The sequence below is a fragment of the Bubalus bubalis genome, chromosome 3, assembly GCF_019923935.1.
Source record: "Bubalus bubalis isolate 160015118507 breed Murrah chromosome 3, NDDB_SH_1, whole genome shotgun sequence".
Lineage (NCBI taxonomy): Eukaryota > Metazoa > Chordata > Mammalia > Artiodactyla > Bovidae > Bubalus > Bubalus bubalis.
The window spans coordinates 132,524,862-132,813,219 of NC_059159.1; the positions used below are offsets into that span (position 1 = coordinate 132,524,862).

Here is a 288,358-nt window from a genome sequence, read left to right on the forward strand (position 1 = left end):
CTCAAGAGTCTTCTCCAACACCACAGTTCAAAAGCATCAATTCTTCAGTGCTCAGCTTTCTTTATAGTCCAACTCTCACATCCATACATGACTACTGGAAAAAGAAAAACCATAGCCTTGACTAGACAGACCTTTGTTGACAAAGTAATGCCTCTACTTTTTAATATGCTGTCTAGGTTGGTCATAACTTTCCTCCCAAGGAGTAAGCATCTTTTACTTTCATGGCTGCAATCACCATCTGTAGTGATTTTGGAGCCCAGAAAAATAAAGTCTGCCACTGTTTCCACTGTTTCCCCATCTATTTGCCATGAAGTGATGGGACCGGATGCCATGATCTTCATTTTCTGAATGTTGAGCTTTAAACCAACTTTTTTACTCTCCTCTTTCACGTTCATCAAGAGGCTCTTTAGTTCCTCTTCACTTTCTGCCATAAGGGTGGTGTCATCTGCATATCTGAGGTTATTGATAGTTCTCCTGGCAATCTTGATTCCGGCTTGTGCTTCTTCCAGCGTTTCTCATGATGTACTCTGCATATAAGTTAAATAAGCAGGGTGACAATATACAGCCTTAACGCAATCCTTTTCCTATTTGGAACCAGTCTGTTGTTCCATGTCCAGTTCTAACTGTTGCTTCCTGACCTGCATACAGGTTTCTCAAGAGGCAGGTCAGGCGGTCTGGTATTCCAATCTCTTTTAGAATTTTCCACAGTTTATTGTGATCCACACAGTCAAAGGCTTTGGCATAGTCAATAAAGCAGAAATAGATGTTTTTCTGGAACTCTCTTGCTTTTTCGATGATCCAGCGGATGTTGGCAATTTGATCTCTGGTTCCTCTGCCTTTTCTAAAACCAGCTTGAACATCAGGAAGTTCACGGTTCACCTATTGCTGAAGCCTGGCTTGGAGAATTTTGAGCATCACTTTGCTAGCATGTGAAATGAGCACAATTGTGTGGTAGTTTGAGCATTCTTTGGCATTGCCTTTCTTTGGGATTGGAATGAAAACTGACCTTTTCCAGTCCTGTGGCCACTGCTGAGTTTTCCAACTTTGCTGGCATATTGAGTGCAGCACTTTCACAGCATCATCTTTCAGGATTTGAAATAGCTCAACTGAAATTCCATCACCTCCACTAGTTTTGTTCATAGTGATGCTTCCTAAGGCCCATTTGACTTCACATTCCAGGATGTCTGGCTCTAGGTGAGTGATCACACCATCATGATTATCTGGGTTGTGAAGATCTTTTTTGTACAGTTCTTCTGTGTATTCTTGCCACCTCTTCTTAATATCTTCTGCTTCTGTTAGGTCCCTACCATTTCTGTCCTTCATTAAGCCCATCTTTGCATGAAATGTTTCCTTGGTATCTCTAATTGTCTTGAAGAGATCTCAAGTCTTTCCCATTCTACTGTTTTCCTCTATTTCTTCGCATTGATCACTGAGAAAGGCTTTCTTATCTCTCCTTGCTATTCTTTGGAACTCTGCATTCAAATGGGTATATCTTTCCTTTTCTCCTTTGCTTTTCGCTTCCCTTCTTTTCACAGCTATTTGTAAGGCCTCCTCAGACAGCCAGTTTGCTTTTTTGCATTTCTTTTTCTTGGGGATGGTCTTGATTCCTGTCTCCTGTACAATGTCACGAACCTCCATCCATGGTTCATCAGGCACTCTGTCTATCAGAGTCCTCACTATACCTACACAGTTATTTCTCTTCTAGTGCTTGCCCTTGGGACCTGGGGGATAAGACTGGACAAGCAGAGCTGCTCTGTAGAGTCAGAGCATCCTTTTCTTTTGGCTGTGCTGTGTTTTCACTGCTGCTTGGACTTCAGTTGCAGCGAGTAGGGTCTACTCTCTGGTTGTGGTGCACAGGCTTCTCATTGCGCTGGGTTCTCTTGTTGCAGAGCACCAGCTCTAGGCTTGCAGGCTCAATAGTTGTGGCTCCTGGGCTCTAGAGCACAGGCTCAATAGTTGTGGCACATGAACTTAGATGCTCTGCGGCATGTGGGATCTTCTCAGGTCAGAGATTTGAATAGAGAAATCTCCTGCACTGGCAGGTGGATTTTTTAACACTAAGCCACCAGTGGAGTCCAAGTTAGGGCATTCTTGGGACAGAGTTCTTCACTGTCACCTCAGAGGTAAGGTAGGATGGACCCTGGCAGACACCGCGAGGTGGGGTTGCTCTCTAGCTTGGTCTCATGGGGCAGAACTGGCACATCCACTGTGCTCAGGACTCTAGTTGTCATGCTCTGGGCAAGGAGGACTGAGAAGGGTCCTCAGTTTCCCCCTGGTGCTGTTGTCTCAATAGACCTAGCTTCAATGCCTAGTGCTCTCCCCTTCAAACCCACCAGATGCCCTTGTGAAGCTCTGAATGTTCTGCTGCACATAACTGGGTCTCTCCATTTTTGCTCTGCGCCAGGCTGCTGGCTGCTCTGTGTAGTCCTCCCACCCCTCCCAGGGATGGAGTCTGGCACGGAGACTGGGGAGGAGTTGGGAGGTTCAGATCATGGTTCCTTCCACTGACTGTTAAGAGAATTCCCATCTCCAGCATGCTAGCTTGTGTAGGATGGAGGGTCCCTACCTGTCAATCTAGCTCTGTCCTTACTCAGAAGGGATCAACATGAGCTGTGTTAGTTTTCTTCCCAGACAAAGCGTGAGGGTGAAACAGAGGAAGCTGTGATAGGTGTGTCCTAAGAAGTAGGGGCTGGGCGTGTGAGGATGTGAGCAGAGAAATGCAGGAGGCTCACTCTTGAATCCTTTTGATTGTCTGCCCCCTCATTCCCTTCTGCACTCCGGTACCCCCACACTCACAAAAACAGGAAGTGATGTCATCACACATGTTCATTCCTCCCCCTTTGTGTGATGCCTCCCTCTGGGTCACCACTTCCTGTCTCTGAGTCATCAGAAAGGTGATTCCCCTCTGATGCTGTATATCCTCAGGGACAATGTTCACCAGCATCTACCCAGCTTCCTCTTCTATCTTTTCTTAAAAAAAAAAAAAAAAAAAAAAAAGCTCACCCCACCCCCTCTAAAAAAAAAATCCCCAAAAACTAAACACAGTACAGCTGTTGGTCTGAGCTGCTGCAAGCTCACAAAATGCACGGTGGATTACAGCCCTCAGCCCCTGTTTGGAAGGATGGCTGAGTGCCTGAATTTAATTGGATAATTACAAGCAAAGATGATTGTGAAGCGCTACTCTTTCTGCAAGATGATCTGTCCTAGATCTTGCCGACTAAGGGAGGGGAGGGAGGTATTTGACTGCTTCCCCACCCCCAGATATAAATCACTCTGCCAGAATAAGCTACCCCAGGAGGCGCAAGATGGCACTGGAAGGATTTGCTAGAGTCGACTGAAGCAGCTCTCTTCAGGGAGCCAGTTCTGTAGACAGCTCTACTGCCTTCCCCTCCCTTCTCCTTTTCTCTTCTCCTCCTCCTCCCTTTTCAGTCCTTTGTCCCCTCTCCTTCCCTTCCTTCTTTTTTTTTTTTTAAGGACCATTTAAAAATTCTTTATTGAATTTGTTACACTATTATTTCTGTTTTTTTTTTTTTTTTCTGGCTATGAGGCATGTAGGATTTTAGCTCCCTGGCCACGAATCAGACCCACACCCCCTGCGTTGGATGATGAAGTCTTAACCACTGGACCACCAGGGAAGGTCCTCTTCCCTTCATTCTTTCTTCCTTTCCTCTTTCCTTTCTTTGTTTCCTTCTTTTTTCCCCTCCTTCCTTCCTTCCTCTTTCCCTTTTTTCCTTTCTTCCTTTTCTTCTCTCTCTCCTCCTCTCCTTCATTCATTTATCTCTTCCTTCATTCCCTCTTTCTTCCTTAAATCTTGCACCCTACTTCCACTTGCTTCCTGTCTATTTTTTGCTTTCTCTCTGATTTTCACAAGAGGAAAGTGACTAGTAGGATCAGGGATATAAACCCAGTGCTTAGGGATCAGAAACTCATTTCCTAACCACTTACTGAGTACCCTAGGTGCTAAGTGCTTTGTTGGGTGCCCACCTCAGAGAGGTGTACAGTAAGTGCCCACCTGGCCTTCAACAATCTGTGGAAATGTTTTGCCTATCCATTCATCTGTGGTTGGATGCTGGGGTTGATAAATGATGTTTTAAATGAAACACATGCAAGATTAGAGTCTGGGAGGGTCAGGCAGATTTCAAAACTAGATAAGTGAGGGACTTCCCTGATGGTCCAGTGGCTAAGATTCCAAGTGTCCTATGCAGAGCACCCAGGTTTGATCCCTGCTCAGGAAACAAGGTCCTACATGCCATAACCAAGACCCAGTATAGCCAAATAAATAAATATTAAAAAAAAAAAAAAAACCACCCAAAAAACTAGAGAAGTGAAAGGAAGCAGGAATTACAAGTGCATTTTTGGTGGATTTGCCTGGGTTAGGGAAAGGGCAATCATTTTGAACAGGAATGGTGGCAAGAAAGTCAGCAGTGGGGTTGGGAAGATGTAAGTAAATGCAGGCTTAGTAAGGGTGCAGGCTCCCCAAGACAGTTCCTACCAATTACCCCCGAATCTCTTGGCAGAAGTTGGGAAGGAGACACCGGCCTGGTGCAGGTGGAGGAGCTGGGGTGAGAAGTGGCGAGAATGAAACCACCCCTCCAAGCTTTGCAAGGGGAACAAGGGACCCTCAGATTGGAGACCTATCTGCAACCCACTTTGACTTCCTTCCCCCGCTCCCCAGGGGGCTCTCACTCTGTTCATAGCCTCTTCTTTGCTTTCCTTGCTCTCCCAGCTGTTAAATTATGATTGGACTAGAATTGAGGGACTTTAAAATCAGTGCCATGGACATTTTGCAACAGAAGGATCTAACAAACTTCTCCAGCTGAGCCAGTCTCTCAGATTGAAGCCCGGCCTCCCCTAAGACAGTGGCTCTGGCCTCTGATTTCGGGAAGGGCCAGTGGGGGCCGGTGGACCGAAGCCTGGGCTTGGAGAAAGAGGACAGTCCAGGTTCCTGTGCTATGTGGCCACGTACGAGCTGGAGAACAACTCTGAGCCCTGATGCCTTCATCCGCTGGACGAGATGAACTGCGACTCATGTGAACCCACATCACTGCGCCTGCATCACAAAGACAGTGATGCGGGCGCGGTGATGGGTCACAAGAGTGGCTGTCCCGAGTGTGTGGACTGTCAGCTGCTCTACAGGGCTCCTCTCCTTCCTGCCCAGTCACAACCTTGCCTCGTGCACTGGAGTTGCCCCTTGTCCACTTAATCCTAATCCTTTTCTAATCCTGTCTTGGTGAGAAGATATCAAATGTCGGCCGCCTAGGCTGCCGGCGCCCCTCCCATCCGGGTGGGTCTTCTGGGCTCCGCGGGCCGATACCATTTCATGTATTATTTGGGCTCACTCACTGGGGTTATTTTGGAAGCATGGCTTTGTGAGGCTTCTGGGAGCCGGTTTGAGAATTACGCAACGGCTTTAGTCTGGTGCACTGAAGCCGCTGCTTCCTGGAGCCAAGGGCCCGCAGCCGGAGACGATGTGCTGGGAAAGGAGGTGAAATTGACCTTCTGAGGTTCCCAAGGGACAGAGGGCGTGTTGTCTGTCTTCTCCCCTGAGGCTCCTACGTGATGGACCTTGGTTGTGAGCTAACTGATGAGGAGAGGGGTGTGCAGGAGACGCAGAGGTGGGTCCTCTTAGCCCTGATTCCCCGCAGCTGGGCGACAGGCTGGTCCCTGGGACTAGGAGAGAAAAGGATGACGAGCAGAAGCAGGAGAGAGTCCGGGAGCAAACAGAATGGAAAGGAAGCAGAATGAGGGGGCGGAGAGGGAGGATGGAGAGAGAACGCTGCCAAATGTACCGGAAATGGTTTATTTGCTGCAGACGTCCCTGCCTCCCAAAGCCACAAGCTTTTCCTCCTAGAAGTCACTTTGTCTCTCTCTCCTCAAATGCTCTTTCGGGGGGCAGAATCTTCTTTACTATAGGATATGGAAGTGGAAGTTCTTAGGGTGACATTTCCTAAGCTAAGGAGCTGGGAGAGGGGTGGGGTGATAAGAAAAGGTGCTCCTGAGCTAATGGGGTGGCTCAGCCTAGGCTCCTGTTTCATCCACCAAAGCAGATGTTGGCTGCCTCCAATCCCTTCCCTGACTGGCTGCTGGCCTGTCTATAGGAGTACGCTTGCATACTCAGTCTCTCAGTCACATCTGACTCTTTGGGACTCTGTTGTCTGTAGCCCACCAGGTTCCTCTGCCCATGGGATTTCCCAGGCACGAATACTGGAGTGATTTGCCATTTCCTTCTCCAGGAGATCTTCCAATCCAGGAATTGAACCCATATCTCCTGCATCGTCAGGTGGATGCTTTATCACCGAGCCACCTGGGAAACCCTATATAGGAGTACATCCTCCATCGATTGATTGTCCAACATGTGCCAGAAACTTCCAACACATCACCTTTCTTAAGATTATTCTCATCTATTGAGGTAGGTATTATCACTTCTATTTTACAGATGAGTGATCTGAGGCTCTGAGAGGTTAAGCAGTGTGCCTTGGGTCACACAGTGTTAAGAGGCAAAGCCAGTTTTTCAGCTCCACTTCTGCCTGGCTCCAAAGCCATTCTTTATGGTGCTTGATGCAATTCAAGTGTTCTTTGATTTTGTCTCCAAAATGTGTCCTGATTCTGTCTAACTCCCTTCATATACCTGAATACATCCAGGCTGGGCCAGCATCATCTTTTAACTGGCAATCTGCAATAGCTTCTTAACTGATTACCCTGTTTCTGCTTTTGTCTCTCTCCAATGTGCTCTCCAGAGGGCTCTAGAGAAATGATCTTAAAAGGTAAATTGGTTTAGGACACAACCTCCCCATAAAACTCAAGTGCTTCCTGGTGCACTTGAGCTCAAATCTGGAACCCAAGATTTGAGCTGGCTCAGTGGTCTCTGAGGGTCTGAAACTCATGACACAGTTTATTAGTAACATGGTCTTCTTGACTTAGCATGATCCAGCCACACTGAACATTCAGTTCTTTTCTATCGCAGAACCTTAGCACATGCTGTGGTTTCCGGATTGAGGATGTTCCCTCCAATCTGCATCTGGCTAATTCTTATTCATTAGTTTGGGTTGTAGCTGAAAGGTCTTTTCCTTCTAGAGAGGAGACCTTTCCTGACGCCCTCAACTGAAAGAAATCAAATTTGTGCTTGGAGCTTCTCCATCAGCAAAGAGGGAAATAGGATGAGTTACAAAGGTCTCATTGTCAGAAGGGAGAGAACATGCTAGCTCTTTATGGGTGAGAATTTCCTTTGGCACTAAATCCCTTCCTTTGGATTCATAAACTAATGTAAATGGCAGATTGTCCTCAACATAAATCATATGATGGAGAGAGGCCTGGATGGACCGCTCTGTGTGGGAGGACTTGCCCAGGGAGGCTTCACAGAGGAGACAGGTAAGACCTCTCCCTTGTGGATGGAAAGATCTGGATTAGCTAGAAGGGAAGAGAGCCTGGCTACGGCTTGATGAAGCAAGGGAATGAAAACACTGAAAGACTAGTGTGTAGCAGACACCTGGTATGAATACATCTTAGCTTGGGTTTTTCTAGTCCTCAAAGATTACTTAGTAATGCAGGCCTCTGCTGTGGTATCCAGTGTGGTTTTTAGGTTAATCCACAAAGGAGCTAATCCCTGCCCACCTCCTGTGTCCACTTCCTTTTTATCCACCCAAATGTTTCACCAACTCTGTCTAGCAGGGCCAGGACTAGGGTGTGGCAAGGGAGGTGCTGAGGGCACTTAGTGGGTGAGCCAAGCTTAAGGATCTGCTCAAATGGTTCACCCTGGGACGCTAACTCCCGTGGGCCTGACCTCAGCCAATCAGGCCACTGAAAAAAAAAAAAGCAACAGAAACCTCGATTCAAGTGTGTGGGGAGGAAGTAGAGAGGGCCACTAGAAGAAGGCCAGGAGTTGGACACATTCATTCAAAAGTGCTTTCCAAAAACATCTGACTTAGTTTCTTTACATTGTCAGGAAGGCTTTTAAAGCCCAGCTGCCTCTTATTAATCCTGTTTGGGCTGATCCCCTTCCCGCCAACCTTGCTTTCGGGCTGTGCCAGCATAAACGGCCCGGTGGAAGTGGAGAGCACACCGAGTGACGTCAGTGGCTGGGTCTGGGCTTCAGATCTCAGCTCAAGCAGCTGAGAACACAGCACCTTGGTCCCCTTCCAGGGAGGCTAGAAAAGGCTCTACCCATTGCCCTCAAAGGCCTGTAAGGCTTGGGGGGATCAGAGGATGGATCGAGAGCCTACAGGGTGCCTACACTGGGTGACTTAAGAGGTGGCCTGTTGACTCCAGGGTCATAAGTTGTTCTTAGCATGAGGTAGGGAAAGGAGCATGGGTCTGGGGGCTCACAGAGCCCTGAGTCTGAATGTAGACAATTTTCTAATTGTATGACCTTTGGCAAGTTAACCAATATCTCTGAACAGTGTTTCCTCAATGGCATGATGTGAATAATGACACCAGTAACCACATAAGGGCTTCCCAGGTGGCTCAGTAGATAAAAGAATCTGCCTGCAATGCAGGAGACACAAGAGATGTGTGTTTGATCCCTGGGTCTGGAAGATCCCCCAGAGAAGGGATGGCAACCCACTCCAGTATTCTTGTTTGGAGAAATCCATGGACAAAGGAGCCTGGTGGGTTACAGTCCATGGGGTTGCAAAGAGTTGAACACCACTGAAGTGACTGAACACAGCACACTCACCTAAGAGGGTTGTTGTTGGGATTAAAATGTTTCTTTATGTAAAGGGCTCAGCACAGAGAAGGTCTGGTGCATAATAGAGGCTCAATAAATGCTACCTCCCTCTTTCCCTCTCCTCTCCCTGCTCCTGTTCATCTTTCGTCCCTCCCTCCTTCCTTTCCTTCTTCTCTTCCTTCCTTTCTTCCTCCACCCCTCCCTTCTCCCCTCCTGCCCATTTTCCCTCTTTCCCTTTCCCCCTTCCCCTTTTTCTTCTCTGTCAGAGAAAGCTGACACCTAACAGTCTGTGGGAATGAGGTGGGCCAAAATGAACAAGGAACACACACCCTGGAAGCCTTAGGAATCAGAAGCATTGGCATTTCAGTACCGAAGGGGAAAAAAAGTAGAAGGGTCAGTGGAAAGTCTGCCCAAAGAACACTTAGGGGGACTCCCCTGGTGGTCCAGTGGTTAAGAATCCAACTTGCAATGCAGAGGATGTGGGTTTGATCCCTGGTCAAAGAACTAAGATCCCACATGTGCGTGCATGTGTGCTAAGTTGCTTCAGTCATGTTCGACTCTTTGCAACCCTATGGACAGTAGCCCTCCAGGCTCTTCTGTCCATGGGATTCTCCAGGCAAGAATACTGCCGTGCTCTCCCCCAGGGGATCTTCCTGACCCAGGAATATTCCTGACCCAGGGGTCTGAACCAGCATCTCTTACATTTCCTGCATTGGCAGGTGGATTCTTTACCACTTGCACCACCTGGGAAGCCGTAAGATCTCAGATGCCTCAGGGCAACTAAGCCCATGCACTGAGCCCACTGAAATTGCATGCCAGAGAGTCTGTGTGCAGCAAAAAAGACCTGATGCAGCCAAAAATAAATAAATAAGTATTTTTATTTTAAAAAAGAATACTTGGATACTCATATTCTCTCTTCAGGTATCCAGGCAAGTGCCTCTCTCCCTGCTTCTCACCAGCAATGCTCCCATCAAGCTTGTAGACTTAGTCTGGCATTCATGTAATGTGCTAAAAACACAAGGGAAGATTTGCAGCCTGAACATTGAGATTCCCTTATCCCCTTCTGCTGCTGTATCCACTCAATGCAGGTGGCCAGGTGAGGAGAGTGGAGGCTGTATTTTGGGAAAACTGTCCTGTTTCAGACAGACTGAACAGAACAGATGGATCCTCGCTGAAGCTCTGGTGAAGCTCACCAGGCAATTAGTCCTGCCCACGCATGAGAAACCTCTAATAAATGCTTCATTTCTCGCCATTAGGTATGAAAAGAAGCCAAGAATCACCAAAATTTGAGGCAAGTCCAGGTCAAACATTTGATGATTAGGAGCTCAAGAGGGAGAGAAAAAAAAAAAAAAATCGAGGGGTTAATTATTAAAGAAATGAGAACAAAATTTTCAAAGCATCTAAAGTCTTGGATTTCCAGTCCAAAAAGACTCAGTGAGTGTTTAGCATAATAGGATGAAAGAAAGGTCTCATGCAGAGCACATAATTTCGAAATATAAGGACCCTGCCAGAGAGGAACAAAGCAGATTATATACAAAGGACCAGAAATCAGAATGGTGAAAAAATTCTCAAACATTTGATAATGATACAGCAGTGCCTTCATTGTTCTGAGGGAATCATGATTTCCCGCCTATAATCCTAGTTCTAACAAAACGACCAGGCAAGACTCAAAGGCAGATCTCAAAAAAATGTGCCTTCCTGAACCCTGTTTTGAGAAAGCAGCTGTGGGAAGTGCTCTACCAAATGAGGATGTAAACCAAAAATATAGGAAGACTTGGAATCTAGGAATCACAGACAATAAAACCGATGAAAGTAAAGGAAATTTAAAAGCTGACTGTAAAGGGAAGCTCAAGACAATAGTGGAGAACAGCCTAGAGCAATCCTTCCGTATGAAACTGATGATGGGAGGTTGCATGAGGGAAATGTAATAAGTAGTAGATTTCTTTGTGTGTTTCACTGTATTGAGAGTTTTACTATTCTTTTGGAAAATGTGGGCTGAATTAGAGATAGATACTAGAAAGGTAGATTGGAAAAAGAAGCATTTATGCAAAATAAAATATGTACAAGGGAAAACATTATCATAGTACATGGACTGTAGCCTGCCAGGCTCCTCTGTCCATGGGATTTTCCAGGCAAAAATAGTGGAGTGGGTTGCCATTTCCTACTCCAGGGGATCTTCCCAACCCAGGAATTGAACCCTCATCTCTTACTTCTCCTGCATTGGCAGGTAGATTCTTTACCACTGCACCCCTGGGAAGCCCAAATATATAGATGTGTTAATATAACTGTTGAATAATAATTTCACCACTAAGCATGATATAACTATATGAGGAGGATAGAGGGAGGGAAAAGGGATGTTATATGTCTGGTGGGAGATGGTGAGGGGTTGGAGAGAGAAATGAATGCTTGTCGACTGTCATAGGAAGAGAAAAGATAATGTCAAAATATATAAAAAGTTAAAATAGAATGTAAATGGACTATTTAGAAAAGTGAGGATTATTGAAAAATTGTGAAGACATAGCACTGTTTGACTTCAAAAGCTATGCTTGTATATAACTTTAAGATTTCAAAATGGGAAGTGAGGAGTGTTTATTGCACAGTTGGGCTGTGAAGACCATCAATTAGAAGAGGGCTCTTGAGTCATAGTGACTTTTTTTTTTAAGGAAGGAAAAGCTCAGGTGCATTTATAACCTAAAATCTGAGGGGAATGAGAGACAGAAGATCCTGAAAAAAGCAGAGAATTAATGTTGCAGGATAGGATCTAAAGCAGAGAAAGGTGGAGGAATTCACCTCAGAAGAAAGGTCTAGAGAAGGAAGGGTCGGTATAGACACGGACTCATTTGGGATGCTGCGAGAGCTCTCACACCTATTTTCTTTGTGAAATAAGAGGCAAAACACATAGATAGAGTGAAGATACTATTAGGGAGAGAGTTTAAGGACAGTGTTGGACACATTACTATAGTGACTAGGGACAGAGATCTGATCTGGGCAGGTAACAGGGGATCTGAGCAGACTTGAGAGTTCATCTGAGAATTGAAACTATGCCTTTGGAATGGCAAACCTTCCCAGCTGTGAATTTTTTCTAGTCACCTCTGCAGTCCTGGGGAACATGCATTTTGGAATACTGGAGATTTTCTAGATGAGGAGAGCAGCAGGACAGGACCAAGGAGCTGCAGGCGATGGAGAGAAGTGATTGATAACCTGTTGTGTAGGGTCTGGTCTGGAGAGTCTGGTCTAGAGGAAGGAGGAGATGAAGCAGAGAACAGACTGGGGTAAAAGAGTGCAAGGGCTTGGCGCACTCTGTGAAGATGGAGAGTAAAGTTGGAGGAAAGAGAGCAAGGGAGCTCAAGGACAGGTGTTGTCATTGGATGTGGACCCCTAGAGTCTAAGAGGCTAAGATTTTGGCAGGGAGGCAGTTCCAGCATGCACTGTTGACTTAAAGATGATGAAGCCGGGGTGCTGGATGGGTCGTCTGAGGGCAGTGTTAAGGTGAGGAGAAACTAGTGAGCCAGTTGTCACTGGGATGAGTGGAGGTAGATTTATGAGAAAGTCAGACACGATTGCTACAAGGCCAGGCAGAGAGTGGTAGAGCCAGATAGCAAGATGGTCAAGGAGAAGAACTTTCAAAAATGAAAATGACAAGTTGAGAGTGTATCCTGCCTCTAGAATATGGGACTTGGGAATGTGTACACTCCTCATCCTAGAGGGTTGTAAGGGAAGTGATATCCTTGGGGAAGGGTCAACGTCAGCTATGGCAGGTTGGTGGTGGGAGCACCTTTCAAAAGTGTGCCTGGGGTTTCTAGACTTTGAAAATATCGGGAGGGAGGTTATCAGAGAGCAGATGAGTCAGCTGAGAGGCAGAGGGGGATGTGTCGTAAATGAGGTCAAGGAGATGAGAGGCATGGAACTAACTGATTTTAAGGGTTTGATTTAAAAACTCTGATGCAGAAACATTTTGCTTTATTGGAAGAGAAATAGACCTACAGATGAGGTGGGGAGAAGGGCAAAGTCTAATGCCCTTAGTGGCACCCAACATGGAAAACAAGCAAACAAATGGAATAAATGCTACTCATGTCAGAGAAGAAGGGGGTTCCTGCACTGTTGAGTTGGCTGGAATCCTACTTGTTATTTCAGTTTAATTTTTTAAAAAAGGATAACACAAAGCTAGCAGCTTCTGATTAGCATGATTAAGGTCAGATTATTCAATGACAAGGGTAGGTCTAAGAATCTTGTTTTTCTCCAGGACTAAAATCAGGTTAGGAATCTTAGGATGGTATTTTCCTTGAGGTGGGGTTCTAGTAAAATGAATTTTGTTATCTCCTGGAACTGCCCATATGGGGCTTCCTAAACTTACTCTTTGATTCCCACCATTTAGTATTTTCTGGGCCTCCCAGGTGGTGCTAGTGGGAAAGAACCTGCCTGCCAATACAGGAGACATAAGAGATGGGTGTTCAAGCCTTGGGTTGGTAAGATCCCCTGGAGGAGCCCATGGCAACCCAGTAGTATTCTTGCTTGAAGAATCCCATGGACAGAGGATCTGGCAGCCTATAGCCCATAGGGTTGAGAAGAGTCAGATGGGACTGAAGTGACTTAGCATGCACAAGTGCATTTAGTATTTTCTAGGGTTTCTCCCCGGAGAAGGCAATGGCACCCCACTCCAGTACTCTTGCCTGGAAGATCCCATGGATGGAGGAGCCTGGTAGGCTGCAGTCCATGGGGTCGCTAAGAGCCGGACACGACAGAGTGACTTCACTTTCACTTTTATGCGTTGGAGAAGGAAATGTCAACCCACTCCAGTGTTCTTGCCTGGAGAATCCCGGGGACCGGGGAGCCTGGTGGGCTGCCGTCTATGGGGTCTCACAGAGTCGGACACGACTGAAGCGACTTAGCATAGCATAGCATAGCATAGGGTTTCTCCCAGCTTTCCTTGACAGAATTCTACCCTCCTCCATGCCATTCCCTGCCTCCTGGGACTGCTTTAAGTTAATCACACACCTGGGGGGATTAATATCACCACAAATTCATGAAAACTTGCTTCTTACTTCAACAAGAAAAACAGAGGCCAAAAGGATGATCTTTATAAATATTGTTTTAAAATTAATTTTTATTGGAGTATAGTTGATTTACAATGTCATATTAGTTTCTGCTGTACAGCAAAGTGAATCAGATACACATTTCCATAGATCCACTATTTTTTATATTCTTTTCCCATATAGGTCATTACAGAGTATTGTGTCAAGTTCTCTCTGCTACACAGTAGGTCCTTATTAGCCATCTACTTTATATATAATAGTGTTGTTGTTATTGTTCAGTTGCTCAGTCATGTCTGAGTCTTTGCAATTGAGTGGACTGCAGCATGCCAGGCTTCCTGTCCTTCACTGTCTCCCGAAGTTTGCTCAAACTCATGTCCATTAAGTCTGTGATGCTGTCCAACCATCTTCTGTTGCCACCTTCTCCTCCTGTCCTCAGTCTTTCCCAGTGTAGTGTGTATATGTTAGTCCCAATCTCCCAATTTATTCCTCTCCCCTCCTTTCCCCTTTGGTAACCATAAGGTTGTTTTCTACATCTGTAACTCTATTTCTGCTTTGTAAATAAGTTCATTTGTATCTTTTTTTTTTAGATTCCACAAATAAGTGATATCATATGATACTTGTCTTTGTCTGACTTATTTCACTCAGTATGACAATCTCTAGGTCCATCTATGTTGCTGCAAATGGCATTATTTCAGAAGAGCTACCATATGATCAATATCCTTTAAACTTTCTTAAAACCTTTTATAATTTATCTGAAGCTTTACTTTTCTTGCTGTTTTCTTTTCCTTTTTTTTCTTGCTGTTTTCTGCTGGTTCAAAGCTTACTTGTGCTTCACATCCAGATCAAGGGCTTTATGAATGTTTTAGGTCCAACCTCCTTTCTAATCAGGCGCGCGTGGTTATAGCTCGCCAGGCTCCTCTGTGAATTGTATTCTCCAAACAAGAATACTGGAGTGGGTTGCCATTTCCTCCTCCAGGGGATCTTCCTGACTCAGGGATTGAACCTGGGTCTCCTGCATTGCAGGCAGATTTTTTATCATCTGAACCACCAGGGGAAGTCTATTGCATCAGGTACTACTGTGTTAATCAACCCCTCTACCTCCTCCCTGTCTTGGCTAATATCCTCAGTCTTTCTTAACAATTCCTTCCTCTAAGTCTATAAACATAGTCAATTCTTCCCCATTCTAACAACACTAAGGTTTCCCAAACCCCCCTTTGGCCTCTGACCCACTTAGTCACTTTTCTCTTTCAGTCTGCTATTGAGTGGCACTTCTGGAAACCAATGTCTCCTGAGTGGCTCTATACAGGGGGTATTTATTATTATTATTATTTGTTCTGGTTTTTCTCTAGCTTCCTTCTGAATCTGGCACTATGGATGACTCTCATTTTCTTAAAGTGTTATCTTTCAGCTTCCAGAACTTACAGTCTCCTGATTTTTCTGTTACTTTTTCAATTATTATTATTTTTTGAAATTAATTTTTATTGGAGTATAGTTGCTTTACAAGATTGTGTTAGTTTCTGCTGTACCACAACATGAATCAGCTATATTATACATATATCCCCCTTTTCTAGAGCCTCCCTCCCACAGCCTCCCCCCACCCCCGCCCCCAGCCATCCTAGCCCTTTAGGTCATCACAGAGCACTGAGCTGAGCTCGCTGTGCTATACAGCAGCTTCCCACTAGCTATCTATTTTACACATGGTAAAATATGTGCAAAATAGTGTATATGCTTTTGAACTGTGGTGTTGGTGAAGAGTCTTGAGAGTCCCATAGACTGCAAGGAGATCCAACCAGTCCATTCTAAAGGAGATCAGTCCTGGGTGTTCTTTGGAAGGAATGATGCTAAAGCTGAAACTCCAGTACTTTTGCAACCCATGCGAAGAGTTGACTCATTGGAAAAGACTCTGATGCTGGGAGGGATTGGGGGCAGGAGGAAAAGGGGACGACAGAGAATGAGATGGCTGGATGGCATCACCGACTCGATGGACGTGAGTTTGAGTGAACTCTGGGAGTTGGTGATGGACAGGGAGGCCTGGCATGCTGCAATTCATGGGGTTGCAAAGAGTCGGACATGACTGATCGACTGAACTGAACTGAGCTGAGTGTATATAATCAGTGCTACTCTCTTAATTCATCCCACCCTCTCCTTCCTTTCCCACCACTTTCTAATTATCAATGTCTCCCTTAGGAGCTCCTCTTGGGTGCCACTTTCAAGGGTCTGGGTTCACCCTTGGGGCCCATCCTTGGCTCACTGCCCTTCTTCCTGGAAGAAATCATCCATACTTAGGACTTCAGTTACCACCTGGATGTAGGTAACATCCATGTCTCCCCAGGGAATACTGGATATGTATATTCCATTGCATCTCTACTTGAGGTCTCATGAAGTGAAGTGAAAGTGAAAGTTGTTCAGTTGTGTCTGACTCTGCAACTCCATGGACTATACAGTCCATGGAATTCTCTAGGGCAGAATACTGGAGTCGGTAGCCTTTGCCTTCTCCAGGGGAATCTTCCCGATCCAGGAATCGAACCGGGATCTCCTGCATTGCAGATGTGTTCTTTACCAACTGAGCTATCAGGATCATGGACACCTCAATTCAGCATCTTCAATACTTGACTCATCATTTCAAACCAGCTCTATTCCTAGGGACTTTCTCCTTCTCACATGAATCTAATCGATCACCAAGTCCTAGCACTTGTTCTTTCCAATTAATTTTTGGATTTGGTCTCTCACCTCCATTCGTATTATGAACGCCCTAATCTGTACTTTTGTTAATGATCAACTTAATATTGTAAGTTTCCTGTCTTATCTCTTCTTGCCTGGAGAATCTCATGGATGGATGAGCCTGGTGGGCTACAGTCCATGGGGTCGCAAAGAGTTGGACACAACTGAGCGACTTCACTTCACTTCACTTCAGGGCTTCCTTGGTAGCTCAGATGATAAAGTGTCTGCCTACAATGCAGGAGACCCGGGTTCGATCCCTGGTCGGGAAGATCCCCTGGAGAAGGAAATGGCAACCCACTCCAGTATTCTTGCCTGGAGAATCTCATGGATGGAGGAGCCTGGTGGGCTACAGTACATGGGGTCGGAAAGAGTCGGACACTACTGAGCGACTTCACTTCACATCACTTGTCTTATCTCTGCCTCTAATCTTGTCTCTGTTAAATCCATACTAAGCTCATCTGCCACTGTGATCTGTTTAAAATGCTGCTCTGGCCATGTCACTCCAGGTTTAAAACCTCTCAATGACTCCACATTGTCAATGGGATAAAGTTCACACTTCTTAACATGGCATGTGGGACCCTGCACCAACTAGCCTCTCTAAATCTTTTTGCCTCCTCTGGCCTTCCTTTCTGCCTGCCTGCCTCACGTTTGTTTCCTAACAATACTGGCTAGCTCAGCAGTCTCAGCCCATGCCCCGCTCCTGCTTGCCTCATGGTTTTGCCTAGATGGTCCCCTTGGTGAAGATGATCTCTTTCCTCCTCCTGCCCCTTCTTGTATTTGTCGTGTAAGATCCAGTTCATATGAAACTTGCTACAGGAAGGCTTCCTTGAGCCTTCAAACTGCTACTGCTCAGAGTCCTCCAATGTCTGTATGTATCTCAGCATGTGGATAATAAAAAGAACAAGGGCTTTAGAGGAATACTGACTTGGATATAAATAACTCCACTGAGATAAAAGAATGGACTCTGTATGATTTCAGTACCTTTAGACCAAGGCATTTTTGCACCTTGTTTAATGTCCTTGGATATAGTCCAGGGTCTCCTAGTTTATAGTCTGTGGGAACTAGAATAGAATTTTTATTCTACTGTCGTGTGAAAATTGTATAAATCTTAATTATGTTGAATTGGTTCATGGTGCTTTTCCAGTCTACTATATCCTTTACTTTTCTATATATTCATTCTGTTAATTTTTGGGAGTTTGATATTGAAAGTCCAACTAAAAATCTTAATTTATCTACTTAAAAAATAATTATAATATATAGTGGAGCTCCATGTAACTTTTTTCTGTATTTTTCAAGTCTCCTATAAATGTGTCATCATACTTTAATTATTTTTTTAAAAATAATTCTTGTTTAATTTATTATTTATTTGTCTGCACTGAGTCTTAGTTGCAGCACACAGGGTCTTTTAGTTGTGGCATGTGAGATCTAGTTTCCTGACCAGGGATTGAACCTGGATCCCCTGCATTGGGAGCCCTGAGTCTTAGCCACTGGACCACCATGGAAGTCCCATACTTTCATAATTTAAAAACTAAAATGCAAAAAGAAGAAAAAGAAAAAAAAAATAGCACCATTGATACCTTGGGAAAGGTACTTCTGATTTGGGGCCTCAGTCAGTTTTGTCTTCGGTTGATTAAGGATATGGGAAGGATTATCTTTTTTAGTTTTGTAATTAATTATTTATTTTTTAATTAAAAATTTTTATTTATTTAAAAAATATTTGTTTATTTGGCCACATCAAGTCTTAGTTGCAGCACGTGAGATCTTCATTGCATCGTGCAGGATCTTTTTGTGGTGCACAGGCTCTCTGGTCTTATTGCAAAAGCTCAGCTGCTCTGAAGCATGTGGGATCCTAGTTCCCCCACTGGAGATGGAACCCAAATCCCCTGCAGATTCTTAATCACTGGACCACCACGGAAGTCCCTGGGAAGGATTATCTTAAATAATGTATATGTGTGTAGTGCCAGACATTAGTAGGCATTAGTAGGCACTCAAATGGTAATTAGAAGGCCATGGCAACCCACTCCAGTATTTTTGCCTGGAGAATTCCATGGACTGAGGAGCGTGGTGGGCTGCCCATAGGGTTGCACAGAGTTGGACACAACTGAAGCGATTGAGCACACACACATTATTTTATTTGCATCTTCATCATTGTATCTGTTATATTTTATATAACTCAAATGTAGGAAGGATCCTTTTTTCATCACTTTTTTTTTTTAACTTGGATTAATTGATGAAAGATTTCCTGGGAAGTTAGTCTTACCGCCTCTTGGACACAGGGCTCTTGTTGGCACCTGTTTCGAATCAGTGGTGACTCCGCTGTCTGGAAAGGTGGCGCTTGTGGGGTGGGTGGGAAATAGATGCTCCCCTACCCTGAGCTGTGGCTGTGCAGCTTTTTTTTTTGGAGGGGGAGCAATTCCTATGACTTACTAGAGGTTTTCTAATTTTCTTCAGGCCATACACTGTACCACAGTGGAAGAGTAAGAAGTTTTTATTGAGGGGTTGTGTAGCTACCAGAAGAACACGACAGGGCACATTGAATGGAAAAAATCACTTAATAATTTGCTTGTTCCTTTGTATATCCCAGGGAAGTTTCTTAAAAGTGGAGGCCTTTGAAAGGAGAATGTCCAATATGTCCACCCCCATCCTTTGCGTCTTAACGTCTCCTAAACTGGGGCTTCCATTCCCTTTCACAGTTTCACCCCTCCCCACAAGGAGTGTAGCTCCCCTATTCTTGAGCTTTACAAATCTGAGTGTTTCTTGCTTCACCTGAATGCTAATGATGTTTTCTCAGTTTTTCATTGCTGCCTCTGGTTGGAGTGGAAATGGACTCAGATTTTTAAAATGAGGATGGAAGTGGGTGATCAAGTTTTAGTATGGTTTCCCCATCAGTTTAAACTAAAACCAAGGTCACCTTGCTGAGGCAGGCAATACAATTGAGTCTTACTTGAGCAAAGTCTATTCCTTCTCTTGTCTCATGTGAAATAGTAACACCTACCATTAATGTAAGTAGTATTCTACCATGCCATCTACAAACGCCCTTAAGTCCTGGCTAGTTGGCAACAGATTTTATTAGATTTTTCTTAGTTTCAAAATACTCTCAATGGAATGGGGATGGAGGTGTTCCACTTTCTTTTGACATGTCATTTGATAATGATCTATTAAGGCATTTATATGGCAGAGTAGATTGTGGCTTCTTGAGAGTAGAGGCCACATTTTATTCAACCTGGGCTTCCCTGGTGGCTCAGAGGGTAAAGCATCTGCCTGCAATGCAGGAGACCTGGGTTTGATCCCTGAGTCAGGAAGATTTGCTGGAGAAGGAAATGGCAACCCATTCCAGTACTCTTGTCTGGGAAATCCCATGGATGGAGAAGCCTGATAGGCTACAGTCCATGGTATCGCAGAGAGTCGGACATGACTGAGCAACTTCACTTTCACTTTATTCAACCTAGGACTCTCAGTCTTGCTCACAATCCTGGCTTTATAGAAGTCTTTTGATTCATGCATATGTGATGAATCCCAAAGTTTAATGAGAATATTCCAGCCTTTTCTGTCTTTTGTCAGTGGTGGAATTCAAGTGTGGAGCATAGTGGGTCTTCTTCTAGCTCAGATCGCTTCTTCTTGGGAGGTTCAGTATCAAGAAGCAAGAGAGCTTTGGAATTCTACCTCAGGCCTGTGGAACATTCCAAAGGATGGTTGGCTAATTGAAGTTCACTAATTTGTTCAACAGGTATTTACTGAGGTCTCACTATGTGCTTGGCAATGAGTTAGGTGCTGGGACTACAGGAGGTGAATTAGAGATAGTTCTCCTAGAATTTGCAACTTTGCTCTAAATTCTTGATCTTTATGCAGTTTGTCAGAATAAGTTTCAATGAAAGGAAAAACATGGTGTTATTTAGAAGAATTCTTTCTTGCTCCAGCCTGATACTACTCAAAATGGACTTTAGAGTTGTACTATTGATCACTTTAACCACTTTTACATACAACTAAGTAAGCATATAACATTCAGAAAACCAAGATCATGGCATCTGGTCCCATCCCTTCATGGGAAATAGATGGGGAAACAGTGGAAACAGTGTCAGACTTTATTTTTGGGGGCTCCAAAATTACGGCAGATGGTGATTGCAGCCATGAAATTAAAAGACACTTACTCCTTGGAAGGAAAGTTATGACCAACCTAGATAGCATATTCAAAAGCAGAGACATTACATTGCCAACAGAGGTCCGTCTAGTCAAGGCTATGGTTTTTCCAGTAGTCATGTATGGATGTGAGAGTTGGACTGTGAAGAAAGCTGAGTGCCAAAGAATTGATGCTTTTGAACCATGGTGTTGGAGAAGACTCTTGAGAGTCCCTTGGACTGCAAGGAGATCCAACCAGTCCATCCTAAAGGAGATCAGTCCTGGGTGTTCTTTGGAAGGAATGATGCTCAAGCTGAAACTCCAGTACGTTGGTCACCTCATGGGAAGAGCTGACTCATTGGAAAGGACTCTGATGCTGGGAGGAATTGGGGGCAAGAGGAGAAGGGGACAACAGAGGATGAGATGGCTGGATGGCATCGCTGACTTGATGGACGTGAGTTTGAGTGAACTCTGGGAGTTGGTGATGGACAGGGAGGCCTGGTGTGCTGCGATTCATGGGGTCGCAGAGTCGGACACAACTGAGCGACTGAACTGAACTGAACTGAAGCATATAATATTTAAGTGTTTAACACTTTTTAAGTTTTTCTTTTTTTTTTTTTATGTGGACCATCTTTTTTGAAGTCTTTATTAGCTTTGTCACAATATTCTTCTGTTTTATGTTTTGGTTTTTTGACCATGAGGCATGTGGGATCTTAGCTCCGTGATCCAGTTTTGAACCTGAGTTCCCTGCATTGGAAGGCAAAGTCTTAATAACTGGACTTTGCCTTAATAACAAAGACTTAATAACTGGGAGTCCCAAGTGTTTAACCCTCTTGAAGAGGAATTGAGAGCAGGCTTTGATTTGGGAGGAGGGGAGGCAATGAAGATTCCTTGGCTACTCTGTTTGGAGAAAGGGAGTGCTACTAATGGCGAGAGGGAGAGAATGAAGGATCTTGGGACTGGGGCTCCAGTGACTGACCTTGAGGGGCAGGACAGTGGAGTGTAGAGTTGACCATCATTGGGACTTCACTCAGCCACTCATGCCTGGGTTGATCTCTGGCAATGTCTCCAGCATTCTGATAGTCCAACTTTTAAAATCTGTAATATGAAGATGATAATGCTCAACTTTTTTAGAGCTATTTTTCATTTCTTTTTTCACCTCCACAGTTTGCCTTGATCTGTGTGATTTGTGAGTAAAGGTATATTCTTTGTTAAAATGCAAATAGTCATGGATTAAGGTATAAAAAACTATTATTGACCATAGGTATACTGGTAGGAACTGGGGTTTATTATCATGATTATTTTTATTGGTGTTTAGTTGCTTTACAATGTTGTGTTAGTTTCTGCTGTACAGCAAAGTGAATCAGCTGTACCTGTACATATATCCCCGCTTTGTCACCCTGTCCATCACCAACTCCCTGTACTATGGAGTAGGTTCTCATTAGTGATCTATTTCATACATAGCAGTGTACGTACATCAATTAGAACTGGAGTTTATTAACTAAAAGCTGTCACCTTGAAAAATAGAACCAAACTCCAGGAAAGACATTCCTTGCTAGACATGCTTATTGAGAAGAGTGGGTAAGGTTTTCACATACATGAACCTGAGCTTGTTCTGTGAAAAGGACACAAGGAGGGCAGGAGACTTTGCACACAAGAGTAAGGTCCTAGAATTTGGGACGGAAAAATGAAGCTTGCTCTCATGCATTTTTCACAGTAGACTCAGAACCTTTTCTATATGTCTTATTTCTTTGTGTATATCTTTAATCGATCCCTGATCTGGGAAGATGCCTCATGCCATGGAGCATCTAAGCCTGTGCACTGCAACTACTGAGCCTGTGCTCTAGAGCCTGGGAGCTCCAACTACTGAAGCCTGTGCACCCTAGGAGCCATACTCTGCAACAAGAGAAGCCACCGCCATGAGAAGCCCATGCGCTGCAACTAGAGAGTAGCCATGCTGCAACTAGAGGCTTGCAGCAACAGAGAAAAAGCCTGCAGAGCAATGAAGACCCAGCACAGCCAAAAATAAGTAAAAAGATGTATGTCATACATATGTTTTTTATAGCTTATCTCTATTATCGATTATCTATCTTGTTTTTATCCTTTACATTATTTGAGATTTTCATAGGACAGAAGTTGCTTTTATGAGAATGTGTACTTCCCCAGTGGCTTAGTGGTAAAGAATCCTCCTGCAATGCAGCACACCTGGGTTCAGTCTCTGGGTTGGGAATATCCCCTGAAGGAGGGCATGGTAACCCACTCCAGTATTCTTGCCTGGGAAATCCCATAGACAGAGGAGCCTGGCAGGCTATATAGTCCTTGGGGTCACAAAGAGTTGGACATGACTGAAATGACTGAGCATGCACTCATGCACTTCATTCAAAGACAGTATTTTGCTCTGGACATCGAGATAGAGAAGGAGGACAGAGGAGGACAGAGGAGGAGAAGGGGAGGGAAGGGATAGGGGAAGGAGAAGCAAAGCAAAAGATATATTTGATGGTCAATGTAAGATTGAGAGCAATATACTTTATCCTGATTTGATGACAACTTGAATATTCCAGTCAACTTGAATGTTCCATTCATGGGTGTCACATTTTAGAAAGGACATTAGTAAATGTGACAGTCACTAAAGATGTGAGAAGACATTTAAGAAATTGCTAAAGGAAACAAGGATGTTTAAGTTGGAGAAAAAATCTCAGAATCCAAATGAAAGCTGTTTTCAAACATCTGAGGCATAGTCTTGGGGAGAAGAAGCAAGGGCTTGTCTTCTGTGTTTCAGGGAACTCAGGGTAAGGAAGAGCCCTGGGTCCTGAAGGTCTGGCCTTAGGGATGCGCCTGTCTGTGGGGACAACATGAGTGTCTGCGTGCTCAGTTGTGTCCGACTCTTTGCAACCCATGGACTGTAGCCTGCCAGGCTTCTCTGTCCATGGGATTTCTCAGGCAAGAATACTGAAGTGAGTTGCCATGTCCTTCTCCAGGGATTTTTCTGATCCAGGGATCAAACCTGCATCCGTGGGGAGTTAGGTGAAATGACTCTCAGGCTCTCTTATGAGTCTAAATAGTTAACAGCCAATTGCTTTGAGTGCAATGAAACTTAGACCAGTTTATTAGTAATACTACTTAAAAATCTTGTTTAAAAGTACTATTTGTGTATTATAAATATTTCAAAAATGAAGAAAAATATAAGGGTGATGATAACAATCACTAATATTTTGACATACTGATTTTTCAATTTCCTCCACATTTTGAGCCAAACTGAGAACAGAGGAAATCTCTGATTGGTTCCCCTATCTTCTCTTTTGATTCCTGTCTGTCATTCCTTCCTTTTCTTTCATTTGCTTCATTCTTTCTCCACCCAGCCCCATCTTAAAACCTGCTCTGGAGAAGGGATCACATTTGTTTTAAAATAGATCTTGTGAGATTTTGTCAGCTGTCATTTCTACAAAAAAATCTGCATTCTAATTCTTATCCTTCACTGTAGAAATGGAGGCTTTATTCTCATTTGAGGGCATTGCTCAAGCACCAGTAGCAGGTAGATGAGGGTTGTTATTGTGAGGCACACAAGAATCCTTCCCTGTACCCCTGAATTTGTAATAATCATCATTCATGGATGCCATGTTCATACCTCCTAGCTCTAGCCTTTACAAGTAAGCTGTCATTTCTGTCATTCAAGGATCTTGCTTACAAATAACATGGTATATTCTAGAAACTCTAAGCAGAAAGGAATGTTTTAAAGGGTGTTACATACCTCACAAAAATCCCTGGGAGGGCCAGATAACCGGATTGGATGCTACACAGCTAAGAACAGCACATCCAGAGACCATGAGCTAGGGGCTGCGCCTGGAGCTATTCTAACAAAAACACCACTGCTAAAAAACAAAAGAAAACAAAGCCCCACTGCTGCCACCACTCTGCCCCTGGACATATTTGGTCCTGGATCAGTTCAGAAGCTCCGCCATAGCTGTCTCTAAGCCAGACTCCTCCACCACCACCCTTGCCCCCAAATTCACCTGCCTGCACTCAGCCTCTGCACACGCGACTCCTCCTACATTCAAGTTTGTGTGGATTTGAGTGGTCAGGGGCCTGTAACTGTGCTGCAAGGCAGTCTGGAGAAATGTACTATTTCTGCTTCTGCTTTGGGAATGTGTATCAGTTAGGGTTTTCCAGAGAAGCAGAGTCAACAGGGTATATTAGGTTGGCCAAAAAGTTTGTTCACGTTTTTTGGTACCATCTTATGGAAACATCCAAATGAACTTTTTGGCCAGTCCATTGTATCTATATATTTTTCTAGCTAAATCTCTCCTGCTACACACACACACACACACACACACACATATATATATATACAGGGAGTGACAGAGTTTGAGAGGTTCTTTTTGTCCTGTGCTGGGTCCTTTGTTGCAGCACACGGGCTTTTCTCTAGTTGTGGTGTGCAGGGGCTTCTCTAGTTATGGACAGGCTCTAGATCGCACAGGCTCAGTAGTTATGGCACAAAGTCTCTCTAGTTGTAGCACACAGGCTTAGTTACCCCTCGGCATGTGGGATCTTAGTTCCCCAACAAAGGATTTAACCTGAATCCCCTGCAATGGAGGGGGCTTCCCGGGTGGCACTAGTGGTAAAGAACCTGCCTGTCAGTGCAGGAGATGCAAGAGGTGCGGTTCTATCCTTGGGTCAGAAAGATCCCTGGAGAAGAAAATGACAACCCCCCTCCAGTATTCTCACCTGGAGAATTCCATGTACAGAGAAGCCTGGTGGGTTACAGTCCAAGAGTTGGACACAACTGAACACAGACACACACATCCCCACATTGGAAGGTGAATTCTCAACTACTGGACTTCCAGGGAAGTCCCAAGAGTTTTTTATTATGAGGAATTAACTCACACAATTCCAGAGGCTTTGGACTTTTTCAATCCATTGTCTGCAATCTGGAGACCCAGGAGAACCAGTGGTTTAGTTCAGTTCAAGGCCAAAGGCCTGAGAACTAGAGGAATTGAGGGTGTGAGCTCTAGACCAAGTCCAGAGGCGTGAGAACTGGTTTGGTGGGGGTTGCTGATGGTATAAGTCCCAGTCTCGGGGGAGAAGGCTGATGTCCCAGCTCAGGCAGGAAGGTAGAACCAGCAAATTCTCCCTTCTGACTATTTGTTTATGTAGGTCCTCAATGGATTGGATAAAGCCCAGTCATGTTGGAGGGGCCATCTGCTTCACTCAGTCCACTGATTCAAGGGCTAGTCTCTTCTGGAAACACCCTCACAGTCATCCCAGTTCAGTTCAGTTCAGTTCAGTCACTCAGTCATGTCCGACTCTTTGCAACCCCATGGACTGCAGTATACCAGGCCTCCCTGTTCATCACCAACTCCTGGAGCCTACTCAGACTCATGTCCATTGAGTCAGTGATTCCATCCAACCATCTCATCCTCTGTCGTCCCCTTCTCCTCCTGCCCTCAATCCTTCCCAGCATCAGGGTCTTTTCCAATGAGTCAGTTCTTTGAATCAGGTGGCTCAAGTGTTGGAGTTTTAGCTTCAGCATTAGTCCTTCCAGTGCATATTCAGGACTGATTTCCTTTAGGATAGACTGGTTGGATCTCCTTGCAGTCTCTCAAGAGTCTTTTTCCAACACCACAGTTCAAAAGCATCAATTCTTCGGCACTCAGCTTTCCTTATAGTGCAACTCTCACATCCATACATGACCATTGGAAAAACCATAGCCTTGATTAGACGGACCTTTGTTTGGCAAAGTAATGTCTCTGGTTTTTAATATGTTGTCTAGGTTGGTCATAACTTTTCTTCCAAAGAGCAAATGTCTTTTGATTTCATGGCTGCAGTCACCATCTGCAGTGATTTTGGAGCCCAAAGAATAAAGTCTGTCACTGTTTCCATTGTTTCCCCATCTATTTGCTATGAAGTGATGGGACCAGATACCATGATCTTAGTTTTCTGAATGTTGAGTTTTAAGCCAACTTTTTCACTCTCCTCTTTCACTTTCATCAAGAGGCTCTTTAGTTCTTCTTCACTTTCTGCCATAAGGGTGGTGTCATCTGCATATCTGAGGTTATTGATATTTCTCCCGGCAATCTTGATTCCAGCCTGTGCGTCATTCATCCAAGCGTTTCTCATGATGTGCTCTGCATATAAGTTAAATAAGCAGGGTGACAATATACACCCTTGGTGTACTCTTTTCCCTATTTGGAACCAGTCTATTGTTCCATGTCCAGTTCTAACTGTTGCTTCCTGGTCTGCATACAGGAAGAGGCAGATCAGGTGGTCTGGTATTCCCATCTCTTTCAGAATTTTCCACAGTTTATTGTGATCCACACAGTCAAAGGCTTTGGCATAGTAGATAAAGCAGAAGTAGATGTGTTTCTGTAGCTCTTTTGCTTTTTTGATGATCCAACAGATCTTTGCAGTTTGATCTCTGGTTCCTCTGCCTTTTCTAAATCCAGCTTGAACATCTGGAAGTTCACGGGTCACATACTATTGAAGCCTGGCTTGGAGAATTTTGAGCATTACTTTACTAGCATGTACCACTTTACTACAGTCATCCCAGTAAATAATATTAACTGGGTATATAGGCATCCATGGCTTAGTCAAGTTGATGCATAAAATTAAGCATCAGAAAAGGTGAGACCCATAATGCTGGTAGCAGTAAAATGTAGGGAGGTTATTCTCTGGTTTATAGAGGTCATGCTTGTGAATTTTAGGGATCAAGTACCAGGGTATGAAACCAGAAGTTAACCCTGATGTCAGAGCTTTGCTCATGCCTTTGCACCTCCTGTGTATCCCTGGACTTGTGGTAGGATGGCTTCTCCTGTTGTAGTGCTAACTGCACCTTGGTGCTAGTGGTAAAGAACCTGTCTGCCGATGCAGAAGACATAAAAGAGGTGGGTTCAATCGCCTGGAGAAGGAAATGGCAACCCATTCCAGTATTCTTGCCTGGACAACCCCATGGACAGAGGAGCCCGGTGGGCCACAGTCCATGGGATCACAAAGAATCAGACATGTCTGAAGTAAATGAGCATGCACACACTCACATTACCCCATAACATGGAGCTCCGAGTAGCTGGTTTAGGCTGGATAATGCCATATTTTTCAGTTGAACTTTGTGCCTATCTTATATTTGTTGTGATACCTTCAGAAGAAACTTAGATAATCTTTTATTTAAAATGATTTTTATTGGACACTGTAAAGGCAAATGAATTGGGTATTAGATTTGACACAATGTGTATATTACCATGTGTAAAATAGATAGCTAGTGGGAAGCTGCTGTATAGCTTAGGGAGCTCAGTTCAGTGCTCTGTGATGACCTAGAAGAGTGGGATGGTGGGGCAGGAGGAAGGTCCAAGAGGAAGGGTATATATGTATATATACAGATGATTCACTTCGTTATACAGTAGAAACTAGCACAACACTGAAAAGCAATTATATTTAAAAAAAGAAAATAAACAAAAGGCAAATGGGTAATTTTATAGCTCTCTAATTATATGATTTTTTCTTTCATGATAAAACCATCTTTTCCCCCAGAGCCCTCAAATATGTTTTTTAATGCCCCTCTTCATTCAAGAAGTGATTTCTTTAAAAAATAAATGATTTTTGGCTCATTATTAAAATATAAGTTTCAACTCAGCATTTATTTGAGATGGAATTCGAATGCTACCTGCAGAATTTTACAGTGAAGAATTCCAGTGTTTCTCTGGTGGATATTTAGCCAAGAAAGGAACAAATATCTCATTTTTCTTTCACAGTTAATTTAAATAGCAGAAGTATCTTGTTTTCCCATTGCTCTCTGAACATATCTCCTTAAACTTATTTAAGGTTTGGTGGCAAAATTAAAAAAAAATTATTTATTGAAAAATTTCAGATTTAAGAGATATAATTGACAAATGTAATTGTATTATATTTTCTTTATTCTTGGTGGGAACATTTCATTCTACTCTCTTAGCAAATTTGAATTATACATGCTATGTATAACTATGTATAACGATTTATAACCATATTTTACGTTGTGTTAGTCTCTCAGTCGTGTCTGACTCTTTGTGATCCTATGGACTTGTAGCCCACCAGTCTCCTCTGTCCATGGAATTCTCCAGGCAAGAGTACCGGAGTGGGTTGCCATTTCCTCCTCCAGGGCATCTTCCTAACCCAGGGATCCAACCTGGGTCTCCTGCACTGCAGGCAGATTCTTTACCATCTGAGCCACCAGGATTTTATAATTAGATGGGCTTATTCATCTTCTTATGGATTTCCCTGATGGCTCAGTGGTAAAAAATCTGCCTGCCAATGCAGGAGATGCAGGAGACGTGGGTTCAATCCCTGGAAGATCTCCAGGGTTGGAAGATCCCCTGGAGAAGGAAATGGCAACCCATTCCAGTATTCATACCTGCAGAATCCCATGGATACAGGAGCTTGGCAGGCTATACTCTATGGGTCACAAAGAGTCAGACACAAGTCCGAGACTAAACGACTACAACAACAATAACAATTCATTGCTGAAAGTTTGTACCCTTTATTAACCTTTTCCTGTTTTCCCTATTCCCCATGCACTTTTATATTCTGTTTCTGTGAACTTGACTTTTCTTTCTTTTAACATTCCACCAAGTGGTATTTGTCTTTTTTTTTTTTTTACTTTGCATAATGTCCTCAAGGTACATCTATGCCGTTGCAAATGGCAGGATTTCCTTCTTTCTTGTGGCCGAATAATATTCCATTGTATGTATATTCTGTGTCTTCTTTACCTGTTCAGCCACTGATGGATGCTCAGGTTATTTCCATACCTTGGTCATTTTGAATAATGCTGTAGTCAACATGGGCATGCAGACATCTCCTCCATATCCGGTGTCCATTTTCTTTGGATACATATCCAGAAGTGGGATTGCAGGATCATATGGCAGTCCTATTTTTAATTTTTTGAGAGATCTTTATAGTGTTTTCCATATCATCTGAACCAACTTGTACCTCCACCAACAGTGCTCAGGAGTTCCATTTTCTCTACGTCTTCACCAATACTTATTATTTCTTGTCTTTTTGATAACAGCTATTCTGATAGGTATGGGGTGATATCCCATTGTGGTTTTGATTTGCATTTCCCTGATGATTAATGATGTTGAGCACCTTTTCATATACCTGTTGACCATCTGTGTGTCTTCTTTGGAAAAATGTTCAGATCTTCTGTTAATTTTCTAACCGTATTTTTTTTGTTTTTGCTATCAAATTGTATGAAGAATCAGTTTTCAATATGCAGAGTGAGGCCAAAATTGACACCTCATTTAATCATAATCACGGACACAGATTGACCCCTGCCTGGGTCCAAGTTAGTTTACAAGTTAGTTCCTGCTTATCTTAAGGCACAAACTGTCCATGTTTATGTTTCTGGGCTCCATCAAGGCTTTCCCCTATTTCCTCTCTTCGCCCTTCTCTCTCTTCCCATCTGTCAAAAAACCTCAAAGCAAGAAAAAAAAAAAAGGAAAATCCTATAGATACAGAAAGCATGCCCCTCCCCCCATAATAGAAGAAACCCCTACTTACAAATATTCATGTTCTTTCTATGTGATTTTTACACTGAAGAGTCTGGTGCTAGGGACTTTGAAAGTTTGTATAAAAGATGAAAAGAATGAGGTGGAAACAGGGAGTATTCCCTTCCCTACCCCCATATATCATTTTGGGTGAGTCCACACTCCCCTGGAATGATATGGGAGGGTTGATGAGCCGCTAGAAAATTATACTGGCCTGGACTGACTGCTTCCTGCAGCACCGGCTGGGAGTTGGAACATCAGTCCTTTGAGGAGGGTTGCAATGGGGGCAAGAGCAGGGAGAATGTCGGGTGGCTAGGAGTTGTCAGGACATTTGCAGGCGCCCTGGCCAGCATGCTATGTTAGATTTAATAACAGCAATGCAGAGTTCCGGAGTCCACTGTCCCTGAGAGAGGTCAGGCCAGTGGAAGGTGAAGTGTAAGAAGATTGTTTCCTCAGAATTTTCTGGTGTAACTCTGGGCAAGCTTTCACTCGAGGTCAGTTTCTCTAGGATTATTTTGCTCTCCAAAGAATGCCCAAAGGTTGATTGATGAATGGCCAGAAGACCTAGGTGAGTCCTTTTGAAATCGGCTCCTTCTTCAGGTTGGTATTTTGTCTAAGTGTCCATTCTCTCCTGTGTGGCTGCCGTGGAGCAGAAAGAACAGCAGATGAGGGCTGTGAAACCTGCCGTTCTTGCTAGTTATGTGACCCTAAGCAAATTTGCCCATCCATAAAAGGACAGACTTAGATCAGAAACTGGCATTTAGCATGAGCTCTGAGGTGCTTAGGGATTCAAGAGATCTTTCCAATATTTAAAAAATGACTCCTGGGAATCATACTTTACCTGTGATATGGCCACACAAGCTAAAAAAAGGATCGAGAGTTTTTGCTTTTGGCTGCATTAGCTTACATCCGTGCAGCAGTGGTGTTGAATGCTGCCCAGAGGCTGTGATGGATTGTCAAAGACTGCATTTCTTTTTTTTTTTGAACTTTTTATTTTGTATTGGAGTATAGCCGATTAGCAGTATGTCAGGTGAACAGCAAAGGGACTCAGCCAACCATTTGCGTGTATCCATTCTCCCCCAAACTCCCCTCCTATCCAGGCTGCCACATAACATCCAGCAGAGTCCCATATGCTATACAATAGGTCCTTGTTGGGTATCCATTTTAAATATAGCAGTGTGTACATAAGGACATCATTTCTGAAACACACCTGGAGGGTCCAACCAAAGTCTGGCTAGATTATCCCACTATCTGAATTAAACTACTATGACTAGAACTGTGACTTTACTGATAATGGTGCCTTTGGTGCTGAATCTCTGAGATGCAGCTCTGATGTTCTGTTAAGTTCTCTGTAGGAGAGAAGACAATGAGGCTTCAAGGAGAATGTTCTTCGGTAATACTGACCATGCAGGGTGTCTAATTATGAGGTAGGTAATCTTGCTTTCTGCAGCACAGTCTTTCCATCCTGTTTGCTGCCTTCACCAAGAAAGCCTCCTTGCTGAAACAGTGAAAGTGTTAGTCACTCAGTCATCTCTGACTCTTTGTGACCCCATGGACTATGGCCCACCAGGCTCCTCTGTCCATGGGATTCTCCAGGCAAGAATACTGGAGCAGGTTGCCATTTCCTTCTCCAGGGGATCTTCCCGACCCACGGACCAAACCTGGGTCTCCTGCATTGCAGGCAGAATCTTTACTGTCTGAGCCACTGGGGAAGCCCTTGCTCAAGCAGGGTTGTCATAAATTGACATGTTCCATGTTCCAAGAGTACCTACTTCTTTCTCCCCTCACTCCATCCTATGGATAGTTACCCTTTTATCTGCCAAGTAATAATGGACTCCTTAAATTATTTGTCTGAATGTACTCTGTGTAAACTAGCTAAAGGGACCTATATATCTGGAGGACCAACGATTCATAAATCTTCCCTGGGGTCAGCTTGTCTGCATCCATAACTCAAGTGCTCAATAAAAACGTGTTGACATAAATGATGTGAGTACCTTTCGTGCTGTCAATCAAAGCTAATTAATTCTGCTTGAATCATTGGGAACATTTGATATCTAAAGGGGGCCAGTCTGTCACACTTGTTTCTTAGATCTATTGTGCATGGAGAATCTGGATCAATAGTAGGAAAGAGACTAAAAAAGAAATGCTTAGGATATCTGAGCAAAAGAAATTGCTTGCCAGCCCACTCAGGCACCTTGGAAACTTGCTTTTACTTTGGTACTCCTGGCTGTCATTTTCAATCTTGAAAGAAGTATGGTGTTTTTCACCATGTGAACAAAAAACACAAGGAAAGAAAGAAGGGGCTTGTATTTAAACTGATTTTGTGTTTAAACATCGTGTTGTTGTTCAGTTGCTAAGACGTGTCCGACTCTGTGACGCTATGGACTGCAGCATGCCAGGCTTTCTGTCCTTCAATATCTCCTGGAGCTTGCTCAAACTCCTGTCCATTGAATTGATGATACCATCCAACCATCTCATCCTCTGTTGTCCCTTTCTCCTCTTGCCTTCAATCTTTCTGAACATCAGTCTTTTCCAATGAGTTGGCTCTTTGCATTAGGTGGCCAAAGTATTGGAGATTCAGCTTCAGCATCAGTCCTTTCAATGAATATTCAGGGTTGATTTCCTTTAGGTTTGACTGGTTTGATATCCTTGCTGTCCAAGAGACTCTCAAGAGTCTTCTCCAGCACCACAATTCAAAATCATCAATTTTTTGGTGCTCAGCCTTCTTTATGGTCCAACTCTCACAACTGTACATGACTACTGGAAAAACCATAGCTTTGACTATACAGGCGTTTTGTATTTAAACACTATGTTAGGGAGCAACTTTTTAAAAAGACATGGAACAGCAACTAGTTTATGTTAAACACTGTGTTCCAGGCACTGTGCTAAGCATTTTATGTCCATTATTGCATGTAACCCTCCCAGTCTGTCAGTATGGCAGGTAATGTTACTTTTACAGATCAGAGGCTCAGGATGGTTTACCATCTTGCCTAAAGTTAGGTCTCTAGGTAGAAGTAGAGTCAGAACCTGAATCTAGGTCTCTGGCTCAAAGGCTTGTGTTTCTAACCAACAATTGCTATTGTTCATTGTGCATGATTTGGCATTTTCTCACCAAAGCTCTTCTCTGATAGATTTTTGAATAATCTCTGTGCACACTCTGCAGCTGCATCTGATTATCTTATCTTGGAAGCAAAAGCATTCACCTTTTAGAAAGGAATGGTAGAATTCAAGATTCGAGAGGGTGAAATGAGTTTGAGAGACTGAAGAGAATCTGAGGGAGAGAGCAGATTGATAATTATAAAAGGAATTGCCCATTGGTTAGAAGAAGCATGAGTGCTGGGGATGTGATGGACAGCATGGTGACTATAGTTAACAGTACTATAGTGTGTTTTAAAGTTGTCACGATGGTAGATCTTAAGAGTTCTCATCACACACACACACACACACACACACACACACACACAAATTTGCTTTGTGTGTTGATGGCTATTAACTGAACTTATTGTGGGGATTATTTCATAATGTACACTTCTAGCAAGTAATTTTGTTATACACCTAAAACTAGTACAGTGGTATATGTCAGTTATATGTATGTATGTGTGTGCTCAATCATGTCCGACTCTTTGCAACCCTTTGGACTGTAGCCTGCCAGGCTCCTCTGTCCATGGGACTTTTCAGGCAGTGAAACTGAAGTGGGTTGCCTTTTCCTCCTCCAGGGGATCTTCCCTACTCAGGGATCAAACCTTTGTCTCTTGCATTGCAGGTCGGTTTTTTATCTGCTGAGCCATCTGGGAAAACCATGTCAATTATATTTCAATTAAAAAAATTAAAAAAAATTGCCATGGAGCTTTGAAGTTCCAATACTCTTCCTGAGTTAGAAAGGTAAGGGTACACTGTTCAGTAGTAGAATGCTTTCAACAAGTTACCTGTTTCTAACTAGCCACATGACCTTGTACCTTTGTGATATCTCTTCATCATCGGTTTTTGAACAGTTTGCTCCTAGAATAAATAGCCAATCATTGTAGTTTTTCCCTTTTCAAATGACCTCTGTCTTTCTCTTTCTCCCTCTTCTTGTACATAGCACAGAAGAGGAGGAAGAAGATAATGGTTAGAACAATGACAATGTCATTTTATTCTTTTGACATGTAGATTTCTTGGTGACTTTGAAAAAGAACAATAAAACATTTCTGAATTCCTTTTCAGGTTAGGAATTGATGAGAATATTTTGGCCCTTATTTTTAACCAGTTAAATAGCTTTCACATTCCTTAGCAACCAAAAAGTTTTATAGTCATCTCAGTTAGGAAGCTTTTTGGAAGATATTTCCTTTTATGTGTGACACAGAGCAAAATTTTGAGCTGAATTTAAGTAAGAATGTTTTAAAATTGAGATTCAAACTAGCATCATGACATGTGGTTCGCATATAAACAAGTGATAAAATACTTTTAAAGCATTCCACTCTATTTTGTTAAAGCAGGTGGTCTGAAAGCATCTGTTTTCGTTTGAATTTTTTAAATCATAAATTAAAAAAAAAACTCAATAAACCAAACTTGGAAGTACAAAAGCACATAAAGAGGAAGAAATTAAAGAACTTAAAATCCTTCCTCAGAGAGGCAATCACTATTAACATTTCCTTCCAATCTTTTTTCTATTCACATTTATGTTGTATCAGTCACAGTAAGATTGGTTGCTCATGAGTGCCAAGTCACTCAGTTACGTCTGACTCTTTGTGACATCCTGGACTGTAGCCCGCCAGGCTCCTCTGTCTATGGGATTTCCCAGGCAAGAATACTGCAGTGGCTTGCCATTTTCTCCTCCAGGGGATCTTCCCAATCCAGGGCTCGAACCCAGGTCTCCTGTGCCTCCTACATCACAGGAAGATTCTTTGTCAAGGAGCCCCAGGGAAGCTCCTAGGATTTGTTATGATGTGGTGATAAGCACCTCCAAATTTTGATGGACTATTGATACAGATACATTTGTTTCTAGCTCATGGCATGTGTCCATTGCAGCTTGTCCTCCCTCAGAGCAATTAGGATCTGGAACATCTCTGATAACCATGGCAGTGGAGACAAGAGTGCTGTGAGTGTCCACACGTTGCATGCTTGGGCAGAAACTAGCGTACATGACTCCTGCCCACAAATTATGACAGGACCCGATCACGTGGCCTTACCAACCACAGGACACCACCGTATCATGTAAGCTTTGCTCAACAATATGATGATGATGATGAGTTTTAAAATATTTGCTTGTTTATTTTTGGCTGTTCTGGGTCTTTGTTGCTACACACAGACTTTCTCTAGTCTCGGCGAGTGGGGGCTGCTCTCTAGTTGCAGTTCATGGGCTTCTCATTGTGGTGGTTTCTCTTGTTGTGTGGTATGAGGGCTCTAGGGACACAGGCTTAGTTGTTCCACAGCATGTAGGATCTTCCTGGACCAGGGATCAAAGGTAGGTGTCCCCAAGGTGGATTTTTAACCACTGGACCACCAGGGAAGTCCCAATATGATTATTATTAAAGAATAGTTTTAAAGCTTAGTTCAAGTTGGGTGAAATTCACAAAATTATATTTCTTTTCAAATTAGTCTATAGTTCAGACTTTCAACCCAATCTCGTTGGATTGCTGAAAGTTCATTTTTTGGTCAAATCTATTACATTTTGTTGGAAAGTAATGTTTTCTTTCCCTCACTCCAGATGTTTCTTTCCATGTGCTGAGAGACCCGCCAGTTTAACACTTTGGCCCTCCAGTGACTTAATTTGATTGGTGCGTTTAGAAGAAGAAATTGTGCAGCAGAGCCCAGGCCTTCTGTTCTCCTTCCTTGAACCGGGAGCTGGCCACATGAGGTGTGGTATGCCCTGCTCTCAGGCTGTTGGGGGCAGTCTGTCCTGGCCCAGCTGGGATGACCAGTGATCAGTCTGTCCAGCTGAGGATTTCCTGGAATCTGAGACTTTTGGTGCTAAAACCAGGAGTCTGTCTATGACTGGTTGGTCAAATCCAGACAATTTTGGGATCCAGGACTAGGAAGCCGATTTGTTTTATATGTAAGTCACATACTTTTTTTTTTTTATCATATTTATCAGTAATCAGGGTGATAATTTAGTGTCTCATCAAAGACACTTTATAATTAAATTTTTTTTTGTCTTTAGTTTTTAAAAGAATATTTATTTATATTTATTTTTTGGTTGAGTTGGATCTTAGTTGCAGCACAAGGGATATTCATTGAGGTTCTCAAGCTTCTTTCTAGTTGTGGTACACAGGCTTAGTTGCCCTGAGGTATATGGGATCTTAGTTCCCTGACCAGGGATAAAACCTGGGTCCCCTGCATTAACAATGTGGATTCTTAACCACTGGACCAGCAATGTGGATTCTTAACCACTGGACCACCAGGGAAGTCTCCAAAGATAGGTTTTGACTCATTTCTCAACTGGACCAGAACTCAGGCGAGTAAGGGAGATGCTGTTCACCAGACCTGTTCAACCTGAGCCCTGGTTGCATAGTCCCCACTTACTCTTACCATGGACTGATTTGGCAGCCTTCTCAAATAATGAACCCAGATCTGAAGTTGCACTTCTCCAAGATAAACATCCCCATGGGACTCATAAGTTTGATCTAGCTGAGGTCTAAGATCAGAGTTTATTTATCTGTTTGGCTTCTGTAGTGTAATTTCTCCAAAGCACAGTGATGTTTAGATAACCAGGCCTGTAGTGATTAAAGGAGGGTCAGATCAAAGTGGGGGGAGGACAGCTGGGTGAGAGGGGGTGTAAGTAAATGAGGGAGAGAGGGGGATGGGCACCCAGACAGCTCCATCACCCTAGGAGGGCCCAGGTTGTCAGGCGATTATTGTTAGACATTCGGAGACTATCGGTTTCAGCTTAGTCTGGTCAGTCATCCTTTTCATTGTCTTGGATGTGGTCAGACTTGCTGAGAATCAGCACAAACCTTTTCCAAAAGGAAGTCACGTGAACAACCTTTGGTCTCAGTTGTCTTCAGAAGAGGCTTCTTTTTTTGAGGCTCTATGGAAAGAAAGAAAGAGAGAGAAAAAGAAAGAGTGAGAGAAATAAAGAGCGAGAGAAAGAGAGAGAGAGAGAAAGAGAGAGAGAAAGAAAGAAATTCAGCACCTGTCCCTCTGCTTTCGGTGGGCAGGTGGGAATGAGGTACTAAGTATTTTGTCAGGAAGAGAAAAGGCAGGTCTGTGTTTTTCTCCTCTAGGCTGATTTCAGAGTCAACAAACTTATTCTACTCTAAGCCAGGACCATCCACAGAGCTGGTGGTTTCTGTAATCACTGGCTTTTTAAAAGTAAGCTTTTAGGATCTTCTAGCAGTTTGTGATGTTGGAATGGCTTTAGTAACATGGTTGAATACACTCTCAGATGTAGAATGCATTTTCCAAAATGGGTCTTACAGAGGCCTATAGAAGCATTTCAGCCAGGTCCTCTGCAGAGTGATGAAATTAGAAGTTTGTTTCAGTGAACAAGCTGTGACTGTACCATTTGGAGGTTATTAGCTTTATACCAACTTTCTGGGGGTTCTAAGAGAAAGCTAAAGATCCATTCTTGTCCTTTTGATGTAACTGAGAAGAAATCAACATGCATGAAATAACAGAAAAATACAAAGCTGTGTAATATTTTGTTGGCTGAAAAATTCCTTTAGATTTTTCCTTAAGATGTTCTGGAAAAACCCAAACGAACTTTTCAGCCAACCCAATATTATTCAAACTGTAGATGCTGTGGGAACGCAAAGAAGAGAGCATCCAGGGAGCACGGGAGTGGCAGGACAAAACTTTTTGGAGAAGATGGACAGGAACTTCACCTTGAAGGATTTGGGAGGACACGGCAGACCCCAGAAGAATATGCGTGTGCATGCTAAGTTGCTTCAGTCATGTTTGACTGCTTGTGACCCCATGGACTGTAGCCCCCAGGCTCCTCTGTCCATGGGGATTGTCCAGGCAAGAATACTGGAGTGGGTTGCCTCATGCTTCTCCAGGGGATCTTCCCAACTTAGGGATCGAACCCATGTCTTTTATGTCTCCTGCACTGGCAGGTGGTTTTTTTTTTTTTTGTTTTTTTTAACCACTCTAGCCACCTGGGAAGCCTGGAAGAACATGAGGAAGGTTCAGAGATGGGAACATGGGGCCCTGTGTGGGAACTAGACTGCTAGTCTGGGACCTGTGGGGTACAGGCTGAGGAATGCCCTGAGCAGCAAACAGAGAAGCTAAAAACAAAACAAAACAAACAGGAAATCAGGGCTAGTTGAATGTTTCTGAATAGGGGAAGTGACATGTTTGAAGAAAAGCTTTTGTGGTTTTGTGGAAATGACTTCATGACCCAGGGTTTCATGACAGTACAAGAATTTAGCCACCACCTCACTAGGCTCTGAGAAAGGAGCTGGGATTTGGCTCTGAGCTGCTGCTGCTGCTTCTTAGGTTTCATCTTTCTAATTTATAAAATGATGATGATGATGGTGGTGGTGGTAGTGTGGTGATGATTTTTTGTTGCCCTTTCCATGTCCAGGCATTACCAATCAGAGAGAAAATGGCCTTGTGTTCGAGCAGGTTCCTGAGTCCACCCTTAGGTCCAGGTGCTAACCCTTTACTTGCTGGACCATGGGAAGTGTGGGTGACTCTAGGGGAAGGTCAGAGAAGTGTTTTGATTTTTTTTCCCGTTGACTTTCTGTTTTTCAATGGCTAGTACAGCTATGCTAGAGAGGACTGAATGGATATTGGCTTCCCAAGAGATTTAGTTCTTGGTGATAAGTGTGACCTCATTTCATAGCTAAAAGTAGACAATCTAAAGGCTAACTGTATGTTATTATTATTTTTTAAATTGTTTGGCTGTGCCAGGTCCTAGTTGTGCCTCTTGAGGCACGCAGAACCTTTAGTTGCGGCAGGCAAACTCTTATTTGCAGCATGTGGGATCTAGTTCCTTGACCAGGGATTGAACCCAGGTCCCTTGTTTTGGGAGCTTGGAGTCTTAGCCACTGGACTAGCAGGGAAGTCCCTAAAAGTATGTTCTATATCATACAGCAACAGGAAATAAAAGAAACAGTTCTGTATTAGATTTATCCCTTGGCCCATAGCTCCATTTTTTTTTATTCAAGTGTTGTTGATTTACTGTCTTGTGTTAGTTTCAGATGCACAGCATAGTGATTCAGTATTTTTGGAGACTATATTCCATTGGAGGTTATGACAAGATGTTGAACATAGTTCCCTGTGTTGTACAGTAAATCCTTGTTGCTTATTTGCTGCATGTATAATAGTTTATATCTGTGTATCCCATACTCCTAATTTGTCCCACCCCCCTTAGTTAACCATAAGTTTGTTTTCTGTGTCTGTGAATCTGTTTCTGTTTTGTATATACGTTCATTTGTATTATTTTTTACACTTCACATATAAGTGATATCACATAGTATTTGTCTTTCTCTGCCTGACTTATTTTACAAGTATAATATTCTCTAAGTCTATTCATGTTGCTGCAAATGGCAACATTTCATTCTCTTTTATGACTGAGGAATATTCTACTGTATGTAAAAATATATATTAATATCACATCTTCTTAATCCAATTGCCTGTTGATGAGTACTTGGTTTGCTTCTTGACTGTTGTAAATAATGCTGCTATTTTTTTTTCCCGTTTCCTTTTTTTTTTTAAATTTTATTTTATTTTTAAACTTTACATAATTGTATTAGTTTTGCCAAATATCATGAACACTGGGTACATGTATCTTTTTGAGTTAGTGTTTTCATTTTTTCTGGATATATATATATATCCAGGAGTGGGATTGTTGAATTATATGATAACTAATTTTAGTTTTTTGAGGAACCTCCACACCATTCTCCATAGTGACTGCACCAATTTACAGTCCCACCAACAGTGTAAGAGGGTTTCCTTTCTTCCACACCCTTCTCCAACATTTATTATTTGTAGACTTCTGGTAATAGCCATTCTGACAGGTGTGAGGTGATACCTCATTGTGGTTTTGATGTGCATTTTTTTAATAATTAGCAATACTGAGCACATTTTCATGTGCCTGTTGGCCATCTGTATGTCTACTTTGGAAAAATATCTACTCAGGTCTTCTGCCCATTTTTGGATTTGGTTGTCTGTTTTTTTGATATTGAGTTATATGAGCTGTTTATATATTTTGGATATTAACTCCTAGTTGGTCAGATCATTTGCAAATATTTTTTCCTAGTCCATAGTTGTCTTTTTGTTTTGTTGCTGGTTTCCTTTGCTGTACAAATGCTTTTCATCTTAGTTAGGTCTCATGTAAAAATGTTTGCTTTTATTTCTTTTGCCTCATAGCTTCTGCTTTTATCATGGTAAAAGATTTTCTGAATTTGAAATCTTTTTCAGAAAAAAAGGTTGAATGGAACAGGGGAGGGGAACAGAGCTGGATAAAAGAAAAGACTACTGTAGAGCAGTGGAGTAACTGAGTATTCTCAATCCACAACTAATTGCAAAGTGGAAAACTTCAGTCTGCCTGAAAGCCAGCCCCTTGGGAGATATTTGTGCTGGTGAAGAACTCTTTGACGGGTCTTGAATCTAATCCTTGAGTGGATAGATGAATGATGAGTGAGTGAGAAAAGCACCAGGAGCCTGGAGGGAGAGTGATGAGACTCAAAAGTTATAGCTGTAGTTCTACCGTGTGGACCCCAGGGAAAATGTGCCTTTTTGAAACTCATTTCCTTGCTTCTAAAATGAGGATAAGGAGAACCTCCCTGGTGGTCCAGTGGCTGGGACTCCATGCTTCCAGTGCAGGAGGCGTGGGTTTGATCCCTGGTCGGAGAACCAAGATCCCACATGCTGCATGGTGTGGCCAAAGAAAGTAAAACCCCCCAAACAAAACTGCTTAAAATAAAATGGATGTAAGTATTCCTTTGCAGGAGGTTGTGAGATCTAATGAGAGGGTGCCTGTGTATGCGTCTTTATGAGTATTAAAACTTTGTGCAAAAGAAGCTTCTTGAGTCTTTCCACTCTGGCTTACTTTGTAACTTTCTGTGTGTTTTCCAGGTAACCAATTAGCTTTCAGTCAGTGGAGTTGCCTGCTTTTCCTCCAGTGGGTCTTTCCCCTGTGGCAGAGCAGTTGAAGTAGGTGTCTGTGCTCCTCTGCCAGCGCTGGGACTGTTTCCTAGTGGGCCTACGTTGGGGAGGGGAGCTCAATGCCTGTGGGGGCTTTTTGGACAGTTGTCAACAGTCAAATCCTGGTATCTGATGTTCCCTGGGGCCTCAGTGGCATGGACACCTGAGAAAACAGACTTGATGATGATAATCCTGTCACATCTGACCACTGACAAAGAGTCTGAGTTTCTCCTGGTTAAATGGTCCCCCAAACCTGGATGATCCAGGAGGTGAGCTGGAAATTAGCTGGACCTCCCTCCCACCAGCACTGAGTCATGAGCAGCCAGAACATCCTCCTGTCTCAGGGCTAGATGTGACCTGGGGTCAGGGTTGTTCTTATTTCAGTTTCCTTTCCTCTCTTAATCATTTCCAGGCAGCCCTCTCCCTGACATGAGGAATATGGCCTCTGTTTATGGAACTTGTGGACAGGCTTAGATTTTGGGATCCTAGGCCACTCGTCATTAGGTTGATGACACCCAATCAAGGATCTACGTAAATGCCAAGCAAATTGCAGAGGAACTTGCATTTGCAACTAGAATGTTGCAGTTCACGTTGTTGCTGTCACAGTACCTGTGAGCTCTTGTGGACATGGGGCAAGCCTGGCTGGCTACTCAGAACTTTGTGAACTGCATGTTCTGGTCGTAGAATGAGGACAACAATCTTTGTCCGCCTCCGCCCAGGATTTGTCGTAAAGATCAAATGAGATACTGGATGATGTGACGAAGCACTTTTAAAATGTCAAGAGTGATACAGAGCATGAGCTGAGTGCTCTGTGCTGTACAGCAAGTTCCCACTAGCTATATATTTTACATATGGTAGTATATTTATGGGGCTTCCCAGGTGGCTTGAGTGGTAAAGAACATGCCTGCCAATGCAGGAGATATAAGAGATGTGGGTTCAGTCCCTGGGTTGGGAAGATCCCCTGGAGAAGGAAATGGCTACCCACTCCAAGTATTCTTGTTTGGAGAATCCCATAGACAGAGGAGCCTAGAGCGCTATAGTCCACAGGGTTGCAAACAGTCAGACATGACTGAAGCAACTTAGCAGTGTACAAATGTCAGTCTCAATCTTCCAATTCATTTCACCCGTCCCTTCCCGTCTGCGTCCACATGTCTGTTATCTACATCTGCATCTCTGTTCCTGCCCTGCAAATAGGTTCATCTGGACCATTTTTCGAGATTTCACGTACATTCAATAATATATGATATTTGTTTTTCTCTTTCTGACATACATATAGCTGACTCACTTCGTTGTACAGCAGAAATGAACACAATATTGTAAAGTAATTATATTCCAATAGAAACATACTCAAACGCTTAGAAAAACATCTTATGGTTAACAAGGGAAAAAGCTGGGGGCCTGGGAAGAAGGCATAAATTAGGACATTGGGATGAACATCTATACACTAATAAATATAAAACAGATTATCAACAGGGGAGTACTATATGGCATAGGGAACACTACTCAGTACACTGTAAGAATTTACATGGGAAAATAATCCAATAAAGAATAAATACATGTATCTGTACAATTAAATAATGTTGCTATACACCTAAAACAAGCACACCATTGTAAATCAACTATGTCAACCACAGCTTTGTGCTCAGTCATGTCTGACTCTTTGTGACCCTTTGGACTATAGCCAGCTAGGCTCCTCTGTCCATGAAGTTTTCCAGGCAAGAATACTAGAGTGGGTAACCATCCCCTTCTCTAGGGATTCTTCCCCATCCAGGGGTTGAATCCATGTCTTCTGCTTCTCCTGCATTGACCATCTTTACCATTGAGCCACCTGGGAAGCCCCATAACTATACTCCAATATAAAATAAAAGTTTAATTAAAAAAAAAAAAAGAGTGGTACAATGTAAAGTCTTTTTGTTCCTGTACCATAAGAGGGATACTTGGGGAAAGAGAAGCACTGACCCCCCTCAGACTCTACTATTGTGAAATTTGGTGGATATTGTCAGGTTCCTAGGGTATAGCTGGGTCACCATGGCTGTCCCCCAAACCTCTGGGAGCTATACTCAACTTGATGGCAAGCAGTTAGTTGGGGAGACACAGAAGGAAGTGGCTTAAGCAACTTGGCTTTTAAACACACCTGGAAGTTATTCCTGTTGCTGGGCCAGGGGTGGGATTCCTGCTGCTTTTTTCTTTTCCTTTCCGGGCTGGTCTTTGGGTATACAAATGTTTCTTTAGGGACCTGGAGGATGGGGGTGGTAAGAACCCAGCATGGAGGCAGCCCAGTGTCTGAGTTATTTGTGTCCTAGTCTAGAGAGAACTGATAGCTTTTAAGTAAGGGGAGCTGGTTTGTGTGTTACTGGCCACTCCACATACCTGCCCTTAATCCTGTTTCCAGAAAAGCGACAATTTCTCTGCTCCCAGAAAGTGCCAGAGGGGCACCATCCCCTGGGTTGGCTCAGGGGTGTGTCTCAAAATAATGTCTTGGCATTATTTTATGTGCTAGGTTGGGCCAAAATCTACCAAGTTGCCTTTCCTTCGTGTATTCAAAAGGATATGAAATCCATGTTTGAGGTTTATTAACACTCATTCATCGTGGACCATTTGGCAAGAATTTTTATCCAAGAATGATTTCCTGCCTGGGGATGAGGCCCATCCAAGGCAGTGGCTTTTACCCTTTGTTCTGCTCATCTTGCTGGGTGACCTGAGCTAAACTATTTATTCTTTCTGTTACCCATAACTTCAGCCTTGAAAGAGGATGTCCTTTTAATTTTAAAAACAAAAATGAAACAAAACCCCAAACTCTCTAATCTTCCAAAACAGAAAAAAAAATGTGCCTTTTGAAAAGAGGAAATTACTTTTTATTAGGTGTAAAAACCAACAAAAAAGCTCCCAACATCCCCAAAGTTCTGGGAGTTGCCATGAACCGCTGACCCCATTCCGTTAGGTTGGCAAACAGTCTCCCCCCAGCCCGCCATCCAAGCAAAACCTTGAGCTTGTGCCATGAAACAGCCTCGCCTTCCATCACATCCAGAGATGTTTCTATATCCTCCACAGGGTGCTGGTGTGGTCTTGTGTAAGGGACATTGTAGTCTTGTGTAAGGGACATTCATTGGCACGTTGATAAAATATGCTGGAGTGGACTTGAGGGACAATCGTGTAATCACATCATTTGAGAAACGAGGAAACTGCAGTTCAAAAAGGGAGTCATTTGCCAGTTCTGTGTGGGTTTGTTGGAAGATCTGAGGCTGGAACCTCATCCTTCAGAGCAGTATGGACTCTTCCCATGAAGTCCTAGAGACTTAAGGATATTCCCAGTGGCAGCCATAGCCATTGCTTACCTAATATTAGGTGTGTTTCCCTATATCCCCCAGTAGTCTGCTTGGGGATTCGTGAATAGATCTGGCCAATGGGCTCTTGGCAGACCTCCACAAAATTTGACAAGAAGCAAACTTTTGTTGTGTTAAGCCACTGAGATTTCTGAGTCATCTTTGTTATTGTGGCATAACCTAACTTTTCCTGACCTACACACTTATCAACTTGGGAAAGTTGTCCCAGGAAAACTGACTCTTTGAAGGTGGTATAAGGTCTCATCCAAAGGGTGATGTCTTTTGTCACCTGGGAGGTGGTAGAGGAGACCAGTTTTGAGACAAACATTGCTTTTACAGGCTTGGGAATCTGGCTGCTAGAGTGTGTCCCTCAGATCCATCACTTGTTAGCTGTTTGATTTTTGAATCATTTACCTAATCATTGTTCCTCGGTTCCTCCTCTGTAAAGTGGAAATATTAACAATGACTCTATCATTGACTTGTTGGGAAGGTTAGATGAGGTAGCGTATGGGAAGCCCTTATCATAGTGCCTCCTGCAGAGTGAGCTTTCAGTGTGTTAGGTCGTGTTATTTACTGAACATCTGTACTCTGTAAAAATTGCTGTACTGGACTTTTCATGCTATACGAGTGAATTGACTGTCTTCAAGGTACTTGTCATGTATTACAAGACAGTCAGTAAACAGCAGCTAGATGTGTATCTACATAAGATAAATCTTAGTTGAAAAGCATGGAAAATATGAGTTCTCTGGGTCCCATTATTCTTTTAAAAAGATAAATTTAAATGGACTAATTGCTGTTTTAAAAATAATTTAATTAATTAATTTATTTTTGGCTGTGCTGGGTCTTCATTGCTGCCCGGGCTTTTCTCTAGTTGCAGCGAGGCGGGGGCTACTTTCTAGTTGCTGTTTGGGGCTTCTCTTTGTGGTGGCTTCTCTTCTTGTGGAGCATGAGCTCTAGGGTGCACCGTTTTCAGTAGTTTGGGCTCCCCGGCTCAGTGGTTGCAGTTCCCGGGCTCTAGAGCAAGCACAGGCTCAATAGTCGTGGTGCCTGGGCTTAGTTGCTCCGTGGCATGTGGGATCTTCCAATATCAGGGATCCAACCTGTGTCTCCTGCATTGGCAGACAGTTTCTTCACCATTGAGTCACCAGGGAAGCCCCGGGTCCCATTTTTGGAAGATCTGCACTAGGGGGTCCAAATAACAACCTCTTTCGGTGACACTGTTACTCAGTATCTGAGGTCTCCAGGATGGTGCTGGAGGATTCGTCACAGAGAAACCAATTCCATGTCAGTATTCACCAACCTTTGCTTTTACCAAAAGGGTGGTATTTGAACTTGGGTTATGTGACAGCCAATATGAGAAGAAGATTTCAAAATACTTAAGGGCTATGGTTGAAATTAATGAGTACTCTTCTCTGGGGGAAAAAATTCTTACAAGGGAAAAATAATAAAACACTACATAAAACTTTGGTTCCAAATAAATGGATCACATACCCTGGCTCTACTAAATGCCTCCAGAAATATTTATTTATTAAAAAACATCAACTACTCTACCGCTGTGAGGCAGGGGTTGGTCTGGGAGCCAGGGCAGGAATGCAGGGGTTAGGACCGCCAGTTCAGTGTGCCTTGCGTGTTTTTTGGGACAGCCTGTGCTCTATTTTCTAGCACTTCCTCTGGCCAACACGCCCATCATAATGACTCTTAGGAATCCTTACTCTTGGTTTTAGTTATTTTCTAAGAATGAAAAGGAAGGAAAAACAAAACAACATCAGAAATACCCTGGGTCTTAATTTCTGGAGTGGAGATTGTGATCTGCAGAAGATTTTCCTTTGTTTCTGTCATGTTCTATCACAAACTTGAAATCACTCCAAAAGGAGGAATGGGTTTTCAGTTCCTCTTGTATGTAGGGTAGTTTTTTTGTTTTTTGTTTTTTTAAATAGGAAAAGCCCAGTTGTGACTAATGACCCAAGTTGGGTTATTCCTCCCTACACTCCTCCTTACACTCCCCAGCATTTCTGACAAGTTGGCTCTGTCTTGTGAGCCAACTTGTCAGAAATAGTCACAACCTGGGCATTTTCATCAGATTAAAAACAATCTGTTTATGAGACGGGCTTTGCATGTGTCTTCCTGCCTCAGTTTCTTTCTGAGAGGTTATTTTCTAACTACATATGAAAAATGGCTACCCTTTGGGGGAGGTTGTTAGAAGATATATCTGAAATGGGAAAAGTGTCATAAAAAGGAGAAAATAGTGCTTTCCACATTCTAGAACATTTTCAATTTCACGGTGTTATTTGATTTTGATAGCATCTCTGTGAGTTGGAGAAGGAAATGGCAACCCACTCCAGTGTTCTTGCCTGGAGAATCCCGGGGACGGGGGAGCCTGGTGGGCTGCCGTCTATGGGGTCACACAGAGTCAGACACGACTGAAGTGACTTAGCAGTAGCAGCTGTGAGTTGAGGGGAATAGACATTTTATTTATTAATTTTTTTGAAATAGACATTTTAATTCCGATCTTCTGGACAAAAAAAGTGAAGCAGGGAGTACCTCAGGAACTTAGGAAATCATTGCAAGTCAGGATCAAAACCTAATGCAGTGTTCCCAAGTGATAATAGGGAAGACATAGCTCTTTCTAGACTCTCAGGAGACTTGTGCTTAGTTCCTGATCTGCCACTAAATGGGAGTGTGACTTTTAACAGATCGCTTAAAATTCTTGACCTGCCATTCTTTTCGTTTATGCAATGATAGGGTAGATGAATGCCTTGTAAAGTCCCAACACTCCGTGTTTCTTTCCACCCTATAAAGTGGTTTCGAGTGGGTGTACATATGGGGATTGAAGGCATTACTGGGGAGTAACACACGGCAACTCCCAGAAGAATTGGAAAATCCAGTTATCGTGCCTGGAAGAGGCTGGGATCTGCATTTTCTGTCTTTCCAAGATGCTTGGCCTCTGAGAGATGCCCATCATGCTAGGTGTGGACAAGATGGTGTTGACCAAAAGCAGAAAAAGGAGTAATGCTTTTGTATCTTACCCATTTCCAACGGATATACCAGAGCTGGAGATTGAAAGGTGCCATTAGAAGTAAGGATTGTTTATTTATTTGTTTTCATGTGTGTGGCATGGGCATTTATTACAATAGGAATTGACAAATCAAGGGTTCTAATAACAACTGTGTAAATAGACCAAATTGTTTGTTTGAGCCTAATTCCCCCAAAGTTATACTTGTAGGAGAAAGGGATTAACAGGTACAAACTATAATGTATAAAGTAAGTTGCAAGGATATATTGTACAACATGAGGAATTAGCCAGTATTTTATAATGACTGTAAATGGAGTATAACCTTTAAAAATTTTGAAACACTATATTGTACACGTATAGCATATAATATTGTACATCAACTATACTTTAATAAAAAGGTTATACTTTTCAGAGGTAAGGTAAGGGGTTTGTTAAGCAATATGTACATGACTGTTTCTTCCATTTTAATGCAAATTAGTGACTATTTCAAAAGAGTGTATTGGCTTGGCTGGGAGACCAAAAAGGAACCTGTGTTTGGCAGGAGGAAATTCAGACTGCAAACAAGGCTTACTTCCATTGTGGGAACAGAATGGACGCACTAAGGGACTTCATTTTCTTTCCCCCCTTAATAAATGCTAATATGTGTCTTATTGGCAGACGTTTATCTTCCCCTGGATCTCCTTGAGCCTTTGGGAAATATTGAGATGATATAACAAAGGACATGTCCTCCAAAGATAAGTGCCTGCTGTTTAATAAAGAACTGCTCTCAAGTAAAATGGTGGAATGAAAATAGCATGAAAGGGTCCAAAGAAAAATTTCTCTTTTGTTTTGATTGGCACTATGAAGTTGGTGCCAAAGGATGAGGCTCTTCTGTGTCCAGGGTGGGGCAGACGAGGGGCCACAGAGCAGAGTCAAGGCTAGCTGGGTGCTTGTCTTCATCTACTGTTTATGCCCTGATGTGGCTGTGTGAGCTTAGATAAGTCATTCTTCTCACTAAGCCTCAGCATACTCAACCATACAATGAAGGATCAGAGAAACGGTGTTCAATTTCCTACAAAGAAATCTTGAATCTCCATGCAGCTCATTGAAATTGCTTTTTTTTTTTTAAACCAGATACTCCTTTCTATCATCCCTCAATGATTCCCTTCCTGGGATAAGCTCATAACCTCTCAGAAAGGCTTCCCCAGGGGGGCTGGGTAATGCTGCCTGGACAGCTTTGAAAATGGGGTACATTCTCCTTTACCTCTGGCCTTTGAGTAGGTTCTTTTTTTAAAAAGTTATATTTCAAAATAATGTTTTTCTTTTCTTTTTTTTCGCTGTGCCCCAGGGCATGCGAGATTTTAGTTCCCCAACCAGGGGTGAAATTGTGCCGCCTGCAGTGGAAGCTTGGAGCCCTAACCAGTGAATCAGTGAGCCTTAGGGAATTCCCCATTGAGTAGGTTCTTGCTTGGAGCAGGGAGTGGCTGAAATCTCTGGTTGCAGATATCCAAGAGGGCTCAGAAGCATTTGAATGATCTCAGTCATTGGTTAACAAATTAAAACCAAAGAAAACTGACCCCCTGGTCCTCACCCTAGTTCCAGGGAATCCCTAGGGGTGGTGCTTGAAATCTATATATTTAAATAAGTTCTGCAGGTGGGGGCCAACTGCCATCTTAAATCATCTCTTGGGTTCTCTTCTGAGATACAAAATGTTTTTAACATAGCTCCTAATGTTGAGATGAGGAGGGACTAGCCAAAAAGTTGACCACCACCCCATCTTGCCACCTTATCTCACACTTTAAGCTGATTTCTCAGAGCCCCTCACCACACCAGTACTGACTCACCTGGTCTCTGTGATCATGCCCCACATCAAATGTTATTTGCCCTCCTTTTGGACTTTTCAAGTTCACCCACTTTTTGTTGTTGTTTATATCAGCTCAAGTCCTCTTCCTGCAAAATACCATCTTTGTTCACCCAGCCCAAATTTAGTATCCTATTTTATACCCACTCTGAAATCCATTCTCTCTTCCAGTAACCCATATGGTAGCCCCAAGCCATATGTGGCTGAGCACATAAGATGTGCTTTGGTACATTCACACACTGTCTTTCATTGTATATGCTTTGGTGAGCTCAGTCAGGCTTGTAAGCCTGCCTTCTGGAGCGAGAGGTCATAGAGGACAAGTGTCCAGGGCAGATCTTTTTTCTGGCATCTTCCTTGGTGTTAAGCACAATACTATCACAAAGAGGAGCATCCGGTGGTCCTTTCTCCCAGGACCAGCTGACCCATCTACAGGACCAGAATTCAAACTTGTAAGAAGGCTGGTGGTGGCTGAATGGAGACAGGGAGGACAGGTGGAGATAGCTAGGGAGGTAAGACACTTGCCTTTATCGTGTCCAAAGACACATATGTTTAGCGCCTGAATGACAGCACAGCGCATGCCTCATTCTCTTCCTGGCAACTGCAACCCTTGCCCTTCCCCCATACAGGCACATGATGACCCTCTTCCCCTGCAAGGATGATGTTGATGTTTGTTGTAATTTGGCTTCCCATGACTTAAAAGAAGGTGAAGGTCGATCCTTAATATTGTGATTTAGCACATGGTTAATTAAGTACGTTGGTTCTGATCTGCATTGTCTGGTATGGTAGCCACTAGCAAAAAATGGCTATTGAAATTTAGGTGAATTAAAATGAAACAAAAATTTAAAATGTAGTCATCCAGGTGCACCAAGTACATCTCACATATGGTTTGTGGCTACTATTGGATGATGGAACACATAACACGTCAAACATTGCAGAAATTTCTGTTGGACAGTGCTGGTACAGACTGTCTGGGTTCAAACCTCTGCTCATATGCTATGTGATTTTGAATAAACTACTTAGTTGTTCAGTGTCTCAGTTCACTCATTTATAGGGTGGAGAAAATAATAGTACCAACTTCACACAATTGTTAAGGTTCAAATAAGATAATCCATATAAATGGTGTGGCAGAAACATAACATTCAAGATTAGCTGTTAAACAACATGGCTTCTCGTGCTGGCTCTGTTGTTTCTGAGACCTCTCTCCCCACCACAAAGGATGACTTTGGTGCCAAACATTGGGAGCTTCTTAACACATACTTATTATATGTACGAAGTGTTAACTTCTGTGGGAACAAAGGGTTCCGTGGACAGAGAGTTAGGAGGTTACTTGGCACAGCTAGTCCTGTTGAGTCAAGACTGAGTTTTCTCTGCCTACGTGCAGTAACTTGGATCTGCCTTTGAACCAGAGGACATTTGATGCTTTCACCTTTTCTGAAAGGACAGAAATTTCCCTGATTGTGGGCGTTCAGCCAAGGGTGAGCACGTCTTGACCCTCTCTGGGTTCTTTCTCTCTCTTTTTCCCCCACACTGAAAGCATATTCCCTCTGAAGAGGAAGTTTGTTTTCTGTGTCCTGGAAATGTCAGGCTCCCCAGAGGGCTAAAGGGTGGACCTGTCTCAGTGAAATGTCTCTTCCTCTGATGCAGTGGGTGACCCCCTGCTTTCTTGAATGACATCAGCCGAGCGGTAATCAAAGTACTCACGCCTGACTCACCACGGACTGTGGAGAATTGACTTCCAGCATAGCGGGGTGGGGGTGCGGTGGAGGAAATGGCCCTTGGCATGTGAATGACTTCTTGACTTTTGACTCAGACCTCAATTGTGCTCAGGCCTCGGCAGTCCCCTGCTTTCCCTGAGCATCTGTTTACTGCCTTGAAGCTTCTTGACTTAATTCTTTGCCTGGTTTACAGTAAGCCTACCCTGGGTTTCACAGGTCACTGCAGAAGAGCTGAGCAGTTTGCATCAGCGGGGAGCCAGAATGCTAGGACACTTGCAGAGTGTGCCTTGAGGCTGGTCTTTGCATTGTAAGTTCCCATCAATACACAGGAGCTAGAGTCCATCAGCTGATGCATTTTGGCATTTGGTCGTGACTTACGTGAGGGAGAAAAGGCAGTGTTTGAGACTTCAGGGGCTGATCTAGCATGAGGGAGCTAACCTTGACTTACTTTCAGAAGCCCAGAGATATCAGCTATTTCCCAGCCTCTGAGTCGTCTAGTCTCCCTAGTAATTATAACTCATTGTTCCTCTGACTTCCTTTTCCATAGGACAGTGTCTGGGGTGGACTTGTCCTAGGGCAGGGCTTCCAGAAGCAGTCCTAGAGAGGGCTCAGACATGTGCTCTAAGATTTTCTCAGAGCTCCTTAAAGTCTGACTGATGAATTGTCTGAGAGCCAAACCTAGATGAGCAAAAGTGAAAATTCATTTACCGTTGGGCCTCTTTCTCTGCTGAAACCACGGAGTGCTCACCACCTCATCCATCATCATAATGCAGCGCTCAAGATAATTTTCCTCTTGCTTTCTAGAGCATAGCGAGATAGGCCTTTTCACTCTCGGGTACACTTCCTTCTAGATATTGTTTTTTTAGGGACACTTTTAATATAATGTCAAAGTTCTAGCAAAGTTGCAAGAATATACACCTTTCCTTACTGATTCATTCACTGTTGACAATTTCCCCATTTTCTATATTGCTCTATCATGTCTGCCTCATTCCCCCTCTCTTTCCATCTTTATTTTTCTGTTTTTTTCCCCTGAACTTTTGAAAGTAAATTAGAAACATTGTGCCTTTTTCTTCTTAAATACCTATGTGTATTTTCTTTAAAAAAAAAGGATATTCTCTTACGTAAGTATAGTGTAGTTACTAGAAAATGCATAAAGTTTTTAAAGACAACAAATGTTCTCCATACCTTTCTTAAAGAGTGTATGCTTAGTTGCTCAGTCATGTCCTACTCTTTGCGACCCCATGGACTGTAGCCCGACAGGCTCCTCCTTCCATGGGATTCTCCAGGCAAGAATACTGGAGTAGGTGGCCATGCCCTTCGAACCCACGGATCGAACCCAGGTAACCCGCATTGTAGGCAGATTCTTTACTGTCTGAGCCCATACTTAAAGAGTGTATTACTGTAAACAAAACAAAACAAAACAAAGCTACCCACCTTCCCTGAATCTCCAGAAACACAGGTATTTAGGCCATTTTGTGTATATGCTGTGATGTTGGAAGTTGTAAATGGTATAAGGAAAGATTAGAAATAGTCCCTGTCCTAACTGAGGAAATAAGATGGATGAAAAGTTAAAAAATCAGTGGAAGATTTAAAAGAGCCTATTAATTGGTTAAATCCAATTATTTTTTCTTTGAGAAAAATAATTTAAAATACCCTTGAAATCACCATGAAAAAATGGTAAGTGCAACATTAAAATAATTATTTAAACTTTATTTTTAGGCCATATAAATTCCTTAGCTAATAGCAAAATTGGAGAAGGATTTCAAGATAATTGACAGTAAAGTTTTACTTGGATTGAATTTTTTCATACTTCAATAAAATTAGGGTATTGAGCAAAAAATTATTGTTTTAGTAGACAAAGTCTTCAATTGCAAAAGCAGAGGAAATCTGCATTAAAACTCATTTGTAATATTTAAGTATTAAAGAGTTATAGAAAGGTTGACTGTGTCCTCTTTATTTTTGCAACACTTCCTAGCTCTGTACCAGGCACATGCAAGATAACTGTAAGACTTTGTTTGATGAAAAGCAATGGAGCAGGAGACATAGAACATGAATGCATATCCCAGGGGCAAGAGTCTTGGATTATTCATTTTTATCTCCAGAAGAAAAGATGCTGCCACAGGATTAGAATCCAGTGGAAATGTATATATCTTTTAGTTAAAATTTTCAACACATCTCCCTTGTTTAGTGAGAATGTGAAGAAAAGATGTCTGGGACAGGTTTTGTACTCACTGTTGCCAAGACTCATATGCTGACTGTCCTGACCCACCTGTAGGCCTGGGATAGGCAGTAGGAATGAATTATTATTATTATTTTTTGACTGCACCATGTGGGATCTTAGTTCCCTGACCAGGAATCGAACCCATGTCTCCTGCATTGGGAGTGTGGCATTTTAACCACTGGACTCCCATGGAAGTCCAGGAATGTGTTATATGAAGCTGAGATAGTTTCAACCTCATACACTGTAGCCCACCAGGCTCTTCTGTCTGTGGGATTTTCAGGTAAAAATACTGGAGTGGGTTGCCATTTCCTCCTCCAGGGGATCTTCCTGACATGCCACAACAAAGATCAAAGATCCCACATGCCACAGGCACAGTGAAAATAAGTAAATATCTGAAGAAATGTAGATGGAGGAAAACATATAATTACACTGGGTAGTCTCACTTTAAAACCGTGACCTTGAATCTAAAGTGGACTTAATGCTGAGGAGCAATCTTATTCTTCACCCCTGGTTATCTCATTCTCTCACTTTTCCAGAATTTCTTCACAATCTGTCACAGTCTCATCCCACACACTCCCTCCCATGCAACTTAATTTTTAATTGAATTTTATCAAAGTAAATCATGTACATAGTTTAAAAGCCAATAAATAACATTAGACATATAATGAAAACAACAGTTCTTTGCCAAATTTGTGTTCTTATCCTCATATTCTTGCAGTGATACTTCCTTTTTTGTTGGGGGGCGGGTTGCACTTTGAGGCATATGGAACTTCCCGGACCAGAGATAGCACCCATGCCCCCTGCAGTGGAAGTGCCAAGTCTCAACCACTGGACCACCACTTCTTGTTTGTTTTGTTTCCTTCTCCCAGTGAAAGTCCATGATTATATTAGTACTTCTTGTTTTATCAATGACATATTGACTTTACACACACACACACACACACACACACACACACACATTTGTACATGCACACACATGTTTCTTCTCCCATCACTCCCTCTTTAATAGTGTTTTCTTAAAAGTTTTGGTTAAATCATTCCCCAGTGGTTACATTATTATTGCTGTGTAACTAGTATTCACAGCTGAGCTTCAACTATGCCGGGACACCATTTCTTCTTTTTGATAAAAATGAATTTTTCTCTGAATTATTGTCACTTTTTTATTCACCAAGTTTTATTTGTTCTAATCATGAATCTCTCCAACTTTCTTCTGAAACATGTCAGAGAAGCTTCTCTGAATATTCCAGGTTTTCTATTATTTTAATTTTTTCTTGACAGCCTCCTTCAGGGAACCTCCCTCCCCTGTTCCAGTCCAGCTGGTTTCTTTCTGGGCTCCTGCAGAATTGCCATCCGGGGCCACTCTTCATTACTATTTTGTGGGGTCCTTCATCTTTCTTATGTTAAAGCCCTGCTACTAAGATCCCACATTTTCCTTTCTAGCCTAAGTCTTTTCTGTGAGGTAGTGAATCATCCAGTAGTTTCCCAAGAAAGGTACCTGGGAAGACAATTTTGGGGGCATACTGAAAACAAGAAATATCTTTATTTTACCCACATACTTGATTGATAGTTTGGTTGAATTGCTGTTGTTGAGTTTGTTAAGTTGTGTCCAACTCTTTGCAACACTTTGGACTGTAGCCTGCCACCCTTCTCTATCAGTGGGATTTCCCAGGCAGGAATACTGGAGTGGGTTGCCATTTCCTTCTCCATGGGATCTTCCTGACCCAGGTATTGAACCCAAGTCTCCTGCCTTAGCAAATGGATTCTTTACCACTGAGTCACCAGGGAAGCCCATTGGCTGGATACTTAATTCTAAATTAGAATCAATTTTCTCTCCCATTTTGATGGTACTGCTACACTGTTTTCTAGCTACTAGTGTTGCTAATAAGAATTTTAATGATGTTGATACATGTCTTGTAAATGAACCCATTATTACTCTTCACATAATTTTAGGTTCTCATTTCTGGTATTCATAAAAGTGACATGATGAACATTTTCAGTCCTGGAAATTATTATTATTACAGTTGTTGTTGTTGTTCAGTCACTCAGTCATGTCTGACTCTTTTTGATTCTTTGTTATTATTGTATAATTGCTGCTCTTTTCCTACTTTCTCTTTCTAGAACCCCTACTAGTTGGCCATTGTATGTCTGGATTGATCCTCTGTTTTCCTTATCTCATCAGTTTTCTCTCTCTTTTTCTGTTTGTTTGACTTCTTGGGATTATTTCCCTACATTTTTGCTGAATTAAATTTTCTTTTCTTTTTTTTTTGCTATTGTGCTTTTACTTCTCAAAAGTTCTTTCTTATATTTTGAATATTCTCCTTTTTACAGTATAATGTTCTTGTATCATGGACCTAGGATTTCTTATTTTGTGGATGGTACCAATCATAAAATACTCTCTCTTAGTCTTGAGTATGACATGCAGAGAAATAAAAACAAACTTGCTGAAGAATACATGAATGCCCTTGTCCCTGGGGCTTTGGTGTTCAGCACTGGGCATGAGGTGTAACTTAAACATTTGTTTTCATGACTAACTCCAGGGAAATATTTATTCATGTCTCCTGCCCAAAGTCTCAGGATTGAAGGGAATTGTCTTCAAATGCTGGGTGGTGTCACACAGGATTTAGAGAAGGAGATGGTTTAGGTGAATGAGGAGGATGTGAGTGATGGGAGCACTTACGTAAATGTAAAAACAATTTGTCAAATCCTTTTCTCAGTTAGCATGAGTTCAATAGATTTTTGCCTGATAAAATATCATTTTCCAATAGCACCTAGTATTCATTTCTTGCTCGTCTTCAGGTTTAAATTGTGGTTTCAGAGTTATTCAAGGATTAGCATAATATTTGCCAACAGTTGTTCATAGCAGCTGAAGAACATTTTGCAATTTTAAACAAAAATACTCTGAAATTTGTGTATATGTGGGTCTAGACGTAACATTGTGAAATGCGATACCAATCATTCATTGGCAACTGGATGGATGTTGAATTGGAAATAGGTTTCTTTTATGAGATATGTCAGAGTTAGAGATAATCATACTTTCAAAAAATGAATAAAACCTAGTTTACATAAACCAGTTTGATTTAAACTTTGTTATTTTTAAACTATAATAATTCATTTTTTTGTCTTTAAATTGTATTTATTTTTTCTTTTGTCCTTTTATTTCTTTTTGTCTTTAAATTTTAATAGGCCATTTTGAATGCTTTAGAAGAAATAACTTTTGAAATGCATTATGAACGCAAAAGGGCTTCCCTGGTGGCTCAGACAATAAAGAATCCACCTGCATTGTGGGAGACCGGGGTTCGATCCCTGAGTCGAACATCCCTGGGTTGAAAGTGCTTCCCAGGTGGTGCTAGTGGTAAAGATGCCAGTGCAGGAGATGGAAGAGACATAGGTTCAATCCCTGAGTCAGGAAGATCCCATGAAGGAGGACATGGCAACCCACTCCAGTATTCTTGCCTGGAGAATCCCATGGACAGAGGAGCCTGGCAGGCTACAGTCGTTGGGGTTGCAAAGAGTCAGATGTGACTGAAGCGACTTACTATGCATGCACACATGAGCACAATAACTTTTGACATTTACTTTATACTTTTATTGAAAATATATTAGAATTTTAGTTTTTTGTATCATCACTGTCAAGAGAGTCTAAAACATGTAAAAATCTCAGTTGGAAGAACAGTGGTTTTACTGATATGAAGGCAAGGAAAATAAACTTGTGGAATAAATAAGTAATAATTATGAATCATGTATAATTTTTTTTTACTGTTAATGGCTAGCCCAACAATAGAATACCACACAAGGACAGTAATTCAATCATTATTGCTATTTTTCTGATTTTCAGTCATTTAATGTCCTAGCTTTATACAGAGGGTTTTTTTTGTTGTTGTTGTTGTTGTTGTTGTTATGAGGATATATTCATCAAGATAAGATGAAAGAACATTTTATTTAATAATTTGTTAGCTTGCTTAAAATTTTAAAATATTTAAAGACATGATGCATGGGACTTTATCTGTACTTCAGCCCCAGCCTTTTCATTTGAAGAGACTTAGAAAGCAGGTATCACTTTGACAACAGAGGTCTGTATAGTCAAAGCTATAGTTTTTCCAGTAGTCATGCACAGATGTGAGTTGGACCATCGAGAAGGCTGAGCACTGAAGAATTTATGCTTTTGAATTGTGGTGCTGGAGAAGACTCTTGAGAGTCCCTTGGACAGCAAGGAGATGAAATCTCCTTTAAGTCAATCTTAAGGGAAATAAACCCTGAATATTCACTGGAAGGACCGATGCTGAAGCTGAAGCTCCAATACTTTTGTCACCTGATTTGAAGAACTGACACATTGGAAAAGACTCTGATGCTGGGGAAGATTGAAGGCAAAAGGAGAAGAAAGCAGCAGAGAATGAGATGGTTAGATAGTATCACTGACTTAATGTACATGAGTTTGGGCAAACTCCGGGAGATAGTGAAGGACGGGGAAGCCTGGCGTGCTTCAGTTCATGGGGTCAGAGAGTCGGACATGACGTGGTGACTGAACAGCAACAGAGTTCTCATCTATTCTTGCCTGGAGAATCCCATGAACAGAGGAGCCTGTCGGGGTCCCAAGGAATTTGACCCAAAAGATGAGACTTGACACGCACTCAGAGTTCTCATTATTGTTGGATTTAGGCCTAGAATTGAAGGCTATTGAGATTGTTACCTGGGCTCTTAGGTTCCCATCTTCCTTCCCCTGTTATCTACTCCTCTCTTTTAAACTAGGATAGGAAGACAAAGACTATGAAAGTGTAAGATATTTTATGTTTTTTTTTTTTTTAAAGAAGAAGAGTCCTTCTTAGGACTATTTTTTAAAAACTGTTTTATTTATTTACTTATTTTGTTTGGCCACAGTGTACAGCATTTGGAATCTTAGTTGCCTGACCAGGGATTGAACCCTCCATAACCACTGTCAGCCACTGGACCACCGGGGAAGTCCCTATAATTTATAACAATCTCTTGTTAAGGTATAGAATATACACAAGAGATTGCATATATATTCAGTTGCTTTTGGTGAGATGAAATGCTCTAGTATTTTGAGATGAGATCAATGAAAATGATTAGCTCTTTGGCAATAGAGGTTACATAGAACTAATCTTTCTCTTTGAGTACTGTGCACATTATGGAGTGTTTTTGGGAAAGACGAAATACTTGCAAGGCCTGGAGGATGGATAGGATTTCATCCACAGAATATTGGAGGTGAACAGACTGGTTCCAAATAGGAAAAGGAGTACATCAAGGCTGTATATTGTCACCCTGCTTATTTAACTTATATGCAGAGTACATCATGAGAAACGCTGGGCTGGAAGAAGCACAAGCTGAAATCAAGATCGCCGGGAGAAATATCAATAACCTCAGATATGCAGATGACACCACCCTTATGACAGAAAGTGAAGAGGAACTAAAAAGCCTCTTGATGAAGGTGAAAGAGGAGAGTGAAAAAGTTGGCTTAAAACTCAACATTCAGAAAACGAAGATCATGGCATCTGGTCCCATCACTTCATGGGAAATAGATGGGGAAACAGTGGAAACAGTGTCAGACTTTATTTTTTGGGGCTCCAAAATCACTGCAGATGGTGACTGCAGCCATGAAATTAAAAGACGCTTACTCCTTGGAAGGAAAGTGATGACCAACCTAGACAGCATATTCAAAAGCAGAGACATTACTTTGCCAACAGAGGTCTGTCTAGTCAAGGCTATGGTTTTTCCAGTGGTCATGTATGGATGTGAGAGTTGGACTGTGAAGAAAGCTGAGTGCCGAAGAATTGATGCTTTTGAACTGTGGTGTTGGAGAAGACTCTTGCGAGTCCCTTGGACTGCAAGAAGATCGAACCAGTCCATTCTGAAGGAGATCAGCCCTGGGTTTTCTTTGGAAGGAATGATGCTAAAGCTGAAACTCCAGTACTTTGGCCACCTCATGCGAAGAGTTGAGTCATTGGAAAAGACTCTGATGCTGGCAGGGATTGGGGGCAGGAGAAGGGGACGACAGAGGATGAGATGGCTGGATGGCATCACTGACTCGATGGATGTGAGTCTGAGTGAACTCCGGGAGTTGGTGATGGACAGAGAGGCCTGGCGTGCTGCAACTCATGGGGTTGCAAAGAGTCGGACACGACTGAGCGACTGAACTGAACTGAACTGAACTGAGGCTGGGAATGCCATTGTGAACACGATACAAGGGTGTTGTGTACGTGTACTTGTGTGTTATGTGTGTGTGTATGAGTGTGATGGAGTGGGGGTGGGAGAAAGACTGAGAAAGATTTTAGCTTGGATGAACTGGATAGTGTGCTAGAGAAGAGTGGAGAATAAATAAGATGGAATAAAAGAGGGCCCCAGCTGATGCAAGAGTTTGGGGAAAAAACATCATTATCAGGTTACGTTATGAGCATGTGAGTGGTGTCATTGGAAAATGGTGATTTATGGATCACTGTGAATTATTGTAACTACTTTCAATCAAGCAAAACAAAAGAGAATGATTAAGACAGTGTCTATTTGCATAAAATTTGGTTTTAACATCTGGAAATCTCCAGAGAAAGCAGGAAGGAAAGTTACCCACTTCACAACCAGGCTCATTTTCTAAAGACAATTTTAAGAGCCAATTTTTTTGAGTGTCTTAGCTTAACTATAAAGAAAGCAAAGAGAAGCAGGAAGGGTGAGGGCCAGGAAAATTTGAGATGATTTTTCCCGTGTTATATAATGACATACAAAAAAAGTAGATAAGGGCATAAGTCAATCAATTTCTCTGATTTGGGGCCAACTTGAAACCTCCTCTGTTCTATTTGTTCATTTTAAAGAGCTTAATGTTAACAAACTCAAATCCATTCAGTTCTTCTTTTATGCTCATAAGAAAGTGCAATAGCTATCAAAGAAAACCTCGTGATCAATTTTTGTTAAAATAAATACAGGAAGGAACTGAGGCAAATTAATCTCCAGCACTGCTTCCTAGCCCTTAGAAGGGTGTTGGGGAATGTTTAGGGGGAAGAGTTAGTTCACAGCTCTCTTGTTTTTACAAAGCAATAAATATTACCCTCATAGTTTGGGAATTATCCTGTATGTGAATATCGGTGGAGTAACACAAGGTGTTCCAGGACTGACCTTAATATTAATTGGCTGTATGACTTTATAAAATTCATCTTTTGGGGACCCCATTTTCTTATCCAAAACAAGAAGGTGTGCCTTTGGAGAAAGAAATAGAAAGTCAGAGGGAAGTAGGAAAGTGTCATCAAAAGAAAGAGTCTGGGTGCTAGGTGTGCTCATTGCTACTGAGGTGTTGCTGCTTCTAAGTTGAACATATGTGGAATCTGGAAAAACAGCACAGGTGAACCTACTTCCTGGGCAGGAATTAGCGGCACGGACAGAGAGCAGACATGTGGACGCAGTGGGGTCAGGGTTAGGGTGAGATGAACTGGAAGATTGGGACTGACATTCATGCACTACCATGCGCAAAGTAGATACTAGTGGAGCTTGCTGTTGAGCACAGGGAGCTCCACTTGGTGCTCTGTGATGGCCTAGAGGGGTGAGATGGGCGGGTGGGAAGGAGATTCAGCTATCAACATATACATGTAGCTGAACACTACATATACATATACATATACATGCTGCCAATTCAATTCTTTTTACAGTGGAAACTAACAGCACTGTAAAGCAACTATACTCCAATAAAAAGATGTCAGCTGACAAAGCAAGAAAATATATGTGTGTATACTAACTTGTTACTCACATATCCATGAATATAAACATTTGTATCTATATTAAGCTAGGTAAATTCACACTGATTTTTCCAACTCTAATCTATTTCCAGGTGGATCATTCTAGTTTCTTCCCCTTGATCATCTGTAACTTCCCACTCCAACAGTGAGAACCTGGTTCCCATCGTCTGTCTCCATTAATTTAATTGTTCAGTTCTAGTCAATGGCACCCCACTCCAGTACTCTTGCCTGGAAAATCCCATGGATGGAGGAACCTGGAAGGCTGCAGTCCATGGGGTCGCTGAGGGTCGGACACGATGGAGAGACTTCACTTTCACTTTTCACTTTCATGGATTGGAGAAGGAAATGGCAACCTACTCCAGTGTTCTTGCCTGGAGAATCCCAGGGACAGGGGAGCCTGGAGGGCTGCCGTCTATGGGGTCACACAGAGTCGGACACGACTGAAGCGACTCAGCAGCAGCAGCAGCAGTATACATTTATAGTTGTATCAAAATGGTTAATCTGCACCCCATGAAACTACTTTATCAACTCGGGTACAGCGTTTATATACAGTTTCTTTTGCCTTTGATCTTAGAGGCTGAATCTTCAACATCTATAGTGTCAGCATCTTTTACCCCATCCCCTTCAATGAAATTGTTTCATAAGTTTATAATTCACTTATGTTGTTTTCATCATCTTATGTCTTCTATTCTGGTATCCCCAAAACTCCTAAATGATTTTTCAAGTTTACATCAATGTCCACCAGTATTTAAAGTTCTATGAGTTTTCACAAATGCATGGTATCGTGTATTCACCATTAAAATATAGTACAGAATAATTTCACCACCCTAAAAAAATTCCCTGTGCTTCACCATTCAACTCTGTCTTCTTCCCTCTGTACCCTGGAAAACACCGATATATTTACCATCTCCATAGTTTTACCTTTTCCAGATTATCAAATAATTGGGTCTTAACACACTGGCTTATTATACTTGGCAGTATCTATTTGAGATTTCTCTATGTCTTTTTACAACTTGATTGTTTCTTAAGTATTCCATTGTGTGGATATAGCAGGGTTTGTTTACCCTCTCATTTTTGAAGGAAACCTTGGTTGTTTGTTTACATTTTTTTGGCAATTATGAATAAAGTTGCTATCAACATTCACTTGCAGGTTTGTGTAAACATTAAGTTTTCAAATCAGCTTGGCGAAGACCTAGGAGCCCGATGGCTGTAACTTATAGTAAAAAATTGCCAAACTGTCTTTCAAAGTGGCTCTATCATTTTGCATTCCCATAACAATAAATTCAATAAATATATTACTTTTTCAACGATTGAAGAGAATTAAAAATGAAAAACTTTGACTTTACTTGGAAGTTAGTTCTCATGGGGGAAAAAAGCCCACTTCCACGGAGTGTGTTCAATGTTTTGTCACTATGATAATGCTAAAAACACAAAGATGGTGCAGGCTTCAAACAACAGAGTGTCAATGCCAAACAGGAAGATGAAGAATGAATAAAACAGGATACCCAGCTGACTTTTAACAATATGGTTTGACCTGTGTGGGCCAACAGGTTCAATTATACTCAGACTTTTTTTGCTACATGTATAGTTGGTTTGTGAAATCTGCAGCTGTTTAGGGCCAAGTATAGGAAATGAGCATCAGCAGATTTTGATATCTGTTGTGAGTCCTGGAACCAGTCTCCCTCAGATACCAAGGGAGGGACAGTATCAGTTTGTATTTTCTAGAGTTTTATATAAATGGAATTGTAGATTATATATTCCCTTTTTGTCTATCTCTTTTCACTCAGAATAGTTATTTTGAGATTTTCCATGTTGTGAGATCAATAGTTGACTCATTTTGATAGCTGCATAGTATTTCATTGCATGAGTATACCATACTTTTTATTAGGATTTCTCACTGCTTACCCTATCACCTGTCTGTTCTTGTGTAATGTCTACTTTATGCATTGAAACCCTTTGTTGTTGTTCAGTCATTCAGTTGTGTCTGATTCTTTGCAACTCCATGACTGCAGCATGCCAGGCTTCCCTGTCCTTCACCATCTGCTAGACTTGCTCATACTGATGTCCTGTGAGTCAGTAATGCCATCCAACCATCTCATCCTCTGTCATTCCCTTCTCTCGCCTTCAATCTTTCCCAGCATCAGGGTCTTTTCTAATGATTTGGCTCTTTGCATCAGGTGGCCAAAGTATTGGAACTTCAGCTTCAGCATCAGTCCTTCCAATGAATATTCAGGATTGATTTCCTTTAAGATTGACAGGTTTGATCTCCTTGCAATCCAAGGGACTCTCAAGAGTCTTCTCCAACACCACAGTTCAAAAGCATAAATTCTTCAGCACTCAGCCAAAGTAATGTTTACTTTATCCTTTGAAACCCTTCAGTTCAGTTCAGTTTAGTTCAGTTGCTTAGTCATCTCCGACTCTTTGCGACCCCATGAATTGCAGCACGCCAGGCCTGCCTGTCCATCACCAACTCCCGGAGTTCACCCAAACTCATGTGCATGAGTCAGTGATGCCATCCAGCCATCTCATCCTCTGTCGTCCCCTTCTCCTCCTGCCCCCAATCCATCCCAGCATCAGGGTCTTTTCCAATCAGTCAACTCTTTGCATGAGGTGGCCAAAGTATTAGAGTTTCAGCTTTAGCGTCAGTCCTTCCAAAGAACACTCAGAACTGATTTCCTTTAGGATGGACTGGTTGGACCTCCTTGCAGTCCAGGGGACTCTCAAGAGTCTTCTCCAACACCACAGTTCAAAAGCATCAATTCTTTGGCGCTCAGCCTTCTTCACAGTCCAACTCTTACATCCATTCATGACCACTGGAAGAACCATAGCCTTGACTAGATGGACCTTTGTTGGCAAAGTAATGTCTCTGCTTTTCAATATGCTATCTAGGTTGGTCATAACTTTCCTTCTAAGGAGTAAGCGTCTATTAATTTCATGGCTGAAATCACCATCTGCAGTGATTTTGGAGCCCAAAAATATAAAGTCTGATACTGTTTCCACTGTTTCCCCATCTGTTTCCCATGAAGTGATGGGACCAGATGCCATGATCTTAGTTTTCTGAATGTTGAGCTGAAACCCTTAGCATATATGAATTATATTTGGTTTACTTTCCAAGTCTGATATTCTAATATCCCTATCATTCTGGTCCTAATTCTTTCTCTGTGTTTTCAAGTTGTGTTTTTTTTTTTTGTCTTGATATGGCTTTTTAATTTTTCTTGATAGTTGGACATGATGCTTCAAGACAATGGGACAAGTGTAAATAGTCTTTGGTAATGTGGTGATGTGTTGGGGGAGGGGAAGTGTCCTATAGTCCTATGATCAGGTCTCAGTCTTTTAATGAGCCTGTGCTTATGACTGTGAACTTCACGAGTGTTTCTCAGTATTTTTCTTACCCTTAGGCAGGAAGAGATGGCTTTAGTAGGTTGCAACTGGGTATTTCCCTTCTCCTACCTGGAAAGCTATAGCTGACTGTGTTGGGTATTTCATTTCTCCCAACTCAGTTAGGCTCTAATAATAAGCTAAAGAATCTACCTCCCAATGCAGGAGACATGGGATCTATCCTTGGGTCGGGAAGGAAATGGCAACTCATTCCAATATTCTTCCTTGGAAAATCCCATGGGACAGAGGAACCTGGTGGGCTACAGTCCATGGCATCGCAAAGAGTTGGACACAACTGAGTGAGTGAGCACACATGCACAATAACCCAGCAGGTTAGGTTCTGATAACTAATTTCTTCTGAGAACAGGCTTTATTAAGAAGAATGCTCTGGCATAGTTAAAAATATTTCTTTCTCCCTTCCCCTGCTGGAAGCTTGAGGAAATTTTTTCTGACACTCTGAGAAACCAGTAGAGCTTGGTATGGCCAGTCTTTTAGTGATTCTAGTGAGTGTTTAGTGGTATCTTACTGTGGTTTTAATTTGCATTTCCTTAATCACTAATTGCATTGGGCATGTTTTCATGTGATCATTTGTCTTCCGTATATCTTCTGTGGTGAAGTGTCTATTTACATCCTTTGCCCATTACTTTATTGGATGATTCTTTTATTATTGAGTTAGGAGAGTTTTAAGAATATGTATTTATATTCTAGGTGCAAGTCCTTTGAGGGATGTTGCTGTTCAGTTGCTAAGTCATTTCCAAATCTTTTGCAACCCCATGGACTGTAGCTGACAAGGCTCCTTTGTCCATGGAATTCTACAAGCAAGAATACTGGAGTGGGTTGCTATTTTCTTTTACAGGGGATCTTCCCAACCTAGGGATCGAACCTGTGCCTCATGTCTCCTGTATTGGCAGGCAGGTTCTTGACCACTAGCGCCAGGAGGGAAGCCTTTCCTAGAAATATTCCATGTTAAATTGTATGGGAAGCATTGTCAAATAAGTGATAAAACTTCCTAGGTATATTGTATGGGTAAATGTTACTAATATAAGTGTTCTAGAAATTTTCTGAAATTCATGAAAATTTGGTCTGTCCTGGTAAAATCAATCGTAATTGTAGTTATTATTTTAAAATGTTGTGTGTCACAGCGGTAATCAAGTTTCTTTGTCAGTTGCATTGTGATCAGGCCTTTTACCACTTTAAGTCTTGTCATTCATAGATAGTTACCATGTCACTCTGATGCCTTTACAAAAATGCTTCATTTTCAAGAAGTTTTATGGAAGCATCTTTTTTTTTTTTTTTACAAGTACAGGTTTTTTTTTTTTTTTTTTTATAAACTTTAGATCATACTGTTGACCTGGATAAGAAACTGGGGAATATGAATGGAAAACCTGATGGTTTCATAAAATTGTTAACAAAAAAGATTAGTTACATAGGAATGAGTGAGCTGGTAAATATAGTTATAATTTTAAGTTGTTTTTTGGTCTGAAATATTATTGTCTTTTAATCTATATTCTCCAGATAGAAGAAAATCTTTCCCCTTAATCTAATGGTGTCTATAGCAAATTGGTAAATTATATCTTTGCAAGCAGCATTGAAACATTTAAACATTTATCTTTTTTACTTGATCCCACCAGAAATCAAAAACTTAGGTTACCAGAAGTCTTATTAGATGAATAAGGAAGGCTACCACCTGACAGGTGTAGAAATCTCAAGATACACTGGGGAGCTCGAGAAGAGAGAAATTCACTCAAATTTCTGATATCGTGGGCAGAATCTGTGGTAAACCCTTGGCATGGCTTTCTGGGCCTGCCTTTAAGAAACATTTTAAAAGTTTACTCTGAGATTCCTTACAAAAATTTCCAGCAAAATCAATTTAAAAAAAGCCTGTATGATCAATTACACTTATGTAAGTAATCAGACCAGGTTTATTGAAACCAGACTGATTCTTCAAACAAATTAGTTATAATTTAACTATATTTGATAGAAATGAGGGCAATTTTAGAGAGAAAAATTATATTTTGATGGATATTAAGTTCTATTATAATTAATTATCTTTGAGGTTTGATGTTTACTGCCTGAAACTCACTTTCCAGATAGCTCCTTGTTGCTATGTTACATTTTTGTAAATTTTAATTGAATTATTAAAAGAATGCTCTAAGCTTATTTCTGAAGCTTATCACAGCAATCTATCTTTGGATGAAGATCAGATACTTCACCACCTGCAACCAGGAGATTATGTATATACTGAAAAGAACATAATTTAAAGAACTGCCTCCAGCCTAGGTGAAAAGACCTTTTATCAGATACTCTTAACTAGCTCATGAAAAGTAAAACTGAAAGGATTTGACTCTTAGATTCATATTTCCCACCTAGAAAAGGCCCCTACACTGGACTGGTTTACAGACAGGACTGCTGATTTCAAAGTCACCTTAAAATGACACTCAAACTGAGGAGAGAACCACATCCACACCCGATCAAGAAGATGTCCTCAGAAGTAGACAGCTACACCAAGATGCTGTGTGATTATTTATAGTGTTTTCTTAATTTCTTGGACTTTTGCATATGCATCAATTATTTTTTATATCATAAGTGCAATCTAATGCAGAGTTTTAAAAGTCATTCAATTTGGATTTGTGGTTAACTACCTATATGCAGTCCACTTCTCAGTTACTTCACTGGCTTTCTTCTCTCTCAGATTCTAACTGGATAGCCCTTAGGAAATTAATTCTAGAAGAAAGAAGTTATAGTTGCCTTTGGGCCACTATTAATAATACTACATGGGACACTCTCACTTGGCCAATCAGGCATTCCTGCTCTAACCATGGGCATAAATTTGAATTTTCTCTTCAAGTTACTCAAGCTCAATCAGAATAACGAACTAACTTTTAGTGAAAGACTTCCTCAGTTATGGATTTATATGGATAATGCCGGGTCATGATGATTTAAATTTAGGGCCTCCCCATTATGTTGGGAACAATTAAAATATATTAAGGATAATCAGCCTAATAACACTAGGAAATTGAGCTGAGCGCCTTATGAACAATGCCAATATATCATTTCCTTTAAAGATAGAAATTGGTATGGAACAGACTAGGTCAGATGACCTAGAGATATATGGTGCTGCACCTAATGGAAGCTCTTACTTTACAGTCTTACTTATGACCTTACTAATCCTACTTGGTATATTACTTGTATTCTGCCCATTTTGCAAGGTTGTTCTTCCTTGCATTACCAAAATGTGTGACTGAGCCTATGACAAAATGAAGATTAGGTGACTTGGAATAATTGACCAAATATATAGTTCTACATGACTTCCTTGATGGTTAAGTTGGTAAAGAATCCACCCACAATGCAGGAGACCCCGGTTTGATTCCTGGGTTGGGAAGATCCCCTGGAGAAGGGATAGGCTACCCACACCATTATTCTTGGGTTTCCCTTATGGCTTAGCTGGTAAAGAATCCGCCTGCAATGTGGGAGACCTGGGTTCAATCCCTGGGTTGGGAAGATCCTACATGATATCAATGCTAATAGTGTACCTCTAGATATGTGAAGAAGCCACAAGAGAGAATCTTTTCCTGGACCATCACAGACTAGTCAGACAGGTGGTCCAGAGACTTGGCTGTTAACAAGGCCTAGTCCAGTAATGGACACATTGAATGGTTTATCAGTGAAATCCTGGTCTGACCTAGGAATGAGCATTTGTAGGACTATGGGACCAAATAGTAACGAAATGCCTCTCAAACCATGGTCAGTTTTATTATCATGATCACAGTCGTGTCTGACTTTTTGTGACCCCATGGACTGTAGCCTGCCAGGCTCCTCTGTCCATGGGATTCTCCAGGCAAGAATACTGGAGTGGGAGAAGTGGTTGCCATGGAGTGGACAGAAGTGGAGAAGGGTTGCCATGCCCTTCTCAAGGAGATCTTCTCCAACCAGGGATTGAACTTGCATCTCCTGTCTTGGCAGGTGGGTTCTTTACTACTAGTGCCACCTGGGAATCATAGTGCCCTATGATCATGAGTGGACACTGAAAACTAAAAAATGCCTCTCTAGTTCTTCAAGAATTAAATCACTAGCCACTATTGTTGTTGACCTTTAACACATCCTGAAAGGATTTCAGGGCAGAAATCAGGAATGAAGCATAGTGTTCTCTGGGAAAACTTATAGAACAAACCTTCAGATAGTTAGATATTTTCAGAAGAAAAATTTATAGATCAGATTTCTTGCATTGTCTCATACTTGCAAAAGCACTGAAAACATTAATTAAGGCATCTGTTCCTTGCACCTAGTGGCAACTTTCTACTGAGATGTGTGCTTGGTTGATGTCCCCTTTCACCAAAATCACATATGTGCTGGCCTCCCCCTTATCTATTCAGAGAAGTTTCTTAGAGTTGTCTGAGGAACCTTTCCTGGGATATAGTCCTCAGTAAGTTCCCAAATACAACTGAAATTCATAGCTCTCACGTGTTTTTATTTCAGCCAACACTATCGAAGAACCAGCTTTTAGTGTTGCCAGTTTGGTGTAATGTTCTATTTCATGGTCTTTGGCTTTGATCTTTATTAATTCTTTTGATTTCCCTGTTTTGCATTTAATTTGCTCTTCTGTTTCTAGTTCTTCATGTAGAAGCAGAGGCCATTGATTTGAGACTTTAAAAAACACATATATGTGTCTGTGTGCTTAGTAATAGGAATTTCCCTTTAAGAGTAATGTCATAGAAGATGATGAAGCAGGAAGCACTGGGAACCTTTGTCTCCACCAGGACAACAATAATACTGGCAGAAACTGTCTGAAATAAATATTTTGAAATACAGAAGACACAAATAACCAAAATAAGAACTGAAACTGATAACATTACTACTGACCTGACAGAGATAAAAAGATTGTAAGAGTATGCTATGAATAACTATATGCCAGCAAATTAGATAGTCTAGAAGAAATGGACAATTCCTTAAGACACACAAATTAACTAAGCTGACTCAAGAAGAAATAACAAATCTTATCATATATATAATGCTTAAAAGATTGAATCAGTATCCATAAACCTTCCAAGAAAGAAAAATCCTGTACTGGATGGCTTCACTACTGCATTCTAACAAACATTTAAAGGATTAATACCAATCTTTCTCTGACTCTTCCAAAAAAAAATTGAGGAGGAGAGAACATTTCCCAACTCATTCTGTGAGACGAGCATAACTCTGATTGCAAAGCCAGAAGACATCACAAGAAAGGAAAGTTACAGTTCGATATTCTTTATGAATATTGAGGTAAAAATCCTGAGAAAAATAGTAGCAAATTGAATCCAAGAGCACATCAAAATGATTATACACCATGACCAAATGGAATTTATCCCAGGAATGCAAGTGTTGCTCAATATAATTAAGAAAACACAGTTAATAGAATAAAGCAAAAAGTCCACATGATTATCTCAACTGATGTAGAAAAAACATTTGGCAAAATGCAACATACCTTTAATGATAAAAGCTCTCAAGAAAGTAAGAATAGAAGAAAAATTTCTCAACACAATAAACGGTATTAAAAAAGTTTATTGAAGTATTTGCGTTTAAAAAAAACAAATTTTGTGTTAGTTTCAGGTGTACAGCAAAGTGATTCAGTTATACATATATTCGTTTCTTTTCAGGTTTTTCTCATATAGGTTATTACAGTATATTGAGTAGAGTTCCCTGTGCTATACAGTATGTCTATAAACAGTATTTATGAGTAACCCAAATCTAACACAGATGAATGTGCTTGCTTTCCCTGTTGTTATTCAACATTGTACTGGAAATTCTTGCCAGAGTTTCTTATTGTTCATGTTAACTTGGATTATCTGATTGAGGTAGTATCTGTCAGGTTCTCCACTGGAAAGTGAAGGAACTCCTTTTAATAATGTGTGCTTTGAAAGAAAGTCATTATGTACAGTATACATTTTTGGAGTGGGCAGTTACGTTCCATCCCGTTGGGAGCAGAGTGTTTCCATTAATTATTTAGAATTCTTCTGTGATTTGTCTATTGTGTGTGTGTGTTGCTCAGTCCTGTCCGGCTGTTTGTGACCCCATGGACTGTAGCTTGCCAGGCTCCTCTGTCCATGGAATTCTCCAGGCAAGAATATGGGAATGGGTTGCCATTTCCTTCTCCAGTGGGATCTTCCCAAACCCGGGTCTCCTGCATTGCAGGCAGATTTTTTACCATCTGAGCCACGATTATCTCCCATTTATTGATTAATCAATTGATTGATTGCCATCCATGTGGCCCCATGGATATATTATACTTTGGATTATAACTCAGTGTTACTTTATTTTGTTGTTCAAAATAGCAGAAAAATAGTTTTGGTATTTTTTCAAAAATTTTGGTATTTTTTCCCAAAAACCAACCATTATTTTTTTCAAATATTTTTTCTCCCTTTTCTTCCATTGAAGGAACAATATGCTTATTGAAAGTGAAAGTGAAGTCACTCAGTCATGTCTGACTCTTTTCGACCCCATGGACTGTAGCCTACCAGGCTCCTCCGTCCATGGGATTTTCCAGGCAAGAGTACTGGAGTGAGTTGTCATTTTCTTCTCCAAGGAATCTTCCTGACCCAAGGATTGAACCTGGGTCTCCTGCATTGCAGGCAGATCCTTTACTGTCTGAGCCACCAGGGAAGCCTAACATGCTTATTAGTCCAGTTAAATTGTCCAGCTGTTACTCTTTCCCCCTTTTTTTCTACTCTCTGTGTTCCTTTTAGTGTAGTTTTCATTGCTATGTCTTTAAGTTCTATACTCTTTTATTCTGCCATATCTAATCTTCCATTAATTACATACAACATATTTTATAATCTCTGACATTGTACCCTTAATCTCTAAGCATTACACTTATGTACGTCTTGTAGCCTCCATATCTCCACTTAACTTTTTGAATGTATGGAATACTATTACTACCTTCATGGATCCTTTACTCATTCTAACATCTGTGTTAGTTTTTGTTAATTGGTTTTTCTCCTCATAAGGCATCACATTTTGGGTTCTTTGCATGCCTGGTGATTTTTTTATTGGATTTCAGACATTATGAATTTTACCTTGTTGGATATTGGGTATCTTACAAATATTATTTTATATATATATATATATATATATATATATATATAAAAGAATATATATATATATATATTCTTAATCTTTGTTCCAGGACACAGTTGAGATACTTGAACGTATTTTGATTCACTTGTGTCCTGCTTTTAAGATTTGCTAAGTGGTATAAAAACAAAGTTTGGTTTAAGACTAATTATTTCACACTACTGAGGTAAGATCCTTTTGAGTATTCTACCCAGAACCTTGTGAATTATGAGGTTTCCCAGTTGGCTGTTGGAAATTGGCAGTATTCCTGGCCTTCAGTGAGTCCTGGGCATATTTTCCCTCAATTTTTTAAGTTCTTTCCTTAGCCTCAGGTAGTCTTGTCACAAGGATCAGTATTCTGTTGAATGCTTAGTGGGGACCCTCTGCAGATATCTGAGGTTCTTTCCTTGTGCAACTCTCTGTTTTTTGATATTCCGTCCTGTGAAGTATAATCAACTTAGATCAGTTTCCTAAATTCTAGGAGTCTTTTGGGCTCTGCTTAGGCTTTTCTCCCTCCATGTCATGACCTGGAAACTCTCTCAGGATAATATACTGGGGCAATGGTACGGTTCACTTCATTTCCCTCCATCTTTCAGGATCATTGTCCTTTATACATGATGTTCAGTTTCTTGAAAGGGTTTTTTTTTTTTTTTTCCATGCGCTTTGTCTTTTTGTTTTGTTTGGTTTGATTGTTTCAGGCAGGATGTTAAATCGTTGTTACTTTATCTTGGATAGAACTTGAATATAATTTTCTTATTTGTTAAGTATTTGCACATAACAGAGAACTTATCTGCAGGCAAAAGAGAACATCTAAGCTTTTAGTTAGCCCTTAGGTCATCAGTTCATGATCTCTGAGGGAGAAGATCACACGGACAGGCCAAAATCTCATTATGAGAAAAATGAGAAACTTCTTTCACATGAAGCAAGTCAGTATAAGCTGGTTTAGCTGAGAATAAAAAGATATTCTATGTTTTCAAGAAGAATGGAATTGGTGGTTGATGTCTCCCTCTATGTTGTAGGGTTGGCCAAGATTATTACCGCATTAAAAATTGTTCTGTTTAGACGGAGACCGAAGGCAATGGCAACCCACTCTAGTACTCTTGGAAAATCCCATGGACGGAGGAGCCTGGTAGGCTGCAGTCCATGGGGTCGCGAAGAATCGGACATGACTGAGTGACTTCACTTTCACTTTTTACTTTCATGCATTGGAGAAGGCAATGGCAACGCACTCCAGTGTTCTTGCCTGGAGAATCCCAGGGACGGGGGAGCCTGGTGGACTGCCGTCTATGGGGTCGTACAGAGTCAGACATGACTGAAGCGACTTAGCAGCAGCAGCAGCGGAGGTTGTATGTGTATAAAATAGTGTTGCCCGGTTCAGCAAATAGAAATACAGTGCATGTCTATCTATGGAGAACAGTATGGAGATTCCTTAAAAAAACTAAAAACAGAGCTACCATATAACTTCGCAACCCCACTCCAGATTGCATGTATCTGGAGAAAAACATGTTCCAAAAGAATACATGCACCCCAGTGTTCACTCAGCATTGTTTAAAATACCCAAGACATGGAAGCAATCTAAATGTCCATCAGTAGAGGGATGGATAAAGAAGATGTGGTATATATACAATGGAATATTACTCAGCCATTTAAAAGAATGAAATAATGCCATTTGCAGCAACATGGTGGACCTATAGACTGTCATACTGAATGAAGTCAGACAGGAAGATAAATATCATATGGTGTCTCTTATATATAAAATCTAAAAAGAAATGGTACAAAGGAACTTATTTACAAAACAAAACAGACTTGCAGACTTAGAAAAACAAAGTTATTGTTACCAGGAGGGAAGGGATAGTTAAGGACTTTAAGATGGACCTGACACACTGCTGTATTTAAAGTTGATAAGCAACGAGGACCTATTGTATAGCAGGCAACTCTGTTCAATATTGTGTTGCAGCCTGGATGAGAGGGAAGTTTGGAGGAGAAGGGATACGTGTGAATGTATGGCTGAGTCACTTAGCTATGCACCTGAAACTGTCACAATATTGTTAATTGGCTGTACTCCAATATAAAATACAAAGTTTAAAAAATAAAAAATGAGAGTTCAGAAAATACAGAACATGTTTAAATTTGAATTTAAAGTAACAAGAGATAAATCTTTACTAAGTATGTCCTATGTGTAATTTGGAACATAAACTAAAAAATTATTAGGTGTTTATCTTAAATTTAAATTTGACTGTATGCTCTGCATTTTTCCTGCCAACTCTAGATAAAACTACTCAGTGAAACTGGGAGAAGAACCCAAAGTAAGTCAGGGTGAGCTGGGTTAGGAATCAAAAATCCTGCTGTGACTATAATCATAAATGGGTTGTCATTGGCTTAGGTCTTGGGATTAGTCTGGTTTTGAAAGAAAGAACTGAAAACTAAGTAGCCCACAAAGCTCTCTTAATAATACGATCCCTTACATTTATATAACACATATACTTTTCCAAAGTACTCTCACAGTGCATTCTCTCACTTTATCCTCCAAACCACCAGAAGTTCAACTCATACTATCCATAGTTTGCAACCAGAAAACCCAAGGGCTAGAGAAAAGACACAATGGACATGAGTTTGAGCAAACTCCAGGAGACAGTGAAGGACAGGGAAGCCTGGTGTGGTGCAGTCCATGGGATCGCAGAGATTCATGACTGAACAACTGAGCAACAACAAGAGAACAGAGACTTTTCTGAAGTCCCCAAATGAGTTAATATTAAATCAAGACCTACGATCTTTTTTTTTTATGCTTGTAAAGGAGTTGACAGTCTTAAAGTAGAGGTGCAAAGGTTCAGACTCTGTGTGTGTGTGTGTGTATACATGGACAAATAGTTGTGACTGTCTGCCATTCCTAGCAAGGGAGGAAGAGGTTAATCTGCTTAATAGGTTCCTAATTCTGTGAGTTTAAGCCAAGCAACTCTTCCCATTCCCCATTTCATAGCTGAAATTTAATCAAAATCAGTGCTGGCCATCAGAGCTCAGGTGAAGGCAGCTCTTTGGGTCATACTCATTTGTCTTTTGTTCTTGCTTCTCCTTCTGTTACTGCCTCTCTTTGCCTCTTAGCGTTTGGAGTTATCTCCCATATCTGGATCCACAGAGACAAATTTCAGGTTCTTGGGTTTCATTGCTTTCATCCTTAAGATACAATTTGACTTGCTCTCACCCACTACAGCCATGGAATTAAAAGACACTCTTTGGAAGAAAAGCTATGACAAACCTAGACAGCATTTTCACAAAAGCAGAGACATCACTTTGCTGACAAAGTCCATATAGTCAAAGCTATGATTTTTCCAGTAGTCTTGTGTGGATGTGAGAGTTGGACCATAAAGAAGGCTGAGAGCCAAAGAATTGATGCTTTCAAATTGTGGTGCTGAAGAAAATTCTTGAGTCCCTTGGACTGCATGGAAATCAAACCAGTCAGTCCTAAAGGAAATCAACTCAATATTCATTGGAAAGACTGATGCTGAAGTTGAAGCTCCAATACTTTGGCCACCTGATGTGAAGAGCTGACTAAAATACCCTGATGATGGGAAAGATTGAGGGCATAAGGAGGAGGAGGTGATAAAGGATAAGATGGTTGGATGGCATCACTGATTCAATGGACATGAGTTGGACCAGACTCCAAGAGTCTGGTAGGACTGAAGGACAGGGAAGTCTGGTGTGCTGCAATTCATGAGGTTGCCAAGAGTCGGACATGCCTTAGTGATTAAACAACAACACCCTCTATTACTTCCTGGTCCTGCCATCTTGACTGAACTCCAGGTTTCTGAGATCCCAGCCTGCTGTTGACTTGATAAGTTGACATTTTAGCCAGGGTGGGGCTTTTGGAGGGAGAAGGTGGGTAGGAATCTTGAGTTGTGAGGTGGTGTTTTGGCAATAGTCGATTAGCTAGAGATCTTTAGAAAACCCGTCTGTTGGTTGTTTCTGAGAAGTGTGCTGTGCTGTTCTATATTTACTTTTCATCCTAGAGTGCTGTGATACAGTCCGTAGCTCTGGCAGGAACCCTTATGGTGACTGACTGTAAGTGTTGACTTAACCCACGAACATAGGGCCTCGAAAAATCATTTACCTCTTAAGCTGCCAGCAAATGTTTATTTAACACTTTAACTAATCTGTTTTCCATCTCTTTCTCTCTTGTTCTGCTTTTTGCTCTCTCCCGCACCCCTTTCTCCCTTTGCCTTCCACCCCCACCTTTCTCTTTCCAATCTAGAACTATTGGAATTGAAGTAAGGAACACATTGCAATACAGAAGACACAGATCCATCCAGTAATATGTTTTACTCTTTTCCAGTTCATATCACTTGTGCCAAAAACCTGTGACTAAGCCATACCTGAAACTATCCCTACTAACAATGCATTCTCATCAACTGCTTTGAGCTAAGGATGGAATAAACTGGCTTCTTGCATTGAAAATTTTCTACTGACCCTGATACTAAGAAAAAATACAGCAATTAGGGGTCATGAAGTGATCATTTGTATATTAGTCAAAGAAGCCCCCTTTGTTGACCTCCAAACCTAAAGATTTTAGGAGAAAATGATACAAGAGAGCCCCAACTTTGTGTCTTAATATCATGCACTTTGTTTTTTTAAAAAATAATTTTATTTATTTCTGGCTATGCTGGATCTTCATTGCTGTGTGGGCTTTTCTCTATGAGGTTGATGTTAGTGACTTCATCTTACAGATGGGGAAACTGAAGATTAAAGAGTTTAAAATACCGTGTTCAAGTTCAAATAGCTAATGAATGGCAGAGCTGGGACTCGATGTGATTCTCAGGTGGCCTCAACCTGCAACAGGTTGGAGCGGGGCTTGGGTTCCCAGCCAGAGACTGAGGCTAGGTTGTGGCTGTGAAAGCACTCGATCCGAGGCACTAGGCCCGTGGTCAGTGAAAGGGCCCTGGCCTTCAGTTTTGCAGAGAAGAATTTCCACCAAGATGGAAAGTAGTAAGGTAAGTAAAGTATTTATTAGGAGGAAAAAAGTGCAGTGCTTGTGGATAAATACACAGGGAGACTCACAGGGAGAGTCCCTGAGTTGCACCCACGTGGCAGTGTGAATTACTTATGTGGGGCATTTCTCCTGGTTTTCCTTCGGCCAATCATTCTGATTTGCCTGGTTCACAGTCTGTATTTAGTATACCTCAGGATCCTCTCATGTGTGCGCATGCATCTCTCAGTCAAGACGGATGCTACTGAAAAGCTGTCTGGTAGAACATCCCTTGTCATAACTCTCCTTTGGCCTCCAAGGAACCTTTCTGTACATGTGTGGTCAGGGAGGTCTCCTGACTTTGATAATGAGAAATACGGGGTCTGGGTGGGGCCCAGCCTCATCGCCTTAATTGTCCTGCTGTTCTCATCTCGGAGTTTCGGTCAATAGAGAATGAACTTCCAATTGCTTTAGTATGGTTGTGCCCATCTGCCTCCTGCCTCAAACTGTTTTGATTGCAAAGCCTATCTGTGGTATTTCCCCTGCCCTAATGCCATGGAGGCAGAATCCTGTCTGTTGTCTGGTTTGGGGTGATAGGAAGGGACTGGAAATGAAAGAGAAAAGTAAAAGCTTTAGATGTTGAGCAGGCAGTGGAATGAAGCAGCTACGAAGGAACTCAGCAAGGGCAAGGATAGAACTGGAAAGTAAGACAATCACAATGAGTGAAGCTGGAAAGCCTGATGCTTCTTATATTTTGACTTTGGGTCCCATGGTTGATGGAGAGTGGTCTGATGAGGGAGGCTACAGATTGGGGTGGGTCTTCCCAGTCATGCTTTGACTCCCACTTCTGGATCTGTCCTGCTAATAATGACCACTTCACACCTGACTTGGCTCCAGACCCCAGGACAACTCGCCAGCCTTGGTCAGCCCTGTGCTTACCCCAGCCTGTATAGCAGGACCAGGCAAAGTGGAATCAAAGACCGTAAGCCTATGAACAGAGGTGACAGCCTGGGATTTTAATTAGGCATTAGCAGGTTTGCAGAAAAGGCATCTTTTTCATTCAAGGAGTCCTTTTTACTATTGTGAGCAACCTACCCTGGTTGGCAGCTGTCTAGTTTGCATAAGCTTGAGGCTGGCCTCAGATAAAATTATGCAGGTGATGTTAGCCCCATGGATGCTCATATTTAGGTTTTCTGACTTCCTCTGCAGTTCCTTTCTCAGGAGAAGGATATGCCTCTTCCTTCTCCCTCTCCCCCCATCATGTACTTCCTGGCTGAGATGTGAAATGGAGTCCACAGATGGCTTGGAGGAGCCCCAGTGGTCTTGAACTTGGCTCTCGAAGCTGGAACGGGAGGATTCCGGCTCTGCCCTGAATGGCTAACAAATCTCAGCTCTGCTTGTAGGGCTCAGGGTTGCGTTGTTCTCTGCTTCTGGGCTTTAGGCAGTGTCTTGAGAACCATGTGGCTGCAAGAGAGGAAACAGGTGGACACCATGTGGGCTGGAGGAAGCGCAGGGTCACCAACTCCCTCTGAGGCCCTGGAGGCAATTGCTCCCTTTGGAGAACGGTGTGTTAAATCATAAGATCACTGAAATGTCAGGCTGCAGAGAGGAAAGTTAGACCGGGGATAGCTAGGTTTGTGACGAGGAACCAATTTAGCACCAGTCAGGGTCACTTTTCAGTTCTCAGTGATAAGTTAGATGTTGGAAGAAAAGCATTGTAATTGAACACTGTAATTGACACCAGGCAGATTACACTGCCCTCTCTGTCTTGGTAGTGCTTTTCTAGAGCCATGTTACTGGATAGCTGGAAAAGACCACCTGGTCTCTTGTCTGGTGCTGAAGGGGCTCTCTGTCAATGTTTATTGAATCTCACTGCATTTTATGGGCAGAGTCCTGAATGGCTCGGTGGTAAAGTATCCGCCTACAATGCAGGAGACACAGGAGATGTGAGTTCAATCCCTGGGTCAGGAAGATCCCCTGGAGAAGGATTGTATAGCGGAGGGCAGTCACCTGCCCGAGCTTGTGCTGTATATTAGTACTGGAGGAGTGGGTCCTAAGCAAGGATGCCTTCCCTATGGAGGAATATTGAATTCTGCATCTGCCTGTAAATCTGAATCTGTCATAAATATGATTGCCAGAATGAGTCAAGTGGATCAGTCAGTTCAGTTCAGTCTCTCCGCAGTGGACTGCAGTATGCCAGGCTTCCTTGTCCATCATCATCTCCTGGACTTTGCTCAAACTCATGTCTGCTGAGTTGGTGATGCCATCCAACCATCTCATCCTCTGTTGTCCCCTTCTCCTCCTGCCTTCAGTCTTGCCCACCATCAGGGTCTTTCCCAATGAGTCAATTCTTCACATCAGGTGGCCAAAGTATTGGAGCTTCAGCTCTAGCATCAGTCCTTCCAATGAATATTCAGGACTGATTTCCTTTAGGATTGAGGGGTTTGATCTCCTTGCTGTCCAAGGGACTTTCAAGAGTCTTCTCCAGCACCACAGTTCACAAGCATCAATTCTTTGGTGCTCATCTTTCTTTATGGTCTAACTCTCACATCCATACATGACCATTGGAAAAACCATAGCTTTGACTAGACGAACGTTTGTCGGCAAAGTAACATCTCTGCTTTTTAGTATGCTGTCTAGGTTGGTCATAGCTTTTCTTCCAAGGAGCAAGCATCTGTAAATAAGAATTTCACACTTCACAAGTTATTTTCCTATGGATTTGTTATTTAGAGATAATCTATCTTATTTAAAACATCCTTCACAGTAATAAGCATGTGGATCTCTAAGCCCCTCTCCCTTAGCTTCTCTGCCAGGTTTTGGTTTTTGGTGTTTATTACTCTACAAACATTGCATAGTCTATGGGATCTATGTATTTGTTGGGGAGGCAGGTAGTTTAATAGAAAGAGAAAAGGATGAGGAACTGAGTAGTCCTGGGCTTCAAATCTTGTCTCCACTACTGATTAAACAGATAACCTCTGGCTGGTTACTTAATTTCTCAGAATTTCTGTTTTCCTATCTGTGAAATGAGAGATAGGAAGGACAGTTTTCATGGGTTACTATGAGGATTAAACTGGATAATACATATAATACATGCTTAGCCTGGCATCTAGTGCCTAGCAAGTTCTCAATAAAGGTTTTGTGTGAGTGTGTGTTTATGCTTAGTCTGTCTGACTCTTTGCAACCCTATGGACTGTAACCTGCCAAATGGACAAGCTCCTCTGTCCATGGGATTTGTCAGGCAAGAATACTGGAGTGGGTTGCCATTTCCTTCTCCAGGAGATCTTCCCAACCCAGGGATCAAACCTGCGTCTCCTGCTTTGGAAGGCGGGTTCTTTACTACTGAGCCACCTAGAAATCCAATAAATGTTATTGATATTTAAATCTTAATTTGAACAATACTCAGCATTAGTTTTCTTTCACTTGTAGGATATTCTGTTTTCAAAGTGGAACCTCCCTATCCATTCCCCTCCACCGCTTTTAAAATAAATAACCAAATAGCCATTGCTTTGTAAAGTTGAATGTTCATATTGGCTGACATATATGGAAATACACATCTGTATTTTAAATTAGATCACCTGGTGTTTATAGCCTCTCTGGGGTATACAGAGGACTTTTACATCAGTTTAGTATTTTTTTTTATAAGCTCATTAGTTTTCACAGCATTCTTATGAGACAGGGATTAGACATATTGTTCATGCATTAATGAAAGTACAGAGAGGTTTCGGCACTGGTCCAACATCACAGAAAAAACCCTGACAGCCAGGAATAGTGTGGCCATGTCCATGCTGGAAACTCAGCACCATCTTGCTCTCAGCTGACAGCATGCTCTGTGTTCACGGCTTTTCTCCTCTGCTTGTGTTGTGTGTATTGTAGGTCCTCTGTGGTACACATGGAGTATGAAGGAAGCATAGGGAGGCCCTACCAGACATGGACCACTGACCATTCCCACCACCCCTCCCCCATGCCACTTCCAACTAGGTGAGAAGGAAGGGACCTCCTGGAGGAGCACTGCTGAAGGTAAATGATATCTGTGAAATACCCAGCTTTTTTTGCTTCCACTTTCCATGCCCTTTTGCCTTTCATGATGTCTTTTTTTTTCTTTTTTTTAACCCTTCTGGAGCCAAGTTCTTTTCTTCCTTTTACACTTGGTTTCTAGGAAAGGTGTTCTCTATTCCTTCCTCTTTGTTATAGCACCTTAAATCTCATTCGGAACAAAAGACATCAAGTTCTATTGCATAACCAAAGGCATTTCAGCATTGATATGATGTGGTACATATTCTGGGGCCAGTGTGCCATTCCCTGTGTTTCTAAAATCAAGTTATAAAGGTGGGGACCTTTCCACCTCTGGGTGAGGAGTGCTGATTGAAATCAGGCTGTCAGATTTAGGCTCCAGTTGCCTTGCTCAGCTGGACATAAGCTCCCACTGTGGCAGAAGAGGTCTGGTCTTCTTAGGCAGCCTTGACACTCTTGAATGACCACGTGACCACCTGCTCCCATGTTTGGTCTCCCTGATCATGCTGGCCATCTCAGACCCTGGGGTTGGCTCATGAACTCTTTCCTCCTCAATGTTTTCTGCAAAGATTTCCTGTCTTTTGTTGCCATGCCTGCTAACTGAGGACCTGGGAACAATCCTAAATCTCTTTTGGCAGCTTTCACTATGTTTTGGTTTCCTTCTTCTAGATTCTTGGCAGCCTAGCCTTGCACCAGCTCTGATTTGGGGCTTAAACATTTCCCTTGGTGTTGACTGTTTAGATTTTTTTAATTAAAAAAATTTTTATTTATTTATTGAATAATTTTTGGCTGTACTGGGTCTTCGTTCCTGTACAGGGGCTTTCTCTGGTTGCAGCCAGTGAGGGCTACTTTTCATTGTGGTTCACTGGCTTCTCATGGCAGTGGCTTCTCTTATTGTGGATCACAGGCTGTAGGGCACATGGGCTCAGTTTGGGTGACATCCTGAGAAGTAGAGAGAGCTAGGGAGGGGGCCTCAAGCAGGAGGAGCAAGAGTGAAGCAGTGTAGCATGTGTTGTACAAGAAAGCATGGCTTGGTGTTGGACAGAACTGGGTTCAAAGTGTTAGTGGGTTCTGGTACTTATGGAATGTCTATGTGGGCTTTATGTATGTTTTCATTACAGTGATTCTATTGCAGAGTTTTAGGGCTTTCCAGGCAGTACAGTAGTAAAGACTCTGTCTGTCACTGCAGGAGACAAAGGAAACACGAGTTCAATCCCTGGGTTGGGAAGATCCCCTGGAGCAGGAAATGGAAACTCACTCCAGTATTCTTGCCTGGAAAATTCCATGGACAGAGGAGTCTGGAGGGTTACAGTCCATGGGGTTGTGAAGAGTTGGACATGACTGAGAACTCACACACATACACATGTTGCAGAGTTTGGGTCAAACAAGAGAGGTGCACATATACACACACACAAAGAATCCACAGGATGGGACTTCCCTAGTGGTCCAGTCGTTAGTACTCTGTCCTTCCAGTGCAAGGGGTGCAAGTTTGATCCCTGGTGTGGGATCTAAGATCTCACATGCTGCACAGCCAAAAATAAATTAAAATTAACAAAAAAAAATTAACAGGAAACTCTTTTCTCTTCCCTCAAACTACATACAAAATTGACGGTGTGGTTGTATATGCATGTATACGTGTGCACATATTTAGTTTCGAAAGCCCTCTTTTTAATCATAAACATAGCAAAGTCTCCATAGAAGTTGTTTTTTAATATAAAAGAGGCAGCTTCTGAAAAATGTATGACTATTGCTCTGAGAGTGAGAAATTGTCAGAAAGTTTCTTGGGCAGATCCCTTAAATTCTCTGAACCTCGCTTTCTTATCTGTAACATGGGGATAACGTGACTTACTTATCAGTGTTGTTGGTACTATTAATAAATGAAAGTGAAAGTGAGAGTTGCTCAGTCATGTCCGACTCTTTGTGACCCTGTGGACTGTAGCTTGCCTGGCTCCTCTGTCCATGGAATTCTCTAGGCAAGAATACTGGAGTAGGTTGCCATTTGCTTCTCCATGGGGTCTTCCTGACCCAGGGTTCAAACCTGGATCTCCTATATTGCAGGCAGACTTTTCACCATCTGAGCCACTAGGAAACAGTATGTATGAGAGCAACCAGTACAGCTCCTGCTGTAGGTTCTCAAAAGTGTGCATTTTTCTGTCATTCCATGCCTTTTATGTCATCATGCTGCCTGAAATGTGGGTTTACTTAGGTAGGTTGGAAAAACCCAGAGAGAAAAGTTTCCATTTCTGCTCCAACCTCTTCCCTGGTCAATTGCACAAAGCTGAGCTCTGAGGATGCTTCCTCTACTTATATGTGCCTGTCCTCCCTGGGCTCAGGCTTGAGTGTCTCAAGTGCTAGAACTTGCACACCAGGCTAATGATGAGTTTTCTTGCCCCTGATAAAACAGCCTGGGGATGTAAAGTGATGTCAGCCCCTTCCCCTCCAAGCACCCTGTGTCCCTCCTCTTTTTGCCTTGTGATGATGAATTCCAGTCATTGGTAGTCTTGTGCATTTAACATGAAGCATTGTTATGGGAACTCTTGATTTATACTGAGTATAAGGAGACCTTGTATATTGTCACCCTGCTTATTTAATTTACATGCAGAGTACATCATGAGAAACACTGGACTGGAAGAAGCACAAGCTGGATTCAAGATTGCTGGGAGAAATATCAATAACCTCAGATACGCAGATAACACCACCCTTAGGGCAGAAAGTGAAGAGGAACTAAAAAGCCTCTTGATGAGAGTGAAAGAGGAGAGTGAAAAAATTGGCTTCAAGCTCAACATTCAGAAAACGAAGATCATGGCATCTGGTCCCATCACTTCATGGGAAATAGATGGGGAAACAGTGGAAACAGTATCAGACTTTATTTTTAGGGGCTCCAAAATCACTGCAGATGGTGACTGCAGCCATGAAATTAAAAGACGCTTACTCCTTGGAAGAAAAGTTATGACCAACCTAGATAGCATATTGAAAAGCAGAGACATTACTTTGCCAACAAAGGTCCGTCTAGTCAAGGCTATGGGTTTTCCAGTAGTCATGTATGGATGTGAGAGTTGGACTGTGAAGAAAGCTGAGTGCCAAAGAATTGATGCTTTAGAACTGTGGTGTTGGAGAAGACTCTTGAGAGTCCCTTGGACTGCAAGGAGATCCAACCAGTCCATTCTGAAGGAGATCAGCCCTGGGATTTCTTTGAAAGGAATGATGCTAAAGCTGAAACTCCAGTACTTTGGCCACCTCATGCAAAGAGTTGACTCATTGGAAAAGACTGTGATGCTGGGAGGGATTGGGGGCAAGAGGAGAAGGGGACAACAGAGGATGAGATGGCTGGATGGCATGACCGACTCGATGGACGTGAGTTTGAGTGAACTCCGGAAGATGGTGGTGGACAGGGAGGCCTGGCGTGCTGCGATTCATGGGGTCGCGAAGAGTCGGACACGACTAAGCGACTGATCTGATCTGATCTGATAAGGAGACCTGATGTTGGGTGTAGTTTAAGCTCTTAAGTAGTACTCATTCACTCTTGTTAATCAGATATGCTTGTGTGCTTATGAGGCTATATCTTGTTCCAGCTCAAGAACCATGGTTCCTGTCCAAAGATCTTTGTTTTAGGATTTCCATCTTAGGACTTGAACCTCTGCTAACAAGATGCAATCATTGTCCCTGGTCTTGATTCCTATTTTCCCCCTTATGTTTGATGTAGATGCTTCATGAGGTGCCATCATTTTTCTTTAGTAACTCAAAGTGCTGTTGATCATTGTCCAGGTACCAATCCTGTGATCCTTTATATTGGATGGCCAGGATTCTTCAATTCTGTCTTTAGCTGAGTCCATGGATCTAGGCCTTTTATGGGTCAAAATCTACCTAATCACTTGCCACAAATGCCTGGGGCTGGAAGTATCTCTAGACTCCAAACTCTAATTCTGACTCAGCAGAGACTTTGATATAGAAGGTTGGCTAGAGAACTGTGATGCTGGAGAAGACTCAAGAGTCTCTTGCACAGCAAGGAGATCAAACCAGTCAATCCTAAAGGAAATCAACCCTGAATATTCATTGGAAGGACTGATGCTGAAGGGGAAGCTCTGATACTTTGGCCATGTGATATGAAGAGTCTATTCATTAGAAAAGAGCCTGATACTGGGAAGGATTGAGGGCAAGAGGAGGAGGGAGCAACAGAGCATGGAGATAGTTGGATGGCATCACTGACTCCATGGACATGAGTTTGAGCAAACTCTGGGAGATAGTGAAGGACAGGAAAACCTGACATGCTGCAGTCCATGGGATCGCAAACAGACATGACTGAGTGAGCAAGAAGGGGCTGGGCTGATGGAGAGCTAAGGAGAAGTGAAGCCTGTTGCTGCTGCTGCTGCTAAGTCGCTTTAGTCGTGTCCGACTCTGTCTGACCCCATAGATGGCAGCTCACCAGGCTCCCATGTCCCTGGGATTCTCCAGGCAGGAACACTGGAGTGGCTTGCCATTTCCTTCTCCAATGCATGAAAGTGAAAAGTGAAAGTGAAGTCGCTCAGTCGTGTCCAACTCTTAACGACCCCCTGGACTGCAGCCTACCAGGCTCCTCTGTCCATGGGATTTTCCAGGCAAGAGTACTGGAGTGGGGTGCCATTGCCTTCTCCGAAGTGAAGCCTAGACCTGCTGAAAATTCCAGGTGCTTCTGATACAGATGGTTAGTTCATGGATCATTTACTCTGAGAAACACTGACTAACATTGAAGACATCTGATTTTCATATAAAGGGGAATGTTGTCGTGTTGGCTAACAGAGCTTTAAACCACAGGTAAGAAGGACTTGTTTTAAATCAGAGATTCTTTGGGGGACTGAAAACAGTTTAATTTCCTAAGTAAGCTAAACTTTCTTCCCGTAAGTTTGTCTATCGTAAGCATATTTCTTCAGTGGAGACTCAGAGGTGAATTTCAGGCCATGCTTTGTAAAATAACTTTAAAATCTGAATTTGTTCAGGGCTGTGTTTATGAACTATGCCTGAGCTTACAAAGTATAAAATGTATTCTCATTAGGTACCATTGTCCACTTTACCCACCCCCTCCAATCCTTGCCCTTAATCTGCCCCAATCTCCTGCCAGCTCCCAATAAATGTGAGTAATATCTTTCCAATAAGTGCTTCATGGGTGATCTTTCTCTAAGCCATATTTTTAGCAGAAGAGATGAAAGGAGCCTGAAAAATTAAAATCAAGATAAGCAGTCTCTCTCTTGGAATGTTATTAAGAGGATATGGCCATTTAAAAGTACTTTCCCTTCTTCTTCTCCAAGTTTGACATCTGAAGTCATGGAAGATACTATCACACCTTGCTTATTAACATTAACAGAGTCACCTGTTTCGAAAGGTCCAGAACATTAACCTTAAATGAAAAGAAATGGAACAAAAGGGAAGATAAAGGGAGACTGGGTTTTGGCAGCGATTGATGCAGGCTCTCAGCCAGGCCCCTTCAGCTACTCTGTTAAATGGCCCCATGAATTTATTTTACAGGGAGATCATTTCCACTATCTGAGTGTACCGAGTCTGCTGTTGTTCAGACAAGATTCAGAAGTTCAGTTAAGTTATATAATGTGTTGATCTTCCAGGAGAACAAGGGAGGGGCATAGCAAGTTAGCGAAGGGAATAGATAGTAAAGATGATCAGGAGTGGCTGTTGGAGCCCAACAGGACTTGTGGAGAAGGGTTAGAGGATTCAAGAGAAGTTGGACTGAGGATTAGACACACTGAAGGCCACTGAGCCTGAGGCCAAGGGTGTGCGCTGGCAGAGCCCAGTTCTTGCAGGAAAGGCAAGGTGAAGCAGATCGGGGAAAGGTGGGTCTTACAGCAGTTGGCAGAAGGCTTAGGGCAAACACTGTCGCTAATTTCATTTCTTTGCACTGAGTCCTGGGTTTATCAAATACTACTTCCCTAGTGGCTCAGATGGTAAAGAATCTGCCTGCAATGTGGGAGACCAAGGCTTGATCCCTGGGTTGGGAAGATCCCATGGAGAAGGAAATGGTGACCCATTCCAGTAGTTTTGCCTGGGAAATCCCATAGACAGAGGAGCCTGGTGGGTTGTAGTCCATGGGGTTTCAAAGAGTTGGACACTACTGAACGACTAACACTCACTCACTACTGGGCTTATCATCTTATTTCTTGTTGTTACAGGTTGAATGTTCCTGAAGGATGGTTGGTGTGGGGGAGAAGAGAGGATGGTGATAAACTTACAGCCCAGATTTTATAAGATATGCAGATTCCTAGTGTCCTTCCCTGACTTCATAACCCGCTTGTCAAACCATGTGTCCTGATGTGAGGGGTAGAAGACCCTCATGCTTTACTTCTCTGATAGAAACCCAGAGGGGCTTTGGGTTTCTGTAAAACTTCACTTCCAGGTCTGCTTTGTGGTCTCTAGAGTCTAATGAGACAAGTGGTTTTAGTTCACTAGAAGGTTAGAATAGCTTGTTCTTCTGTTGAATAACGAGGACTTAAAGAATGGGTTTGATGGAAAGTGCAATAGGTGTTTTTGCTCTGATTTCTGAGCACAGACGAGTTTTGTTTGCTGATAGCTCAGTTGGTAAACAATCTACCTTTCATGCAGGAGACCCTGATTCTGTTCCTGGGTTGGGAAGATACCCTGGAGAAGGGAAAGGCTACCCATTCCAGTATTCTGGCCTCCAGTATTCTTGGGCTTCCCTTGTGGCTCAGCTGGTAAAGAATCTGCCTGCAATGCGGGAGACCTGGGTTCGATCCCTGGGTTGGGAAGATCCCCTGGAGAAGAGAAGGGCTACCCACTCCAGTATTCTGGCCTGGAGAAGTCCATGGGGTCCCAAAAGGTCAGACATGACTGAGTGACTTTCACTTTCATTTTCTGAGCATAGAACTCCCCTCCAGCAAGCTGCAAATGGTTCACCTCTGGTCACTGAACCATAGGGTTAGGAGGGGACAAAGATCAAGTGTGAATCCACTTTCCCATTTGGGAAAACAGTTTAAAGTATGTGCCATCCTGATGGCTTCATCATTGGATGAAAGGGACAGCAAATTTGTACCCCAGCAGGAAGTGTTTTTCATTCATACCTGTGGTGGATTCGTTTTGATGTTTGGCAAAACTAATACAGTGTTTCAGGTTTAAAAAAAAAAAAAAAAAAAGGAAAACAACAACAACAACAAAAACCCACTAACTGTTATCATTTTGTAGAGGTGAAAGGTGTTGTAAGTCCTGGACTGTGATGAATACAGAGCCTGGCACTTAGTAGGAGCTGGATGATGATGTTGTGTGATGTATGAATTGCCTTGACTTTGAATTGCATGATTCAGCAGTTTTCTTGGGAAAGACCTATCTCTTAAATTAAAATTATTAGATGTATTTATGGGGAGCTAGTAATCACATGTGACAAGGGAGTTTTCTATTTAAAAGAGGACTTCTGTATAAATATCTGTGGTGAGATATTGTATAAATATGGTAAAATATTTATGGTGAGAACGTGGTATCAACATATTCAGTTCAGTTCAGTCGCTCAGTTGTGTCCAACTCTTTGCAACCCCATGAATCACAGCACGCCAGGCCTCCCTGTCCATCACCAACTCCCAGAGTTCACCCAGACTCATGTCCATCGAGTCAGTGATGCCATCCAGCCATCTCATCCTCTGTCCCTTTCTCCTCCTGCCCCCAATCCCTCCCAGCATCACAGTCTTTTCCAATGAGTCAACTCTTCGCATGAGTTGGCCAAAGTACTGGAGTTTCCGCTTTAGCATCATTCCTTCCAAAGAAATCCCAGGGTGATCTCCTTCAGAATGGACTGGTTGGATCTCCTTGCAGTCCAAGGGACTCTCAAGAGTCTTCTCCAACACCACAGTTCAAAAGCATCAATTCTTCGGCACTCAGCCTTCTTCACAGTCCAACTTTCACATCCATACATGACCACAGGAAAAAGAGACGAACCTTTGCTGGCAAAGTAATGTCTCTTCTTCAACATATTAGGCCTTTTAAATTTCACAGTAATGAGTGATTGTATAAGCCTAATTTTTTATTCTGGCTCCTGAAAAGTTATTCTTATCCTACATTAAAGATGTGTGTGCTCAGTCACTCAGTCATGTCTGACTCTTTATGAGCTCCCTGGACTGTAATCAGCCAGGCTTCTCTGTACATGGAATTTTCCAGGCAAGGATACTGGAGTGGGTTGCCATTTACTTCTCCAGGGGATCTTCCCAGACCCAGGGATCAAGCATGTGTCTCTTGTGTCTCCTTCATTGGCAGACACATTCTTTGCCATTGTGCCCATTGAAAAAATATTGAAAATATAGAAAAACCTCCAAAAAACAGAGTCAAAATGGCAGTACTCTAAGAAACAAAAATAATCACAGTTAATATCTTATTATGTAAACTTCTAGTCTGATATATGCATATTTATGGGTACACACATATCTGTACATATTTTTATAAAAATAAGATCATATTGTACATGAATTTTTCTAAGTTTTTTTCTCATATATTTTGAGTCTTTTCCTATGTCTATAAATATGCTTTGTATCCTTTTTAATGACGCTATTGTTTCATCACAATTTCTTTAATCAGCTTATTATTGTATACATAAGTTATCTTTGTTTATTTGGTAACAGAAAAGATTTGTGATAAATATCTACATAGTAAAATGTTGTATGTGGATATTTTCTTATAGTACATTTCCATATGTGGAATTTCTAGTTTAAAGCTTTTGTAAAACTTTAAGATCCTGGACAGTGATAGAATAGTCACCAAAAAGTCATTCTATCTTGCATTATTATCAGTGGTATTTGAGAGTTTCACTTTCTTTGAACACTGATAAACATTGGGAATTATTATTTACAAAATCTTTATAGTTTAGATAGGTGCAGACATACATATCTTGAACCTGTTTCACCTGAAATGGCCAATTATATTTGTTCTTTTGGAATCTGCATTCATTTCCTTTACCACTTTTTCTCCCATAGTGTTTATGCTTACAGATGCTAAGAGCAATTTGTGTCTCACATTTGTCTGGCTGTTGCCCCAGAGCAAAACCTCCTAGAAAAAGAATGACCACCTTTTAATTAATTTAACTCTGCCACGTTCTTATTCAGTTAAAGTCAAGAAACCTTTATTGAGTAGCTATAATGTGCCAAGCACTCTGCTTGACAATAAGCACACAATTTTGAAAAATGACATTGACCTGGTTCTCAAACAACGTATAATCTAGAAAGGAAAGAAAAACAAGTCTATAGGCAATTTAAATTCTTCAGTAGAGAAACAGGGCTTCCCTGGTGGCACAGCAGTAAATAATCTGCCTTCCAGTGCTGGAGATGCAGGTTCAGTCCCTCGGTTGGGAAGATCCCATAGAGAAGAAAATGGCAACCCATTCCAGTATTCTGGCCTGGAGAATCCCATGGACAGAGGAGCCTGGCAGGCTACAGTTAATGGGGTCATAAAGAGTCGGATACAACCGAGTAAATCAACAACAACAACAATAGAGAAATAAGCGCTAGAAGCTTTGGAAGCAGTAGAAAATCATAGAAGGCTTTTTGGAGGAAGGGATAGTTTCACTGAGTCATAAAGGATGAATAGCAATTAGCCAGACACAGAAATGTATGTGTTTGTGTGTGTGTGTGAGAGAGAGAATAATGCTAACGAAGTATCGTTATATTGTTTATTACTTGCTTGCTCAGTTGCTTCAGTTTGTGTCTAACTCTTTGAGACCCTATGGAGTGTAGCCCACCAGGATCTTCTGTCCATGGGATTCTCCAGGCAAGAATACTGGAGTAGGGTGCCATGCCTCCCTTCAAGGGATCTTTCTAACCCAGGGATCAAACCCATTTATCCTGCATTGTGTGCAGGTGTGTGTGTGTGTGTGTGTGTGTGTGTGTATGTGTGTGTGTGAGAGAGAGAGAGAGAGAGAGAGAGGGAGGGAGAGAGAGAGAGAGAGAGAGAGAGAGAGAGACAGAGAATAATACTAACAAAGTATTATTATATTGTTCATACCATACTGGATGGACATAAGTTTGAGCAAGCTCCGGGAGTTGGTGATGGACAGGGAGCCTGGCATGCTGCAGTCCGTGGGGTCGCAAAGAGTCGGACATGGCTGAGCAACTGAACTGACCTGACTGATCATAGTATTAACAAAGGTCAAGGAGATCAAGGTAAATGTATGGAATTTCATATACAGTATACTTGGTTGGAGCTCACAGTGAGAGAAGAAGTAGAGGGGTTGAATTAGTTAGCAAGAGATGAGGTTGAAAACCAAGACATGTCCAGGTTATACAGCATCTTAACTCTGTGCGAAACAGCATGCAACTTTTTCTGATATTTTAGAGTTACCATTGACAATTTTCAAGCCATGGAGTCATGGAGTCAGGTTTACTCTCTGGAGAGAGTCTTTTGGCTCTAAAATAAGAAGTGGATTTGGGGGTAAAGGCAGGGCATTACTGGGGTCTCCGAGAGAATTTAGGAGGCTTAAATTAAGATGGTAGCAATGTGAACATGGTTAAGTGGACCAATTAGAGAGATAATTGGGGAGAAAATCAGTGGTTAATATTTGCTGAGAAGGATGAGGATAGAGGAGTCAAAGATGGTGTCTATATTTTGGGTGACTGGAGATGCCGTTCAATGAGTCTGGGGACACTGAAGCGGCACAATTCTCTTTGAGGATGAAGGCGTTTGGAGAGTGCAGTTTTGGATCCGCTATCTTGTTGGTGGCTATCATACATCCAAGTAGAAGTATCTTTGGATATATGGATTTTAAGCTCAATAAAGTTTTCAAGGGAAATATAGAGTTTTAGAGTTATCAACACATAAACAGGAACTGAATATGGGAGTAGACAGAAGTTTCCAAAAAAAAAAAAAAGCATGTAGAAAGAGAAGACAAGTGGGGTCAGGACAGAAAGCTGAGGAATTCCAATATTTAAGGAATGAAAAGAAGAGATGGAGCACTCAGAGAAAGAAAAAGTGTCATGGAAGACATTTAAGGAGGATGGAACGTTTATCAGTGCCAAATGATGTTGATTAATCACATTAAACTTTTGGACTTAGCAGTAAGAGGTATTTTGACCTAGTTTAGAATCATTTCAATGAGAGTAGTAGATACCAGATTCCAAAGAGTTTAAGAGTAATTGGGAGAGTTCCCTTTCCTCCACACTCTCTCCAGCATTTATTGTTGGTAGATTTTTTGATGATGGCCATTCTGACCTTGTGAGGTGATACTTCATTGTAGTCTTCATCTGTATTTCTCTAATAATTAGTGATGTTGAGCTTTTTTTCATGTGTCTTGGCCATCTGTATGTCTTTTTTGGAGTAATGTCTATTTAGGTCTTCTGGCCATTTTTTGGTTGGATTGTTTGTGTTTTGGTTTGGATGTGTGGACAGAGCTGGAGAGAGGGGGTAGGTGGGTGGGATGAATTGGGAAATTGGTACTGACATATATACACTACTGTGTATAAAATAGAAGGCCAGTGGGAAGCTGCTGTATAGCGAAGGGAGCTCAGCTCGTTGCTCTGTGGTGACCTAAAGGAATGGGATTGGCTTGGGATGGAAGGGAGTTCCAAGAGGGAGGGGATACATGTATACATATGGCTGATTCATTTAGTCATACAGCAGAAGCTAACACAACATTATAAAGCAGCTATACCCCAATTTGGAGAAGGAAATGGCAACCCACTCCAGTGTTCTTGCCTGGAGAATCCCAGGGACGGGGAGCCTGGTGGGCTGCCATCTCTGGGGTCACACAGAGTCGGACACAACTGAAGCAACTTAGCAGCAGCATACCCCAATTTTACAAAAGGGTAAATGGGAGATGAGAAAATGAGGAAAATAAATGAAGATATCTCTTTTTAAAAGATTGATTGTAAAGGAATGAGAGAGCTGACAGATGAGATGGCTCTGAGAGGAAGCAGAGAGGGGGAAGCTGCTGTTGTAGAAGAGAGGGACATTTGGAATGAAGGGATGATGGTTGGGATCTAGAACTCAAGAGAAGTCCTTTTTCTGAGACAGGAAGAGAGATTCTGCACCTTTTGTGATAGGAAAAGTAAATAAAGATAGGTATAGAAGGGTCAGGAGGAGAAGGGGGAGAGGTTGGATGGCAGCCAACCTCCTGACAGAGGACAAGATGGTTGGATGGCATCACCAACTCAACGGATGTGAGTTTGCACAAACCCTGGGAGATGGTGAGGGACAGGGAAGCCTGGCGTGCTGCCATTCATGGGATCGAAAAGAGTCGGACATGACTGAGTGACTGAACGATAACAACAACAATGGAAGAGTCTGGTGGTGGGAAATTGAGGGGTTTTCCACGTGATGGTTTCTCTTTTGTCTGTGCAGTAGGAGGTACTAGGTGTTAGAAGAGTTGTGGCTGGGTGGGAGGTTTGAATAGATTGGATGTTTTAATCATTGTTATGAAAGGGATGCTGAACAGGAATGGATAAGAAGACGCCCAGGCAGTGCTGAGGGTCCTGTTGAGCTTGAAACTGTCAATTTTAAGTGACATCGTATCAGTGTACGGCTTTATTTTTTTTTTCTTTTGCTGAGAAGGCAGATTTCAAGGTTAGGATTTTTTCCAGTTGAGTGTGACAGAAGATTGATGAGGCAAGCTATTTGAGGGCAATGCAATTGCATGGTTGAAGTGAAATTAACCATGGGTTTAAGGCTGGGCAGAAAGAGGACCTTGATAGGAGGAGGGTTGAAAGAACAGGAGAATGTAGATGGATCAAGGTCCTGGAGTTTGGGGTAAAGTTAAAGAACTGGTATAGTACAAATAAATGAGTGGAGAGCTGTAAGGGAACTGTTGCAGTCAGAAGGGGAGATTTTGGAGTTAAGTTTTCAAAATTGTACCATATTCAAAACAGGGTAGTATTCAACATATTTTTAATTGAAGAATAAATGCTTTACAATATTGTGTTAATTTCTGCCATACAACAAAGTGAATTAGCTATATGTGTACATACATCCTGTCTCTCTTGAGCCTCCCTCCCACCCCACCCTATATCCCTCTCCTCTAGGTCATTGTAACACAGAGCTGAGCTCCCTGTTATATACAGCAGCTTCCCACTAGCTATCTATTTTACACATGGTAGTATATATATGTCAATGGTATTCTCTCAATTTGTTCCACACTCTCCTTCCTGCACTGTGTCCACAAATCTGTTCTCTTTGTATGCATCTAGATTCACTGTATATATATATATATATATATATATGCACATATATATACACACACAAGTTAATATATATTTGTTTTTCTCTTTCTGACTTACTTTACTCTGTATGACAGACTCTAGGTTCATCCACATCACTACAAATGAACTAATTTTGTTCCTTCTTATGGCTGAGTAATATTCCATTGTGCATATGTACCACATCTTCTTTGCCATTCATCTGCTGATGGACATTTAGGTTAGGTTACTGTTCTTACATGGACAATGACCAATCAGAGTAAACCATACAGTCATAGTGGTGTGTACTTTTGGGTTCCAGAGTGTGGGTATGGGATGGAGTTGAGGAAGGATGTTGAAGAGTGTGGGCTCTGGATGAAGAATTCCCATGAATATTGAATTTTTCCAGACTGACGAAGTGACTTGAGGATGGAAAGGAAAATCATGACTTTGTTACCAATATTATAAAAAAAAAAAAAGCAGGCAATTCTTGTCAGTATTATGCCAAGGTAATTTTGGACTGGCTAACCATGATAAAGAGAGGAGGAAAGTGATAGAGTCAGGTGGGGCTGTTGTAACAGAATACCATACACTTAGAAACAACAGAGAAGAAAACAAGAGAAGGCTCTTGAGAGTCCCTTGGACAGCGAGGAGATCAAACATGCCAATCTTAAAGGAAATTAACCCTGAATATTCACTGGAGGGACTGATGCTGAAGCTGAAACTCCAATTAACTTTGGCCACCTGATGCAAAGAGCCAACTCTTTGAAAAATACCCTGATGGTGGGAAAAATTGAAGGCGAGAAGGGAATGACAGACGATGGTTGGATGGCATCAATGACTCAATGGACATGAGTTTGAGCAAACTCCAGGGGATGGTGAAGGACAGGGAGGCCTGGTGAGCTGCAGTCCATAGGGTCACAGAGTCGGACACAGCTTAGCAATTGAACAATGAACACAAACAACAGAAATTTACATCTCACAGTTTTGGAAGCTGGAAATCCAAGATCAAGGCATTGGAAGATCTGATATCTGGTGAGAGTTGCTTCATAGTTCATAGATAAGCATCTTCTCAGTATGTTCTCACTTGTTGGAGGGGGAAAGAAGCTCTTTGAGGTCTCTTTAAGGGTACTACACTAATTCCATTCATGAAGGCTCCACCCTCACGACCTAAGTGTCTCTCAAAGCACCTCCTAATACCTTTACCTTAGGGGTTAGCATTTCAGTGCATGAATTTTTTTTTTTTTTTTTGCAAGGGTGAGTGGGTGACATAAACGTTTAGACCATGGCCGCCCAATCATCTGTTGGTCAGAAGTTTTAGAGGACAGTGACAGAGTTATTTCTTGAAGCAGTATTGGAATAAAGGGATATGGACCTCACTCTCTCACCTTGGGGATTTGGAAGAATAAGCAACCATTTGGGAAGGACGCAGGGAACAGTGTTCTTTGAGGAACCAGCTTTCAGTACAACGAGAAACAGGAAAGTGTGAAAGTGTTAGTTACTCAGTCATGTCTGACTCTTTGCGACCCCATGGACCTTAGCCCACCAGGTTCCCCTGTCCATGGCATTCTCCAGGCAAGAATACTGTTATGGGTAGCCATTCCCTTCTCCAGGGGATCTTTCCAACCCAGGGATCAAACCCAAGTCTTTCATATTGCAGGCAGATTCTTTACTGTCTGAGTCACCGGGAACCCCCAAGAAATTGGAGGGGATAAAAGAGAGGGTGAATATAAGTAGACTTTGTTTACCCTGGAACAGGCAGAGTTTGGAAGGAGGCGAGCCACGGAAGTGGACTGAGGAAAGAAAGACATAAAACAATATGATGCTATGAAGATAGAAGGATGCTAGATGTCAGAGAGGCTTAGATCTTGAGTACGGTCTTTGGATGACCAGGATATGAGGCATGAGGTGATTAGCAAGCTGCAAGATTTCCACATAATTAGTCGTAGTGGTCTCCTGATAGATGGAGACTGGGAGGATAGGAGCTCAGGTCACTGTGGAAAGAGTGAGTCCTGGCCTTGAATGACTGTGCTTCCAAGAAGTCCCAAGACAGGTGAACAGGCTGTCACTGGAACTGGTTCCAAGATTTTGACCAAATGTTGGAAACACTGACAGTCTCTTGTGGGACTTATACTGTATCTAGTTTTCCTACAGCAGAGTACACCTGCAGTGTGACTTAATTGTGCTAGACTTGAGAATAGCATTCTATCCTCAACTGGAAGCCACAAATCCCTGAGTGCAGAAGGGGGAGCAGAGATGCATTTAATTGGCAAGGAAGGATCTGAATTAGTGAGGACTCAGCTTAGCCTGCTGCATGCTGCCTCCAGGTACAGTATCAAATAGCATATAGGTCCTCAGATGGTACTTATTCAAGAATTTGGCTTCAATTAACTATTTGCAAAATGGAGTGGTGTGCATTGCTCTGCAGATTTTATAGTAGAGTGGTGGGGTGGGCTTGGTCAACATTGCACTCTAGTCCTCAAGTTGGGGTAAAAAATCGAAGGACCAGGGGGGATACAGTTTATGGCAGAGCTTGAGGATAGAGAAGAATTAGTGAACCAAGTTCAGTTCAGTTCAGTCGCTCAGTTGTGTCCGATTCTTTGTGGCCCCATGGACTGCAGCATGCCTGGCTTCCTTGTCCATCACCAACTCCCAGAGTTTACTCAAACTCATGTCCGTTGAATCAGTGATGCCATCTAACCATCTCATCCTCTGTCGTCCCCTTCTTCTCCTGCCTTCAATCTTTCCCGGCATCAGGGTCTTTTCCAAGGAGTCAGTTCTTCGCATCAGGTGGCCAAAGCATTGGAGTTTCAGTTTTAGCATCAGTCCTTCCAATGACTATTTAGGACTGATTTCCTTTAGGATTGACTGGTTGGATCTCCTTGCAGTCCAAGGGATTCTCAAGTCTTCTCCAACACCACAGTCCAAAAGTATCAATTCTTCAGTGCTCAGCTTTCTTTATAGTCCAACTCTCACATCCATACATGACCACTGGAAAAACCATAGCTTTGACTAGTCAGATCTTTGCTGGCAAAGTAATGTCTCTGCTTTTTAATGTGCTGTCTAGGTTGGTCATAGCTTTTCTTCCAAGGAGCAAGTGTCTTTTAATTTCATGGCTGCAGTCACCAACTGCAGTGATTTTGGAGCCCCCCAAAATAAAGTCTGTCACTGTTCCCCTATCTATTTGCTATGAAGTGATGGGACCAAATGCCATAATCTTAGTTTTCTGAATGTTGAGTTTTAAGCCAACTGTTTCACTCTCCTCTTTCACTTTCATCAAGAGGCTCTTTAGTTCTTCTTTGCTTTCTGCCATAAGGGTGGTGTCATCTGCATATCTGAGGTTAGTGATATTCCTCCTGGCAATCTTGATTCCAGCTTGTGCTTCATCCACCCTGGCATTTCACATGAGGTACTCTGCATAGAAATTAAATAAGCAGGGTGACAATATACATACAGCCTTGAATTACTCCTTTCCCGATTTGGAACCAGTCTGTTGTTCCATGTCCAGTTCTAACTGTTGCTTCTTGACCTGCATACAGATTTCTCAGGAGGCAGGTCAGGTGGTCTGGTATTCCCATCTCTTTCAGAATTTTCCACAGTTTGTTGTGATCCACACAGTCAAACGCTTTGGCGTAGTCAGTAAAGCAGAAGTAGATGTTTTTCTGGAACTCTCTTGCTTTTTCAAGAGATGCTCTTTCAACATCCAATAGATGTTGGCAATTTGATCTCTGGTTCCTCTGCCTTTTCTAAAGCCAGCAAAGCGTATTATAAAAATAAGTACATGACAAAATAAGGATACAAGAAAACATAATGTAGCTTCACTAGCAGATGGTCTTATTCCTTCTGTGTTACAGCTCTCCAGTATGATGACTTCCATAGACTTAGTGAATATCTAAACATGCTTGCTGATGAATCTTTTGTTGCTCATGTTACTAGGAGAAAGTAACAGCAAATGTATACTTATATCAAGATCAGTGTTGTAAAGAAATACAGCTATGTGCTGTTGTTTCAAGCTGGCAGACTTAATATCCAACTGGCACCTGGAATTAGTTTTTCACCATGGCAACACACTCTCCACTCCCAGCATACTCTGCTATTGCTGCTAAGGTCCCCCACATCCTAGTGGAGAAAGAGTCATGGATTAGTTGATGGTGGTCAAAAGACTTCCTTCCTTCCTTCCTTTCTCCACTCACAAATGCTTCATGCATGCCAGCTTTGTGTTAAGCACCGGGAATACAAAGATGACGAAATCTTCTCTCCTTGTAAGCAGGCTTGAGTGTGATTTGTTTCAAGTTTGGGTATGCTGGGAATGTTTCCCAGGTGATAAGGGCTTTGGAGAATGAAAAAGAGTTGGAGAGAAGAATATTCATTAGCAGGAATAATAAGTGTGAAGGTATTCTGTGAAAGTAATGAGGCAGAAAAGGTCGTGGTGTCTTTGGGGCAAGAATGAGAAATTAGCATGAACAAAATCTAAGATGCATACTGGCAAGAAGGGCCCAGAGTATGAGGAACTTAAATTTGAAGTCAAGATGCTTGATTTGTGTCCTTTAAGCAGTGGGGAGCTACTAGAGCAAGGAAGTGAAATGATTGTCCTTGCTCTTTAGCAAGGCCCTTGTAGTGGCTCTTTCTGTGGAGGTCTCTAGGATTGAGGAACTGGTTCAGTTAGGTCAGAGCAGCTGGGATCTTGCCACTCGAATTATGCTCTGTGGAGTATCAGCTTCTCTGTCAGCATCACCTGGGAGCATGCTAGAGATGCAGGTTCTTGGGCCTCACCCAGAAGTACTGAGTCATTTTAACAAGATTCCAAGGTAATATGTGTGTACAGTAAATTGGATGCTATTTTGATAGATAGCTCTTATGGCATTCATGTATGACCCCTGGAAGAGATGACCCGAACTTTTTCCTTCCCTTATACCACAGATTCACAAACCATCCATGATTTTTTATCTCCATTTTTAAAAGACTGATAGAAATTTTAAGAGTATATTTCAAAGAACAAAATAATGCCATTTTCAGCAACATGGGTGCAAGTAGAGATTATCATACTAAATGAAGTAGGTCAGAAAGAGAAAGAAAAATGCCATATGATATCACTTATAGGTAATAAGGAAATCTAAAATGTGACACAAATGAACCAATCTACAAAATAGACTCACAGACATAGACATCAGACTTGTGGTTGTCAAGGGAAAGCTGGGGAGGGAGAGGGATGGACTGGGAGTTTGGAGTTGGTAGATGCAAACTATTACCATTTAGAATGGATAAACATCAAGGTCCTACTGTATAGCATGGGAACTATCTTTGCTATCCTGTGATAAACCATAATTGAATATAACAAAGGATGTATATATGTATATAACTGAGTCACTTTTTTCTGTATAGCAGAGATTGGTAAAATATTGTAAATGAAGTATATTTCAACTTTTAAAAAGTATATTTCAATAATCTGAGAAATTCAATTTTTTAAGATTTGGGTTTTTGAAACATTTTTGTTACAGGCTGTTAATGTATGAGTGGGTTCAGGGAGTCATGCAAAAAAACTATTATATCTGTGCTATTTTAATTTCTTAAGCTTGGTGATGGAATGCAGGTATTCATATATTACAATTTGCCATTTTGGCTAAGTTGCAATATTTTATCATTCAGATTCATAAAATCTTGATTAAACAATAATGTTTAGTGATCTACAAAGGGAAAAAGAGCAAGAAACTTCATCCAAAATGGTACCCCAAGACTCATGTTTGAGGTGGTAGAACAAAAATGATATTAATAATATTCATGTAAATGGTAATAGTTACATTTGTCCAGTTCTTAATAGGTACTATTTTGGGGATACTTGTTATGTGCTAGACATTAAGTATTTTATGTATAACTCATTGAGTGTCATACCACTCTAAATGGTAGGACCTATTATTTCTTTTGATTTCATAGGGAGTTAAAAAAGTTTAGTGATACCTAGTTGACCGACTCCAGTACTCTTGCCTGGAAAATTCCATGGGCAGAGGAGCCTGGTAGGCTGCAGTCCACGGGGTCGCTAAGAGTTGGACACGACTGAGCGACTTCACTTTCATGTTTCACTTTCGTGCATTGGAGAAGGAAATGGCAACCCACTCCAATGTTCTTGCCTGGAGAATCCCAGGGACGAGGGAGCCTGGTGGGCTGCCATCTCTGGGGTCGCACAGAGTCAGACACGACTGAAGTGACTTAGCAGCAGCAGCAGCAGCAGCGGCAGTTGACTTACAATGTTGTGTTAATTTCGTCTGCACAGCAAAGTGATTCAGTTGTACCTATGTATATATTCTTTTTCAAGTTCTTTTTCACTGTGGTTTATCATAGGATATTGAATATAGTTCCCCGTGCTATACAGTAGAACCTTGTTATTTATCCATTCTGTATATGATAGTTTGCACTGTTTAATCCAAAACTCCCAGTCCATCCCTCCCTGAGCCCCCATTCCCCCTGGCAACTCATGTTTATTCTCTATGTCTTTATGTTTGTTTTGTAGATAAGTTCATTTATGTTATATTTTAGATTCCACATATAAGTGGTAATACTTTGGCCACCTGAAGTGAAGAACTGACTCATTGGAAAAGACCCTGATGCTGGGAAAGATTGGAGGCAGGAGGAGAAGGGGCGACAGAGGATAAGATGGTTGGATGGCATCACTGACTTGATGGACATGAGTTTGAGCAAGCTCCTGGAGTTGGTGATGGACAGGAAGCCTGGTGTGCTGCAGTCCATGTGGCTGCAAAGAGTTGGACACTACTGAGTGACTGAACTGAACTGATAAGTGGTACTATATGATATTTGCCTTTCTCTGACTTACTTCACTTAGTATGATAATCTCTAGGTCCATCCATGTTGTTGCAAATGGTATTATTTCATTCCTTTTTATGGCCTAGTAGCATTCCACTGTATATGTGTACCACATCTTCTTTATCCATTCATCTGTCAATGGACATTTAGATTGTTTCCATGTCTTGGCTATTGTAAAAAGTGCTTCTATGAACATAGGGGTGCATGTATCTTTTTGAATTATAGCTTTGTCTGGATATATGCCCAGGAGTGGGGTTGCTGGATCATATAGCAACTCTATTTTTAGTTTTTTGAGGAAAAACTCCAGGAAAATATCCTCCAGACTGCTTTCCACAATAGCTGCACCAATTTACATTCCCACTAACAGTGTAGAAGGGCTCTCACAGGGATATTTTCATAGATGAAATAAAAGAAGGTGTTAAGATGTTAGACATTTGGCCACAAACGAGAATTTGAACTCAGTTCCTGGAAATCCCAGGTCCAAGTTCTTAAATCACTACACCACAGGACAGTATGTAAAGGGTCATAATGAAATATACGTACTGTTTTTCTTTCGTCAGGCCAGAGAAAAGCAAATGCAAAACATATTTTGGCTTTGGAGAGACAATTCTTAGGGTATTTGTTAGCTGTCTTTTGTATATCCAATCTTGGGAAAATGCAGTTTGGAGGTAGAAATGAATGATATTGAGAAACATCCCATTTGAATTTAAGATATGGAGAAAATCCACTAATTAAAAAAGTTAACTATATAAGACCACTCCTTGAAACAACTATACTACACAAGTTCCGAGTTTCTGTGACTGAATTCTATGACTGAGGTTGTAACTGCCCTTCAAGACTCAGGTAAATGTCATTCTGCTGGGAATCATTTCTCTGTTTTTTTGAGATGGGGTGCCTCCTCCTTTCGGAGAAGGCAATGGCACCCCACTCCAGTACTCTTGCCTGGAAAATCCCATGGAGGGAGGAGCCTGGTAGGCTGCAGTCCATGGGGTCTGGACAGAGTCGAACACGACTGAAGCGACTTAGCAGCATGACATCACAAGAGCTGGACACGACTGAGCGACTTCACTTTCACTTTTCACTTTCCTGCATTGGAGAAGGAAATGGCAACCCAGTCCAGTGTTCTTGCCTGGAGAATCCCAGAGACGGGGGAGCCTGGTGGGCTGCCGTCTATGGGGTCGCACAGAGTCGGACACGACTGAAGCGACTTAGCAGCAGCAGCAGCAGCAGCCTCCTCCTTTTGTTCACATCTCCTCTACTTGTAATGATAATAGCTGACCCTTATGACATCACAGCGGAGAAGGCAATGGCACCCCACTCCAGTACTCATGCCTGGCAAATCCCATGGACAGAAGAGCTTGGAAGGCTGCAGTCCATGGGGTCGCTGAGGGTCCGACACGACTGACAGACTTCACTTTCACTTTTCACTTTCATGCATTGGAGAAGGAAATGGCAGCCCACTCCAGTGTTCTTGCCTGGAGAATCCCAGGGACGGGGGAGCCTGGTGGGCTGCCGTCTATGGGGTCACACAGAGTCGAACACAACTGAAGCAACTTAGCAGCATGACATCACAGTGCACTGAACATGTAAACACTTTACTTATCTTGTAGCAGCTCTTTGGAAAATTATCACTATCCTTATATTATGGAGGAAGAAACTGATACGTTTTGAGATTAAATAGTTTACCTGACATTGTACTCAGCCACTAAGTCATGTCTGACTCTTTCTCAACCCCATGGATAGCCCACCAGGATCCTTGGTCCACAGGATTTCCCAGGCAAGAGTACTGGAGTGGGTTGCCATTTTCATCTCCAAGGAATCTTCCTGACCCAGGGATTGAACTCGTGTCTCTAGTGTTAGCAGGCAGATTCTTTACCACTGAGCTACCAAGGAAGCCCTATCTGATGCCATGCAGTTAACAAATGGCACAGCCAGAATTCAGATTTCAGAAGTCTGGTCTTGGAGCTGGATTCTTATCACCCTCGAGCTATCTGCCTCCCTTGCCCCACTGATTCAAGTGTCTTTTCCCCTCTTCTGATTTGTTCTAAATCATTCACTGAAAGTGTTGAGGGTATCCTATGAACTGGATGCTTTTCCAGTGCTGGGAACACAGTGGGGAAGCAAAGGTGCTGCCTGTCTAGGCAAAGGATGGAGGGAAACATCTAGAAAGTGAGAACAGCATAAATAAAGGCATGGAAAGGAGAGAGAGCACAGCCTGTTCCCAAACTGGGTCATGGAGGGAGAATAGACTCCATTGAACAGAAGGTATATCTTGAGGCTGGAGAGTGAAGCAGCACCAGACTATAAAGCTTCCTCTAGGGTGGTGAGGAGTTTGGGTTGCAATTTTACTGTGCAGGTAATGGGAGCCACTAAATGGTTTTAAGGAGATTTGGAAAATGTTGACTTTAAACTATGTTCATCTACATATTGGCACTTAATCAGCAACTGTAAAGAAACTAATCAGCCATTCACCTCATGTTCAGAAAGTCTCATTCAATAAATTTTTAAAGAATAACAATGAAAGACATAGGGGAAAAAAACAATAAAACGTAACACTTTATTATTATTATTTTTTATCTTAGAAGGAATTCACCAAAGGCTTCATATTATGCTATGGTATCTTTAATTATAAAAATAAGCAAATAAAATAACTTGCATCTGTCATTACCATGATAGGTTTCATAACCTTTATATGCACATGGAGCTTAAAAATGTAATTTAACAATAAATAATGACATATACCAGATATGCTCACTGTTTATTCCAGTACTCAGCCAAAAACCTAAATATCATTTAAATTATAAATACATAATGCAAATATAATGGCACAAAAATGTCTAAAGTGCAACCAAATCACAAGAGAAGAATCATGCAAACTGGTCTAGGTCAGCCCCCCAAATCACTCTGTGCAGCAAACACAAGACAAAGCTTTGGAAGTTGAAAGGGGAATTGGAGGGAGTAGGATGGAGGGAAAAGAGATGCAAAAAACTAGCAATATTGTGAGAACTGCTTCTTTCCGTATGTGTAGATATATGTATTATAGATACATATATAAATATTATTGTGGGGAGAAAAGGAGGGGGTACCACGGTTTGAAGAGGTCACAGCAAATCAAAGAGAATCCACTGGACTGAAGTTAAGAGAGAATTTCGCTAGGAATACTCATAAACTATTTGTTGCATTGGGATCCTGGCTTAGTGCGAAATGGACATAACACACAAAACTTGAATAGCTTTTCTGGTTTGGAGAAGCCAGCCTTGCCTGGGGGCAGGTTTGGGGTGGGAAGGGATGGTGGAGGGAGTGTGAGGGAGAATCAACTTAGAATATGATCTACCTGATTTCCAAGAGGCTAAGGCAGTGTCCATATGTTTGGGGACCTGGGGATGGGGCAGTTCTGGGTATAAAAATGCTCTTAACAATCTGATGTCAACACGCTGAGAGGCTGTGTGGGGACAAAAGCAGCCACGCTTGTGCAGCTGCTAGGTCTGCTGCATCCACTCTCGGTCCTTGAGCAGCACGTTACTGGTTTTAAAGGCTTTGTGGTAAAGTTGTATTGCTTTTCGTTTTTCTGGAGATGTGCCCTCCCTCCTCCCACCAGGATCCCTACCACTCTGATTCGGACAGATAGGAAGTTCATCTGAGTGAGAGTCAAGCACCAGTGGTTTCTACCTAAGCGAGTTTGGAGTGGCCCTTACAGTCCTACCCCTCCTCCCTCTTCCTCTCTCGACATTGACCTTTGGTGGGCAGTGACGCTCCTAAGGGACTGTTGGGTTCAAGGACAGTGACCCTGAGAAACTACTGTTGTTCATAGCTAGGTTAATCATTTGGCTTTGGTGGTCGCCATCTTGTAAACATCATGGCAGAAAGGATCAAACCGCCAGCTCTGTTTTTCCCTCTTTTTTTTTTTTCTTTTGTTTTTTTTTTTTTTTTTTTTCTTTTTTTTTGCAATCCTATACAGAGATGGCCCGGCTGCCAGGACTACTTCAGCAAGGCAGCGTGCTACAGGACAAAAATGTAATAAGAGGAGTTTATTAAGGCTGGACAACCCAGGGTTACTTATACCCCCTCAGCCCCAAGTCCCCCGAACTAAAGACCCAAAGGCTGATTGACTCATTCCTGATTGAGTTCATGGAAAGCCTCCTACCCCATCATCATGTTGCCAGAGAACCAGGCACTGATGAAAGGTGACAAGTCAAGAACTGCCACTTCCCAAGGCATAGCAGGCTGGATCACACTCTTAAGTGGCCCAAGCTCAAAGGGTTGCTCTTTCTGGCTCCTGTAATTCTCAGTTGGATGTGACAGAGCTGTTTCAGGATAGGTCTAAGTCAAGAGAAGCCTCTGGGTTGAGGTGGGCTGGGAGATTAACATCTTGCCTGGGGTCCTTCAGATAAACCTGTTTTTTTTTTTTTTTCTATCTCATACAGGCCCATCTTAAGTTTTGATGTTGAGTAAAACTACTTCTACCCCCTTAGTTATAAAAAAGGCCACAAGGAGCATTTATGTGGATATCTGGAAGTGAGATAGTTATTCCATTCCCAGGAAAAGAAAAATAAAGCTAAGTTACAAAACTAAATCTATATGCAATAAAGTTATTATATACTGCTTTGTTTAAGCAGAGTCCTCTGGAATTTATGTACAGTACATTAGTTTTCACCTATTTATATTCCACAGTTAGACCTTAAGATTCTCTGGTTTTAAGACAATTGTTAAAGATACTTTTAAAGCTCTGAGCAGTTACAGTACTTAGAGATGTTAGCTTTTTGTTTTTCATTCGATGCAAGAAGATGCAGGCTCCAAGTCTGGTTGGAGAGCCAGGCTCGAGCAATTTGGTAAATGTGTTGGGAAGGAAATTAGACACTGAGGATCAAGACCATAAGACACTAGCTCATGAGAGATCAAGAACTCAAATATGACATTCATATTCGTCCATGGCCAGCACAGATTCATAACACGAATTCCACTGAGCATCTTTATGAGCGTTGGTTTAAGACATGCATTTAAATTAAGTTGCTTCTTATCAGCTAACTCTACTGGGGCAACCATTCTAAAGGGCTCCGCATCTTCAAATGACAATGTCTGGGGAGTTATGTGAATGTTTTGTGTTTGAGAGTTGTTGGAGGGGAGCTGGGAAAAGACCGAGTGGAGGGAAGTGTTAAAAGAGGCCACTTTCTCCCAAGGAGAGGCATAGAGATCACATATGTTCTATTGGTGGGAATGCCGCCATTGCAAAATGTTGAGAAATTGATTACAGAAGCCTAGTTTCATGCAATTTTTCTTTAAGGGGAGGGGGATAGAAAATAGGAACTACTTAAAAAAAAAAATCAAACCAGGCACAGTACACTCAAAGTTGGTGCGTAAACACCCTTAAAACGATCGTAGTTTGCTGAGGCTGTGATTGCCTCTCCCCGGCTAGGCACTCTCCTGGGAGGTGCGTTTGATGTGGGAGGGAGAGGCCACCTCACCTCGGAGGTTCCTGAGGAGGACTTTCAGCTTCTGTGGCTCATTGGCACGCCTCCTGTTGAAGTCAGCTCGCTGCTGTGTATGGGCACAGTGATCCGTCTGCAGGATGTGAAAGAGGCTGGCCATGTTGGGGCCAATTTTCTCCATCAGGCTGTCTCTAATGGTGCTGACTGTGTCTTCGTCACAGTCCAGTAGGCTTCGGACAAGTCTGTTATAGTATCTGCATTGGGAAAGAGGGGTCATTCGGTAAGAGCAAGGCAAGACCCTGGCTTTCATCTGGGCTGCAGCCAACACCCAGCCCAAATGGCCAGACCAAACACCCATGGGTAGCATCAGTTGAAGGTGGCTTTTGCCTCTAACTTTCAAGCAGCATCTTCTTAGTGTGAGTGTATGTGCTGCCTTGAGTTACCACCCAGAGTAAAGATGGTTCTGTGTTCATGTTTAGTGCTTAGGAGACTGAGATTGTACTTTGAATAGTGGGCTCATGGCGAGTTCTAAAATCTTTAGAAACAGAATCATGGAGCTAGATGGGGATTGTGAAGGTAATTTAACGATTATTTCATCATCTCTTTTTATGGAGAAGAAATTAAGGTAGGAGAGCTGAAGTGACTGTCTGGGGTCATCCAATGGGCTAGTTGCTCAGTCATGTCCGACTCTTTGTGACCCCACAGACTGTAGCCCGACAGGCTTCTCTGTCCATGGAATTTTCTAGGCAAGAATACTGGAGTTGGTTGCCATTTCCTCCTCCAGAGGATCTTCCTGACCCTGGGATCAAACCTGCATCTCTTGTATTGGCAGGCGGATTCTTTACCATTGAACTACCAGAGAAGCCCTCCAGTGGGCTAGACGTAGAAGCAAAGACTTGATCAAATGGATGATGTAACCCAGCACTTACACTTATATTTTAATAGTCACTGCACACATGTGAAATCATTTATGGTTATTTTGGTGACTCTGCAATTTTTCTTTTTCTTGATGGTATGTGTGCATATTCTGACTAAATTTCTATTTTTTCTTTTTCTGGTCACGTTGAGTGGCTTGTGGGATTTTAGTTCCCCAATCAGGAATGGAATCCATGTTCCTCAGTGGAAACATGGGGCCCTAACCACTGGATTGCCAAGGAAATCCCTAAATCTCAATTTTTAAAGGAGATCCCTGTCTTCAGTTATCTCATGCATTTTTCTACTCAGTCTGAGTTCCCTGTCATCCCTTGGTGAGCCTCTCTGAAGGTTATTGTTGCAATCATTTTCAGTCTTCCTGCAAAGGGATAATGCAATGAGAGGACCAAATGCCAGGCAATGAGGATATTTATATAGAAAGGCTGGACGCCCTTAATGCTTCTTGCTTCCATCATTTCAAGAAGTTTCTCACACCACTCAAGCTTTTGCTGAGTGGTGGGGGGATGTTTTTATAGATATTTGGTGACCATCACTTGTTTGCTGATGGTTTTGTTTTCCGGACTAGACTGTAAGCTTTGCTGAAGGCAGGATATGTGTCCTTATTCTCTGTGCTCCTCATGTGCCCAAGTCCTAGGGCCATATTGCCTGCTCACTGTCTATTTGTTGATTTATTTTGTGGCTATTGAGGAAATGTTCTTTCCAAAGTCATGCTTCCCTAAAGAAACAATTATCTGTATGTCTTCTGGTAAGTTTCACACAAAAAATTGGTGTTTGTTATAAATTTCCTTCATCTTTGATCTGAATTCTTGAAGCATCTGAAATACTGTGGCTAATTATTGTGGCTCAGAAAGGATTAAACTCTCATATATATATATATATATATATATTTTTTTTTTTTTTTCCCCATGAAGAGTATGGTTTGATCATTTTAGTCATAGGACATTTTTCCATGAATAAGATGGCAGTGCAGAAGATGTGAAAGCAATTGTGTAAATGTTACACAGCAAATATTCTTAGGTAATATTCCCTTTGATGCAGGTTTTTGAAAAATCAGTACCTGTGAGTTAGACAGCATGGAAATTATCAAAAAAGGAGTCTTTTGTGACATCAAGAACACACTTGAACCTTGTCATTGACCTTTTGTCAGTAAACTGTCTAATATTTAACGCATATAAATTACTGGTCCTATTTGTTGGGAAGACGGTTTTGGTATTTTCCAATTTGAATTGGGATGCATCTGCTCCATTTTGAGGAGGCAGTTGTCAAACCCATCAGTTCTGTGCTCACTAAAAGGACTCTCCTGATGATGGCGCATGCTAAGTTGTTTCAGTTGTGTCCAGCTCTTTGCCACTCTATGGACTGTAGTCCACCAGGTTCCTCTGTCCTTGGGATTTCCCAGTCAAGAATACTGGAGTGGGTTGCTGTTTCTTCCTCCAGGGGATCTTCCCAACCCAGATATCGAACCCATATCTCTTGCCTCTCCTGCATTTGCATGCGGGTTCTTTACCACTAGCACCACCTGGGAAGCCCCCTGATGATGGTGGTCTGCAGTATTTACATAGAGAGACCCTTTCCTCAGAGGAGCCCTAAGACTGCTGGGCCACGATCTTCCGTGAAAAGAAACCTGTTTATTTTTAACTCACCTCACAGAACACAGGATCAAACATCTTTCCAGAATAACTTAACCCTCCCCCCAACTCCAGAGGTCCTTTCAAGAATGTACAGTAAATAGAGTGGAATGTGGGCACTGAAGCAAAGCCATCACCCTTCTGCGAGGGAGCAGAACGAAGCTGGGGACACAGGGAGTAAAGTGTCTGGGTCTTGGATACAGTCCTGGCTCCACCTCTTCCGTGAAGGAGGATTATATCCAGCTGTTGTTAAAGCTGGGACTCCCTGGCACAGAGACACATTTTCCAACCCTTCGGAATTATAAAGCACATGAGTCAAAGCAGATCTCGCTTGGATGGGGAAATGGGGAGAGAAGTGGTTTTGGAAAAAGTGAGAATAGACTACTTTGTATGAACAAAGTAGACATCTACACACCCACATAGATCCCCAGGCATCTCTTGTGCTCTGCTGGGATGTGGTTCCCTGGATCTCTTTGTCTATTTCACAGGATGTTTTAGATCCTAGAGAAGAAGGTTTGTGACCCCTCACCTTCCTGCCCACCACTCCCTCCCTCACCCCCGCTCCCTGCAACATGGACTTTATAACTTAGAAGTTAATCTTTCCATTTCTAGAAAGAACTGTTCACACTTAATGGTCTTCCAAATGGGCTGGAAAAGAGGATCTTCCCTTAGGGCAACACTGAAGACTCTAGTCTGGATGAAAAGTCCCACACCAGTAAAGGAACTAAGCTTCTGTAACTAGCCTTACCTCTTTAAGGCCATTTATGTGTTCCTCTGGTCCCGTTTTGTCCAAAAACCTGCTCTCCAACTCTGAAAACACTTACTTTTACTGTTGCTTTGTCTGCTAACCCCAATAGGCCACCTGTTCTTGGTGCTCCTTGAGGATGATCCTGGCCAGCCTGACTGCTCTTAGCAACTCCCCCCAAATCTACCCTTAGCCTCTCCCATGGACCTTGTTAACTAAACTAGGGTAGGCTAAGAGAGCTCCTTCGAATAGAAAATGTCCATGGCTCCAGCAGCAGCTCCTGCAAGTGTGGGAAACCTACGAGACTGCCTTGATGTCTACACCATTTGCCTGAGCAAGCAAAAGGTTAACCCTACACCTCTTCATTAAGGGCTGGAATATGGCATTGACCTCTGGTGATTGAGACAGATCTTTCCTATCTCTAAGCCACCTCAGTGAGGTTACTAAAGAAATCGTGTCTCCAGAAAAAGTTGATTTAGCACTTGTCAGGTATTTCTGGATCACCATCTTGTATCAAATCTTGATGTTACTATAGCTATTGGTGAGATGTGCCTTCTCTTTGAGGAGAGAATGTACACAACTTCAATTGTTGATCACCAGGGGCTACATTTATTGTATTCTGTTTGGTATTCCATTTTTAGACTGTGGCTATCTCCTAGAGGTTTTACCTGCTGCCATTTTTGAAGTGGAAATCAAAGAGCTTGGCTCAGGGCCGTGTGAATTTTAGGCTCAACACTGTCATTCACTAGCTGTGTGACCTTCAGCAAGTCACCCCCTCTCTTGGTCTGTTCTTTAATTACTAAAATGAGACAGTTAGCCTAGATAACCATTATGGTCATTTCTAGCTATGACATTTTATGTTTCTGGGGTTTGATATATACGTTCCTTCTCAATTTAACAATAGCAACAAAAAATAAGTGCAGATTTGCTTAAGGACCATCCTTTGCAGGAAGAGTTAAAACAATTTAAGACGATTCCTTTTGTCATCTTTATCGGGTGAGGCAGTGGGAGGTACTCCCAAGATTTGGTGGGTAAAATTCTGATCACCCAGCCTGATGGGTGTGTGCTCAGTCGCTCAGTTGTATCCAATGTTTTGCGATGCCATGGACTGTAGCTTGCCAGGCTTCTCTGTCCATGGGATTCTCCAGGCAAGAATACTGGAGTGAGCTTCCATTTCCTCCTCCAGGGGATCTCCCTCATTCAGGGATTGAACCTGCGTCTCCTGTGGCTCCTGCATTGTCTGGGGGATTCTTTACCACTAAGCTACCTGGGAAGACCTCCTCCTCTCCCCTCAGCCTGGAAGTACCCTTTAAAGCATGTTTCTTGCTTCCCCTTTGAAAATTCCATCAGTGACTTTATTTTCTTGGTAAAGAATAAGATCAGATATTCTCCATAGCTACTGTTTCAGCCATGCTTACCCAAATACACACATACTGCCTAGGAACATTCTGTGTGAAGGTTTATAAATAGTCCTTTGTTTCCCTTGATCAATATTATTCTTCTGTTTCCTGTTCCCTATCCATGCCCTAGAGAGTTGGAAGCTTTGTCAGTTTTCCCACTCTGGATCTGGAATGGTCCAATTTCTTCTGAAGTCTCACAGCTGCTCAACCTGCCTGATCAATTTTGCCATCTTCCCTCCTTGTTGAAAATATAGTTTGCAAATCCAGGCAGGGGGACACTCCAGCTATTCTTCCTCTTCTAAGTGCATTTCTCTCATGGAAAAGTTCCCTGTTCTGGCTCCTAGTCCAGTCACAGGCTTTTGGATTCTCCCAGGCCCAAATCTCATGCTAGATAAGTCACAGGAAGGTGGAATGAACCTGTAACTACTTCCTTTCACAATTCTGTGCCAGTTGGCACAACTTACTGTGTATCTATGGTGGGACAGAGGCTGGGAAAGCAGGATGTGGCAGGAGAGTGAGAAGCTTAAATAGAGCAAACCAGAGCCCAGCATGGAACCGGAAATCTCTAGTTCTGAGCAGGAATAATACTAGCCAGTTGAAGTCAAATAATTGGGGAAAGGTATAGTTGCATGGAAGATTCTAGTCTTCAAGAGACTGACTGTTTTCCCTAATAAAGGTGATTCTTCTAAGATGAGAGAGGATGATAACCAGATTCTGTGTGACCACTTTCTAAAGGTGAGAACAAGACATCTGTTGAAAAGAATAATGGCCTGCTTAAACATTCCTATTACTGGACTTCCCTGGCGGTCCTGTGGTTAAGACTCAGCTTCCACTGCAGGGGTCGTGGGTTCCATCCCTGGTCAGGGAACTAAAATCCCACATACTGCACATTGCGGCCAAAAAAAAAAAAAAAAAAAAGAAAGAAAGAAAAGAAACTAAATCAAAAAACTCCTATTTCTAGTTTCTTTTTAGGTTCTTAGTATCACCAGTCCACAATCTGTATTCTCCTTTCTCTAAGAGCTCTGGCTTCATAATGAAAGACGCTACCTCAGTTGAATCAGAGACATGAGTAGTGTCTCAAAATTGGCTACATGCCATATTACAGATTATGAACTGTCTTTGGACCCTTAAAGATTAAAACTGATAATGGCTGTACTAACATATTCCTGCCCAGTTACCACACAAACACATACTTGGTCCTTGATATTGTTATTGAGTCACTAAGTTGTGCTTGACTCTTTATTGACCCCATGGACTGCAGCATGCCAGACTTCCGTGTCCTCCACTATCTCCTGGAATTTGCTCAAGTTCATGTCCATTAGCCCCCTGGTCCCTAGCCCCTGTCAAACCTAGCAATCTTTACTTCTTTTCCTTAGGGTGAAGAATCTCCAAGTATCAGACTGTTTTTCCCCCTGCCCCCTCTCCAGATGTAGTAAGAATCTTCCTAGGAGAATATTAAGACTAAGGTCAATATAAAGAGACAGGCCACTTGAGATAAATGATGAATTTGACTTTCCTGTTCTCAGAATATCAGTTAGGACCATGACAGGGTCACTTCCAAAGACTGAACACATGACTTTTATAAATTGACATGAGGTTCTGAAGTGCAGTGATCTGTAGTCAGGGTGAATCAGAAATTTACAAAGTTTAATGTCAGAGGCCTCAGCCTTTCCCTAAGGAGGAGCTACTTTTCCATTTTCCAGCATGTGTGCATGCTAAATCACTTCAGTCATGTCTGATCTGTGCGACCCTATGGACAGTAGCCCACCAGGCTCTTCTGTCCATGGGATTCTCTGGGCAAAAATACTGCAGTGGATTGTCGTGACTTCCTCCAGGGGATCTTCCTGACCCAGGGATCGAACCTGTGTCTCTTACATCTCCTGCACTGGCAGGCAGGTTCTTTACCACTAGGGCTACCATGTATAAATGACTAACTTAATGGTTAGCCCCAGAAGGACTAGGTTATTAAGGACTCTCTGAAAAGGGAGGCAGCCTCTGGCTAGGAAATTAATCTGGTAAGGCTGTGTTAGCTGTCTTGTGGTCAGAGTAACCCATAGGGTCTGATCTTTGTGAATATGTGCAAATTTGACTGGAGAATCAGAGAATAATAGTCCTTCAGGACTAGGAGTCAAGTTTTAGGCTGTGCAGCATCACAGGAGGCCGAACTTGACTGGTCTGCGTTGTCCCTGCCATACTTCCATGCTGGCCCCATTAGAACCTCTCTGAACTTGATGATGAAGCCAAGGTCTTGCCAGAAAGCTTTCTAGGCCATGAAATGAGCATGCCTGCCATCTCATGTCTTAGGTGCTCACTCCTGTCTGGTAAAGACAGTGAGTCAAGGATGCAGAAAGGCGTGATGCTCAGATATTACTAGCTCAGTGGCTTGGGCTCAGGGATCCAGGGAATCAGTAGAAAACCATTCCGGGAAACCCTGGACTAGAGGAATGGGATGACAGACCTGGAAGGGAACATTGGACTCATCTAGTCCAGCCATTTCACTTTTCCCAAAGGAAATTTGAGTCCCGCCGAAGGGAGATGGCTTGCTCTGGGATACCCAGTGAAATATATGGGGGGACTTCGGACTGACTCAAAATACATGCAGTTTTAGAAGTCTGTTGATGACATTTGACCAAGGTTTTCATGATGACCCATTGTACTTTGCCTAGTCATGATTTCAGCCCAACTGGATGTCTCAAAAGTTTGTTTCCATAAACTTCATAATTCCCTTCAAGGCAATGCACCCAGGGATGCTGTGGATGAAGTTTTCTACTAGATGCATGGAAAGACTTTCCTACAACAGTGGAAAAAAATCCAGGCTGCCTAAGCTGTCAGACAATCACAAACATATTTTTTCCTGCAAAAGCTGGGAAGACTGCAAGCTAAAATAAGAGCACGACTGTGGCAATTTAACCCCTTCTGTATCTGGCTCTGCCAGTCAACCACTCCCTCCTCCCCCACAACTGCCAAAAAGTGGATTCATCTGTACCTGTTGGAGAAATGATTAGGGAGCTGGACGACTTCCGTGATGGCTTCTGGGTTCCGCTTGGCGACACTGCACACGTTCAGCTTGGTGTAGCACTCCTCCTGGACCTCGGCAATCATCCTCTGGAAAGTAGAGCACCTCCGAATGGCCAGGAAGACCTTGGAGGTGACCCCATTGGCGATGCACTTTAAGCTCTCTTTGACAAATGCTTTTCCCTGCCGAGGAAGGAGGGGGGCAAGAGGACAAACTTTAGCTTGAGCTGAACAGAGAGGACAGTGCCTACAGTATGTGGAACTTAAGGGGGCATGCCTTGGCACTGTCTCTAACCCTAACCCTTAACCCATAACTCTAACCCCAGACTGGATGGTAGATGGCCCTCTATGTGCATGCATGCTCAGTCACTTCAGTCGTGTCCAACTCTTATGACTCCATGGACTGTAGCCTGCCTGGTTCCTCTGTCCATGACATTCTCCAGGCAAGAATACTGGAGTGGGTTCCATGCCCTCCTCCTGGGGATCTTCCTGACCCAGGGATTGAACCCGCATCTCCTGCATCGCAGGCAGATTCTTTACCACTGAGCCACCAGGGAAGCCAGCCCTCTAAATGTCCTTGTAATAAGAGAATTGTAGGCTGCAGTCAAGATTTTTTTTTTAAATCCCTATTCCCTTAGACTACCTTGAGAATTGAGCTCCATAGAAATGAAATGAGATGACAAAAAGAGATGAACCATAACCAACCACTCTGCAGCCTAAAAATAGACAGTATTCTTAGAGAATAGATTTCTCAGGATTGAGATTTGATAACTCAAACCACAAGCTAGTAAACAAACAAACAAGCAAGCTAGTATGCTGGCTTATATAGTGAGAAGAGCTTCTTTGTTAGAAGAACATTTTTATTTCCTCTTGAAGAAGCAAAGATTTTCCGCTCATCACCCCTCCCTTATAAGACAGCCTCTGTCAGCATGTTACAATTGTGCATTAGAGTGGGTGGAGAGTGGTTTATATAGAACCTATTTCTTAGCCCACAGTGTGTGTGTGTGTACACACATTAGAGATGAGAATTTAGAGTAGGGAGGCTGGGAAGCAGAGCTGGTTCCCTACAAGACTGGGTCCGAAGAACAATAGTTTCATACACCGTTAATGACACATAGCCAGTGGGAGCAGGGGTCAAGGTCTTATTACCTGAGTGTCAAATTTAGCAGCGCTGTACAAGAAGGATTTACAGATGTCATACATCCCATCTGTGTCACAGGTGGAGTTTTCCAGGCATGCAAAAGCTCCACAGCCAACCTGCAGCGCGCTGTTGAGGCAGCGAATCACTTCAGCTGAAAGATACAAATCCATCCAATCTGGGTCAAACGGTGAGGATGCTCTGGACAGATCACGGTGATGTGGTGGCAAAATTCAAAGACAAAGGGGTGAGAAGAACTTCTCCTGGGAGTCTGTGATGGGGCTCCCAAAAAGACCCATTCAGAGTGGTGTGGGGGGGTGAAGAAGAGAGGGGACAAGCAGACTCCTTTTGCTTATAAGAACCAGAGCACATGGAGGAGTGGGAATGAGTTTTCCCTTGGAGGCATACTCTTGGTCTCACCATCCCATACAGTTTTGGTGGTTGGAGAAGTAAGATTGGAAGATCAGGCATGCACAGTTCTTGAAGGAACTCTGCAGAATCCAAGGTCATGTCCTAAAGGCTGAAAGCCTGGGAAGGCAGTGATGGGTGGGCAAGTTTAGGAGGAGGAAGGGCCAAGGAGTCCATCTGGCTTCCAAAAAATACACTCCAGGGTAATAAGGATGGACATGCGTGTGTGCATGTGCATGCTCAATCGGGTCTGACTCTTTGTGACACTCTGACTGTAGCCTGTCAGGCTGCTCTGTCCATGGGATTTTCCAGGCAAGAATACTGGAGTGGATTGTCATTTCCTTCTCCAGGGGATCTTCCCAAATCAGGGACTGAACCTGTGTTTCCTGCATTGGCAGGCAGATTCTTTACCATCTGTGCCACCAGGGAAACCCCAATAAGCATAGACATTTGGCCTAAATGGCAGAGAAGAACTTGCTAGGAGTCCACTTGGAGACCCTTCTGATTTAGGGCGTTTAACTTACCTTCCTATTGGCAGAAAGAAATCTGATCCTTTCATGTTTCATCCCACCCCCCACCCCCCATAGGACAGTGCTTAGAGGTATGTATAATCTCTCATATTAAAAGCCATTTTTTTTTTAAAAAAGAGAGAAACACAGGTGTAGAATAACAAGGCCAAGGCACCCCCTTGTGCAAGACGGAAAGAAAACCGCAAAGAACTTGCATGAGGCTTTCTACATTGTGGATAAGATCTCCCATAAAAGTAATTTCTCTCCTACAGAAGAGGGGGGGTGTTCTGGCAGGCAGCTCAGCGAGAAATGATCTGCAGCCTTCATACCATAGGAGTCTCCTCTGAGATCAAAAGCACGATTCGGTTAGGCGGCCCCTCCCCCCCGTCCCCCCCCCTCCCCGCCCCCCGGCCCCCCACCCCCCGCAGCCTCTGGGATGTTACAAGTCATTTCCCTAATTATATATTTCCACGGGTTCAAATTATAACTTTGCTTAAAGCAGTTTTAATATGCATTAGGGTTGCTATTGTTTTAGGCAAGCTGGAATTGTGAATCACGGCATCTCTATAGCAACTAAGTACAAAAGGAAGTGAACCAAAGCCCTCCTCTCGGCAGGGACCTGTGCTCTTTCGAGGGGAGCAGCGTCCAACACCTGCGAGCCCATCTTTACTGACAGTCGGGGCGGGGCGGGGTGGGGGCAGAGAGAGAGAGAGCGAGCCGGCATGGAAGGCAAGCAAGATGGACAAGCCAAGTCCAAAGGCAGAGGTGTCAATGCCGGCTTCCTGAGGACTCTTTTCCTTTAGAGGCTAAGATAATACACAATTGACTGCTCCGGGAGTCAGGACTAGAGCGAGACCCCCGCCCCCTTGGAGAAATAGCTGCTACCTTTCACAGATACTTTTTTACGAGGGGGCTCCCTGGCCAAGGGGCTGCGTGGGGATTGAATGGAGCCCTGAGACAGCAGAGACAGACGGAAGGAGCAGTGTCGGGGGGTGGGGGGTGGGTGGGGGTGGGATGTATAGGGTTTTCTATAAATCTGCCCTGAATTTGTCAGACTGGAGGGCTATGGCTCGGTAAATCGCTCTGCAGAGGGAGCTTTCTGTGCGTCCCCTGAAGGGCCGAGGAAGTCAAGTTATGGGGTCTTTAGGGTGAAAGAAGAGGAGCAGCATCAGACAAGTCACGTCTCACCTCAAGATCAGCTTCGGCTTCTGGAAAGTATAGAGAGCGCTTTGAAGCATGCCAACATTCAAGCCTCTCCCCCGCCCCCTCCCCCCGCTCCCCCCCCCCCCGCCCCCCCTCACCACCAAGAGGGTACGTGCCAGATTTCAGGCAATCAGGCTAGGCTTATGCAATGAAATACCCTCAGCAGAGCGCCCAGCTTCTTCGTTAGTTGCATGCAATTTATTAAACAAAGGAGCTCCACTTCCTAAGGCTATTGGATTACACTGGCAGTTTATTGCCTTCAGGCATGCAGCACATTTATTATCAAGATCAGCCGTCACAGACACAGTTGCAAAAGCGAGAGGCAAATGAGGACAGCTCCTTGCGGGAGAAACCGGTCCTGGGTTTGCCGCTTACCTGAGTTCTGAGCTGCCACCCGGGATTTCCTGAGGCTCACAGAATCATTCTGCTCCGCCTCATGGGTTGCAGAAGCACTGATCACCAGCACCAGAAGCACTGCTGAGTTTTGGAGCATTCTCTGAGAAGTTTCCGCTAAGTTGCTGGGGTTTTGTTTTTTTTTTTTTTCCTCCCCCCCTTTCCTCTTTCCCTCTCCCGGCTTGAGTGAAGATGTGGATCTGGATACACTGAGAACCTAGGTGAGGATTTGATGAGGATTTTTCTGTTGCTGCTGCTGCTGCTGATGTTGCTTCCGCTGGCGCTTTTTGCTGCTGCTGCTGTTGCTGCTGCAGTCGCTGCTTCTTGCACCTCTGGCTTTTGCAAACTGGGGGCCCAAGAGCTGCACCCAGGGATTTTATAGCCGTTCTTATCGGTCCTCAGGATCAGGGACCAATCAGGTCCCTCAGCTGGTCTGGCCAGCCAATCGGAGGGCGTGCTCATTGGGCTAGAGCTGTTTGACTTCTTAGAAATATTTTCCAGCAAATTAAAAGTACCTGCTGCCAATGTTTTATACGTGTGTGTGACTGTGTGTGCAGAGATGTATGAAAAAGCTATTTTCATAGAATTCAGGGATGATTTTGTGTTGGTCGAATTAAAGGGAAATCGTATGATGAACTCAACCAGGTGCTTTGGGAAATCTAACCATCTTTTAAAACTGTGTGCTATGGGAAGGAATGCAATCCAGGCAGGATGAGTAGTGGGGTCTCTTTGGATTCCAATTTAAACTCATTACAGCAGTTTTACTATAATTTTCATAGCACGGTCTCAGTGTTGTAAGTTACGTAGATAGTACCTCCCCATCTTCTCAGTGTTAAGTGTGTTCACAGGTCTATGAGGCATTTTGGCTGTATGTGGACATCCATCCTGAGTTTTCACATATATGAGCTCTTGTAAAGGGACATGTAGGAGGATAAGGACCCTGGTGGCCTGAAAAATGAGAGCTCTGAGCTGTCACCCCAGTTCCTCTGTTGATCAGCTCTATGACCCTGGTCAAATCCTTTTACCCTGTTCTACCTATTTTCCAACCTGTCAAATGCCAAAGTTGGAGTCTAGCATTCCTGATATCTGTAAAACAATGTCTAGTAACACAAATTAACCTTGACTCCCATCTTTTTTGTTACCAGCAAGACTGCAAACTCCAAGAGGGTTAGTTACCACAGCTAGACACATGAATACCTACATATATTCTGCTCAACAGGGAGACATCGTGAATGCCTGGAAATTAATAAACTGTGTATTCAAGCCCAGCAACTTCATAATCACATTGAAACAATAAGCTGGCCAAAGCAAGAATAAACCTGTTGGGTAAACCAGTTCATTTCTTGTTGAGTCGGGGGAGAGGGATTAGGGGGTGGGCAAGACAGGGAAGAAGGGGTAAGAGACCAGCATGTGTTGGAGAAAGGGCTAATAAGCTTGATATGTAATAAGAAAATTACTGTGGCATCACAACCATGCTTAGGATAGAAGTTCATATTTTCTTATAAGTGGGCTGTAGGCAATACTGAGGCTTGTCCCTAACTTGTGAAGGAGGCTAATGATCTTGGAGAGGATTTAGGATTGATGGTTAGGATTGAAGGTGGTCATTAAGGGCTGGGTTGGAGTGAAAGGATTAAGCAAGACAACCTTTAAACATTTGAAGGAGGTAAACGAGAAAGGGCCATCAGGGATTCGTCCAGACGGGCAAGATGATCTTGTAAGAAAACAGAGCCAAAGACTTCCATGTAAATCATCAAATCTTCAAACAAAGATTGGAGAAAGAGCTCCGACTCTTAACCACAAACCAAGAATCAACTCTACATGAGTGTGGGGAGTGATTATAGGTTGCCTGGCAAGGAAAAAAAAAAAAAGGTTGTTTGGAAAACATGACGTTTGCTAGAAGAAGGAACAGAGAAAATTAAGGGTAGAGGGAATATCTAGAGAAAAGAAAGGGAGTTTTCAAATTTCTTTTAACATTTTCAATTTAAATTCACTGACAGTATTGGTATTTCTCAAGTACCTTCTAGGCTGGGAGCTTAGGGGATGCGTGGGGGAAGGTAAAGGAGAAGAGAGAAGGAGGAAAAGTAATGATTCTCGTCACTGAGAAGCTTATAGTCAAGTTGGGAAGAAGGTCAACCCCAGTCATATTTCCTAAGTGTTCAGGGTGTCAGAAACTTGTATGGTAAGAGAAGACCATGGTCAGCATTGGCTACAGATGTGGGCAAAGCTTCATGGAACGGTCAGTGCAGGAAAGATGTGAACTGCTGTTGTTGCTTTTGCAGAATTTATGAAAAAGCCATGATGTTTCATTTTTTAAAAATGTTTTTGTTCTGGAAATCTCAGAGGTTGTTTTTATTGCTTCAGGCAGGAGTGATAGGTGTCTGGCGTGACGGCACTGCAACACAGTATTAATAGTTGTGTGTTTTCTTCTAGAAGGAGAACCAGAAGACAGATGCATATTCTTCCTGAGGATTTGGATTTCTCATCCTCTGCATTCTCTACCTCCTTAGCCATTTTTTTCTTGTTAAAGGCAGTACTGTTTCTCTTGTTAGACTTTCCTTGTTTTAACCTACTGGCTTTGAAGGGTGATGACTTAGTTTTCACCATCGCCATTCTTTTCCCCATACCCTGGTGTTCCCACCAGAACAGATTGTTCCACAATTGTCAGGGTGTGTTTTGCATCTTCTGATGTTGGTTCATTGTTTCTCTGGATTTCATTAACTTATTGTCATCTGTCTGGAGGTTCCTAGCTGGCTGTGTGAAATATCTCACAGTGACTGATAACATGAAGCAATCCAATGGTGGGCAGCCATATTGGTTTGCATATAACTAGTGCACCTGTGCATTTGAGAACATCAAAGGCGGAAGCTGAAGCCTAGCTAGAAATCCCTAATGTAAATAGCATCTCTTCCCCAGAGTTCAAGGACATCTGAATGTACTCAGTCCTTGTGCTTGCATTAGACTTTGATATAAGAATGATAGAAGAGTCTGGGGAGCACGGGAGGTGATGTCCAGTTTCTTTGTAACTTCTCCTGGGATGGGGGAGTAAGGAAGAATACAAAAGAGCTTGAATATCAGATTTCAGACTTTGAATTTTATCATGCAAGCAACGAGGAGTCAAGGGTTCTTGAGTAGGAATTGCTAAATGTGTTGAAATTAGCATTGGGGGAAGGTCATTTGATTGTACTTAGGATGGCTTGGAGGAAGAAAAGAATGGAGATTGTAAAGCTAGTTAGTAAGATCAATTTGTGTTGTTGAGGTCCTGGACAACCAGGATAGCAGTAGGAAAGAAAGGGGGAAAATTATGAGAGATGTTTGAAATAAGATGGAAATTATCAATTAGTATAAGAACTTTATTGGAAAAAAATATTTCTCCTAGTTTAATGACAGTACATCAGGGGTTTTCCCTTCCCCATTCATTGGTTATGGATTTTAGTTGACAAGACTATCTAGCATCTTTGTTAGACTGGCACTTTCTGGGATTCTGTTAAGGTAGTAACTTAACTCACAAAAAGATGTGATGTGCTTAAGGGAGATGAGGAATCTTCCCAAGCCCTACTGCGGCTGTGCAAGTTGGAGGCACCCCCAGGTGCAGTAGGTGGGAGGGGAGGGGAGCCTTTGCCATGCCCTCAAGCTGGGAAAGTGCAAAGAAGTGGGTGGGAGAATCTGCCAACACCTAAGGCTGGGTGATGGTGCCCTGACTATGCCCGTGCGAGGCTGGCATGAGTTCAGTGAGAAGATTACATCAAAGATCTCTGGGGCTTTGTTGGATTTGGCTAGCTTAAAACTGAGCGGTGAATGGCTCTGGGCTTTTTGGTGAGAGCAGCCCAGGAGCATGGTCTCTTGGTAAATGTTTCTTTTGTGGTTAACAGCCTGCAAGACTCATCAAGGTCGGTGTGACATGGTAAATAAGGTTGGAGTGTCACTGTCATTCTTCTCTGGGAATCTTGAGGCCTGACTGCACTGTAGGACCATTCAGTCATGCCTTCCTAATCTCAAGAAAAAGAAGGAGAGGAAAGGAAGGAAGATAGGGAGGCGGGTGTGTGGAAATCAACTCTTCCTTCTATAAAGATACGTTTACTGTGTAGACAGTCTCAAATTCTTGGCCTTGTTAATTGCCTCTGACTGCTTTAAACTCTGCCAAAGAAAGAAAGGGGGAACTACATTAAGAGGGTAAACTCCCCCTACCCCCACTGGTTTAGGGAGGATTACTGAGTTCTTGGTATTAAGTCAAGTGTTGTGGGAAATGTGGAGAAATGTTTGACCTTTTCTTGTGCGCCATGAACTCCCAAGCTACTTCTTAATGCACGTAGGTTGTATTTGATGAGGAAGAATATCTGTTTTCTGGAAATCTAATATGGCAAGTGGGTTGGAATGGAGTTTATAGGTTTAGATTCAATTAACACTTGCAGGGTGCCTATCTGCTCTACACCGGGCATGGTGTTGCTGCTGCTTCTTATCTGAGAAAAAACCTCACTCTCTCCTCCCACAGAAAGAGCCTGAGACCAGAGAGGAATGACTTATGCATGGTCATAGGGTAGATGGTGGAGCTAGGTCACCTGAGATTTGCTTGTTCTAAAAGGAGTTCTGGGTTCTTCAGTCGTGTGACCCCCTCAGTGGAGGAGGACCACGCATCCTTAGCGCACTGCCCCTTGGGATGGGGCAGGAAGAGGAAAAAGAATACACAAGATAATCTAACATGTTTAAACCAGGACAAGCAAGTTGAAATTAGCCTCTACTCTTGTGAACACTAGTGTCTCATCCCTTCAAGTCTAAGTTACAATGTCACTTTATATCATGGAGGACAAGTTCATAGTCCTGGGGCAGCCTGTCAATCTTCTGTTTCACAGGAGCATACTGAAACAAGTACAAAGAAATGTGTGTCATTGAATCTGTCAGTATCATGCCCTTTGGAGACAGAAAGGGACAGTACTCTGTTGAGACACATGAGGGCGCCCGAACCAACCAGCAAGGAGATATGCCTTTTACATTAAAAAAAAAAAAAAAAAAAGTGTGAATCCTGGCTAAGTCAGATTGACCATTGATTGTTTCAGGTCATCAGGATGCTTTTTTTAAGGGGATGACTTACATTTGTGGTCTAGGTCACACACCTGTGACTTAGCCAGTGAGCTTGCAGATGACTGGCACGGTTCTACATATTTTAGGAATTCTGTGATAAAACCATTCTGTTTACCATCCTATTATTACCTAGCAGAGAACTATCAAGGGGTTGTAGGTTTATTAACTATTAACCACTCTGCCCTAGTGCTAAGCGGAGGATCTATTTACTAACTATTCTGTTTATTAACTTGTTAGGGTTTATTAACTACTTTATTTATTAACTAGTCTGCCCCAGTGCTAAAGGGGAGGCTCACATCCCTACCTAACCGTTCAGGGCAGATGAAGGGCTATATCAGATAACACAGGTGTTATTTTGAGCTCCTTGGTTTAAAAAAGCAATTCTATTTCAAGGTGATAGTGAACATTGCACCTTGCTAGTGAAGAAAATGAAACTTCTTTGACCCATTTTTTTCTTCTTAGCATTCTTTCTTCCAGTGGTCTGCAGACAGAGGTCAAAGCTAAATAACTTTCTACTCAATTTGTGACACTTTTTTGCATCTATCCTATGGCTTGGAAACCTTCCAGGGGAGTGTTGGGAGGTCAGTGTGGAGGCAAATCTGAGCCTGAATGTTTTCCCTTGCTTCTTGGTCAATTTCTCAGACACCTCTGTGACAAATCCATTTGTACTCCAAGTAGAGGAAGGAATAGTCGAGGGGTGGGGCCAGCCTGTCATTCTGCCCATGACTGAGAAAGTCTTCCATCCAGTGCTCCATGCAAATCCTTCCTGTTAGAGACCAAGGCTTGCTACTTGCAGTAGACCACTCCATCCATCGGGCTTCCCAGGTGGCTCAGTGGTAAAGAACCTGCCTGTCATGCAGGAGATGCGAGTTCTACCCCTGGGTGGGGAAGATCCATTGGAGAAGGAAATGGCAACCCACTCCAGTATTCTTGCTTAGGAAATCCCATGGACAGAGGAGCATGGCAGGCTACAGTTCATGGGGGTCACAAAGAATTGGACACGACTGAGTTTTTCTTGCAAAGTTAAACAACAATACAACTCCATTCATCCATAGTCCTTAAGTTTTTTGTACCTGGGTTGGTGAAAATATATGCAGTGAAAATGCAGACAGTGCAGTGTGGGGCAAGACACGGAGGCGTGGACCTGAATCCAAGGCAGCAAAGAATCCAAGGCAGCAAATCCACAAGGTTCAGCTGTGAGCTATAATGAGTAAGACTGATGGGTGATGCCAATGAGTTTGTGAAATAGAAATTAAAAAAAAAAAAACAACAAAAAACTCAGGCTGAAGCATCATTCTGACATATGTAGCCTAAAGCCAGCTTGGCATTTGCGAAATGCTGTCCAAGTATAAAGAAGTGTCTTGCAGCCATTCCTGGGTGCTAGACAAATCTATTATTCTGAATTTATTGGCTGAGAAAGGGGGATGTGGAGAGGGAGAAGTCTTTATACAAAGTTACCCTGCAAGTCAGCAGAGGGGCCAGCATAGGAGGTTATAGATTTCTTTACCTGAGGTTGGGAAAGCTTGCCAAGAAATTTATTAGGGCAATTCAAATGCATTTTATAATCAAGTTGCATTTAATATGCTGTAGGCTAAAGTGCAATTAAGATAAACCCATTCCTTGTTCTGAATGGGTATCATGGGAGTCTCAACATACTCTGATTACTATATCGTAGTAATAAAGTGCAGAATGCAGTGTCAGAATTCATACTGTAAGGGTTTTATAATGGTAGCAAAAACGGTCACCAAGTGCCATTCTCTTTGCTTTCATGGATCACGTTTTTTGTCAGCTGTTTGAGAAATGGACTCTCTCAGCCCTTTAAAAAATTAATTGTAAGGAAATTTAGTGGAATAAATGGAAATCCAAGTGCAAAAGGAAACACACTCTGGCCTCAAAGCAAGCATTTTCTTGAACATGTCATCCTGCACTCTCCAGTGACAATAATAGGAAGGGGGAGGAAGAGAGAGAGAGAAAAAAAAGTTACAGCTTTGGAGGAAGCCGTGAAGTCCTTAAGGGCAAAAAACATCAGGGAGTCGCTGTGCGAAGACAGGGAAATTTAACTCAAGAAAGCATGGAGCAGAGGAATATTACTCTTTTCGTATAGCAAATTTTAATTATATTTTCAGTGCTCCTCATATTTGTACTTTTAATATTTTCTTTACATAGTTGTGATTGATCGTCTTTACTGTTTTTCTTGCAAAGTTAACAAAGGAAGTGCAGTTTCCTCTGTGTGTGTGTGTGTGTGTGTGTGTGTGTGGGGTTGGGGGGGCTTGCCCTTCACTTGTCATTTAAATCACTCACACCAGACTTTGGAATATGGAAAAGAATGAGAAATGAAGCACACTGTTAAAGTCAACCGTTAGAAGTGAGAAAAAGTATTTCCTACCATGATATTAAACAGACCTTCATTGGTATGAAGGGTGGGTCAGTGTTTGGAGCTTTTAAAGTCATAGCTTCTCTATTTTTTTCTCCAAAGAAGTAGATACACTGATGGATAGTTTTGCCTAATTCCATGAGTCCAGCTGTCTTTCTGATCAAGGGGAAAGGTGCGAGGATAAGGAGTCATTTCTCTTAGGACGTCAGGTGTTGCCCACACATAACAAGCATCTCATCTCAGTTGGGGCTGACCTTGAGCAGGACTCGAGGGAGCAGGACACATCCATAGTAACAAGACTGAGAATCTGTACCTTTCCTTATGTGTCTCTTTTCCAAAAAATGAAAAATTTTAAGACTTTAGAAACAGTGAGATTTTCATTCAGCCCCGTTCAAAGCCCTTCCCCCACTCTTTCCTTAAAACGTTGCCTTATGCCATGAATTGGAAAGAACCACTGAAAGCCCAGAGCTGCATTCAGAAGCAATGAATGCAAAACCATCAGCTGTAAAGTAGGTGCTGTGAATGGTTGTGCACAGGGAGGGGGAAGAAAGCTTTGCCTCACTGCAGCCTCTGTGCCTATTGCCAAAAAGGATTTGCTACATGGTTGAGAACTGAAACCCTGCTGAGTCCTTGGGTATGGCGGGCTTGTGGAAGGTGGGGAGGGGGAACCCCTAACTGACCTCACTATTAAGTGATTGAATTTGACTGCTGCTCTCTTGCCAGGGGCTTGGGTTATAATCTCGGTTCTTAATTGGTTGGAACTTCTCCAGCTCTGTGAATGTGTGTGTGTGTGCCTTCTTTTGCATGTTCATTCTTGTACATTACATGATTTAAAGGTATGGCCCTTATGAAGATAACCAATGGCCTTTCTAAACTCTAGGCTCTTATTCTAATGGAATTCTTGAATAGGGAATGTGTTATGATCCTCGTATATTTCAAGGAAACTATATTTCGATACAATTATATATGATGTGTTGAACAGCATTTGACATAATGACATGATGCTACATTTTGTAGACATTTACTTAAGTATCTATTTCCAATTTTTGCAGTTTTCTTACTGTATTTTTTTCCTTTGGAACCAGCAAAATTTTCCCCAGTTCTTCATCATCTTTAAGCCCTTAAAGGACTTATAGATGATGGGTACCATCCTGTAATGCCTAAGAGATTAGTTGGTTCTGAACTTCAGATTTAAAGAGTTATCAGATAACTCAGGGGCCCATTCATTTGTTCACTTATTTATTTTATATTTCTTATTTTTACTTTTTATTGAAGTATAACTTGCATTAAGAAAAATGCAAAAATCATAAAAAGTACAGCTTGATAAATTTTCACAAAGTGAATACACTAGTGAAAACATCCTCTCTCCAGTCAGGGCTTCTTATGGGCCTAGCCCACTAAGAGCCAGAGAGCAAAGAAATCCTATACAGATAATCCTCCCAGGGCAGAAGGTTTAATGGAGAAGGCTAGAGTATTGATTTAAAGAGACAAAAGAAAGATGACAGTCTATTGGACTTGCAATGAGAAATTCATTGGAGACTTCCATGTCTAGAAGAATGGAGGATTGAATAAGGTGAATTGTTCTCTAACTTAACAATATATGTTGAATAAAAAATTATGTCAACTTTTAAAATGCATCATTGATCTCTCAAGAAATTTCAGAATGCAGATGCAAACAACAAAGTAAAATTCAGAATCCCACCATTTGCCATGTGTGTGGGCTTCACGGGGAGCTGAGGGAAAAAAAATCTAAGGCCAAGCCAAGGTAGCAATTTTAACAGCAGACCTACCTATAAAGAGGGTGGAAGACAGATCCTAGGGAAATATTGTTGGCAAAAGTCTTCTTTGGAAATCTGTAATTGACAAATCCATGTTACAGGCTATGAAGATGAAGAAACTTAGTGACTTGATAGCTAGTGTTTTCTCAAAGAGGATCTGCTAGATTTGTAATTCTCTGAGACTAGTTTGATTATCTTAGGGATGTTTGTTGTTATGGGAGAGTCACTACTTTCTAACTGAAGCTGATCTGTCATCTTTTTAATCATAGAAAAGGACATTCTTCTGCACAGGAATTCACAAGAATCATGCCTCTTTTTGGGGGAGTGAGTACCAAGGGGACAGAAATGTGTATGTATATATTCTCCAGGCTTCATAACTATATGAAAGGATGCACGTAAAAGCCGAATCGTGGAAATAGCAAGGATTATCCTTTATTTTTTTTTCTTTCACACTATTTCTAAACCAAGGACATCAATAAGGATAGGGAGAAAATATGTGTTGTTAAATATTACTTAGGCACTTGACATGTTATGGAGGCAAAGTCCAACTGCATTCTTACATTCAATCTTTCATTAATAGTTTGTCTAAGTGGCAGTTACAGGGTAACACAAACAAACAGTCATCAATGTGCTGAGTGTTACAATACAAAAATTCAAGACAATAATCAGACGAGGTGGTCAGAGAAAGTTTCCTAGAGGAGGATGTACTTAAGCTGAAATAACAATAACCATGATGTAGTTCGGCAGCCGTAGGGGCAGGGCAGTTGGGTTGTACAATTCTAGGGATCACTGATCATAGACCTCTTACCATCACCTACCATAGTCTAGGTGTATGGTAACCAATGTATGCAGTGGCAACAGGGGCTGAGGGGGAGGTTTCCAGTGAGAAGGACCAGCATGCATGGCATGGCCATCCTGAGATGCAGTATGGTGGATCTGGGGGACTGAAAGTGTGCAGCAGGTGAAATTTAGGAAGAGAAAGAGTGATATTAGATGAGACAAAAGGGGTTGAATCTAGCTAGACCAGGCATGATTTTATAATCCATGTTAAGATTTCTCAACTCTTTCCTACAGGGGAATGAGAGATCATTAAAGGGGTTTAAGCCAGCAAGTGTAGTTGGTAAGGTTTGTATTTAAAAATATGTCTTTCATAGGGTGCATATATGTGGAATCTAGAAAAGTGGTACGAATTAACCTATTTGCAGGGCAGGAATAGAGACTCAAACATAGAGAATGGATGTGTGTACATGGGGGTGGGGTGGGGAGTGGGATGAACTGGGAAAACAGGATTAACATATATATACTCCAGGTGTAAAATAGATAGCTAGTGGAACATACTCTATAGCACAGGGGACTAAGCTTGGTGCTTTGTGATGACCTAGAGGGGTGGGATGGGGAACTGGGGTGGGAGAGAGATCCAAGGTAGGGGGATATGATACATGTATACATATAATAGATTCACTTTGTTGTACAACAGAAACTAACACAACATTCTAAAGCGATTATACCCTAATAAAAATGTTTATTTCGTGCTACAGTGTGAAGGAGGGATTGGTTGAGAACTAAGGTAGTGTAGGCACACTAATAAGAGGTGAATGATAATGAATGATGCTTAGACTACAGTGATCGTGGGGTTGGAGAAAGAATGTATGGATCCAAGAGACATTTAGGGAATTATGTCAATGGGATCAGGTGATTGGTATTTTGGAGTGGGATACAGTATGGACAGAGAGAGGGTAGATTCAAAGATAATTTCTGGGTTTCTGTGTTGACCTGGATGGATGGGGTGACATTTACTAACATGTAAGACAACCTACTCCAGTACTCTTGCCTGGAAAATCCCATGAACAGAGGAGCCTGGAAGGCTGCAGTCCATGGCGTCGCTGAGGGTCAGGCACGACTGAGCGACTTCATTTTCACTTTTCACTTTCATGCATTGGAGAAGGAAATGGCAACCCACTCCAGTGTTCTTTCCTGGAGAATCCCAGGGATGGGGGAGCCTGGTGGGCTGCCGTCTATGGGGTCGCACAGAGTCGGACACGACTGTAGTGACTTAGCAACAGTAGCAGCAAGACACTAGTGGAAGAGATTTTTTTGTGTGTGTGAAAGCAAAGTCATGTCTTGGTTTTGGACTGAATTAAGTTGCTAAGTTGTCTAATGGGAGATTTTGAGAGGTGGCTGGATATATGGATCTGGGGGTCAAGAGGGGGATCTGAGCTGTAATTACACAGTTAGTGGTTGTTAGGGTTTAGAAACTCTGGAAGTGTTTGAGATTACTTAGATAAAAGTGTAGGGTTAGAATCAAAGAAGCCCCTTCTCCCCAAAAGAGGTTTCTGGAAGTCACATATTAAATGGCTGGATAGAGGTAAAGGAGGCTACAAAGGAGACGTAAAAGGAGAGTTCAAAGAGATAAGAGCGTGCAGTTATCAAAAGCAAGGAAAGAGGATATTTCATTAAGAAGGAAGTATTTACCTGTTCAATACTGTTGAGGGATCAAGGGTGTAAGGTAGGACATCTTTAGCTGCAAGCAACAGAGAATCTGATTCAAACTTACTTTAACAACCAGAATATGTATCAAATCTTCTAACTGGAATTTTAAAAAGATACAGTACAAGGCTTCAGCTTCACCTTATTCTAATGGCACTGCTTTCATGACCCTGGATTGGGTTGGTTTTATCTTTAGATAATGATGATGATGTCTATTATAAATTATGGTTGCTTCTGGCTTCATATCAATATGTCCTGGTGTCCAGAAGTGAGAGTTTGTCTCTTTCAACTTGCTTACCATTGAGAATGAGAAAATTTATTTTACAGAAGCCTCCAGCACACTCTTCTGACTTAATATTGAACTGTACTGAGTCATATGCTCATCCTGTGCCAAATCCTGACCAGAAGAATACTTTGCATTTAACAAGTTAAATGTGATTCCTGAAAATATCACTGCTATGGGGTGGGGTGGGGAAGGGGAGAGAGGCAAAAATAAACCGACAAGGCCAATCCCAGGAAATTGGAATGGAGTTATTTTCTCTTGAGCCACAAAAGTGAAGTCCTTTTGGGAATGATGGGACAGAGTATGGATGGGTTGGGCAATCAACAATGTCCAGTATATTAACATAAGAAAGGGCTGAGGATTGTATTTTGGAATTTAAAAAATTTTATATGTATATATTGAGGTATAATTGACATATATAACATTCACATTTATAAAACTGTACCATGAAACTGTGATCACAATCAGGATAAAGAAGATATCCATAACCACGAAAGTTTCCTCATGACCCTTTGTAATAATTTTTTCCCCTTTCTCACTGTCATACCCCTCTCTTCTTGTCCAGTCCTCAGGCAGTCATTGTTTGTGTCTTCAGAGGAGTTTATCTCTTTCATTAAAATTGTCTAATTTATTACTGTAAAGTTGTCTACAATATTCCCTATTCCTTTTAATATCTGTGGAATCTGTAATGATGTCATCTTTCTCACTGCAGTTATTAATTACTTACCAGTACCAAAAGATAATTATTGCTTACTTACCAATTACCAAAAGGTGATTTCTGGGTTTCTGTCTTGAACTGGATGTTTTCTCTTTTGTTCTGCATCACTCTGGTGAAAAATTTTGTCCACTGGATTTCCTTTCTTGTCCTCCTCCTCCTGCCCACCCCATCCTCTTCCTCCCCTTTCTTTTTCCTGTATGTTGTTAGAAAATGGAAATGAAAAACTGTATCAAGTTAAGACTCACTTAAAGCAAGTACCTCTCCATCACAGCCAGGTTTTAACAACTCTTTTTAAAATGTTAAGTTACTTTATGTAAGATAATTATTTTCACATTGTGAAAATTTGCAGTATGCAAGATCAGAAAATAAAACGGAAAAGTCCCATTTTGTTTCTCACCTGTCTCTTTATACAGTTTCCACACACTTTGACCTCCAGATGTGGTTATTCTTAACAGCTTGATGAATATTCTCCTAGGTGCAATGTTATCATTGTTTTAAAATTTAAATGGACTTACATTATATATATTGCTCCATAATTTATTGTTTCCTTTAAGAACATTTTATAGAAACTTTCAGTTAAATAGACACAGATAGACAGTATTTTAAAAGCTGTTTTGTTTTTTTTTGTCCATGCAGTATGTGATATCTTAATTCCTTGACCAAGAAAGGAAGCCACATCCCCTGCATTGGAAGCTTGGTGTCTTAATCACTGGACCACAAGGCAAGTCCCTAAAACTGTCCTATAGAAAAAATGTGCAAAATACATAGCCAACCCCTTAGTAGGCATAGAGTAAAAACACAAAATTTTATAGAGGTTGAAAAAGCATCCTCTTTTGTACCATTTCTTTGAATAGTCCATAAGAGTGACAATTTCATCTAGACACTCACCGATGCCAAATAGCAACAATTAGAGAATATTAGGTGAAATTAAATTGTCATTTAGATTTTATTTGCTAGGTTACTATTATGTCTTTCAAAGTGAATCCTTTCCTCTACTTTAAATTTATTTTCATTTTTTTCTTTATTTGAACTTTCTACTCTTTTTGTGTGTGTGTATATATTCACAAATTATGTTTTTCATAGAAAAAAGTCTTTCATCAAAATTTTCATTATTTGGCATAAATTTCTTCATGGTATTTACTTTGAATTTGTAAAATATTCTCTATACCTGTAATTAAGACCATTTGTTGGCTTCAATATTTATTTGTAGCTTCTTTCCATTTTTTCATTAATCGGACTTAGTAAAGATTTGTTCATTATATTGTTCTCAAAGCATCATTAAAAAATTTTTTTTTAGTTTCTTGTTCTAGATTATTAATTTCTATTTTATCTTTATTAATTTATTCTTTTTACTTAATTTATTATTCACTTACTTATTTTGTTCTAAGTTTCAAAGCTTTTTGGGATAGGAGTTTAGTTACTTGAAGGAGTTTGATTTTATGTGAAAAATTTCTTACTATGCAATGCTTTAAGTGTACATATTTCCCTCAAAGCTACTTGGTAATGCTGTAAAAATTTTATAATTTTTTCTCAATAATTTATAATTTCATATTGAATTCTCTTTAAACATAAGTAATTATTTAGACAAATTTTAGTTTTCTGTTGGTACCACTAATATTTTAAAACATATCTGGAGTCATGTTTTTTCTAGTAATGACAAGTGTTATATTTCCTCAGGAATATTGGCATGCGACTACTTTTGCTTTTTCCACTGTTACCAATTGCTATTGTCTATGATTTTAGATCCAGATTCATATTAATATTTCATAGTTATGGTCAATACTTATTTAGCTTTAACTATAGGCTTTATTGGGGGTTCCTTGGTGGCTCAGGTGGTTAAAAAAAACTCCTTCAATGCAGGAGACTGGGGTTCATCTCTGGGTCTCCTGGAAGATCCCCTGGAGAAGGGAATGGCTGCCCACTCCAATATTCTTGCCTGGAGAATTCCCTGGACAGGGGAGCCTGGTGTGCGACAATCTGTTGAGTCGCAAAGAGTTGAACACAACTGAGCGATTAACACTGTACTGCACTGTGTGGGCTTTTTTGGGTTTCCCAAGTAGCTCAGTGGAATAGAATTCGCCTCATTGCAGGAGACATGGGGTTTGATTCCTGGGTTGGGAAGTTCCCCTGGAGAAGGAAATGGCAACCTATTCCAGTATTCTTGCCTGGAAAATTTCATGGACAGAGGAGTCTGGCGGGCTGTAGTCCATGGAGTTGCAAAGAGTCGGACATGACTGAGCACACACACAAACGTTTAGGCTTTATTTGGTTCCCTAGTGGGACTTCCCTGGTGGCTCAGATGGTAAAGAATCTGTATACAATGCAGGAGACTCAGGTTCAATTCTTGGGTCAGGAAGAGCCCCTGGAGAAGGGAATAACTACCCACTCAAGTATTCTTGCCTGGTGAATTCCATGGACAAAGGAGCCTGGCAGGCTACAGTCCATGGGGTTCTCTAGTAAGCACTATATATCCTGTATTTTCCCTTTTTAAGGCACATTTATTTTGTTTGTTTTGACGGAAAATTTCTTTAAATTGGGGGGGGGGATCTCTGATAAATTTTCCGAGTTCTTACATGTTAAGAACATCTTTATTTCTCCTTCTCATTTAATTATAGTTTTGGTCAGATAGAGAACTACATTCAAAGTAACTTTCTCTTAGATCATGGAACTGTTTCTCCATTATATTTTAGCATTTTTTGCTGCAAGGAGAATTTTGATGCCTATTTGATTTTCATTTCATTGATGATAAGCTACTTTCTGTCTTCTGAATGATTTTGGTTTATGTTTTATTTGGGTGGATATTTTCCAAGAGCCAATTAATTAAGCCTTGGCAGTCGCCTATAAGATGATAGATCTCAACTACCAAACTCTCTTCCGTAAAGATCTTGTCAAGGCTTGGTTTTAGGCATTGATGGTTCTAGGAAGGTCTAGAGTAGGTCTTACACGAAAGGTTTTTTTGGTAATTCAGCCTGACATTTGGATATTAATGAGGACTTTCTGTTCTGGCAGGTCAGAACTTCCTGGTACAGCTTTTAACTCAGGACAGCTCAACTTCTAGAACCTTGGTTCCATTTGCAACTTTGAGCACTTTCTGTCTAGGAAGCCTTGAGTGGAATTGTCTTGTGCAAATTTAGCCTAGCCTTCACCATGGAGGTAACTCAATACAGATTTTTGGAAGCCCACCCCACCAGCTCTGTTTATCTTCTTCTCTCTCTTGTGCCTTTCCCTGAAGGATTCATCATTTCAGCTTTTCTGAACTCTGATTTCTGCTTCCTTATCTCAGCAGAACTGCTAAGTTCTGCTCAGCTCCAGAGTTTCCCTTCTTCTAGAAATGGCAGACTCATCCTACCTGTTTCCAAGTCCTTAAAAGAATTACTTCATATATGTCATCAAGCTTTATAGTTGTTTATATTAGAGTCAAATGCAGTCCCAATTATTCCACTATGGTCATGAGTATATAGGTGAGTTGTTTTTTGTTGTGACTTGTGTTAATGAAACATCTTTTTATTTTTTAAAAAAGTTATTTATTTATTTATTTTGGCCACACAGCATGTGGGATCTTAGTTCCCTGACTGAGGTTCGAGCCTGCGCCCTCTGCATTGGAAGTACAAGCATCTTAACCACTGAATTGCCATGGAAGTCCCAGGACCTAAGGTTTTACCAATCTTATTTATGACTTCTCAGTTTTATGCCCTATTTAGAAAAATTGTCTCCATTCTGAGATTATAGTACTCTTCCCATAGATTTTTTTCTAGTATTACTTATGGTTTAATCTTCAAAGATTTTAATCTCTGGTAGAAGACTTATTTTGATGAGGTATGCTATGAAATATGGAGCGAATTTAATTTTGTCCTCAAGAAGGTAGTTCCCAAATCATTTATTTAAAAAAAAAACAAACTTTTAACCACTTAAGTGAAATGTTTCATATACTTTATTATATTTTCATTCTTCAGTTCAGTCAGTTTGGTCTCTCAGTCGTGTCTGACTCTTTGCGACACCATGAATCGCAGCATGCCAGGCCTCCCTGTCCATCACCAACTCCCAGAGTTCACGCAAACTCATGTCCATCGAGTCGGTGGTGCCATCCAGCCATCTCATCCTCTCTTGTCCCCTTCTCCTCCTTCCCCCAATCCCTCCCAGCATCATGGTCTTTTCCAATGAGTCAACTCTTCGCATGAGGTGGCCAAAATATTGGAGTTTCAGCTTCCGCATCAGTCCCTCCAATGAACACCCAGGACTGATCTCCTTTAGGATGGACTGGTTGGATCTCCTTGCAGTCCAAGGGACTCTCAAGAGTCTTCTCCAACACCACAGTTCAAAAGCATCAATTCTTTGGTGCTCAGCCTTCTTCACAGTCCAACTCTCACATCCATACATGACCACTGGAAAAACCATAGCCTTGACTAGACAGACCTTTGTTGGCAAAGTAATATCTCTGCTTTTCAATATGCTGTCTAGGTTGGTCATAAATTTCCTTCCAAGGAGTAAGCGTCTTTTAATTTCATGGCTGCAATGACCATCTGCAGTGATTTTGGAGCCCCCAAAAATAAAGTCTGACACTGTTTCCATTGTTTCCCCATCTATCTGTCATGAAGTGATGGGACCAGATGCCATGATCTTCGTTTTCTGAATGTTGAGCTTTAAGCCAACTTTTTCACTCTCCTCTTTCACTTTCATCAAGAGACTTTTTAGTTCCTCTTCACTTTCTGCCACAAGGGTGGTGTCATCTGCATATCTGAGGTTATTGATATTTCTCCTGGCAATCTTGATTCCAGCTTGTGCTTCTTCCAGTCCAGCATTTCTCATGATGTACTCTGCATAGAAGTTAAATAAGCAGGGTGACAATATACAGCCTTGATGTACTCCTTTTCCTATTTGCAACCAGTCTGTTAGTATAATTCTTGACTTTCCAGTCTGTTACATTGGATATGTTCACGAACTAGCACATCACCATTTAATTATAAGCTCATGCAATTGTAACCTTATGATGCATTTTAGTGTATGATAAAGTTATTTTTTCATTAACCTTTTTCATAATTGTAATAGTTCTTCTTGTTTATCTATTTTTCCATGTCAACTTTAGAATCAACATGTATTGTTGAAAAAATTGTATTGTTATTTATTTAGTTTATAAGAGAATTGTTATCTTTGTGATGTCATTTTATTCAGGAATTCATGTTGCCATTTTATTTAGTCAAGTACTCTTTTGCATCCCTCAGTAGCACATTTCTTGTTAAATTCACTTCTAGGTGCATCTTTGCTGATATTTTTCATCATCAAAGCATCTTTGGTGATATTTTTCATATAGCTTATTTTTCCACTGCACCTTCTAGTTATTTGTTGCTTGTGTATAAGTAAAAGTGAAGTCGCTTAGTCGTGCCCGACTCTTAGTGACCCCATGAACTGCAGCCTACCATGCTCCTCCGTCCATGGGATTTTCCAGGCAAGAGTACCGGAGTGGGGTGCCATTGCCTTCTCCATCCTTGTCTTTTAGCCACTGCCATTTTGGACTCCTTTTCCCTATTCTAACTACCTAACATTCCCCCCTCGAGAGATGGGAGGCCCGATTCTTTGGGAATAGGGGCATCAAGGTCTTTCTGGCTACTTCCTGCTGAACTGGGATGGTGAGGGGTATTGGGCCTCCCCCTCTTGCTAGTCTCAGGCCTCAGAGTCCTCATAGTGGTGTCCATCTAAGGGTGAGTGGTATTTTCCATGGTAGGCTGTAGTTTTGTATCTTTGTTGAACTGGGACCGTATGTTGTAGCTTGTTGACCTTAACTGGAGGTCAGAGCTGCGTGAGCTTTCTGCTGAGTTCGTTTTTTGCTGTCCTGGTCTCCAGCACGATAGGCCTCTTGTCAGTTCCCTTGCACTGGGTTTTCTTTGCATTCCGCGCTGAGTTGGGCTCCTGCTGTGCTTGGCTTCCTCCTTGCAGGGGCTGTGCGGAGGTTGTTTCAGCCAGGTTAAATCCGAGTCAGGGCACCAGAGATGTCAGGTGAGTGTATGGTTCTCGGTTCTTGTCTCGTCACAACAATGATTTGGAGTGACGGACATTAAAGCCCTCGGTGCATCACAGCTCTTGGGTCTTGAACAAACCATGTCATAGCTCTTAGACAAATCAGTGTTACAGCTCTATTTTATTTAGAAGATAGCAGGAGAATCCATCCCCAAAGAAGAAAAGAGAGTGGAGGAACATGCCAGCTTGTGTGCGTGGTAGGGATGGGGGTGGGTAGAGAGAGAGAGCGAGAGAGAAAGAGCCTACGCATGCGGGAGAGAGAGAGTATGCTTGTGTATATGAAAGCCTTTGGCTGAATAATATTCCATTGCACGTGCATGCATGCCTGCTCAGTCACTCAGTTGTGTCCGACTGTTTGCCACTCCATGGACTGCAGCCCACCAAACTGCTCTGTCCATGGAATTTTCCAGGCAAGAATCCTGGAGTGGGTTACCATGTCCAGGGGATCTTCCTGACCCAGGGATCGAATCTGTGTCTCTTATATCAGCTGCATTGGCTGGTGGATTCTTAACCAATGGACCACCAGGCAAGTCCTGAGATGTTCTTGGAGAATGGGTTGGGAAGGTTTCCCAGAACGAGTGACAACTTGATAAATAAAGGAAGTTTTCTGAAAACGAAGATCCAGAGTACCATAGAAAAGGACATGGCACTTTCATGGCATTCCAAATTTAGCCTGGTTTGAGTATGGATGGAACAGCGGACGTGGTGACCAGGAAGTAGTGACTGATGAATTTGGGCAAATGTGAGCATGAAAGGCTTGGTTTCCAACCCTAACCTAGTTAGAGATTTCATTATTAATATGTATTTTTCTTCCTTATACCCCCTCTGAGATATTTATCAAGGTTACTCTTTTTCATACGATGTCATTTAACTCATTGCATTCTGTTTTCCACTAACAGTAGGACTTTTTTAGCTACTAAAGTTAAAACCAGTGGAATTCTGCCCTCAGTTTTTTTCCATTCATAGTCTAAATTCTATTACTAGATTTCTAGATATTGTCATTCCTGAGCTTTTGGAAAAAAACTTGCTTTACTAAAAAAGTATTTTTCTGATAATTGGTAAATTCATTTATTACTACTCTATTACAGAGTTTTGTCTGTTTATTTTGTCAAAAAGATTGTTTTGAAGGCGTGATTTTCAGTGGTCAGATATCAGAGGGGATAAGTATAACTTGATAAAATGAATCATCAAGTAACTTTCCATTGTTTTCTATGGTCTAGTGCATTTTAAACACTGTGTATGCTTGCTAAGTCGCTTCAGTCATGTCCGGCTCTGTGTGACTCCATGGATTGTAGCCTGCCAGGCTCCTCTGTCCAGGAGATTCTCCAGGCAAGAGCACTGGAGTGGGTTGCCATGCCCTCCTCAGGGGGATCTTTCTGACCCAGGGATCAAACCCATGTCTCTTACGTCTCCTGCATTGGCAGGTGGGTTCTTTACCACTGGTGCCATGAAATGATCTTTCCCAAATTTCAAAAGCTTTATTATTTAGTAAGGAAATCTTCTAATGAAATCTTTATGATTTTCAATATGTGAAATTATGTCATCTTCAAATAGAGATAATTTTACTTCTTCCTTTCAAATTTTGATGTCTTTTATTTCTTTTTCTTACTGGATTACTCTGGCTAGGATTTCCAGTATTATGTTGAATCGGAGTGGTGAGAGTGGGCACGCTTGTCTTGTTTACTAATCTTAGAGGTAAAGATTTCATCCTTTTAACATTGAATGTGGTGTTAGTTGTGGGCTTATCATATATGGCCTTTATTATACTGAGGTATAATTCTATACCTACTATGTTGAGAGTTTTTTTTTTTCTTTTTATCATGGGCAGATGTTAAATGTTCTCAAATTCTTTGTTTGCGTTTATTGAGAAGATCATATGATTTTCCCTTTCATTCTATTAATGGGGTGTGTCATATTTATCAGTTTGTGTATTTGTTGTTTTTCAGTCACTAAGTCGTGTCCAACTCTTTGCAACCCCATGCACTGCAGCATGCCAGGCTTCCCTGTCCTTCACAATCTCTTGGAATTTGCTCAGACTCATGTCCTTTGAGTTGACAATATGATCCAACCATCTCATTCTCTATTTCCCCTTTCTTCTCCTGCCTTCAACCTTTCCCAGCATCAGGGTCTTTTCTAATGAGTCAACTCTGCATCAGGTGGCCAAATATTGGAGCTTCAACTTAAGCATCAGTCCTTCCAATGAATATTCAGGGTTAACTTCCTTTAGGATTGACTGGTTTGATCTCCTTGCTGTCCAAAGGACTCTGAAGAGTCTTCTCCAGCACCACAAATTGAAAGCATCACTTCTTCAGTGCTCAGCCTTCTTGGTGGTCCATATATGACCACTGGAAAAACCATGGCATTGACTATATGGACCTTTGTTGGCAAACTGATGTCTCTATTTTTTCATAGGCTATCTAGGTTTGTCATAACTTTTCTTCCAAGGAGCAAGTGTCTTTTAATTTCATGGCTGCAGTCACCATTTGCAGTGATTTTGGAGTTGAAGAAAATAGAGTCTGTCACTGTTTCCATTTTCCCCCCATCTATTTGCCAAAATGAATTGTGTCCTGCTACTAAATGAGCAGAAACACTGAGGTTTTCTCAGTATCAGGGTAGAATTTTTTTTTAAAGGAAATGGACATTTATGCACCTAGTAGGTCTTATTATTATTGTAAAGGCAAGAAGTTAAAATATTTCACTGTTCAGCTTAATACCAAACATCTAGCAATTTATTTGCATATTCATTGTGAATACTACCCTTTAGCACTCTATTATTATCCTCTTTGGAATGTTCAATGCTTATGACTATAAATCCTAGTTTGTCTACCATAAATATAGCTATCTTTAGCTTAAAATGTATTGCTTCTTACCTAGAAAAATCTTTGCTTGTTGTTTTGTTTTAGAACTTTCTGGATCACTGTATTTTAGGTTTGCACACAGAACTGATAGAGTATGGGAAGCATGGCATTTCCCATCATGCCCTGCTTGTAGGGTTTCTCTTGTCTCTCTTCAACATACAGTGCTTTAAGCTCATTCCTGGAAGTCAGTGAACTGTTGCCTTCCTTCTTTCAGCCCACTTACTTCTGTAAGATATCTTTTTCTATTTGTTTCAAAGAGTGAAGCCTGGTTTTGCCTGCCATGAGAAGTCTTGATTGGGTCCACCTCTCTTCAGTGGAAATGACTAATAGAGCCTGATATGACACTGTTTCTAAGTCTTTTAGGTTTTGGTGTAGTAAGATTTTCTGTGTGTGTGTGTTTTAAAAAACAATATTGTTTTATTGTTATATTGTTTTATTACTAACAGGAGTGGCCTGCCTGGGGGTGGGTGGGTGTGCCAGGCTCAGGGTATGTGGGGGCTGTGAAGAGCAGATAATAACTGAGAGGCTGGAGAGAAAGGGAGTGGGTCTGGACGCCAGGCCCAAAGGCTCCTCCAATTTACTTCTGGCAAGAGACAGATTTAAGAAAGGATTCATGGCAAGCTATCACCAGGCCACCAATAAGATTAAGAAATTCTTGGAAATCTAGCTGCCCATCAGAGTTGAGGTCCAATTTCTTCATCATGTGGTCAAGGACACCAGGGTCCTTTGGGTTCTTTGTGAAGGCACCCAGCTCTGTATTCATGAAGACTAGGGACTCGGCCTTGGAGAGTTTGCTGTTGTTACCATCCCTTCCAGCATGCTTTTGGAAAACAGCAATCAGAGACTTGACACACTGGCGGCTCAGATGGTAGAAGCGTCTGCCTACGATGTGGGAGACCTGGGTTTGATCCCTGGGTCGGGAAGATCCTTTGGAGAAGGAAATGGCAACCCACTCCAGTACTCCTGCCTGGAAAATCCCATGGATGGAGGAGAGTGGTAGGCTACAGTCCATAGGGTCGCAAAGAGTCGGATACGACTGAGCGACTTAACTTCACTTCAGTCTCTGTAGGGTTGGATAGTTTTGCCATGTCGGAGAGGAACAAGGTGCGTGGATGTGAGCAGGGAGCAGTGTGGTAGGCACTGGGCCTGTGTGGTAAGTTTTCATTCTTCTCTGTACCCTCAGTTTTAGTGTAAATTTGGTAGAAATGGGTACTATTTTCACCAAGAAGGTCTAAGAGTTGTCTTTCATTGCTAATCCTTCCCCATCAAGAAGGTGAGTTACCAGCTGTGGGTTAGTGCTTCTGACTTCAATCTTTTCGGTTTGTTTGTTTCGTTCAGCCTGAATAATTTGAGTGAAAACAATTGTTTTGCTTAGTATTTTACTTTCTGGAAACATCAAGTACCTTATGACCATTTCTTGGAAACAATGTATAGTTTGTTTGGGTCTTGTGTGTTTGGGGTGTGTGTGTTTTTCTAAGCAGATATTGAGTAAAATCTTCAGGTCACATGTGAGGCAAAATACTTAATGTTTCCGAGACCAACCAACTTAAAACAGCTTGTTAAATCCATTGTTGATTAAAGTGAAACAATGGAAAAGAGGAAGTGGTGGAAAGCTGCTTGGTTAATATTAAATGAAAGTCATCCTTCTCTTCCACATAAGCTATGTCACACCACAGTGAATTAGAAGCTGAATGAAGTTATCTCTGAACCAAACTAAAACAAAACACAGCTCTAATGGCGTGAGTTTCACGTCAAATATTTTGCTAGGTTGTTCTACAGATCTTGCTAAGACAGAAGATCTGAGTCCACGTTAGGTTGACTGAATGCTTGTTCTCAAATATTTCTTCAAGTGAGATCAAACATCCACTCCAAGCAGGCTGGGAACGCCTCAGGGAGCTGAGCCACTTAGCCGAGGAGGCAGGGTTGGAGGGATCAGAATAACCCCTAGTTTTTTCACTGTAATGGTTCATTTAATATGTCAACTTCACTAAGGCCACAGTACCCAGATATTTGGTCAAACACCAGTCTAAGTGTCACCATGAAGGTATTTTTTTTAGATGAGATTCATATTTAAATCAGTAGACTTTGAGTAAGTGGGTTGCCCTCCATGTGAGTGGACCTCAACTAGTCAGCTGAAAGCCTGAAAAAGGGTTGAGGGCTCCTGAACCAGAGGGAATTCTGCTCCCAGACTGCTTTTGGACTTGGGCTACAACATCAGCTCTTCTCTGGGTCTCTAGGCTGCTGTTTCACCATATAGATTTCAGACTTGCCAACTCCCACAGCATTGATATGAGTAAATGCCTTAAAATATATCTCTATCTATCTATCTATCATCAGTATCTCCGAGCCATCTCTGTCCCATTGGTTGTGATTCTCTTGGAGAATACTGACTAGTATACTTACCAGAGTATAAAGAAGATATAAAAAAGCCTTCAAGACTGTAAGAAATAAATGTCTGTTGTTGCTCACCATGAATGTCTCTATAATTAATACCAGGACTTTTTTGAGTGTAAACTTTGGTGAATGGTGGAAAGAGAATTGGAGTGGAGCATCAAAATTCCGGGTATTTATGAACTGGGTAAAACAGCACAGAAAAAGGATGCTAGAGGTTCCAACACAGCTTCATTCAGTCATGGTAGGAACTCCATGATGGCACTCTAAGATCACTGTGGGAGACAGCTTAATACTCATTGCAAGTGTGTGTTTACTTGCTTCAGTTATATCAATTTCCCTACCTTCTCATGTTAAGTATCCAGCCCTCCATGTCTTATTTCCTGTATAAGTGGGAATTATAACTCAGGAATCAGTTATAGGGACTAGATGAGATTATGGATGGGAAAAATGACACAGCTCTTTGCACATGAAACAGATTGGTGTGTTATTGTGTATTTTTTTGTGACCTGCCTGGCATATAATGGGCATATTTGTTGCATGTGACCTACTGCACATATGCTGTGCACACAACTTGTGGCCATGGTTGGGGTTCCTGCAAACTTGTTTCAGGAGTGTAACAGAAAAAGGGTTTGCAAGCAGAATACCTGAGTCACTTTTTCTTCCTCCCAATGAGTATTGTATTCTCCACTTGTGACGACCAGACCCAACTCAACTGACCTCCTTTTTGCCCTTTTCCCATGAGCACACACAACTTATTTGTTAGAACCCTCTATTGTTACCTGTTGGATCCAGCAAACTTGGCAATTCTTTTGTTAAAGGCTGTGTGTCAGACAATGCAGACTAGAGTGGACTATGGCCAAGAAAGGCTTTTTGGAACACAGTCATCTAGTGAATATTTTTATCTGCCTTTGGGAACTGGTTGTATTTTGGCCTCTTACCCCAAAGGAGATCCCTCTGACTCAAGGATGTGACAGGTCTTATAGTTCCTTTCCCATCAGAAGTTGCTACACTACTCCTGAGCCCATTTATTTTTGAGAAACTGTCCCTCTTTTTCTGGGCTATAGGAAGAGGAAGGAGTTGAATTTAGGGATGAAGGGCTAGTGTTTATGGAAAACAGTGGATCTGAAAGAAGCTCTTTATACACATGCCCTTTATCACCAAAGAAAAGACCCAACACTAAAGTTAGCTGCCCTGTCTTGGAGGAGTGCCGTTCTGCCCCACTTCCTGTTGTCTAGTGGTCATTCAGAGCCAGTATCTCCTGAATATGCCTCAGTGTGGTAACTAGCAGGTCCACAGACTGTAGCTAGATAGTTATGCTCAGAAAATTTCTTCAGGAAGTTGTTGTTGTCTAGTTGCTAAGTTCTGTCTGACTCTGAACTGCAGCATGAACTGCAGCACACCAGGCTTCCCTGTTCTTCACTATCTCTTGGAGTTTGCTCAGATTCATGGTTGTTGAGTCAGTGATGCTATCCAACCATCTCATCTTCTGTTGCTCCCTTCTCCTCCTGCCCTCTCCTCCTGACCTCTGTCTTTCCCAGCATCAGGGTCTTTTCCAATCAGTCAGCCCTTCACATCAGGAAGCCAAAGCACTGGAACTTCACTGATAACATCAATCCTTCCAATGAATATTCAGGGTTGATTTCCTTTATGATTGATTGATTTAATCTCCTTGCATCCAAGGGACTCTCAAGAGTCTTCTCTAGCACCACAAATCGAAAGCATCAATTCTTCAGTTCTCAGCCTTCTTTATGGTCCAACATGTCCAACATCTGGACATGACCACTGGGAAAACCATAGCTTTGACTATACCAACCTTTGTTGTATAGGAGGGGATCATATAAAGCAGAAATAGCATAGTGGCAGATGTCAGCATGTTTTGGATTTTGTTCTCTGAAACTGGACAACATATGGATGTGGTTAGTGCTCTGGTGTGATAGTTAATTTTATGTGTCTTTTATGTGTCAACTTCACTGGGCCATGAGGTGCATAGATATTTGTTAACACATTATTCTGGGTGTTCCTGTGAGGGTGTTTTTATGTGAGGTTAACATTTAAATTGGCTTTCCAGGTGGCAAAAAACTTTACAGTGGTAAGGAACTTGCCTGCCAATGCACAAGATGCAAGAGACACGAGTTCAATTCCTGGCTCAGGAAGATTCCCTGGAATAGGAAATGGAAACCCATTCCAGCATTCTTGCCTACAAAATTCCACGGACAAAGAAGGCTTGAGGGCTACAGTCCATGAGGTTGCAAAAAGTTGGATACAACTGAGTGACTGAATATACAACATTTAAATTGGAAATTTCCTGGTGTTCCAGTGGTTAAAACTCTGTTCTTCTACTGCAGGGGGCTTGGATTCAATCCCTGGTTGGAGAATTAGGATCCCACAGGCCACACAGCCAAAAAAAAAATCTGTTTGGGACTTCCTTCTTGGTCCAGTGGCTAAGACTCTGTGCTCTCAATTCAACGGGTCCAGGTCTGATCCCTGGTCAGGGAACCAGATCCTACATGCCACAACTAAGACCCAGTGGAGCCAAATCTACAAACAAGCAAACAAAACATTTAAATTGATGGTCTAAGTAAAGCAGATTTCGCTCCCTCATGTGGATGGGCCTCATCCAATTAGTTGAAGGTTGGGCTCAGTATAGATGTGAGAGTTGGACTATAAAGAAAACTGAGCACCAAAGAATTGATGCTTTTGAACTGTGGTGTTGGAGAAGACTCTTGAGAGTCCCTTGGACTGCAAGGAGATCCAACCAGTCCATCCTAAAGGAGATCAGTCTTGGGTGTTCATTGGAAGGACTGATGCTGAAGCTGAAACTCCAGTTCTTTGGCTACCTGATGCAAAGAGCAGATTCATTTGAAAAGACCCTGATGCTGGGGAAGATTGAAGGCAGGAGGAGAAGGGAATGACAGAGGATGAGATGGTTGGATGGCATCACCGACTCAATGGAGATGAGTTTGAGTAAACTCCAGGAGTTGGTGATGGACAGGAAGGCCTGGCGTGCTGTGGTCCATGGGTTGCAAAGAATCGGACACAACTGAGTGACTGAACTGACTGACTGGGCTCAGTCACTCAGTCATGTCTGACTCTTTGTGACCCCATGGACTGTAGCCTGCCAGGCTCTTCTGTTCATGGAATTTCCCAGGCAAGAATACTGGAGTGAGTTGCCATTTCCTATTCGAGGGTATCTTCCTGACCCAGGGATCAAATCTGTGTCTCTTGCATTGGCAGGTGGATTCTTCATCACTGAGCCACCCAGGAAGCCCTCATACTACACTTGAACTTAGCCAAAAGGCTGAGAAGCAAAGGTTGAAGGTTGGCATCACACAAAAAAGGCTAAGCCTTTCCTGAGTAAGAGGAATTCTGTCTGCCTGACTGCTTTCAAACTGGGATATAGGCTTTTTCTTGCCTTTGGACTTGACTGAAACATCAACTCTCCTGGGTCCTGAACCTGCTGGCTTTCAGACTGAAACTTCACCATCAGCCCTTATTCTTAGGCCTTCCAAGTCAGATTAGAACTAACCCATTTGCTCTCCTGGGTCTCCAGCTTGTCAACTCACCCTGCAGTTACTGGGACTTACCAGCATCCACAATGGCATGAGCCAATTCCTTATAATAAATCTCTCTGTATATACACCCATTGGTCCTGTGTCTCTGCAGAACCTTAACTTATATACCTGGTCTCTCTGCACAGACTTCAGGTCTGCTTAAGATCTGGTGACTGGCCAGCATAATTGATTAAGACGTAAAGTTCAGAGAGAGGTTATACAGCCAGCTCGTGTGGCCCTCTCTGGTGCCTGGTTACTAATTCCTGTCTTGTGTTTCCAGTTGGGCAGGATCAGGATTTCTGGGACTCAAGCATGGCCTGCCCCAGGGTCAGGTTTTTCTCTGTCCGTGTCTTCCAGTAGGTGATTCTCTGACAAGCAGAAGACCTGGGTTCGATTCCTGGGTTAGAAAGATCTCCTGGAGAAGCAAATGGCAACCCACTCCAGTATTCTTGCCTGGGAAATCCTATGGACAGAGGAGCCTGGTGGGCTGCAGTTCATGGGGTCTGAAAGAGTTGGACATGACTGATCGACTAATACTTTCACTTCCATTCACTCTCTGACAATCTCTTGGTGGCAAGAATCTGCCTAATGGACCAGGTCTTAGCCACTGGACCACCAAGGAAGTCCCAAATAGATTTTTTTTCTGGCATTATGGCCTGTGGGATCCTAGTTCTGACACACAGGATACAATCAATAAACAGTAGAGGTTGAACAGAGCCCATAAAACTGGCATAATAGGAACCCAACCAGATTTTCTGATGTGCAGTTTTCACCCTAGTTATGCTTCTTGGTGTGTGCTTCTTAAACAACAATACAATGTTGTTTTGACTCTAAGGCTCAATATTTTTAAAACATTTAATTTTATTTATTTATGCATTACTTATCTTTGCCTGTGCTGGGTCTTCATTGCTGTGCAGGATTTTCTCTAGTTGCAGCAAGTGAGGGCTACTCTGTAGTTGCAGTGCATAGGCTACTTATTGCAGAGGTTTCTCATGTTGCAGCCCACAGGCTCTAGGGTGCTGGGGCTTAGTAGTTGCAACTCTTAAACTCTAGAGCACCAGCTTAGTAGCTGTGGCACATGGGCTTAGCTGCCCCAGGGCACGTTGGATCTTCCCAGACCAGAGATTGAACTTGTGTCTCCTGCATTGGCAGGTGGATTATTTACCACTGAGCCACTGGAGAAGTCCCAAGACTCAATATTTTAAGTGTTAGAAGTTCAAAAACTTTTGCCAACTATGTATGGAATGACAATTAATGGGAAATTACTCTTTGAGTCCAGTTTGATTGAATCATGAGGGTACACGTTTAGAACAGGTCTAGGGTTGAATGGGAATCAGTGAATAGCCGCTAATTCTGTTTCTACTTTTAACTCAGGGGATGACCTTGGGAAAGTCACTTAATTGCTCTTGACCTTCTGTGTCCACTTGCTTCACAAAAGGTGGTCCTGTTAGCAACTTTCAAGTATATGATATGGTATGCTGTATATTAGAGTACCACAACTTATTTATCTTAGAACTAATCTTAGCGTGATAGTCATTTCACGATATATACCTATATCAAATCATCATATTTTATACCTGAAACTTACACAATGTTATGTGTCCCAGGTGGCTCAGTGGTAAGGAATCTGCCTGCCAAGCAGGAGACGCAAGTTCAATCTCTGGGTCAGGAAGATCCCCTGGAGGAGGGAATTGGTAACCCACTCCAGTATTCTTGCCTGGGAAATCCTATGGACAGAGGAGCCTGGCGGGCAAGTCTGACAGGACTTAGCAAGTAAACAACAACAACGTGTCAGTTACATTTCAATAAACCTGCAGGGTGGCTGGGTAGGGGGAAGACAAATTTTAAAAATGAATGCAAGAAAATAGTTCTCAAACCAGCAGCCCCCACATCACCTGGAAGCTAGTTAGAAATTTAGAATCTCATGCCCTGCCCCAGACCTACTGAATACAATCTACATTTTAACAAGATTTCCAGATGGTCTATTTACATATTAAAGTTTGACAAGCACTGGCATGGAGGAAAGAGCACTACATTTTGGACTGATTTAGAAACTTTTGTTTTCTTGGTCTGGAGAGTCCTGTGTGATTTTGCACATGTTACTGAAGAAAATCTCTGAGCCTCAATTTCCCTATTTTAAACTTAGGGATAAAAATATCTGCCTACCAGGACTGCCCTGGTGGTGCAGTGGTTATGATTCTGAGCTTCCAGTGCAAGGGGCATGGGTTCAGTCCTTGGCTGGAGGACTAAGATCCCACATGCCATGTGGTGTAACCAAAAAGGTATGTAAAAAAAATCTACCTACCATGGAGTTGAAATGGTAGGTGAAAACCATTTTCATGGAGATGAAAATAATTTAAAATGTCACATACATGTATTGAGTGACTTCTCTGTGTCTGGACCTATGCTGACCACTGCAGGGTAAAGAGATGAACTAAACACAGCCCTGGTGTCCAGGAAATCCGCCTCTGATGCAATGGGAAAAAATGTATGAAAACACTTTGTCAATGCAAAAGACTACGTAATGTTAGCTATTATTAGTATTAATGGAGATAATACTACTTACCCTACTTATGCTGCTTGGTTATTATTAAGCTCAAATGAGATAAAGCATGTCAAAGCCATTTGAAAAGCTGAAAAGTACTGACGTAAGAACTTATTATTAGTATGATTATTGCCATCACTGAGTGAATGATAATTGAGTCCAGTAGGGGGAAAAAACCTTGATTTAATTACAGGTACTCAAGCCACAGAGGATCCTGGAGTTTAAATACAAAACTTGGGACTCTTTGTTGAATGTGCAAAGGGGATTCTCACTTGCTTTTTGTTCCGTAGGGGAGCTGCATCAAAAATTAAGTCTGTTAATACTTCTGCTATTTCAGACTATCTGATCCTAGAAGCAGGGATTTCTTTTCAGTTTATTGGCAACTCAGTGAAATGCATCCACCTGTGAGGTGGAATGTTCTATCTGATGGGCAGCCTGATAATGGCACTACCCTGCTGATTAGGATGTGGTCAGGTGGAAAAAATACAGGAGACCTATGTTCTGTGAGGTCCTCTCTCTGGGCACATGCTCAGCGGCAGTATTCCTGTCTGCAGAGCCCAAAGCATTCCGCTGAAACTCTGGGTGTTTGTGGTGGGCAAAGAAAGTTAGTCGCTCATTCATGTCTGACTCTTTGTGATCCCATGGACTGTAGCCTACCAGGCTCTTCAGTCTATGGAATTCCCCAGGCAAGAGTACTAGAGTGGGTTGCCATTTCCTTCTCCAGGGGATCTTCCCAATCCAGGAATTGAACCCAGATCTCCTGCATTGCAGGCAGATTCTTTACCATTTGAGCCACCAGAGAAGCCTGTGGTGGGCAAAGGAATTGGAAATCATCCAGCCTATCACCCAGGCTCCTTTAGGTGAAGTCACTGGCCTGGAGAGGCGACGTGTCACATGTATTCTGCTTCAGTTGTTGTTTAGTCACTAAGTCGTGTCTGACTCTGGGACCCCATGGACTGTAGCCCACCAGGCTCCTCTGTCTGCCTTGCTCCAGACCACACTTCACATTGATGGAAAAAGAACATGCAAACTCAGTTTTCCTAACTCCCAGTCCAGTGTGCTTATATTTCATCTTAATGCACTGGAACAGCGGTCCCTAACCATTTTGATACCAGAGATCGATTTCATGGAAGACGATATTTCTACAGACTGAGAATGGAGATGGTTTCAGGATGAGTTCAAGTGCATTACATTTATTGTGCACTTTATTTCTATTCCAGCTCAGATCATCAGGCATTAGATCCAGGAGGTTGGGGACCACTGCACTAGACGATGTGTGTTTTTCCCTTTTTGCTCTGAATAACAAACATAGCAACAGGGAGATGGTTCTCATTGCAGTTGTTATTGGGATGTCTTGCATGTCTGTTGGTGGTGGTGGTGTTCATTCACTCAGTTGTGTCCGGCTCTTTTGCAACCCCATGACTGTACCCCACCAGGCTCCTCTGTCCATAGGATTCTCCAGGCAAGAATACTGGAGTGGGTTACCAATTCCTTCTCCAGGGGATCTTCCCAAGCCAGAGATCAAACCTATGTCTCCTGCATTGTCAGGTGCATTCTTTACCACTGAGCCACTTGGGAAGACCTTTCAATCGCCCATAGGATCATTTAATTCTGACAATTGATTCTTTTCCAGGGAGGCTGGGTCTACTTCTTCAAGGACCCTTCACTATCATTCCTTTTGGTCTTTTGTTATTGCTTTTCAGCTCTGATGCCTCTTATCCTTTCACTGCCAAGCTTGCTTCCATTTTGTTTTGAAGGATGGTGATGATTCGTTTGGGAGAATAGTATCGGCTCTTTACCAATGTGTGAAGGAATGCATGCTAAATTGAGAATAATTGGATGCCACTTGACTTGGGTCTCTGACCTGGACCTCAGATTGGTATCCATGGTGCATTCACAGTCATACTTTCTCATTCTGAAGCTCACAGCGGGAAGTGAGCATCTCAAGGGACAGAATGCATCTCAAGGGCCGGCTTGCCTGTAGTGCTTGAGGCTTCTCAAAGCATCTTGAGTCTAGTAGGAGTCAATACAGAGTGGCCTGATTCCTGGTGCTTGAACTTGATGTTCTTCCTTTAATTGGAAGATGTTTGTCTTAGCAGCAGGTATTAGAAGTCCTCTGAGAATGTCTGAGCTCCTTCCCTAAGGAGGAAAATACCTTCTTAGTTCATGTAGGGTAGGAACTGAGCCTCCAGGGCCTCAATGAACTGTTAGTGCTGAGGTTTCTGAAGGAGAAAGATACTTTGCATTACAAGGGGGAAAATACTTTGGTGGAGAATGGGGGAAATTCAGGAGGGAGGAGGTGAAGAATGGACAGAAAGAGAGAGAGAGAGGAGAGAGAGAGAAACTCAGTAGACAGGATGAGCATGTTGGAAGAATGCTGTCCTTGATGTGATGACCTCTACCCAGATCCCCAAAACTGTAGAAGCTTGGAGTGACTGACTCTCCTGTGGACCCTGGTGAAAGGCTGGTTCCATCTGTAGGTAGATAGGAAGGTAGCTCTGTGATTTCACAAAAATCTGTGGAGGAATAGGGATAGGAAACTGGACTCCTCCAGACCTTGGAAACTGACATCTGATGTATGGAGTGTAGGAATTCAAGTAGTTTAAGTCCAGAACGCAAGGGGCAGAAGGCTCTCAGTTGCCTGCTGGCTTATACTCACATTGAGCTGGGCACAAAGTCATGTATTGAAAATGGTATTCTGCCAGGATTTTTTGTTTCTGTAGAAAGGGATATGGCAAAATTTCAAGAGGACACTGTTGATACCACTTTCGGTCACCTCCTCCAGGAGTCTACATAAGTTCCCATGATGCCTGGTCATTAAGCAGACTTTAGGCACTTGAACCCTTGCCTTCCTCCCTCTTGCCCTCTATCTCAATATATACAGGTGTTGCTACCACTGGCTATAAGGCATTTGCAGAATTTTAGTCTTTTTTTTTTAAAGTCTTCTATATTTATGCAACAATTTACTATTTCTTTTATTTATTCATTCATTCCTTTATTTATTTGGCTGCGTTGAGTCTTAGTTGCATCATGTGGGTCTTGGGTGCACAGACTCGACTTGTGGTGCAGACACATGGGCACAGAACTTGCTGCAAGCTGGCTTAGTTGCTCCTCAGCATGTGGCATCTTGGTTCCCCAACCAGGGATCGAACCCATGTCCCCTGCCTTGCAAGGTGGATTCTTAACCACTGGACCGTCAGGGAAGTCCCGGGAGAATCTTAATCTTGCTTGTGTCCCAAGAAACTCATTGCTGTAAATACTACCACCTCCTCCTCCATTGACAGGTGTGGTGCTTGACTGGCAGTGGGTCTTGCAAACCTGAAAAGGGGTCACTAGAGCTTAGGGTGCGGGCTCAATTTCCTCACCTGCATGATCCGAAAGAGGAGACAGCCAACCAAACCCATGTGCATAATTTAAGAATGAACAGATGAAGGTTTCTGAGTTTCTCAAATTATCTTTTCAAAGAGCACCTCAACAGGCTTTCCTGTGCCCTTGCAGCTGTGCACCTGGCAACAGTTGCTTACAGGGATACAAGAGGGTAAGAAGTGGATCAGTATTTTTTTTCAATGTGCCTTACCCACAGCTGCTCATATATTTAGTTTCTTCTAATGAGTGACTGAACTGAACTGAATGTGCTTTCTCCCAGACTTAACCAGAGGAGGAGTTTTGGGAACCATAAGGAAGTATACATTAAAATTAACAAAGAAAGTTTTCAATTTAAAAATGACCTTAAATAAATCTTGGATTAACAGAGAAATCAGAACTGCAATACTATACTACTTAGGAATGAACCAACAATGAGAAGACTACATATCGAATTTATGCCAATGTTAATCTCAAGGGAAATGTTACTGTATTCAATGCTTTCAGAAATAAACAATACAAATGGAGAAGAATGAAACTGAAAATGCATGAATTTAGAAAATATACACCTGATGAAAGCAAGATGAAAAATTTGAAAGTTAACATTATTAAATTAGGATGCCTAAATATAACAGATTAATAAATCTAATAGATATGTGGATTAATTAATCTAATTGATATTTCTATAATAATATAAAACAAACTCTGGCTAATTTAGATTACCAATGTCATGAAAATATAACCATTTAATAGGAGAAACAAGAAAAAATAATATCCCCTAGAGAAAGAGGTGATTTAAAGTGTAAAAGAAATCTTATGGGCAATTTGGTTTTGGTAATTCTGAAAAATTTGCATAAATGAATGATTTTCTTATACCTATGAATCACCAAGTTGACTCTTGAAGAAGTACACAACCACAATCGAACAGTAGGCATAAGATAATTAAAAAAAAAAGTTTAAAGAATTACTTCTTTAAAAGGTCATGATTTGTATAGCTCTATTCTTTAAAATATTAAAGGAAACCCATTTTTTAAATCATTAAAAAATGGACAGATTTGATTACATAAACCCTAAAAATTTATTGTGGCACAAAATATAAATAAGGTTCAGAGTAAAATGATAAATGAAGAGAAAGGTTATCATTCTTTGTATGATAAGAACTCTTAGTCATTAAGAAGAAAAGTCACATAATATGGGTAGAGCTTAAGAGCAAATGAAAGAAAAGGAGATACAATTTGTCAGTAATATGCAAAAATAGGGTTTCCCAGGTGGCCCAGTGGTGAAGTATCTGCCTGTTAAAGCAGGAGATGTGGGTTTGATCCCTGGGTCAGGAAGATCCTCTGAAGAAGGAAATGGCAACCCATACCAGTATTGCCTGGAAAACCCAATGGACAGAGGAGCCTGGTCAGCTACAGTCCATGGAGTCACAAAGAGTCGGACACGACTGAGCAACTGAGCACACACACACACAAATGCAGAAAGAGACATACTTTTATTAGGAGTTAGGAAAAAATTAAACCATATTGAAATTTACCCGTCAGACTGACAAAGGGAAAGGCATTTGAATAATTAAAATGTCCTTTACTAACAGGTGGGATATTCACACATAGTTGTTGGGGTTAGAGATAATTATAACTCTTTAGAAAGTAATTGGCATTCGTTCTTAAAAATAGAAAATATGCTTACCTGTTGATCAAAAAGCTAGTTCTAGGAACCTATTTCTCAGAAATAGTTACTAGTTTTTAAAAATAAATGGATAAGGGCATTTCTTGCCCGAAAATACCAAATGCTTTGGAAGTAATACAAATGCTCAGCATAGGGGGATTATTTTATACATCACAAAGGTAGTAGTACCCAAGTAATTTCTCAGGCTCAAGTCTCTGGCACCATCCTTTATCTTAGTTTTCATGTATGTACCATATCCAATCCATTAGCAAATTCTGTTTTATTTATTTGCTAAGTTGTGTCTGATTCTTTGTGACCCCATGGACTGTAGCTTGCCAGGCTCCTCTGTCCATGGGATTTCCCAGCCAAGAATACAGGAGTGGGTTGCCATTTCTTTCTCCAGGGAATCTTCCCTACCCAGCGATTGAATCCATGTCTCCTACATTAGCAGGCAGGTTCTTTACCGCTGAGCCACGAGGGAAGCCAATTTCTGTTTGCTTTCCATTAGAAGTGATTCCAGATATAAATGTGCCTCTCCACTTCCATGGCTACTCTGTGGTCCAAACTCTTATATTTCTAACCTAAGACTTAAAAGTCGTCCACGTGGTACTCCTGCTTCCACTTTGCCTACCCAGTCATCTTTCGTGTGTGCAGATGCCAGGGTGAGGAATTAAAAATGTAAAATAAGTGCCACCCTCTTGCTCAAAACTCTGTAGCATCTATCTTCCCATTGCACTTACAAAGGTATTTGCAATCTGTCCACAGCTTAAAAATGTTCCTTGATCCTGTGCTTGGCCATTATTCAAACTCACCTCCTACTCTTCTTCCCCTTGCTCACTTCTCCGCCAGGAATGACTTCTTACTATTCCTTGAACATGTCTAAGGACCATTGAATTTGATGTTCCATCTGCTTGGAGGTCCTTCACCCCGGAGTTATTATCATACTCTTGCCTTCATTTCCTTTACATCTTTGTTTGATTTTGCCATGCCTGGATCATCCTATTAAAAACAGCAACTCTTGGGATTTCCCAAGAGTTGGTCCTCTGAGCTTCCAGTGCTGGGGGTGCAGGTTAGATCCCTGGTTGGGGAACTAAGATCCCATATGCCAGGTAATGTGGCCAAAACAAATAAAACCTGTAACTCCTCTCTGATCCTATTTACATTACATATTTTGAGAAAATACAAGTCCCAAATCACAGAAAGCATTAAAATACAGTATAGTTTAATTTTTATTGAAGTATATTTGATTTATAATATTATATTAGTTTCAAGTGTACAGTATAGTGATTTGGTAGTTTTACAGATTATACTCCATTCAAAGCTATTAGAAGACAATGGCTATAATTTCTTGTGCTATACGATATTCCTTATTGCTTATCAATTTTAACATAATAGTTTGTATCTCTTAATCCCTGTACCCCTAACTTGTCCTTCTCCCTTTCCCTTTTCCTACTAGTAACCACTGATTTGTTTTCTGTACCTGCAAGTCTATTTCTTTTTTACTATCTAGATTTGTTTGTTTTGTTTTGTAGATTCTACGTGTGATATCATACAGTATTTGTCTTTCATTATCTGACTTATTTCACTAAGCACAATATTCTCTAGTCTCTGTCTGACTTATTTCACTAAATATAACTAAACATAATATTTATGTATGTAAAAATCTTTATTCATTTGTCTGTTGATGGGCTCTTGGGTTTCTTCCATGTCTTGGCTATTGTAAATAGTGCTGCTATGAATATTGTGGGGCATGTATCTTTTTGAATTAGTGTTTTCATTTTTTTACAACAGGAGTGAAATTGCTGGGTCATATGGGGATTCCCTTGTAGCTCAGTTGGTAAAGAATCTGCCTGCAATGCAGGAGACCTGGGTTCAACTCCTGGGTTGGGAAGATCCCCTGGAGAAAAAATGGCAGCCCATTCCAGTATTCTTGCTTGGGAAATCCCATGGACAGAGAAGCCTGTTCAAGCTACAGTCAATGGGGTCTCAAGAGTTGGTCATGACTTAGTGACTAAATTGCCACTACTGTGGTAGTTCTATTTTTAGTTTTTTTTGAGGAACTTCCATACTGTTTTCCATAGTGGCTGCACAAATGTACATTCCCACCAATACATAAAGAGATATAATACTTATCTTCCACAAACTAATCCGAAAAACCGAAAGGATGAAACACTCCCAAATTCACTCTCCAAGACTGCTATTACCCTGATACCAAAACCAAAAAAAAGATACTACAAAAAAAGAAAATTACAGGCCAATATCTTTAATGAATTAATATAGATGCAAAAGTACTTAACAAAGTATTAATGAACTGAAGCCAACGGTATATAAACAGGATCATATGCCATGATCAAGGAGTATTTATTCCAGGGATGCAAGGATGGTTTAATATTTGCAATTCCATCAGTGTGATACACTGCATTAACAAAAGGAAAGGTAAAAATCACATGATCATCCCAATAGACACAGAAAAAGCATTTGACAAAATTCAACATCTATTTATGATAAAAACTCTCATCAAAGTGGGTGTGGAGGAAACATATCTCAACATAATAAAGGCTATTCATGACAGATCAACAGGCAACATCATAATGGTGAAATGTAATTTCAGTCATTGCTAAATCCTGTCAAACAGCTCTCAAAGGGGGATGCAGATGTATTTCCCACACCAATTTAAGTGCTTGACCGTCAAATTCTTTGTACAAATTAGTCATTTAATTTTCACTGTGACTCTTTTTATTCGTATTTCTAATTTCAGTTCAGTTCAGTTGCTCAGTTGTCTCTGACTCTTTGCGACCCCTTGGACTGCAGCACACAAGGCTTCCCTGTCCATCACCAACTCCTGGAGTTTACTCAAACTCATGTCCATTGAGTCGGTGATGCCATCCAACCATCTCATCCTCTGTCGTCCCCTTCTCCTCCTGCTTTCAATCTTTCCCAGCATCAGGGTCTTTTCAAATGAGTCAGTTCTTCGCATCACGTGGCTGAAGTATTGGAGTTTCAGCTCCAGCATCAGTCCTACCAATGAATATTCAGGACTAATTTCCTTTAGGATTGACTGGTTTGATCTCTTTGAAGTCCAAGGGACTCTCAAGAGTCTTCTCCAACACCACAATTCCCAGGTGGCAAAGAAGTTGCCTGCCAATGCGGGAGGCATGAGATGCAGGTTTGATCTCTGGGTTGGGAAGATCCCTTGGAGCAGGGCATGGCAACTCACTCCAATATTTTTGCCTGGAGAATTACATGGACAGAGGAGCCTGGTGGTCTACAGTCCATGGAGGCACAAAGAGTTGGACACAACCGAAGTGACTTAGGATGCACACACAATCCAAGGATAAGTGACGTTGAAAAGTTGCTCCTGATTTCCTTTGGTGTAAGTGGGGGAGGCAGGATTTGAACCCTGGCAGTGGGACTTGGCACCAACAGGCTATATGACCACATAGGGCACTAGGCATTTCTTTCTTGCTTGCTTTTTGCACTGTCTCACAAAGCAAAGTCTTCAATCTCAAGTCTCACTCTTTCAAAATTTCACAAAACTTCTTCCCCAAACCTAGCCCACAATGGCTAGTGATGCTCATACTATCTCCTCCATTTGTCCTGGGTCTCTTCCTCCTGGCTATGTTCTGTGTAAAGCAGTGTGGAATCTTGGCTTCCTGAGCTCTGTATCACTAGCCACTTTATACTCTTTTGCACACACGCAAAACATCCGAAATGGCAGCCTGGGCATGCCACTCCTACCTACAGTGGGGCAGGATCGGGGGTCGGGGACTGGAGACATGATCTTCATGCCATCTATTTTCAAGCTCTTAGGAGATGGCCTCTGTAGTGCTTTGGTACTGAACAGGCACTTGCTGAACCACTCCATGTGGAAATGACTTCATCTCTATTTCTTTCTTTTTTATTAGTAAAAAAAAAATTTTATTGATGGGGGTCATTTTTATAGTCATTATTGAATTTGTTACAATACTGCTTCTGTTTTATGGGGTTTTTTGGCCACGAAGCATGTGAGATCTCAGCTGTCCTACCAGAGATGGAACCAGCATTCCCTGCATTGAAAAGTGAAGTCCCAACTACTAGACCTCCAGGGTAGTCCCTTCAATCTCTGTTTCCAGAGAACGTATTACTGATTCCATTCATTTCACCCCAGTATTTAACAACACAAAGTGATTGGTAGTTTGCTGTCCTGAGCAAGCTACTTTCCCATTGCATCTTAGTTTCTTCCTCTGTTAAATGAGGGAAATAATATATCTATTTTGAGTTCATTGCTGGCATCAAATAACAAAAGATACCTAGTAATACCTGATACATAGATGATGCTCATTAGACATGAGCTGCTTTTGAATTTGAATCTGAAAGCAAAGTATCTATCTTTCCACATACTTGTAATGCCTTGTCATTATATGTACTATATTCCTGAGGAAATCACTGGAATAGAAGTCTAAATTTCACAGCAAAGGAAATGATTTGATCAGATTTCATGGCATATAAAAACAAAAGAAGCAAACAAACAAATACATGTAAGCATGCTTCTAACCCTCCCATGACTTCCAGGCTACACTTCTAAATGTAGTCTGTGGAGCCCTCTGAACACTGGATGCCAATGCAAGGCATGAAGGATGTAGAAATGGACCAAGATAGGGCATCTGGGTTCTCGTCCCACCTGCCTGTAACTCCTGGAGGAGGAAATGGCAACCCACTCCAGTATTTTTGCCTAGCAAATCCCATAGACAGATGAGCCTTGTGGGCTACAATCCATGGGATGGCAAAGAATCAGACACAACTGAGCTTGCATGCATGCCTCTAACTAGCTGTGTGATCCTACTCAAGACATTTACTCTTCTTAGGACTCAGGGTTTTTGTTTTTTTTTTTTTTTTTTTTTGTCTCATATATGATAAATACCCATAAAACAAACAATCAAATAACAATAGAAACCTCAGCTTGCTTTATAGGGTGGCTAGGTCAAGAAAGATAACCTATAGGAAAGTATTGTGTCTATCATAAAATATGAGAGATTGTTATAGTAATTTTACAGTTTTCCTTTCAGTTCAAAACAAAGTACAACTGTAAGCAACCATTTCTACCAGTGTTGGCTTGACAGCAGCTTCCATGGCTTCTTTTGGGGGTGCTGCTCTGCAGTAGCTGCATCAGCATCTGGGTTAGGAAGGGCATGGTCCACAACTGTGTCTTGAACTCAGCTGACCTCCATAGGTCATTTGATTGCTCCTTCTGCCTCTGATAGGACTCAGCGTCCTGTCCCCCTGGGCAGGCAGGGGGACAATGCCTGTTGGCCATGGAGTGATCTCTGTCTCTCTTTCTCTCATATCTATCTTTTTTTTTTTTTTTTTTTTTTTTTTACTGTGGTGGAGCTTTTTGATTCAAATTCCTCATTTTGCTGCAAAAGCTAGATTTATTCATTGTCATAAAATAGGAATACTCCAGAACGGCCACTTGCCATACAAATAAAGACATAGACCTCTCTATTATATGTTTTCAGATCTTTCTATCAATTATTCAAATTTTTTGTTTAATCCACTCATTGCATCCTACGTGCTAGAGTTTACCCTTTATGCCTATCTTTGGACCCAATCTGGCAGGAGCACTATGGCCTGCATCCAAGGAAGTTTCATTCAACTTGTTCTCAGACAAATAATGGTCTAAATTTGGAACCCCACAAGGTTTCGAGAATGTCTTTCACACTTAGGATGATTATCTGAACTACGTCCAAACCTTCATGCTTGAAGACTCAGCTATTGTTAATTATAGCTCCTCTTCACTGCTGGTCAGTTACCTGGCTCTTTTCCTTTTGCTTGGGAAATGACCTTGTACCAATTTCCTGGATTGTTTAGAATGAGCTTACATGGCAGACGCTGATGGTTGATGAGTGAACCAAAGAAAGTTGATAGCATTCAGCTTGGCTTCCTCTGGCGCAGGGCCCAAAGCTTTGCATGAACTCAAATGCAATTCACCTGAAGAACAGCTTTCTCTAATAATTGTTTATGGTACAGTCTAAACCACAAAAGCCTTATGAGAACTCTGGGCCAGAAAGTACAGGAATAGGCGTGGCCAAGAGAGCAGTGGGGATGGGATAGTTGATTATAGGTTACAACCCACCTCCCTCATCATGGATGGAGTTTTCGTCTGGCAGCTTGATTTTATTATCTCTACACTGAATTCTAGTTGGGGACTTGAGAAAGAGCTTTTATTTAATTCTTGGCTTAAAAAAATAATGGCAATATGTTCTTTTAAAAGAAAAAAACAACAGAACAGGTTTTGCAAGGGCAGGATTTTCGGTTCTGAAGTTTCCCACACTATCAGGCCTTGGCAAGAGCAGCCCATGGCTATTTAGGGTGAAAAAGGTAAAAATAATATAGTTGAGCGAAACTTAGAGTTTACATGTCTTTTCAACAATCATTGATTGCATACGTAATCTCTGCTAGGTGATGTGCTAGGCGAGCAAAGACATATAGCAAAGTCCTTCCTTTCAAGCGGCTTATAGCTTAGAAGAGAGAGACCAACCCCCATGTAAACAGATGTAATGACCCACTGTTTATGCTACCATCTCTGCAGGGGGAGAGGAAGGAGGAGATAACGCTGGTGTGTTGAGGGTAGGATGAAAATATTGTAAGATATTCAAGCTTGAAGGGCCTTACATTTTTATATAGTCTTACATATTGTTGTTGATTTACTTACTAAGTTGTGTCCAACTCTTGGGACCCCATGGACTGTAGCCCACCAGGCTCCTCTGTCCATGGGATTTCCCAGGCAAGAATACTGGAGTGGGTTGCCATTTCCTTCCTGACCCAGGGATTGAACCTGTGTCTCCTGCATCTCCTACATTGGAGGTGGATTCTTTACCACTGAGCCACCGGGAAGCCCCTTAATCATACATACTCAGTTTAAAGACAAAAGAACTTCATCCCAGATGTGAAGTGACTTACCTGAGGTCCTGCAGCTAGGTGAGCAGTGCTGTGGGTCTGGGATGTTACTCTTTCATTTCTCAAGGCCGTAGTGTTCCTCCCTGCCCCCCTCCCCTCACCAGTAACTTGCATCCTCAGGAAGCGACCTAAGCACTCTGATGGGGTGCTGGACTGTGCTCGTGAAGACTCTGCTTCTCCCTTGTTCTGCCCGCAGGGCTGTTTTAAGGTCAACCCTGCCTCCAGCCCTTGCTCTCTGTCTTTGGCACTTTCCTTCAGTGATGACTAGCACTTTGGTGCTCGGAGTCTCTCCAGGGATCAGATATTCTCACTTACTCTGCGGTGTTAATGATTTCATTTGGTAATCTCCCTCAGAGGGTAGCATTTTAGGAGGAAGTGTTAGAAAGAGCGGTTAAGACTTAACTTTCAGGCATTTAGCACAGATATATTTGGGGCAAGGGGGGTGTACCTGTGTCCTCCCAACCGTACTCCACCAAGGACTACTCAGTAGCTATAGTTGTGGGGACAGTGGAATTGCTGGGGGAGACCTCAGCTCTGTTGTCAGAACCATTCCTTAACTTCTAGAAGTGCACTGGAAGCCTGTATCATGGTTCACAGCTAAAATTAGGAAGAGGAGCTATTGGTGTTTCATAGGAGAAGAGCCAGAGAATTGAAGGTCAAAGTCATAATGCTGATATGGGACATCCGTGCTCATATTGCCTGATCAAGTCATGGCTTCCTTCTTACCAGCCTCTGGCTCAGGGCAGATGCTCACAGGTGCTGTGAGAGGGGTGAGACCTGAGAACCAGAGCTGGAGGCAGAGGCTCTGTGCCACTGTGTATGTTCTTTACTCTCTGGGCTACTGGTTCTGCCCCATCTTTCTGCCTGAGTTGGTTTCGAGAAGAAATACAAAGTACTGCCTCCATTCCCATATTTGACAAACACTTTATGTTGTGGGTCTTCCCCAGTGGCTCAGCGGTAAAGAATCTGCCTGCAATGCAGGAGACAGGGATTCGATCCCTGGGTCGGGAAGATCCTCTGGAGTAGGAAATGGCAACCCACTCCAGTATTTTTTGCCTGGGAAATCCCATGGACAGAGGAGCCTGTGGGCTACAGTCCAAAGGGTCACAAAGAGTTGGACATGACTGAAGTGACTTAGCACTTCTTACTATTTTCTTACTTAATTCCTGGTTGCTTTTTTGGCTCTATGTGCAGAATATTGTTCCTGAGAAGGTGTGTGTGTGTGTGTGTGTGTGTGTGTGTGTGTGTGTGTGAATATATCATATAGTATATAATAAAGTTCTGCAGTTTGATCCAGGCACCTAAGTTTGGTATTATTTGAATTATGAAAGCCTGAATCCCAGAGTATTTTAGATTAAACATTTTTCAAGTTACTTGAAGTCATAGAATATTTTTGAAAAATTCTAGAACTGTGGATGAAAATAATATCACTGTGTCTATATATCTGTCCATCCATCTTTCTATCTCTCTATATAGCCATCTATAGATCTTTCTATCTATATATGTCTATTTATCTATCAATCTAGCTATCTTTTTATCTATTGAATTATCTAGCTATCATCTATCATCCTTATTAATATATCTATCTATATCTTTTAAAATGTAATATCTGTATATATTTTTTGGAATGGGTATAACAATTTAATTATTAAAAATTAGATTAATAGTTAAAGTGTTAATTATTTAATTATAATTATTATGTGTGTGTGTGTGTGCACTCTCAGTTGTGTCTGACTCTTTGCTACCCCATATACTATAGCCTGTCAGGCTCCTCTGTACATGGAATTTTCCAGACAAGAATACTGGAGGATAAAGGAAATACTGGAGAAGGAAATAGGAGGAAGGAAATATTTCCTTCTCCAGGGATCTTCCCGACCCAGGGATTGAACTAGGGTCTCTTGCATCTCCTGCATTGGCAGGCAGATTCTTTACCACTGAGTCACCTGGGATACCACTTGTCTCTCTATAATGATGGGCACAGTCATGTCAGATCTGGAGGTAGTATGGAGTTTAATCTTTTTCCAAAGTTAATTAATTGATTAATGTAGTTCTTAAGGTCTTATGTGCGGCACGTGGGATCTGTGTTGTGTCATGTGGGATCTTTCCTTGTGGCGCCCAGACTCTCTAGTTGTGGCACATGGGCTCCAGAGCCAGCTCAGTATTTGCAGCACATGGGCTGAGTTGCCCTGTGGCATGTGGAATCTTAGGTTCCCAACCAAGGATGGAACCTGTGTGTTCTGCGTTGCAAGGTGGATTCTTAATTACTGGATCACCAGGGAAGTTCCCTGGGGTTTAATCATTGTTTCTGATTCCGTTTCTTATTGGGTGATAGCAGTGTTTTCTAACACGGGGCAACTTTGTCCCCCAGGGAATATTTGGCAATGTCTGTAGACATTTTTCATTGTCTCCATTTTGATTAGGGTGAAGGGTGCTGTTAGCAGCTCGTGGCTGGAGATGAGAGATGCTGTTATAGTGTATGCAACAGCCCTCATACAATGAAAGACAGTGGAAAGCATTCTTAACATATAGAAGACAAAACTTACACTGTTTGCCTTTTGCCATGGACTGACTCTGTTGAGTGTGGAGGTCAACATCTTGCTGCCAAGTACAATATAAACCTAGAAGAGGAAAATACATCCAGTCTCAGAAATAATGGTCCTTGGACACTTACAGAAATATTGGGACACTGATCAAATCATTTTAAAATAATAGGAGATATCTAAGATAAAATATTTCTCAATCCCATTACCTAATTAAATTGTCCCATACATATTTAAAATATTCAGTTATTCAAATTCTAAGCTTACTAATAAATATTTCCTGATTCTAGAAAATGGCTGTATAGCACTAGAGAACTGACAAAACATATTCTAAAACCTTTCTCACAAGCCTGTTATTAAATAGACTATCTGAAACTGAAAAATTGGATCCCTTGGTAACTGGAACTGCTATAATCTGATTTAACGGAAAAGATAGAAATGGCAAGAAGAATAAATTGATGAAGGGGATTAATGGTGAAATAAATTCCCAGGGCATTTGCAGGAGTTGCTATTAATTCCCTACCCACTGTAGGTACTGAAACAATCTGGTGTCTGATATAAATGATCCTAGGGCTTGTGATTGCTTCAGTTTTCCTGGACAGAGTTACCCTGACTTTGCCAAGTTACCCTGACTTTGCCAAGGCAGGAAAGTAGATCCAGAAAAAAATTGCATCAGAACAAAGGATGGGGGAAGAAATGCTGTAAAAGTGTGTTTGGGGGGATTCCACATTAATTAGCTGGAAAAATCAATACCCCAGTTGCTGTATTAATAGGGTTTTGTTGTACAATGCCCTTGTATATGTGAAAGATTGGAGGCTTGACAAGGATGCAATAGGTGTACACTCGAGCACATACATTTTGTAGAGGTTGGAGGTTTCTGCAAGAAGCTCAGGAAATTCATCCTCAGCAGAGCATCATGGGGCATATTAGACTGGGGAATGTGGGGTAATGTGCTCCTCCCCCAGGGCACATTGGCATGGTGGCCAAGGAATTCTTCCTTTTGAAGACAAGGTCCATGAGGTCATGGAAAGCCCCAAGCAGTAACTTGGTTTCTTTTTTATAAAAAATGTAAATTATTGTTTTTCTTAAATAAAAATCCACAGAAAATGAAAAGAAAAACCCTATAATGTTTTGAGAACTGTAATGAACACTATGTACTCATCACCTAGATTTTTTAGCTGCTAACCTCTTGCTAGTTCACCTCCATGTTGCTTTCTCTATATAAACACACTGCTTATGTGCCAAACCACTTAAAGGATTCATAGGTAGGCTGCAAACATCATGACACTTCCCTCCTCAGTACTTCAGCCTTCATCTTCCAGGAAAAAGAGAATTCTCATACATAGCCACACCATTAACACACCTAAGGAAATTAGCATGAATTTGATAAAATCATCCAACAAACAATCCCTACTCAAATATTCCCAATTGTTCCAACAATGACTTCTCTAATTTTTTGCCATTGCATTGCCTAATACGTCTTTTTGCTAAGTCACTTCAGTCATGTCTCTTTGCGACCTCATGGACTGTAGCCTGCTAGGCTCCTCTGTCCATGGGATTCTTGAGGCAAAAATACTGGTGTGGGTTGCCATGCCCTTCTCCATGGGATCTTCCCGACCCAGGGATCGAGCCCACAGCTCCTATGTTTCCTGCATTGGCAGGTGGGTTCTTTACCACTAGAGCCACCTGGGAAGCCCCAGTATCTATTTTTAGTTTCTTCTAATTAAAAATAAAAAATCACCAAATATTTCTCTGTTCTCCATGACACTGAAGTTTTTGAGGGGTCTGAAATTGGTCTGAAAGTTTCCTAGTGATTAGCATTAAGTTGGAGAAGGCAATGGCACCTCACTCCAGTACTCTTGCCTGGAAAATCCCATGGATGGAGGAGCCTGGTAGGCTGCAGTCCATGAGGTCACCAAGAGTCAGACATGACTGAGCGACTTCACTTTCACTTTTCACTTTCATGCATTGGAGAAGGAAATGGCAACCCACTCCAGTGTTCTTGCCTGGAGAATCCCAGGGACGGGGGAGCCTGGTGAGCTGCTGTCTATGGGGTCGCACAGAGTCAGACACGACTGAAGCGACTTAGCAGCAGCAGCAGCATCAAGTTGGACAAATAAGGCAAGAGCACTGGAAGTATAAAGTGTCAGCTGTCCCACTCCTGGGGATGCCAAGCTTGATCATTTGGATTAGGAGGTGACCACCAAATTTCTCAATTGAAAAGAAAATCCCCTTTCTCCCCTGGTGAGCCCTATACCAAGGTTACAGGATAAAAATCTCTGGAACTGATCAAGCCCCATACAACTGTTGCCATGAGCCTCTGGCTCTAAACCGGCCAGTTCCCTGACTCCATATTAGGTAAAACACCCTATTATCCACCCTATGGCATCCTAACCAGTCAAGTAATGCCACCATTCCAGTAGAAATTTTCTCTGTCCTGAGGCTATAAAAATTGGCTGCAAGTCTGCGAAAGCTTTCAGCTCTCCCTTGAGCTGGCCCACTGTTCTAACAGCATCTCCCACTCTGATAAACTTTATTCTCCTCTCTCTGCCTCATGTCTGAAAATTCTTTTCTAACCCACACATGGACCGCGACATCCTCCAAATAATAAGTAATTTGTGGGGTGATACCTTGAAGTTTTGTTTTCAACGTATATGGATGATCTTTGCCTGAATCAATTATTGCACTGGAGGGTTTTCTAATTTTACAGTTACTAGCAGGCATCTTTCTATAGAAAAAGATTTCCCATTTGTTCTTATTTCTCTCTACTCCTTTCTCCTCCTCTTCCCCCATCCTATCCCTGCTCACCCTCTCTATTTTGCATGAATCAACTTTACTTTAGGAATTTTTTCAATGTTGTAATTTACCACTATTGTTGTTCCACCCCAGTCTTGGACAAAGAGAGCCCCTCAAGACCGTGCCTGTGTTCTTTTTGACCTGTATCCATCTGTCTTTGAGTGCTTGCCCCCCTTTCAGCTCAAGACGTGTTAGGTTCATCTTGTTCTTTCCTTGTCTAAGCCTGGAGTCAGTGTTTCTCAATGAATTCTGGTTCCTATTAGTGGGGTGTGGCGTTTAGGCACACACAAACACTTCATATTTAAACATCTAATTCACATAAAACATCACAGAATTTTCCCTCAGCTTCTCTGATTCCATATTTGTATCTCCCTCCCCTCACATTGAAAACCCTGTCTTACTACAACATTAATTTATTTACAGACTTACTCTAGGTTACATAACAAACAAAATAGCTTTAAAATTAATACCCAGCAGGATGTGTGGGACTCCTGGGCACAAAAGCCTTTTTGTGTTCCCCATTTCTTGACTACAGGAAGTAGGCTGCATTCAGCCTCCATGACCTTTCCTGAGTTCCAATGAGCAGGTTAAAACATTTGCTAATTGAAGAAGGGAGGGTATGTGGAGACTTGGGAGGAACAGTCAAAGGAAACAATAATGCAGCCTTGAGGCATGGTCCTGGTTCCCCATCAAGGGATAAACACAGCAATGTCTTTGAATTGTTTTGCAGATACTGAAATCCCCACCTGGTGGGAGAAGTTAACATTTGGTGCCCACAGACCAGTATGGGTCTGTGGCCTGGGGGCTTGGGGTCCCTTCGATTCTTGTATAATATGCAAACTGCAAGTTATCTCTCTCCTATCACTTTCAAGAACTATTAGAGCTTCTAGTTGGCTTGAAGCGTTGTAAGTGAGCAATAGGCCCTTTAAGTGAGCATCTCTGGGTACCAGTTTGGAAGTCCTGTAGGACCTGATCCTCTGCTGTCCTGTGGAGCTTAGCGTGTTTTCAGAGTGGTCCAAAGTAGTCCCAGGTTCCTTGTGCCTGCAGTAGTGTTTGCTCTTTCAGAAGCCTGCTGCTGCTAAGTCGCTTCAGTCGTGTCCGACTCTGTGCGACCCCATAGACGGCAGCCCACCAGGCTCCCCCGTCCCTGGGATTCTCCAGGCAAGAACACTGGAGTGGGTTGCCATTTCCTTCTCCAATGCATGAAAGTGAAAGATGAAAGTGAAGTCGCTCAGTCGTGTCCGACTCTTAGTGACCCCATGGACTGCAGCCTACCAGGCTCCCCCGTCCATGGGATTTTCCAGGCAAGAGTACTGGAGTTCAGAAGCCTAGGTTTGTTATAAGAGGCAGGTAGCTCAATATGAGCAAAGAAAGGGAGGCAAGGAGCAGATGGCTGGAAATCATGTGTCTTATAAACAGTGGGGGGTCCATGTGCAGACGAAGAGCAGGAATCTCCAGACAGCTAGGAAACCACACCTTTTGGGTGGTAAGTGTCCTGGAGGTAGACAAAGGAAAGTGGGGAAAGGTGGGAGTCTACTGTGTTCATATGTAACCTGTTGGTTATTTTGCTCTCATTATAATAAAATTTGTTGTTGTTCAGTCACTAAGTCATGTCCAACTCTTTGGGACCCCATGAACTGCAGCAGGCCAGGCTTTCCTGTTCTTCATTATCTCCTGGAGTTTGCTCAAACTCATGTCTATTGTGTCAGAGGATGCCATCTCATCCTCTGCCACTCCCTTCTCCTCTTGCCCTCAATCTTTCCCAGCATCAGGGTCTTAGCTTTGTAGATAAGAAGTTCCCATCATGCATCAATGCCATGATGCTGACAAAAGCTAAATAACAATAAAAACCCCTCCTCTGCTTGGGAAGGTGGAGCTGGGTTGAGAATCAGGGAATACAACCTTCCAACGCCCTCCTCCCCAATGAAAGTTCCAACCCTTCATTGATATGCGCCTCCTAACTGACTTGCAGAAGAAACCCAGGGCAGCAGCTACTCACCTGTCCAACTGCTCGCACTCTGAGAGTGCATTTTTACTTAAGTAGATCCTCACTTTCCTTTCTTGACCTCCCTCTCTCATCTCTGAATTCTTTCTGTGATGAGATAAGAGCCTTAAATTCAGCCGGGAACAGGTTGATCCTTAATTTTGACACAGCTTTCCATTACCTTGCGAATCCAGGACTCTCTTGTCTGGGATGCTTCATGAGAGAAAGCTTTATTAACATGAACCTCTCAATTAAGATATTTTATGTATCGTGCTTTGTAGCATAGTGGTTGAGGAGAATAATATGCAGCATATTTCTCTTTGAAGAATGTGTGGCTCCCAACAGGACTTGTGATGGTTCATTTTATGAGTCAACTTAACTGGGCCAAGTGATGCCTGGATTAAATATTATTTTTGGATGTGTGAGCATGTCTTTGGATGAAACTAGATGCAGCATTTGAATCGGTGAACTCAGTACATGCCCTTCTGGATGTGGGTGGGCCTCATCCAATTCAGTGAGGGCATGAGTAGAACAAAATGGAGAGAGAAGAAGAATTCGCCCTTTTCTGCTTCCTACTCATCTGATTGACCTGGGATTTCAATCTTCTGCTCTTTCCCTGGGATTTACACCATTGGCTCCCTGGTTCTCAAGCCTTCAGACTCTTCAGGCTGGAACTATTAATGCATTAACAGCTTTCCTAGGCCTCCAGCCTTTGGACAGTAGATTATGGGAATCAGTATCCATAATTCAGTTCAGTTCAGTTCAATTCAGTTCAGTCACTCAGTTGTGTCCGACTCTTTGTGACCCCATGAATCGCAGCACACCAGGCCTCCCTGTCCATCACCAACTCCCGGAGTTCGCTCAGAATCACGTCCATCTAGTTGGTGATGCCATCCAGCCATCTCATCCTCTGTCATCCCCTTCTCCTCCTGCCCCCAATCCCTCCCAGCATCACAGTCTTTTCCAATGAGTCAACTCTTCCCATGAGGTGGCCAAAGTACTGGAGTTTCAGCTTTAGCATCATTCCTTCTAAAGAAAACCCTGGGCTGATCTCCTTTAGAATGGACTGGTTGGATCTCCTTGCAGTCCAAGGGACTCTCAAGAGTCTTCTCCAACACCACAGTTCAATAGCATCAATTCTTCGGTGCTCAACTTTTTTCACAGTCCAACTCTCACATCCATACATGACCACTGGAAAAACCATAGCCTTGACTAGATGGACCTTTGTTGGCAAAGTAATGTCTCTGCTTTTGAATATGCTATCTAGGTTGGTCATAACTTTCCTTCCAGGGAGTAAGCATCTTTTAATCTCATGGCTGCAGTCACCATCTCCAGTGGTTTTGGAGCCCCCAAAAATAAAGTCTGACACTGTTTCCACTGTTTCCCCATCTATCTGCCATGAAGTGATGGAACCAGATGTCATGATCTTTGTTTTCTGAATGTTGAGCTTTAAGCCAACTTTTTCACTATCCTCTTTCACTTGCATCAAGAGGCTCTTTAGTTCCTCTTCACTTTCTGCCATAAGGGTGGTGTCATCTGCATATCTGAGGTTATTGATATTTCTTCTGGCAATCTGGATTCCAGCTTGTGCTTCTTACAGCCCAGCGTTTCTCATGATGTACTCTGCATATAAGTTAAATAAGCAGGGTGACAATATACAGCCTTGACGTACTCCTTTTCCTATTTGGAACCAGTCTGTTGTTCCATGTCCAGTTCTAATGGTTGCTTCCTGACCTGCATATAGGTTTCTCAAGAGGCAGGTCAGGTGGTCTGGTATTCCCATCTCTTTCCGAATTTTCCACAGTTTATTGTGATCCACACAGTCAAAGGCTTTGGCATAGTCAATAAAGCAGAAATAGATGTTTTTCTGGAACTCTCTTGTTTTTTCGATGATCCAGCAGATGTTGGCAATTTGATCTCTGGTTCCTCTGCCTTTTCTAAAACCAGCTTGAACATCTGGAAGTTCACGGTTCACATATTGCTGAAGCCTGACTTGGAGAATTTTGAGCATTACTTTAACTAGCGTGGGAGATGAGTGCAATTGTGTGGTAGTTTGAGCATTCTTTGGCATTGCCTTTCTTTGGGATTGGAATGAAAACTGCCCTTTTCTAGTCCTATGGCCACTGCTGAGTTTTCCAAATTTGCTGGCATATTGAGTGCAGCAGTTTCACAGCATCACCTTTCAGGATTTGAAATAGCTCAACTGGAATTCCATCACGTCCACTAGCTTTGTTCGTAGTGATGCTTTCTAAGGATCCCTTGACTTCACATTCCATGATATCTGGCTCTAGGTGAGTGATCACACAATCGTGATTATCTTGGTCATGAAGATCTTTTTTGTAGAGTTCTTCTGTGTATTCTTGCCACCTCTTCTTAATAATTGCATGAGCCAATTCCTCATAATCTATCATCTACCTATCTTATCTATCTACCTATTTACATGTATATTCTTATTGGTTCTGTTTCTTTGGAGGACCCTGATTATTACAGTACTGAAAGTTTATCTTCGGTTATAAATTTAACAATTGGCTGGAATCACCATAAGGAATGCCTTGACTGGTAGTTCCACTTCTGTCAGGAAGAGGCAGGCTGGGTAGATCCAGTTAATGCTGGAAAATCATTTAAGAATACAGAAAAGCAGATAGACTGAGTATTTTCAAATTTATAACCCTAGGAAAAAAGAAAGTGTTAGTCACTCAGTTGTGTCTGATTCTTTGTGATCCAATGAACTGTAACCAGCCAGGCTCCCCTGTCCATGGGATTCTCCAGAAAGAATACTAGAGTGGATAGTCATTCCCTTCTCCAGGGGATCTTCCTGACCCAGGGATCAAACCCGTGTTTTCTGCATTGCAGGCAGATTCTTTACCATCTGTGCCACCAGGGAAGCCCTATAACCCTATGTATTGCCTATAAAAGCAGCTTCCCGCTAATTCCTCTTTGCCCCAACTGCGTGAGGTATCTCAAGTTTCACTTGTTTTCTCCAAGCATAGAGAAATGATCAATGAGGCAATAAAACAAAAAGATCCTTTCCAGACCCTGAACACCATCACAGAAGAGGTGCCAGAGCTGGGGCAAGAGTGGCCTCCTCAGAGGAGAGTTCACTAATCCCTTGGACAGAAGTCCAGGGTCAGAATGGCCCAGGAAGGGGCTGCTTTGTTAAGTTGGAAAACACTACTTGAAAGTATGACCCTTTCCCCCGAGGGGTTCTTGGAAAGAAAATCATAAACACAAAGCTTTGGAGCAGACTCCCCTGGAAAGCCATTTATTGCTATAGCTTCTTGGGCTTGGAAATCCTGTCTCCAGGACACCCACTAGTTTGAATTCATTCTGGCCTGCCCAAGCAGTGGGGTCATGTCCCCATCAGGGTATCAGCCACAGATAACTTTTGGAGGCAAAGACAAGAAGGTATGAGTGCAAATCACTCCTGGCATCCTATGCAGAGAATCCAGATCCTTTTGCAATGCACTGGATGTCTGCCTGAGTTACCATATGCCTGTCTCAAAAATGTCCCATCTTGTTCAACAGGGAGCCAGCTTAACTCTGGATCCCAGGCTAGCTGGGTCCTGCAATAACATTATCAGGATGAAAACCAGAGAGGCTTCTGCCTGTAGCATGAATGTGCAGGCTGAAGATCTTCTAGGGCTTAACTTTTATCATCTCCTTCTCCTTAAAAAAAAAAAAAAAAGCAGAATTATTTGATTAAGAAGAATAAGACATAGGGAAAGGGTTTACCTTTTCTCAGGCTCCCTTATACAGAGGCTGGAGATGGTGACAAGAATTATTGTCCCATTCTAGACTGGGGTAGATTAGTGTTCTCTAGACCAGTGGACCTCAACCTTTTTGGCAACAAGGATGGATTTCATGGAAGACAATTTTTCCATGGACTGGGGGGATGTGAGTTATGGGAAGCAACTGTAAATATAGGTGAAGTTTGCTTGCTCACCTGCTGCTCTCCTCCTGCTTTGTGGCCCTATTCCTAATAGGCCACTGGCCAATATTGCTTTCTGGCCTGGGGATTCAGGACCCCTGCTCTAGACCACACTCTGACCTTTTCATAGACTTCTTTGACTTCCTCCATGCCCTGGAAAGTGGGAGTGAAACAGGAGGGAAGGCTGCAGGGCTCACCCTTTGGAAGAATGACACCTCCCCAGGACAGGACATAAACTAATTAGAATTAAATGGGTCCAAGATGGCAGATGAGCTGACTAGATCTTGAGTCTCAGTATGTTCCCATTGTAACACATCAGCAAGCTAAATGACACAACCACAGGCACCATGACAGTTCCAAGGCTGACCATAAAGGTGAAAAATTAGGTGGTGGACAGGTTTCTGGAAATCCTCACCCTTTCCCCACAATAGCTGACATACTCCTTCCACTCATTAGCCTATGAAATTGCACAGCCCATAAAACCTGACAACCCTGTACCCTGGTGATGCTCTCACCTTCTGAGATGGTCCACAATCTGTGGAGTGTGTTTCTTTCTAAATAAATCCACTTCTTACCTATCACTGTGTCTTTCACTGAATTCTTTTGGAGTCATGAGACTGAGCTTCATTAAGCCCTGAGACCAGGTGTGATGTCAGTTAAGATAAGAGTTAAGAGACTATGAGTTCAAGTCCCAGTCTGGGTTTTGGCTAGGCTGAAGTCTCAACATGTGGGTTCAAACCCCAATCTCAGTTACAAGGTTTCAGGAAGGGGATTCAAGAAAAGAAGAGAGTGGGGAAAATAGGGAAAGGAGCTCAAACATGTTGAGTACCTTCTATGTTCCATTCTATATTTTCTTTGCGAAAACCTAGCAATAATCCTGCACATTAATTAATTCTTTCTTTGATGGCTCAGCAGTAAGAATCTGCTTGCAATGCAGGAGATGCAGGAGATGTGGGTTCGATCCCTAGGTTGGGAAGATTCCCTGGAGAAGGGCATGGTGGCAACCCACTCAGGTATTCTTGCCAGGAAAATCCCATGGACAGAGGAGCCTGGTAGGCTACAGTCCATAGGATTGCAAGAGAGCCAGACACAACTGTAACAACTGAGCATGTGTTCTACAGAAGAGGCAACTGAGTTTCACTCAGACTGATCCACTTGCCTAGAGTCACATGAATAGTGAGGAGTGGGGCCAAGATTTGAATCTAAGCTCACCAGCCCTTTTCAGTAAATCATGCTGCCTCCCTACAATGGAGTCAACTTAAAGGGTCCTTATAGGAGAAAAAACATTGGGAAGAAATACAACAATGCCAACTCTGGAAGCTGAAGCAGTAAAAGATACACGTACCCTCTTCTCCATTCACCTTCCCTCATCACAGGATCGGGGGTGGAGAGTGGGTGGCAGAGGATGGTACTTCTTTGGAGGTAAAGGAAGGGAAAGCAAATCAAGGACTGGGAAGAAGGACACTCAAGAATCTGGGAAAGAAGGTCAAAAGGCAATTCTCTTTTTCTCTGTCTTCTGTTTTCTTTCATTGGTAAGACTTCAGGCCAGGGTGCATTCAGGTGAAAAGACACTATTGGCTATTGATAGCCAAGAGTACTGGATTTCAGACTTTCTGTTCTCAGGGTCCTCTTACTTCATACAAATTATTGAGGAATCATAAGTGGTTTTGTTGATGCAGGTTATATTTACTGACATTTACTGAGGTAGAATTAAAATAGAGAGAAATTTAAAATATTTATCAGCTGTTCTATAGGAACAATAATATACCTATTATATGTTAACTTAAAAAACACATTTGCATAAAAAGGACTATATTTTCAAAGAATGTAATACATAGAGTGGATTTTTTTCTTCTTTTTGCAAATCTTGATGTGTGGATCAGGCAGTGGCTTTCTCATATCTGTTCTTGGATTTGGTGTGTTGCAATATGCTGTTCTGGAAGTGTATTTGGTAGGAGCTTCATACAGTTATGTTGCTGGAAAAAGGATTATTTTCACAGCTGTTTTGGATAAATGTTAATCTTTGATACTTCAACAAAACTTAGCAAATAGTAGTTTCTTAAAGGTTAGTGCAATGTAGAATGGGAGGCCTTATCAATGCAATGTTCGTGTTTTGTGAAATTGAATTGATTATCTTGCACTTTCAATATATCTTTATTCATGCATCATTTTGTAATTTTCCTAGATTGGTTATTTGGAAGATAGGAGTTCACTAGTCAAGCAAATCTTCCAAATGTTGATTGATTTCATTAAAAAAATCACATTTATTAATCACTAACCTCATCAAAAATTCTCTAAGTACTGGAAAGCTCTCAGACTCTTAACAGCAGATACAAGTTTTCCAATATTCTTATTGTTTCTTGGAAGTTCCAATTTTACCATAGATGACAAATACTAAAGATTATTTCTCTTTATTTTTTTAAATTATTTTTTTAGATTTTTAATATGGACCAAAAGGCAGAGGAACCAGAGATCAAATTGCCAACATTCACTGGATCATTGAAAAAGCAAGAGAGTTCCAGAAAAACATCTATTTCTGCTTTATTGACTATACCAAAGCCTTTGACTGTGTGGATCACAATAAACTGTGGAAAATTCTGAAAGAGATGGGAATACCAGACCACCTGACCTGCCTCTTGAGAAACCTGTATGCAGATCAGGAAGCAACAGTTAAAACTGGATATGGAACAACAGACTGGTTCCAAATAGGAAAAGGAGTACGTCAAGGCTGTATATTGTCACCCTGCTTATTTAACTTATATGCAGAGTACATCATGAGAAACGCTGGGCTGGAAGAAGCACAAGCTGGAATCAAGATTGCCGGGAGAAATATCAATAGCCTCAGATATGCAGATGACACCACCCTTACGGCAGAAAGTGAAGAGGAACTAAAGAGCCTCTTGATGCAAGTGAAAGAGGACAGTGAAAAAGTTGGCTTAAAGCTCAACATTCAGAAAACGAAGATCATGGAATTTGGTCCCATCACTTCATGGCAGATAGATGGGGAACCAGTGGAAACAGTGTCAGACTTTATTTTTGGGGGCTCCAAAACCACTGGAGATGGTGACTGCAGCCATGAAATTAAAAGATGCTTACTCCTTGGAAGGAAAGTTATGACCAACCTAGATAGCATATTGAAAAGACATCACTTTGCCAACCTAGATAGCGTATTGAAAAGACATTACTTTGCCAACAAAGGTCCATCTAGTCAAGGCTATGGTTTTTCCAGTGGTCATGTATGGATGTGAGAGTTGGACTGTGAAGAAAGCTGAGTGCCAAAGAATTGATACTTTTGAATTGTGGTGTTGGAGAAGACTCTTGAGAGTCCCTTGGACTGCAAGGAGATCCAATCAGGCCATTCTAAAGGAGGTCAGCCCTGGGATTTCTTTGGAGGGAATGATGCTAAAGCTGAAACTCCAGTACTTTGGCTACCTCATGCGAAGAGTTGACTCATTGGAAAAGACTGTGATGCTGGGAGGGATTGGGGGCAGGAGGAGAAGGGGACAACAGAGGATGAGATGGCTGGATGGCATGACTGACTCGATGGATGTGAGTCTGAGTGAGCTCCGGGAGTTGGTGATGGACAGGGAGGCCTGGTGTGCTGCAATTCATGGGGTCGCAAAGAGTTGGACACGACTGAGCGACTGAACTGAACTGAACAAAATTTGTTACAATATTCCTTCTGTTTTACACTTTGGTTTTCTGGCTATGAAGCATGTGGGCTCTTATCTCCCCAACCAGTGACTGAACCCACACTCACTGTATGCGAAGGTGAAGTCTTAACCACTGGAGTGCCAGGGAAGTCCCTATTTCTCTTCGTGACCCCGTGGACTGTAGCTCGCCAGGCTCCTCTGTCCATGGAATTCTCCAGGCACGAATCCTGGAGTGGGTTACCATTCCCTTCTCCTGGGGAATCTTTCCGACCCAGGGATTGAACCACAGTCTCCTGCATTGCAGGCAGATTTTTTACCATCTGAACTACCAGGAAGCCCCCATTTTCAAGAAAATATCTGCTAAAGACACAAATCTAAAGAATCATAGTATTATGGTTAGTCATTCTTTCAAGTAAAAATGGTGTTCCACAGAACAACCAGATAGTTCAGCTCCAGTTCAAATAATCACCCGAGGGCTTTTCCTTAAAACGACCATTGTCCTTCAGTTTGTATCACAAGTGCTGTAGACATACGACCCATTTTGTCACACTGAATATTAAAAGGTTTTGTACTCTGAGATCAAAATTTAATACTACTACTACTACTTCTTTCCTGTCCTTCATCAAGGGCACTCTAAAGTTTCTCTTTAGAGAGAAATTGGTATCTTTTTTTTCTCCCCCTGCAAGTATGTGGGGTTGAAGAATAGGACTGCCAGGAGACTTTGGTGCTCTTCCTAGATTTATGTTAGTCATCAGCAGTTTTATCCACCATTGCCACTGCATCCTCACTGCAAATGTCAACATAGTGGGTCTAGGATAAAACATTAGATACTAAAAATTATTCAACACTGGACTATTTTGGTGTCACTTGTGCTTGCTGCCAAGCGCTCATGTGGAACATCTTTGATCATTAGTTAGTGATAATACCAGACAAATGCAAGCAAAATTACAAGTCTAGCCATAGGTTCATCTGTAAGAAAACAAAAGTGCAATTCTGCACATATGACACCAACTCATTTTTCATGTGTGCAGCTAAATAATTTGTCAAGCTACTGTAGTCCTGGAAAGTGACAGTGTCCTAATTTCTTTAAATAACTTTTCATCCAACAGGCATTCAGCAAATGTCTAACATGGAAACTTTATTAAAGCCTCAGTGGAAATTCCCTGATGGTCCAATAGTTAAGACTTCACAAGCTTCCACTGCAAAGGATGTGGATTTGATCCCTGGTCAGGGAATTAAGATTCCACAGGCTGGGCTGTGAGACCAATAAATAAATAAATGCTATTATGTTCATTTCTCCAGCCAATGCCTGGGACACTAAATCTCAAATGATCATTTGATGCTATCATTTAACTGACATTAAAGTGCCACTCAACAATGTTATGCTGCATAATACACAATAAGTTAGGTGGTAAATTATTATCATTTCTAAAACTGAAAAAAAATTGTTGTTAAGTCACTGAGTCATGTTTGACTCTTTTTCAACCCCATGGACTTGTAATCCAGCAGGCTCCTCTGTCCATGGAATTCTCCAGGAAAGAATATTGGAGTGGGTTGCCGTTTCGTTCTCCAGGGGATCTTCCTGGCCCAGGGACTGAACCTGCATCTCCACAGGCATATTCTTTACTATTGAACCACCTGGAAGGCCTGAAGAAAAGATAGCTTCCATTATATTTTTGCTATTTATTTACATCCCCGCTCCCAGTTTCTTCTCTTCCATGAATCAAAAAACTTTTTGATATGTCGGTTTTGTCTTTTTCAGCATTTTAGGGGTAGACAGTACAGCTGCGTAAGTAAGTCTTACTCCCCCTTTTAAAAGCCAACAATCTATCCAAAAATACATGGAAAACATTTTAAAATATTTTTACTTGCTGTAGAATAAAACATTAGATTCCAAAATAATGTTCAGATAAAATATGAAGATTAAAGATTAAAAAAAGTTATTTTTGCCAAAGAAGACAAACGTGCAAAAAATTTTTCCTCATATTTCCGCATGGGTGTGAAGAAAAGTTTGAAATTTAAAAACAACAATTTGGACTTCCCTGGTGGCCCATGGTTAAGTATCTGCCTCCCAATACAAGGGACATAGGTTTGATTCCTGGTTGGGAAAATAAGATCCCACATGCCATGGTTCAACTAAGCCTGTGCAACATAACTAGAGAAACCTGCACATTGCGATGAAGAGCCCACGTGCCAAAGACGCAGCCAAAAAAAAAAACACAAAACACCAGTTTGTTTGAGGGTGACAGGGGATGAGATGGTTAGATAACATCAGGAACTCAATGGACAGGAACATGAGCAAAGTCCAGGAGATAGTGGAGGACAGAGAAGCCTGGCGTGCTGCTGTCCATGGGGTCACAAAGAGTTGGACATGACTTAGCGACTGTACAACCACAAAGGAGATAACATGACTTGTAGCTAGTATAACTGAAGATAACTAGGAAACTCTCAGTAGATGTCTTGAGAACAAACAGCTAATCTCACATGCTTATATTCTAAACTCAGAACTTACAAACATTCTGAAAACCCCACGAATAAACAAACTAGCCATCAGAGCAATGGCAGCATTCCACATTATACAGCTTGAGAAAGTTCCTGTATGTATTTGTGAAACAATAAGACTGAAAAGGGTGAATAACATCTTCGTGATATGAGGACAATAATTTTGACATCTGGAATTCCCTCAAAGAACTATTTGAAAACTTCAGGATAAGAGAGAACTGAACTAGGATCACAGGAAAGAAAGAAAAAACTTCACTATTCAGGGCCTTTTTTTTTTAATCTTTAAAGGAGAGGGATAATGGAGACTTGAGGCTTCTACTTGGTCAGCTGTAGCTTATCTGGGTAGGCAAGCAAAGAGGAATTGGGAGATAACTACTCTAGCCAGGAATAGAGGATAATTCAACTGGAGTGTATCTTGTTCTGTGGTTCTAAGTTGACTCTTACAGAAGATTTTTGACCTGGGTACCAGTCTCATGGAGAGCTGTTGTTATTGTTCAGTCACTAAGTCATGTCCAGTTCTTTGTGACCCCCATGGACTTCAGCAAGCCACTATCTGTCTGTCACTATCTACCAGAGTTTGCTCAAACTCATGTTCATTGAGTCAGTGATGCCATTCAACCATCTCATCCTCTGTCACCACTTCTCCTCCTGCCCTCAATCTTTCCCAGCATCAGGGTCTTTTCCAGTGTATTGGTTCTTCGCATCAGGTAGCCAAAGTATTGGAGCTTTAGCTTCAGCATCAGTCCTCCCAATGAATATTCAGGGTTGAGTTCCTGTAGGATAGACTGATATCCTTCGAGTCCAAGGGACGGACTCTCAAGAGTTTTTTCCAGCACCACACTTTGAATACTTTCTGCCATGAAGAAGTTCATACTCTTGATAGAGAAATAAAGATATGGGCAACCAGATGGAACAATGCTATAATCCCCAGCCCTCTCCCCACCACCCCCAGCCATGGCTCAGTGGTAAAGAATCTGCTGCCAATGAAGGTAAAAACAGGTTCAGCCCCTGGGTTGGAAATATCCACTGGAGGAGGGCAGGACAACCCACTCCAGTATTCTTGCCTGGGAAATCCCATGGACAGAGGAGCGTGGTGGGCTACAGTCCATAGGATCGCAAAAAGTTGGACATGATTGATTGACTGAGCATGTGCATATTAATCTGAATAAAAGATGAAGGTGAATGTGATTAATTGTTTTTATGGTCACATTCCATTTTCCCAAATATGAATACACCATTTTTGTAGTGTTTTGTGGGTACAGGTATGTTTGTCAGAGAGAGGAAAGGATGACCTCTTAACTAAGAGTTTACTTCTTAGTAAAACTTAATGTGCACCATCTCATTACAGCTCATTAAGATACTTCCAAACCACCTGCTCTAGACCAGTGGCACCCCTGAATACTTGGACAGTTTTACTTGCAGCAGTGGATAAACAGTCACTAACTAATCAGTGTTGCTGGTGCATCTACCAGGCAGCCTGCAGACTACTGGATGCTTTGGAAGATAACAAGTAGGTCCTTGTCCTCAAATAGCTTAGCATTTGAACAAGAGAAATGCATTTCAAATACTGTCACCAATAGAATAGAGTGTACATTAAATATCAGATGAATGGTATAGACATTAAGTACTAGGCCAGTTCAGAGGAGGGAAAGATGTTTTCCAGCTGGTGTGATCCAGCTGTTGTGATTATTCAGCAGGAAGATGCCCTGGGGGCTGGTAGCTGGGACTGTTTTCTGGGGCCTTTAGTGCTGACTTAGGCATTCCAGGAGAAAGAAAACCGACTCCAGCGAAAAAGCCCCAGTCTGACTTCCTCTTTTCTAGAGAAGTGTTGGCAAGTGGACCTCTATTGTAATTCAGTGACCAATAGCTTGACACAACTGTCACAGATTTTCCTGGGCTTTATTTATTTATTTATTTTTGATTTCTCCTGGATGTGAATAAGATTCTTTCATAAGCTGCAAAAATTCCTTAAGGTCACAAAGTACCACACTGCTGTCTAGCTCTGCACTTTTAGTTATGTACTTGGAAAAAGTCTGGATTCTCGTAATTTATTTGTAATTCACGGCAATGTGAAGTAAGATCTGCGTTTGAATTCCAGTTTTGTCATTTGCCAGACGTGTAACCTTGGAGAAGTCAGTCTCTCTGGTCCTTCATTTCACCCCTCCTCACATCCCCTGCCCACCCCTCCATTGCTGCTTTTAATCCTGTGCATGTAAGTGTTGGGGGGCTTCTCTGGTGGCTCAATGGTAAAGAATCCTCCTGCCAATGCAGGAAACATAAGAGACATGGGTTCAATCCCTGGGTCAGGAAGATCCCCTGGAGTAGGAAATGGCAACCTGCTCCAGTATTCTTGCCTGGAGAATCCCATGGACAGAGAAGCCTGGTGGTTTACAGTCCATGGAGTGCCAAAGAGTTGCACATGATTGAGCACTCATGTGTGTTGTGTTAAATAAGATCACACACGATTGATTTGTCCAATAATTACTATTCAGCTTAATAAGATCCAGGATCTTTACCTATTTTTTCTTTTTTTAAAAATCAAATTATTCTTTCTGTTTCTAGTTTCCCTTTGGATTCAGGTTGCATACTATTATCTCCAAAATAATTATCTCAAGAAGGGAGACAACCAAACCTTGACCAAGGTCACCTAAAATAAGAGCTGCACTTTTAAATACTCATAGGGAGACACTCTACCTAAATTTAAAGTCTGTCATGGCTGTGCTACAGTATAGAGATGGCTTTGTGAAAGCTTATCTAATTGAGGATAATCATCTATTCATTCTTTAACATTCTTCCTTTAATTATATAGATCTCAGTTTTGAATTATTTTCCTTCTATGTGAAGAATTAAAAAAAATATTTTTTGAAGCAGATTTAAGTTTATAACAAAACTGTGAGAAATGTACACAGATTTCCCATATATCCCCTGACCCCAGACAAGTATAGTATCCACCGTTGCCCACATCTTCCACCAGAGTGGTACATTTGTTACACCTGATGAACCTACACTGACATATCATTATCATACAAAGTCTGTAGTTAACATTAGGGTTTATTCTTGGTGTTGGACATTCTATGGGTTTTGTGCATGTTCACAATAAACTGTGGAAAATTCTGAAAGAGATGGGAATACCAGATCACCTGACCTGCCTCTTGAGAAACCTGTACACAGGTCAGGAAGCAACAGTTAGAACTGGACATGGAACAACAGACTGGTTCCAAATAGGAAAAAGAGTGCCTCAAGGATGGACAGGGAGGCCTGGTGTGCTGTGGTTCATGGGGTCCCAAAGAGTCGGACAGGACTGAGCGACTGAACTGAACTGTACATGTTTAGCTGCTAAGTTGTGTCTGACTCTTTGGGACCCTGTGGACTATAGCCCACCAGGTTCTTCTGTCCATGGGATTTCCCAGGCAAGAATACTGGAGTGAGTTTCCATGTCCTTTATCAGGCGATCTTCCCAACCCAGGGATAGAACCCATGTCTCCTGCATTGGAAGGTGGATTCTTTACCACTGAGTCATCTGGGAAGTCCAGCTCCACTGTGGGTTTTATATATTATACAATCCCGTTATCTATGGGTTTAGACAACTGTATAATGACATGTGTCTATTATTATTGTGGTGTCATGCAGATAGTTTCACTGTATTAAGAATCCTTTATCCTCCACCTATTGATCCTTTTCCCAGTCTCCAACCCTTGGTAACTACTGATCTTTTTACTGTCTCCATAGTTTTGTCTTTTTCAGAATGTTACATAGTTGGAATCATACAATACGTAACCTTTTCAAGTTGGCTTCTTTCACTTAGAAATATGCATTTAAAGTTTCTCCATGCCTTTTCATGGCTTGATAGCTCACTTCTTTTTAGCACTGAATAATATTCCATTGTCTGGATGTACCACACTTCCTCTGTTTACCTACTGAAGGACATCTTGGTTGCTTAGAGTTTTGGCAATCATGAATAAAGCTGCTATAGACATATGTGTGTGGGTTTTTGTGTGAACAAGTTTTCAGCTTCTTTGGATGAAAACCAAGTAGTGCAATTACTGGATTGTATGATAAAAGTATGTTTAATTTTGTAAGATACTGCCAGATTTTCTGTCAAAGAGTCTGTACCATTTTGCATTTCTGCCAGCAATGAATGAGAGTCCCTGTTTTACACATCCACACTAGCATTTGGTGTCATCAATGTTCTATATTTTGGCCATTTCTAATAAGTCTGTCCTGGGATCTCACTGTAGTAAGTTGCAGTTCTCTAGTGAAATATGATGTGGAGAACTTCTTTTAATACTTCTTGCAGGATAGGTCTGCTAGCAATGGATTTCCTCAGTTTTTGTTTACTCTAGAAAGTCTTTATTTTTCTTTCACTTTTAAAGGATAATTTTTCTGCATACAGAATGCTCATTTTTTTTTTCAGTCCTTGAATATTTCACCCCACCTTCTTGATTGCATGGTTTTTGATGATAAGTCCACTATAATCCTTATCCTTGTCCTTTTATAGGTAAAGTGTCTGTCCTCATCTTGTTTCTTTAAAGATTTTGTTTTTATCTTTGGCTTACTTATATTTGAATATAATATGCCTGCTGCTAAGTCGCGTCAGTCGTGTCCGACTCTGTGCGACCCCATAGACAGCAGCCCACCAGGCTCCGCCGTCCCTGGGATTCTCCAGGCAAGAACACTGGAGTGGGTTGCCATTTCCTTCTCCAATGCATGAAAGAGAAAAGTGAAAGTGAAGTCGCTTAGTTGTATGTTGGGAAATGCCATGTTGGGAAACACTCAACTAACAACTACTTGAAGTATTTCTTCTACTTCGATTTCTCTGTCTTCTGGTATTCCCATTATATATTACATTTTAAAAATTGTACCCCAATTTTTGGGTGTTTTGTTCTTATGTTTTTTGTTCTTTTTGTTCCTTGGAGAAAGAATTTGAAAAGTTTCTATCTGACCTGTCTTCAAGTTCTCTGACTCTTTCTTTGGCCATATTAAATCTACCAACGAGACTACGGAAAGCTTCTTCATTTCTGTCTAGCTATTTTTGATTTCTACCTTTTCCTTTCCATACATTCTTAGGGTTTCCACCTCTGTGTTTACATTATCCATCTATTCTTGTATTTATTCACTTTTGCCTTGGATCTTTTGACATATTAACCATCAGTTCAGTTCAGTTCAGTCGCTCAGTCGTATCTGACTCTTTGCAACCCCATGAATCGCAGCACACCAGGCCTCCCTGTCCATCACCAACTCCTGGAGTTCACTCAAACTCACGTCCATCGAGTTGGTGATGCCATCCAGCCATCTCATCCTCTGTCGTCCCCCTTCTCCTCCTGCCCCCAATCTCTTCCAGCATCAGAGTCTTTTCCAATGAGTCAACTCTTTGCATGAGGTGGCCAAAGTACTGGAGTTTCAGCTTTAGCATCATTCCATCCAAAGAAATCCCAGGGCTGATCTCTTTCAGAATGGACTGGTTGGATCTCCTTGCAGTCCAAGGGACTCTCAAGAGTCTTCTCCAACACCACAGTTCAAAAGCATCAATTCTTCAGTGCTCAGCTTTCTTCACAGTCAAACTCACATCCATACATGACCACTGGAAAGAACATAGCCTTGACTAGATGGACCTTTGTTGGCAAAGTAATGTCTCTACTTTTCAATATGCTGTCTAGGTTAGTCATAACTTTCCTTCCAAGGAGTAAGTGTCTTTTAATTTCATGGCTGAAGTCACCATCTGCAGTGATTTTGGAGCCCAAAATAATAAAGTCTGACACTGTTTCCACTGTTTCCCCATCTATTTCATGATCTTCATTTTCTGAATGTTGAGCTTTAAACCAACTTTTTCACTCTCCTCTTTCACTTTCATCAAAAGGCTTTTTCGTTCCTCTTCACTTTCTGCCATAAGGGTGGTGTCATCTGCATATCTGAGGTTATTGATATTTCTCCCGGCAATCTTGATTCCAGTTTGTGCTTCTTCTAGTCCAGCGTTTCTCATGATGTACTCTGCATATAAGTTAAATAAGCAGGGTTACAATATACAGCCTTGACGTACTCCTTTTCCTATTTGGACCCAGTCTGTTGTTCCATGTCCAGTTCTAATGGTTGCTTCCTGATCTGCATATAGGTTCTCAAGAGGCAGGTCAGGTGGTCTGGTATTCCCATCTCTTTCAGAATTTCCCACAGTTTATTGTGATCCACACAGTCAAAGGCTTTGGCATAGTCAATAAAGCAGAAATAGATGTTTTTCTGGAACTCTCTTGCTTTTTCGATGATCCAGCGGATGTTGGCAATTTGATCTCTGGTTCCTCTGCCTTTTCTAAAGCCAACTTGAACATCTGGAATTCACAGTTCACGGATTGCTGAAGCCTGGCTTAGAGAATTTTGAGCATTACTTTACTAGCGTGGGAGATGAGTGCAATTGTGTGGTAGTTTGAGCATTCTTTGGCATTGCCTTTCTTTGGGATTGGAATGAAAACTGCCCTTTTCTAGTCCTGTGGCCACTGCTGAGTTTTCCAAATTTGCTGGCATATTGAGTGCAGCACTCTCACAGCATCTTCTTTCAGGATTTGAAATAGCTCAACTGGAATTCCATCACCTCCACTAGCTTTGTTCGTAGTGATGCTTTCTGAGGCCCACTTGACTTCACATTCCAGGATGTCTGACTCTAGGTCAGTGATCACACCATCGTGATTATCTGGGTCTTGAAGCTCTTTTCTGTACAGTTCTTCTGTGTATTCTTGCCACCTCTTCTTAATATCTTACGCTTCTATTAGGTCCATACCATTTCTGTCCTTTATCGAGCCCATCTTTGCATGAAATGTTTCCTTGGTATCTCTAATTTTCTTGAAGAGATCTCTAGTCTTTCCATTCTGTTGTTTTCCTCTATTTCTTTGCATTGATTGCTTAGGAAGGCTTTCTTTTCTCTCCTTGCTATTCTTTGGAACTCTGCATTCAGATGCTTATATCTTTCCTTTTCTCCTTTGCTTTTCACTTCTCTTCTTTTCACAGCTATTTGTAAGGCCTCCCCAGACAGCCATTTTGCTTTTTTGCATTTCTTTTCCATGGGGATGGTCTTGATCCCTGGATGTCATGAACCTCAGTCCATAGTTCATCAGGCACTCTATCTATCAGATTTAGGCCCTTAAATCTATTTCTCACTTCCACTGTATAATCATAAGGAATTTGATTTAGGTCATACCTGAATGGTCTAGTGGTTTCCCCTACTTTCTTCAATTTCAGTCTGAATTTGGCAATAAGGAGTTCATGATCTGAGCCACAGTCAGCTCCCGGTCTTGTTTCTGCTGACTGTATAGAGCTTCTCCATCTTTGGCTGAAAAGAATATAATTAATCTGATTTCGATGTTGACCATCTGGTGATGTCCATGTGTAGAGTCTTCTCTTGTATTGTTGGAAAATGGTGTTTGTTATTACCAGTGCGTTCTCTTGGCAAAGCTCTATTAGCCTTTGCCCTGCTTCATTCCGTATTGCAAGGCCAAATTTGCCTGTTACCCCAGGTGTTTCTTGACTTCCTACTTTTGCATTCCAGTCCCCTATAATGAAAAGGACATCTTTTTTGGGTGTTAGTTCTAAAAGGTCTTGTAAGTCTTCATAGAACCATTCTACTTCAGCTTCTTTAGTGTTACTGGTTGAGGCATAGACTTGGATTACTGTGGTATTGAATGGTTTGCCTTGGAAACGAACAGAGATCATTCTGTCATTTTTGAGATTGCATCCAAGTACTGCATTTCGGACTCTTTTGTTGACCATGATGGCTACTCCATTTCTTCTATGGAATACCTGCCCACAGTGGTAGATTTAATGGTCATCTGAGTTAAATTCACCCATTCCAGTCCATTTTAGTTTGCTGATTCCTAGAATGTCAATGTTCACTCTTGCCATCTCCTGTTTGACCACTTTCAATTTGCCTTGATTCATGGACCTAACATTCCAGGTTCCTATGCAATATTGCTCTTTACAGCATCAGACCTTGCTTCTATCACCAGTCACATCCACAACTGGGTATTGTTTTTGCTTTGGCTCCATCCCTTCATTCTTTCTAGAGTTATTTCTCCACTGATCTCCAGTAGCATATTGGGCACCTACCGACCTGGGGAGTTCCCCTTTCAGTATCCTATCATTTTGGCTTTTCATACTGTTCATGGGGTTCTCAAGGCAAGAATACTGAAGTGGTTTGCCATTCCCTTCTCCAGTGGACCACATTCTGTCAAATCTCTCCACCATGACCCGCCTGTCTTGGGTTGCCCCACATGGCATGGCTTAGTTTCATTGAGTTAGACAAGGCTGTGGTCTATGTGATTAGATTGACTAGTTTTCTGTGAGTATGGTTTCAGTGTGTCTGCCCTCTGATGCCTCTCGCAACACCTACCATCTTACTTGGGTTTCTCTTATCTTGGGTGTGGGGTATCTCTTCACGGCTGCTCCAGCAAAGCACAGCCGCTGCTCCTTACCTTGGACGAGGGGTATCTCCTCACGGCCGCCCCTCCTGACCTGGAACGTCGAGTAGCTCCTCTAGGCTCTCCTGTGCCTGTGCAGAATCCCCTGCCTGGTAAATCCAAAATTGATGTAATATCTGAGTCTGATGCTTACTCTGTGTCTACAAACTTTTCTTTCTTGCTCTTTAGCATGACATAATTGTTTTGTTGAAAGCTGAACATGATGTATCAGGTAATAGAAATTGAAGTATATGGATTTTTGGTTTGAGATTCTATGGTTTTATGTTAATCTGGCTAGGAGTTGGGCTATATATATTCAATACTGTGGCAGATGTAGGTTCTGGAGGCTTTTAACTCCCCCCATTGTCCTGTTTTCATCTCCCTTGTTGTCTTTGGGCTTTCCTAAGAATTCCTCTTCAGATAGTCTCCACCTAGAATTTTGTACAGCTGGAAAATTCTTAAAGAGATGGGTATACCAGGCCACCTTACCTGCCTCTTGAGAAACCTGTATTCAGGTCAAGAAGCAACAGTTAGAACTGGACATGGAAAAACAGATTGGTTCCACATCGGGAAAGGAGTATGGTCAAGGCTGTATATTGTCACCCTACTTATTTAACTTATATGCAGAGTACATCATGCGAAATGCAGGGCTGGATGAACACAAGCTGGAATCAAGATTGCCGGGAGAATTATCAATAACCTCAGATATGCAGATGACACCATCCTTATGGCAGAAAGTGAAGAAGAACTAAAGAGCCTCTTGATGAAGGTGAAAGAAGAGAGTGAAAAAGTTGGCTTAAAACTCAGCATTCAAAAAACTAAGATCATGGCATCTGGTCCCATCACTTCATGGCAAATATATGGGGAAACAATGGAAACAGTGACAGACTTTATTTTCTTGGGCTCCAAAATCACTGCAGATGGTGACTGCAGCCATGATATTAAAAGATGCTTGCTCCTTGGAAGAGAAGCAATGAGAAACCTAGACAGCATATTAAAAAGCAGAGACATTACTTTACCAACAAATGTCCATATAGTCAAAGCTATGGTTTTTCCAGTAGTCATGTATGGATGTGAGAGTTGGACCATAAAGGAGGCTGCATGCTGAAGAACTGATGCCTTTAATCTGTGGTGTTGGAGAAAACTCTTGAGAGTTCCTTGGACTGCAAGTAGGTCAAATCAGTCAATCCTAAAGGAAATCAACCCTGAATATTCATTGGAAGGACAGATGCTGAAGCTGAAATTCCAATACTTTGGCCACCTGGTGTGATGAGCTGACTCATTAGAAAATTGCTGGATAAGACTGAGGGCAGGAGAAGCGGATGACAGAGGATGAGATGGTTGGATGGCATCACGGACTCAATGGATGGGAGTTTAAGCAAGCTCTGGGAGTTGGTGATGGACAGGAAAGCCTGGCGTGCTGCAATCCATGGGGTCACAAAAAGTCGGACATGACTGAGCAACTGAGTGACTGAGCAACAAAAACAAAACAAGAATCCACCTTTATTATAGTAGAGTCTTATTAGAGTCCTATTGGTATGATGGTAACTTTTGAGGGAGGAGAAGCATTAAAAAATCTTATGATTAAATCTGAGTGTTTTAGTGGATTTGTGTGCTGTACATTTAGTGGAGTGTGTTTCTGAGCTGTGACCTTTGAAAGTGTTTCTTAGCCCGCACCCCTGCACTTTTTTTTTTCTTTTCATTTTTTAGGTGAGACAGAGGGCTGGATTTGAGAAATGCAGTTTCCCCAGGTGGAATAAAGCTCTGAGAAAGTTTTTCCTCCAGAGAACAGGCCTTTGTTATAAAGATTGCTCAGGGTACATTTCATAATGGTTACTTTTCCTCTCCTTTTGTTGGAGCCAGAAAGGGATGTTTCTTGGCTCTTCAGTGTAAGAAACTGGTGGAATCCCTGGAGGTAAAAACTGATGAAAGCATACAGGCCCTTCTATAACTGTATGTTCCCAGGAGTTTCTCACTCAAGCTAGTGCACACTCAGCCTTGGGCAATTCATCCAAATTACCATTTAAGTGTTGCTACCGGTTTTGGCTCCAGTAGGTTCAGCTCCAGGATCTTGGCAATGAGGATCTGAATTTGCCTGTTTCTCCAGATTTCAGGCACTGAAGACTTATACTTTGACTTTTGTATTTAAATGGACTCTCCAAGTTAGCTGGATTTTGCATGTGTCCTTCTCACATGCAAATTAACCTTGGCTCTAAAATTACACTTGGTTTTCAAGCTTTTTGTTTAGGTTTCTTCTAGGGAGGCACTGGGTATAGAAGGAAAAATGAGCTTTGTTTTATATTTTGTATCTAATGAATTCTTCAGCTTCTATTTCTTGGGCTTATGGAAACAAGGTTTTTTATCATTACAGAGTAGCATCCTGAAAAATCTTATAATTCCTTAGTTTATGTAATTCTTAGTTTATGTTTGAGATTGAAAAAAATAGGAAGAAAGCTTTTGTGGCTTCAGACTTTTTTTCTCCCCAATAGGAAATCAGAGCATTTGGTGTTAAAAGCTCTCCACTTATTCTGCTATTTTCCTCTCTTTTCTTTCATGGAATGGACTTATTTGAGAGTATGTAATTGACTGGAAACTGAAAAGTGGAAGAGTTAGTTGCTCAGTCATGTCTGACTCTTTGCGACTCCATGGCCTTTAGCTCACCAGTTTCCTCTGCCCATGGAATTCTCCAGGCAAGAATGCTGGAGGTTTTGCCATACTCTTCTCCAGGGGATCTTCTCAACCCAGGTCTCGAACCTGTGTCTCCAGCACTGCAGGCAGATTCTTTACCTGTCTGAGCCACCAGGGAAGCCCATGTAAGTGACTGGACTTATTATCTAATCTGAATAGAAGGAAAAGAATTGGCCTTCTTTGCTCAGGGCAGTGCTGGCTCATGAGACATGGGGGATTTCATGTCTCTTCCCTCAGGTCATGAAGACATGTGTGTTGCAATTGCATTTGTTAACCTGTATGATGGTCCTTAAGGATATTGAAGGAGGAAACAGACAGAACAGGCTTCATCTTGAAAGCAGGACTCCATCTTGGGCCAGACTGTGGACTTTGAGCTATATGCCCAGTATCTATGGAAATGACATACCAACTGGAAAACCAGGGCCCCTGGATGGAAGAACCCCAGGGCTCATACCTAGATTCTCTGTTGCCTAAAAGAAACCCCTAATTATTTGTGTAACTGAATAGAATCATAAATTCTATTATGCTTATTGGGGTATGACCACAGGCCTATTGATAATTGTCCACTGTTAACTACCTAGGCTTAAGGCATATGAATCATGGGTTAACTTTGACTGTATCTTTCTTTTCCTTTGTTCAGACTAGTTTCAGGGAATTTGGGGAGGTGGATTTGGGCACTTACACTTAGGGTATATAAAGTTTTCAGAAAAACTTGTCAGGGTCCTTGGCTAAAAGGAGACTCTGCTTTGTGCCCGCCGGTGTAATAAACTGCACTCCACTATCTGCATTGTCCTTCTGAGTGAGTTTGTTTCCCAGAACACATGGCTACAACATTTGATGCATTGGCTGAGAAACCTCACTTTGAGGAGACAAGTCCCATTTGGGACTACTCCGAGGCCTTGTGGCTTGAATCTTCTGTGGGGGAGAGGGGCCTCGCCCTTCTGGGAGGATTCTGTTTCTCAATGCCTGGACCTTTCAAGTTAGCAGGTAGTGGACGACAGCAGGGGAACCGAGTGCTCAGGTGAGGAGGAACCCACCCAGCAGGGTGGAAGAGGGGGCCTGATCACCCCCCTGGGAGGGACTAGAAGGGGCACGGACCCACAGGAGCCTGAAATAGGTAGGGGGCAATGATTGCTTGGTACACAGGTTGACGAGCGTGTTAGGGCTTAGGAAGGAAATTTGTGAAGGTCATTTAGGAGGTGGTGTCCATGCTATCTTGGGGAAAATTATTACCAAGCAATTGCCAGGGGATTTTTTAGGAGGAGAAACTTGGTTTTTGTGTGCTCGTATTCTGCCCTCCCCAAGGAGGTGTCCCATCTGCTATGAAATTCTTGACCCCCTCGGAATTGTCAGGCTAGAAGGAGGGGGATACATAAGTGAGTACGAATTGGCTTTTCTGGAGACGTCCTGGGACGTGGGATATTTAACCCATCTGTATTTTCATCCACACCTGATCAAGCCCACCAGGGCAGAATGGACTTTAAAAGTTAAGGGAGAAACAGTCTTGGATCACGTGGTGTTCTGTTTTGGCTGTGTTGACTGGCAGGTGAAGAGACGCCGATCCCCCTTCTCCTTCTGGGATCTGGCAGGTAAGGCTCTTCTCACCCCAATTAGGAAGGAGGCAGAATGGCAATTTAAGTGTCATTGAGTGGAAATATCAGAAGTACATAGGGTACTGAGAACTTCATAGACAGAACAAAAAAAAAAAAGTAGAAGAAGGTCCAAGAAGGTAAGCAAGATGGGGGAAGTGAATCTAAGGCAACTGTATTGGAGTGCATGATTAAAAATTTAAAGAAGGGATTTGGAGGAGACTATGGGGTGAAGTGAAGTCTCTCAGTCGTGTCTGACTCTTTGCGACCCCATGGACTGTAGCCTACCAGGCTCCTCAGTCCACAGAATTTTCCAGGCAAGAGTACTGGAGTGGGTTGCCATTTCCTTCTCCATGGGATCTTCCCGACCCAGGGATCGAACTCCGGGCTCCCGCACTGCGGGCAGACACTTTACCGTCAAACCCGGGTCTCCCACATTGCGGGCAGATGCTTTACCATCTGAGCGTCGGCCTGCAGTGTGGAAGACCCGGGTTCGATCCTTGGGTCGGGAAGATCCCGTGGAGAAGGAAGTGGCAACCCACTCCAGTATTCTTGCCTGGAAAATTCCGTGGACTGAGGAGCCTGGTAGGCTACAGTCCATGGGGTCGCAAAGAGTCGGACACAACTGAAGGACTTCACTTCAGTTCATGGGGTGAAGATGAAGCCTAACCGCCTCCACATACTCTGTGAGGTCGAATGGCCCCCTATGGGAGTAGGATGGCCACAAGAGAACACCATGAACTTAAAAATAGTGGAAGCAGTCTGTACAGTAGTCACAGGAGAGCCAGGACACCTGGATCAATATCCATATATTGACTCATGGCTAGGGTTAGCTTCAAGACCCTCCTACTTGGACAAGGTTCTGTATCCAGAACGGAAAGGGAAAAATATTAATGGCACAAAAATTGACTGATGATAAAAAAGGAAATTCTACAATATTTGGACGGGGATGACCTGACCCCTCCCCCATACTAGATACTGACGCGCCTGCCTCCCAGTGCTCCACCAGGACTGGAGGCTGCCTTAATGCCCGATCCAGGGCCAGGTGAAGTTCCTGCAGAAGCCACTGCTCTTCCACCAGCTCTCCTGGAGTTCATAGAGCCACCGTTTCGGCAGGCTCCAATCCCAGAAATGGAGATTCTGGTCAATGCCCCCAGAATTCTGCCTCAGCTGGACCTCCTAGATTGTATCCACCTCTCCCAGTGAGTACTGATCAGAAGGGGGAAGAAAACACAGCAATTAGACAGAGGCTGTGCTTCACCAAGGAACAGGGGTAAAGAACCCCACTACAGATGGACCTCAGAGAGCTACAACAGCCTCCAGTTCAGGATGCATGGGGCACTACCATCAGCCCCCTGTAGCCTATTATTACCAGCCATTTCCCTCTACGGATATATTAAACTGGCAGAGACACACTCCACTGTACTCGGGGGAGCCACAAGCCATAATTAGGCTAATGGAGACTATTTGTTGAACCCACCGCCCTACATGCTGCTGCTGCTAAGTCGCTTCAGTCGTGTCCGACTCTGTGCGACCCCATAGACAGCAGCCCACCAGGCTCCCCCGTCCCTGGGATTCTCCAGGCAAGAACACTGGAGTGGGTTGCCATTTCCTTCTCCAATGCATGAAAGTGAAAAGTGAAAGTGAAGTCGCTCAGTCGTGTCTGACTCTTCGCGACTCCATGGACTACAGCCTACCAGGCTCCTCCATCCATAGGATTTTCCAGGCATAGGATGACATAATCCAACTACTAGTCTCCCTTTTCAGCACTGAGGAAAGACACAGGATCCTAACTGAGTCCAGAAAATGGTTAAGAGAAATGGCACCTGAGGGTACTGCAAACCCGCAGCGGTGGGCAGAACTAGCCACCCCTGGTAAAAGGCCCAATTGGGACTGTAACACAGAGGAAGGGAGGGGCTACCTGGAGAGATATCGGGTGACTATTTTACAAGGTCTCAAGAGGGGGGCCCGAAAAGCTATGAGTATCGCAAAACCCTCCGAAGTGATTCAAAGGGAAAGTGAATCACCCTCTGAGTTCTGCGAAAGACTGTGCGAGGTCTATAGACTTTATACGCCAATAGACCCACCCAGAGGCTGCTGGGTCTCAGATGGTGATAAATGCAGCCTTTGTGTCTCTAGCCTACCCTGAAAATGTTAGATGGGGGGACACCAAGTGACTCATGAATTTTTACACATCTCTAAATGCCCAGTACCTTTGTTAGGAAGAGACTTGCTGTCTAAATTGGGGGCACAAGTGACCTTTCCCCCCACGAAAGACCCACTGTTCGAGTGGGCTCAACCACCTATTTACTCTTCCTCTCAGTAACCCCTCAAGATGAATGGAGGTTGCACAATCTCCCAGAAAAGAAACCGGACAGGCTAAACAGTCAAGAGAGAGAGTTAACTCAACAATTCCCTGAGGTCTGGGCAGAAGACAACCACCGCCCCCCCCCCCCCACCCCCACCCCCTAGCCTTGCAAAACAAGTCCCACTGGTAATAGAATTCAAACCCGGTACAATTACATTGGTACTGGCCTTGGGCCTGCAAACCTTGCTAAGCCGTTTACTCTTTACGTGACTGAAAAGGACAAGGTGGCTATGGGAGTGTTGTCCTAGATTATGGGGACATGGGACAGACCAGTGACTTATTTCTAATCAGCTGGACAATGTTGCCACTGGGTGGCTGGGATGCTTACGGCAGTTGCTGGAGTTGCCTTACTGGTCCGGGAGGCAACCAAGCTGACTTTGGGCCAAGATTTGTTTGTAAAAGTCCTGCATGAGGTCAACACTCTCCTGGGAGGGGACCCCCATAAATGGCTATCAACATCCCGGATTACTCAATACCAGGGACTGTTATGTGAGAACCCCCATGTTAACACTAAGCCTTGTCAGGCCCTGAATCTGGCCACTCTCCTTCCTGTGGGAGAAGGTGGGCCCTCACATGATTGCAAGGAAGTATGCCAGCAGACCTGACTTGAGAGACCAGCCAATCAAGGACCCAGATTGGGTCCTGTACACCAACGGCACCAGCCTGGTGAAACAAGGACAATGACTGTCGGGATATGCAGTAGTCATGGAAGAAACCATCGTTGACGCTAGCCCTCTGCCATCACACTGGTCCGCTCAACAGGCCGAACTATATGCTCTAACCCAGGCCCTCCAGCTGTCAAAAGGTAAGAAGACAAACATTTACACAGACTTCAGGTATGTTTTTGCTACAGGGCTTTGTATAAGGAGAGAGGCCTTTGACAGCTAGTGAAAAATATATTAAAAATAAGGCAGAAATTAAGACCCTATTAGATGCTGCCTGGAAACCAGAAAGGGTTGCAGTCATACACTGCTGAAGACGTCAAAAAGAGGATACCCCCCGGGGCTCAGGGAACAGACTGGCAGATAAGACCGCTAAACAAGCAGCCGAGGGCTTGGGGGTGACAAGTGAAAACCCTATTAAAGCTCTCATATTGGCAGAGCTACCTGAGCTAACCCTAGACTCTCCAAAATACACTGAAGCCCAAAGCCAACTAGCCAAAGCAGAAGGGGGCCATCAAGACTGAAAAGAGATGGTGGGAATTGCCAAGTGGCAAATTATTGGTACCGGAGGAGCTGGTACCCACTCTGGTAAGCCAAACACGCCAAGTGACCCATCTAGGCCATGATAAACTGGAAGACCTAATTTGCAAATATTTCTTGGTTCCCCGCCTCTCTTCCCTATGCAGGACAGAATCTCAGAACTGCACTGCCTGCTCACAGGTCAATTCTGCCTCTCGGCACAGACAGTAACCTCCAGGGATTCAGGTAAAAGGCATTCTGCCCCTTGAACACCTGGAAGTGGACTTCACTGACACTACCATTACCTGCTGGTCATAGTATGTACGTTCTCGAGATGGGTAGCTTTTCCTACCCAGACTGAAAGAGCATCAAAAGTAGCCTGGTACCTGCTTAGGGAGATACTTCCCAGATTTGGATTTCCTACCAGCATTGGATCGGACAATGGCTCAGCTTTCATAGCTGATTTAGTATTAAGTAAGCAAAACTTTAAACATCAAGTGGAAATTACATACAGCATATAGACCCCAGAGTTCTGGGATGGTGGAAGGAACCAACCAAACACTTAAAGAGATGCTCTCCAAGTGGATCTTAGAGACTGACTGTTCCTGGGTGGGCTTGTTTCCGACGGCTCTGCTCAGACTCAGGATGACCCCACAGTCCCATGGCTCTTCTCCATACAAAATTGTGTATGAGAGGCCCCCTCCCATAATAAAACAGGTGTCAACAAATTTGCCTCAGGTAAGCAGCAAGGGGAGATGAGATTTCACAGCAGATGGAGCAACTAGGTAAGGTAATAAATCAGGTAACTAAGTTTGTACAAGAAAGGGTGCCATTCCCCCTTGGGGAACAGATTCACGAATTTGTGCCCAGGGATCAGGTGTGGTCATGGACTGGAAACACGGCTCCTTGGCCCCACATTGGAAGGGTCCATATACTGTTGTACTAACCAGCCCTACTGCAGTTAGTTTCATGTGTCACTCCTTGGATCCACCACATGAGGGTGGAGAGAGACCCGGAGGACGCTGAGCGGACTACACAACAGGACTCCACTGATCGCCATGAAACCAAGATCATCTTAAAGAAGAAACAGGGATGAAGCTCTATGATCAACTGCTGCTACAAGAACTTGCTGGTATCATCTTGAGACTAACCATAGTTTTAGTACAAAGAGGTACCTGTGCTATAATTAAAGTTAAATGTGTATATATTCCTGATTTATCTGGCTATATATCAGCCACCCTAGATGACGTGAAAGATCAGGTAAAAGTTATGTCTGATGATAAACTTCCTCTTTGGACTTCAGTCCTTTCTTGGGTGAAGGGTGATTGGTGGAAAACTATATTTAACATTGTTATTGTTGCCTGGATAGTTCTGCTTTGTGGACCCTTTATTTTACAATGTATTATGAACTTTGTAACCCAAAGGTTGATGTCATTCTCCCAAGTTGGAGGTCAGAGAGTCAGAGTGCAATATATCCCTATGAATGATGCTCATACTATGAGTTAAGAGCATCAAGAGTGGGGAATGAAGGAGGAAACATACAGGACAGGCTCCATCTTGAAAGCAGGACTCCATCTTGGGCCAGACTGTGGAGTTTGAGCTATATGCCCAGTATCTATGGAAATGACATACCAATTGGAAAACCAGGCCCCTGGAAGGAAGAGCCCCAGGGCTCATACCTAGAATCTGTTGCCTAAAATAATACCCTAATTATCTGTGTAACTGAATAGACTCATAAATTCTATTATGTTTATTGCGGTATGACCACAGGCCTATTGATAATTGTCCACTGTTAACTACCTATCTTTCTTTCTTGTATCTTTCTTTTCCTTTGTTCAAACTAGTTTCAGGGAATTTGGGGAGGTGGGTTTGGGCACGTACACTTAGGGTATATAAGGTTTTCAGAAAAACTGGTCAGGGTCCTTGGCTAAGAGGAGACTCTGCCTTGGGCCTGCCGGTGTAATAAACTGCACTCCACTATCTGCATTGTCCTTCTGAGTGAGTTTGTTTCCCAGAACGCGTGGCTACAACAGTATAGCCACACATCTACCACCATTGTGTATGGTATATCTTAGAAAGTGAATTGTTTAAGAACACTTTAAAGATATAAATGATATTTTTATTTCCTTATATGATAAAAACTGGAAAATAGAGATAAATAACAAGTTATTTTATTTCACAATTAATTTCCCCCTTTTGTGTGTTTCCTTCCTTTTTTTTTCTTATACATGTTTTTCATATAACTGCAGTCACAGTTAATGTAACTACACAAAGTAGTTAATGTGGCTATAGAATAGTAAACTTTTAGTCCTTCTGATATGTAGGATTTTTCCACCCACAACACCAAGAAATTCTTCAACACCAGCTGGGTGGTCAATTCTGACACTATCTACCCTGAGATAGCATCAGATTCCACAGGTTAAGGGCTCACAAGACTGCCCTCCGCTTTGGATGCCAATCACAAGTTCAGGCTGTTACCTGTGTTTCTGACAGACTGGCTATAGATCAGAGGTTCCCATGACCCCTTCCCTGGGTTCAATTGACTTGCCAGAGCAGCGCACAGAACTCAGGAGGATAGTTTACTCACTGTTGGGGGAAACATATTGACTGAAATCACCCACTCTGGCTAGGCACTGTTTGTGTGAGTTATTTCATGACAGGAAGTCCTGGTATAGGAACACGGACTAAAAAGCCACCAACTGGAAGAATTCGGAAAAAGGTAAAAGGAGATGCGACGGGTCCTACCACCTCCCAGTATCCATGCTGGCATCCATCTTGACTGAGCAATGTGTGGGCCAAGCCAGAAAGGGCCTTGAGTTTGAATGGTTGGCCAGAGACAACCTGGAAAGGAATCCCATCACCATAAAACGCGTGACTGTAAGCCACAGGCAGAGCAATCCTCCTGGGTTCCCTCTGCTGCTCTCTGCCCAGGCACCCCTTCCCAATAAAGTCTCTTGCTTTGTCAGCACATGCATCTCCTTTGATAATTCATTTCCAAGTGTTAGACAAAAACCCACACTCAGGCTGTGGAAGGGGTCTCCCTTTCTGTACCATCACTAGATTACCAGTTTATGACAAAAGATATTAAGGGATAAGAATCAACAGCCAGATAAAGAGACACTTATAAAGATCCTGAAACAAAGGAGCTTCTGTCTTTCCCCATGGGGTTTGGGGATGCAACACGGTGGCATTTGAACATACTCTGGTTCACCAACCCGGAAACTCTCTGTACCCGTCTTTTTAGGTTTTTAATGGAGGACCCAATTCCACAGACTTGATTAATTAAAATCACTGGCCATTGGTTCAAACTGCAGTCCCTCTGCCTTGCCTGGAGATCAGAGGATGGGATTGAAATTTCCAAGCCTGTATTCATGCTTGATTCACCTGGCAACCAGTCATTCAAACCCCATCTTTAAGGGATTTCTTTTTTTCTTTAAATTTTTGATGTGGACCATTTTTAAAGTTTTTGTTGAATTTGTTACAATAACGCTTCTGTTTTATGATTTTGGATTTTTTTCTTTTGGCCACAAGTCATGTGGGTTGTTGGCTCCTCCCAACCAGGGGTTGAACCAGCACCCCCTGCATTGAAAGGTGAAGTTGTAATCACTGGACCACCAGGTAAGTCCCTGAGGGATTTCTAAAAGTCATCTCATTAACATAAGCTCAGTTGTGGTTGAAAAGTCCTTGCTATGAATAACAAGACACATTATTTCAGGAAGCCACTTGAAGAACTGAGGACAAAAAATTTTATAATAAAAGATGCCCCTTCACTCTTTCTTTTTTAAAATTGAACTGTAGTAGATTATACAATGTTATCTTAGTTTCAGGTGTACAGCAAAGTGATTTAGTGATACACACACACACACACACACACACACACACACATATATGTCTCCACTTTTTTCAGATTCTTTCCCCTTACAGATTATCACAAAATATTGGGTATAATTCCAAGGGTTTTAGGAACTGTGAGCTAGGAACCATGTACAAAGACAAAAATATGTATTTATAACTTATGTAATATTGTATACCTGTTAAGTTCAGTTCAGTACAGTCACTCAGTAGTGTCTGACTCTTTGCGACCCTATGAACCCAGCATGCCAGGCCTCCCTGTCCATCACCAACTCCCAGAGCTTACCCAAACTCATGTCCATTGAGTTGGTAATGCAATCCAACCATCTCATCCTCTGTGGTCCCCTTCTCCTCCCGCCCTCAATCTTTCCCAGAATCAGGCTCTTTTACAATGAGTCAGCTCTTTGCATCAGGTAGCCAAAGTATTGGAGTTTCAGCTTCAGCATCAGTCCTTCCAATGAACACCCAGGACTGATCTCCTTTAGGATGGACTGGTTGGATCTCCTTGCAGTCCAAGGGACTCTCAAGAGTCTTTTCCAACACCACAGTTCAAAAGCATCAATTCTTTGGTGCTCAGCTTTCTTTATAGTCCAACTCTCACATCCATACATGACCACTGGAAAAACCATAGCCTTGACTAGACAGACCTTTGTTGGCAAAGTAATGTCTCTGCTTTTGAATATGCTGTCTAGGTTGGTCATAACCTTCTTCCAAGGAGTAAGTGTCTTTTAATTTCATGGCTGAAGTCACCATCTGCAGTGATTTTGGAGCCCCCAAAAATAAAGTCTGACACTGTTTCCCCATCTATTTCCCATGAAGTGATGGGACCAGATGCCATGATCTTCATTTTCTGAATGTTGAGCTTTAAGCCAACTTTTTCACTCTCCACTTTCACTTGCATCAAGAGGCTTTTTAGTTCCTCTTCACTTTCTGCCATAAGGGTGGTGTCATCTGCATATCTGAGGTTATTGATATTACTCCTGGCAATCTTGATTCCAGCTTGTGTTTCTTCCAGCCCAGCGTTTCTCATGATGTACTCTGCATATAAGTTAAATAAGCAGGGTGATAATATACAGCCTTGATGTACTCCTTTTCCTATTTGCAACCAGTCTGTTGTTCCATGTCCAGTTCTAATGGTTGCTTCCTGACCTGCATATAGGTTTCTCAAGAGGCAGGTCAGGTGGTCTGGTATTCCCATCTCTTTCAGAATTTTCCACAGTTTATTGTGATCCACACAGTCAAAGTCTTTGGCTTAGTCAATAAAGCAGAAATAGATGTTTTTCTGGAACTTTCTTGCTTTTTTGATGATCCAGCAGATGTTGGCAATTTGATCTCTGGTTCCTCTGCCTTTTCTAAATCCAGCTTGAACATCTGGAAGTTCATGGTTCACGTATTGCTGAAGCCTGGCTTGGAGAATTTTGAGCATTACTTTACTAGCATGTGAGATGAGTGCAATTGTGCAGTAGTTTGAGCATTCTTTGGCATTGCCTTTCTTTGGGATTGGAATGAAAACTGCCCTTTTCCAGTCCTGTGGCCACTGCTGAATTTTCCAAATTTGCTGGCATATTGAGTGCAGCACTTTCACAGCATCATCTTTCAGGATTTGAAATAGCTCAACTGGAATTCCATCACCTCCACTAGCTTTGTTTGTAGTGATGCTTTCTAAGGCCCACTTGCCTTCACATTCCAGGATGTCTGGCTCTAGATGAGTGATCACACCATTGTGATTATCTTGGTCGTGAAGCTCTTTTTTGTACAGTTCTTCTATGTATTCTTGCCACCTCTTCTTAATATCTTCTGCTTCTGGTCATAACAAACACTCTCTTCCAACAACACAAGAGAAGACTCTACACATGGACATCACCAGATGGTCAACACCGAAATCAGATTGATTATATTCTTTTCAGCCAAAGATGGAGAAGCTCTATACAGTCAACAAAAACAAGACCAGGAGCTGACTGTGGCTGCTCAGATCATCCTTACTGCCAAATTCAGACTGAAATTGAAGAAAGTAGGGAAAACCACTAGACCATTCAGGTATGACCTAAATCAAATCCCTTATGATTATACAGTGGAAGTGAGAAATAGATTTAAGGGCTTAGATCTGATAGATGAGTGCCTGATGAACTATGAACTGAGGTTTGTGACATTATACAGGAGACAGGGATCAAAACCATCCCCATGGAAAAGAAATGCAAAAAAGCAAAATGGCTGTCTGGGGAGGCCTTACAAATAGCTGTAAAAAGAAGAGAAGCGAAAAGCAAAGGAGCAAAGGAAAGATATAAGCATCTGAATGCAGAGTTCCAAAGAATAGCAAGAAGAGATAAGAAAGCCTTCCTCAGCAGAGATTTTGGAACCCCCCAAAATAACATTAGCCACTCTTTCCACTGTTTCCCCATCTATGTGCCATGAAGTGATGGGACCAGATGCCATGATCTTAGTTTTCTGAATGTTGAACTTTAAGCCAACTTTTTCACTCTCCTCTTTCACTTTCATCAAGAGGCTCTTTAGTTCTTCACTTTCTGCCATAAGAGTGGTGTCATCTGCATATCTGAGGTTACTGATATTTCTCCCGTGTATCTTGATTCCAGCTTGTGCTTCTTCCAGTCCAGCGTTTCTCATGATGTACTCTGCATATAAGTTAAATAAGCAGGGTGACAATATACAGCCTTGATGCACTCCTTTTCCTATTTGGAACCAGTGTGCTGTTCCATGTCCAGTTCTAACTGTTGCTTCCTGACCTGTATACAGGTTTCTCAAGAGGCAGGTCAGATGGTCTGGTATTTCCATCTCTTTCAGAATTTTCCACAGTTTATTGTGATCCACATAGTCAAAGGCTTTGGCATAGTCAATAAAGCAGAAATAGATGGTTTTCTGGAACTCTTTGCTTTTTCTATGATCCAGCGCATATTGGCAATTTGTTCTCTGGTTCCTCTGCCTTTTCTAAAACCAGCTTGAACATCAGGAAGTTCATGGTTCACATATTGTTAAAGCCTGACTTGGAGAATTTTGAGCATTACTTAACTAGCGTGTGAAATGAGTGCAATTGTGCTAAACTTGGAATTATATTCCTAGTTTATATTTTGTAAAGTTTTATTTAAAAATTAAATTAAAAAAGTAAAATAGGAACTTTCCTCAAGGTCCAGTGGTTAGATTTGGCCTTCCAATGCAGGGGTTTCAGTTTCAATCCCTGCTTGGGGAACTAAGATTCTACATGTCCTGTGGCCAAAAAAACCAAAACATAAAGCAGAAGCAGAATTCAATAAATACTTCAAAAATGGTCCATATTAAACAATAAAATAAAAAAAGTAAATTTATGACCTCTTAAAATATATTTGTTATAAGTTGCAATATCACACACACACATAGTTAATGTTAAGAAAGCAGGGTAAATTTGTCATGGCAGGCAAGAAGGTAGTGTGCAACTATCTGACCTCCACTCTCAATATGTACTCACAATGGGGCCAGAGACTTCAGGGGATTTGACTCAAAGGTGTTTGTTTGTTTCAAAGTCATATTTTGTGATGGCATTTAGGGGAGATGACATCAGAAAGGGTTAACACATGGTTTGCCGTTAGTTCCTTCAGGAACCCTGCGGACTTTTGTACAGTAAAATAATACAGTTCTAATTTGGGAGAGCATTTTGCTAGTGTGACACTAATACAGCCCCAGGCTATTAGAGGATTAGATGAGCCCAAAGCTTTATGAGCCATCAGCTGTGGCGCTGGAGGGTGATTCAGCATGGCGGTTGCTGGGAGCAGAGCTGTTAATTGGAATGGGAGAGAGAGGAGCCCTGGTTTGGCAGATCAGGTTTAAATGGGTGCATTGTATGATGGGAGAGTTTTTCTGTTCTCGTTTGGCTTTGATTCAGTGCTTATAACCAGACTGTCCTGCTTCCAGCTGGACATTACTTGTCTTGAAATGCCTTATTTTTTTTTTTTTTGTCAGTTTGTAGCTCCAGATTTCATAAGGGCTTGGGTAAGTGTGAGGGGCAATATAGCCGACTTTCACCATCTGACTCTAATTTCTCTGGAACTGTATTTTATTTTCCAGCTCATTTCATTCTGCTCTCAGCTGTCCTATGCTCCTTCCATCCTAACAATAGAGAAGGCATCGTGGCAAGTTTATTTTCAGTACAGTTCAATTCAGCAAGTGTTTATTTGGTTCCTAATTAGGTGATAGGGCTTCCCTGGTGGCTCAGATGGTAAAGAATCTGCCTGCAATGTGGGAGACCTGGGTTCAATCCCTGGGTTGGGAAAATCCCCTGGAGGACGGCATGTCAACCCACTCCAGTATTCATGCCTGGAGAATCCCCGTGGACAAAGGAGCATGGTGAGCTACAGTCCACAGGGTCACAAAGAGTCAGACATGACTGAGTGACTAATGCTGCTGGTGCTGCTAAGTCGCTTCAGTCGTGTCCGACTCTGTGCGACCCCATAGACGGCAACCCACCAGGCTCTGCCGTCCCTGGGATTCTCCAGGCAAGAACACCGGAGTGGGTTGCCATTTCCTTCTCCAATGCATGAAAGTGAAAAGTGAAAGGGAAGTTGCTCAGTCATGTCCGACTCTTTGCGATCCCATGGACTGCAGCCTACCAGGCTCCTCTGTCCATGGGATTTTCCAGGCAAGAGTACTGGAGTGGGTTGCCATTGCCTTCTCTGGAGACTAGTAGTAACTAACTAACTAACTAATTAGGTGGTAGGAACAGACGATATGGTGGCTGAAGACCTGAATTTAGGAACTACTTTTACTGCTTAGGTAACTTGTAAGTTTGATTAGGTTCTATTTGTTTATTTTTATTTCTACAGCCTTCAGAGATTGACCTAAGAAAACATTGTTATGCTTTATGTCAGAGAATGTTTTACGTATGTTCTCTTCTAGGAGTTTTATGGTGTCATGTTTTTTTGTCATGTAACATGTGGGATCTTAGTTCCCCACCTAGGGATAATAGAACCTGTACTCCCTGCCTTGGAAGCACAGAGTCTTAACCATTGGACTGCCAGGGAAATCCCAGTATCATGTCTTATGTTTAAGGTTTTAAGCCATTTTGAGTTTATTTTTGTGTGTGGTATGAGGGTGTTTTCTAACTTCATTGATTTACATGCAGCTGGCCAGCTTTTCTAACACCACTTGCTGAAGAGAGTTTGCATATTCTTGCTTCCTTTGTCAAAGATTAATTGATTGTAGGCATGTGGGTTTATTTCTGGGCTCTCTAGTCTGTTCCATTGATTCATATGTCTGTTTTGTGCCAATATCATGCTGTTTTGGGTTTCTCTTGTGTCTCAGCTGGTAAAAAATCTGCCTGTAATGGGGGAGACCTGGGTTCAATCCCTGGGTTGGAAAGATTCCCTGGAGAAAGGAAAGGCTACCCACTCCAGTGTTCTGGCCTAGAGAATCCCATGGATTGTATAGTCTATGGGGTTGGAAAGAGTTGGACACGACTGAGCAACTTTCACATCACATCACATCATCATGCTGTTTTGATTACTGTAGCTTTGTAGTATTGTAAAGTCTGGGAGGATTATGCCTCCAGTTTTGTTCTTTTTCCTCATGATTGCTTTATCAATTCTGGATCTTTTGTGGTTCCATATAAATTTCAGTATTATTTTTTCCATTTCTTTGAAAAATGTCATGGGTAAATTGATAGGAATTGCATTAAATCTCTAGATTGCTTTGGGTAGTATGGCCATTTTAGCAATATTAATTCTTCCATTCCAAGAACATGGGATATTTTTTCATTTTTTTGGAGTAATCTTTGATTTCCTTGATCAATGTTCTGTAGTTTTCAGCATATAACTCTTTCATCTCCTTGGTCAGGTTTATTCCTGAGTATTTTATTTTTTGATGCAATTTAAAAGAATTTTTAAAAACTTCTTTCTGATATTTGACTGTTAGTTTTGAGAAATACAACAGATTTCTATATGTAGTAACTCGTTTTTCTGATGGCTAATTCTTACATTTGTTACTGTTGCTGATTTTTCCATTTTTGACAAAATCTGTTGACTTCCTATAAACCTAAGGCTTCCCTGGTGACTCAGATGGTAGACATTCTGCTTATAATGCTGGAGGCCTGGGTTCAATCCCTGACTTGGGAAGATCCTCTGGAGAAGGGCATGGCAACCTACTCTATTGTTCTTGTCTGAGGAATTCCATGGACAGATGAGCCTGGCAGGCTGTAGTCCATGGGACCACAAAGAGTCAGACATAACTGAGCACATGGACACACACACATACACACACACACACACTCACATATTGCTCCATCAGGACTGAAAACCAGAGGCACAGCAGCTACAAGGCACAGGCCTATTTCAGTAGAAAACAATATTACAGGAAGTTTACTAAGTATCTGTCCTACTGCAATGAAGAGGTCTTATGATGTAAGCACTCCCAGGAGCCCCCTTTGGTTCTAGTGTACACACTCATTCAGGACAACACACTGTGGACAGGTCCTCAACCAATAATGTGCTGCCCATCACGTCCTTCCTGACTTGCTTTAAGGACCCAGATGACCCTCTCATCCCCCATGAAGCCTTCCTGACTTACAGTTCACATTCTATTTCTCTCTCTGGTTCTTACTAACAGGGTGCTGATCCCTGGGCTTCCCTGAAACATTCTCTCACCTTTCTGTCTAGTGTGATGTATTCACTATTTCTCTGTTTAGCACTTTTGCCCTATACTAATGGTTGGTACTTTTGGGTGATGGTGGAGCTGAATTCCATTTGCTTATATCCCCCTATTCTGTCCAGAGTGTCTTCTTACACATACAGACACACACACTCACAAAAACCCTCCCATTACCTCAATCAGCAGTTATCAGATTGTGAACAAATACTGACTGAGGGGAATATTAATATTATATATATATATATATATACACACACACACACATATATATATATATATATCTATATATAGTTCTTTGTAAAAAAAACCATTTTCACATGATTTGTACATCAATTTTCATGACAACTGGGGAGGAAGATATGTTTTACCTTTCTTTTTTTAAAAAAAGATTTTGGTTTTAATGTGGGCTGTTTTTAAAGTCTTTGTTGAGTTTGTTACAATATTGCTCATGGTTTTGCTTTTTGGCCATGAAGCAGGTACAATCTTAGCTCCCTGACCAGGGATAGACCCTGCATCCTCTGCACTGGAAAGTTATGTCTTAACCACTGGCCTACCAGGGAAGTCCCTGCTTTACCATTTTGATAACTGAAAACGTGGAGGTTCAGGGAGGTGAGATATCATACAGGACTGGCAGCCAGACTTTTCTTTTTGACAGTCAAATACTCTTTATTTTGAACACAAATATTCATAGCAGTTTTATCTGTGATAGGCCCAAACTGGAAACAACCAACATATCTAACCTTCTGAAGATGAGTGAATAAGCAAATGGTGGTAAATCCATATAATAGAGTAGTACCCTGCTATAAAAAGAAACAAATGGCTGATGCACACAACATGGATAAATCTCAAAATAATTATACAGAACACAAAAAATCAGACAAAAATAGAGTGCATCCTGTAGGGTTCTACTTATGTAAAACTCTAGGAAATGCATAAAGAATTCACCTGCCAATACAGGAGATGCAGGTTTGATCCCTGGGTTGTCAGGAAGATACTCCAGAGAAGGGAATGGCAACACGCTCCAGTATTCTTGCCTGGGAAACTCATGGACAGAGGAGGTTGGTGGGCTACCATCCATGAGGTGGCAAGAGTCAGAAATGACTTGGTGACTAAACTACCACCACACCGCTACCTAGGAAATGCAAACGAACTTATAGTGACAGCGGATCCTTTGGCTGCTTGAGGATGGGAGTGAGAGTCAGACACTTTTTGCCACACACTACAGCCCACTCTCTTAGCAAAGGAGGGCTGGCAGACCCTCATCTCCATCAGCTCACAGAGGGGCAGCTCACCCCTGGCAACACACAAGTAGGAAGGCAGAGCTGTGACCTGATGAAGCTGGCAGAGCCCAGGTGTCCAGTCTCCCAGGCTCCTTAGACCCAATTCCTCTCAGACAAATGAGGGACTGTTTTGTCATAAAAATACAAGTGCAGCCATAAAACATAAACATGTTTTATGTTTTTTTTCCCCACAAAGACATAAAACATGTCTTTGTGGGGAAAAAAGTTCCCAGGCCTAGGAATGTGTGTGTGTAAATGTGAGACAAGCTAAGACAGGTGTCCCTAACTCTCCCCCAAAGCCGGGGGCCAGGGTGGCCAGGTGTGAGCTCATGCTAACCTATGACATGAGGGGAACCCTGAAAGGCCAGTGGCATTTGATACCCTCCATATTGGGCTTAGAACAGTTTCCCAAAAGCTTTGCATTCCCTGAGTCAAGAGCTCTATTTTTTTTTTTTTTCAAAAACATGTGTATTTCAGCAGAAATTTAATCCCTAGGGTTCCAACTCCTTCACACTTACATCAGTTAAAATGGCATTTCTGACGAGACATGCGATCCTCCAGGAGCCTTGGGAGACTAAGCTCAGCTTGGTAGCCCTTCTTGTTTCTTGACCTTAAACCAAAAAAGAGGAAGTCACGTTTCACTTTCCAGATGATCTTGACAAAGTCTTCCCTTCAGATTGGCCTGGACTGAATCCCTTGCTCTCATGGATTTTTTGGCCACGTTGTCCTATTGCTTGGCCTGATGGAAGCAGCTGTCAGACCCTGGGCTGTGGCTGGCAGGCTGTGTCCCTGAGTTCCAGCCCTCCAGCTCCTCCACAGAGCTGACTGGAATTGGGCCCGGGCTCTATAGGATGTCAGGCATGTTGCAGTTCTGGAAGGCTCCTGGACATTCTCTTTCACTTCCTTGTTTCCCCTTTATAGAAATGAAAAAACTCATGCACAAGGAGTAAGAACTTTCTAGGATCAAGCAAATAATGAATAGAGAGTCCAATTTTTTTAAGGACTGAAACTGCCTGTGTGTTTGTATGTGCTCCGTCGTGTCCCACTCTTTGCATCCCCATGGACTGTAGCCCATCAGTCTCCTCTGTCCATTAGATTTCCCAGGCAAGAATACTGGAGTGGGTTGCCATTTCCTTCTCCAGGGGATCTTCCTGATGAAACTGCCTGACATCATGCTAAATGTTCTACATTGATTATTTTATTTATTTTGTCCAGTAATTCAAGACTATGTCATTGTTAGCTCCACTATACAGATGGGAGAAAAGAGGCAGTTTGTCGAAGGTCACAGTGCTTCTGTGCCACGATGAAGATTCGAAACACGTGTCCATGTTTGTGTGTTTCTCTTAACAAATGTGTTAATTGGTTCCAGCAGAACTTAGGGGTGTGAGGAGAGACAAGAACCCAGGGCTCTCAGCACCTGTCCTCTAATGTCTTTCTTGATTTTGACCTCCAGAATATCTGTTTATTAATTTTTGTTGGAGTAGAGTTACCTTACCATGTTGTGTTAGTTTCTGTTGTACGACAAAGTGAATCAGCTATACGTTTACATATAAATTCTCTTTTTAAGATTTCCTTCCCATTTAGATCACCAATCTTCAGAATATTTTATATAACTACTGTGTGCTAAGTTGCTTCAGTTGTCTGACTGCAATCCTATGGTCTGTAACCTGCCAGGCTCCTCTGTCCATGGGATTCTCCAGACAAGAATACTGGAGTGGGTTGCCATGTCCTCCTCCAGAGGATCTTCCTGACCCAGGGATCCAACGGGTATCTCTTATGTCTCCTGTACTGGCAGGAGGATTCTTTACCACTAGCGCCACCTAGGAAGCCCATGTAACCTCTAGACTTCAGTATATATGTCTAGTTCCTAAAAAGTTGAATCTATTTTTGCCTATTTTGGTGTTCTGAGAACTAATACCAAGTGATGCTGTTGATTTAGTTTCTCATGCAGTTGCTTTCTTTCTAATGCAGTCTAACCCTCCATATCTCTTCCGTTTGTATTAATAGCTTCCATCTCTTGTTGGTATCCAGTTCTCCCTTACTTTTAGAAAGTTTCAAGAAAGGATCAACACTTGGTAATTGGTCACTCAGTGTGAGCTTCAGCCAATCAGGACCTTTGATTGGGGTATTTGTGGTATTTGTCTTATCTCTGAAGGTGGAGTGGGGAGACTTGAAGGATGAAGGATAAAAGCAAGGAAACTCCACTCACTGGGATGTTATTTTGTGCCATATATTGTGCTAGATTCTATTACATAACTTTACTTATAAAATACTTCTCTTCCTCCTCCCCCTTTTTACTTATAAGAACACTAACGCTTAGAGATGTTAAATAATTTGTCCCCAGTCCTCTAGTCGTGACTTCTATCTGCAGGATTCTTTCCACTGTACCATCAGCTAGAAGGGGAGGATTTTGAGGGTGATCAGGTCAGGAGGGAGGGGCTTCTCTGTGTCCTTGGATCAGTTGTGAGACGCTGACCTCTACTGGAGCACAGAGCATTTGAACACGAAAAGGGAGAAATTATTTTCTTAGCCGCAAGCGATCTTTTCTCACATTTTGGAGAGGAATCTATTTAGCACAGGTATGCCAGATACCTTCTGCTTATGAAATACTGGCCTTAATAGAAAGGTAAAGCAAATATAAATCAATGGGAATGTGTAAGTAACAGTAGGAACACAATGTAAGTATTCTACACTGGATGTGGTCAGCTTCACCAGGGGCCTATCTCCAAATAGCAAAAGACAACGTTCTCTTCCCCAGAGACTGGAGGACTTTGGTTTAAACAAGGAACAGCCCTTTTTAAGGTACATCCTCCTCATATCATGCTCCATGTTTTATAATATGCACATCTCCATTCTGTGTCATTATTTTTGTCCCCTTGTTCACTTTTTTTTTCATGCAACATTGGTTCTTTAAACAGCCACATTCTCTGAGAGTCACATAAAATGGGTTTGAGACACAGAGAACTAACTCTTATGAATGTTTTATTTACTTATCTGTCATTCTTATCAGTGGCCTTCTCCCCTGTCTCTGGTTACCTTTTTCACTTAGCTGGCCAACTGAAAATTAGATGAAGGATGGAAATAAATTGGCAGATTGCCTTTAGCTGCTAGACAAGGGTTCTTTCTTTCTGTGGCTTAGTTTCACAAGGCTTTTGTAGGCATTAGAAGTTTTGATACCAAGCAGCATGGTCTAAAGATTGTAATCGGGGAGGATAAATGAAGAAGTTAGGGTTGTTGGCTTCATGCTGCCAATTTTTGATGTGATGAAGTCACTTGTATCTTTTTAAAAAAATTTATGTATAGTTGATTTATAATGTGTTAGTTTCAGGTGTATGGAAAAGTGATTCAGTTATCTATTTTTTCAGATTCTCTTCCATTATAGGTTTTTACAAGATATTAAATATGATTCTTTGTGCTATACAGTAGGTCCTTGTTGTTCATCTCTTTTGTAAATAGCAGTGTGTATCTGTTAATCCTAAACTCCTAATGTATCCCTTTCCCCTCTTTCTCTTTTGGTAACCATAAGTTTGTTTTTTATGTCTGTGAGTCTGTAGACACTGATACCTCTTGTTGTACTTTTCCTGCACTTGAAAAAATTATTTTGAATTATAATTGATGATGATTATTTTGCTTTTTATTTGGAAATAAGTACAGGCTAACCAAGAATGTTCCTCCTGCATTTGTATGGCACACAGCCTGGATGGCATCATTTAGCAGCTCATGATTTTGTACAAAATCACTCTGCGTACAAAAGAAGCACTTCTCTATTATGTTTCTAATATTTGTTGTGCTTGTCTTATTATAGAAGCATTTCTTGCAGTAAATTTGAAAAGTACAGATAAGCAACAAATCTATTCTTGTTGTTTAGTCGATAAGTCATGTTCTACTCTTTTGCACCCTCATGGACTGTAGCCCACCAGGCTCCTCTGTCCATGGGATTTCCAGGGCAAGAATATTGGAGTGGGTTGCCATTTCCTTCTCCAGGGCATGATCCCAACTCAGGAATCTATTCCCAGTCTCCTGTGTCAGCGGAGGAGCCACCAGGGAAACCTCTAAGCAACAGATGTTGTTCAGTTGCTCAGTTGTGTCCAACTCTTTGCAACCCCACGGACTGCAGCACACCAGGCTTCCCTGTCCTTCACTATCTCCTGGAATTTGTTCAAATTCATGTCCATTGAGTCAGTGATGCTATCTAACCACTTCATCTTCTGCCACCCTCTTCTTTTGTCTTCAATCTTATTCTGCATCAGGGTCTTTTCCAATGAGTTGGCTGTTTGCAACAGGTGGTCAAAGTACTGGATCTTCAGCTTCAGCATCAGTCCTTCTCATGAATATTCAGGGTTGATTTCCTCTAGGATTGACTGATTTGATCTCCTTCCAGTCCAAGAGACTCTTGAGTCTTCTCCAGCACTTCTTTTTTTTTTCTTAAATAAATGCATATAAATCACTTGAATCTTGGCACCCAAAGATATCCACTAAAAACATTTTATATTATTCTGTATCCTTTTAAAGTGTATCTTTTAACATAAGCAGCATTTTGCTATTCACAATATTCTTTGAATTCCCTTTTCTTTCAGCAATATATAAGATTAACATTCCATGTCACAAAAATCTTCTAGAATATTGTATTTCATGGTTCTATAGTATATGGTTCATATAGATATAATTTATTTAACTGTTTTTTAGACGTTTAATTTATATCCAGCATTTTGAATTTTAAACACTTGTGCTTAAGACATCTTTGTTGCTACATCTTTGTGAACATTTGTACTCTATTCTTTAGATAAAAATCTAAGAGTATAAAAAACTTAAGGGTTTTGATATTTTCCTATCTGATCCCAAGAAAGTTATATCAGTGTATACTTTTACCCATCAAATCATACTTGGGAAAATAGTAGGTGATGGATTATTTTAAAATTTTGCCAATTTGATTAAAAGCATGTCACATATATATGTAAATTTATTTGGTTATTACTGACATTGAGTAGTTTTAGGATTTTTACAATATACTTACTGATTTTTTAACCTATAAAAGCTTTTTATTTTAATTTGTGTATATTTACATTAAGAAATATATAAAGCATGGCTCTGAAGATAAACGGATTGGGGCCCAAGCTCTGCCTTTGCTGGTCATGCTTAGAAAGACCTACATCCAATATTCTATTAATGTTAATTATTGTTGTTGTTCAGTTGCTCAGTTGTATCCAACTCTTTGTGACCCTGTGTGACTGCAGCATGCCAGGCTTCCCTGTTGTTCACCACCTCCCAGAGTTTGCTCAAACTCATATCCATTGAGTTGGTGATGCCATCCAACCATCTCATCTTCTGTTGACCACTTCTTCCCCTGCCTTCAGTCCTTTCCAGTATCAAGGTCTTTCCAGTGAGTCAGCTCTTTTCACCAGATGGCCAAAGTATTGGAGCTTCAGCTTCAGCATCAGTCCTTCCAATGAGTATTCAGGGTTGATTTCCTTTAGGATCGACTGGTTTGATCTCCTTGCAGTCCAAGGGAATCTCAAGAGTTTTCTCCAGCACCACAGTTCAAAAGCATTAATTCTTCAGTGCTCAGCTTTCTTTATAGTCCAACTCTCACATCTGTACATGACTATGTGTATGTATCTCTATCTACATCACAATTTCTAAAAGAAATAAAATGCTTGAGGGGAAGTAGCTCTGAAAACTCTGGGGACAGTTTTCCAGAAAATTGAAAGGGAAGTCCTAAACAGAGTTTCCTAAAGTGTTTCGTGGGAAGCGATCTTGGAAAAAACATTCCCTGGCCAAATTAATTTGGAGTGATGCGCTCCAGCCTCTTCTTGGAAAATGGTCATGCCCATTAAAGGCTCTGGAACTTTCTGCAGGAAAAATGAAACAAAACACAACATTCTGTCTCGATTCTTGTAACTCAGAATTTCAAAACATATCTGACTTCAGACTACTTTTTTGTGTCTTAACATTCCAGCAAACCAATATTTTTGAAACCCACTTTAGGGCACCCCTAAGAGAGCTACACAAAAACTCTTTGGAAGCCTGTGGGTCTCAGAAAAAAGCCTTCTGGAGCCTGAAACAGTCAAATCATGATGTTTCTTCTTTCCTCTGTTGGTGTCCAGGTGAACATCAACTAAAGTGAATATTAGAGCTTGCCTTGAAGAGGAAAAGAAGTCCAAAACCCACACAACTTGGAGTAGGAGGAGGAATATTTTAATGAGGAAAGGTCAGACTTAAAGTCTGTTAGCAGGAGTTGTTGTTTGGTCTCTCAGTTGTGTCCAACTCTTCAGTCCCATGGACTGGAGCATGCCAGGCTCCACTGTTTATGGGATTTTCCATGCAAGAATCCTTGAGTGGGTTGCCACTTCCTTCTCCAGGGGATTTTCCCAACCTAGGGATTGAACCTGCATCACCTGCATTGACAGGGGTTCCTGTGCATTAATAGAGCAGGAAGGGTCTTCTCCTTGGCTGAGGAGACTTCCCGAGGCATAGCCTAGGAGCCTGACTGCAGTTGCTTATCTAGCCATGAGGAGGCGCCTCTCTCCTCTACAGAAAGTCCCAGGGAGGTGGCATCTGCATGTACGGGGTCCATCCTGAGTGTACAGCACCGTTCTAGGTGCCCTGGGGTGGCCTGAAGGAGACAGCCTCACTCTTACCTTACAAAGTTAACAATCTAAATTGAGGAAACGAGTGTATAGGTATAAGGTGTCAGAACAAATAAGATGAAGATATTGTACTGCAAGGAGATCCAACCAGTCCATTCTGAAGGAGATCAGCCCTGGGATTTCTTTGGAAGGAATGATGCTAAAGCTGAAACTCCAGTACTTTGGCCACCTTACGCGAAGAGTTGACTCATTGGAAAAGACTCTGATGCTGGGAGGGATTGGGGGCAGGAGGAGAAGGGGACAACAGAGGATGAGATGGCTGGATGGTATCACTGACTCGATGGACGTGACTCTGAGTGAACTCCGGGAGTTGGTGATGGACAGGGAGGCCTGGTGTGCTGCAATTCATGGGGTCACAAAGAGTCGGACACGACTGAGCGACTGAATGGAACTGATTGTACTTTGTCCTGGGATATAGATTTTAAGATATTTAAGATATTTAGAGAGACGAGCTTGGAGTGTTTAAGAAAGACTCTCCTAGGATGTGGCAAGTAGAGCCAGAGGAATGAATAGAATATAAAGAGAAAAACAAATATTATATATTAACTTGCATATATGGAATTTAGAAAAATGGTGCTGATGAACTTATTTGTAGGGCAGGAATAAAGACGCAGACATAGAGAATGGGCTTGTGGGCACAGGGTATGAAGGAGAGGTTGGAATAAATTGAGAGACTAGCACTGACATATATACACTACCATGTGTAAAATAGATAGCTAGTGTGAAGCTGCTGTATGGCACAGGGAGCTCAGCATTGGTGCTCTGTGATGACCTGGGGGGTGGGATGGGGGGATTGTAGAGGAATAGGACAGTGGAAGGGAGGCTCAAGAGAGAAAGGATATATGTATGCATATGGCTAGTAAAGTAATGCTCAAAATTCTCCAAGTCAGGCTTCAATAATACGTGAACCGTGAACTTCCAGATGTTCAAGCTGGTTTTAGAAAAGGCAGAGGAACCAAAGATCAAATTGCCAACATCCGTTGGATCATCAAAAAAGCAAAAGAGTTCTAGAAAAACATCTATTTCTGTTTTATTGACTATGCCAAAGGTTTTGACTGTGTGGATCACAATAAACTGTGGAAAATTCTGAAAGAGATGGGAATACCAGACCACCTGACCTGCCTCTTGAGAAACCTGTATGCAGGTCAGGAAGCAACCCTTAGAACTGGACATGGAACAACAGACTGGTTCCAAATAGAAAAAGGAGTGTATCAAGGCTGTATACTGTCACCCTGCTTATTTAACTTATATGCAGAGTACATCATGAGAAACGCTGGGCTGGATGAAGCATAAGCTGGAATCCAGATTGCTTGAAGAAATATCAATCACCTCAGATATGCAGATGACACCACCCTTATGGCAGAAAGTGAAGAGGAACTAACAAGCCTCTTGATGAAAGTGAAAGAGGAGAGTGAAAAAGTTGGCTTAAAGCTCAACATTCAGAAAACGAAGATCATGGCATCTGGTCCCATCACTTCATGGCAGATAGATGGGAAACCAGTGTCAGACTTTATTTTTTGGGCTCCAAAATCACTGCAGATGGTGACTGCAGCCATGAAATTAAAAGATGCTTACTCCTTGGAAGGAAAGTTATGACCAACCTAGATAGCATATTCAAAAGCAGAGACATTAGTTTGCCAAAAAAGGCCCATCTAGTCAGACATGACTGAAGCGACTTAGCAGCAGCAGCAGCAGTCAAAGCTATGGTTTTTCCAGTGGTCATGTATGGATGTGAGAGTTGGACTGTGAAGAAAGCTGAGCGCCGAAGAATTGATGCTTTTAAATTGTGGTGTTGGAGAAGACTCTTGAGAGTCCCTTGGACTGCAAGGAGATCCAACCAGTCCATCCTAAAGGAGATCGGTCCTGGGTGTTCATTGGAAGGACTGATGCTGAAGCTGAAACTCCAATACTTTGGCCACCTGATGCAAAGAGCTGACGCATTGTAAAAGAGCCTGATGCTGGGTAAGATTGAGGGCAGGAGGAGAAGGGGATGACAGAGGATGAGATGGCTGGATGGCATCACCAACTCGATGGACGTGAGTTTGAGTGAACTCCAGGAATTGGTGATGGACAGGGAAGCCTGGGGTGCTGCAGTTCATGGGGTCACAAAGAGTTGGACACGACTGAGCGACTGAACTGAACTGAACTGATGGCTGATTCACTTTGTTGTATATCAGAAACTAAAACATTGTAAAGCAACTAGGTTGTTGCTGTTCAGTCGCTAAGTCGCATCTCCTCCATGCCTTCTTCCCTGGCCACCCTAGTCTCTTCTCTGCTGAGGCAGTTGGGGTTAAGTAGCTGGTCTGCTGTTCATGCTTCTGAGCTTTCTTTCATGTCCTGTGAGTGTATCGTGTTTCCTCATTAGTCCCATGAGCTCTTTGAAGACATGAGCACAATGGTCTTATTATCTGCTTCCCCTTTTCCCTCCTACCCCTCAGCCCAAAGCATGTCACACAATGCTCAGGATGGATCATGCAGTCAGTAAGTGTCTGTGGAAGGATCCATCGGATTCTGAATAAAACCCGTTGCTTACATGCACATCTATGAGTTCATTACATCATCACTGAGAGCATCCATTGCATTATGGGTAGGACTGGGGAAGGAGGAGCTTCCCACACTTCAAGGTGGTTAGAGAACCTCATCTAAAATCTCTCTTTTGAGGCCAGAGAAGCTTTTGCTGGTTCAATTCAGTGTAACTGTAAGTATTTGCTGAAAGAAAAGGAAGTGAAAGTGAAGTTGCTCAGTCATGTCCGACTCTTTGCGACCCCATGGACTGTAGCCTTTCAGACTCTTCCATCCATGGGATTTTCCAGGCAAGAATACTGGAGTGGGTTGACATTGCCTTCTCCAGGAGATCTTTCCAACCCAGAGATTGAATCCGGGTCTCCCGCATTGTAGGCAGATGCTTTACCGTCTGAGCCACCAGTGAAGTCCAGTATTCGCTGAGTCCTAGCCAAAGCATCCAAAACAACTGAGTGACTAAGCACAGCACAGCCTCAGTCTAATTTGGTGACTCTGTGTGTGTTTGTGTAGTGGTGGGAGTGGAAGGGGAAAAAGAAGGTCCAAAGACAATAAGGATGCCAACCTACCCTCTAGAGGCTTACACCCTGGTAATAAGAACCAGGGGGAGTACAATCATCTAGGAAGGAATTGCCAGCCAGCCTTTAGGAGGGGCTCATGCAGTTACTGGAGAAGGCAATTGCAACCCACTCCAGTACTCTTGCCTGGAAAATCCCCATGGATGGAGGAGCCTGGTAGGCTGCAGTCCATGGGGTCGCTAAGAGTCAGACATGACTGAGCGACTTCACTTTCACTTTTCACTTTCATGCATTGGAGAAGGAAATGGCAACCCACTCCAGTATTCTTGCCTGGAGAATCCCAGGGACGGGGGAGCCTGGTGGGCTGCCTTCTATGGGGTCGCACAGAGTCGGACACGACTGAAACGACTTGGCAGCAGCAGCAGCAGCAGCATGCAGTTACATGTGAATTGTTACTTATTGTTCAAGAAAGATGAGTTGGGGGTGTCTTCTGTTGCTTTCTGCAGAACCTCTTTCCTTACTGATGCTGACTGGGCTGCCAGCCTCCAGGTCTCACCCCTCTCCCTGCCAACCCAAGCCCTGGGGCAGTGACAGGTGGGTGCTGCAGCTGCTTGTCAATTTCAGAGTAACCCCTGTACCTCCAGGCACAGTCCACCAGAGGGTGCAAAACAAATTAACCACCCGTCATCAACGTGGTCTGTTCAGCTGATCCAACCCCAAATTGGACAGCTGAGGACTTTGCTTTTGGAAATTTTCCACTTGTGAGTTCAGCCGGAAGGGTGTGAAAATGAGATCTGAATAGAAACTTTGGAGTAGATTTAGCGTTTAAAAACATGCTTGTGTGCCTTCTTGTGTTTGTGTGTGTATGTAAAAGGATCTTCTTTATAGGCAGAAAGGAGGCACTTGCCAACCTGTGGAATCTGGGAGACCTTCTGCCCTCACTCCCAAAATTCTTCTACCTCCCAGCTCCAGGCTAATCTTTAATGCCACAGAATCCTAAAGGTGATCAAGCATTAATTCTCTAAGGAGTAGTAACAATACCTTATATTTATTTAGAGCCTTGCATGATTCCCTGATGGCTCAAGTGGTAAAGAATCCACATGCCAAAGTAGGAGACACAGAAGACATGGGTTCGATCCCTGGGTCAGGAAGATCCCCTGGAAGAGAATATGGAAACCCACTCCAGTATTCTTGCCTGGAAAATCTCATGGACAGTGGAACCTGGTGGGTTACAGCCCATGGGGTTGCAAAGAGTTGGACACAACTGAATACACATACAGGCACATGTATTTTCATCCCTATGATTTCATTAGACCTTTTCAACAACCCCATAAAGCTGGTGACGTTGTTATAGTTGTTTTATGGATAAGGAAACCGAGAACAGAGTCCTGAGGTTACACACTTGGTCAATGATAGAGCTGCTGGATCAAATAGACATCTTCAAGGGCAGAACCTCTTACTCCTTTTCATTCCACTGGCCTGAATTCTCTCTTTAAATGATTCGAATTCAATTTTTTAAAAACATAGGTGGTTAGAGGGAGAAAGAAGAGAAGAGTGGAGGGAGGTGAGCTCCTGACAGAGGAGAGACAGGGCAGTGGAAGGGAAATTTGGGGACCTAGAGACAAGAAGTGCTTCTTGGGCCAATTGTGTGTGTGTGTGTGTGTGTGTGTGTGTGTGTGTGTGTGAAAGAGAGAGAGTGCACCATATTCACATGTATCTATATGAACCCAGAGTAAGCATCACCTCATAGAGAACCCTCTTTAGTCAACTTGGTTGCCCTGGACTTCTGCTGCTGCTGTGAAATAGATGAGAAAATCAAGTTCTAAACAAAAAATAATAGACAACAAGGAGATCAAATCAGTTAATCCTAAAGGAAATCAACCCTGATTATTCAATGGAAAGACTGATGCTGAAGCTGAAGCTCTTAATATTTTGGCCACCTGATGTGAAGAACTGACTCATTAGAAAAGATTGGGATGCTGGGAAAGACTGAGGGCAAGAGGAGAAGGAGGTGACAGAGGATGAGATGGTTGGATGGCATCATTGACTCAATGGACATGAGTTTAAGCAAACTCCAAGAGACAGTGAAGGACAGGGAAGTCTGGCATTCTGCAGTCCAAGGGGTCACAGAGTCGGACACAGCTGAGTGGCTGAAAAACAAAACTCTTTCCCTGTAAAATCAAGTTCGCATCAATACCCCAATACAGCAGTCCATGCCAGGCTGATGTGGCTGTCTTTCCTGTCCTCCTCTCTGAACTTCCCATGCACTTCCTCTTCTGGGGTTCATGAAGCAGCCTGCTGAGCCTGCTCCATCACACTTGCACCTCTCGTTCTTGCCTTCCTCGCTCCCCTGACAGAACCTGTGAGACTGTGGTGTGCGTGATCCTGGGGAGTCTTGTGGAAATTGAAGACCTGAAGTCTTGAAGCCCGGACCCACTGCAGTGCCTAAAACCTTCATATTGCTGTATTTTAAATTGTGAATAACACTTTGAATAAAATAGAATCTTAACTTCTGTGTTGCTTAGAAGAAGCAGCCCATTATATCATTAGCATTCACTAATGTATTTAGTGAGCCTCTGTGGTGGCTTGGTAATAAAGAATCCACCTGCTACAGCAGAAGATGCAGGAGACACGAGTTCAATCCTTAGGCCAGGAAGATCCTGTGGAGGAGGACATAGCAACCCACTCCAGCATTCTTGCCTGGAGAAGCCCATGGATAGAGGAGCCTGGCGGGGTACTGTCCATAGGGTCGCAAAGTGTCAGACATGACTGGGGCAACTGAGCATGAGCACAAATGTATTTAGCACAGATGATTCTCAAGGATCTGTGGTCACTTGACAGGCTCTGAGGGCTGTGACCATCTCACCAGACTGTCAGCCCATGGAGTCGGCTTTGTAGCCTTCCCTTAGAAATGTTTTCTTTTAGGTGGTTGTGCTGCGATTCATGGGGTCGCAAAGAGTCGGACACGACTGAGCGACTGATCTGATCTGATCTAACCACACAAAGTCATTCCTGTCTTCTCTCTTCTTTACAACTTGTGTCCTTGGTCTAGTGAAGGTTTCCAGGGCATCTAACAAGATTATTGTAATAATCTCCTTATTACTCATTTCACCTCCAGCTTCCTTGTACTTGGGGCTTCCCTAGTAGCTCAGATGGTAAAGCATCTTCCTGCAATGCAGGAGACCAGGGTTCGATCCCTGGTTAGGGAAGAGCCCCTGGAGAAGGCAATGGCAACCTACTCCAGTACTCTTGCCTGGAAAATCCCATGGATGGAGGAGTCTGGTGGGCTACAGTCCATGCGGTATCAAAGAGTCGGACACAACCAAGTGACTTCAGTTTCACTTTCCTTGTACTTTGATCCTAGAGGGGGCTGCTGGAAGACATTTATAAAACTCAGGTGGATTGCTTTACTTTACTTTTTGAAAATTTTAAATAGCTCCACTGTTTCTTTTTTTTTAACAATTTTTTTTGAAATATAATTCACATACTATAAAATTTGCCTACTGTAACCGCATGATTCAATACAATTAACTGCATGACGCAGTAGTTTTTAGTATATTCACAGACTTATGCAGCCATCACCACTATTTGGACCAAATTGTGTGCCTGTAAAACTCATGTGTTGAAATACTAACCCCAGTACCTCAGAATGTGACTGTATTTGGAGATATGGCCTTTAAAAGTAGGATAAAAGGACTTTGTATGGATGAGTCCTAATCCAATATGGCTTGTGTCTTTATAAGAGGAGGAAATGGAAACACCGACAACTCCCAGACGGAGGGGCTAACACATGAGGACCCAGAAGTCGAAGAGGAAGGCTTCAGAAGAAACCAAACCTGCTGACACCTTGATCTTGGACTTCAAGCCTTTAGACTGTGAGGAAATAATTTTCTATTGCTCAAGCCACCCCGTCTGTTTGTTTTGCTTTTGTCTGTTTTCTCTGTGTGATTCCCTGGTGGCTCAGATGGTAAAGAATCTGCCTGCAATGTGAGAGACCTGGTTCTGTCCCTCAGTCAGGAAGATCCCCTGGAGAAGAGAATGGCAACTCATTCCAGTATTTTTGCCTGGAGAAGCCCATGGACAAAGAAGCCTGGTGGGCTACAGTCCATGGGGTCAGGAGTCGGAGGTGACTAGAAGACTAACACACATTTTCTCTATAATTTTTCTATTCTCTACTTCATTTGTTTTCACTCTTACATGATTTCTTTTTGCTTTGAGGACAGTTTACCCCTATTTTCTCATTTCTTATGTCAAAGGTTAAACTAATGAGTGGAACTCTTTCTTTTAAAACATACATGTATTTACAAAAATTTTCTTCTAAGTACTGCTTTAGTTATATCCCTAAAGTTTTGGGATGATGTTTTTGTTTTCATTTATCTCAGAGTATTTTGTTTCCTTGTGATTTTCCCCTTAACTCACTTAAGAGTGTGTTATTTAATAACTATATATTCATACAATTCCCAAATTCCTTACTTTTTTCTCATTTCATTCCATTGTGGTCAGAGAACATGCTTCGTATGATTTCAATAGTTCTAAGTTTGTTGCAGCTTGTTTTATACCCTATTTTATGTTCTATTCTGGAGAATGTTCTGTATGTGCTTAAGAGGAGTGTGTATTCCACTGTTGTTGGGTGGTGTGTTCTGAAGTTGTCTTTTAGGTCTGGTCAGTTTATAGTGTGTCTGCATTTCCTACACTCTTGTTGATCTTTTGTGCAGTTGTTTTAACTATTATGCAAAGTAGGATATTGAAGTCTCTAGTTGTTATTGTTGAATTGCTTATGTCTCCTTTAATTCTATTTTTGCTTCACGTGTTTTGAGGACTCTGTTGTTAGATGCACATATATTTATAATTATAACATCTTTCTGATAGCTTGAGTCTTTTAAAATTGTACAAGAACCCTCTTTATTTCTAGTAACCTTTTCGTTTTAAAGTCCATTTTGTCTCTGAAGTGCTATGTCTTATAGACACAGTATAGGCAATCTAGCTTTCTTAGAGCTGCAATTTGCATGGTATATTTTTTCTATTTCTTTTGTTCAAACTATACATATATTTGAATCTAAAATTTGTCTCCTCTAAACAGAATATAGCTGGCTCTTGTCTTCTTATCCATTCTACCAATATTTGCCTTTTAATTGTATTAGTTTATTCATGCCTAATGTTCTTATTGACATAGCTTGATTTATGTTTGCTGTTTTGCTTTTGTTTCCAATATCTGTGTATTTGCGTTGAATGGATATCTTCCAGTGTAATTTTGTAATAATATTAATAAATTTTAAAACTGTATTTTTGATCTGTTTTCCTAGTGGCTACTCTAGGGCTTACAGTATATATGTTAATTTAACAGAAGATACATGCTTACAGGTAAGACTCAGATTTAGTCTAACATAATTATAATGAAATAGAGAAAATTTACTCATATGTGCTCTATTTTCCCTTCTCACATTCTAGCTATTATTTTTATACATATCACATATATATGTTATAAACCCAACTATACCTTATTGATAGTATTACTTTGCATATTTTAGTCTATGAGCTTAGAGAGAAGAGTAAATACATATTTATAGTTTTTTTTTTACATTTACCTTCTTATTTACCATTTTTGGCTTTAAAAATTTCTTCTTGCAGATTTGAGTTGCCCTCTTATGTCATTTCCTCACTTAAGTATAGCTTTATGTAAATATTTGTCAAATATGTTACACTTTTATATTTTGCAGGCTCAACAATAAATTATATATATATATATGTACGTATATACATAATTTTATGCAATAGCTTTTACAATCAGCTCTGAGGAGAAATAAAGGAAATATTCCTATTTTTTATAATTAAGTATATGATAACCTATGTTGACACCCTTTGTTCCTGTGGGTTTGAATCTATTTGGTGTCACTTCTTTTCTGCTTAAAGGACTCTCTTTGTATTTTTTGAAATATTGGTCTACTAACAATGAATTCTCTGTTTTTAATATCTTGGATTGTCTTTATTTTGCTTTAATTTTTGAAAGATAGTTTTGCAGTGTGTAGTATTTTGATTGACTTTTTTAAACCAGCACTTTGCACATGTTGTCCCACTGACTTGTGGCCTCCTTTGTTATTTTATGAGAAACCAACTGCAAATCTTACTGAGATTTTTTTCTGTATATTATATTGAATCACTATTGTATTGGTCCTTTCAAGATTATCTCTGTCTTTCAACATTTGATTATGATGTGTTTTGGTATAGATCTCATTGCATCTGTTCTGTGTTGAGGTTTTGAGCTTCTTGGATGTATAGATTAATATTCTTCATCAAATTTATAATATTTGCACCAATTATTGCTTTAACTTTTTAGTATTTATTTATTTTTGGCTGTGCTGGGTCTTTTGTTTCTAGGTGTGGGCTTTCTCTAGTTGTGGCGCGTGGGGGGCTTCTCATCAGGGTGGCTTCTCTTGTTGCGGAGCACAGGCTGTAGGCGCTGGGCTTCAGTAGTTGCAGTGTGTGAGCTCCAGGGTGCTCAGGCTTCAGCAGTTTCAGCTCAGTTTCTAAAGTGCAGGGTCATTAGTTGTGGAGCATGGGCTTAGTTGCTCCATGGCATGTGGAATCTTTACAAACTAGGAATCAAACCCATGTTCCTTGCATTGGTGGGCAGATTCTTTATCCACTCTGTCACCAGGGAACTCTGCTTTAGATTTTTTTTTTTAATGCTCCCCTCTCTCTCTCCCCTCCCTTTCTAATACTTCCATTTAGTGTGTGTTTGAGTGCTTAAATATTATCTTGTATTTGTCAGAGGTCTTCATTTTACTTTATTCTTTTCTCTTTCAGTTTTCAAATTGCATGATCACCATTAATCTATTTTAAAGGCATCTGATTCTTCCTTCTACCAGCTTGTATCTACTGTATAGCATCTTTAGAAAAATTTTCATTTCTGTTATTGTACTTTTCAACTCTAGAGTTTCTTTCCACTGAGTTATTTTAAAAATAACCCTTATCTCATTTTGATATTCTCTATCATTTTTCCTTTCTTTAATTCTTCAGATATGGCTTTCCTTAGTTCTTTGAACACATTTATAATAACTGCTTTGAAGTACAATTGACCTTTGAACAACGTAGATGTTACGGGTACTGACCTGCTCCATAGTCAAAATTCTGTGGATAACTTTTACTCCACAAAACCTTAACAATTATTAGTTAAATAACCTACTGTTGAATGGAAGTCTTACTGAAACATGATCAGTTAACATATGTTTTTATGTTATATGTATAAAATATACTTTATACACTTACAACATACCTAACTTTCTCTTAATTTTTTTTGGTATTTCTAGGCTATGTGGTTCTTCTGTGAGTTTTTTCAAATTTTTGCAAATCTCAAAATTTGTCTACTACATCTATTGTGAAAAAATTCCATATAAATGAACCTGTGTAGTTTCTACCTGTGCTACTTAAGGGTCAACTCTACTATCTGTTAAATCAGATATTTGGGCCCTGTCTTAAGTATTTTCTGTTTACTTTTTTGTGCATGTATGGGTCACACCTTGCTGTTTCTTTGCATGTCTCATAAGTTTTTATTTGCATTTGAAATTTTCTATAATATATTGTAGCATTTTTGGATACTGATCTCTTCTCCTGAAATGTAAAAAAGGGCAGTAAAATGAATATACAGTTAGATCTGACTTCTAACCTATTTCTTCATCTCAGTTTTCTCAGATGTGGAAGACATACTGAAGAAAGAGAAGTAGAGATGTATCCAGGAAAGAAAAGAACGAGAAGAGGTATGAACATTCTTATTCTAGAGGATGATAGATATTTCTTTCCTACTTCCCTGGTTGAATATCATGGGATGTATGGAGTGAGAGAACAGCAGGAAGGAGAGCCAAAGCAAAGAGAAACAACTTCTCTATATTCTCTTTTTGAGAGTAGCAATCTGATTTTATACTGAACTACTTAAAAAAAGCCTTATGAATTGTGTGTTTTTGGGAAAAAAAGTGAAAGTAAGACAAAGTCCAAAGGAGAATAAAGGAGAAATGTTTATTTAGCATTGTCTTTGACAATGAGAAATGAGCCCTTTGAGTTTTCTGTCTAAATCAAGTAGTGTAGAAGGCTAGAAGAGTAACTAAGGGATTTTCTTTTTAAGGAGCAAAGCCCCTACTAATTAGGAGGAGTTTGAATTTAACTGGAATGTGTCCTTGTGTTGTCTTGGTCTGCCAACATCTTTTTCTTCATTTTCTAACAACATCACCTCCTTTAATTTAAGGGTGGGAAGCTTCTCTTCCTCCATTTCTCATGTTCAAGAGGAGCAGTTAACTCCAGTCCTTACCCTTCATCCTTCAGTTCTCTGTGCACCTTCTGTGAACTTTACTGAATTCATGTGATAAACATCTTTTTCCCTTTCTTAGGTCAGTCAAAGTTTGTTTCTGTTGATCGCCATAAAAAAATCCCTCGACACCCAGACCCACGTGCTAGATGTCCCTGAAGAATTTTATAGTAGTCGATGAAAACCCCTAACACGTGATAATATTACTAGCCAAACAACGTTGATAACAAAGCAAACATCTATTTCACATTCAAAGACAGTGAAAAAAAGAGAGAGAGAGAGAATGACTATAAAATGAAGAATTTTTTAAAGAGCTTGATACTACTGATCCTTGAAATGCTAGTCCAGAGGAAATTTTGAAAGGGTAGCTGGATGCCAGAATGCGTCAATTCAGATTTTGAACAGGGGACTGGAAGAAAAGTGGAAAGAGGTCAAGCTATTCCTTTAAACTATTTTAAAGATGCAAACAAAGAGCTAACTATAACGCAGAATCTAGTATGAGAAAATCCTACACGCACTGCCAAAGCAAAGTTATGCATCCTGACTGTTTCATCCTTAAGCCCTACCCCTCTGGGACTTTTGTACAATGAGCTGCCCTCTAGCACTTCCTGCTGGAGGGGCTGCTGCTGCTGCAAGTGCAGCGGTGTTGACAGGTTCCCCCAGTGCTCCCCCTCCCTGCAGGGTCATCTGTCACCCATGTTCCTTGCCGAGCTTCCACCTCCCTGCTGCTTTTCTCCTCTGTGCTCTGTGGCCAGGCTCTCTGTTGATCTCATGCCAGGGCTTTTATATCACTCTCTCCTGTCTCTTTTGCCCCTGCTCTCATCTCTTCCAGCTAAGGTGAGACTCCGTCTTCCCTTCTGGCAGAAAGAGTAAATTCTTCAACACCTCATTCCACAATGCTCCCTCCAGACAAAAACAAATGCACTGATCCTGGCTCACAAACATGAATTCTGTTGGGTAGCTGTCAGTGCTTGTCAGGATTCAGGAAGCAGAGGGTCTCGGGGTCAACAGGAAGTTCCAATTCCATAAAAATTAAGCTCTCACCTTGCTCTTTCTCCAGGGTGAGAAGGGCTTCTGACTCTTGAGGCAGAAGCACTGGGTGCAATCCTGTACCTTCCTTGATCCCCAGGTTTCTCTATGGGGGACTACAATCAACTTCCTGCTTTTATGCCTATAGCTCTATGAGGTCCCATCACAGTTAGTGTATGTGAACTTTTTCATGCTATTTCCCATTCATTTTATCCCTCCATCTGTTTTCAGGAGGAAAATCCTCCTCCCTCTTTTGGACAGCTTGTTTTATGACTCTGGGTGTCCTGCCTCTCCCCGTTTCTCCCTACCGGACACCTGCAGTTACCTGAAGTCACTTCCTCATGGACTGTCAACACTTTAGGAGCAATTCTAGACTGTCAGATTTTCAGTTGAGAATATATTTTGGGGAATTTTGATGCTGGAAAAGATTGAGGACAGGAGGAGAAGAGGGTGACAGAGGATGAGATGGTTGGATGGCATCATCGACTCAGTGGACATAAGTTCATGCAAACTCCAGGAGACAGTGAAGGACAGGAAAGCCTGGTGTGCTGCAGTCCATGGGGTGACAAAGAGTCGGACACGACTGAGCGACTGAACAGCAACACAATGCAGAGAAGACGTATGGATTTTTTTTTTTTTTTTTGGTGCAGACAAAGTTGACACATAGCCAACAAATAGACCTATTCATCTCAGCATACTCCCAACTCCAAAGATGGGTGCACGTGCCAGTGTGCGAGTCACACCATCCCTCCTCTGGACAATCTAATGCTTGAGTGTTGGGGAACAGGAACTGTTTTAAAAGCTTTTTATTTTATATTGGAGTATCGCCAATTAACAACGTTGTGATAGTTTCAGGTGGACAGCAAAGGGACTCAGCCACACATATACATGAACCCATTCTCCCCCAGACCCCTCTCCCAACCAGGCTGCCACATGACATGGAGCAGAGTTCCCTGAGTTTTATAGTGGGTCCTTATTGGTTATCCATTTTAAATATAGCAGTGTGTACTTGTCCATCCCATACTCACTAACTATCCCTTCTGTCCATGGAGAATAGTAAATTTTACTTCTTCTGTTTTTCAGAGACATTCACTGACTTGCACGTGGTGGTCTGTGTACTTTACCAGTTCTTTAGAGAAAGGGAAAGGAGAGAAAGGTCACACAAGTATGAGAGAATTGAGAGGGGCATGAATCCTAGTTCTTTTTTCTTTACTTTTAAACGAAGATTAAATTAGGAAAATGGGGGCAAAGATGACAATGGAAGACAAAATATGGCAGGTTTTAGCAAAGCATTTTACACTCTAAGGCTGAATAAATGTCCAAAGGAAAAAGTACATTTTTGATAGTGTGGGAAAGATTAAAAGAAAACAATCTAGAGAAAGCAGCATGTTTAAAAAATATATATATATATACACACATATGTAGATATAAAATTATGACTGATTTGCATTGTTGATGGTAAAAACATGTTTTTTAGAATTAAAAAATTTTAAACTTTTAAAATTCATGTCAGAATTAATGACACATGATCTCACATAAAACAAATTCTGGTTGGACAGATTCACAATACTTCAGATTGAGGTTCAGTGGGTAGTTATTGAAAGCTTATTACATGAAAAGATTTATATCTGAGGCTTTCATGTATGTGATCTCATTGAACACCTAAAGTAATCTTATAAAATTGTCATCATTATTCCCATTTTACAGATGAGAAAACTGAAGATTGAGCCAATTAAGTTATTTGAGTCAAAGTGAGAGATGAAACTATTCCCTCCTACCTCCTCCCCAGCTTTATTGAGGTATAATTGACAGGTATAATTTTAAGATATTTAATGTGTACAATGTGATGATCTGATGTACATATGCATTGCGAATGATTCCCCCATCAAGTTATTTTACACATCACACCTCACATATTTACATTATTATTATTATTATTTTTGGTGAGAACAGTTAAGTTCTACTCTGTTAGTAAATTTCAGTTCTAAATACAAAACACAATGCAATGTTTTCCACTATAGTCCCATTAGATCCTCAGGTATTATTCATCTTTTAAGTGAAACTTGTACCCTTTAATCAGCTGCTCCCTATTTCTCCCAGCTCCCAGCCCCTCACCATCACTTTTCCACACTCTGTTTCTATGAGTTGCACTTTTTTAGATTCCACATATGAATGATACCATCTTCTTAATGTTCTTGAAATGTTGCAAAACTAGTACAATTAGTGAGACCCAACAGAAGCCAAAGGAAACGACTGACAATGAGAAATGAGCAGAACCCTCTCTCCAGGCAGGAGAACTTGTAGGCAGGCAATTAGCCAGTTGCCTAGGGGAAAACAGAAACTTTCTCCAAGGATGGTGCAGAGCCCTTGACTGCCAAAGCCCTGGGGTTTTGGAGGGGCTCCTCATCCAGGCTTGAGCTCATAAAGATCCATCAGGCAGAAGGGAGAGCCCTGGGAGAAGGGCATGTACCCTCCGCCTCACAGAGCACATTTCACAACTGTTGGGAATGTGACAGGTCTATGAAAAACTCAGTCTCCTAAATTGTCATGAATCTTTTGGGGGATTGTAAAAGGTGCAAGTTTTTCATCATGATGGGGAATGAAATTAGCAGAGGACAACTATGAACACTTGTAGGACTTGTCCTTTGATTGCAGGAGGGTTCAACCCACCCACAGCCCAAGATGATGTGCTCAGCTCACCTTGACTGGCACGCAGGGGTCTTACTCCTTTTAAAGGACTTTTCCTACCTAATAAACCTACCTAGTGGAGAGACCCCCATGCCTACTCCTGACCACATTAAACTACTCTGAGTGAAATCCTGCCCTGACCAAACATTTTATTCATGCTCTGCTCATGCTTCTCTTAGACATCTGTGGGGCTGAATCTCTTTATTTCAGAATGAGGGACACTGCTTCAAAAGTCATTGTCTCGCAGAAGGCAGGCAGTGTAAATGCTCAGGTAAGAGTGAACATAACTGATGCTCAAGCTTATTTGGGGGAGCAGGTTTGGGTACAGCCAAGGAAGGATTCATGGGCTTCCCTGGTGGCTTAACAGTAAAGAATCTATCTGCCAGTGCAGGAGACATGGGTTCGATCTCTGGGTTGGGAAGATCTCCTGGAGAAGGAAATGGCAGCCCATTCCAGTTTTCTCGCTAGGATAATCCCATAGACAGAGGAGCCTGGTGAACTACAGTCCATGGTGTCGCGAAGAGTTAGACATGACTGAGCAACAATAAAAGAAGGATCACAGTGGTGTAAGGATCCTTTAGTGTAAGAGAACTCTACTAGCCTTGGAGTCCAAAGCTTAAGATGTCAGGTTTGGCATTCAGCATTAAGGGGTGATTTTATTTTTTATTAAAGATTTTTTTTTTTGCATTCACATATGAATTTTTTGAAAAATACTTATTTATTTGGCTGCTTCAGGTGTTAGTTGCAGCAGTCGGGGTTTTCATTGTGTCATATGGGACCTTTGGCTGTGGCGGACAGATTCTCTAGTTGCAATGTGAGGGGTTGTAGTTGCTCTGAGGCATGTGGGATCTTTAGTTCCCCAATCAGGAATTGAACCTGCATCCCCTGCATTGTGAGGCAGATTCTTAACCACTGGACCACCAGGGAAGTCCTCTAAGATACTTTTATTGAAGTATAGCTGCTGTGTAATCTTATATAAGTTACAGGGTACAATATAGTGATTCAAAAATTTTAAAGGTTAAACTTCAGACTGTTGTTTTCTACTGGACTGTGTGGGGTTTACCCCAGGCCCCTGGAATCCTGCAGAGTACACTAGCCTTGACTGCCACAAAAAAAGACTTAGGAAAATGAAGTCACTCTTGAGATTGCCAGAGTAGAATTTTGAACATCTGGGAGCATCAGGTCAATAACTATCTTTGGCTCAGCTGCCACTTTTCCTTCTTTGGGATGATTCAGAGGAAGAGAGTTGAGCAGTAGAGAAAGGGAATTGCTCAATTGCAAATTCCTTTGATATCAGGCTGGTGGGCAGAGTCTAAGAGAAGGAAAGGCTTTTTCTGACCCTTATGACATTGTTCTGAAAACTTTAGATTGCTGAGACAATGCATAATTGACTTTTGAGATGGTGATTGATTTGATGATTACAGGTAAGCTCTTGGACTTGCACTTTGGCTGGGCAAGAGGGCACCAGAAGAGGCAGTATTGACTCTAGAAATTTCTACATTAGTAGCAATCTGTTTGCAAGCATGGGTTGGAATAGGACAGCATGTGCTGGGGTGGGTCAGGGGTTTGTTGGGTGTAGTAGGTGCACTGATTTTAGAGAATATATGGCACAGAGGCAGGATGGAGATCATGCTATTTCTTTTTTCTTTCAGAAAGTTTCTTTTTTAAATTAATATAAATTAAGCACCATCTGCAGCCTAAAGAAATGATGTTGTGTTGTTATTTTAGTCATGCCTGACTTTGTGTCCTCATGGACTGTAGCTCGCCAGACTCCTCTATCCATGGGATTTCCTAGGGAAGTGGGAAATACTGAAGTGGGTTGCCATTTCTTTCTCCAGGGCATCTTCCCAACCCAGGGATTGAACCTATGTCTCCTGCATTAGCAGGCAGATTCTTTACCACTGAGCTACCACGGAAGCCCAGGCATTAGCTTAGTTATGGTTAAAATGAAGGAAGTCATCTAGATTGGCACAGTCATGTAGAAATATAATGTGAGAAATATATACAATTAAAACTTTTTTCCAGCAACTACATTTTACAAAGTCCAAAGAAACAGCTCAAATGACACTATTATATTTAACCTCATATATCCTTATTATTACCATTTCAACAGGTAATCCGTATAAGATTTACAAATGAGATATTTTACATCCTTTTTTTGTATTAACTCTTCAGAGTCCAGCGTGTAGTTGAGTGTCATGGCACATCTCAACCACACCAACACATTTGAAGTGCTCAGTGGCTCCACGTGGTCGGTGGCTGCCGTATTGGACAGCATGAATCAGGATGAGATCTGAAGGCACATCCAGCTATGACATTCTATGATTCCATGACAGGCCACCCCTGGACTGCTTTGCCCTTTTTGTTAGTTATCCTTCTTCTTCTGGACCATCAATTTTCAAGGACGCCTGTGTCAACCTGAGCCCAGGAAGAAATAACATATAACTAGACCCTCCTGTCCCAGGAAGGCTGCAGACCTCCCAGGAACAAAGCAATTAACTTACCTTGAGAAATTGCTTTGCAGTCCCGTGTGAAAGAAGATGATACATACAAAAGCAAAGTAATTAGTCTGTGAGCATGTCTTCTTACACAGTCATCGACGTAAGCGCACTCTGTGATGCATATTCCTGCCTGAAGCCTCAGGAAACTTAATTAACTATCTCCTGTAAAAGTGCAAGAGATGTTCCAGATGAAAGGTGGCCAGTGGGAGCCAAGCATCATCCCGAGGAGCATTTGATTGTGCCCATCCCCAGGCTGCACCATTACAAGCCCGGACTGACGTCAGTCACTTTCTGCAGGTAGCAGCTCACCTGCCTGGGGAAAGATGTAATGGGAGGGTTAAGGCCCCACTAGGTGACCCATTAAAAGAAAAAAAAAAAAGAAACACCCACAGACTTTTGCTCCAGGGGCCTTGCTTGGTCATAGGTTCCAAGAGGCAGATTCCATTTCCCCTAAATTGCACACATTGCCTAATTGAGCCCTCTTCTCCTAAAGCTGAAGTCACTTTAGGTAAATGTAAGTGAGTCAGAAACAGCCATATGGTTTCCTTTGCTTTGAATGCAGTTTTCTGTCTCTTGAGTTGATCTTCAAGACAAATATGAAGAAAGTGGTTTATCTCCAGAGCATGTCTATTTCCTCTTTCCAAGGCCTCTTGCTCTTCCCAAGGACTCAACTATCTAGCAGTCCACCCAAACCCTTGCTTCTGTCCCTTATCCTCTCCTGTCCTACTGTCTCCAAAGTGGGTCCTGGCCTCATTTACTCCCCTCTCATCTTTTTAAAGTCTTTATTGAGTTTGTTGCAATATTGTTTCTGTTTTATGTTTTGGTTTTGTGGGGCTACCTTGGTGGCTCAGACAGTAAATAATCTGTCTGCAGTTTAGGAGAGTTGGGTTGGATCCCTCACTTCAGTTCAGTTCAGTCGTATCCTATTCTTTGCAACCCCATGGATCCCTAGGTCAGGAATTCCCTGGAAGAGGGCATGGTAACCCACTCCAGTATTCTTGCCTGGAGAATTCCATGGACAGAGGAGCCTGGGGGGCTATAGTTTCAGTTCAGTTCAGTTGCTCAGTCGTGTCTGACTCTTTGTGACCCCATGAACCACAGCACGCCAGCCCTCCCTGTCCTTCACCAACTCCAGAGTCCATCCTAACCCATGTCCATTGAGTTGATGATGCCATCCAACCACCTCATGCTCTGTCGTCCCCTTCTCCTCCTGCCCTCAATCTTTCCCAGCATCAGGCTCTTTTCCAATGAGTCAGCTATTCGCATCAGGTGGCCAAAGTATTGGAGTTTCAGCTTCAACATCAGTGCTTCCAATGATCACCCCAGACTGATCTCCCTTAGGATGGACTGGTTGGATCTCCTTGCAGTCCAAGGGACTCTCAAGAGTCTTCTCCAACACCCCAGTTCAAAAGCATCAATTCTTTGGTGCTCAGCTTTCTTTATAGTCCAATTCTCACGTCCATACATGACCACTGGAAAAACCATAGCCTTGACTAGACAGACCTTTGTTGGCAAAATAATGTTTCTGCTTTTGAATATGCTATCTAGGTTGGTCATAACTTTCCTTCCAAAGAGTAAGCATCTTTTAATTTCATGGCTGCAATCACCATCTGCAGTGATTTTGGAGCCCCCCAAAATTAAGTCAGCCACTGTTTCCACTGTTTCCCCATCTATTTGCCATGAAGTGATGGGACTGGATGCCATGATCTTCGTTTTCTGAATGTTGAGCTTTAAGCCAACTTTTTCACTCTCTTCTTTCACTTTCATCAAGAGGCCCTTTAGTTCTTCTTCACTTTCTGCCATAAGGGTGGTGTCATCTGCATATCTGAGGTTATTGATATTTCTCCTGGCAAACTTGATTCCAGCTTGTGCTTCCTCCAGCCCAGTGTTTCTCATGATGTACTCTGAATATAAGTTAAATAAGCAGGGTGACACTATATGGCCTTGACGTACTCCTTTTCCTATTTGGAACCAGTCTGTTGTTCCATGTCCACTTCTAACTGTTGCTTCCTGACCTGCATACAGGTTTCTCAAGATGCAGGTCAGGTGGTCTGGTATGCCAATCTCTTTCAAAATTTTCCACAGTTTATTGTGATCCACACAGTCATGGAATAGCAAATAGTTGGACACAACTGAGTGACTAACACACTTTGTGGTCTCGAGGCATGTGGGATCTTAGCTGCCTGACCAGGGATCCAGTTCACTGGATCCAGATCTTCCCCATATTGGAAGGTGAAATTCCAACCACAGGGCCACCAGGGAAATCTGACCCTCTCATCTTTATATCTGCTTTCTCACCATCTCATAGAAATTTCACCACATTAATTCTCCCGGATGTGAAGCTGCAGTGGTTTGTCTCATTTGCTCCTTCCTGTCTTGATCCATTCCTTAACTCAGCATCTGTGTATATCAGTTGGTTTGCTTGGAAGGTGATGAACCAGGCTTCAGAGATGAGATGCTTATCTTTTGATGATTCATTTGTTCTGTCTATCCTGTACATGCGAATGTTCCCTGAGTTTCCAGATTCCTTATTCATTCACTAAATGTTCTCCTCATTTCACACATTTCCCTGAGAACTGCTGCCCTTAGCAGTGAAGGCTGTGAACTGTGCAACTCCACAGACTACCATGATGGAGCTCAATTCTACAACAGTTGATCCTGCTTTCCCTTCGAGGTCTCAGCTCTGCCAAGGACTCCTACATCTGTATCTCTAGACCTCTCCCCACTCTTGAATCCTAGGGATAGATTTACTTTTCTCCCTCCCCACTGCTTTTTTTTTTTTTTAAATTGAGTTAATACATACCTACCAAAGTGTGACGAGGGTGCTATCTTAGATTAAGAAACTTTAACAAAAAGCCCACATACTGGGTGGTTTAAACAAGAGACATTTTCTTCTCACAGTTCTAGAAGCTGTGAAGCCCAAGAGCGAGGTTCTGGCCAATTTGGTTGTTGATGAGGACCCTTTTCCTGGTTTGACGATGGTTTTCTTTGGATCCTCACATGGCGGAGAGGGAGGGGGAGAGAGAGAGACACTTAGTATAAAAGCATTAATCCCATCATGATGCCTCCACCTTCATGACCTAATCACCCCCAAAGACCCCACCTCCAAATAAAATCACACTGAGGGTTAGTGTTTTAACATAAGAATTTTGAGGGGGCACGACCATTCAGTCCTTAACAGGTGCTAACTAAGTGCACAGTTGCTATGTTTCCACATATGTGTGTTTTCTATCTAATTCAAAATATAGATCCTGTCCAGCTTTCTAGAAGGTGTCTTCATGCTTCTCTTCACCCAGGCTGGACCATCCTCTGGAAGGAAACATTTTTAAAACTTTTTAACCACTGATCAGTTTTGCTTGTCCTTGAACTTTGATACATAGACTAGAGTCTGTATTCTTCTTTGGGCAGGCTTCTTTCATTTAGCCTTGCTGTTGCTTGTATGAACATTCAGGTCTGTATTTCTAGTAGGATAGTCTTCTGCCATATATCCACAACCAAATACACTATTTCGATATTTTAAAATCTGATCGAGGGTCACTATCATCAAAAGAATTAATACTGACCTAAAATTATCATTAACATCTCAAAGAGATAATGTACATTAAACACTTCACATGATTCTCAGATTACTGCCTGTGCAAATGCTCAGTTGTGTCTGACTCTTTGTGACCTCATGGACTGTAGCCCATCAGGCCCCTCTGTCTATGGGATTATCCCAGCAAGAATACTGGAGTAGGTTGCCATTTCCTTTCCAGGGGATCTTCCTGACCCAGGGGTTGAACCCATGTCTCCTGCACTGATGAGCGAATTCTTTACCACTGAGCCACCTGGGAAGCCTATAGGTAAAGACAAAAAAGTTACTCAGAATTGAGGGAGGTGTGCCATCCTATTGGTGTACATTCATCTTAGCTGCTTACTTTCTGTTTGTGGAAGGTGGGCTTTGAGGTCATGCTTTTATCTTCAATAAAATTTTAGTCTTTAATAGGAATAAATAAAATTATTTTTTGCTCTGGGAATTTAGCAATATATTGGGGTCTACTGATTTGTACATTTGAATGGGATTTAATTGCTTAGGTTTGAGAGTGACTTAATTGACTCTCCAGTGTAAGAAAAACAATCTAGATATTTTGTCATCGTTAAACATAGAATGACACTTTTAATCACAGATAGACTCTTACTACATTAAAATCAATATAAAATAGTCACACCCTTATAGGCAGTCTCCATTCCACGTAAACATTCCAGTAAATGTCAGATTTAATCTCCTGCTAGAGTGGTGAGTTTATTCACTTTGCATAACCTTAAGCTTTAGACATACTGTGAGTCTATGGTCCTTACTGACATTCTACCAAACATTATAAATATCAAGACAAAGGAAAGAAGGAAACAAAATTGCAATTCTGGGAATTTGGAGTCAAGAGTCAAAGGAATCTCCCACCATGAGAACAAATACTAGGATCTGGGAAAGCGGATGAACTGCAGATGTCCGGAGTCAGGAAAGAGTTGTTGGGAGTTACTAGAAATTCTACAAAGGAAAAGTTAAGCGCTGAACAGGATTCAGTTTCACAAGTCTCTGATGCTGTAGTTTTTTAGTCATTGCAGTCTCCTACTGGAATACACACTTAACATACCATACCTTTGGCAAAATTCTAACTCCTTCCATACTGAACATCATCAGTTTAGCCTAATGCGAAACTTTGATTGTCATAACACATTTTATTTTTTTAAAGTTTTTATTGAAGTATCGTTGATTTACAATGTTGAGTTAGTTTCAGGTGTTCAGCAAAGTGAGTCTGTTATACACATACATAGATCTGCTCTTTTTTAGATTCTTTCCCCTATGTTGTTTAGTTGCTCAGTCGTGTTTGACTCTTGCGACCCCATAGACTGTAGCCCATCAGGCTCCCCTGTTCAAGGGATTTTCCAGGCAAGAGTACTGGAGTAGGTTGCCATTTCCTTCTCCAGGAGATTTTTCTGACCCAGGGATCAAACTCACATCTCCTGCATTGGCAGGTGGATTCTTTACCACTGAGCCACCTGGAAGCCCTCTTTTCCTCATAGCACACTTGAAAAATAGAAACAATAGGGAAACAATATTTACTTTACACAGATATACTTCCCAGCTCATGCTGTTTTCATAGATTTATTCTATAATTTTAACAGATGCTTCAGTGAAAGGAAAACATTTATCATTTTTTCCCCAAAGTCCCTTACTTCTCACTCTCTTCTTTTTATGTAAGTGCAGTAAAGAGAACATACGCATGGCATCATGATGGAAAATAGAGCATCTTCTGAAGGCTAAGTGCATCTATTGACTGTTAAGGTTTAGAAGTAGCAAGGGTAGCCACAGTAGGGGGAGGTAGGGCTCCATCTGAGCAGAGACTGTGAGGACCCTCAGGTCCAAGAGACAGAGCCCCCTCCCAGCATTGCAGTGACAGTGTGGGGTTAGCAATTGCCCAAACCATTCTGTCCCTTGGTTCTCATCTCTGAGTTGAAGATACTAAGGGCGTTCATTGAATATTTGTTATACTGACTATTATACAATGTTGTGTTAGGTAGAGAGCAGCACAGATATGAGAAACACATGGCAACTCCTGCATTCCTGCTATTCTGTCTTTAATAATAGAAAGACAACCTATTTTGTGAAAAGAGCTGTTGGCATGGAGATGGGAAAACCAGACATAAGAACTTTGGGTCATGGCTTTGAGGGCAAAGTTCAAGGGGGAAGAATGTGTGACAGGAGAAACACAGCATGGTGTAATCCTAGAAGTGTGGCTAGTAAATTGCAGTTGAAATCTCACTTCTCTGCCTTCGTTGTGTGTGACCATGGACAGGTTACTCTACTCTCAGAGCTTCCTTTGTAGAATGGAGAGGATGAGACTTAGGACCGTCTTAGGACTGAGGTGAGGATTAATGAAGTGACGTATGGGCAAGGTGAAGGAAAGGACTGAAAGTGCTAACAATGATTCTTCATCCGTTTATAAAGCACCTTTTGTTGCAGGAAGGGGGACCCCTTCCTGGGCCTGAAAGTGGGCTCTTGTCTAATACTCAGAAATGAATTATCCAAGAAGACACACGTGCTGACAAAGAAAAAGACTTTATTGGGAAGGGGTGCCTGGAGGGAGAGCAGCAGGGTAAGGGAACCCAGGAGGACTGCTCTACTACGTGACTTGAAGTCTTGGGTTTTATGGTGATGAGATTTTTTTCCACGTTGTCTTTGGCCGATCACTCTGGCTCAGGGTCCTTCCTGGGGTGCACACATTGCTCAGCCAAGATGAATGCCAGTGAGAAGGATTTTGAGAGGTGGTAGGACATGTGGCATCTCCTTTTGACCTTTCCCAAATTCTTCTGGTTGGTGGTGGCTTGTTAGTTCCGTGTTTGTTACTGAGACCTCTTGTAAAATAATTCACGCAAATGTTTACTATGGTGCCTGGCCAATGTGGATGGTTTTAGTTGGTGTCCCCTAACAACTGCTTTTTTTTCATTTACCATGTGCTAGGATCCAGTGACTTAGCAGAGAATAGCACAGCTCTTGCAGCATAGAGGTCAAGTCCACTGCAGCACACATTAGGGTGAAACACAGCTGTCCTGGGGCTTGGAACACAGCTTGGGATCAGATCTGTGTTCGATGGCAGGTTAAGAAACAAGGACCAGATTGAGAATTAGCTTCCTTTGATTCACGTACGTTGGCTTATGTATTTCATCACATAGTTTTCTTTATCATGAAGACTATTCTCAGGACAGGGGACTTCTCTGGTGGTCCAGTGGTTAAGACTCCAGGCTTCCAATGCAGGGAACACAGGTTTTATCCCTGGTTGGGGAATTAATATCCCACCTGCCTCTCAACAGCAGAGGGGCCAAATAAATAAATAAATAAGAATTTAAGAACATTCTCAGGGTGAGTGGTATAAAACAGAGATTGAGGGGAACACTCATGTTAGTTTGTGTGTGTGTGTTTGTGTGTGTGTGTATTCAGTAGTGTCCAACTATTTTTGATTCCATGAACTGTAGTCCACCAAGCTCTTCCGCTCATGGAATTTTCCAGGCAAGAATACTGGAGTGGGTTGCCTTTTCCTAGTCCACGGGATCTTTGTGAGCCAGGGATCAAACCTGAGTCTTTTGTGTCTCCTGCATTGGCAGGCAGATTCTTTACTACTGTGCCACCTGGGAAGCCTATGTCAGTTTGTGGATATCTAGTTAGTTCTGACATTAGCCTTCAGGGAAGTTCATTTCTGAATTAAACTTCCGGTGTGCAGAGGTCTTATTTTGCATAGCAGTTGGTTTCCTAAGAAAAAGCATGTAAACAAAAAAGAGAGAGAGAGAGCCTTATTAACCCACCAGGACAATTGTGGCTTATATACTTGTGTGTGCATGTGTGCACAGTTGCTTTAGTCACATCTGACTCTTCGCAAGTGTAGCCTGCCAGGCTCCTCTGTCCATGGGATTCTCTAGGCAAGAATACTGGAGTGGGTTTCCGTGCCCTCCTCCAGGGAATCTTCCCAAGCCAGGGGTAAAGCCAGAATCTCTTATGTCTTTTGCATTGGCATAGTGAGTTCTTTACCCACTAGCACCACATGGGAAGGGTAGTTCTAAACATAGATGTCATCAATCTCTGATTTTATTCATCTTGTAAAGTCATAGGATAGAGTCTTGGATTTTCTCAAAGTGAGAGATGTCCTTGTATTTAGTAACAAAAATGAACCGCCACCACGTGAGCTTGCTGGGGGTGACTGAGAGCAGGTTATTCAGCGCCCGCTTTAGATAAACAGTGGATAAGAATGTCAGCTCTCTTAAGCATCCCTCCCCACCGCCTTTCCGGCTCCCCACACTCTCCCCCCACCCAGCTCTCCCAGATGTTTCAGATTCCAAGAATGTTTGCATTGATTAAACATTCTATTTTTTACTTATTTCCCCATCCCAGACCTTGAAAATGTTATCTTTACTTTTATTGCTTGAGATCAGGGCTATTTCTGGATGGTGGCGGGGAGTGGGGGCATTCAGGGAAAAACCGTATTTTGAGCTCTTCTCTCTCCTGCTATTTTAAAAATTCTTTTGTACAGGTGGGAACTCACATAGCTTCAGGGGCAGCTCTTGTAGGAGAATGAACTATCCAGAGTCCATGCTTGCAGGATTCTGGGGGACATGTCCCTGAGCAATGGATTAAAGAATGTCCCGGGGTTTGTTGCATATCAATAGTCCTGCCATCTTTTTTAGAAGCCCTCAGTCTTTGCTTAGCAGTTTGAGTCTGGAGAGATTGTCTGTGTCGGGGCTGGGTTGGGTTAAATGAGGGAGGTGGTGGCTGATCACCTCCCCGTATCCTGGAGAAGGAAGTCAAGGGCAACAGGGCTGAGCAGTCCCTCTTTGGAAAATAAGTCACAGCCTCTGGGGTTGGCCTGTCAGTCATCCAGCAGTCTAATTTTAACTCTAATTCACTTCAATGATTTGGCACCTAGGTCACTGCCTTCAAGCTATGCCCGGGTCAGTGATCAGACGTAGCCATGGGATACAATACAGCTCACTGGGGACTTCAAATCCTTAGAGTTGGGATAAAACTGGATCTGCCACTTCCCAGCATGATAGCCTTGGGCAAGTGAGTGAACCCCTCTGAACCTCAGTATCTTTTTTTCCCATTGTTTTATTATGATAAAATACACATGAAAGTTACCATCTTAATTGTCAAGTGTACACCACCAATAATATTAAGTACATTCTTATTGTGGTGCAAACGTCACCACCGTCTATCTCCACAACTCTTTTTCTACCTTTTTTTTTGATCATGCTGTGCTCAGTTGCTTCAGTTGTATCCAATTCTGCAACCCCATGTACTGTAGCCCACCAGGCTCCTCTGTCCGTGGGATTTTCCAGGCAAGAGTAGTGGCGTGGGTAGCCAGTACCTTCTCCAGGGGCTCTTCATGACCCAGGGATTGAACCTGGGTCTCCTGCATTGCAGGTGGATTCTTTACCATCTGAGCCACCAGGGAAACACCTGTATACACGATGGGAGACTTAGAAAATGTACTCTGATCGTGGATTGGGCCGGTGGGAATTTTTTCCCACTCCAGTCATTTTTTTAGAGCCTAAATCGTGTGTTTGCTGGCAGGATTAGACACAGGCGTGAATTAACTTATTGCATTTCCTGAATTTAACTCTGTCTTTGTATTACTCAGCTCACAGGATCAGGGGTGTGTGTTCTTCCCAGTGACGCGTCTGTGGTTCCTCCTCTTAGCTCCCACACAGACATCCTTCAAGAAGGGGAAGAGAGCTTTCAGACCAAGCACAAGGAGGTTTCAGACAATTCAGCAGGCTGTGATAGAGTTCCGGGAATGGAGTGGAAAGCCCAAAATAGATATCCGGGAAAAAAGAGGAAATGGTGACAAAGAACTTCCTTTAAAATGACAAGACCCTCCTTTTATTGCCACAATTGAGTCACGTGAATTTTTGGTCCCTTCCATGGAGAAGGGTGGTCCCATGGATTGATTCATGTACTTTGTTTCCTCCTTGAAGAGAGAGAAGGAAAAAAAAAAAAAATGATGATCTAAGTAATTGCAGCCATCAAAGTAGTAAGAACTCATCAATCTCAAGTTCACACAGAAATCTCAGTGAAATAATGCAGGGCTTAGAGATTCTATTCTTGTGAAAATTCATTCACTCAGTAAATGTTGATTGTCTGCCCTAGACCAAATGCTGGGATATAGAAACTAATACAATACTGCTCGTGCCACTAAAGACCTCTTTCTCTGTGGGGAAGACACAAAGTAAATGAAGAACACTATGAAAAATGAACCTAAAGGACCACTCTGTTTTTCTCTGTGGCCCTTCACAGGGCTACTGCCCATGGAAATCCCACAAAAAGAAGAGTTTCACAGGTTAGTTGCTGTAGTGGGTTGTATGGTGTCCTCTCAAAATTCATGTCCACCTAAATCTCAGAATATGACATTATTGGGAAATAGGGTCTTTGCAGATGAAATTAAGATGAGGTCCTATCAGATTAGGGCAGGTCCTAAGTCATCAGTGATTGATGTCCCCATGAAAAGAGTGGAGGGTACACAGAAGCACACAGGGAGAAAGGCCATGTTAAGATGAATGCAGAGTTTGGCATGATATTGCCAGTAACCATAAGAGAGCCTTGGAACAGACTCTCTCCCCACCCCCCAGAAGAACCAACCCTACCAAAATCTTGAATTCAGACTCTGCTCTCCAGAACTCTGCGAAGATTCATTTCTGTTCTTTCAAGCTACCCAGTTTCTTGTGGTTTGCCATGGCAGTGCAGCAACACACAAGTTTCCATAGTTACTGGCTTCTTTGCCTTCTGCTTTGGTACATTTTCCAATCAGGTTGTTCTGCCTGGTCCTTAATCCCTCCATGCTGGTAATTCCCTTGACTATGGTTGTCTTCCTTTCCATCTTTACCTGCTGCCCTCATCCACTTGTGTTATTTCTAACATCCTTTTTAGAAAAGGCTTTGATCCTTACAACATTCTCTTGTATCTATCCACATGGAACTGATAACTCATGGTCCAGTTGTGAGTCCTCAGCCTCACCTCTTTGGCAAAGATTAGTAGGAAGGTAATGACTGTGTGAAAAAGCCAGAATTTTATCTGCATGTACTTTTAGTTGTACTTATAAGAATGTTAATGCAAGGAGAGGCAAACCTAATACATTTTTCTATTGTATTGACACAAAATTTGAGGGTAGTGTTGGTGTTCTAACATCTCAAGTCAGTTAGCACCAGGGTTGAGACTGAATCAAGGATCCTTCCATCTAGCTCCCTGCCGGCTGTTAGGCAGGAATGGCATGGTCATTATTTCCCAGATTCTAGCAGCATAGATGCTGGAGATAAGGTTTTCTCTATCAGGTTGGTGTGTCTGGGAAAATTTTAAAAATTTTCTCCTCTTCCTCTAGACTCATTTATTTAGCAGATTGCCAGATGGTGAATTTCAGATTATATTTCAGTTTCTCCATTCACTCAGAAATTTTATGACCTTGGTTTCATATCCAATCCACAGGGGGAAAAATGTTTCTAATGAAGCTTGAAAATTATTGAGAGGGTTGAATGTCTCCCCAGTCACCCCTGGGGACACATCTAGAGGTAAATGTACTTTTTTAATCTATTCATTTTTTTTTTGTCTGTGGGGGCTACTGGATGCATCATTTGGAAAGAAAAAGTAGGTTAATGTAGCAGAGAAATGGCTTGAACAATTCCTACTCTCTTCTTTTGCTATTCCCAAAGATGATTGGTTATGAAACTTGTTCTAGAAAGAGAACTTGGGATTGTTACTGGGCTGGCCGCCACCCATACTTCTGTTTTACAAAATTTCCACCCAGATTACTCTACCTAGGTAAGGAATAAGCCAGTGTTTAAGTGTTCATCTTTCAGTCTTGTCCATCTCTTTGCAACCCTATGAACTGTAGCCCACCAGGCTCCCCCGTCCATCGAATTCTCCAGGCAAGAATACTGGAGTGGGTAGCCATTCCTTTCTCCAGGGGATCTTCCTGATCCTCCTGCATTGCAGGTGGATTCTTTACCATCTGATCCACCAGGGAAACCAGGTCTCAAATATTCACATCAGAAGCATCCATTCCCCCTTCCAAGTATGTACCTGAGTGAAAGGACCGGTTTCTGAGTGGCACTAGTACTTAATCAAAGGTGTCACTTTGGGAAAGTTACTTCACCTCCCTGGGCTCAGTTTCCTCATCTGTAAAAGGATGATCACCCTACCCACTTCTCAGGATTCCTATGAAGATTAAAGATATGGTACCTAAAGCAATGCTTGGCAAAGAGTAAGCTAAGCTAAGAAGTACACTTATCATTTTTAAAAAGGACAGCAATCATCTTTGTATTTTTACACACAGGCTTGATCACGATGAATCTTCCATGGGAGGAAACTTCCTTTAGGCTGATTCATTTATTTAAGAGGTAAGACATCTTTGAGTCACCTTCAGTCACATTTCAGCTGCAGTTCTTTTGTTCGTTAATGCATTTGGACTTTCTTGAGGCTCCTAGGAAACTGGCCAGCTGAAGATATCATGGCCTCTGCCCAGCCTCAGGTGCCCAAGATGCAGGGACTGGGTAGGGGGCAGAGGGAAAAGGCAGCAAGGGGCACTCTTCCCCAAGGCTGAGCACACGTCCCCAGCACACTTGGCTGAGTTGCTGCAGCCCCCAAGGACTTGTGCCTTAAAGGGGACATCTCAGAGATTTCAGAGAGGAGCTGTTTACATTAAAATAATGGGGACATTTCGTTGCACTGTCTGACCCCTCCTGGATAGACAGATGCTCTTTCCTGCAACAGTTACATCAATTCTTTCTGTAGCCCTTTTTAGACACTGTTTGACCTCTCTTCCATCTTTTTTTTTTTGCATATTTCTGAAAAGATAGGGCACTATTTCTGTTATCATCTGAGAGGAATTATAGTTTGTAGTTCTCATTGCTTAAAGGGAAGATTATGGCTGCTGTGTTATTAAGTTTGCTAAATGATCCGAATCTATCTAAGATTTAAAAAAAAATGCCTACCTAATATATTTTTTAAAAGGCAAAAGATTTACATGATCTGGAGAGAAACCAGAGTATCCCAATATCTTCTCTAAGACATAAATTTGGACAAAACATTAGACATCTAAATCTCAAAAACTGGGACCAATGGGGAAGATGGGGGGAGTTATAAACAAATGAAGAATTAGAAACAAAATGGGTCACATTCTGTGTTGTTGTTGTTCAGCCACTAAGTCATGCCCGACTCCTTGTGACCCCATGGACTGCAGCTCTCCAGGCTTCCCTGTCTTTCACTATCTCTCGGAGTTTGCTCAAACTCATGTCCATTGAGTCAGTGATGCCCTCTAGCCATCTCATCCTCTGTCGCCTCCTTCTCCTCTTGCCCTCAATCTTTCCCAACATCAGGGTCTTCTCCAATGAGTCAGCTCTTTGCATCAAGTGGCCAAAGTGTACATTATGTGTAGGCATGAGTTTCAGACTGAACCTCTGGGCAACAGTGCTAGGCTGCCAAGGGCATTGCATTTGAAATCAGAAAATTTGTGTTGTGTTTCAGCTCTGCTTTATATCCATGCTTTTATATCAGGCAAGACTTTCGCTTTAGTGTCCTGGTCCATAAATAGGGATAAAGACACCTTCCTACCTGACAGCCTGGTTGTGTTGATCACATGGCTTAATGTCTGTGAAAGTGTCCTGTAAATTACAGAATACCCTAGAAATATTATTATCTGGTTATGGCTCAATAAAAAGAGGTCCACATATGTTTTTATGTACTCAGTGCAGAGCTGATCTTTATAGCCAAGGATATTGGGATCAGCTAACGATTCCAGAGGAAACCTAAAGGGAGGGGTCTGCACCACTTACATCACTATCTATGGCAGCTTCTTGTCCTTTCCAAATGAATCCAGGAAGAATTCAGCAGCTGAAGCAGTTTCACTGCTTCATTTACTTTCAAAACCTCAAGTCATCTGGAAAATTACAAGGTTGGTGTGGTTAAGAATGTAAAGCCACTGAGGAAGGCATTTCTGGAAGGCTCAATGGCCCAGTGCTGCTGAACTGTGCTACATGCATCCTGGAGAAGTCAGCTGTTTTCAAGAGAGGGGGGTTGGAGAAACTAAATTAAGTGGGAGAGGTTTTCTGTGTTCAGTCCCAAAAGCCTGAGGAGGAAGTTAATTTGCTTAGGCTTTGCTCAAGACCTTTCTTGGTGTAGTGGGGAAAAGACAAAAGTAAAAAGAGAAAATCCTTCAAGAATAGGGAGGATGTGGAAAGTTCTGGAGACCCTGTCTGAATTGCTGGAGCAAGAAGGATCCAGCAAGGACATGGAGAAGCCAATGTGTTCCTCCCTTGACTCCATACTCTGATCTTTTTCCTGGAATGATATGCAGAATTTGTCTTGCTATTAGAGCTCTAGAGAGATTTCAGCCAGCAAGTGAGCTCATGTAGGAATCACATTCAAGTGGTTTTCCTTCACGACGTGGATTTATGTTAAGACCATAAGATGTGTCTTTCATAGGATGCTCAGTTGAGGGATTAATGCCAACATCAGCTTTAAAAAATTTATTTATTTATTTATCCATTTATTTATTTATTAATGACCACACTGGATCTTTGTTGCTATGCATGGGCTTTCTCTAGTTGTGGCGAGTGGGGGCTACTCCTCATTGTGATGCTCAGGCTTTACATTGTGGTTGTTTCTCTCATTGTGGAGCACAGGCTTTCAGTGCATGGGCTTCAGTAATTGCAGCTCCTGGGCCTAGCTGCTCCATGACATGTAGAATCCTCCTGGACCAGCAATCGAACCCGTGTTTTCTGCATTGGCAGGTGAATTCCTATTCACTGCACCACCAAGGAAGTCCTAACATCAGTTTTTAAGTTCATAATGGTTCCCATCTCTGGGTCTTGGTGTTAGAGAGCTGGAAATGTTCCCAGTCCCTAAAATTCTTTAGGATTATATCCACCTCTAGTTGGGGGGTTGGGAAGGGAGGTGACTGTTTTCATGGTCAATAAGTAACATGTCCCCAATACTAATAGCTTCATGTATCCACTGAGTTCTATGCTTTACTCACTGTGTTTTTTTGTGTATTTATTCTCATCTAATCATCAAAACAGATTTATGAGGGAAGTATTATTACCCTATTTTTCAGAGGAGAAAACTAGTGCTGACAGAGGTTGCTTAACTAGCTCATAGTCATAGAATACTTAATGTCAGAGTGGAGATTTGAACTCAGGTCTGTCTATTGTTGGCTGTAGCGTCTCAACTAAACAAAGAAGTGTTGACAATCCCTTGAAGAATTAACAATTTATTGAACTCTTGAAGATGCTGTATTATTTTATACTATTCCTTCAATGGGTTTTCTATCACATAGAATAAGCAAAGAGCACAAATACCTAATGTGGTAGATGTCTGGAGGATGGGTTAAATTCATTAGCTTATAACCGTAAGTAATTGGCCAATCAAAACAGGTTCTGGCTGAAAGAGTTGGTCCTGTAGTACCAGTGGGTACAAACTGACTAGCAGTCCCAGTATTGGATAAATTGGAGAAGGAAATGGCAAACAACTCCACTAATCTTGCCTGGAGAATCCCATGAACAGAGGAGTCCATGGGGTTGCAAAGAGTTGGACATGACTGCAGCAACTTAGCACACAATGGATAAATGATTTGAAATCCCTATTTACTATGCAGAATAGTTTCTGTTAGACACTGGACAATAGGCATTGCAAGCGTGTGATCCCTAAGAGAAGGGAAGCAAACAGGCTTAGCCTTACAATCAACTGGAGTTTTACTTGGAAGTACTTTCTAGATCATGATGTAGGGAGGGAAAAACCCAAGGAGAACAGGATAGTCTCGCTGAATTGAGGGGATAGACTTTGGAGTTTGGAGGATCCTGAGGAGGCTGGAATTTGTGGCTCAGAGTAGCAGAGAAAAGAGTGTTATCTAACAAAAAACTCGTACAAATATGAATAGGGTCCCCGTGAATGAATTGTTGAACACTATATTATGCATTTCTGAAATACTCATGAAGTCCAAATAAAACCAATAAGGAAACTGTAGATTAAACAATTTTCAGAAATAACATTGGGTGGAAACATCTGAATTCCCATCATCCAGAATGGAGAGAACTTGTTGAATTTCTGGGACATTCATAGAGAATCCAGAGGATCATGGATTAACAGTATGGCTAAACAAGCCCTAGCATAAAGATTACTCTAGACCTATCTTTAATATGTTTAAAGACAAGTCTCAAAAGGACCCAGCTGAACTTCAAGCAACTAAACTTGCAGTAACTTAATTGTTTTTTGTTATTTTGCTCATTTTGGCCTTTAGCATATAAATTTAATTTCTTTAAATTAGTATTTAAATAGATTGTTATTATTTTAGGCTCAGTTTTAGAAAAAAAGAAATCCCTATTCACTACTGACAGTCAAGGAGGGAAAAGGTGAATCATGGTCATGAGCCTACATCTAGAACGTAATTAAACCTTTTGTAACAAGTTATAATTCAACAAACACTCATGGCATTGTTGTGGGAAGTTAGCTCTTCCCGCATGTCCCAATCTTACCCAGTTCAGTTCAGTTCGGTTCAGTCGCTGAGTCGTGTCCGACTCTTTGCGACCCCATGAATCGCTAAATGTCCCCAGATACTTCTGGGGGTTTGCCCCATTGTTGCTGTAATGCTCCATAAAGTCTTTACCTGTGGACTCCTGGTCTGCTAGGCATAGCCATTAAAAAATAATTTCCCCTAGATTTATTAGAGTAATGGTGTGTTGGTTTGTGTTTCCATCACATCTCCTTTTTAAAAAAAAAAATTATTTTATTGAAGTACAGTTGATTTATAATATTATGTTAATTTCCACTGTACAGAATAGTGATTCAGTTTTATATATATATATATATATAATTTTTCATATTTCTTTCCCTTATGGTTTTTTACAGGATATTGAACATAATTCCTTGTGGTAAACAGTAGGACCTTGTTGTTTATCCATTCTATATATAATAGTTTCCATCTACTAATCCCAAATTCCCAATCCATCCTTCCCCCACCTTGGCAACCACAGGTCTGTTCTCTGTATCATAGCCTTGTCTTGGTGACTACCCTCATGACCATGGACTGCACAGGAATGTTGCTGCTCCTTTTCCCTGTGATAAAATCAAGTGTATTATGAAGGCTTCCCAAGTAGTGCTGTGGTGAAGAATCCACCTGCCAATGCAGAAGATGCAAGAGACACAGTTTTGATCCCTGGGTTGGGAAGATCCCATGGAAGAGGAAATGGCAATCCATTCCAGTATTCTTGCATGGAAATTTCATGGACAGAGGAGCCTGGTGGACTCCAGTCCATGGGGTCACAAAGTGTCAGACACAACTGAGTGAGCACACACACACACACACACATGCACACATTTCTCATCTCAGGGGTATGTGGTATGTCTGCTCACAAACCATTTTGCTGCTTAGATTCTGTTTTATTCAATTCTCAGGAATCTCTATTCTCCCTTAACTGTATGGGAGAATGCTAGCAACATGGTTTAACTCTGGCACAACTCTCTTTAACCAATTTTATATAGCTGGATACATATGAAGAAACATGTATCCCTCAGCTCCTAAATCACAGAATACATATTAAGCTCTCATTGTTTACCCTGCTAGGTGCCCTAGCACCTAGCACATTTTAACTAGAAGAGACAGCACATTTTAACTCTTGAAGGGAGTGAAAGTCGCTCACTTGTGTCCAGCTCTTTGAGACCCCATGGAATAGCCCATGGAATTCTCCAGGCCAGAATACTGGAGTGGGCAGCCTTTCCCTTCTACAGGGGATCTTCCCAACCCAGGGATTGAACCCAGGTCTCCCACATTGCAGGCAGATTCTTTACCAGCTGAGTCATCAGGAAAGCCCAAGAATACTGGAGTGGGTAGTGTATCCCTTCTCCGGCAGATCTTCCCCATCCAGGAATCAAACTGGGGTCTCCTGCATTGCAGGTGGATTCTTTACCAACTGAGCTGTCAGGGAAGAACCTTAGAATGCATATTTAGCTCTCATTGTCTACCCTGCTAGGTGCCCTGTCAGAAACTAAAAGAGACAGCACATTTTAACTCTTGAAGGGATTTCTTTTTACCTTCCCTGAAAAACAAACCATCCATGAGGTCACAAATAGTTGGACACGACTTAGCGCCAAATGAACAACAACAAAAAGACAAACAAGACCAAGGGACTCAGGTGCTCTGATGGGGACGGAGCATCAGAGAAGGAGCTTGGAGATTGGCTCTGCCCTTTGATTCTGATGTGACCTCATATCCAGGCTTCGTGATCCCACCTGAAAGTAAAATAATTTGCTTTGGTATTTCATTGCCATTCCAGATCTTTTTTTCCCTTCTAATTTTGCTAAACACAAGACAGCAAAGCTAAATGGTTATACCCTACTGTGAGAATAAGACATGTACTGCATGTGTCAGGAGAAAGGGAAGAATTGTGCTGATTGGGAAGACGTGATGGATGAGAGGGGACTCATTTGGGTACTGAAGAGTAATGAGGTTTGGATTAGTGGTAGATAGGAAGAATTTGGTTCATTTCTATCCCAGGTATTAATGAATTGGGTTAGAGAAGTTACTATCTGAAGTGAAATTTTGGTTAATAGAGGTCGTTTGTGGGAGGGGGGACATGGATTAAGTGTGTACCTTTGATGAATTAGTTGTATTTCTGTCCCCAATTTATTTTCCTAAAACCCAATTCCATTTCTTCCTGACCCAGAGATAGAATCCGGCTCTCCTGCATTTCAGGCAGATTCTTCACCATCTGAGCTACCAGGGAAGCCCATAAATGTACCTATTCCCTTCTCCAGGGATCTTCCCAACCCAGGGATCAAACCTGGGTCTCCCGAATTGCAGGTAGATTCTTTACCATCTGAGCGACCAGGGAAGCCGGACCCAAAGAATCATGATCAAACAAAAATAGTTGTTTAAGTCACTAAATTTTGGGAGGCAAACTTTAAGGTGCAGTGGATAACAAGAGTAAGTGCCACCAAGCCACAATATTATACCAGTAGTGTTTGCTGTGGGAGCTTGGGATTTACAAAAAATGGCAGTGGGTTGCAAGACTGAAAAATTCAGGCCAGATTGTATTATTCTAAGACACTTGGGGTTTTTCCCAAGAAATGGAAAACTATTAAAGTTTTTGATTAGGAGAATGACCTATTTGAATAAAAAATTGCCTAGAAATCTGGCTGGTGCATCAGAAAGGAAAAAAAAGGAGCCAGAGAAATCAGTTAGAAAAGCAGCAAAAGGATAAGGAGGGTGAAAAGTAGGAAAATGGCAATGAAGATGGAGAGAGGGGACTGGGCAAAGGGTGTTGACAGGATTATCATAAACAGAAGTTGACAACCAACTAGACTGGGGGTGCAAGGAAGTACAGAGGTGAGTCCAAGAGAAACCTGAGTTTGTAAGCCCTGGTGACTTGAAAAGATCAGCCATTAACAGAACCAGGGTATTTCAGAGGAGGTGTTAGTTGGGAAGTGAAGGAAGGGATGGGGTAGGACGGATAATAATGAATTCATTAAAAAAAAATTATTGGTGTATAGTTGCTTTATAATGTTGTGTTAATTTTTGCTATACAGCAAAGTGAATCATAGGGCTTCCCTGGTAGCTCAAATGGTAAAGTGTCTGCCTGCAGTGCGGGAGACCTGGGTTTGATCCCTGGGTCGGGAAGATCCCTTGGAGAAGGAAATGCCAGTACTCTTGTCTGGAAAATTCCATGGATGGAGGAACCTGGTAGGCTACAGTCCATCAGATTGTAAAGAGTCAGACATGAGCCCTGTGAGACTGGCTGAGGGGGAAACTGGGTCTTGTTCTGATGGGCAGGGTCATAGTCAGCAAATCTTTAATCCAATTTTCTGTTGATGACTGGAACTGTGTTCCTTCCCTGCTATTTACCTGGGGCCAAACTATGGTGAAGATAATGAAGATAATGGTGACCTCCTTCAAAAGATCTCACGCATGTACTGCTACACTCAGTGCCCCCAGCCCAGCAGCAGGTCACCACCAACCCACACCTCTGCTGGGTCTTGGTGCTCACAAGATTTGTTTGAGCCCTCTAAGCGTCTCTGGCAGGAACGGGTTTGTTTCTACACGTGAATTTGCCCCTCCTACCATCTTGCTGGGGCTTCTCCTTTGCCCTTCAATGTGGGGTATCTCCTCACAGCCACTCCAGCACCTACTGTGTTACTGGGGTTTCTCTGACCTTGGATATGGGGTATCTCCTCACAGTTGGTCCAGCGAAGTGCAGCCACCACTTCTGACCTTGGACGTGGGGTATAAAGTAATGCTCAAAATTCTCCAAGCCAGTCTTCAACAATACCTGAACCATGAACTTCCAGATGTTCAAGTTGGTTTTAAAAAAGGCAGAGGAACCAGAGATCAAATTGCCAACATCTGCTGGATCATGGAAAAAGCAAGAGAGTTCCAGAAAAACATCTATTTCTGCTTTATTGACTATGCCAAAGTCTTTGACTGTGTGAATCAAAATAAACGGTGGAAAATTCTGAAAGGGATGGGAATACCAGACCACCTGACCTGCCTCTTGAGAAACCTGTATGCAGGTCAGGAAGCAGCAGTTAGAACTGGACATGGAACAACAGACTGGTTCCAAATAGGGAAAGGAGTGCATCAAGGCTGTACATTGTCCCCCTACTTATTTAACTTATATGCAGAGTACATCATGAGAAATGCTGGGCTGGAGGAAGCACAAGCTGGAATCAAGATTGCCAGGAGAAATATCAATAACCTCAGATATGCAGATGACACCACCCTTATGGCAGAAAGTGAAGAAGAACTAAAGAGCCTCTTGATGAAAGTGAAAGAGGAGAGTGAAAAAGTTGGCTTAAAACTCAACATTCAGAAAACTAAGATCATGGCATCTGGTCCCATCACTTCATGTCTAATTGATGGGGAAACAGTGGCTGACTTAATTTTGGGGGGCTCCAAAATCACTGCAGATGGTGATTGCAGCCATGAAATTAAAAGATGCTTACTCCTTGAAAGAAAAGATATGACTAACCTAGACAGCATATTAAAAAGCAGAGACATTACTTTGCCAACAAAAGTCCATCTAGTCAAGGCTATGGTTTTCCCAGTAGTCATATATGGATGTGAGAGTTGGACAATAAAGAAAGCTGAGCACCGAAGAACTGATGCTTTTGAACTGTGGTGCTGGAGAAGACTTGAGAGTCCCTTGGACTGCAAGGAGATCCAACCAATCCATCCTAAAGGAGATCAGTCCTGGCTGTTCATTGGAAGGACTGATGTTGAAGCTGAAACTCCAATACTTTGGCCACCTGATGGGAAGAGCTGACTTAGTTGAAAAACCCCAGATGATGGGAAAGATTGAAGGTGGGAGAAGAAGAGGATGACAGAAGATGAGATGGTTGGATGGCATCACCGACTCAATGGACATAAGTTTGAGCAAGCTTCGGGAGTTGGTGATAGACAGGGAAGCCTGGTGTGCTGCAGTCTGTGGGATTGCAAAGAGTTGGACATGACTGAGTGACTAAACTAACTAACCAACTAACTAAAGTGAATCATCCATGTGTATGCATATGTTCCCTCCTTTTTGAATTTCCTTCCCATTTAGGTCACCACAGAACTGGAGTAGTGTTCCCTGTGCTATACAGTTGCTGTTTAGTTGCTAAGTTGTATTGGACCATTTTGCAATCTCATGGACTGTAACCCAGCAGGCTCCTATGTCCATGGAATTCTCCAGGCAAGAATACTGGAGTGGGAGTGGATTACCATTCCCTTCTCCAGTGAATCTTCCCAACTCAGGGATTGAATCTGGGTCTCCTGCATTCCAGGCATATTTTTTTTACCATCTGAGCCCCACAGGACAGATACAAGTTTTAGCTGCTGAGAGTCTATTTAGATGATGACGGTCAGTGGCCCTTAGGAAATGTTCATATGGAATTCAGGACTGAGGTTAGATTGCAAATCAGGGATTGATGAGTTCTTTTCTGGTTTATTTTAGAATTTCATTTTGAGTGTCTTCAATGCACCAGACAATCTGCTGAGTTGGGGAAAGTCAGGGTGAATAAGACAAACAAGGTGCCTGTTTTTATCCTGCTCACAGCCTAGAGAAAACTTCAGTTAAGTCAACAAGAAATCAAAATTAGAAAATCATAATACCCTAGGAAATGAGGAGCTGGGGGTGGGGAGTTTCAAATGAGATTCAGAGGATGTGTAAGCATTAACTGGATGAAAATGATGTTAAAAGGGAGACATAGAGGACAACTATAGGGATAATGCAGAAGTCAGGAAGAAGGGATGCTGCCAGGGAGACTGGAACCAGACCCTTGTTTTCAACCAGGCTACTCATCAACAGGATCTGGCCCATGGACTTATTTATCTGGCCTGAATTCTGCTTTTTTTTTTTTTTCCTTAAAAAAATGAAATGGTTGTCAATGTAAAAGTCCTGGATTTCTATCTTCTCCAGAAACTTGCATTCTCACGTGGCACATCCTGCTGGTGCTGAGATGGGCTGCTGTCCTCCAAAGGTGTTCACTCCTGTTTACCACTCTCCCTGCCACACTCAGTTAACAGAGCCCTTATTGCTACTTGCTGTCTCATTTACATCCCATTGGTTTGCTTTGTTCAGTCACACTCTGCCTTGCTCTTGTTGGCATGTCAGTTTACAATCCTAGATTTGACAAGAGATACTTAAATCAACTAAAATGATGGCAGATGTGGGTTTGGGAGATAAATGATCCCACAGAAGAGGGATTTGAGAGGGCATGGCAGAAAGATCTGAAAGGGGAGGGAAGCTTGGCAACAATGGGCAGAGGAGAAGTAGCATGTGGCCATATTAAGACGAAGTGCTGGAGAGAACAGTGTTTGGGTTATAATCAGTTTTGTGGGACAATGTGAGTGTAGGGGGTGGGGGGACACTCTCTTCCACCGAATAAGTCTGGACAGTTCTCTGAAAGATGATGAAAGTATTTTGTTGGCTAAGGAGTTTGTTTGGATTTTTCCATAACCTCTTATGGAAAAATCAGAAGGAACATTTTCGCCAACCCAGTAAGCATACCCAGTGGTTGCTGAGCATCTTATATGCCACGCCCTCTTCTGAGTACTTTGTATAACTGGGCCCAGTTTACTCTCACAACAGCTCTACGAGGAGATACTAGGATGATATCTTTTTTGCAGTGGTGAAACTGAGGCAGAAGTGAACGGTGCTATTACAGTTTAGCCAGCAGCAGGACAAGATTTTACTCCTGGCTCTGGGACTCTAGTGGAGAAGGAAATGGCAACCCTCTCCAGTGTTCTTGCCTGGAGAATCCCAGGGACGGAGGAGCCTGGTGGGCTGCTGTCTATGGGGTCGCACAGAGTCGGACATGACTGAAGCGACTTAGCAGGAGCAGCAGCAGCATGGGACTCTCGAGTCTGAGCTCTCAGCTCCCAAACTGTGGGAGAGGAAATTTGAATGTAGCTTCAGGATGAGCCAATTAAGACCTGCATGAGCTGCATTACTGTACTTATAAGGGATTTCTCTTCTCTGCTGGATGCAGAGAAGCCAGTCTCTCTGAAAGGAGGTTAACTTCATGCTGGGTTAACTGTGTATTCTCAGTTTCAGTTTATTTACTATTTTTTAATATTAACTTTTATTGGAGTATAGTTACTTTATAATGTTGTATTGGTTTCTGCTGTACAGCGAAGTGAATCAGCTATATGTATACATATATCCCCTCTTCTTTAGAGTTCCTTCCCATTTAGGTCAGCACAGAGTACTGAGAAGAGTTCCCTGTACTACCAGTAAATTCAAGTTTTAGTTTATTTTTTATTTTGGGGCAGGCTCCAGAGAGAAGCTGTCAATCTGGAGGCTGCTGACAACAGATCCCTAAGAGATGAAGAAGGGGACTGATCTTGTGTGCAAAGGCAGTCTCAGATGGTACCTCAGTGGTCAGATGCCTGGTTTTTCAAGGCTGATTTAAATGCACAATCCAATCCAAGGTTTCTACAAATCCATGTTTGTTATTAGTCACAAGCCCTTCGCAGTGGTGGATCTAGCCTTGAGCTTGGTCTGTTGGAATTTTGTGTAGTCATACATGGCTCAGGATATGCAGCCACCAGAGGGCTGCCAGTGGGCTACAACTAAGTCTCAGGAGATTCTCTGGCCTCACCAACATAACTGGAAATATTCAGTCCTTACAGCCTACCATTCCTCACTTCCAGTTCTTATAACTTCACTCTAGAATGGGAATCTTGAAATTCTGATGGTGAAAGCTTCCTCTTTCTTAGACCAGATTTCTCAGGGAGAAACCTAGTTTATCAACATAAACTAGGTTTATCCTAGTTTATCCAGGGAGAAACTGGAAACCTAGTTTATCAACATGTATCTATGTATGTATGTATGTGTGCTCAGTTGTGTCTGATTCTTTGCCACCCCATGGACTATAGCCTGCCTGGCTCCTCTGTCCATGGGATTTCCCAGGCAAGAATACTGGAGTGGGTTGCCATTTCCTCCTCTAGAGGATCTTCCTGACCCAGGGATCGAACTCATATCTTTTACGTCTCCTGCAGTGGCAGGCAGATTCTTTACCACTAACGCCACCTGAGAAGCACAATATGGATCTTTGCAATATAGTTTGGTTTCTCTCTTGGCCCTTCCTGAATCCTGGGGACCCTCTGAAGAAAAAACAGGAACCCTTCTGGCTTCTGATTTGGGTAATTACCCTCAGCAGTAGTTGCCAAGATTTCTTCCTAGCTGTATGGTGTCAGTTTTTTTTTTTTTTTCTCATTTTTCCTTCTTTTGCTGAATCAGAAAAAGCCTCAGCCCAGTAACCTTCTCTATTGTAATATTTGCCCAACATATGCATCTCAGACTGACAGCAGGGTTGCTATGGCAGTTAGGACTTCCTAGAAGTAATTTTTTCACAGTTGGAGACATGCTTAAATAATCAAACTAGGTTGTCCTTCCTGGGTTAAGGGTGAAGGAGCTATTTATAGATAAACCAAAAAAAAAAAAAAAAAAAAACTCCATGTGATAACTCATGTTATTGTACAAGGACAATGGAAAATTCCCCAGGAGACAGATAGCGTAAAAGGGTTAAAGTTAACCTTGTCACATTTTATTCATCAAGACCTTAAATGGACTTTTTTTTTATGAAGGCCATGTAATTTTGATTGCCTTTAGTTCCTTAAAAAAAAAATAAAACAGCAAGCCATTTAAATAATTATGTCAGGTCACAGACTGTGGTCCCCTGAGCCTGTTTTGCCTGGAGACCTATCTGTTTTGCTCAATAAGAATTTTGTACAATTTCAGTTGAAGTCCTGAGGCTGGGTTCAGGCTCTCAAGTTTAATATAGTCTACACTACTCTTGGGGCTTCCCAGGTGGCTCAGTGATAAAGAATCCACCTGCCAATGCAGGAGACATGGGTTGGATCCCTGGGTCAGTAAGATCCCCTGGAGAAGGGGCAACCAACTCCAGTATTCTTGCCCGGGAAATGCAATGGACAGAGGAGCCTGGCAGGCTACAGTCCATGAGGTTGCAAAAGAGTCAGACACAACTGAGCAACTACAACACTAGTCTTGACTGTAGTGCTTGTGGGGATCCAAGTGTATGATTCCTTCTCTGAATCTCCCTCTGCTTTTTGCAGACCAGGTACACTCTAAGCCTCATGGCTTTGTCTTGCACATTGCAGCCCCAACTAACGTATCTTCCTTACCCTTTTCTTCCAATCCAAATCTTATGTATCTCATACACTGTCTCCAAGAAGTCTTCTCAGGTTATTTTAGTCCATGGTGATCTCTCTCCTTCCTATCTTCCCAACACATGTAATTCCCAGATATTAGGGGGGAAACAGAGGAAATGTGATCATTAAAAGATGTTATAACAATGTTATGACAAACTTTAAGATCCCTGAGGGCAGGTACCATGCCATTTAATTGAAGATGTGAAGCTCATTGCCAGGCATAGATTCTATACCTGGGGGTTCACTGGGCTGCCTTATATTTCAGACTTACTTGACTCATTTGCTTTAACACACAAAAAAATGAACAACTCGGAGGAGAGATAGACAGACAGATAGCTAGAGAGGGACTGACTGACAAAAGGAAAGAGGGAGGAGAAAATAAAGAGAAAGAACATAAAGAGAAGGAGGGAGAAGGAACGAAGGAATTTGGAATAATAGAATTCTTAAAGAATCACCAGGATTAAAATGTGATCAGACCTTAAAGAACATCTAATGATCGATCCTCCCTTATTTTAGTGCAGGAACTTGACATGGCTCATTCAAGGTCAAACTGCTAGTTATTGAAAGAGTGGAGCTAGTCTGTCTGTAAACCTTGTCTGTAAAGTCTTGTTACACTGTCATTTCTCTCTCTCTCTCTCTCTCCCTCCTTTACTAAAGCCTCTTTCTCCTAAAGCCTAAATAGGTAAGGGTGTGCATGTGTGTGTACAAGCACGTGCACCACAGTATACATAGAAGGTGCTTTGGAAACCTCTCCGTAACATGTATGGATGTGGGAGCAGGACCATAAAGAAGGCTGAGCACCAAAGAATTGATGCTTTTGAACTGTGGTCCTGGAGAAGACTCTTGAGAGTCCCTTGGACTGCAAGGAGATCAAACCAGTCCATTCTGAAGGAGATCAGCCCTGAATATTCATTGGAAAGACTGATGCTGAAGCTAAAGCTCCAATTCTCTGACTACCTGATGTGAAGAGCTGACTCATTGGAAAAGACGCTGATACTGGGAAAGATTGACAGCAGGAGAAGAAGAGGTCAACAGCAGATGAGATAGTTTGATGGCATCACTGACTCAATGGACATGAGTTCGAGTGGACTTTGGGAAATAGTGGAGGACAGAGGAACCTGGTGTGCTGCAGTCCATGGGGTTACAAAGAGTCAGACTCGACTTATGGACTGAGCAACAACTGTAACAAAAGCCCACTGATACACTGTAAATCTATTCATGCTAGTGGATACTGGATGAATTGGAGGTGTGACATTAGGAACATTTGGTTAATTTGAATTGAAAAAGGGTGTCCAGGGATACCTTTTAGAAAAGTTTTCCTCTGTAATGATTAAACAAAAGTTGGTGCTTCAAGGTGTCAAAACCCTTCGGCTAACTAGAACGCCTGTCTGTCCCTACTGGCTTCTGCCACAGAGTTTACAGATGGTTAAGGTTTTACTGCATTTCCATGAGTTAGCAAATGTGATGCCTCAGCCTGTCTGAATATAAGGAGCCACAGAGGGAGGCTCCAGGTGGAAGGGGTGCCCTTGAGGGCGGCTTCTCTCGCCTTCCTGTTCAGGATTGGTCTGCAGCTGTTGTCCAGATGCTGGCTTCCCCAGAAACAGCTGCGTCTCAGCAGGGGCCCCTTCTATCAATGTGACAACCTGCTGAGGGCTTTGGAACTCTTCCAGACGTAAGGCAGACTGAGGCTATAAAACATAATCATTAGCATTATCTCCATTTTCGTTTTAGAGTCTCAGCTGTTCAAGTTTCTTGTACAGATTTAGGGCTTAATTGTTCTCATTTTTCTTCATAGGTAGCTTCTTTTAGACAGCATGGGCTCTTTCCTTGGAGCTGCTTTCGGAAAAAGATAGAAAGAATAGCTTATGAGGAATGTTCCTGACTTCTGGCAGGCTGAGAAGGCTGAGATCATAGAGCAGTCTTTTCCCAGCTGCAGTTATATGTGTGTCTGTGAGCTAAACAAAATCAGCTATTGCTTTCTTTTGCTGAATCACAGGACTTTCTTTTGCTGAATTCACTCGAAATCAATTTCTTCTTTTTTTCCTCTTCTCCATCCCCACCCTTTGTCAACACAGACCCTAGCTTATATATTGCCTGGAGACAATATCTTGTTACTTCATTTTTCTTGGGATGTATGCCTTACCCAAGAGTTGGGAATGTGTATTTGGGGGAGGGGATTGCTGCTTGAAGGTTAAAAAGCTAATGTTTCTTTGCAAGAGTACAAAAAAGCATCTTGTAGTGAAGGTGGAGAAAATTGGAAACAAGGAGTTTGAAGGTCTGTGGAAACATTAACCAAAGATACAGATGAAATAATGACCTTGAATACATTTGCCCATAGAAATTCATCTTGCTGGTTTATGCTGTAGCCGTTTTGTCTTAGAAATCGAATTTCTCAAGGCACAGCCTCAGAATCACACTGAGTTTTGATGACAGGATTAGAAATACTTGCAGAACTCCATGCTGATCTTCACAGGCAGGCTATTATGGCACCAGTGACAGGCGTCTAATGCCAGGAACTGTTGAGAAGCATTTGTTCACACAGGGAGCTCAGTAATTGGACAGAAGACAGAGACTTATGCATAGTGATGACTCAATTTCCTGTGATGGTTTACAGGTCTTGAATTCGACATTCAGAATGTTCCTGTCAGTTTCTCAGACAGATTATAAGATGCTGGACAGGGTTCAGCTATAGACTGTGCCTGAGGCTGGATCCAGGGCTAGGTATAGGTGACCTTGAGATTGAGCGCAAGCCTGGTTTCTTCACGGAACAGACTCTTTGCAAAGAAAGACATATTGGCTGGATGGTGGGTGCTGAGCTTTGAGTCAGAAATGCCTTATTTCACCTAAGAACATAAAAAATATGCATAGACATAGGAAGATCTCATTTTTAAGGAAAGTACATATACATCTGTCTGGAACTTGCCAGGTGGTGCAGTGGTAAAGAATCCACGTAAGGCAGTCCTAAGATGGCGGAGGAATAGGATGGGGAGACCACTTTCTCTCCCACTAATTCATCAAAAGAACATTTGAACGCTGAGCAAATTCCACAAAACAACTTCTGAATACTAGCAGAGGACATCAGGCACCCAGAAAGGCAGTCTATTGTCTTCAAAAGGAGGTAGACAAAATATAAAAGATAAAAAGAGTGACAAAAGAGGTAGGGATGGAGATCCGTCCCCGGAAAGGAGTCTTAAAAGAGGAGAAGTTTCCAAACACCCGGAAATACTTTCACTGGCGGGTCTGTAGGGAATTTTGGAATCTCAGAGGGCAACATAACCAGGAGGAAAAATAAATAAATAAAACCCACAGATGCCTAACGGCACCTCCCAGTGCTCACAGACGCCACCAGCAAGCGGGGGCTGAATAGAGAGGTGCAGGCTGCATTGTTGAGGGTAAGGAATGGGCCCATATGCCCTGAGGGCAATCTGAGGGAACTAACGTTAGATAGCAACCCAAACTGTGGGATAGCCAGAGAGAGAGAGGGAAAAAGAGAGAGAGAGAGGGAAAAAGAGAGAGAGAGAGAGAGAGAGAGAGAACTACCCCATGAAAAGCCCTAACCTAAGGCACGGCCAGGCCTGGTCACAGAACAAAGGACTGAGGGAATACCAGAGGAGAGCTAGCTGGCTGCGGGCTGACCCATCCCCGCCAGAGACAGGCAGGCGGGGGGCAGCCAGAGCCAGAAAGGGGCAATCTCGGCCCCAGAGAGACATCCTCTACCACATTGCAAGCAGGCTCCATTGCTAACCAAGACTTCTTGGGATTCTGGATGGTTGACATCCGCCGGGAGGGTCACAGCCAGAGATCAGCTCCTCAGAAGATACACACAGCACACTTGAGAAGGCGTGCCCACCGCACATCCAGAAAACGGAGCGGCTGGGATGGGGGAGGTGATAAGACGCACCCCTACCTGGGTGAGATGGCGCTCGCCAAGCACCTGGTCGCCTGTGCTACTTGGACCTGGGAAGGGCAGAAAACGCAAGCCCAACTGAGTCTGCGCCTTTGTGGAGTACCCGAGAACCTGAACCTGAGCGGCTTAGACCTGGGAAGTGCATGCAACCCAGGGCCCACCTCAGACAGTTCCCTGGCAGAGCAACCTAGAGCCTGAGAAGTGTAGAACATGAAAGCACACAAGCCATGAGTGGGGCCAAGCCCAGTGCGGCCAAGACACTGAGAGCACTTACCACACATGCCAGTGATATTTGTTCGCAGTGTTCCTCCCTCCCCATAGCAGGACTGAACAAGCGAGCCTAAATAAGTGGCCACTTTCGCCCCCTTGTGTCAGGGCAGAAATTAGACACTGAAGAGACCAGCAAACAGAAGAAGCTAAAATGAACAGAGGGAACCGCTTTGAAAGTGACAGGTGCAACAGTTTAAAACCCTGTAGTTAGCACCGACTATATTGGAAGAGGCCTAGAGATCTTGAGAAGTATGAGCCGGGTCAAGGAACTATCTGAAACTGAACTGACCCCACACTGTCTGCAACAGCTCCAGAAAAATTCCTAGATATATTTTTACTATTATCATTTTAAAAAATTTAAAAAATATATATATATATATATTTTATTTTTAAGTCCTCTATTACTCCTTTAATTTTCATGTTATAACCTACTATTATCTTGCCAAAAAAGACCCTATTTTTAAAGCAAATTTCATATATATATTTTATAATTTTTGTGACTTTGTTTTGTTTTTTTAATATTGTATTTTTGAGAGTCTAACCTCTACTCTAGATTTTTAATCTTTGCTTTTTGGTGTTTGTTATCAAATTTTATATCTTTAAGAACCCAACATTTAGTACCCATTTTTACTTGGGAGTGTGATTACTGGCTTGATTCCTCTCTCCCTCTTTTGATTCTCCTTTTTCTCCACCAGGTCGCCTCTATCTCCTCCATCCCCCTTCTCTTCTCCACCCAACTCTGAATGTCTTTGTGTATTCCAGGCTGTGGAGAACACTTAGGGAACTGATTACTGACTGGATCTGTCTCTCTCCTTTTGATTCCCCCTTTTCTCCTCCTGGTCACCTGTCTCCTTCCTCCCTCTTCTCTTCTCTGTGTAACTCCATGAACATGTCTGAGGGGCCCAGACTGTGGCGAGCACATAGGGAATTGATTACTGGCTAGCTTGCTCTCTCCCCATTTGATTCCCCCTCTTCTCCTCCTGGTCACCTCTATTTCCCCCCTCCCTCTTCTCTTCTCTGTGTAACTCTGTCAGCCTCTCCGGGTATCCCTCACTGCGGAGAAACTTTTCATCATTAACCTAGATGTTTTATCATCAGTGCTGTATAGATGGAGAAGTCTTGAGGCTAGTGTAAGAATAAGACTGAAAACCAGAGGCAGGAGTCTTAAGTCCCAAACCTGAGAACACCAGACAACTCCTGACTCCAGGGAACATTAATCAATAAGAGCTCATCCAAAAGACTCCATACCTACACTGAAACCAAGCACCACCCAAGAGCAAACAAGTTCCAGAGCAAGACATACCATGCAAATTCTCCAGCAATGCGGGAACATAGCCCTGAGCTTCAGTATACAGGCTGCCCAAAGTCACAACAAACCCATAGACATCTCAAAACTCACTACTGGACACTTCATTGCATTCCAGAAAGAAGAAATCCAGCTCCACCCACCAGAACACCGACACAAGCTTCCCTAACCAGGAAACTTTGACAAGCCACCCGTCCAACCCCACTGACAGCGAGGAACCTCCACAATAAAGAGGAACCACAAACTGCCAGAACACCGAAAGGCCACCCCAAACACAGCAATATAAACAAAATGAAAAGGCAGAGAAATACTCAGCAGGTAAAGGAACAGGATAAATGCCCACCAAATCATACAAAAGAGGAGGAGATAGGGAGTCTACCTGAAAAATAAATCAGAATAATGATAGTAAAAATGATCCAAAATCTTGAAAACAAAATGGAGTTACAGATAAGTAGCCTGGAGACAAGGATTGAGAAGATGCAAGAAATGTTTAACAAGGACCTATAAGAAATAAAAAAGAGTCAATATATAATGAATAATGCAATAAATGAGATCAAAAACACTTTGGAGGGAACCAACAGTAGAATAATGGAGGCAGAAGATAGGATAAGTGAGGTAGAAGATAGAATGGTAGAAATAAATGAGGCAGAGAGGAAAAAAGAATTAAAAGAAATGAGGACAACCTCAGACACCTCTGGGACAATGTTAAATGCCCCAACATTTGAATCATAGGAGTCCCAGAAGAAGACAAAAAGAAAGACCATAAGAAGATACTTGAGGAGATAATAGTTGAAAACTTCCCTAAAATGGGGAAGGAAGTAGTCACCCAAGTCCAAGAAACCCAGAGAGCCCCAAACAGGATAAACCCAAGGTAAAATGCCCCAAGACACATATTAATCAAATTAACAAAGATCAGACATAAAGAACAAATGTTAAAAGCAGCAAGGGAAAAACAACAAATAACCCACAAGGGGATTCCCATAAGGATAACAGCTAATCTTTCAATAGAAACTCTTCACGTCAGGAGGGAATGGCAGGACATAATTAAAGTGATGAAAGAGAAAAACCTACAACCCAGATTACTGTACCCAGCAAGGAACTTATTCAGATATGAAGGAGAAATCGAAAGCTTTACAGACAAGCAAAAGCTGAGAGAATTCAGCACCACCAAACCACTCTCCAATAAATGCTAAAGGATCTTCTCTAGACATGAAACCCTCTTTTTAGAGGGTGTATAAACTCGAACCCAAAACAACATAGTAAATGGCAACGGTATCATACTTATCAATAATTATGTTAAATGTAAATGGGTTGAATTCCCCAACCAAAAGACAAAGACTGGCTGAATGGATACAAAAACAAGACCCCTATATTGTCTTACAGTAAGTAGTAAAGTTGCTCAGTCATGTCCGACTCTTTGCGACCCCGTGGACTGTAGCCTACCAGGCTCCTCTCTCCATGGGATTCTCCAGGCAAGAATACTGGAGTGGTTGCCATTTCCTTCTCCAGGGGATCTTCCCAACTCAGGGATCGAACCTGAGTCTCCTGCATTGCAGGCAGACGCTTTAACCTCTGAGCCACCCACCTCAAAACAAAGGACACATACAGACTGAAAGTGAAGGGCTGGAAAAAGATATTCCATGCAAGTAGAGACCAAAAGAAAGCAGGAGTAGTGATACTCATATCAGATAAAATAGACTTTAAAATAAAGGCTGTGAAAAGAGACAAGGACACTACATAATGATCAAAGGATCAATCCAAGAAGAAGGTATAACAATTATAAATATATATGCACCCAACATAGGAGCACCACAATATGTAAGGAAAATGCTAAGAAGTATGAAAGGGGAAATTAACAATAACACAATAATAGTGGGAGACTTTAATATCCCACTCACACCTATGGATAGATCAACTAAACAGAAAATTAACAAGGAAACACAAACTTTAAATGATATAATGGACCAGTTAGACCTAATTGATATCTATAGGACATTTCACCTCCAAACAATGAATTTTACCTTTTTCTCAAGTTCACATGGAACCTTCTCCAGGATAGATCACATCCTGGGCCATAAATCTAGCCTTGGTAAATTAAAAAAAAAAAAAATTTAAATGATTCCAAGCATCTTTTCTGACCACAATTCAGTAAGATTAGATCTCAGTTACATGAGAAAAGCTATTAAAAATTCTAACATATGGAGGCGAACAACACGCTGCTGAATAACCAACAAATCACAGAAGAAATAAAAAAAAGAAATCAAAATATGCATAGAAATGAATGAAAATGAAAACACAACAACCCAAAACCTGTGGGACACTGTAAAAGCAGTGCTAAGGGGACGGTTCATAGCAATATAGGCATACCTCAAGAAACAAGAAAAAATTCAAATAAATAACCTAACTCTACACCTAAAGCAACTAGAAAAGGATGAAATGAAGAACCCCAGGGTTAGTAGAAGGAAATAAACCTTTAAAATTAGGGCAGAAATAAATGAAAAAGAGACAAAAGAAACCATAGAAAAAATCAACAAAGCCAAAAGCTGGTTCTTTGAGAGGATAAATAAAATTGACAAACCATTAGCCAGACTCATCAAGAAACAAAGGGAGAAAAATCAAATCAATAAAATTAGAAAGGAAAATGGAGAGATGACAACAGACAACACAGAAATACAAAGGATCATAAGAGACTCTATAAGCAACTATATGCCAATAAAATGGACAACTTGGAAGAAATGTACAAATTCTTAGAAAAGTACAACTTTCTAAAACTGAACCAGAAAGAAATAGAAAATCTTAACAGACCCATCACAAGCATGGAAATTGAAACTGTAATCAGAAATACTACAGCAAACAAAAGCCCAGGACCAGATGGCTTCACAGCTGAATTCTGCCAAAAATTTAGAGAAGAGCTAACACCTATCCTACTCAAACTCTTCCAGAAAATTGCAGAGGAAGGTAAACTTCCAAACTCATTCTATGAGGCCACCATCACCCTAATACCAAAACCTGACAAAGAGGCCACAAAAAAAAAAAAAAAAAAAAAAAAAGAAGAAGAAGAAAGAAAAGAAAAGAAAACTACAGGCCAATATCACTGATGAACATAGATGCAAAAATCCTTAACAAAATTTTAGCAAACAGAATCCAACAACATGTTAAAAAGATCATACATCATGACCAAGTGGGCTTATCCCAGGGATGCAAGGATTCTTCAATATCTACAAATCAATCAATGTAATACACCATATTAACAAATTGAAAGATAAAAACCATATGATTATCTCAATAGATGCAGAGAAAGCCTTTGACAAAATTCAACATCTATTTATGATAAAACCCTCCAGAAAGCAGTAATAGAAGGAACATACCTCAACATAATAAAAGCTATATATGACAAACCCACAGCAAACATTACCCTCAATGGTGAAAAATTGAAAGCATTTCTCCTAAAGTCAGGAACAAGACAAGGGTGCCCACTCTCACCACTACTACTCAACATAGTTTTGGAAGCTTTGGCCACAGCAATCAGAGCAGAAAAAGAAATAACAAGAACCCAGATTGAAAAAGAAGAAGTAAAACTCTCACTGTTTGCAGATGACATGATCCTCTACATAAAAAACCCTAAAGACTCCACCAGAAAATTACTAGAGCTAATCTATGAATATGGTAAAGTTTCAGGATATAAAATTAACACACAGAAATCCCTTACATTCCTATACACTAACAATGAGAAAACAGAAAGAGAAATTAAGGAAACAATTCCATTCACCATTGCAATGAAAAGAATAAAATACTTAGGAATATATATTCCTAAAGAAACAAAAGACCTATATATAGAAAACTATAAAACACTGATGAAGGAAATCAAAGAGAACACAAATAGATGGAGAAATACACCATATTCATGGATGGGAAGAATCAATATAGTGAAAATGAGTATTCTACCCAAAGCAATCTATAGATGCAATGCAATCCCTATCAAGCTACCAACAGTATTTTTCACAGAAGTAGAACAAATAATTTCACAATTTGTATGGAAATACAGAAAACCTCGATTAGCCAAAGCAATCTTGAGAAAGAAGCATGGAACTGGAGGAATCAACCTGCCTGACTTCAGGGTATCCTACAAAACTACAGTCATCAAGACAGCATGGTACTGGCACAAAGACAGAAATATAGATCAATGGAACAAAATAGAAAGCCCAGGGATAAATCCACACACCTATGGACACTTTATCTTGGACAAAGGAGGCAAGAATATACAATGGAGAAAAGACAATCTCTTAACAAGTGGTGCTGGGAAAACTGGTCAACCACTTGTAAAAGAATGAAACTAGAACACTTTCTCACACCATACACAAAAATAAACTCAAAATGGATTAAAGATCTAAACATAAGACCAGAAACTATAAAACTCCTAGAGGAAAACAGGCAAAACACTCTCCGACATAAATCACAGCAGGATCCTCTATGGCCCACCTTCCAGAGTAACGGAAATAAAAGCAAAAATAAACAAATGGGACCTAATTAAACTTAAAAGCTTTTGCACAATGAAGGAAACTATAAGCAAGGTGAAAAGACAGCCTTCAGAATGGGAGAAAATAACAGCAAATGAAGCAACTGACACATAATTAATCTCAAAAATATACAAGCAACTCCTACAGCTCAATTCCAGAAAAATAAACGATCCAATAAAAAAATGGGCCAAAGAACTAAACAGACATTTCTCCAAAGAAGACATACAGATGGCTAACAAACACATGAAAAGATGCTCAACATCACTCATTATCAGAGAAATGCAAATCAAAACCCCAATGAGGTACCATTTCACACTGGTCAGAATGGCTGCTATCCAAAAGTCTACAAACAATACATGCTGGAGAGGGTGTGGAGAGAAGGAAAACCTCTTACACTGTTTATGGGAATGCAAACTAGTACAGCCACTATGGAGAACAGTGTGGAGATTCCTTAAAAAACTGGAAATAGAACTGCCATATGACCCAGCAATCCCACTGTTGGGCATACACATTGAGGAAACCAGAATTGAAAGAGACATCTGTACCCCAATGTTCATCGCAGCACTATTTATAATAGCTAGGACATGGAGGCAACCTAGATGTCCAGCAGCAGATGAATGGATAAGAAAGCTGTGGTACATATACACAATGGAGTATTACTCAGCCATTAAAAAGAATACATTTGAATCAGTTCTAATGAGTTTGATGAAACTGGAGCCTATTATACAGAGTGAAGTAAGCCAGAAAGAAAAACACCAATACAGTATACTAACACATATATATGGAATTTAGAAAGATGGTAACGATAACCCTATATGCGAGACAGCAAAAGAGACACAGATGTATAGAACAATCTTTCAGACTCCGTGGGAGAAGGAGAGGGTGGGACGATTTGAGAGAATAGCATTGAAACATGTTTATTATCATATGTGAAACAGATTGCCAGTACAGGTTTGATGCATGAGACAGGGTGCTCAGTGCTGGTGCACTGGGATGACCCAGAGGGATGGGATGGGGAGGTAGGTGGGAGGGGGGCTCAGGATGGGGAACACATGTACACCCATGGCTGATTTATGTTGATGTGTGGCAAAACCACTACAATATTGTAAAGTAATTAGCCTCCAATTAAAGTAAATAAAATTAAAAAAAGAAAAAGAATCCATCTGAATATGTAATAGACGTGTATTCAATCCCTGGGTCAGGAAGATCCCTTGGAGAAGGAAATTACAACCCACTCTGGTATTCTTGCCTGGGAAATCCCATAGACAGAGGACCCTGGTGGGCTACAGTCCATGGGGTCACAAAGAGTCAGACATGACTGAGCAACTGAGCACGCATGGACATGCACATACGTCTATCTATCTGTAAAATATTTATTTAAAAGAAGATTGTAAGACAAAGCTTATATTGATTTTGACTGGGTGCTAGGATTATGGTTAATTTTTTTTTTTTTTTTTACATTACAACGAGGTCAAATTTTGAATTTATAAAATAGTTCTTTGTATTTTACTTTTTAAAAGATTTTCTGATTTTTAAAAAAATTAACATAAGTTACCTTTATAATCAGAAAATATCTACAGATGTGTACAAATTTATAAGATGTTTGAACCCCAAATTAGCATCAGATTTGGACAGAATCAGTGTCGAGAGTCTTTTCTCTACAAATCTACTCGAATCTCATTGACTCAGGAAACCCATTCTGAGTGTCATAAAAGCTAGTTCAGTGGAAGCTGTGTCACAACTCAGTAGACTATTTTGTCATCAGTGCTGCTGATGGATTTCTCTCATACTCATGGTGTTGCATCACTTTTCAGCTGGTTATGTGGTGAATTAACTTGTCGAAACTCTAAACACTCTTACGATCTGTGCATTTTATTGTTTTTAAATTATACACCAATAAAAAAGAAATAGAAATTCAAAGTCAAGGTAAGGAAGAATGTGCTTTCTCCAGATCTTTGTAATGTCTATGAGATTATGTCAGAAACCGAATGATCTGGTCAGGAAAAAAAAAAAAAAAAAAAGCCTGATGGGAACAGAGTATTGTCTGTTATTTATGTAGTGCCAGAACCAAAGCATAAAATGTGGTTCATTTCCCTAGGTTGGAAAATAGGATAAATATTACCAACTCAATGGACATGAGTTTGAGCAAACTCCAGGAGATAGTGAAGGACAGGGGAGACTGGTGTGCTGCAGTCAATGGGGTCGTAAGGAGCTGGGCACGACTTAGCAACTAAACAGCAGCAAATAATAAAAGCAATTAGGCCATCTCTTCCCTAAGAAACAGAAGCCTGAGACATGCTGTCTCCCAGTGGAGGGCATCAACATGGGGGAAGAAAGTCCCTAGCAAAGTCCTTTAGGTGTAGTATTGGGAGGCTGACACGTGAGAACAGAATAAGAGGCTGAGTGATACGAACATATTTGAAGGTTACAAAGCATCATCTGAAATTAAAACTCAGGAGGATACAAAACAAGATGGCTTACATGGGATACCTTATATTTTATAAGTAATGAGATAACCTTCCAATTGAGATCTTTCTCCCTTAGTGTTTGATGTGAAAGATACTCAGGATATTTGGGGCATTTCTTTTTTAAAATAATTTTATTTATTTATTTTTGTTTGCCTTGGGTCTTTGTTGTTGGCAGGCTTCTCTCTAGTTGTGGTGAGCTGGAGCTACTCTCTAGTTGCGGTGTGTGGGCTTCTCATTGGGTGGCTTCTCTTGTTGTGGAGCACAGGCTCTAGGGTGTGTGGGCTTCGGTAACTGTGGCACATGGCTTCAGTGGTTGCAGCTCCTGGGCTCTAGAGCACAGGCTCAGAAGTTGTGGCACATAGGCTTAGATGCTCTGTGGTATGTGGGATCTTCCTGTATCAGGGATCGAACCTTTGTCTCCTACATTGGCAGGTGAATTCTTTACCACTGAGCTACCAGGGAAGCTATGGGGCATTTCAGTAATGAGTAATTGGCCTTAAACATCTGATAAGGCCAAGAGCTTATTTCTCAGGATTTCTTTTAAATTTCAGTGTTGCAAGGTGAATTGGATGGTTAATCAACTATGTTTTGTTATTTGGCTAATGAGGACAACATAACTAATGATAAATATTTAGCAAATGAGGTAAAATTAGAAAAATTTCAGTGTCTCTTCAACCCTAAGTTATATGCATAGACACATGAATAATAGTATTTAAGTTAATAGTGCCTTATAGTTTGTAATGGTTCCCTGGTGGCTCTGATGGTAAAGAATCTGCCTTCTGTGCAGGAGACCTGGGTTTGATCCCTGGGTCGGGATGATCCCCTGGAGAAGGGAATAGCAACCCACTCTGGTATAATTGCCTGAAGAATTCCATGGACAGAGGAGCCTGGTAGGCTATAGTCCATGAGGTTGCAAAGAGCTGGACACGACTGAGCGACTATCGCTGCACAGTTTGTAATGCATTTGCACATACGTGATTTCAGTATTTACCCTGACAACTCTCAAGTAAATCAGACTAGGAATTGCTATTTTTAAAAAACATTTTAAAGAAAATGAAAGCTCAGTGAGATTATATGACTTTCCCAATTCATTTCCTAGAGATTGAATCTGACCCTCACTTCAGCTTCTGAGCTCCCTGATTTAAAAGGGACCCATGTTACTTATTTCCACTTTTGAAAAACCCACTTACTAAAATCCATTATATTAATGGTCTCAGATGCTCCAGGTAAGTGAGCCTCCTGGACCTTCTACTTAGTCTGCATCAGCCTCAAGCTTCTTACACCCTCATTGATCTATGGACTCAAATGAGGTCACTGTGAAAGCAATCATTCAAATTCCTCCAGATCAGGATAACTCCTTGAACAAGGTAGGAACTTCAACCCTCAGTTCCCTACTACCCACCTTGTTATTTCTTCCTGGGCATGTTCTGTGAGTTCTCATGAAGGATCTCATTTCATCCCACTCGGGGTGCACATGCTTGATGGTACTTGGGGGGCAGCCCCAGACTACTGTTACTGCCACCATGCCCTCCTGGGATGCTGTGTCTGATGAGAGGGCCTTTGCTCTGGCCCCATGTTACCAACTTGGCAGGTACCAGCATAGCAGAGGTGGGGAGATACTGGTAATAATGATTGAACTTGGAGATTCAGATAGGAGTCAGCCTGACTCTGTAAATCACCAATATATACTGGTAGCAAAGAGCTTAGCCCACTTGCGACTGAAGGGGGAATGCAATTAAAACAAAAAAAGTTCTGGCTGGGCTGGGATTTTTATTGTGGCTGAGGGCTCTTTATTGTATCACATGGGCTCACTTGCACTGCGGCATGTGGAATCTTAGTTCCTTAACTAGGGATCGAACTGTGTGCTTGGCATTAGAAGGTGGATTCTTCCACTGGACCGCCTTGAAATTCTTTTTTTCTTTTAACTTTAAGTTCAGTTCAGTTCAGTTCAGTTCAGTCGCTCAGTCGTGTCCGACTCTTTGCGACCCCATGAATCGCAGCATGCCAGGCCTTCCTGTCCATCACCAACTCCCGGAGTTCACTCAGACTCACCTCCATGGAGTCAGTGATGCCATCCAGCCATCTCATCCTCTGTCATCCCCTACTCCTCCTGCCCCCAATCCCTCCCAGCATCAGAGTCTTTTCCAGTGAGTCAACTCTTCACATCAGGTGGCCAAAGTACTGGAGTTTCAGCTTTAGCATCATTGCTTCCAAAGAAATCCCAGGGCTGATCTCCTTCAGAATGGACTGGTTGGATCTCCTTGCAGTCCAATGGGACTCTCAAGAGTCTTCTCCAACACCACAGGTCAAAAGCATCAATTCTTCGGCGTTCAGCCTTCTTCACAGTCCAACTCTCACATCCATACATGACCACAGGAAAAACCATAGCCTTGACTAGACGGACCTTTGTTGGCAAAGTAATGTCTCTGCTTTTGAATATGCTATCTAGGTTGGTCATAACTTTCCTTCCAAGGAGTAAGCGTCTTTTAATTTCATGGCTGCAGTCACCATCTGTAGTGATTTTGGAGCCCAGAAAAATAAAGTCTGACACTGTTTCCACTGTTTCACCATCTATTTCCCATGAAGTTATGGGACCAGATGCCATGATCTTCGTTTTCTGAATGTTGAGCTTTAAGCCAACTTTTTCACTCTCCACTTTCACTTTCATCAAGAGGCTTTTGAGTTCCTCTTCACTTTCTGCCATAAGGGTGGTGTCATCTGCAAATCTTAGGTTATTGATATTTCTCCCGGCAATCTTGATTCCAGCTTGTGTTTCTTCCAGTCCAGCATTTCTCATGATGTACTCTGCATATAAGTTAAATAAACAGGGTGACAATATACAGCCTTGATGAACTCCTTTTCCTATTTGGAACCAGTCTGTTGTTTCATATCCAGTTCTAACTGTTGCTTCCTGACCTGTATACAGATTTCTCAAGAGGCAGATCAGGTGGTCTGGTGTTCCCATCTCTTTCAGAATTTTTCCACAGTTTATTGTGATCCACACAGTCAAAGGCTTTGGCATAGTCAATAAAGCAGAAATAGATGTTTTTCTGGAACTCTCTTGCTTTTTCCATGATCCAGTGGATGTTGGCAATTTGATCTCTGGTTCCTCTGCCTTTTCTAAAACCAGCTTGAACATCAGGAAGTTCACAGTTCACATATTGCTGAAGCCTGGCTTGGAGAATTATGAGCATTACTCTACTAGTGTGTGAGATGAGTGCAATTGTGCAGGTAGTTTGAGCATTCTTTGGCATTCTCTTTCTTTGGGATTGGAATGAAAACTGACCTCTTCCAGTCCTGTGGCCACTGCTGAGTTTTCCAAATTTGCTGGCATATTGAGTGCAGCACTTTCACAGCATCATCTTTCAGGATTTGGAATAGCTCAACTGGAATTCCATCACCTCCACTAGCTTTGTTCGTAGTGATGCTTTCTGAGGCCCACTTGACTTCACATTCCAGGATGTCTGGCTCTAGGTCAGTGATGACACCATTGTGATTATCTGGGTCGTGAAGATCTTTTTTGTACAGTTCTTCTGTGTATTCTTGCCATCTCTTCTTAATATCTTCTGCTTCTGTTAGGTCCATACCATTTCTGTCCTTTATCGAGCCCATCTTTGCATGAAATATTCCTTTGGTATCTCTGATTTTCTTGAAGAGATCCCTAGTCTTTCCCATTCTGTTGTTTTCCTCTATTTCTTTGCATTGATCGCTGAAGAAGGCTTTCTTATCTCTTCTTGCTATTCTTTGGAACTCTGCATTCAGATGTTTATATCTTTCCTTTTCTCCTTTGCTTTTCACTTCTCTTCTTTTCACAGCTATTTGTAGGGCCTCCTCAGACAGCCATTTTGCTTTCTTGCATTTCTTTTCCATGGGGATGGTCTTGATCCCTGTCTCCTGTACAATGTCACGAACCTCATTCCACAGTTCATCAGGCACTCTATCTATCAGTTCTAGGCCCTTAAATCTATTTCTCACTTCCACTGTATAATCATAAGGGATTTGATTTAGGTCATACCTGAATGGTCTAGTGGTTTTCCCTACTTTCTTCAATTTAAGTCTGAATTTGGCAATAAGGAGTTCATGGTCTGAGCCACAGTCAGCTCCTGGTCTTGTTTTTGCTGACTGTATAGAGCTTCTTCATCTTTGGCTGCAAAGAATATAATCAATCTGATTTCGGTGTTGACCATCTGGTGATGTCCATGTATAGAGTCTTCTCTTGTGTTGTTGGAAGAAGGTGTTTGTTATGACCAGTGCATTTTCTTGGCAAAACTCTATTAGTCTTTGCCCTGCTTCATTCCGTATTCCAAGGCCAAATTTGCCTGTTACCCCAGGTGTTTCTTGACCTCCTACTTTTGCATTCCAGTCCCCTATAATGAAAAGGACATCTTTTTTGGGTGTTAGTCCTAAAAGGTCTTGTAGGTCTTCATAGAACCATTCAACTTCAGCTTCTTCAGCGTTACTGGTTGGGGCATAGACTTGGATTACTGTGACATTGAATGGTTTGCCTTGGAAACGAACAGAGATCATTCTCCAGGCCAGAATACTGGAGTGGGTCGCCTTTCCCTTCTCCAGGGGATCTTCCCAACCCAGGTATCGAACCCAGGTTTCCCTCAGTGCATGATCCAAGATAGAGTGTAGTCAGATGGTAGACAAAATATATGTCCTTTAAGTTCTATAGCATTTCAGAGCCAGAAAAGGTCCCTACTGGCTAGTGTCCTTAATAAAGACCACCTGTGAGTACAGCAGTGTGTAGAGTCCTGAAGCAATGGAGGGGTTTTGATAGGAGGGACCCTGTGTCATTAATTTTACTTGAAGAATATTGAATATGCATATCCTTATTCTTTGGCCATCTGATGCGAAGAGTTGACTTGTTGGAAAAGACCCTGATGCTGGGGAAGATTGAAGGCAAGAGGAGAGGAGGACGACAAAGGATAAGATGGTTGGATGGCATCACCGACTCGATGAACATCAGTTTGAGCAAGCTTTGGGAGTTGGTATTGGACATGGAATCCTGGTGTGCTGCCATGGGGTGGCAAAGAGTTGGACACAACTGAGTGACTGAATTGAACTGACTGATCCTTATAGAGGTTTCATGAGTTTTCTAATTTCAGGGTTTTAATTGAAATCATATCTCTGGCCTACTTTTCTCCCTGTCTTCTGGCACTAGAGAGATAAGCGTTTGAGCTCCAATTCCATGCTTCAATGCACTGAAGTGATCAGGCAAGAGATGTAGTTCCTTAGATCAAAGTAGAAGCTGCATAGACTAAAAGAAGTTACTGGATTCTAGTATTTGCTGATGGATTGGATGTGAAGGTGAGAAAAAGGAGTTAAAAATGATTGCAAGAATTTTGGCCTGATGAATTGGGAGGACATAGGCCCCACCAGCTGCAGATTGAAGCTATGTTGAGGAGAGATTAGGAGTCTGGTTCTGAATGTATTCCATTTGGTATCCACATGGACTTCCCTAGAGTCTCAGTGGTAAACAATCTACCTGCGAATGCAGAAGATGTGGGTTTGATCCCTGGATCGGGAAGATCCCCTGGAGGAGGAAATGATAACCCACTCCAGTATTCTTATCTGGAAAATTCCATAGACAGATGAACCTTGAGGGGCCACAAAGAGTCAGACACAACTGAGCGACTGAGTATGGACAATGCACATCCACATGGAGATATCTAGCAGCTGGTTAGATATCTGAGTCTGGAGGACAGTAGAAAGGTTTGGGATGGAGATATAAAACTGAAGTTATTGGCATTGAGATAGACTTTAAAAACCACCTAAAAATGGGAGGAGATGGAAAAGAAACAAAATCCTAGATTTGAGCCCTGAGCTAAGGGGGCAATCCAAATCTCAATAACTAAGTTGTATTCCGGGCCCTTGGACATCTGTTCCCTGCAAGCTACTTCCAGTCCAGCCTCTGGAGTCAATGAGCTGCCATGTGGTGTCTGCTGGGCACTGACCATTTTTCTTCCGCCTTGCACGATATTCACAGACCCCACTACCTGGATCAGGCACCACTGCCATCTGCTGGGCACTCATGGGTACAGCTGAACCCTGGGGATGCCACAGTGCTGTCTCTCACACAGCTGTTTTAATTCTGGGTGCATGAGGTCCCAGAAGTGGGTGGGATAGTGGTGGCGTGTACGTAGAGGCATACAGGTTTACTAAAGCAGTAAGGCTTATGGCCCCAAACTTAATAGCAGAAAGCTTCAAATTGTCCCTCCTGCAGCCATTTACCCCCACCACATCCATAGGCCTCAAGTCTAGTGACAAGCACCATGCCAACAGGAGGACTGTCCCTTCTTTGACCCCATTGGCCATGCTTATCTGTTTGACTTTCTCTTCCCTTGGAATGAATTCTCCCCTGGGAGGTTTCTTCATCCTTCATTCAAATAGACATTTCGCAAGTGTAGCACATCGGTTTGCCAGACATGCCTAGATATGTATCAATCCTAACAGTGGGGCTTTTAGGGGATTATAAGGCCCAAGTTCAGACCTTAGGGTGCCATGTATCTGATTCATAGTAACTTGCAAAAAGCTGGCATCTACTGATGGATTGGTATGCTTTCTGAAACCTGTTTGATCGTTAGTCTGAAGGAAACAAACTTTCAGTTGGCATCAGCTAAGACAAGGAACTTATATGGCAGTTGCTAGCCATTTGCTAATTAGCTGGTTTACAGGTGAAAGTATAAAGAAGTCTTGTGGACAGTTGTTATGCTTTTATATGGTGAACAATGCTTAAAAGTATGAGAACATATCATATAACAAAGGGAACTCTACTTAATGCACAGTGGTGAGCTGACTGGGAAGTCTAAAAGGGAGGGGATGTATGTATGGCTGATTCATTATAAAACAACTATACTTCAATGAAATTAATTTTTAAAAATGTATGTGGAAATGTGATGACTGAACTGACATTTTTATTCATCTATTTAACTTTTATTATTCTTTGAAAAAATTTTTTTTTGATTTAAAAAGTTATATTACCATTAGATGTCTATGTGTGTGTGCTCAGTCACTTCAGTTGTGTCCAGCTTTTTGTGACACCATGGGCCGTAGCCCTCTGTCCATGGGATTCCTTAACAAATGCTTGTTTTTGAAGGGGGCAGCTCCCATAGAAGACTTTGCCCAAGTTTTTCTCGTTATACGTACTATGTATACAGTACATATACATAGTGTACTGGTTTTATACCACTATGCTATCTGTATATTTGCTGGGACAAGGATGACATTCTGCCAGTTAGTGTTTGTTCCCACTGCTAGGATGAATCTCTGCTAACACCACATGAGTCAATAAATATTTTGAGTATCATCCCTGGTTTTCAATAGAGCTGTTAACCAGGTTATATAATAATTTGCATTTTACAGGATGATTTTACATACTTATCACATTGGAAAATTATAACAACCCTATGAGGTGGGTGGGGGAGATGTAATATTCATTACTTTCATTTGAGAGATAAGAAAACTCAAAGGCACAGTGATCATGCCCCAAGTTTTGTTGTTGTTGTTCAGTCGCCAAGTCCTGTTCCACTCTTTGCAACCCTATGGACTGCAGTACACCAGGCCTCCCTGTCTCTCACCATCTCCTGGAATTCGCCCAAGTTCCTATCTGTTGAATCGGTGATGCTATCGAACCATCTCATCCTCTGGTGCCCTCTTCTCCTTTTGCCTTCAATTTTTCTCAGCATTGGGGTCTTTTCCAAGTTATACCATAAGAAGCTATCCATTCGTCTTTAGAACTCAGGACATCTAACTCCCCGGAAAATGCTTTCTTCATTAGGGAACTCTCCTTTCTCGAAGTTCTTCTGTCCTGTCTGTCATTATCCACATGCACTCTGGTTTCTCTTCAGAGTTTTTGTAAAAGAAGCAGAAACTTTTGCTTGGACGTATTTCCCACAATTCTTTTTTTTTAAAGTGACATCTCCTCCTCATTCTGGGTTTGCATATTTGGGAGGAGTGTCCGATCTACATGGAAAAATTAAGATCTGAATTTATAGACTGGTGTATAGGCTAGAGGAGAGGAGTGTTTGGTGGGTGATGACAGGTGCCTGAAGGATGTGAGGTTGTGAGCAGGTGTGTGAGAGGGTGTGATGGAGCACAGCGATGTCAGGTTGAGTAACATTTCCTCTCTATAGGGTAATTTACTATGGGACACTTGACACAGCAGGAAATGGGGGAGTAGATGGTGTAAGAACAGCTGGAACACCTGGAGAAACTTTATCCTTGAACGGAACTGTGGATTCAATGTCTTCATTTCATTTGCTACCTGGTATTGTTTGTTATCTTTCTTTGGATGTGTTAGTTCCTCCTAACCCCCACCCCCGGCAACTGTGTGCCAAGCTTCCAGATGGAAGGAATGATATTTTGCCTCATTTTCTCCCTTGTGATGTCTGGCCAGCACTAGAAACATTGCATGTGTTTGGAAGCCATTGTTAATTGATTGATTCCTGCCATTCCCAGTAGTCCTATAACTTATTGCTCTGCAAGCTGTAGTTAAAAAAACCCATAAGCCCCAATAAGGGAAATAAGTTAACAGTGGCTGCTTCCATTAACTCTTAAAGAGTCCAAACCCAGTAATGCTGTCATTTTGGTCTGTAAATAGAATTTTTAGGCAAAAATTTAACAACAGCAAAAAGAAACTGAATAAACATTTTGAAAAGTCTGGCCAAAATAGTTCTCTCAAAGCTGTGTTTACCTAATCTTAATTCTATTTATTGCTATTGTTCAGTTGCTAAGTCATGTATGCCTCTTTGTGACCCCGTGGATTGCAGCACACCAGGCTTCCCTGTCTTTTACTATCTCCTGGAATTTGCTCAAACTCATGTCCACAGAGTCAGTGATGCCATCCAGCCATCTCATTCTCTGCCACCCTCTTCTTATCCTGCCCTCAATCTTTCCCAGTATTAGGGTCTTTTTCAATGAGTTGGCTCTTCACATCAGGTGGCCAAAATATTGGAGCTTCAGCTTCAGCATTAGTCCTTCTAATGAATATTTAAGGTTGATTTCCTTTAGGATTGACTGGCTTGACCTCCTTGCACTTCAAAGGACTTTCAACAGTCTTCTCTAGCACAATTTGAAAGCATCAATTCCTCGGTGCTCAGCCTTCTTTCTGGTCCAACTCTCATATCCATATGTGATTACTAGAAAAACCATAGCTATGATTATATGGACATTTGTTGGCAAAGTGATGTCTTTGTTTTTTAATATGCTGTCTAGGCTTGTCATAGCTTTCCTTCCAAGGAGAAAGTGTTTTTTAATTTCATGGTTGCAGTCACCATCCACAGTGACTTTTTTTAGACCCCGAGAAAATAAAATCTGTCACTGCTGCTGCTGCTGCTGCTGCTAAGTCGCTTCAGTCGTGTCCGACTCTGTGTGACCCCATAGATGGCAGCCACCATGCTCCCCCATCCCTGGAATTCTCCAGGCAAGAACACTGGAGTGGGTTGCCATTTCCTTCTCCAATGCAGGAAAGTGAAAAGTGAAAGTGAAGTCGCTCAGTCGTGTCTGACTCTTCGCGACCCCATGGACTGCAGCCTACCAGGCTCCTCCATCCAGGGGATTTTCCAGGCAAGAGTACTGGAGTGGGGTGCCATTGCCTTCTCCGAAAATCTGTCACTGCTTCCACTTTTTCTCCTGTTAGTCATGAAGTGATGGGACTGGATGCCATGATCTTCATTTTTTAAACGTTGAGTTTTAAGCCAGCTTTTTCACTCTCCTTTTTCATCTTCATCAAGAGGCTCTTTAGTTTCTCTTCACTTTATGCCATTCGAGTCGTGCACGTATAATGATGGTCTATCCTATATTTGGTACAGGAGATGGTGACTGAGATTCAGGGCTTGTTTGTTTCCAGCAATTAGGGAACAGAGAGTGGGGACAACATAGAAAACACAGTGTTTTGCTTCCCTCCAAGCCAAATCACTGAAGACGGTGATTGCAGCCATGAAATTAAAAGATGCTAACTCCTTGGAAGGAAAGTTATGACCAACCTAGATAGCATATTCAAAAGCAGAGATATTACTTTGCCAACAAAGTTCCATCTAGTCAAGGCTAGTGGTCATGTATGGATGTGAGAATTGGACTGTGAAGAAAGCTGAACGCTGAAGAATTGATGCTTTTGAACTGTGGTGTTGGAAAAGACTCTTGAGAGTCCCTTGGACTGCAAGGAGATCCAACCCATCCATTCTAAAGGAGATTGGTCCTGGCTGTTCTTTGGAAGGAATGATGCTGAAGCTGAAACTCCAGTACTTTGGCCACCTCATGCAAAGAGTTGACTCATTGGAAAGGACTCTGATGCTGGGAGGGATTGGGGACAGGAGGAGAAGGGGATGACAGAGGATGAGATGGCTGGATGGCATCACCGACTCGATGGACATGAGTTTGAGTGAACTCTGGGAGTTGGTGATGGACAGGAAGGCCTGGCGTACTGCAATTCATGGGGTCGCAAAGAGTCAGACATGACTGAGCGACTGAACTGAACTGAAGCCATCTGCTACATTTTCTAAAAGCCACACCATTTGTGGAGGCAAAGTTGAGATAGAAAAGAATCAGGGTTGATCAAAGTCAATGTATCCTTTAGGTTTGAGTAGTCTGTATCTGTCTTAGCAAAGCTAAAGAAAACAGAAGCAATGTGGAAATGTAGGAGTTTCCCTGGACACTGGCCAAGATCCATGTCCTTAAATGTTTCATTTGGGTCAGAAACAACTGAAATGTGTCTCCAAAGCATGAGGTTCCAAGGAATGGCCTTGGTGTGCTATACAGTCAGTCAGTGAACAGCACAAGGGCTGAGAGTACAACCCTCTGCCCAGTGAAAATCTGAGTATTAATTATAGCTGCTCCCTTCCTAGAGTGGTTTCCCCACATTTGAGGTTCTGCTGCTGTAGATTCAATAGTCCCCATCTCCTAATTAGTCTTACTAATTAGAGAGTAATTAGTACACTCTGCTATGTTTAAAATTTATAGTCAACAAGGACCTACTGTATAGCACATGGAACTCTGCTCAATGTTATGTGACAGCCGGATGGGAGAGGAGTTTGGGGGAGAATGAATACATGTATATGTATGGCTGAGTCCCTTTGCTGTCCACTTAAACCATCACAACATAGTTAATGGGCCTCAGTGAAAGTGAAAGTCACTCAGTCATGTCTGACTCTTTGCCACCCCATGGGCTATACAGTCCATGGAATTCTCCAGGCCAGAATACTGGAGTGGGTACCTATTCCCTTCTCCAGGGGATCTTCCCAACCCGGGGACCACACCCAGGTTCCCACATTGCAGGTGGATTTTTTTTACCAGCTGAGCCCCCAGTTAATGGGATATACTCTAATATAAAATATAATGCTTTAAAAAAAGAAAGAAAAATACCATATATAATTTATATGTAGAATTTAAAATATGATACTGAACTTATCTACAAGACAGAAGCAGAGTCACAGACATAGAGAACAGACTTGTAATTGTGAGCAGAGTGGGGAGGGTAAGGATGGATTGGGAGTTTGGGGTTGGCAGATGCAAACTATTATATACAGGATGGATAAACAACAAGGTCCTATGCTATAGCACAGGGAACTATATTCAATATCCTGTGATAAACCATGATGGAAAAGAATATGAAAAAGGGTGTATATAAATGATAGCGCTATCATTTTGCTGTATAGCAGAAATGAACCCAACATTGTAAATCAACTATACTTCAATAAATTTTTTTATTAAAAACAAACAAAAACAATCCCCATGTCCATCATACAGAACTGTAGTATTTACCACTGCATAATAATAATACATTTAGTACTGCCAACAAGGGAGAAAGAAGAATTCTAGGACAAGTTAGGAAGGATGGGGCTTTCAACAGGTTAACATGTGGCTAAAAATATATATATATATATATATATTTGGTTTTTTTTTTGGTGCCAGGTCTTAGTTGCAGTGTGTGGTTCAGAATGTGGGATCTAGTTTCCCTAGCAGGGATCACACCCGGGCTCCCTGCATTGGGAGCACTGAGTCTTAACCACTGGACCACCAAAGAAGTCCCTAAAATATGGCATTTTAAAAGGATGAAGCCTGACAAAGGGAGTAAGGGTGGTTAGCAGGTTACTGCCCCATGGAAGGACAATAGATGTCAGTAGCAGCTGGGAGGTAAAAGCCAGATTTCAGGAAATCAGGAAGTGAGGGAGGAAGGAAGCAGGACTTGTAGTGAAACCGAAGGCAGCACATGGTAGCCATGTGTGCACAGCTCTTTTGGCTATTCTATGAGACTGAAAGATGGGATGGTACAAGAGGAGAAAACACCAAAGGAAAGCTTTTTGTATTTTCTGAGATGGTTTTTAAGATACGAAAGTTCAGAACATGTTTCAAAATGGAAAGAAACCCCAAAAGAAAGGGTCAACAAGAGAAAAAAAATAAAATAAGGGAGATACATTTAGTTATTAATAATATATATAATATTCTGTCAAAGTGCTTCAAAGGACTTGATTTCACAGGTATTTCCTATCATAAACACAGTTATATGAAATACAGTCTTGCTTTTTTTTTGTTTTTTCCTTTGTCTGCAACACACAGCATGTGGGATCTTAGTTCCCTGACTAGGAATCGAACCCATGCCCCCTGCAGTGGAAGCAGTCTTAGCTGCTGGATTACAGGGGAATCCCACACTTACATTAAATACAAATTTGTAGTTCTTTGCCTCTGTTCAGCAAGCCAAATACTTTTACATTTTAGGTTCTTATCAAAATGAAAAAAATACACATTTTATTTTCTTCTCTTTTCTCTCTTTCCCATAATACATTCTTGTATTGCAGTTCCTGGGTTTCCCTGAAGGCTCAGCAGATAAAGAACCTGCCTGAAAAGCAGGGAAGATGCCCTGGAGAAGAGAGGTGGCAAACCACTCAAGTATTCTTGCCTGAAAAATCCAGTGGATGGAGGAGCCTGTCGGGTGACAGTCCGTGGGTTGGAAAAGAGTCCAACACAACCAAGTGACTGAGCGTGGCACACATTACAGTTCCTATTGCACACAGGCTTGTTTGTTTCAGCATCTGTCTTGCCAGAGATCATGAACATTATTCCTATGACTCTGTTGGTCATCTTCTTTTAATACAGCTCCACAAAGTTCTAGCCTAAAACATTGCTCTGTTTCTCCAATTTTTTTCACTGTCAAAATTTTATAGTTCATGTCTTCTCTACAAGAGGACTTTAGGCAGGAACTTTTGGTCCTCTGGAGAATGATACAAGTTCTCACCAGCTACCTGATACCTACTACCCATACCAGCCAGCCTTTCACTATGCTGATCATCATGTGAGACAGGCTGACCTGACTCTCAGTGGGGTATTTTTTCCTATTACTAGGCACCCTGGAATGTGAAGTCAAGTGTGCTTTAGAAAGCATCACTACGAACAAAGCTAGTGGAGGTGATGGAATTCCAGTTGAGCTATTTCAAATCCTGAAAGATGATGCTGTGAAAGTGCTGCACTCAATATGCCAGCAAATTTGGAAAACTCAGCAGTGGCCACAGGACTGGAAAAGGTCAGTTTTCATTCCAATCCCCAAGAAAGGCAATGCCAAAGAATGCTCAAACTACCGCGCAATTGCACTCATCTCACACGCTAGTAAAGTAATGCTCAAAATTCTCCAAGCCAGGCTTCAGCAATATGTGAACCATGAACTTCCTGATGTTCAAGCTGGTTTTAGAAAAGGCAGAGGAACCAGAGATCAAATTGCCAACATGTGCTTGATCATGGAAAAAGCAAGAGAGTTCCAGAAAAACATCTATTTCTGCTTTATTGACTATGCCAAAGCCTTTGACTGTGTGGATCACAATAAACTGTGGAAAATTCTGAAAGAGATGGGAATACCAGGCCACCTGATCTGCCTCTTGAGAAATCTGTATACAGGTCAGGAAGCAACAGTTAGAACTGGACATGGAACAACAGACTGGTTCCAAATAGGAAAAGGAATCACCCTGCTTATTTAACTTATAACTCATGAGAAACGCTGGACTGGAAGAAACACAAACTGGAATCAAGATTGCTGGGAGAAATATCAATAACTCCAGATATGCAGATGACACCACCCTTATGGCAGAAAGTGAAGAGGAACTCAAAAGCCTCTTGATGAAAGTGAAAGTGGAGAGTGAAAAAGTTGGCTTAAAGCTCAACATTCAGAAAACGAAGATCATGGCATCTGGTCCCATCACTTCATGGGAAATAGATGGGGAAACAGTAGAAACAGTGTCAGACCTTATTTTTTGGGCTCTAAAATCACTGCAGATGGTGACTGCAGCCATGAAATTAAAAGACGCTTACTCCTTGGAAGGAAAGTTATGATCAACCTAGATAGCATATTCAAAAGCAGAGACATTACTTTGCCAACAAAGGTCCGTCTAGTCAAGGCTATGGTTTTTCCAGTGGTCATGTATGGATGTGAGAGTTGGACTGAGAAGAAGGCTGAACACTGAAGAATTGATGCTTTAGAACTGTGGTGTTGGAGAAGACTCTTGAGAGTCCCATTGGACTGCAAGGAGATCCAACCAGTCCATTCTGAAGGAGATCAGCCCTGGGATTTCTTTGGAAGGAATGATGCTAAAGCTGAAACTCCAGTACTTTGGCCACCTCACGAGAAGAGTTGACTCATTGGAAAAGACTCTGATGCTGGGAGGGATTGGGGGCAGGAGGAGAAGGGGACGACAGAGGATGAGATGGCTGGATGGCATCACTGACTCGATGGACGTGAGTCTGAGTGAACTCCGGGAGTTGGTGATGGACAGGGAGGCCTGGCGTGCTGCGATTCATGGGGTTGCAAAGAGTTGGACACGACTGAGCGACTGAACTGAACTGAACTGAACTGAAGGATGTCTCAGATTTGCATGGAGAGGGTTTTGTAGGTCCTGGTGGCCTTTTTCATGTGTGCCAGGGTTTTTTGCAAACAGGAGGCTAACTTTCTTTCTGCAAGTACCCATGGAAACAGACCTTTCTCAGCATCTCCCTGCATTTGCTTCTTCTCACCCACTCACCTGGACTTGCATTAGGCATGTCTTCTTTTTGGAGGCTAACAGAATGTATAGCATAGGAAATTTCTCATAAGAGAATAGTACTGTTGCACAAAATCAGAAGATCACCTCAATGCTACATTTTGGAAATTTTCTGTCCCTGAGAAGTCAGGGAGCTGGTGGTTTGCTGTCAGTACTCCCAACATCTCTTTCTGAGATTCTGTTGTGCTTATTTCCACTTCTTTCCCCAAAAGGCTCTTGCTGGTGAAACAGAGACATATATGAAAAGGTGTCAGTAACTTTAGGGAGAAGGCAGTCCTCTCTAGGAACCTCTCCTGTCAATTTCTTAGACACCATGAAACTCAGAGGAAGAGATATGGGTGGGTGTGGGCAGGGTTTCCCGAATGTTCTCCAGGTGCTTACATTCTCACTGTCTCTGCTTGCTCATAAGATGGCTCAGATGGTAATTTTTAGTACTTATGCAAAGTCTGGAGCTTGCCTTTTATTTAATTAAAAAAATTATTTATTTCTTTTTGGCTGTACTGGGTCTTTGTTGCTTTTCTCTAATTGCAGGAACAGGGGCTACTCTCTAGTTAAGGTGCACAGGCTTCTCATTGTGGTGGCTTCTTTTGTTGAGGAGGCTCTAGGTCACAGGGGCTCAGTAGCTGCAGCTCCAGGGCTCTAGAGCACAGGTTCAGTAGTTGTGGTGCAGAGGCTTAGCTGCACTCTGAGGCATGTGGAATCTCCCCAGACCAGGGATTGAACCTGTGTCTCCTGCCTTGGCAAGCAGATTCTTTTGCCACTGAGCCATCAGGGAAGACCTAGAGGTTGCCTTTATCAAGAACATCAGCTCACCCCCATCACTATCTGGAAGCTCCATCCCCCTCTGCTGCATAGTCCAACTGCACAAAAAATGTTGCATCTTTCCTGTCTGTTTTGTCTCTGGCAACTTCGGTGTTCAACTTCCCTGAACTGGAAGAAGAGAAAAGAAGAACTATATAAAAAAAAAAAAAAAAAAAGCACTGGTTGAGAATTCATTCCAGGACAATTACCCAGCACTGAGACGTGCCACCCCCACACAGCCTGTGGCTCCCAGCACCCTATCTTCCCAGCCTGGCCCCTGTGTCAGCTTTGATAAGAGCCCGGGTGTAATCTGTGCAGCGGCAGTTCCCTGACTCTGGTTTTCCCCTTGTGGCTTCTTCATTCCTGTTGATAATTAAAGGAAGCTTTTCTTGCCATGCTGAAGGCTATATAAAATAAGCTAATAAGTAATAAAAGAGCTGGCTGGGAGCCAGGAACTTGCTGCTTCTGGGATCTAGCCCATCCTTGTGGTGTGGTTTGGCTCTCAGACTCAGCTTTTGGAATCGGATAGCTGGAAGAGCAAACTCGGCTTGGCACCCTGCTGAAAATGTAAGATCATAGAGAACATTCTGTGAGAGTGTTTATATGGGCCTTGGCCTTTGAAGGAGGTGGACCAGTGGTCTTCCTTCTTATCTTCCCATCTAGTATTTTCTTCCTTCAAACCCTGGGTTTCTTAATTCTCTTGTCATCTGGGTCATTCTGGGGCTCACTCCTATTTTGTGTGTGCTTGCTAAGTCACTTCAGTCATGTCTGACTCTTTGCGACCTCATGGACTGTACCCACCAGGCTCCTCTGTCCACAGAATACTCCAGGCAAGAATACTGGAGTGGGTTGATGAGTTTAAAATAAATGCAGCAGAGACTTGATCTCCGAAGAGTATGTGTACTCAACCATCAATTCCTTCTCTCTTTTCAAACTTTTATATGAACCCAGCTTTAAAGATGAGTGCCTGGAGAGAGTGCTGTTTATTTAGGAGTCACTGTGTGTCCACTTATGCTTTCTTGAAATAGCCATGGATCATTTTCCTCTTCCTGGAGGCCTGGAGTAAACCCTCTGTGATGAGGTTTAGGCTCCATCACAGCCAAGGAAACTCCAGTTAAGTGTTTGGTGGAGAAGTGAGGGTGTGGGGAACCTGTCTTGATTAGTCACAGATGCTTTTCTAGCATCCAGTCTTCCACTGGCACAAAGGAAGAGAATAGTTGAGGCCCTTCTTCAGGTTATTTGGGTTAAAAACACAAAAAACAAAAAAATTTGACTTCCCTGTCAAAAAGAAGGTGATTTGGGATGCAAATGAGCCAAAATGTCTGTTCAATGAATGAGTGTAATTGATGTTCAAGGCACGTATTTGCTTTTATCAGTTGCCCACATTGTTCTCTGGCATCAAAAAGGCACAACACTGTAAAGGCAAGACAGTTCCAGGAGCGCTTCACTGCAAAGCCCCTTTTGATTCAGAGTGAAGTAAGTCAGGAGGGCTTCCCAGGTGGCACTAGTGGTAAAGAACATGCCTGCCAGTGTAGGAGACGTAAGAGATGTGGGTTCGATCCCTGGATTGGGAAGATCCCCTGGAGGAGGGCATGGCAATCTACTCCAGTATTCTTGCCTGGAGAATCCCATGGACAAAGGAGCCTGGCAAGGGCTACAGTCCATAGGGTTGCAAAGAGTCAGACATGACCAAAGGGACTTAGCATGAAGTAAGTCAGAAAAAGAAAAACAAGCATCATACAATAATGCATATATATGGAATCCAGAAAAATGGTACTGATGAACCTATTTACAGGGAAGAAATGGAGACATATATGTAGAGAAGAGGCATGTGGGTACAATGAGGGGAGGAGAGGGAAGGACAAATTGAGAAAGTAGCATGACATATATGCACTATCATGTGTAAAATAGGTAACTAGTGGGAACTAGTGGGAATCAGTTATATATATATATATATAAAACTGATTCACATTTTGTATGGCAGAAACCAACACACTATAAAGCAATTATCCTCCAAAAAAAAGAAGAAATAAATAGACCCCCTCCTCACAATCTCCAGCCCACTATATTCCAAGTACAGCTCTAACAAAATTAATTCTTGCATTCCTAACTTTACCTCCAACTCTAAGGTCTATTCTGGAATCACCTGCAGTTCATCTCTGGTTTCTGTGTTTGTTGTTCAGCTTCTGGTTTCATATATTTCTCCCCACTCATTCCCTGTACTGACTTCATAAGTTGTGTTCAAAACCTTACCACGAACTCCCTTTCCTTCCTGAATGCTGATGCATCATTTTGTATTTGCTTCACATATACAGTCCCAGAATTAGTCTTGATTGACTTAGGATTTCCCCCTTGATTTTCTACCCTAAGTTGGCTCCTGACTCCAGCTCTCCTTGAGGTTATTCACTGTAGAACTTGCCTTCAGGGCAGGTGATGAAACAGTTACTACTGCACATGTATTTTCTGATTCCCCCTGATATTCCAAAGGTATGGTTATGATAACTTCCACTGAAATTAATCAACCACATTCTAAGACCAGAGTGGCCACAGCACGCAACTGTGGGGGACTCAGTTAACGGAGAGTGAATGGGGATGAATTTGTCTACACACAGCACAACTTCTCAGAGTTGTGCTGTGTGTAGACAAAAAAATGTGTCCATGTAAACCAAACTATCTTCAAATTCAGTGTGCAAAACCATAGTTTAGAAGAGTCTTAAAACTGACATGTTCAGTGATTGCAAAAATTTTAAAATCAGATTTGCTATGTAGTTAACTGATTTATTATTGTCTTCTGTGTCTACACTCTAGGTATAGGTGAAATAACCACATTCAGGCTGGTCATGCACCCTACTATAAAAAACAAGTAGAGCATATATATCTACATTACTCTCTTTACCAGAATTCTGACACACTTAAGCAGCTTTATCCCTAGTTTTCTCAACTGCTTTCAATCTGGAATATTTCCTACTATTCAAGATGCTTTATTCTATTGTACTTCGGGTTAGCTAACCTTCCTAACACATACTGAATTCTGACTTCCCTCCTGTTTTTGCTTCAAACACATTTTCTAGAAAGATTTGTTAATGGGCTTTGGCAATTTTGTTTGTCTGTTGTAGTTTCTTATGCACATTCTTTGGAATTTTTGTTGAAAAGTGGGGAGTGACAGGTTCTTTTGTAACCAGGAGGACCAGGGATTGAACTAAGCTATAGGCTTAGCTTTTCTGTGTAGATATACAAGTATGACTTTGGTGACTGCTTTGTATCCCTTTATTTATTCACTGTTATTGTAAGATGATTGGACAATACAGCTCCAGTGATGTCAATGGTTATTGAATGTGTTACATATGATGACTTAGAACTTTTTGAGTGTCTACTACATGCAAAGTTCTTTGCTAGAACTATAGTATCAAATGGGCTTCCCAGGTGGTTCAGATGGTAAAGAATCTGGCTGAAAAGTAGGGGATGTGAGTTCGATCCCTGGGTCAGGAAGATCCCCTGGAGAAGGGAATGGCAACCCACTCCAGTATTCTTGCCTGGGAAATCCCACGGAGAGAGAAGCCTGGCAGGCTACAGTTCATGGGGTTGCAAACATTCAGACATGACTTAATGACTGAACAAAAAAATAGTAGCAAATAATAAAAGCATAGATCTGACATTATATCAATGGAGACAAATATTTCATGATTAGTTACAGAAAATTTCATTATAGTTCCTTTAAAGTGCCTTGAGAGAGAAGTATAGTAGGCTGTAAGAGCTAATGAAAGGGCAACTAACTAGTCTTGGGGGCAAGGAAAGACCTCTTTGAGCTGGAGTAGAGATTTGAATACAGAGTAATAATTGATAAGGCAAAGAGCTGAAATGATGGCAAAAAAAAAAAAAAATGGCAGTACAGGTGAGTTGGGATTAAATGGGTAGGTAGGGTCTAAGGCACATGAAGATTCAGAGGCAGGAAGAAAAATGCCATATTCAAGGAGCTGAAAGAAGGCTAGGGTGGCAGGAGCACAGAGAGCTTGGAGAAGCATATTACAGGTGTCAGCAGAGGTGAGATGCTGTATGATCTAGATCGTGTCAAGGAAATTATCACAAGTCAGACTTCCCAAGAGGCAGACTCTGAGATGCAGATTTACATGTAGGAATTGTATTGGTCAGTACTCTAAGGATCAATACCTATGAACAGGTAAAGAAAGTAAGACTGGGGAGAGAGATAAGTTGAACTATAATACAATGTATAATAAGTATATTATTGGAATTATATATATGTTATATATATTCAATATTTATATATATTAATATTACATATTAATTTCACATTCCAGGATGTCTGGCTTTAGGTGAGTGATCACACCATCATGATTATCTGGGTCATGAAGATCTTTTTTGTATAGTTCTGTTATTTTTGCCTCCTCTTAATATTTTATGCTTCTGTTAGGTCCATACCATTTCTGTCCTTTATTGTGCCCATCTTTGCATGAAAATTTCCCTTGGTATCTCTAATTTTCTTGGCGAGATCTCTGGTCTTTCCCATTCTATTGTTTTCTTCTATTTCTTTGCTATTTCTATGTCGTTGATCACTGAGGAAGGCTTTCTTATCTCTCCTTGCTATTCTTTGGAACTCTTCATTCAAATGGGCATTTTTATTTTCTCCTTTGCCTTTCATTTTTCTTCTTTTCATAGCTGTTTGTAAGGCCTCCTCAGACAACATTTTGCATTTCTTTTTCGTGGGGATGATCTTGATTCCTGACTCCTGTACAATGTCATGAACCTCCATCCATAGTTCTTCAGGCACTCTGTCTATCAAATCTAATCCCTTGAATCTATTTGTCACTTCCACTGTATAATCGTAAGGGATTAGATTTAGGTCATACCTGAATGGTCTAGTGGTTTTCCCTGCTGCTGCTGCTGCTAAGTCGCTTCAGTCGTGTCCGACTCTGTGCAACTTCACAGACGGCAGCCCACCAGGCTCCCGTGTCCCTGGGATTCTCCAGGTAAGAACACTGGAGTGGGTTACCATTTCCTTCTCCAATGCATGAAAGTGAAAAGTGAAAGTGAAGTCACTCAGTCATGTCCGACTCTTCACGATCCCATGGACTGCAGCCTACCAGGCTCCTTTGTCCATGGGATTTTCCAGGCAAGAGTACTGGAGTGGGGTTCCATAGCCTTCTCCAGGTTTCCCTACTTTCTTCTATTTAAGTCTGAATTTGGCAATAAGGAGTTGATGATCTGAGCTATAGTCTGCTCCCAGTTTTGTTTTTGCTGACTGTATAGAGCTTCTCCGTCTTTGGCTGCAAAGAATATAATCAATCTGATTTCAGTATTGACCATCTGGTGATATCCATGTGGAGAGTCTTCTCTTGTGTTGTTGGAAGAGGGTGTTTGCTATGACCAGTGAGTTCTCTTGGCAAAACTCTGTTAGGCTTTGCCCTGCTTCATTCCATACTCCAAGGTCAAATTTGCCTGTTACTCCAGGTATCTCTTGACTTCCTACTTTTGCATTCCAGTTCCCTATAATGAAAAGGATATCTTTTTTTGGGTGTTAGTTCTAAAAGGCCTTGTAGGTATTCATAGAACCATTCAACTTCAGCTTCCTCAGCATTACTGGTCAGGGCATATACTTGGATTACTGTGATATTGAATGGTTTGCCTTGGAAACGAACAGAGATCATTCTGTCATTTTTGAGACTGAATTCAAGTACTGCATTTCAGACTCTTTTGTTGATTATGATGGCTATTCCATTTCTTCTAAGGGATTCTTGCCCATAGTAGTAGATATAATGGTTGTCTGAGTTAAATTCACCCATTCCAGTCCATTTTAGTTCGATGATTCCTAAAATGTCGATGCTCACTCTTGCCATCTCTTGTTTGACCACTTCCAGTTTGCATTGATTCATGGACCTCTTATGGCAGAAAGTGAGGAAGAGCTAAAAAGCCTCTTGATGAAAGTGAAAGTGGAGAGTGAAAAAGTTGGCTTTAAGTTCAACATTCAGAAAACTAAGATCATGGCATCTGGTCCCATCACTTCATGGCAAATAGATGGGGAAACAGA

General features: G+C 42.0%; 1 protein-coding gene and 1 long non-coding RNA gene across 2 annotated transcripts; one reads left to right on the plus strand and one right to left on the minus strand.

Moving 5' to 3' along the window:
• Window positions 1-4,316: 4,316 nt before the first annotated feature.
• LOC123332896 lies at window positions 4,317-130,730 on the plus strand. Its single transcript, XR_006640874.1, has 4 exons — window positions 4,317-5,615; window positions 6,234-6,409; window positions 80,248-80,391; window positions 130,491-130,730. It is a non-coding gene; the product is annotated as an uncharacterized LOC123332896 (long non-coding RNA).
• Window positions 102,884-117,470, minus strand: STC1 (stanniocalcin 1). Its single transcript, XM_006069542.4, has 4 exons — window positions 117,121-117,470; window positions 114,637-114,779; window positions 113,459-113,670; window positions 102,884-106,020 (listed from the first exon to the last, which is right to left on the minus strand). Exons 1-4 carry the CDS (start codon window positions 117,236-117,238, stop codon window positions 105,750-105,752), a joined length of 744 nt encoding a protein of 247 aa, XP_006069604.1. The 5' UTR covers window positions 117,239-117,470; the 3' UTR covers window positions 102,884-105,749.
• Window positions 130,731-288,358: the final 157,628 nt, after the last annotated feature.

Bases quoted from the DNA above. Each gene is read 5' to 3' on its own strand.
- STC1 (XM_006069542.4), bottom strand. From the start codon at position 117,238: ATGCTCCAAAACTCAGCAGTGCTTCTGGTGCTGGTGATCAGTGCTTCT. The intron at 113,671-114,636 runs GTAATAAGACCT...CTTCCTCGGCAG, and splicing joins CTGCTAAATTTGACACTCAG to GGAAAAGCATTTGTCAAAGA. The intron at 106,021-113,458 runs GTACAGATGAAT...TTCCCAATGCAG, and splicing joins CCTAATCATTTCTCCAACAG to ATACTATAACAGACTTGTCC.